We start from the raw sequence: 288,358 nt of genomic DNA on the forward strand, positions 1-288,358 counted from the left end.
CCAGATCGTGGAGAACTCCCAACCATTCCAGGGACAGAGCAGGAGCACTGGATGGTGCCAAGCCAGCCCACCTTTGGGAAGTGGGCACAATTCCTGCCTTCAAAAATGCCTTCTCAGTATTGTTGGTAAATCTCTTGTGCTGTAATTTAGTAAAATCTTGTTTTGATTACATAATAGGATTTTATGGAATGGTTACTGAATAAATATAGCAGAACCCATATACAAGCTGCCTTGCCAGTAACAAATCCATAATCAATTTGTATGACTCATATCTCTCAGAAAAGTCCAGAGCCAAGCTCAGAGGTATGAATTCTTGTGCTCTCCACTTGGATAAAAGACTGTGGTTCCCCACAAGTCAGTCTCAAGAGAAAACAATTTGGGCCCATGAGAAGAATGAATTCCTTCCATCACAGCTGGGTTCCATGCAAATGGCCTCATAGAGGACAAGCAATCCTACCTAATGCAGGTTTTGTCAGGCTAGAAGGTCCACACTGTGATAACTCAAACACAGAAAATGGCTGGACTCCGTGAATGAAATCTTTTATGACTGCCCATCACAGTGCATAGGAAATGAAAAATCAGATCTCACCATCACCTCAGATACTTTGATGGAAATGTGTCGAGTATCAGGGACGTCTGACTGGCCAGATGCTGAGCTGGATGAAGAGGTCCATTGGCATTGCCTCAAGGGAAAATTCGCTGCAAAAACCCAGGAACAGAAATGCATTTCTGCCCTGCTGAGTTCCACTTCTCCATCCTTACCCAGACAGAAGCTTGTCCTGGAACTCCTTAGTGACTAGGAGACTTCATCACCACCTCCATGAAAGGAAGCAACGGTCTTGACAGGGAAATTGGTGGCAACCCCAGGTCTATGCTCTGCCATCATATCAGTACTAAGGGAGGCTCAGCCCAGCACCAGAACGTCTACAACTATCCAGATGTTTCTTTCTCAGAATCCCTGAAATAAATGTTATTGGCACAAACTGTCAACATCATATTTAGAGGAGGAGAACCACTAGAACAGGTTGCTGGTTGAGAAATTTGTGCCTTAGAAGGACAAATGCTGCATGGTCTCAATGATCCAGTCTAAAGAAGATGAACTCATTCAAATGAAGACTGCAGGTCCTTGCAGCTGTGAGCCTCAGCTGTGACCTAGCTCAGCTTTCACCAGCAGCTCCCCAACAGCAGCGGCCTGGAAGCATAGGCTGAGAGAGGACTCCATCCACTGAGGGTAGGACAAGATAGCACAGGAATTGCCTTGGAATTTAGAGCTGGGATGGTGCAACCTGCAGAAAGTTTAGTATCACATTAAAAAAGCAAAAATTCAGGTTTTTAGGTTCAAGACACCCTTGACAATGCCAAAGGGTGAGAAAGATTATTCAAGGAGATAATGGGGAACTCCCCCAGCAGAAGGAGAGATACAAATACCTAGGTCAAATGTCACCAGGTAGATTTAACTCAACCACGTCTACACCAAGATATATTATAGCCAAGCTCTCAATGGTGAAGGAGATTTTCAAGGCAGCATGAGAAAAGAAGCAAATAACACAGATGGTGCCTCCATTGCCTGGTAGCATACATCATATAGGACAGGAGAGAGAGTGGCATGAGATTTTCACAACGATGAAGCAAAAATGAAGCCAATTATGAATATGGCATCCATCAAACAGCACTTTAGAAGTGAAGAGGGGATAAAACACTCCCAGAAAAAAGCTGAGAGGATATATCTTCAACAGATCTGTTTTCCAAGAAATGCTAGAGTCCTTCAAACTAGAAGAAAAAAGACAGTAATTAATAAGAAGAAAATATCAGAAGGTATAAACCTCACTAACTATACAGAAAAGTTCAGAGTGCTTTAGTATGGTAAAAAGGTGCATAAGCCATTAATATCTTCAGTACGAAGACTGAAAATACAGAAAAAGTAATAACAATAGCTGCATTAGTATGTTAACATGTTGATATTGAAAGATATAAAATTGGACATCAAAAACTTTAAATACAGTGTAGGGGTTGTTGCTCAGGGATAGAGGTTGTTGCCTAGGTTGCATAAGACCCCAGGTCCATTTTCCCACACAACACCAAACCTTTTCTAATGTGGTGGGAAGAGGAATGTAAGTGCAGAGCCTTTTAAAGTATATTGTCTGTGTTTCTTGTTTATTTTCTTATGTTTATGACCATGCTAAGTTGCTACCATTTCAAGGTGGATTGCTATAATGAAAAGATATTCTGTATGTCTCATGGTAACCACAAAACAAAAATATACAACAGACAAACTAAAATTAATGATCAAAGTATCACTTATAGTAAATAATTTAACAACAAAGGAAGACTATAGGAAAGGGAGAGAGAAAGGAAGGAACTGTGTAGGAAGATCTTACCCATCAATCACTCCCTTAAATGTAAACAGACTAAATTCTCCAATTAGACTGCAGGGATAGGAAAAAGATGGAACTATATGCTGCTTACAGGAAACTCACTTCTTCTCTAAGAACACACAGAGACAGAGAGTGAAGAGATGGAAGAAGATACCCCATGCAAATGAAATCCAAAATGAAGCAGAAGTAGTCATACTAATATCAAATGAAATAAGCTTAGATTAAAAGTAGTAAAAAGAGACAAGGACAGTGATTACATAATGATGAAGTGGTTAATGGTCAGAGGAAATAAAACTCTAAAAATATATGCATCCAGTGTCAGACCACTCAAATATATGGAGAAAAGATTATTCGACCTAAAGGAAAAGAGAGATACCGACTCAACAATAGTAGTGGACTTTACCCTCCTCATTCAAAAACGGACAGATCACCCAGGCAGAAAATCAACAAGGAGACAGCAGAGTTAAACTGCACCCTATGCCAAATGGACATTTAGCATAGGCCTCTAGAAACTTTCTATCCACCACCTACACAAGGGACACTCTACAAGACAGGTTATATGAAAGGTCACAAAACAAGTATCAGCAAAGTGAGAGTTGTATCAAGCATCTTTTCTGGCCCCCATGCAATAAAACTAGTAATCAACATGAGGAACTCTTGGGAAACCAGTAGACCCTTGGTATCTACAGGTGGATGGTTCCAAGGAGACACCATTGAGAAAAACCCACAAATGTTCAGGATGCACAGAGACCAACACTGTAAAATTACTCAAATTTACCTGTGCCATATGTACAGTTGCTCTGAATATCCATAACTTGACACAACACAGAGCAGGCTACGTTACTCTCACGGTAATGTGTTGTTGTTGAGTGTTGTACACTTAACACTGCTCACCACAAACTCAATCTTAGTTCATGCTCTTTGTCTCAAACATTGAAGATGCTTGATTTATTTTTCCTTCTCTCTCAACAAATCTCAGATTTTCACTTTATCATTTAAATTACACATGTTTTATACTCCTTTTGCCTTGGGAAGATTATCATAATTGTACCTTGCCTTTTGGGCACCACTTTCTTTTTGGGAAGCAGTCTCACCAAACGAAGGGCAGGGAAAAACTCAGCAGATCACACAGTGATTTAAACACAACTGATGGCCATGAAGGACTGAGAGCTTCTCTGCATCAACCGAGCTGTATAATGTGTGTGTGTGGGGGGGGGGGAATTTAAAACTTTTGTTTCAAAATTTCTTTTGAGTTTTTATTCATATTTTTTCTTTGACCAACAGCTGGGTGCTGGTGGTTCACACCTATAATCCCAGCTACTCAGGAGACAGAGATCTGGAGGATCGTAGTTCAAATCCAGCCTGGGCAAATGGTTTGCGAGACCCTAAAACCCATCACACACACACTCTCACACACACACTCTCACACACACACTCACAAACAGCTGGTGGCATGGCTCAAGGTGTAGGACCTGAGTTTATAACCCAGTACCAGAAAATAAATAAACTAACAAATAAATCTGCAAGTAAGGTGGGTTTACTACACACAAATACATGCAAATTAAATGACTTCTCTTCTGCAGTCCTTTTTGTTTTAGTTTTTTTCCACATAGGAAAAAAACCACATTTTTAACACATTTTTGCCTAGGCCAGCCTCAGACTGCAGTCCTCTTACCTATGCTTCCTGCAGAGTTGGGATTACAGAAGTGAACCATCACATCTGGCTTATTTGTTGAGACTGGGTCTCACTAACTTTTTGCCCAGACTGGTTTCAAACCACAGCCATCCCAATCTCTGCCTCCTGAGCAGCTTAAATTACAGGTGTGAGTCACTATGTCTGGCCCTTAAACACTTTACTCTTGGACAATGAACGGATGAGGAAAGAAATCAAGAAGGAGACTGAAAAATCTTGAAACAAATGTAAATGGAAGCACGACTTCTGAAATCCTGTGCAATGCAACACAAACAATAGGAGAAGCTTACAGCAATCCATGCCTGGATCAAAACAACCAGAAAGGTCTCAAATAAAGAATTATAAAACCAAGAACAAACCAAAGTCAAAGTTAGAAGAAGTAAAGAAATGAAATCAGAGCAGAAATTAATGTAATTAGGGACTAAAAATCAATTCAAAAGATCAATAAAATGAAAACCTGGTTCTTCAGAAATATAAACAAATTTGACAAATCCTTAGCTAGAAAACCTAAGAAAAAGAATAATGGAAAAGAGAGAAGCCAGGTGTCAGTGGCTCACACCTGTAATTCTAACTACTTGGGAGGCTAAGATCAGGAGGATCACAGTTCGAGTCCAGCCTGAGCCAATAGGTCTAGAGACCCCATCTCCAAAATAACCAGAGAAAAATAGGCTGGTGGAGGAGTGGGTCAAGTGGTAGAGAACCTGCTTTGCAAGTGTGAAGTCCTGAGTTCAAACTCCAGTCCCAGGAGAATGAGAGAGAGAGAGAGAGAGAGAGAGAGAGAGAGAAGACTGAAATAGATAAAGTCTGAGATGAAAGGGAAGATATTACACCTGTTTTCAAGTTTCTTCTGAGACTCACTGAAAACATGGGTACTTTTATGGTAAATCCTCTTTCTGTAAGGAAAGACCAGCCTGTTGGTAGAAGACAAGACTTCCTGCATCATGTCACCACTTACATGGTCCATGTTCTTGAAAATTTCCCCTAATGTTCCTGGAATTCCCAAAGGGTACCTTTAAATACCCTGTAGTTGCATTCATGTGTTTCATTCTTCTACCAAGGGTGACTGCCTTGCCACCAGGTTCCTTGGTCTCCTTTTAAACCATAACACTGGGACAGTGGCTCCTCATGCAGCCCAGGCTCTGCGGTGATGTGAGCCCAGCTAGATAGTTGGGCTGTGTTCTTTGTGTTCCTCTCTGGTGGCTGGGCTGCAGGTTTGTGTCTCCCTATCACACACAACCCTTGTGATAAATCTGTTTACTTGTTCCCCTTTCTCTCTTCCTAGGACCCAAAGAATGTCCCAGAATCTAGGCTGTAGTTATTTCTCAACTGTATTGCAAATCCTTTACAGCTGAGTCAAGATGGTTATGTATGGTGTCTTCTTCTGTTAGGAGCGTTTCTTTCCCAGACAGCTCTTAAATCTTTATATGGAATTCCATAGGACTGAGCCTACGTCATCTGGAAATGGCGAAAAGTAGCTAAACCTCAGAGGTGGACAGATGCAAGTTGAGACATGACAAAGTTAAAATCTTAGCTACGATATCAGGATGCATATCTACTTATATTGCTCTTACACACACTAGGACAATATATTGCTCCACATTTCCTGTCATGTTAGAGAACCGTGGTTAGCCGATGTGAATTGGGACTTTTCTGAGTTTATGCTGACTCTTGTAGAAAGAGTACAAGAAAAATACACTCATTTCCATGTTTTCCACTAAATGAATGTGAGTTCTGCCTGGATGTCAGACCCTCCAGATTTGTGTCTCTCTTATAGAAAGGCATCAAAATGTTTACATTTCCAAATTCCTATGTATTCTCCCTTGAAGTCTGCTCTGTAATATAGCTCAGGCTCTACCACTCATCAGAATAGCACAGAAGTCATCTTTAAGGGCAGAGATACGTGTTGTTCAGATCAAAGCAGCTATTCGTTGAATGCTAACATCCTTGTTCTCATTCAGCAGTATCTGAACTGTGTTCAAAAAACAGATGCATTCAAAAATGAGGCAGAGATAATGGGGAAAGGTAGGGGGAGCAGATGATCTAAGCTCTGTATTAGTGAGTGACCTGACTCTCCATCCATCTGAAAACCACTTGCTGACCCCCACATCTGGGAAGGTGTGTGGATCAGAGTTTCTCTGGGTGGCAAGGTGGAAATTGCTATGTCAGAGCTCTTAACCTCATCTCTGAAGATGTGACAAAAGGATGAAAGTGAATTCATGAATGGATCCGATCTCATTAGGTCCAGCTTCCATCTGTGTCTATCATGGGGGTGGGGGTTGATCAGCTCAATGAAAAGTACATCTAAGAATACAGAGCCACAGAACAACATAACATAAGCAGAGATTCTGATGCCAAGAAGTACTTTCGAAGCTTGGTCCCCATCCTGGAGGCTGCTGCCTGGGTTGCCCACGTGTCAGAAACAGAGCTTTCCACTATGAGATCCAAAGACTGTAATAATGGCAATATAGTATATAAAAAGAAGGGCTATGGTTGTATGAGTACTTTGGTCTAAAAAGCAACCTGACAAGTGTCCCTCTTTCCCAGAATTCTCCAGGTCAGCTCTTGTGTTAGACACACTGATGTAGTTATCCACGCTTGCCAATGGTCGTGATAAGGATGACATCACCCATTGCATTTTGTTAACTTTTTGATGGGTGTATCTGTGTGAGAACAATTAAACTTGCACAAAGACCTTTGATTTGTAGATGTATGTGTCTGTAAAAGAGCCGTTTTAATCAATTACTTAACAAACCACTTTATTATTTAAGAAGAACTTGAGTTGTTTGATTCAATTGCCCCAATTTTATTAGTATTGTAACTGGCATAATATTGAATGTATCAATTAACGTGCGGTGAGTTTCCATTCAACATCTCATTTCTGGAAATTGTATGATGTTCCACTTCCACTAACTCCTCCAGATTCATTCTAGAACTGTGACGGCTGATTTTTATGAATACATCTGCAGGCTCCTTCATCCTCTGACTCCCAGTTGGGGGTAGGCAATGAGCAGGTCTGACAAGACTCCAGAAGGTGAGAGAGTAAGGTTTACATCCTGGCCTCCTTGATAACGAGCCTCCCTGTGGACTGTTTCTCTGCGCTCATCCTGTTTTGCAAATTGCTTCTTCTCCATCCAACTTCAGGCCAAGAGCTTCCCACTGTTGCCAGACCATTGGCCTCACTCTCTAACATTTGTGCTTATGTTCCCTACTCTTCCCAAACTTTAATCAGTTCCGCCAATAAAATTTTCTCAGTTACCTCTTAGAATGGACTACTTGTTTCCTCTGGGGACCCTAAGACAGTAGGTCTATGTATTTTCATTCCATTTATGTCCAATAAAATGGAAGTTTGTAAGATTACACTCCATCAATATCATAAGCGTTTTTGTAGGGTTATTCCTAAAAAATCTATGTGCATGTCAGCAATAGAGACTGTTTTTCTCTCTAAGTTCTGGATGGTTATTAGTGTTACAAAAGAAACTCTTAAGACTTGTTTTTATTTCACTTTTTTTCTTTATTCATTTATTCACATGTGCATACATTGTTGGGCCATTTCTCCTCCCTGCCCCCTGCCTCCTCCATCTCCCCCTCCACCCCCTTGCTTCCAGGCAGAACCTGTTCTGCCTTTTCTCCAATTTTATTGAGAAGACGTAAGCAATAATAAGAAAGACAAAGCGTTTTTGCTAGTTGAGATAAAGATAGCTATACAGAGAGATTCCTAGCATTGCTTCCGTGCACAAGTGTATTATAACCTGAATTGATTCATTTCTACCAGACCTCTCCATTACTTCCCACTCACCTTCCCATAGTGGCCTCTGTCACTTGAAGGTTACTGTATTAGCTCCTCTGCAGTGGGGACATCAAACACTTTCAAGTTTTGGGTTTCCTACCTATCCCCATTCCTCCCGTATGTGCTCTCCCCTTAGCATGTGACCCAAGTTCACCAACATTGCTACATTTGTCCTAGATCTAAAGTCCACATATGAGGGAGAACATACGATTTTTAGTCTTCTGAGCCTGGCTGACCTCGCTCCGAATGATGTTCTCCAGTTCCATCCATTTACTTGTGAATGATAGGATTTCATTCGTCTTCATGGCTGAGTAAAATTCCATTGTGTATAAAAATATCACATTTTCTTAATCCATTCGTCAGTAGTGGGGCATCTTGGCTGTTTCCATAACTTGGCTATTGTGAATGGTGCTGCAATAAACATGGGTGTGCAGGTGCCTCTGGAGTAACCTGAGTCACATTCCTTTGGGTATATCCCTAGGAGTGGGATTGCTGGATCATATGGAAGATCTATGTTTAGTTTTTAAAGAAGCCTCCATATTTTTTTCCAGAGTGGTTGCACTAGTTTGCATGCCCACCAGCAGTGTATAAGGGTTCCTTTTTTCCCCACATCCTCGCCAACACTTGTTGGTGGTGTTTTTGATGATGGCTATTCTAACAGGGGTGAGGTTTTGTTTGCTTTCATTTTGTGTGCAGAATTCCTTGCAGAATCTTTTGTAGTGATGGCTTGGTGGTCATATATTGTTTTAGTTTCTGCTTATCATGGAAGACTTTTATTACTCCATCTATTTGGAATGATAGTTTTGCTGGGTAGAGTATCCTAGTGTTGAAGTTATTTTCATTCAGTGCCTGGAAGACCTCACTCCATGCCCTTCTTGCTTTTAAGGTTTCCATTGAGAAATCTGCTGTGATTTTGATGGGTTTACCTTTGTATGTTATTTGGTTTTTCTCTCTTACAGCCTTCAATATTCTTTCACTATTCTCTATGCTTGTTGTTTTAATGATATCTTGTGGGGTCATTCTATTTTGACCAAGTCTGTTTAGTGTCCTGGAGGCTTCCTGTATCTGAATTGGCATCACTTTCTCTAGATTTGGGAAATTTTCTGTTATTTTTTAATTGAAGACATTATGAATTCCTTTTGCTTGCACTTCTTCTCCTTCTTCAATGCCCATGATTCTCAGGTTTGGTATTTTGATGGAGTTGGTGAGTTCTTGCATTTTCTTCTCATAGGTCTTGAGTTGTCTGACTAATAGTTCTTCAGTTTTTCCTTTAATTTCCATTTTATCTTCAAGTTCTGAGATTCCATCTTCCACTTGTTCTAGTCTGTTGGAGTGGCCCTCCATTGTGTTTTGTAATTCTGTTTCATTCTTTTTTCTGAGGTTTTCCATATCATGGGTCACTTCCTCTTTAGTCAACTCCTCCCTCAGTGAGGTGTGGCTTTTCGTCAGGTTCCAGAATCAGCTCTGTAGCCCACCAGCTGTCCTGCTTTGGAGTTGGTTTTTTGCTGTGCTTGAGTACTGGGGGCTTGTTTCTTTGCCTCACCCCCTTTCTCTGGGGCAAGGTCAGTGATCCATCAGCTGGCCCTCTGCTGTCAGCTGTGATGGTTTGCTGTTTGTTTTTCATTTTTGCGGAGCAGTGTTGCTCACTGGCTCAGGAGATGATCTGTGTGGTATGGTACCAGGCAGTGGCTTATCACCTTCCCACTGTTGGCCCTTCTGCCTTTCCAGTCTTTGTTTACTGATAGTTCTCACGGAGATCAGCTTCTTGCTCCTCCCCCCTTCTCTGGTGCACTTTCAGCGTTCCCGCCTCCTCTGCTGTGTGCAAGTTTTCAGTTCCTTGTTTATTTTTCAGGTTTTTTTTTTTTGCTGGGCAGGTGTTCAGTCTGCCCAGGGGGCTATGTTGGTTTATCCCAGGGGTGGCTGGGGGAATACCACATGATGCTTGGTGTTCACCTATTTGGTCTGACGAATGTCTCCCAAGCAGGTTTGCAGCTGGTGTCTGGCAGTGGTGGGAGCCCTCCTGTTTTCTCAGTGTACCGTGGCATGGAGAAGCTTTCTATGGCAGTAGGGGTTCAGGGTGTTGACGTTTTGATTCTCCTTGGTGCTTTATTTCTGACAAGCGTGGCTCCAGCATCTCAGCAAGGTTTTATTCATGGAGCTCACACTGTCTGCTTCTGTAACCTATTCGCCATCTTGGATCCTCCTCACTTTTTTTCTATTGTTGTGCTGAGGGTATACTGTGGCTTTTACAAAGGTTCTTACAATATATCATAGTTGAATTCACCTCCTCCATCATTCTGCTTTATCCCCCTCTCCCCTAGTCTGGAATAATTTCCACAGGTCTCATTTTTCCATTTTCATACATGTGCACACAGTATTTGCACCATATTCCCTCTCCTTCACCATTTCCCCACATCCCCCCTTCCACTTTGCCAACCCCCCCTCCCAGCAGGACCTGTTCCACTCTCCTTTTCTCCGACTTTGTAAAGGAAAAAAAATGAAATTTCTGTTTGTTTAAGATAGCTATGCAGGGAGATTCCTTGTGACATTTTCATGCATGTATGTATTATAACCTATATACATGGTTCATCCTTTCTATTTTTCTCCTTTCTACCTTAGTCCCCTTCTTATGGTGATTTCTCCTGCCCCATGTACTGAAGGATTAAGAAAATGTGCTGTTTATATAAAAATGGAATTTTACTCAGCCACAAAGAAGAATGAAATTTTGTTCTTTATAAGTAAATGGATGGAACTGGAGAACATCATCTTAAGTGAAGTTATCCAGGTTCAGAAAGTCAAAGACTGCATGTTCTCTCCCATATGTGGAATACAGACCTAATACAAATACAGCAATATTATGAAAAACTGGTAAGGGGAGGTCACATACGAGAGAGGGAGGGTAAAAGAAGGAAGTTAAGAAAGTGAATGTGGTTGATGAACTTTCTATACAAGAATGAATATAGACTTTTTACATCTGTTGAAATCACCATAAGAAAGGGACTAAGTAAGGTTTATTTCACTTTTCATCCTGCAAAACAGCTAGTATCCTTATCTTGTTCCTGCCATCAGGAAAAGAGTCTTATGCTTACCACTAGTAATGCTTTTGAATATGAGTTTGAGGTATTAATTATTTTTTCTTGAATCAGATTTACTGTTGGAGCTTTTGATTATATTTGTATATAAATTAGTTCTAACTGTTGAAAAAGAAAAGCTCCTGGAATCTCAGTGGCTTAACAAACAAAGGCTCAGTATGCACTCAGAAGTAGACCAATGTCATCCCTCCACCGTGTTGTGGCTGCCCCACTTGGAGCCCGGTCCTCCGAATCACCAGACAGGGGCAAGAAAGCCAGAGACCGATGTGCATGGGCAATCTTACAGGCTGCCCTGTGAAGAACGTTTATCACTTGTTTTTAATCTCAGTGACCGAGTTAGGCGTGTGGAAAACAGAAAGTGCGAGGAACATGTAGAGTCTGCATTACAGACTGCTGTGGAAAGGCCTTCTCATAGCGATTTCACAAAGCAAAGTGAGAACAGATGCTGCAGTTTTGTTGAGAGCCCTTTAGGAAGTTATCAGATTGATATCAGAATTTTAATTACATTATTGATGCCCATAATGTCTGGTTTCTGCCACTGAACACAGTTATTCAGATTCCTTGTGTCTCCATTTTTTCATTCATTAGAAATAATGAAATCACCATCACTTAAGCCTTTTGAATTTTAAAGTTAATGCAAATGAGGCACTTAGACCAGTGTCCAGCATATATCAGAAAATCTTTTACCATAACAATAATTGACATTTGTTGTGTGTTTATTGTAGAATAACTCTTAGATTTGGGGGAATAGCAAGCAATTATTTTAATATGCCAATTTCAAGAATTTGCATTCATATGATTATTAAATGTTGAAAGTATTTATGCCAAGAGTTATCCACAGAGGAAAGTCAATTTTTCTATAATACACAGAATTAGATACATAGGGTTCATCTTTTTGTCACTTCCTAAATAGTCTTGGGCAACATCACCTACAAGAGTCCTTGCAGTGGCCAGACAAGACTGTGTGTTGGTTTTGGTCACACATATAGTCTGAAAAAACATATTTCAGAGTGATGTATAAATATAATTATTACCATGTGTTTCATAGCAAAAATAACTGGGTTAGTATGCATTATCTCTCACCATTTTCTAGAAATTTCAGTCTTTGGGCACACATTTGCTTGTTTCATGACAGAATTCATATTAATGTTTATAATCTTAACTAAAGTACGTTCTTTCATGCTTAGAAAGATGAAACAGTGGAAGTCCAGAGTACACTGTTCCCACAGCTCTTCCAGGCTCAATTGCTCCACAGTTCCTCTTCCACCTCTTGTTCTTAACCCCCAAACTAGAGTATTTCTGGGAAATGGAGTCCCTCATGGAAACAGAGGTTGGGTGTTGACAGAGTTATGGCCTCACTCATTGTGCATGTGGCCAAAGGTTCATGGTCTGTACATTGTGATGACTTTATACTATGACAAGTATCTGATTCTGGTTACACCGAAATCTCTTATTAGCTTAGCCCTAATTTGCCATAGTGTCTTTTCTAAAAGATTCATCCAAGAAGTAATCACTGCACATTTGTCCTGATTTCTGGTCTTAATTCTAAGCTTTAATGCATTCATCGATATTCTGAGTTTCCATTCCTTGGAAACTTCATAACTTTCTTTATTGTTGCATGAGTATTTTAATGAAAAGGTTGAAAGGGCAGGCATTGGTAGCTCGGTGCTGGCACAATGAGATGTGTGACTTGTGACTCTCAGTTGAAGGGGGAGAAACAATACAAGTCTTCTACAGAATAATTCCAAATAAATTAGCTCATACTCCAGAATGTACGTATGTCAATTTTCTGATACATGCCCTAAACTCTTAATAGTTCTCCAGGGACCCATTTGCTTTGACTCAACAATGAGTTCAGAGAAAGTAATGCTTCAAATTTACCTTTCTCCAAGTTTGTGATTTATAATATATTATGAACAGTTCAGCCCATTGTTGGGATCACTTAGTTCTTAATAGCAACATCACATTCTATCTGGACTTTCTTTATGGGCACAGAATTATTTTTGAATCTGCATCAACATTTTTACCTCTCTGTAACCCATTCTTCTCTTTGCCCATCTAGTAGTCTGAGAATTATGGGAAAGCACTCTCTCAAGGGCTTAGGGAAGTTCATGGGGCAGACACCGGTGCCTTTTTAAAAAATTTATCCCAATGCTTCCTTTCTTAAATACCACTGTGTGTTCCTGTGAGAGTTTCTGGAGGAGGAGCTCAACTATTTTTTAACTGTTATTAGAATATTTTGCAACCTAGCACAGGAAAAAAATCCTTATAGTATCTGGGATTACTAGGGAGGATTTATTTACCCACTACTCCAGTAGAGAGAGTCAAGAGGAAGCTGCCTAGACTACATGTGGGATTGTCAGAACCCAGTGAGATCAGAGGAGAGGATGGCTGATGTTGCTTCATGATGAATGACCAGGCCCTGCTGATTTACTCTTCCTATCTGAGGAAAAGACTCTAGGTGCTGCAGAATTAATTTCATCAATCTACTTGGAAATTCAGTTACTATCTGTGGGAGAGTCTGGTTGGACATGACACAAAGGTTCCATCATTCTGGCTCATCTCATTGTGATGTGGGCTCCCTTTCAGAACTGGCAAATCTGGTTTAGAGAAAGAGGTTACAGAAGCAATTGTAGCTGCAGACATCCCATCCCTCCTGAATGATAAAAACAGCCACTCCCATCACCGCCAACTAGACCCTGGGTAACACAACGGAGAGAATGCAATGTCTTGCTGGGAGAATGGACTGTAAGCCTACATCAGTAGCCTGTAACCCATGCAGTTAACCAATTAGTTCTCAGAAACACAATGTTAAAAAACCTGTTCTCTTACTCTCTTTGATTCACCATCAATTATCTGTTTCTTTTTGTAGGGTATGACACATCACTCATCTATAAGAGCTGGTATTTATCCTCACAATAATGGAAGTCATCTATTTGCTGTTTCTTGTATGAAACCTAAATAGGTTTTGGTTTCAAGTCCAAAGAAGCCCCTAGTTTCACTGAACACATTATTCCACACAGTCATTCTGCCTTTGCCACTCACTCACTATGTGCTCTCAGACAAGTCTCTCTCTTAGAACCTAAGTCTCATAAACTGAAACTCAGGATAACAATAGTCATATTTGCTGTTGTGGGTCTGTGTGAGGGTTAAATGCTTAATGGAGCTAAACTTTAACACATTTCTTGGTACATACAAAGGACTCAAAATGGTAATTTAACTTATTTATCAATGTCCACTTCTGGATCATAATCTTTCCAGAATGAAGAAAATGGAATGACTCAGGGTGATTTTATAAGAAAGTTCCTCTCCTAGTCTCTTGCCCTTCTAAGTTCTGCACACTGGTTTGAGCTTCACCTAATGGGGCAGTATACAGTAGGTGCTGAATAAATGTTGAATAGGTACCAAGGGCCTCACTGGTGATACTAAAGAGGAAGGCTTTTATTCCAGGGAAATCTGGCAGAATTACAATCTTCAGCATACTTGCCTGACTGATAATTCATCAGACAATTAAGTTCAGATAACTCACATAAATTCAGACAATTAAAGTGGTAGTTTCCATTATTCACCACTGTCAGCATGTCAGGCATTTTGCTCTACTTGTAACATTCTCTATTATCCTGATAGAGACTGTCTATTGTTATCATTCCTACTTACCAGAGTACAGAGTAAGGACTGGGCAATCAAATTGAATTCTCTGAGGTCTCAGAGTTGAGAGAGGTAACAAGGGAACCCACATGTGCCTGGACTCCTACCCACTGTTTCAGACAATCTCACCCAAGTATTTAGGGCTCATTTGCAGGTTATTTCTGTCACCCCTATTATGGGTGTAGTCCTTAAAGAGCTGAGTCTAGAACAGGGAAAAAGTATCAATCATCCTAACAGTTTGATGAATTATTGTTTTGACTTTCCAGGTGTGTGGATGGCTCAGAGAGAATGAGGAAGCACCCAGAGTCCCAGGCATGGTCCTTTATTTGGGATGCGTGAGACAGTGGAGTAAGCACTGGCCCAGGAGACCTGAGGGTGGGTGCTCAATCCTCCCAGATAAGCCCTGAGATTTGGGGGAGGGAAGTGACTCTTCTGTGAGCCTTGCATCTCACAGGTGGTAATGGAAGAGAACCTGACCAAACAAAAACGAATTCCATCATTTTGCATTTCTGTGATCATATGAAACTCTAAATTCTGGGTAACACATAATAAGTCTGAAAATTATGTGAGTTTTTTTTTAAGGAGATTTTGAGATCCCAGAGAGAACTAGCTTGATTATTCACATAACATGATCCTGGAGCTTGATGAGGTCCCCGTGGGTCAACAAACCCAGCATTGGCCACCTAACAGAACTTGAATGGACTTGAGGTTCAGTAAAATTCTTCAGGAGAGGCAGAGAATGTTGAAGGAAACCTTCTGCTATTTAGCCAGTGGGAACAAATCCATGGCCTCCACTAGAAGCTCAAAAATGGACATGTTTTGTGAACACAAGAGACATGTTAGCAGAGGAAGAGGTGGTGGTGGAAGCTGAGACTTACACAAGGTCAGTGTGCCTACATTCAGTGGTTTTCCATAAGTTACTACCGTGGCTTTATTTTTGGGGATTCTCTCAAACTAAAAAGAGATTTTCCAATGGTTAAGTCAAAGTACATATATTTCATATGACTCTCATACATGATTGTCTACTCTTTCTTCCAAAAATAACTTTCATGCCCCCTTCTAACTCCTTTCACTGTATGGCCTTCAAAAATTAAAAACTGTGAGTTCAGACCAATGGGGGAGAAGGAGGGCTGGCAGAGTATACCTTGTTAATATTTACCTCCTGGCTTCTGCCAAATGTCCCATTCTTTCAAACTGCTCTCTTCTGGACCAGCAAAACATAACAGTGGGCCATTTTATTGTTGTTGGAAAGACTTAAAGCTTTCTAAGACAGGTTCAATATTTTCTCTTTGAGTTCCTGGATATTAGCTGTAGTCTACACTGGGCACTAAAATCCTGTGGCATATATGATGTTTTTCTTTTCTGTCCATAGTTCTTTCTGTGAAGATGTAAATGCATGACAAACGTGTTCCATTATCAGAGCTGCAATTGAGAAGCCATCCAGTGGGAGTAATAACTACAGCCATCTTCAGGAGGTGATGCTTAATTAAACAATCTGGGGCATGTCCAAGGTGCTTAACTCCTTGGCAAATCTATCATGCTCCATTATGGGGCAGGGCAACACGGTTTGAGCACTGACCTTGCTTTCATAGTTGGTAGACACAGCTTATAATTACATTCATAAAGTAAGACATGTTTTTAAATATTATTTAGAACTTAACTCCATTCACATAAAAGTAGGGCTCCAAACATAAATCTTGTCAAATTAAGAGGCTAAAAAAAGGAGCTTCCTATGTTTAATAATTTTTAGAGCTAGTTATAAATATAAGTATAAAAGGGATAAACATTTGAGCTTGTCTTCAAATTTCAAACCTAACTCCTCCTGTCTCAGCTTCTGCCAGACAGGTACATCAGAGAAAACAAGTGGGCATATACAACTGGATCACTAATAAACAAAACGTCTTCATTTTAAGTACTCCTGTCGGGGAAAAAGAGTGATTTTCCAATTTCAATGTAGACCCCACCATCAAGCCTACACTCACAGACCTTGGCTCCAGGTTGGTGCCTGTGGCCGTTGGCTCCAAGCTTACCCCCATAGACCCGTGCTCCAGACAGACCCAGTGTCTGCGTCTCACGGTCTGACAACATGATTTCCAAGTCGAGGTCCAACCTCATGAATCTTGACTGCAGGCTCACCTCCATAGACCATGGCACCAGGCCCACATGCCTGCAGACTGTGTCAGATGGTCCTGTCCAAAATCTCTGACTACTGTTGAAGGGTTTTTCCTGCCAAAATCAGTCCAAAAGACTTGAAGAAATGACTCACTCTTCAAATGCTCAAACATCAACACAAGGTGACAAGCATTATGAAGAATCAGAGAAATGTGACTCCACCAAATATGCAAAACAAAGGCCTATGAACTATCTGACAAAGAGCTAGAATCATTGTCTCAAAGAGGCTCAGGGGGTCACAAGAAGACACAGAGAGAAAGCAAAGCAAATATCAATAGTAACAGCAACAATAACAGTGATGATACAAGAAAATAATTCCTGAACAAAATCCGTGCAATAAACAGAAACAACCAAAGTAAAAAAATAACCAGACAAAAATTCTGAAACTGAAGAACACATGGCTGAACTGAAAAATTCAGTAGAGTTATACTGCACAGTCAATAAAGCTCAAAAAAGAATGAGGGTACACAAAACAGTTACTTAAAGTTATTCAATAAAATAACTAAAAAAAATGAATAAAAAGTGAAAATAGCCCATAAAACTTGTGGAACATCAGTTACGGAACAAAATTTATGCAGCTACTAAATGCATTATGGAAGTTCTAGAACTGTAAGAGAAAGAAAGAAACCAGAAGCTCATTTAAAGCATCAACAGCTGAAATATTTCCAAATTGAGGGAAGGAAGTAGACATCTAAATTTATGAACCCCTAAAGACCAACAGAAAGAAGAGTCTAAAAAGGTCTACATTGACATATGTCATAATCAAGCTATCAAAAGTGTAACCTTGCAGTCCAGGAAAGAGTGAGATAATCCATTCAAAGTACTAAATGACAACAAAAACTGCCAACCAAGGAAATATGGCTGCCACAACTGTCCTCCAAAAGGGAAGGTGAAGAAAAGCCTGCATTCACAAGTGGAGGGAGTTACTGTCAGCAGGCGCTGTGAGAAGAGCTGGAGTGATTTGTTTCTTCCTTGACATGAAAGGGCAGTAAATGGCTGTAGGGTAGTGTATGAAAGCCTAAGCCACAACAGTAAAGGTAAAACTTAGACAAACACGGAATGATGCAATGCTGTGAAGATGGTGCATAAGTCACTTTCACCATCAGAACAAAAGTTAAAAGACAATGGTAAGGAGTAATACAAGGGTGAATTTGATCAACATACATTAACATGCATGTGTGGAAATTCTGCAATGAAACCCTTTTGTACAATTAATATAAGCCAACAAAAGACAATATTATTAATAATTATAATTACTTGTTGTCAGTGCAAAATAGACTGCCAAAACAAGAAGAAAGTTTAAGCAAGTTTCATAATAACTGGGTTTACACTGTCAGATATAAAAAATGAGCTGGGTGCCGTGGCTCTCGCCTATAATCCCAGCTACTCAGGAGGCAGAGATCAGGAGGACTTTGGTTCAAAGCCAGGCAGGGCAAATAGTTCATGAGACCCTATCTCAAAAAAAAAAAAACCCATCACAAAAATAGGGCTGGTGGAGTGCCTCAAGATGAGTTTAAACCCCCAATACCATTTAAAAAAGATATAAAAATAAACAAATCCAAGTATAGAAAAAAATTATCAAATCACAAAGGAGAATATAAAAAGATGAAGAAAATGACAAAAGACAAAACACACACAGAATAAATAACAAAACAGCAAAAACGAGCCTTTACCCACTGATAACCACCACACTTATAAATTGATTTTACTCAGAAATCTAAGGATACAGAGTTACATTAAAATAAAATATTCAGTCCAAAAGAGATACACTCTGGATTTGAGAATGTATACAGTAAAACTGCCTTACTTGAGAATTTATTACATGTGGTTTTGACCACGACTGGTCAAGAATATTTAAAAAATCAAAATTTGTGCACACACATTACACAGCTCAATGGATGAAGAGAGAAAATCTTTATCGTCTTTATTTGATGTTATTGTTGGTTGAGTTCAAATCTTTATGTGATCATTCTGAGTGCTTCCCAACCCTTAATTTTGTGAAATTATTCCTCCTGGCAAGCACATGGTGCTCAGAAAGCAAAGCAAAAGTGAAGGTGCTTAATTGAAGTGATAAAGATTTTAGATTTGCTAAAAGGGGGACTGTCCTCAGCAGAAAGCGGGAAAATGAACTAACCATCTGAAGTACAGCCCTGCACTCTGTATCCTGAGCACACATGGTTCTCCTCAATGATGGTCTCCTTGGAATCACAGACCAGTGGACACCTAAGGGATAATGTATAGACTAAAAGTGTTGGATGGTCAAAGATACTCAAACAAAATGGTAACCAAAAGTAGCCATACATTTTGCTGTGCTGGGTATTGAGTCCAATGCTTCAAACATGTCAGGCAAGTGCTCCACCACTGAGCTACACAGGCAAGAGTTGATAGATTTATATCAGACAAAATAGACTTTAAGTAAAAAATTATCACAAGAGACAAAAGTTATTAAATGGTCAATTTAACAGGAAAATATAATAATTATAAGTATATATACACCCCCCAAATCAGAGCACCAAATTATATAAAACAAACAGTAGCAGATCTGAAAGGGAAAATAAAGAGCAAAGTTCCAACCACAACTTATGAAGCTAGTACCATCCTGATATCAGAGCCAAAGACCACAAAAAATAAAACTGCAGATCAATATAACTAATGAGCACTGATGCCAACACTCCTAACTAAATGCTATCAGAACAATTTCAGCAGTACATTAAAAGAATCCTATACCATGATCAAGTGGGATTCATCCCCAGAATGCAAGAATGGTTTAACATATACTAATCAATCATTATACACCAATCAACAGAATGATGAACTAAAATCCTGTGATAATATCAGGAAATCCAGAGAAGCCATTTGACAGTGTTCAATATTTCTTAATGAACAATTCTTATATAAACTAGGTATACACAGAGTTCTCCTCAACAAAATTAAGGCTGCATATGAAAAGCTTACAGCTATCGTACTCAATGCTGAAAAATGGATACTTTTTCCCTTCAGAACTAAAACTCTCACTACTTCTACTCAACATAATTTTGAAGACTTAGACATAGCAATCAGGCAAGAAAAATAAAAAGAGCAAATCAATATAGAAGTAAAATTATCTATGTGCAAATGAATTTTCTTACATGTAACAAACACTAAAGACTCTACAAAAGACCTTAAATTCAGTAAACTGACAGGACAAATCAATGAATAAAAATCAGTGCATTTGTATATATTTAACCAATCAATTCAACAAGGAAATTATGAACACAAACTTACTTATAAAAGCATCAAAAGGCTTATATACTTCGAAATAAAACAAGTGAAAAACCTGTGCATTGAAAACTACAAAACACAAAGGCACAAACAAGTAGAATGACTCCTGTGATCATGATTTGGAAGAAAAAACATGAGGGAAGTGTCCATACAACCTGAAGAGGTCTATAGATTTATTGTATCTTTACCAAAATCCCAGTGGAATGTACTTTCTAAAAACAGAAAAAATAGTAGAATTCACATGGAATCACAAGCCCTCAATAGCCTCAGCAGCCTTGAACAAGAAGACTGGAGGCACCACATGTCCTGAATTCAAGTTACATTTCAAAGCTTTGGTAATCAAACCAGTATGATATGGGCATCCAAATGCACACACAGACCAAGGAACTAGAATAGAGCCCGTGAATGTGTAGTCAACTTGTCCTTGACAAGGATTCCACAAATACATACTGGGAAAATCACACATCCACACACAAAGTTTTGGGACTGGATCTTTATCTCATACCATACACAAAACTCATTAAAACTGCATTAAATACTTAGATGTAAGATATGAAACCATAAAACTTCTAAAAGAAACAAAAGGGTAAATCTCATTGACACTAGCTTCTGGTAAGGATTTCTTGGATACAACACCAAAGACACAGGCAATGAAAGAAAAAAATAATAAGGATGGATTCAAATGTTAAAAACCATTTAAATATCAAAGGGAACAATCTACATAATGGAAAGGCAAGCTACAGAGTGGGAGAAAATATTAATAAACTGTGTCAGAAAAAGGGCTCATCTACAAATATATAAGGAAATTCTACAATTCATTAAGAAAAAATAACTTGACTAATAGATGGGCAAACCAATTCTGCTTCTGGAATAAGCCCAAAGAAATTAAAATCAGGATTTCAAACAGGTGTCTCCACACCCATGTTTACTTTAGTAAGATTCTGAATAGTTAAGATGTGGAAACACCCAATGTCCATCAGCAAATGAGTGGAAAAAGAAAATGAGATATTTACATGCAATGGAATATTACTAAATCTTCAAAAGGAATAAAGTATTGCCCTGTGTGAAAAATATGCATGAATGTGAAAGACTATAATGAGAATAACTGCAAAGCCATTGCTTATAGAATGATCAGAAAATACTCAAAGGAAATTAAGAAATATGCACATTTGTGTATCATTAAAAAGAATAAAATGTTTGGAAATACACTTAACAAAGGAGGTGAAAGGTTTGTACACTGAAATTAAAATACTGAAGACATAAATAAATGCAAGAATTAATATTGTTAAAATATCCCTACTCAAAATACCACTACTCAAAGTGATATATAATATGTGTGCACTATATTTTTAAAAATGTATACTTATGCATATATCTATACATAAATACATATACATATATACATTCAATGAAGTCACTATTGAAATTTCAGTGGCATTTTCATAGAAACATTAAGAATCAATATTTTAAAAAACATTTTTATTAGTATATTACAGTTATACAGGGGATTTCATTATGACATTTCCATAAATATACATATTATACCGAGTTAATTCATCCTCCATTATTTCCCTCCTAGCCCACTCCTGATCTTAAAATGACTTCAACAGGTTTCAGTGTTCCATTTTCACACAGGTACTAGAAAGTGCATGGGCCCTCTTCATCTACCCTTCCACTCGTGCCCTCACCTTAACATGACCTGTCCGTCACGGTTTTAGTGACGGTTCATTGTTCGGTGGGGTTTTTCTTTGCTATTTTACCTATAAATATGCTGTATTTTAGTCAGGCAGACCCCTTCTATTACTCTTCCTTATCCTCTTCTGCCTACTCTGTATTGTTCAACACTTTTCAGTGTGTTTCACTGTCTTCTTCCTACATAGATATGATGTATCTCAACATTGCTCACTCCCTATCATTCTGTTCTTCTTCCTTGGTCTCCTCTAACAGTCCTGTTGTATAACAATACAAGCATTATACATATATATGTAAAACATTTATGTATATATATATATAATAACACTTGCATTATATATATCTTCCACAGATGACAGAAAACATGACCCATGACTTTCTGAACTTAACTCCACTTAAGATGATGGTGTCCATCCATTTACCTGCAAATGATAAAATTTCATTCTTGTTTATGGCTGGATAAAATTTCATTGTATATAAATACCACATTTTCTTAATTCACTCATCAATTGTAGAGCACCTGGGCTGTTTCCATAGCTTGGTTATTGTGAACAGTCCTGCAATAAACATGGGTGTGCAGGTGTCTTTATTGTAACCTGACTTACACTCCTTTGGGTATATCCCTAGGAGTGATATTGCTGGATCATAGGGCAATTCTATTTTTAGTTTTATGAGGAGCCTCCACACTGCTTTCCTTAGTGGTTACACTAGCTTACATGCCCACCAACAGTGTAGAAGGGTTCCTTTTCCCCACATCCTCGCCAACATTTGTTGTGTTCTTGATGATAGCCATTTTAACAAGAGTGAGGTAGAATCTTAATGTAATTTGATTTGCATTTCTTTTATAGTCAGGGATGGTGAGTATTTCTTCATGTGATTTTTGGCCATTTGGACTTCTTCCTTTGTAAAGGCTCTGTTCACTTCTTTTGCCCATTTCTTCATTAGACCGTTAATCCCTTGGGAGTTTAGTTTTTGAGCTCCCTGCATATTCTGACTATCAGTCCCTTGTCTGATGTATAGCTAGCAAAGATTTTCTCCCTGTGAACTGCCTCTTCATTCTGGTGACTGTTTCCTTTACTGTGCAGAAGCTTCTTAGTTTCACATAGTCCCATTTGTCCATCCTTTCTCTTAGCTGCTGAGTCATTGGGATTCTATTTAGGAAGTCACTGCCTATGCCTATGTGTTCCAGAGGATTCCTGACTCTTTCCTACATGAGTTTCAAAGTTTCAGGCCTTACATTTAGGTTGCTTACATAGAAAAGCTGCTGATTTTGGATCCTGATACTCTGCTAAAGTTGTTTACGATGTCTAGGAGGTTCTGGGGTCTTTTAGGTATAAGATCCATCCTATTATCTGCAAATAAGAATAAATTGACTACTTCCTTTCCTATTTGAATTCCTTTAATTTTTTTTTCCTGTCTTCATGCTCTGGCTAGGAATTCCAAAACTATGTTGAGTAAGAGTGGAGAGAGGGGACACCCTTGTGTCATTCCTGACTTTAGAGGAAATGGTTTCTCCATTTACTATGATGTTGGCTTTAGTCTTGTCATATATAGCCTTTATTATGTTAAGGTACATTCCTTCTATTCCTAGTTTCATCTGAGCTTTTATCATGAAAGGATGTTGAATTTAGTCAAAAGCTTTTTCTGTACCTATTGTGATGATCATGTGTTTTTTGTCTTTGCTTCTGTTCATAGGCTATATTTCATTTATTCATTTGCATGTTTGAACCATCTTTGCATCCCTGGAGTGAAACCAACTTGATTTTAGCATATGATCTTTTTGCTATGTTGTGGAATTTGGTTAGCTAGTACTTTCTTGGGAATTTTTTCTATGTTCATTAAAGAGATTGGCCTATATAATTTTCTTTATTGTTGTGTCCTTGTCTGGTTTTGGGATGAGTGTAATGCTGGCTTCATAGAATGAGTGTGGTAGTGCTCCTTCCCTTTCTGTTTCATGGAAAAATTTGGGGAGTGTTAGTAATTAGAGTCTGGTAGAATTTAGCAGTGAATATGTCAGGTCCTGGGCTTTCCTTTTTTTTGGGCGACTCTTTATTGCTGCTTTCATTTCATTACTTGTTAAAGATCCATTTAGCTGATTTATATCCTCTGGTTCAAAAAATCAATTCTTAAATCAATATGGAGCCATAAAAATGCCAAACAATATCCTAAATTATCTTGAAAAAGAAGAACAAAACTGGACGCCTCTCACTTCATGATTTCAAATTACATCGCAAAGCTATAGCAAGCAAAATAGGTTAGGACTGACATAGAAATAGTCATAGAAACCAATGGAACAGCATAGAAAGTCCAGAAATAAGTCCCTGAGTCTTCAACCAAGACACAAAAAAGATGTAATGGAAAAATGATGGCTCTTTGATAAATGGAATTACGAAACATTGACACTCATATGCAGAAGAATGAAATTGGAATACTATCCTGCACCATGCCCAAAACTCAAAACCAGCTAAAGGCCTGACTCCAAACTGCAAAGCTCCTAGAAGAAAACACAGATGCAAACTCATTAGCATTAACCTTAGCAATGACTCACTTTAGATATGATGCTGAGAGCTCAGCAAACAAAAGCAAAAATGGAAAAGTACACAACAAAAAAATGAAAAGATAGTTTATAGATTGATAAACACAAGGCTAATATCCAAAATATATTAGGAACTCATACAACTCAGTAGCAAAAATAAAAATAAACAGCCCAAATAAAAATGGGCAAAGGATATAAACATACTTTTTTACCAAAGAAGGAAAAAATGGTAACACATATATGCAAAGGTGCTCAACCTCAGTAATCTTCCAGGAAAATTCAAACCAAACCCACAAACTATCATCTTACCTACTAGAATGATTATTATATTAAAAAAAAAGAGATAACAAGTATCAGTGAGAGTGCAGAGGAAATGAAACCCTGTACACTATGGCTGGGGTGTAATGGGTGTAAATTATACACCCATTACAGAAAATAACATGACAGTTTATCAAAAATTTAAAAAATTGACTCACAAAACTTCATCCTGGTGTAAACTGAAAAGAAATAAGCAAATCATCCTCAAATCAACGTATTTACTCTCACTGCCGCATTCTACACAACAGCCATAGCACAGGAGCAGCCTGCATATTCACTGGTAGGTGAACCGAAAAATCTTAAAATGTACATACTGTATATACACACACAAAGGCATAAACACAAAGAAATACTGTTTATCCTTAAAAAAGAGGGTCAACCTGCTACTTGTGATAACATGAAAGAACCTGGAGAGCATTATCATAAGTGAATTAAGACAGGTACAGAAAGGAAAATACCACATGACCTCACTTGTATGTGAAATCTCAAAAAGTCAAACACATAGAGGCAGAAGTGAGAAGGGCGACTCCCAGATTTCAGAAGTTGGAGAAAATTTAGAAATGTCATTTATAACAGAGTTCTAGAGACTCAGTAAGTACATTATGGTGTCTATAGATATTAATGATGTATTTTGCAATTTTCTAAGAGAGCAGCTCCCTAGTATACTCACCATAAAAATAACTTTGTGAAGTGATGAATATGTCAATAAACACAATTTTGGTAATAGTTCATAATATATATCAGCACATCACATATTCCTTGAATATATACAATTTTTTTTGTTTTTCAATTACATATCTAGGATGCTGAAACACAGCCAAAATTACAGAAACAGACATGGTGTGATCTAGGGATGGATGGGAAGGAGAAATGAGGAGCACTGATTGGGAGGTGCAAAGTTTCAATCATCCAAGATGAATAAATCCTAGCGATCTACCTTGCAGCGCAGTTCCCATAGTTAACAGTGCATTATATAGTTAAGAACTTGCTACCAGGGCTGGTTTTATGTCAGTGCTATTATCAAATGCACAAACATTATCACAATGAATAAGACCGCAGGGGAAAATGTTTGGTGGTGATGGACAGAGTTGGGTATAGATTGTAATGATGGCTTAACAAGTATATTCTTATTTCCAAGCTCATTGAGTTGTAGAAGTTAATTATATAGCAGCCTTTTATATCAATAAAGCAAGCAGAAAAGGCATGTTACTAATGCAGACATGAAAGAGAGGACATCACTCGCATACATCAAAGGCGTTTAAAAGTTAATAAAGAGATATTGTGAACAGTCCTATGTGATAACCTAGATAAAAAGGACCAAGTCTTCAAAAGATTCGAGTTCCAGTTTGAATCTAAAATGTCTCCTGAAGGCTCATGTATTTAAGCTTGGTTGCCAGTGGATGGACTTTAGGGAAGTGATTAGATCAAGATGGCCCTGACTTTGTCAATGGATTAATCTATCGATGGACTTATCATTTCAGGGCAGCACTGGGAGGTGATAGAAACTAGGTGGTGGAACCTAGTTGGAGGAATTAGGTCACTGGGGGGAGCACCCAGGAAGGCTATATCTTGATTCTGTCCTCTTCCCCTTTCTGTTTCCTGACTCTCATGAGGTGAGTGGATGTCAACTTCCACACCGTCTACCATGAAGGCTTCAGCCTCGTCTGAGGCTGACCATGGACTGAAGCCTCTGCCACTGTGAGCCAAAATAAACCTTTCCTTCTTTGAATTCTTTTTCTTAAGTATTTTGTCACAACTGACTAACACAGACAAATTCCTCCAAAATTCACACATGAAGAAACAGACAATCCCAATAATCCAAAGTTAATAACCTGCCAAACAAATTACCAAGCACAAATAGGATCACTGGTGAACTCTAGCAAGTATCTAAGGAAGGAATCACACCAGTTCACCACAATAGTTTGCTGAAGATGGAAGGAGAGGAAATACTTTCTAACTTGTACTGTGAAGCTATCACTGTTCTGATACCAAAATCAAGACACAACTCTTATAAGAAAATTGTAGATCAATAACTCTTACAGACATACTAGCAATATCTTCAACAAAATATTAGCAAATTAAATCCAACGATGATAAAGTTAAGAATTATAAATCATGACCAGATGAGATTTATCTCAGGTATATAAGTCTGGTTAAACATGCAAAACTGAATCATGAAATCCACAATATCATCAAGATAAAGATTGAAAAATCCTATCAACAGATACACAAAAAGCTTTTGTAAAAACCTCAAATTAATTCATGACCAGGGTGGTAGTCAACTTTCTATTACTGTAAAAAAATACATTAAGTAAATAAATTTGATAAAAGAAGATGCTTATTTGGGTTCACAGTTTGGGAATGTCATATCCACTTTAGGGTAGACCCATTGCTTTTAGGTTCTGGAGTACCTGTGTATGTGGGGGAGGGCAGCACACCATGCTAGGTTGCACATGTTGGAGTAAAGCCATTCTTCTCATGGCCGACCAGAATGTTAAAGAGAGAAAGACAAAGAGGAAGGGGGTGAGAATCCACTATCCCCTTCAAGGGCATGTCACCAGTGATAAGAAGACCTCTTACTAGGCCTCACCTCTTAGGGTTTCCAACACTTCCCAACAGCACCAAACTGGGGACCAAACCTTTAACACATGGGCCTTTGTTGGGGCGATCAGTTCAGATTCAAACTATAGAATTCTGCCCCTGGCCCTCAAAGGCCCAAGTCATCTTATAGTGCACAATTCATTCAGTCATTCTCTAAGAGTCCCCAAGATTTTAACTATTCCAACATTGCTCAAATTCCTAAGCTTAACGTCTATCTGAGACTGCAGACAAACTCACCTGTGAGCTACTATAAATCTCACAAAGGAATTTTCATACTTTCAACATACAATGGTGGGAGAGGACCAGGGTAAAGACTCCGATTACAAAAGGGAGGAATCGAGAGGAAGGATTAGATCAAAGCAAGACCAAAACTCAGCAGGTGAAACAGTAAATCCTACAGCGTCACAGCCAGCATCTGGGTCACGTGAGAAACAAGGTGAGGTCCATAAGACTTAGGTCCCCATCCTAATGGCCTTGCTGGGTACAGCACACATGCAGCTTTCTTGGGACAGCTCTGCTCACTGTCTGCACTCCCCTGGGCGAGGATTCAACACTACTACTAGCAATGTCCTGGTGTCTGCATGACAGCTTGGGTTTCTCTTTCGCAGCTTCCTGTGTTGCCCTGTCAGAGGTTGTTTGCAGGGCCTCCCAGACTTTCCTTTGACATCATGGTGGAAGCCTCTATGACCCCGTAACACTTTTTCATGCCTCAAAAGCAGAATCCCAGGGGTGATGACCAGGTCTGGGCCATGTGAGCTATACCCCAGGCTTACAGGAACATCACCTGAGGCAGCCTTTGACTGCCTTGCTGGCTTAGATGGTCCTGGGCAAGCATGGACCAAGCATGGACCAGAGCCTCGGGGCTCTGCTCTCAATAGACTCTGCCCCACAAAGTCTTTAAACAAGCTTGCATTTCTACACCTTTGAGACTGTGAGTAGTAAGGTCTTACTAATTCCTGAGACTCACTCAAAACGTATTTTCTGCTGTCCTCCTGCAAAGAGTTTGGCTTCTTTTTAAAAGTGTTAAATCTGTGTAGCAACTACATTTTCTTCAGCTGCACCTTTAAATGTGTTACATTTCTGGGCAAATTGCAACTTTTCCAAATCTATCTGCTCTGATCCTTTTTGCTCCTGATTCATGCGGTTAATCTGTCTAAAAGCATCCATTAATACCCATGCCACTGCCTGGAGTTGTAACCTTGAAATTTCCTTTCCAGATAAAGTAATCTACCACCGTTAAACTCAGCTTCCCCCAAATTTTAGGGCGTGGCAAAGATCATCCACATTCTTTGCAATAAAACATGAATGATCCCTAGTCCAAATTCCAATAGGGCCTCATTTCCATCTGCACCCTCTTCTGCACAGCCTTTAATGTCTGTGTGTCTATCAGCACTCTGCTCTTCTGAGGCTATACTACCATCTCCCACTGAGCTCTGCGTACAGCATTCTATACTTCCTCTAGCTTGCTTCTTCAAACTTTTCCAAACTACTCCTGCAAAATAGTTCCAAACATTTCTCTACATCATCAGCTGTAGCATCAGCCACCAACTTTCTGTGATAGTGAGCTTTCTGCTACTGTGACTAATACTGAGATAAACCATCCTAGTAAGAGAAAAGATTTATTTGGGTTCATAGTTCTGGAGGATGCATTGCTCCCAGGCATCTGGTGGGGACTGTGGGTGGAGCAAGACCAATTTGTCTTATGAACAGGATGCAAAGAGCAGAAAGATAAGGAGGAGGGGTTCCACTATCTCCTTCAAGCCTATGACCCAGTAACCTTCTTATAGGTCTTACCTCTTAAAATTTCCAACACCAGCTGATAGTGCCACACTAGGGACTAACTGCCACACTAGGGACTAAACCTTTGACATATATGATATTTGGGGACATTTTAGATGAAAAGTATAACAATCAAGAAGCTAAAATACAGGGCCAACTTTCCTTTCCCAACTTGATAAAGAATATATTTAAAAACCACCAGTTTTACATGTACTAAAATATCACACTGCACTGTATAAGTATGTAAAACTACTATTTTTCAGTTTAAATTAAATGAATATTAAAAGATCAAGGTATAAAAAAAACTGCAACTGACACATTCAAGGATGAAAAACGCCATGATTTTCCACTAAAAACAGAAATTGGAAAGAATACCCTTCCAATGACTGTTTTCCAACATTATACTAGAATTCATAGATAATATAACAAGAAGAAAAAAGAAAAGAGGGGTTATGCAGATTAGGAAAGAATAAATAAAACTGTATTGCTCACAGATGGCATGATTTTCCATAGAGAAAGTCGGAAAGAACTGACAAAAAAAAAAAAGTGTACACATATATGTATGTGTATACATACACATACATATGCCTACTCCACACGAGTACAAATAAATACATATATGCTTACATATAATACATACATTTTATATGTATATATTTTTAAAATTTTATCATCCCCCATATATTTTTTGTGGGAAGTTTGTTTTTAAATTTATTATTTGTTTATCTTCTATTTTTGTCTTTTAGCCACCTGAAGGCCCAGTTTTAAATTTCTATTTTTGTCTGGTAACCATACTAGGTAACTCGTAGGTAGTTACAGGAAATGTAAGTGGAGGGCTTATTACTTTGCTAAAGTTATCACAATGAAATATCATATACAGGGCAGCTTATCACAAAGATTTATATCTTACTTTTCTGGAGGTTGTAAGTCCAGTGTTAAGGTGCTACAGGATTAGTTTCCCCTAAGACCTCTCTCCTTAGTGTCCAGTTGACCATGACTTTGTGTATCCTCACATGTTCTGTCCTCTGTCCTTGCACATCTCTGTATATCTCCCTCTTATGACGACACCAGTCATGGATAAGGGCCTGCCTTTATGATCTCATTTGACCTCAAAACCCTATCTCTAGATATCTTCATATTGCGGGTTGTGGTTTCAAGATGAATTTTAAGAGACACAATTTAGTCTGCTAAAGGGGAAAGAGACCAGGTAGTCTGCTTCATGACCATTCATCTATGAGGGTTAGAGTTCCTCACAACCTTAGTGTTGATACTGTATTTGTGTAATATGTGCAAGGACATGCATGTGCACACAAGCAAACACCTGGAAATGTATGCAAAAACTAGAATGGGAATGTTTGAGACTATGAGGGTAAAATTAGAAAAACTACATAAACTTACTAAATTAGGAAATATTAAAAATTATGAGAAGAAAGAATGATTTATAAATTAAAAATTGCACTGTGAGACAAAATACACAGTTATATAAGATTTTGCATGATCTATGGTAGATGTATAGATCTATATGTAGATCTATACTATAGATCTATGATAGATCTATGCACCAGATGGTAGATTTCCTCAAAGATAAATACTGAAAGTCATAGCAATATAGACAAATCAACATGAGTTTTATTTATGTTTTGCTAACAATCTTGAAAACTTTAAATTCTTATGCAATATACTATGCATAGAAGAAAACATTGCCAGAAAACATAGATGTACTACCATTGTACCAGCAATTATATTTAATACCTCTTTTATTTTCACAACATTACCTAATAATTTAACTTCATAGAGAATCACGGTGGTTTTTGTCAGCCACTTATCAGCCTTTTGTAATATCCAACAGTTCTTCTGATTTCTTGGCAGGTTCATTTTTCAGCACTTGCACTAATTTTACCATTTTGTGAATATGTGGATGACTACTGTGGGATTTAAAATAAAATTTTAATCATAACATTATAATCTTAGAAATGCCTGTGATACACATAAACAATGGCGTGACTCATTCAAATGATACTGACCAGTAATTACTGGCTGGTCATTTGCATGGTACTGACCAGTTTCATTACTGGCAATTACTACTTGGCAATTACAAACATAATTTAAAAGGCAGAGCATGAAAACATTTAAATTCTATAATTCCTAGAGATTTCTGGTGTGACACTCTGGAATAGCTTCATTACTTGCATTCTAGTAAAATTGGTGACAATTATTTTGAAATGAATCAAAATGGGAGCAACCATTTAAAGGCTCTGGAGATTCTGCAGTTACAGCTCAGTGGTAGAGAGATCCTGGGTTTAATCCCCAGCACTACAAGATAATAAATAAGTAAAAATAAGCATAGTCTCTTGAAATGGACCTAAGGACATACAGTAAATGAATATTCATTCAAGAAAATCTACTAGGACTGCAGGTGCAGCTTAAGTGGTAGAGTGCCTGCTTTGCAAGTATGAAACCCTGAGTTAAAGCCTCAGTTCCACCATAAATAGAAGAAGAAGAAAAAAGAAACACAGGGAAAGGGGGAAGGGGGATTGAATATGGAACAATACAATATGTACACATGTAAGTAAAAGCAAAAGTGAGACCTCTTAAAACTATTCCAGGAATCAGGGGACGGAGCTATGAAGGAGAGTGGTGGAGAGGGTGAAATCAAGCATGGTATATTTGATACATTGTAAGAACCTGTGTAAATGCTGCCATGTACCCCCACCCAGCACAGCAATAAAGGAAAAAAGGAGAAAATCTACTAATATTCAGTAAGAACTTTTAGGTTCAGTGGTATTTAAATCCAGACCTACTTGCACCCTTTCTTTACTCAAGGACACTCTACACTGGTGCTACAAAGTACATTGGGTTCCACCTTCTGCCAAGTGTCTGTTGGTGTGCTAATTTCCCTGGTGCAACAAGACTTCATCATTTCTTCTCCTGCCCCTAGGTAGCTGTCTGGAGCTCTGTCCTCTGTGAATGCATAGGAGTGGTGATCCCAGGCCACTCTCACACATCAGGCATTATGCAGCTGAGGATTCTTTGACACTGTCATCCAGCTCATCTATGATGTCACAAAAGGAAAATATAAAGAAATCGGGAGTAGTTGTTTAGGGTTAGGGTGGTTAAGAGAAGACAGCTAAAGAGCACTGGGCTTCTTTGTAAAGTCATAAAATTGTTCTTAAGTTGACTGTGTCGATACTGCACATATCTGTGAATATACTAACATCACTGTACATCTTTACTGGATGAATTGAAGGGCAGTGACTTATATCTCAATTAAAATGTTTAATAAGGCTAGGAGTACTGAAAATTAATGAGATATTTACTGAATTATTTTAAAGTCTGTATGCAGTATTTTACAAAGTATTACAGGTTCAAATAGACATAAAATGTTATCCTCCTCATGTATGATACATTCTATGTTTATATATAAATGTGGATATAAATGCAGTGAATATGTCTGTAGCACATAAACTAAACGAATGACGATGGCTACAACAGGTGGATCCTAAGAGTAGTGTGGAGAAAGGCAACATTTGTCTTATCATATGTCTTTTGTAAAAGACTATATTAATGAATTGGATTAACACAACACAAAACAGATATCTTAGGTACCTGACTACATATTTTCACTAAGAGAAGACTAACCTTGAGTATTATTACCCTTTTCTATATTTTTGCCACAGGATCTAGATTAGTCATTCTTCCATGGTCAGTAAAAATAAAACATTGGGACTCCTGCCACTGAATGGTTGCTTGAAACCATGGTCACCAGCCATTGCACAGTAAGTATAAGACCTAGAGAGAGGAAGTGAGTCATTTAAAATGACCCAGTAATGTTGAGGCCACCTTGGCTATTTTCCTGGGATTCACTGTGTCTGGTATTCACCTTGGTTTCCCAACTCTGAGTCTTCAAGCAGCTTTCTGCTAGCTATGAAAAGTTACAAGCTCCAGCTAGCTCTGCAATACTTTCTGTAACTGTGACCACATTCTGCAGGTGGGGTGGGGGACAAACTCTGTAAGTATTTAACCCAGCTCCTGATGCAGATCAGGGCTCAGGGTTTTGGGAAATTATCTCCCTTGAGTCTGCTAGCACAATAAACTCCATTTCCTGTAAAAATGGTCTCAGTGACTTTGTTTCCTACAACATTTCTGATGCATTTGCCAGGAATGGGAGAGACCAAAGTTGGCATCTTTGCCTCCCTAGCTGTCAGGCTGTGCCCCAACTCCTGGGGATGCAACCCAGCTGAGGCACCACTGGACATTTAGTCAAGATAGTTAGGGAAGCCTCTCACAGAGTCTGAGGCCTTAGGTCCATACACACCAATGGAACCTGGGTAGAGACCTTGGGAACCAGGAAAATTTGGAGAGGTCTGAAATAGGTAGGACCAAGGTCCATCAGAATAGGCCTGTTCATGAAAGGACAGAAGAGGGGCCTGATCAACACCTAGGTACCCACCAGTACCCCTGAATCTGGTTTTTTGTTTTTTGTGATTATTCAGGGGGAAGTTGGGATACCTTCCTGACTAGGTTTGTTGGGTTAGATGAATGTGTGATGTGCAACTGAGAGCATGAAAGGAGTGTGACTTTGGTCACCATGTGGTGTTTGGAGTTCGTTTCCAGAAGCCAGGGACATTCTCGTGTGGTCTAGGGTGACCTCCCCCACCCCTGGGGCACCATTCCGGGGTTTATATGGACTCGCTATGGCTCTTAGACATCTGAAATATCTCTGTGAGAAGAACGGCTAGGGATGGATGAAGCAAAAGTTGTCTGTCTTCCCTTTGTGTCAAAAACTGAGGACCCTGTACCTCATTTCCAAACTCCTTGATCTTCTTGTACCTTGTCTCAATATGGGTGGGAACCAAAGTAAAAAGACTCCTTTACAACGTATGCTTGACAAATTCAAGAGAGGATAAACAGGTGATTACAGTATGGAGCTCACACCCCAAAAATTTTGAAAATTCTGTCAAATATATTGGGTGTCCTTTAAGTTTGGATGGCCTTCTGAGGGATCGCTAGATTGAGAAACAACTTGTAGGGTCTATCAGATAGTGACAGGGATGCGAGGTCATCTGGACAAGTTCCCCTACATAGACATATGGCAGACATTGGCAACTCATCCTCCTCCTTGGCTTAGGAAAGGCTTTGAAGACAATTGTAAGATTATGATGACAAGGGCAACAAATACTGAGACTCTTAAAGCAAAAGAAATGAAAGGCTCCTCCTCCAGTGCTTCAGATGCTCCTCAGCATGGAGGAATGGAGCCCTCCATTTGCTTGAGGCTCACGCCTCCCAATGGGACAAATGATGTGCGAGCCTATTTCCAGACAGCTTTTCCAAAAGTTGAACCTGCATGGGACCCAAATGAAGCAGAAGGCTGAGACAATTTACATAAATATAGAGAGGCTCTGATGGCAGGTCTAAGAGAAGGGGAAAGAAAGACCATACACATAAACAGAGTCTCAGAGAGCTTACAGAAGTCTGATGAGAGCCCAATACAGTTCTATGAGAGACTATTGAAACATGCCGTCTATATTCTCCCTTCAATCCTAAGGCCCCTAAAAATCAGCAAACGATCAATGTCACCTTTGTGGGGGAAGCCTAGAGGGACATTAGAAAAAAGTTACAAAAATTACAAGGATTTGTAAGCATGAATGCATCCCAGCTCCTGAAAGTGACAACTAAGGTGTTTGTCAACCGAGAACAGAAGGCCCAAAAAGAGGTGGAACAAAAAATAAAGAAAAAGGTAGCTCTCCTGGCAGCAGCATTGAACAGAAGGGGAAGGCACAGTTCCAGTTGGGATAGAGGCTGAGGAAGAGGCAAAGGAAGGCCCCCAGGAAACTCCCCACAAGCACGGCCCCAGGGATCAGAGCCCCTAAAAGAAGAACCAATGTGCCTTCTGTTGCCAAGACAACGCAAATGCCCACAGCTTCAGCCCAGGTGCAGAGAGACAAAAGAGAAAGAAGACTTTGTGGGGCTCACAGGCATTGAGTGGGCCAATGATTAGGGCCAACCAGGCTTTTTCCTCCTCAGCCCCCAAGAGCCCATGGTCTGTATGTCAGTAGGGGGCCAACCTGTAGATTTCATGGTGAACACTGGCGCTGAGCACTTGGTGGTGACCCAGGGGGTGGGTCAATTTCAAAAAGGCACCAGACAATTGTGGGGGCTGTGAGAACCCAGATCCACTGCCCATTTCTCCAGCCCCAAAAATGTACTCTGGGAGGGCATCTCGTGACTCATGAGTTTCTCTATATACCAGAATGTCCAGTGGCACTGATGGACCAAGACCTGCTAGTTAAGCTGCAGGCCCAGATCAGTTTTTAGGAAGAGGGAGAAGCAGCTTTAAGCTTTAGCTCAGGGACCCCTAGGGTCTTAGCCCTCATCACTCCCCAGGATCAAGAGTGGAGATTACATTCAGAAGAGACTGCCTTAAAGGGTCCAGAGATGCCATTTAAGGTCCCGGGAGTAAAGGCAGAAGACAATCCTCCCGGGCTAGCCATCAACATTCCTCCAGTGGTAATAGAGAAAGCCAGGAGTCAACTCAGTAAGAGTGAGACAATACCCAACCCTGATGGGGGCACGAAAAGGGATATCTCATCACCTCCAGAGACTCTTAAACTATGAAATCCTGAGACCTGTCAATATGCCTGGAACAATCCTTTGCTGCCAGTTCAAAGCCAGGCACCAATAATTACTGCCCAGTGCAAGATCTCCGGGCAGTTAATCAAGCAGCAGTGACTCTGCACCCGGTGGGTCCAAACCCGTACACTTTGCTGGCTCTGATACCAGCAGAAGCAACCTGCTTCTCGTTTGGACTTAAAAGATGCATTCTTCTGCATCCACTTGGCACCTGTGAGCCAACCCATCTTTGCTTTCCAATGGGAGGACCCCAGTTAGGGGGACAACAACAATTAACCTGGACCTGTCTCCCACAGGGCTTCAAAAACTCCCCAACCATCTTTGGAACTGCCCTGGCATCAGATTTGCACACATAGCCAGCAGAGGAAGCTGGCTGCACTCTCTTACAATATGTGGATGATCTCCTCCTTGCAGCAGCTAACTACCAGGACTGTCTTAAGAGCTCTCAGAGCTCTTACTCTATCTCTTATGGAAAGCTGGATACAAAGTATCCCAAAAGAAGGGTCAGATCTGCCACGACCAAGTCAAATATTTGGGGTTCCACATCTCACAAGGCCAGCAGAACCTCGATGCAGAAAGGAAAGAAGCTATCTGCTCAATCCCAACTCCAGCTACAAGAAGACAGATCTGTGAGTTCTTAGGAGTGGCTGGGTTCTGCTGGATTTAGATACCTAATTTCTCATTGTTAGCAAAGCCTTTATGTGATGCCACAAAGCAGGGCAAAAGGAAGTCTCTAATCTGGGAGTTTGAACAACAACAAGCTTTTCATGTCATCAAGAAGGCATTAGTCAGTGCCCCTGCTCTGGGACTCCCAGATGAGAGAAAGCCTTTCTTCCTCTATGTGCATGAGAGAAGTGGCATGGCAACTGGAGTCCTGACCCAATTCCTGGGCTCATGGCATGGGCCCATGGATTATCTCTCCAAGCAACTGGATTCACTGGCAAAGGGATGGCCTCCCTGCCTGCGAGCTCACAGCCACAGCCTTGCTGGTATCAAGACAGAAAAGCTAACACTGGGAGGAGAGATAACTGTCAGGGTCCCACTGACACTGGCTCCAGGCACATTACACAAAAGACAGAGCTCACTGCACTGATGGGAGCCCTCCAACTGGCAGATGGGAAGACTGTTAACATATACACAGACTCTAAATACACTTTTACCCCCTTCGTGTACATGGGGCTACATTTATATAAAAAAGAAATTAAAAATAACCTAAAACCTTCACACAGCACAGTGGCCTCAGAGTTCAGACAGGTTGAGAGGACGAATCGAACACTAAAAACTCAGATGAGTAAACTCTGTCAGGAGACTCACCTAACTTGGAAACAGATCTTGCCATTAGCTTTACTTAAGATCTGGTGCAGCCCCACCAAACAAACTGGGTTCTCACCCTATGAGATTCTCTCTAGAAGTCCACCTCCACTAGTAAAAGGCATTAAGAGAGATTTTAAAAAAAAAATTAAAAATCTAACCTTGCTCCTAGAGATGTGCAGTTTGGGAGAAGTGTTCAATGTTCTACACTGCCATGTTCGAGAAAAACTCCCTGTCAGCTTAACCACTAATGTTCATTCCTTTAAGCCAGGTGACCAGGTTTGGATAAAGGAGTAAAATCTCCAGCCTCTCCAGCTTCAATGGAGGGGACCTTACTAGGTGATCCTGACTACCCCCACAGCAATCAAGATGGTAAAAATCACCTGGGGGAATAACAGTAACTGCCCCAGCTGAATAAAGCCAGATCAAAGGGTCTTCTCTGGCACTTTTCTTTTTTTTTCTCCTGCTACCAGGATGTGGCATTGTTTTCAGTTGCTTCTATTCGGGTTCCTTTTGTAAAACTGAACCCTTCAGTCTATGAGTTGTGCTTACTTACTACTCGAACTAAAAATGTCATTATGTAGGAAAGCTAATTAAAAAAATCACAGGTAAAATGAAAAAGATTACTCATGTTCCAGTTCAGACTTAGAAAAGGGTAAAATCCTGATAATTTGTTTAGAGGATGGCTCTCTACAATAGGAGGATTTAAAACAATGTTTGGGGCTGTATTAATTATGGTGTTGGGCTGTCTTATACTGTCTTATACTCCCATGCTTGCTGCCATTTATCATATGGTCCATATCGACCCTGATAAAATCCAACAAAAACCAAAAAACGGCCACACAATTATATCTATTACAAGGTTACCAATGAGTAAATCCCATCCCTAAAAAGAAAGAGATGATTCATTTTGACAAATACAGTGTCAAAGCATCAAAGTGGGGAATATCGGGGCCAACTTGGCTAGTTTCCTGGGATTTACTGTGTCTGGTATTCACCTTGGTTTCCCCACTCTGAGTCTACAAGCAGCTTTCTGCTAGCTCCGCAAAGTTGCAAGCCTCCAGCTAGCTCTGCAATACTTCCTGTGACCACATTCTGTAGGTGGGGTGGGGGGACAAACTCTGTAAGTATTTAACCCAGCTCCTTATGCAGATTTGGGCTCAGAGCTTTGAGAATTATCTTCCCTGAGTCTGCTAGCGTAATAAACTCCCTGTTTTCTGTAAAAATGGTCTCAGTGACTTTGTTTCCCTCACTGTTTCCTGCAACAGTAATACCAAGTATTATCCCTGTTGCCTTTTCTCAGGCATGTCCTCATCATGGAATGGAAATTTCCAATCCCAGAATGAACACTTTCTGCTGCTAGAGGTACTTTGATCCCAGTGATCATCAGTACAGGAACAATAAATCCTGGAACATGACATGAGGACTTAGGAATATGACCTGAGTCTTATGTATTTAGCACACAATTGTTTCCATGTCCTGAGTTGGAGGTACTTAGGGAAGCTCAAAGCTGAGATACCTTGATTTTTTGAATAATGTTACTGGGGGACAACCCTCAGTGAGGAATCAGAGAAGACACAGGAAGTTGAATAGGGAAGACCATACCTCAGGCAGAGAGAAAACCAGGAATTGACCAAGGGTCATTAGCCAATACCCAGTCCCACTCCCACTCAAGCCCAGACAACCACGATCATAAGTCATGTCTCCTGGCATTTGGAGATTAGCAGAGGTAGGAGATTAGCAGAGGTAGAAGCAGGAGCCAGTAAATTCCTTGTGTTGAAAACTTCATGTTCTGTCTGAGGGAAGTATGACATTCAGGTACAATTCTCACAAAAATAAATAAAATTTTCTTAAATGGATGGATGAATAGAGGGACTGATGGGAAGATGAATTATGGTCAAATGGATTTGTGGAGTTTCTAGATAAGAAATTAACAGACACTGGGACTTTTCAATTTCCACAATCATTTTGACCATCCCCTCCCCATGGCATATCTATTTTATTCCAATGTATACACTCAAACTGTTTTTCTGATTACAGACTATAACCCATATTACTCAGATTGCTTTTATGAATATAACCTTTTTATCAGTCATTATTTTTATGGATGAGATAAGCCTCTTTTTTAAAGGGTCAGAAGTGCGTTGCTACATTCGTCCCTTTTTAAAGTATATTAATGTAAAATAGGGTTATTATAAATGTGCCCCATGTTTTAGTAAGCATCACTAATAACTAGACGAGGGTTTTTAAACCATATTATAATGACCGTCACTAACAAAGTAAATCTTATAATTATTGCCAAATGCTCTAATCACATTGATCTATCTCCATCCACTCACATGTTTCTTCATTTTCTAAATCAGAAACTGAAAAAGAAGCCTAATTCCACGTGGTTGTCAGGAGGGTAGAGACCAGTTGTGACCTATGGCCCACTTGTCTCCAGACAGCTCCCTGCGACGCTAAAGCTCTTCGCACAGACTTGTGGGAAATGTAGTTTAGCCGTCTGTGACGTCACACGCACAAGACAACGGAAACGACTCTTCCGGGGTTCTGCGCATGCGCAGCCCCGCCCACTCGCCATCGTCTCTAGGAATTTCGGGCAGGTGGCCGGCTGTGTGGAAGCTGTTCTGGAGGCTCTAGGCTGAATTCTCTGTCCATTGAAGGTTGGTGCCCGGGTGAAAGAGGAGCCCTCAGACGTGGGGGGACTCTGGAGAGCGGCACGGTGTCCCAAGACTTGGCTGGATAGGACCTAGGGGAAACCTGAGGACTGGGATGGGGATGGACGCCTGGGCGTCGCGATGCACAGCTCTGGGGCAGGAAGGGGAACTTGGGGGTGTGCGGTCAGCGACCGCCTCGTCGGAATGGGACTTGCTGCCAGAAGGCCGGGGGGAGTCCAAGTTGGCCAGGGGAGCAAGGGAGGACTTGGTGTGAGTGGAGTCACGATCCAGCGCTGCCACCGAGGATCTGCTGCCAGCCCTGGGTGACATTCAGTTTCCCTGTCTTGTCACAATCCTGACCGAGTCTCACATGGCTGTCGTACTTGTGGGATTTCTTGGTGTCTCTTAGGCCAGTGGAGTTTCTGGTCCGCCCCTGTACTTTACAGCCTTGCCAAGTTCACAGAAGTTTATAAAAGATCCAGTTTTATAAAAGGACAGTGAGGTCTGTGCAGAAAACTGCTGTAGGAGATGACAATCCCATTTTCTTTGGGTTAAGTGTTACAGAGTTTGGAGGGGGCTCCCTAGGAGTAGGAATTCGCACCTGAACATTCTTCTGGGAGTTAGGGGACAAAGTAGCAGTAGGAAAACATGCCAGAAAATATAACTTTGAATAAAATGCTAACACAGCCTGCACATACCAGGACTGAGAGAAATGTGTGGTGATTATTTAAGGACCTGTGGTGACATTCCAGGTTTTATCCAGGAATTAAGTACGGCTGCACAGAACCTCTGTGGAAGCACTCAATTTTAACAATTCCAGGGGAAAAGAAATTTTTTGTGTGAGTTGTGTTTTAGCAATGGGTAACACTAAAAACACCAGAAAATAGGTTTAAGGGTTCCAGGTTGTGATGGGAACTTTGACCACATCACATGCCTGATGATGAATATGGTGAACACTTGCCTCTGGACAGCAGTGGTAAGGCTGCAGTGCTTCCCAGTTGGTCTCCAAAGTTGGTTACCCATTGGGCATCTGCTCTAGTTCTTTGTGTGAGGCCAAATTATCATCTCTGGTAAGCATGTTTTCTGTCTTCTCACACTGCCTTTTGTACTCTCACCAGTCTCTGAGTCGACCTTCTTCTTTCTTAAGAATTTACTGAGTTTGCATGCAACAACTTTCTCCACTTCTTGTTGTGAGTTGGGGGTCCATTGACCTCCTTTTCATTGTCTTGAAGCTGGCCTTTTGAAAGAAGAAGTTGTTCAATGTAACTATTTCATTTAAAAATATGTTTCCTCTGTACCAAAATCCACGTGACCACAGCTGGCTTTCCTTTCCTCACACACGCTCTAGGACCAGCCCTTTATTCTCTGGCCTTCTCTTCTCTCTAGGGCTATAGGAAAAAGTTGCTTACAAGGCACTGTTTATGTATTCATGGATGAGGTTTTGTTTGTTTGTTTGGGGTTTTTTTTGTGTGTGGGTTGGGGGCACTTCCAACACATTCAATGTATCATCACCTGGCTTTTCTGATTTCAAAGTTTCAGCTGATATCTACTGATAATTTTATAGAAGCTCCTTAAATGATTTCTCTTTCTGATTCTCTAACTTTTGACATTTTGACTAACCTTACATAGATTTCTTTGGGTTTATCTCAGCTGGAGTTTGTTGAACCTCTTAATTTATTTCCATTGCAAAAAAGACATTATTTTGTAAGGTATTACTTCTGCTCTTTTCTTTTATTCTACTTGATGGTGTCCCACACATCCTTTACCCTGTCTTCAATATTTCTTATTTTGTAATGTACACCACTAAGAGTGTAAATAAAATGATGGCCTGCATGTTTGTTGGGTCTCCTTCTGCCTGATCAAGCCTGGCGTTGAGCTCCTGTCATGTCTTTTTTTCAGTGTGCGTATGGTGTTTCTGAGCTCGGAATTTGTATTTTGTATGCTTTCTCTTTCATCGTTGATATGGATACCCTCACTCTTCAGGCAGTCATTTTAATTTTTTGGTGTGTCTGTGTTAACTTGAGATCCTTGAGCATTAAGATAGGTTTTGTTTGTTTAGGGACATTTTCTAGAGATGTAGTTCCTTTTCTCATCAAATTTCCCGTTTGATGTGTGCCTTATAATTCTTATTGGTATTTGGATTTTTGGAACAACAGCACCTTCCGGGCTAGAATTTGTGGGACCATTCTAGCTTTTTCTAGGGATGGGTTAAATGCACATTAGCCCTCACCTCTGTTTTCAGTGGCCCTGAACCTGGCATTTAGATCGTAGTGCTCTTCCTGTTGGCAGTCCCATGCAGATAAGACAGAATCTAGTCCCTTGATCAGCACCCAGAGAGGAAAGAAATTGGATGCCTGTTCTCCTTTCTTTCCATACTGAGGGAGGAGCCAGAAGCTTGGAAGATATCCTCCAAGTCGTGCCTCATTACTTCACATGTGAAGAGGGAATGGGCAAGCAGAATACCATGACTTCTACCCATTTTACTGCAGTTTTTCTTGGTTAGTCATTTTCTTGGGTGCTACAATTTCTTAACAGTTTGTGGATTTCTTACAAAGGTGTATTATGGTACATGGATTGCTGTTAACCTCATGCATACTTAATTTATCACATGTACTTAGAGCTGCTATTGTGCTATTTCACAGAAAATTGGGGAAATTTTCAATACAATGCTGAAAAATTAAGACTGCTATATTTACATATTCAGTCTACATGTTATAAACTCCACATACAATGCTATAATATTTCCTTTAAACAAACGTGTATTTTCAAGAAATTAGGGGATATGTCCGAAAGAGGGAGGTAACAGAAAGAGGGATTCTTTTTTATTTACTTAAACACTTACCTCTTCTATGGTCTCTGATTCTTTTACATAGATCCAAGTTTTTTTCTCTTGTCATTTTCTTTCAGTTGAGAGAAATTCTCTCAGTATTTTTATACTGCAGATTCACTGACCATCAGTTTTCTCATTTACTATTCATGAAAAAAATGTCTTATTTACCTTTACAAGGATGGTTTTACTGGATATGGGGTCAGTACCTATTCTTCTCAGGACACATGTGTAGCCTCTTAGGGTTGCCAGCAATGGTCTGAATTCCTAGCTTCATTTAGGACCTTCCCCTCTGGAATCTCCCATGTAGCCATCTGCAGTGTCATGTCTTCTCATGACACACAGAACATCTCTTACTGGTATTTCCAGTCTCAAGTGGTGCAAGGGGACTTTGTCTACATCCGTTCCATCTCTGCATTCCTGCAGTACCTCCAGTTCCTTTTTTTTCACATATCCAGGTGAACCCCTTATGTGGATCTGAGGACACCTGATTGTTGATTCCAGTCACCCCCTGAACCTTGGAATGGGTTCTGGTGGCCATTGACATGCAGTACTCTAATGCATCTCTGAACTTCCCTCAGTAATTTCCATGGGGCTACACCCCACATGGCATCTCTTTGAAAGGCCAGGTTCTATTGCTTGACCATAGGATTGGGCCAGGAGGTGTTGTCCTCATTTGGTGGAATTGAAACATCACAGCAAGCAGCATGTAGCTCAGTGCACCCAGCTGATTAGGTTTCCTGTGTTCAGTCAGATTGTTGGCATTCTAAAATAGAATCTTGTCCAGTCATCTTGGAACTGCCCTGCATAAACCAAGCAGCTCTTTGTTGATCAGTTGAGAGCTGCTTTTAGAGCACTGAGTCATTAATAATAGCATCTGGCAGCTCCTCATGCATCCCCAGACTCACTCTAGGGTAAAGAGGTTTACTCCTTGTATCTCCTTGCATTCACCAGTTAGCACAACTGATCCTTTATAAACTGCTTCCCTGCTGTGGAACTCTTCTGAACACCGCCACCCTCATTAAAATGCCCTCTGATACATCCTGGTGCATTCTGAACATTTGTAGTTTCAAGTGTGTGTTGCTTGTTCATAGCAGTTCCAATTTCCATCCAGTAGAAAGCCGGTAAATGCCACGAGTGGAAATTCTCTAGTCCAGAATCCCGGACATCATCAGTGGGAGGTGCTCCCAGTCTTCTGTGGTAAATTCCAGTCCGTGCTGCACAGAGTTAGGCACAGAACAAGACCTGCCAGCATTCCAGCTTTGAGTCTCCATTATGTAGTCCTGGGAAGTCTTAGGCGTCCCACTTTCATGTCCAGTTACACTGCATGATGGACACACTGACATGATTTCTGTCTTCCGGTGCTGGGTGGGAGAAAAGTTCCTGAAACGTACTGTCCAGCCCCATAATGCAGTTAGGTACAAGAGATGCAAAACAAGTCTGTAAAGACCCCAGTTTTCCCGTGCGTGTTTACTTAACTGCACCAACCCTTACATCCCTACCTGTTGACTGTATCTTTGAGGGTTTATTTCTGGACTGTCTTTTATTTCATGGGTCAATTTATCTCTACTTTCACCACACCTCTTTTGTAAGGGCATTAATTTAAAGAGAAGGCCCCTCGTGGCCTAATCACCTCTTTAAGATGCCACCTCTTAATATCACATGGGAGCACCTGAATTTTGGAGAGGACACACTGCAAGCATTGCACATTATCTTGAGTCCTGTAGCTTTATAACAAGCCATCAAGTCCAGGAATATCAGCCCTCCAAATGTGTTCATCTCTTTGGTCTTTTGCCATGTCACATAAACTTTACCATCCAATTAATTTAGTTTGTCGATGGCATGATAACTTGCTGAGATTTTGATTTCTGTTGCATTGATTCTGTAGCTCATTGAATATATTGAGTCCTATTCATCCACATGTTATAGTTCTCCATCTGTTAGTTCTTTGAACGTGTTCACGAAAGTTTTGTACTTTTCCTTTTGTGCATATTTTCTTAGATTTATAGGTGAGGCTTTCATTTAAGGGGCTACTAACATAAATAATATTGTGGATTTTTGTTTCATATTCCATTTCTCCATTACTGATATAGGAAAGTGATTGGCTTTTGTAGGCTACCTTGTATCCTGCAGTCTTGCTACAATCACTTAAGAGGTCCAGGAATTTTCTTGTCAGCCCAGATTTTTTGCATAGATGGCCCTTATCTGTTAACAAAGACAATTAACATTTCTTACTCCTGGTCTATACACCTTTCATTTGATTTTTTTTATTATTGTATTAACTAGTACTTTCAGTGCAGTGTGGAAAAGTGGGGTATCATTGCCTTGTTCAAAACTTTAGTGGGAGAACTTTGGGTTTCTTACCTTAACTATGCTGGTAGCTGTTGTTTTCTGTAGATAACCTTTATCAAGTTGAGGAAGAGTCCCCGTTATTCTTAATTTGCCGACACCATTTTGAGAATGGGTGCTGGATTTTGTCAAGTACTTTTTTCTGTATCTTTTCATATGATCATGTGAGTTTTTTTCTGTTGATGTGATGGATTGTGTTAATGGATTTGCAAATGTTGACTCACCCTTAAACCACTGGAGTGAATTCCACTTAGACATGGTGCAGAATTCTTTTTATACATTGCAGATTCACTTTGCTAATTTTCTGGAGGATTTTACCATCTCTTTGAATTTTTAAAGACCCAGCTCTTTTTGTTTGTTTGTTTTAAAAGACCCAGCTCTTTATTGTTGATTCTTTTTCTGGAATTTCTCTTTGCAATTTCATTGCTTTTTTGTCTTCTCGTTTGTGGTATTTAATTTTCTTTCCTTTCTCCAGTTTTCTAAAGTTCAAATTTAGATTACAGATTTTAGATCTTTATTATTTTCTAATACAGACATTCCAGGCTACCACTTTCCCTCAAAGTGCTGCTTTTATTGCATGTTCTAGGCAAGTGCTGTGCACTGGGCTATGTTCCAGCCCAGGAACATGGGCTTGCACGGGGTCTTGCTATGTAGCCCAGGCTGGAGTAGAACTCCTACTCTCCTGCCTCAGCCTCCTGAGGGCTGGGATTACAGACATGCACCACCACACCCAGCTTTATTACGGTACTTTTGTGTGTCAATTTCATAGAGTTGGTTGATCTGTCACTGAGTTAAACTGTGTCAACACTTACTGGATCTGTGCATTTATGGTGGGGTGTTGAAGGCTCCCATTGTGGATCCATCTTTTTCTCCTTGTAGTTCTGTTGGTTTGAAAACCTATTTTTAGATGTTTCCATGTTAAGGATTGTTATGTCTTGAATAATTGACCATTTTGTTTTTATGTAATGCTCTTTAAAAAAAAATCCTTCATCACTTTACTTTGACATCTGCTCTCGCTGTGAAATTACACAGCTGCCTCTGCTTCCCCATGATTAGTGTTAGCATGGTGTATTTGTATGGTGTAATCCACATGTATCTTTGTATTTAAAGTGGATTTCATGAGGGCATTCTCTCTTGGCTCTTGTTTTGCCTATCTGATCTTTAGCTCCCAGACCCCTTAGCATATCAGCCTGATTTTAAATCCCCATGATAATCTCACCATCTCTGCCATTTCTGGTTGAGGTGATTGCTTTATACTTCAGATTGTGGGTTTGCCTTTTAGTTTGCTTTATAATGTTTTCTTCCTAGCCCCACAGGATGTAACAGGAACAGTTTTGTATGCTTTCGGTAATGTGGTAAGGTGTGAGTGGAGGGCCAACTGCTTTAGTCCATTTGAGGTACATGAAGTACTGGGCACTCAAGAGTTTATACACGATGGGAATTTATTGTTCAGTGTTCTGGATCTTGTGATTTTTGTGTCTGGAGAGGTCTGTTTTATAGATGTTCCCTGTAAATGTGTTCTCACATGGTGGATGGATTCCTTTCTGAAGGTACTAATCCCATTCACTAGGCTGCCTCTGATGACGAATCACCTCCCATAGGCACCCCCCCCCTTTAATACTGATGTACTGTGTTGATAAGGTGATAGCAGAATGTGAAGGGCCTGGGAGAAGAGCAACGCCCAGTGCTAGCCCAGTCCTGCTGTCCTGTTTCTCCTAAGAAGAGAGGAAATCCTGAAAAACATTTGTCAAGTTCACATTATCCAGCTCAGGCCTATGCCGTTATCACACCAACTCAGTCAGACCTTGTTTAGAACAACAGTTTGCTGGCATGTCTCAAATTGTTTGCCTTTTCCCCTCTGTGAACCTGGGGGGAGCTTTCTCCAGTACTCACCGAGGATCCTGGTTGGGTTCCTGAAGGTAAACATTAACAGTGCTGTGGGCCCCCGTGGTTTGAACTCAGGGTCAGGCACAATGAGCCGCATGCTGTTTGGCAGGCTTTCCTACTCTGGCTTTGGTTCCCTAGCAACTCTGCTTCTGTAAGGCGTGACTTCCTGTGCCCTCCCCAGTCATCAGGACAGCTGTGTGCCCTCAGTTCCACATCTAAGAGGAGTTCTTGATTTTTCCGTCTATTTGGATTGCTATTTTTTATAGGGATTGAGTGGTGACTTGCAACAGGAAACCGAGATGAATTTTAAAACTCTGACTGCAATGAGTATCAAAGAGTTTTTTTCTCCATGGCATTATGAATATGGTAAGTTATAGTACTAGACTTCCTATGTTGAGCTTTTCTTTATTCCTGGCTTAAACTCAGAAAATTCTTTCTTGGTCTTTGCAGTCTGTTTCTCTTCCTCTGTCAGTAAACATTGATTCTTCTGTACGCCTTCATTTTCTTCTTCACTTCCTTTGGTTCCCTTCAGACCAGTCCACTCACTCTGATGACTGCAGGTACCACTGAACTGCATTACTTTCCATATCTTTCATCCTTAGCTTAGATCTGTTCTGTACTCTAGAATTATAAATCCAGTGACTCGTTGGACACCCTACATATTGGCCCTCAGTTCAGATTTGATGTGTTCAAGTCTGTTAGTCCTGCCCATCCCATTGCATCCCCATTTTCCTGTACCAGTATCTAACTAGTTGTTACTACCATGTGGTTGCCTGAAAAGAAAGCTTCCGTTTTTACTCTCTGCTCAGTAAATGAGTTCCAGTTTCTGTTCCTGCTTTTTCTGTTCTCTTCTCTCCCTCCTTCCCTCCCTTCCTATCTTTGTCTTTAGGTTACTTCCCTAGTCTGTATTCTCACTGCTTTGTACTGTGATCAGGATGGCCATGTGTCACTGTGCTCTCTTCCCCATGACTCTGTCTTAAAACCTTCATCACTCTCTTGGGAGATGTTAAGATTAAAATCTCGTCATGTAACTTACCTGTTCTCACACCTGTTTATACCCAGAGCAGTGCCAGAAGTGGCAGGATAAAACTGAGGTCAGATAAAAACAATAGTTTGATGTGTATGAGGTTTATTTGGGGATGTCTTTGTACATGCATTTAATCTATAAATAATTAAAGTTTTTGGTTGTTATTAGGTTAGATATTTCAATGCAGAGTCACTCCATAATGAGTTCCTTCAGTATTGCATTGAAGTCTCATCACACCTCAGGGTCATGGCTTACATCTGACACTATGTTGTAGCTTCCCTTATTTGGTTTTCTTTGTGCTCTTGACTTGCCTCCAAACACGAGAACATATGGTTTACATGGAAGAGCTAAGTATCTTCCGTTTCCTGTGAAACACAGCCTCATAGTACAAAATAGAACTGTATTTTCTCCTTTTTTCTTATCAAGGGTACAATGAAGTTATGTGTAAATTCATTTATCTATCACATGATTTCTGATATTTGTTTATATTTATGTCTTCATACCAGGTCGTATTACCCTTTTAGGAGAATTTTATTCATACTGTTTTTTCTGTCAACATGTGTGCTTCTAAATTGGTGAGATAAACTTTATAATACTGATTTTATTTATTAGTAGGGTATTATAGTAGCAGTTTATTTCTGCGATTCTTTTTATTCCCATCATATTACACTACAGTGAGGATACATCTTTTGGCAGTACTGGGATTTGGGCTCAGGGCCTAACATTTGCTAGACGAATGTTCTGTTGCTTGATGGACTCTCCCATCCTGAGAGTACCTCCTTTGTTCCTGCATCCAAAGATGAGTGAACACGTACATTTCTTTTCTGGTGACCCAGGTTGATGTCCTGAAGAAATGTGCTGTCATTTAAAGGATTGTATCTGTGGGCTTCACATGGGAAGAGTGTCAGGACTTGAAGGCCAGAGGACCCTGTACAGGGATATGATACCAAAGACCTATAGCAGCATAGTGTCATGAGGGAGCCAAACTTTCAAGTAATTCCCTAAGGCAGTACTTCCTTTTCATTGTCAAATATACTAACCCTTAGTGTAATGCTGCTTAGGCATAAGATTTCTGTTCATGAAGGTGTAATTAAAGGTTCAGATCAACTTGTTTCTTGCATGGCTCCTGAATCTGAGCTGCTATCATTCTTCCAAGGACCTGATTTTGCACTTTGGTAAAAGATCTATATAATTTTCCCACTCATGGGGCACTGCATTACCAAACCTGAGGTGGACTTCACACAGGAGCAAGGGGCAGAGCTGTGGACAGAGGGGGAACCTTCCCATCATTGCTTCTCTTTGCATTCAGTGTGTACCTGGCAGGGAGGCAGTGAGAGCAGGGCCCAGCAGAGATTGACCATGTTGGGCTGTTTTTTCCAACTCTGACCTGAGGTTCATCCACTTCATGCATTCTGTAGTCTCCAGGAAGTCTCACATGTCATGTTCCATGTTTTCTGCTGAATATTTCCTTGTATTTACCCTAAATCTAATTCCTACAAGCCATCTTCTAAGAAATTGTTCTGTGTTACTCATTTCTGTAGTATTCTCACTTACTTTTCTCATGGACTACTGTTTCAGACATCCCTTCACATATGTATTTGTATTTTCGTTACACCTTAAACAGTTTTTCTGTATTGGTAATTGAATAGCTTTTACCTGTAAGTGCAATGATCAAAGTAATATCCTCTGTTCATTTTAATGAGAGAAATGAAATGTTTGTGTTAAGCAGTTGGATAAGAACCATCAGAATATTTAATGAGAGAGAGAAATGTGGGATATGATTATTTAGCCAGATGGTCAGAGAAGGCAATTCTGGAGACACTAATTAAGTTTTAACTTTGGCATAATTTTTCCTACTCTCCGAAGATTTGAAATACCATATACACAACAGGTATATGATACACTGTATCAATAAGTAGGTGACAAGGATGTGTCCTTGGCTGTATATATTATGCTGGCACCTTTGTGTGTTCCCTCTTACCTGTGTCCTAACCACCATGATGGGAGCTGCCCCATTCGACTGCTCCCTCCTGCCATGATAGACCGACACTTTTGAACCATGAGCCAACGTTAATCTTTCATCATTTCAGTTCTTTCTGTCAGGTGTTTGGGTTACATGATACAAAAGTAATTAATGGTGTAAATTGGAACCAGGCATGAAGCTATTACTGTGACTAAACCTAACCATGTGGTTCTTAAGCCTTTAGACCTGGTTTGCGGAAGGCTTTGGGAGAGTTTGGAGAAGCCAGATACAGAAGTCCTTGAATGCTGTAAGCAGAGCTTAATAACTAGTTCTGGTGGGAGCTCAGATCGGAATGTCAATAGAAATGCATACAGGGAGGGTCAGACTCCTGAAGTTTCAGGTAGGAAACTGGACTGGAGGCCATGAGTGTTACATTGTGCTTGAGGTTTTCACTACGTTTTTGTCTGTGTCCTAGGCTTCATGGGATTCTAAGTTTAAAAGTGATGTCCTAATTAATTTGAGGAAATTTTAAGACAGCACAGCATTCAGACTGTAGCATGGTTATTGTTGGCTGCTTTTAGCCAGGTTTGGAGTAAGAATTAGAAGCTAAAAGCAGAGCAGAAATATTTGAGAAATATGCAGTTAGCCAACAAAGAGCCAGTGGAAATTGTGGCCAAGGTAGTTAAAGAAATTAGTGCATAAAAAGGAAACCTAGCATTTTGCACTGGTCAATGGGAAAGATACCTTGAGGGCATATCAGAAATTGACTGGACCCACCCATTGCAGACTTGCAGACCCTAGCCTATAAAATTACAGATTCATTTGAAAGACTTTCCCTTGAGAGAAGAGAGCCACTGGGACATATTGTATACACAGAGCCACTGCAGGAAGTGTTTTGCCAGGTTCAGTTGCCCAGGCACTCAGAGGCCACTGCTGGCCAAGGGATCCCAGCTACTGCTAAAGCAGGTGTCAGTCTTCGGTGTCATCCATATGACATTGGTTTTGCAGATATACAGAATGTAAGCTTTACCTGATCATGGAGGCTTCCACTGAGATTTCAAAGGAAGACCTGGGAGGCCGGGCAATATGACAGGGACAGTATCTCAGTAGGCAGCCCCTGAGAGGGTTGTGAGTATGAAGCCTCAGCTACACCATGCTGTCAGAGATGCCAGAAATATAGAATGTCTGCAAAGGAAAGCCGTAGGCAATGAATGGAGCCAGCTCAAGAGGCAGGTCATGTGAGCTACAAGGTAATAGGTATGAGGCTGCCCAGCCCATTTTAGGTTCATGCTGACCTCCTAGGTTTCTGTCTCTGATCTGATCCCTTAACTTTCTCCTGTTCCTTCCTTTAGAGTGGGAATGGTTATTCTGTGGCATGTGTCTGGGAAGTATGTAACTTTCTTTTTCATTTTATAGGGGCTCACAGCTAAGAATTTTCCTTGAGTCTCAGAAGAAATTTCAGTTTGGACTTTAAACAGTGTTGGAACTGATTAGGCTGAGTGCTTTTTTCATTATGAAATGGCCATGAGCCTTTGGGTGTCATGGCCAGGATGTTATGGTCTGAATGTAAAATGTCTCCCACAGGCTTAAGTAGTAAAGCCTAGGTTTACAGCAGGCGCTGCTGTTTTGGGAGGCTCAGGGAACTTTAGCAGGTGGAGCCTGGCTGGGGGAAGTAGGTAACTGGTAATGGCCTCTTAGGGGTATCTTGTCCCTGGCCCCTTCCTGTCTCCTCTCTGCTTCCTGGCTGCCATGAGTTGAATGGATCTTGTCTACAAGCTGCTACCACCATGATGTTCTGCTTCACCATGGGCCCAGAAGGAATTATTCTGTTACAATGAGTTTGGACAATCTATTGATGTAACTTATTAAAAATGCATATTCCTCTAAAATCATTACCAAGTGTTCATTTTTATGAAATCCTATTTCACTTTGATCAAAAGAAACTTCTTTACATGTACATTATTTCCTAGTAAATGCTTATGTATCGTTCATACATGTGTTTATTCTCATCTCAAAGACAGTTTCTCATCTCCAGACAGTTGGTGACCTGATTGAGGGCAGCCAAAATATCACAATAGACATTTGTTAGCATCAGCAACAGCAACCCATCAACAGAGGAGAATTGAATTAGGAAAAGCATGTGATTTGGACTCAGATGGCACCTGTGCACCAGTGCATCCTGAGGAGTTCAGCACATATCATTAGGAGCCTGCCCTTGCAGTGCCCACTGATGATGACCCTGACCTGACATGCCAGGGAGTCCTTTCATCATGTGCACCTTAGCATCAGAAGATACACATGATGCAGCAGCCTTCTGAATATACTGGACAAGGGCCAGCTTTCAACAAGGAGGCAAAATTATTGACGTAGGACGTTCAGGTCAAAGACACGTGTAAATGCAATGAATTTGAAAAAGCCTGTGGTCCAGAGAAGAAACTGTGTAAAAAGTCTAACCCCACTGAACAGTAGCACATACATAGCAAAGAAATCCTATGAATATATTGAATGAGAAAAAACCTTCATTAGGAAACCAGAAGTCACATTGTGTCAGAGGAGACATGGGAAAAATACTATGAATGCAAGCTATGCAAGAAGTCCTTCAGCTGCATATCAGGCTTAACTGTCCATCATACAATTCACACAGAGAAAAGTCCCATGGAAATAATGAATATGGGGAAATGTTCTGCCAGGAATCACACTGTGCTATGTGTCAGAGATTTCACAGGGAAACCCTGTGAATGTAATGAATGTGGGAAAACCTGTCACAAGACTGTACTCCCTGTACGTAATTCACACGGGAGAGAAACCCTACACACGTAATGAATGTGAGTAAATACGCCAAATGTCACTTATTCATCCCAGCATTCATACTGGAAAGAAGTAGTGTGAATATAATAAATTTGGGAAGACTCTACTCCTTCTCTACCAGAGGAGTCACACAAGATAAAGTACGTGTACTGAATGTGAGTAAACCTTCTGAAGGTCATCACTTACCCATCACAGAATTCACACTGGAGAGAAGCTCTGAATGTGAGTGTGGGAAAACCTGACATAAGGGTGCCCTCACTGGAAATTACAGAAGTCAAACAGGTGAGAAACCCTGCAAATTAAATGAACGTGGGAAGACCTTTCCCCAGAAATATAACCTCAGGATGTATCAAGCATACGTTCACAGAGAGGAAGAGCCCTATTGATGTAATGAGTGTGGGAAATTCTTCTGTTAGAAGGCTGCTGTCACTGTACTTCACAGAATTCTCATGGGAAAAACCCCATTAATGTAATAAAAATGGGAAAGACTATGTAAAGGCCTCCTTAGTATGCATTACAGAACTCACAGATGCAAGAACAGCCATAGAATATAATGAATGAATGTTCAAAAGCCTTTCACCATGAATCAAATCTCAGCACGCATCAAAATTCACAGGAGAAAAACCCATGATTGTAGTGAATCTGGAAATGTGTGTGGTATGAGTACTTGTACAGCACCCCAGAAAACATCAGATTACTCCTCTGGGAAAAAGACCTCTATGTTAAAGCCTGTGTATGTTCCAAACTCCAGTCTCTCCCCACTGAAGCACAAACTGCGTTTTTCAGCCTTCTTTCATCGTGAGTGGAGCCACGTCACTGAAGTCTGCTGGGGAAAATACAGACAAAAGTGATGAACATTGTTTGTAGGCCCAGCCACACAAAAACCTCTATGCAGTCCTTAACTTCTCATGTTCTCTGGAACTAAAATTCAGATGACCCCTATGGCAGCCGTGGGATCTATAGGTAGGGCAGGGTCATGTTTTAAGACAGAAGGAATTAATTGGATAGAACAGATTTTTCCCACCACTGTCCCCACATCCTCCCTTTTCACTCCGTGAGTCAGAAGCAAATACTCCAGTTAACTGTTATGTGTATGATCTGTTTGTATTTAAACATAGCTATCTCACCCTAGTTACTACAATTTATAAACCCTCTAGAGCAGTTTCCAGTCCTAATGAATTGAGAATGCCTATGAATAGGGACATTTCATTGAACAGACCGAAGTACGTCTATAAACACCACTAACGTGTGAAAGCTGTCAACAAACTTCCATCATTTCTACATCCAGAATCTGAAATGAAGGCAACACTCAGCATATAATGCCTCTACAGGTTTTAAAGGAGAAATATTAAATATAGTATCAAAGTATTAAATGTTTGACTTATATTAGTATCCAAGTATGAGTGGTGATATTTCCTGACAGGTGTGTTTGACTACATGCAGACATTTACAGTTGTTGTAATGAGTTTGAGAGATGCTACTGGTGTCTAGTGGGAAGAAGCCAGGTGTGCTGCTAACCTGATTCCAGTGCACAGAACAGAAGCCCTGAAGTATGTAGGGTCTACACCTGAGTATTCTATGTAACAAAAACTTTCCTTAATGGAACCAGTGTTACTCTGGATAGTGAACATGTATATATAGCATAAAACGTGATTTATTAGGCTAGCCACACTAACTGCTTCTGTGTCATCTTCCTTATATCTTGTTAAATATATTAAGTCTATAGTTTACCCCACACTCTTTTCCTGTTCTCATAGTGTATGCAAACTAGTAAAAGAGCCTTTGTGTTAGCTTTGTTTGACTTTAACAACATGCCTGTCACGGACATACGAAATTAAAAGAGGGTTAAGGTTTGTGGTTCTGCAAGTTCAATTCCAAGATCAGGTGGCCCCTTTGGTTTGGGCCTCCGTCATGTAGCACGCCATGACGGAAACACATGTTGGGAGTGCTCGCTTTGGGCCAGAACAGAAAGGGAAATCATGGAGGAGCCTGAAGAGAGACAGTTTCTTTCATAGTGATGCCCTCACATGCCCAAGGACCTTCCACCTGGCTTCATCTCTTACAGATCCCTCTACCCCACCATGGGTACTAAGCTTTTACATATGGAATGTCAGGTGACCCTCATTCAAACAGCCAGCACTACTGAACTCTTAAGTAAGAGAGAGAACTATTTTCTCATGTTGATGCTCACACAACCAACTAGTGCATGCAGTAGGAAGATTATTTATAGATAAATGTGTAATTCAAACATGTCATTGTTAGCAACTTAAGTCTTAATCAGTTGAAACATCTGAACAGTAATATTCATTGTACTTTAACTCAATGAAATGTAGTATAAGGAAAATTTCCCATTTGTGTTCATCACAAATCACATGTGTGTGTGTGCATGTGTGTGACACATATGTACCCAGGGCTGTGTAACTTAGCTATCTGTTCATTTGTGTTTTCCTAGTGCGGTGCTGTGTGTACCTAGCACTAACAGGGCCATCACAGTAATCCTGGCTCCGTTTCTGTAGGCCCTACTCTTTCTGGCTTTCTGCTTCTTATTAGGAAGGTTTGAATCATAGAACCTGCCTCCAAGGGTCATTGCACAGAGGAAATTGGTTATTAAAGTGTTTTAACCTGGCAGGCTTTATAATATGTAGCCATCATGGTGGTAGTGATTATCATAATTTATAAATTTCTCTGTAATAAGGTGATAAGGCCTTTATTGGTCACATAAGAACCATCTCTCCCTTCTTGGCAATGTCTTTCTTTGGTTCTGATACCCATTTCTACACAAGTCTAATTCTGAACTTTATCTGATTAGAGATTTTATAGTTAGCTGAGACCAGTGTTTCCTTTAAAAATACTTTTTGGCTGCTCATGTGACCCAATCTGTCCAATGACATAGGAGGAGGTTTCTGAGACATGACTGGAAATAGAAAAGAGACATGGAGCCGATGGTTCTTCTGCATCAGGACACTGATCTTGGTGAGCATGTTCCTTGGTTTCATATTGCAGCCCTCAGTCAGCATGAGGTGCTAAGAATGTAGGATGGACTGCTCTAAGTCCAGAGTGATTGATGGGAAGGGTCGCTGTGGTAGGAAACCCAGAAGCTGCTCTGTTTGGGATATTTATGTAGAGAATCAGGGTTTCATTGTGTGGGAAATGGCTACCAACTTGCGAGTTCATACAACACACGTTTATAGTCTCAGTTTCTGCTCCAGGCACAGCTCAGCTGGGTTCTAGGCTCCTCTGCAGGCTATAGTGACAGTCTCCTGGGCGGCACTTTCATCTGGTAGCTGGGGGGACACTCAGATTCTGAGTTCATTCAGGTTTGGGCAAAATTTGCTTCTTTGAGGATGGAAGGTAGAGTATGTTTTCTTTCTCTCTATTGGAGTTTTCCTTGACCCTAGTACTCTCCACAGACAGGGTCCATAGGCTGTTTGGTTTTTCAAGGCCAGCAAAGAAGAGTTTAATCCAGCTTGCATACAGTCTTAAATAATATAATCAGGAGAATGACATCCTGTGCTTGTGCCATGTTCTCTTGGTGAGAAGTGAAGTCGCAGGTCCCCTCCACACTCCAGGGCACAGGATTGAAGGACTGATTTATGAGAAGTCACCATATGGCATGACTGCCACATGCACATTGTAAATTCTTTCTGAAGGCAGTGAAGCTGATAGTTTCTGCTTAAAACAGAAGGCACCAACTCTCAGGGGTTTCTTTTAGTATTTTTAAAGTCTCTAGCCCAGTCCTGCCTCAAACTCCTGCTCTTCCTGCTTCAGCCCCCAGTGTGCTAGGATTGTAGATATGTGCCACCATGCCCTACTGTTTTTTATTAATTTGTATTAACTGTACATATTAATGGGGTTCAGTGTGATATTTACAGTATTTCCACACATACATATAGCATGCACCGGTCAAATTCATCTACAGTTTTTCCACCCACACTTCTTTCCCAGTTTCCAGTAATCACTATTTTACTGTTAGGTCAACCTTTCAATTTACCGTATAGTAGAGATCACATGTGGTATCTGTTCTTCTGGGTCTGTTGTTCCTACTTAATGTCCTTCAGGTCCAGCTACTTTGCTGCAAATGACAGGATTTCATTCTTCTATATGGCTGAGTAATAATTACTATGTACGTACACCACATTTTCTCTATCCATCTGTTAATGGAAAGCTCAGTTGATTCCTCATCTTAACTATTGTGAAGGGTGCCATAGTAAGAAATTGCTACAAGAATTGTTATCACACTCTTGATTACTCCAAGTACTAGGAATAATGATTTACTATGAAATCATTTCAAACAAATGTGCTTGTGTACTGTAAGTTTTTGTATCAATGGAACATTCTTGCATCACAGCACATTGTCAGGTCTGTCTATCATAAATTGTTCAAAGTAAATTGGATTGTGTGTTGGTAGTTTTCCTTCACTGGATTTGGTGCGAGTTGGGTATCTAACTGTACTTTATTCAAATGTCTCATCCTTCTATTATGACTGAGGGCAATTTTAGTCCATTCTGTTAGTCTTTTCAGGCTGTGATAACAAAATACCAGTCTGAATGTTTCCTTGGAAAAAGTAACTATAAAAAGCCAAAATAAATACATATTATTCCAGACATAGTTGACCTTAGGCATTTTTTTAGTGATAGAACAAAAATCTGTAATGATAAAAGATTCAGTTTTTAAGTACTTAAAAATGCCTGTGCATCTTCCAATGCAGCTCAGCTTATAAAAAGTGAAAATTTGTCAACGTAAAGTAGTAGACAAATCCAAGATTGGAGTGACAACTGGAATCACTTTTCTCCCTTGGGCTCAGAAAATGAGTAAAGTATAGAAAATAGAGACTTTACACACATTGGGAGCAGACAAAGTAACAAATGTAATTGGAAACCCTGGATTATCAGGTTAGGAACATGAAAGCAGCACTCCCCAAGTGTGTACTTTCCTTGATGTGTTCAACAAGGCAGGAAAATATTCCCAGCATGGCATTCATCTCAGAGCCAGAGAAGCTACAGAGTGAGCAGAGCAGAGGAGGAGAAGGGGTGCGGAGAGTGTGCAGGGTCGGACACATGACTGGAAGGAGTGTGACTGACCTCTGCTCAGTTTCCAGGGGAGAGCTGCAGGGACTCCACTCTGCAGACCCAGCGCTGGCTCTGATGCAGAGATCCATTTCCCTGCAGGGCCTGCTGCGGTCAGCTGTTAACCCCTCCCAGCACTTTGAGCCCCTGCAGAAGGGAAGAGACCCAGACTTCATTTCACATCAAGACACTGTACATGCTTGCCAGATGTTCAGATTGCAAGCCTGCTCTGTGCCCTTGTGTGGCACAGTTGTTTTACCTGTTCACTTGCCAGTACAGCAGGCAGAGGGCACACCTGGGACAGATGGGTGGTTCACTGGTTTGCTGACTTCCCCCATGCCTGGTGCTTATTATGCTGGGACTGGGTCCTGGGTTCTGTGACCACCCCTTTTTCTACCACACATGTAGATTACATCTGGATGCTTCAAGTTGCCCTCAGGTCTCCAGACAAAAACCTGAGGCTAATTCACCAGGAAGTCTTGTGTTGGGCATTGATTGGGCCTCTGTCCTGGGGTCTTGAATCCCATGAGAACCCATGACATCCACATGGAATCATTGTCTGCAACTGCAATTTCTACACTGGAACTTGCAGTCATTTCCTGACTCATAGTCCCAACAGTCTGGTGGGACACAACTGGATGAAGGCTAGCATGCTGGCCCCACAGGCACAAGAGTCTGAAGGAAAAGGCAAGAGTAAGAAGGAAGGGTGGATGTGGGTTGAGAGGACTTGGCAGGCAGGGAGGTCTTCCCCATTGGTCACGCTCCTGCCCAGGGTCTCTGATAGTCACAGTCAGGTAGTGCCAAAAGCATTAGTCCACTCTTCTCCCTTTTAAACTCTTATTACTTCCTGCTGTCTATTTTTGGTATTAGTTTTCCCTTCATTTTTTTAGTTTGTTAAGGTAGAAGATTAACTTACTGGTTTCACACCTTTATTCTTTCCAAACTATGGACAATTATAGCTATGAATTGCCTTTTAAGCCCTTTTAAAACTGCATCCTGTTAGTCTTGGTGTGTTTTGTTTTCAGGTATCTTAAAATTATATTTTTAATTGTTGCTGCTAGATCCAGAGAAAACTAGAGCCAGAAAATTGTGACCTTGTTTAATTTCCACTTCTTAGCTATCTTTTCAAGTATCTTTCTGTTGATGACTTTTCAATTTAAATCCATAAACTTTAAGTTTATTTATTGAGACTTCTTCATGACCTACCGAATCTTTTCTCTGGAATGTTCCATTTGCACTTGAGCATGGTATGCTCAGTGGAGCTTGGAATTCCTAAGCAAGGCCTGTCCTTCCTAAGAGAAGCTGAGCCACTGCTGAGGGGAGCAGCTTTTCTGTAGGGAGTGCTTCAATCCAGTGGGAGAGCCTATAGATCAGGACTGAGAAGTATTCTTAGTCCTAGATCAAGCCACTTTGTCAAACCTCCAGTGGCTCTTTCGGTAGGTGAATGTCACCAGGGTTTGTGCACATGGGTTTCCAGATTTGAATTTAGGTCAGGTGGGTAATCCTGACAGCAGTTGGAGCAGCTCCATTCATACTTCCCCTCTAATATTTTTCTTTCTTTCCTTTTGATGTAGTTCATTGGGTTGGCTTGTCACCTACAGCCTAGCTAGGGACAGAGTCAGCCTTCACAGTTGTTGAGGGACAGAGCCAGCCTTCACAGTTGTTGAGCCCCAGCAAGGCCTGTGGAATTCGGCAGTCTGAAACACCACCCTCCTTGGCGTTGAAGAAGGTCTCTTCCAGCTTAATGTCTCCACCTTGGCCTCAGACATTTCAGCACACTTCTGCTCTCAGCTTTTCCTCTAGAGGAATGATCTTTTCATGTTTATCCTCCTTGTTGGTGTCTTCCTCCTTTCAGTCTATTGGATCTTGAGAGTCTGAGGTTCTTCTTCCAGCTCCCTGTCCCAGTTGGTGACCACCTCAGTTCTCTCTGCTAAGCAATCCAGACTTCCTTTCAAAGATCACCAGCTTCCTGGCCTCCTTGTATTTTTTGGTGTGAATCCTCAGTGATGGGCTCGGCCTCCTTCAGCTACATCTCCTGCAGCTCCGTCTTTTCCCCATTCCTCCTGGCACAGTTTTCAGCGATCTCCATTCCTCCCCCACTCTCACTAGCTGCCTCTCAGCCTCCTCCAACTTGTGCAGGATGTAACCTGGGGCTCCTGTGCCACATCCACTCCTCTCTACCAGCTGAACATGGCAGTTCACGGGCCACATCTGCTTCAGCATTGTGACCACCTTGGCCTGTTCCAGTTTCTCCTTGGTGTCTGTCACTGACTCAGAAGACTTCCTCCTTTGTCTGTTCAGCTTTTGGGGGGCCTGCTGCAACTGATGCAGCTGCCTGCCGTGGTCCACAGCTTGGTTTTTATTGACTTTGGCCTGCTCAGTGAATTCAACACTTTTTATTTAACTGAATGTCTTCATATTTTATAGGTCTATTTTGTATCTACTTCTTTAGTGTGTTTGGAATATTTTCATTTTCATATGAATTTGTTTCTAACTTGAAGGATTCCATGTTTTGCCATTTTCATGGAAATTGATATGTAAAAATAATAAGAAAAAATGGTGCTTTCAGGCAGCCCATAAATATCCTGTGCCTCACAATCCTCTGATATATGAAGGGAAAATGACGGTAACTTCTGTACCTGCCACTCAGACTTACTGTATGAGACAAGTGAAGTGTTTTCCCTTAAGTAAATTAGGAAGCTGTATGTATTGACTTTGGGTTTTATCAAAGTAGCAGACTAACTTTCTTATTGGTATAGCACTGAGCTCATGAGTGAGTGGAAGAGTCCCCTCTTCAGTGTTTGGTAATAGTTTGAGAAGACATGATATCAGATTTTAAACAGCTGGTAGATTTCATCAGTGAAGCTATTGCATACTTGGATTTTCTTTGATGGAAGACTTTTTGTTACTAATGCAGGCTTTTTCATTGTTATTGTTGTTGTGTGTTGAGATTACCTGATTCTTCATGTTCAGTCTTTGTAAGTTACATGCATCAGGAAATCCCCCATTTCTTCCAGGTTGTTCAATTGATTGTGTAATTGTTTATAATCCTTTCGTGATCTTTTGTATTTATGTGGTATCAGTTGTAATGCATCTTTGCACTTCTGATTTTGAGTCTTCTTTCTGTTTTCTTAGTCTAACTGAAGTTTTTTTATTTTGTTTATTTTTGAAAATAATTTTGTTGATTTTTTTTGTATTGTTTTTACATCTCATTTCATTTATTTCTGCTCTGACATCTAGTACTTCCTTTATCGTGGCCCCTGATGAGCATAGATTCAAAAATCTTTCCAAAGAGCCAGCAGGGGACTGGGATGTGGTGGGGAAGCCAGGGAGCCAAGTTGAATTGAGCACAGTGAAAAATTCACTTGCCATAATCAGGTAGGATTCATCCCACAGACACAAGAATGGTTCAACACAGATGAATGAATAAGCAAGTTACATGGTATATGAAGACTAGCAACATAGTAAAGGCCTTGTATGACAAACCCAGAGTTGTCACCATGCTGATTGTGGAAAAAATGGAGAGATTCCCTCTACGATCTGGAGTAAGACAAGGACGCCCATCTCACCACTTCTATCCACACAATACCAAAAGTCCTAGCCAGAGGAGTTAGGCAGAGAAAGAAACAACAGGCAGCTGAATTGGAAGTAAAATGAAATTGTTCTAGTTTGCAGGTGATGTGATCTTATGTACAGAAAACCCTGAAGAGCCACAGAAAAGATGTTGCAGCTAATGAACAAATTCAGTGAAGGTGTGGTTACAAAAATCAACATATAAAAAAATTGGAAGCATTTCTACAGAATGTAGAGGAAAAAGAACATGCAAGTAAAAGGGGGACTGTTAGAGATCTGGATGGGGCTCAGACAGAGGATGGGAGGATTAGAAAGTAATGATGGAGTGAACATGACCAAAGTGTCTGATATTCTCGTCTGAAATGTCATAAGGAAGCCCATTGCTTTGTAAAATTAATGTATGCTATTAAAAGATTATTTTATGATAACTTGAACAAAGAAAGAACATTTATATGTGTTTGTAGTTATTGTGGTATTGTCTTTCTTATTCCTTTTCTGTTTCTTTTCATCTGTTTTGTGGATTGATGTTACTCAAATATCTCCTTGGGCCAGTCTGACTTCGCTCCTGTCTACCTCCTCTGTGCTGTTATTGGCAAAAACATTAAATTTCTATGTTAAGAGCCCTGAGGATAAAGTTACAAACATTTTTATCCAGTTGCTTTTAAAAATCATTTAGGATAAAATGGAAATATTCATCTCTACTGTCATAACATTATATCATTGCCTTTACTAGTCTTCTTTGTCTTTCTGTGTGCACTGAAATTAGTATCTTGACCATTTGTTTTCAGCCTGAAGAATGTCTCTTAATATTGTTTGTAAGGTTTGTTTGCTGGTAGCATTTTTTTCCAGTTAGTATCTGTCTGAGATGTCTTTATTTTACTAGATATTATTTCTGGGTATAGGATTCTGGGTGAGTTTGTTTTGTTGGAGCATTGGACAAACATTTTTACAATAGAATTTGGAAGTCAGGACCAAAGGTCCCTGACTGGATTGAGCAAAAAGGACATAGTGATGGTGGCTGACGTGATGGAATGTGTTAGGAATGATAGGGAAAGTTATAATTGCAGACTGAAGTCTGTGGCACAGTTGGTTCATTAGAGGTATAGCAGACTGAACTGAAGTATGCTTGGATTTGGTGCTTTGGGGGGTGACACATAGGTTAAGTGAGAGATTTTCTCACCTTACTTTCACACTAAGTGGAATTTGATTAACAAAGAGTACTACAGTTAGCTGTTCAGAAGTGACATGAAAAGAATACACCAAACGAGCCCAAACAAGCTGTGAACTGGAGTCTGTGGTAACGTTCATAAGAGTAAAAGGACAAATCATACCCGTTTAAAACAAATTGGTGTTCTATTAATAAGGCGGGCCACAAATTTGACAGAAATAAGGTGAAGGTTAGGGTTAGTTATAAAAAACGTGGTTGACCTCTTACACTGTTGGTGGGGATGTAGACTAGTACAACCACTCTGGAAAAAAATTTGGAGGCTACTTAAAAAGCTAGACATCGATCTACCATTTGATCCAGCAATACCACTCTTGGGGATATACTCAAAAGACTGACACAGGTTACTCCAGAGGCACCTGCACACCCATGTTTATTGCGTCACTATTCACAATAGCCAAGTTATGGAAACAGCCAAGATGCCCCACCACTGACGAATGGATTAAGAAAATGTGGTATCTATACACAATGGAATTCTATGTAGCCATGAAGAAGAACGAAATGTTATCATTCGCTGGTAAATGGATGGAATTGGAGAACATCATTCTGAGTGAGGTTGGCCTGGCCCAAAAGACCAAAAATTGTATGTTCTCCCTCATATGTGGACATTAGATCAAGGGCAAACACAACAATGGGATTAGACTATGAGCACATGATAAAAGCGAGAGCACACAAGGGAGGGGTGAGGATAGGTAAGACACCTAAAAAATTAGCTAGCATTTGTTGCCCTGAACGCAGAGAAACTAAAGCAGATACCTTAAATGCAACTGAGGCCAATAGGAAAAGGGGACCAGGAACTAGAGAAAAGGTGAGATCAAAAAGAATTAACCTAGAAGGTAACACCCACGCACAGGAAATCAATGTGAGTCAATGCCCTGTATAGCTATCCTTATCTTAACCAGCAAAAACCCTTGTCCCTTCCTATTATGGCTTATACTCTCTCTACAACAAAATTAGAAATAAGGGCAAAATAGTTTCTGCTGGGTATTGAGGGGGTGAGGGGGAGCGGGAGGGGGTGGAGTGGGTGGTAAGGGAGGGGGTGGGGGCAGGGGGGAGAAATGAACCAAGCCTTGTATGCACATATGAATAATAAAAGAAAAAAAACGTGGTTGATGGATGCCATCCAAGCAAATAAAATTCAGCAGTTGCCACTGTGTGTTTCTACAAAATGATCTTTTATTTCATAACTCTACATCTGTGTTCCCTTTGATAGGAACAATGGAGAAATTTGAGGGGCTAGGTGGCAGGACATGCCATGAAAGCTGGATTTATATTGTAAAATAAGATGTCTTAGAAAGGACAGTACATATGGAGCCTCTGTGCTGCTGCTAGAATAAAGGTTTCATTTCTGTCCTCAAAATGCACTTTCCCAAGTGGTTGGACATCAGGGATAAAAAGATATCTCATGACTCAAGGCTTTGTCCTCTGGAAGAAAGACCTCTCTACCTATGAAGGGTTGTTGGAGGGACATTTTCTTCATTCCCAAGGTAATATATGTACTACCTTAAATCCAGGGACCACTGGGGAACATATGCGAAGACCAGAAGGGGTACCTTGAGTTAGCAAGAATACATTGTGCAATCTGACATGAAGACAATTTGCAATTAGAGATATTGTTTAACTTCTGTGTGCTGACAAGGACTGAGAACAGACCAAGACAGACTAAGAACTTTGTGTAATCCACCTGCACAAAGTTACTCAAGAAAACCCCTGAGCTTATGTTCAGAACCCAGATCTTCCTATTCTGCTCTGTTATCCCTCTGGTGGATCTGTTAATAATATCCAAGTCTCAGACTTTGCAGATCCTACAACAGAACACTAAAACCATGGGCTTGGAGGACAGTGATTGATGGCATTCCATCCTTACAATCATGTCTTGGGGTCCACAGTTTATTACAAGACTCTGGAAAGACCCAGCTCTCATCTCCATTAATAGCAAGTGCTTGGGATCAAGAAGAGGCAGGATTGTCTTGGTGATGGAGGGAACACTCTCATAATTTTGTCTTATGTCTCATTGAATTATAGCTAAATGGTAAGTGTTTCCAGATAAAATAGAAATTTCATTAATAAGATGAGCAGATAAATTCATAGATTTGTGGACATTTGTAATTTTGTGATGTTATATTTGGATTGGGATTTTATTAAGGCATTTCTCATTTAATTAGTATAACAAATTATTTTATACATTTATGAAATTTTTTACCTTTTAAGGCACAATAAATCTGAACTAATTATTCAAACATACTGCTCTGGTTATTTCAAGCTTGGATATGCTTCAGTATCCTTTTTAGCATAAGTTAATTCTACAAAGTAATGGGTTTCCATATGATACTTCCATACATTTATATAATATTCTTTGATCATATTCACCCACTCTATTACCCTCTCATTCCTCTTTCACCCTCCTCCTTCTCTCTTTCAACGTTCCTAACAGCCCCTTTTTACTTTCATGTCCTCCCTCCAATTACACATAGAAGAGAAAATGTGATATTTGTGTTTCTGGGTCTGATTTATTTTGCTTAACATAATGATCACTAGTTCCATCCATTTTCCTTGAAATGACATGGTTTATTTCTTCTTTATGGAAGAATAATATGGTATTGTTTAATATACACATTTTCTTTATCCATTCTTCCAATGCTAGGCATTTACGCTGATTTCCATAACATGACTATTGTGAACAGTGCTGCAATTTTGGATTTGGCTTGTTCTTATTTTTCTAAGAACTTGAGGTCATCATTTTAGAACTTTTTTTTAATGTAGGCATTTGTAGGTATAAACTTCCCTGTTAAAATTGCCTTCCCTAGGAGGGAAAGGAAAAGAGAAAGATAGAGCTTCAACAATATTGTATAACATAACATCTGTGAAGGTAGGGAATATAATGATATGTATTAAAAGATATTGAAAAAGGGGAGTGGGAGGGAAGGGGTAAGAGAGAGTAATGGAAAGGGTAGAATGGACCAGAGTAAAGTATAATCATAGTGGGGATACATAGAGACATTAATAATGAAAGAGAGGACTGTAAAATTGGTACAGTGTATGAGTGGGGGGGTAATTGTGGGGAGGGGAGTGTGAACAAAGAAGATGAAGGTGAAGGAATACAGTTGATGGACTTCATATACCTATACGAAATGGAACAATGAAACCTCTTGCAATGGCTTTAAGTAGGTTGGGGAGGAGGTCTGAGGGGGAGAGATGGTGGGAATGATATAACCAATGTACAATATAAGCCTACTTGGAACTGTCACAATGAATCCCCCTGTACAAAGAATATATCCTAATTTAAGAAGAAAAACTGCCTTCCCTCTATCCAATAGGTTCTGCTAAGTTCAGTTTTCATGTTCATTTGGTTCTAAGAATTGTTAAAAGTTCTCCCTCATTTTTTCGATGACCCACTGATCATTTGAAAGTGTATTGGTGAGTCTCTTTGTGTTTGTAAATTTTCTGTAGTTTCTCTTCCTCTGGATTTATTAAGAATTGCTTTATGTCCTAAAATATGATCTGTTTTGGAAAATATTCTACTGGCTACTGAGAAGGATGTGTGTTCCACAGCTTTTGGGTGGAATGTTCTGGACATGTTTATTAGGTCCATTTCATCTGTGGTACAGTTTAACTCTGAAGTTTCTTTGTTGAAAATTAGAAATAAAGGCAAAATAGTTTCTGCTGGGTATGGAGGGGGTGGGGGGGAGAGGGAGGGGGCGGAGTGGGAGGTAAGGGAGGGGGTGGGGGCAGGGGGGAGAAATGACCCAAGCCTTGTACGCACATAAGAATAATAAAATTTAAAAAAAAGTTTCTTTGTTGATTCTTGGGACTCTGGATATCTATCTATTGTTGAGAGTGGGTATTAAAGTTACCCATTATTACTATATCTGGATCTATCTGTCCATTTATGTCCAGTAGTGTTTAGTTTATGAAATTGGATGTACCAACATTCAGTGAATATATATTTACAATGGTTTTGCCTTCTTTCTGGCTACTTTCCTTTTTTTATATGCTGTGACCTTTTTCGTTCTTTTCTGACAAATTTTGGCTTGAAGTCTACTTTGTGATATATAGGTATAATTGTCTCTGATTCTTTTTGGCTCACTTGCTTTTTATATCACTTTCCATTCTTTCACTTTTCAGCTTGTGTGTGTCTTTCTCAGTGAGGTGTGAGTCTTGCAGACAGCAAAGAGTTGAATATTATTTATTAATCCAGTCAACCAGAGTTCACATTTACATTCGGCGTTATTACTGAGAGATAGGTGCTGATGTCTGTAATTTGGTTGTGTATTTGTCCTGGTTGATTTGAATATTCTTTCTTCTTTACTTTCTCCTTCATTCATCACAAGAGTTTTCTGGTTTGCTGAGTTAAACACATTCTTTCTAGTTCTCATTTTTTCATCTGTTCTGCTCATAAAATATACTGTTTCTGAGCTGTCATGTTTATGCTTGCTTTTTCCTCATCTCTGTGTAGGATTCCTCTAAATATCTCTGCAGTGTTGGCTTTCCAGTCATAAATTCCTTTACTTTTGACTTCTCTTGCAAAGTCTTTATTTCTCCATCTTTTTTTAAAAGTTTTTTGTTGTTGTTTAGTTGGTTTGGGGTTTTGTTAAATTTTTTTCTTACTATTATTGTTGTACTGGGGGTGCATTGTGACATTTACAAAAGTTCTTACAGTATATCATACTTGAATTCACACCCTCCATCACTCTCCTCTATCCCCCTCCCCCATTCCTGGAAGAGTTCAGTAGGCCTCATTTTTCCATTTTCATACATGAGTACATAATATTCCACCATATTCACCCTCCTACACCCTTTCTTTATATTTAAAGGATTATTTTTCTGGAATAGTAACACTGTCAAATGTGAGATATATCATTCCATGCTTTTCTGGCTTTTATGTTTTGCTGAGAGGTCTGATATAATTCCAGTGATTTTTCCTCTCTAATTAGTTGGTATTTTTCTCCTGAAGCTGCTAATATTCTCTTTTTGTTTTCTAGTCTTGGCACTTGGACTACAATGTGATATGGAGAAGTTCTTTTCTAGTCATGTCTGTTTGGGGTTCTAGATGCCTCCTGTATTTAAAGGTGCATCTCTTTCCTCATATTTGGGGACTTTTCTGCTTTAATTTCATTGACTATGTCACCTATACCTTTAGTTTATACCACAGATTCTTAGGTTTGGTCTCTGGATCATGTCTCAGGGTTCCAATCATGGTGGCACACACCTGGAATCCCAGGTACTTAGGAGGGTTATGACTCAGGCCCAGCCTTGTATAGTGTGCATGTGGGGGAGTATTTGTGTCAGGGGGAAGGTGGATGGATGAGCTGAAGGTGAGGGAATATGGTTGATGGGCTTTGTATACATATATGAAATAGAATGATGAGACCTTGTAATTGCTTTAACTGGGGAGGGAGAGGGTTGAGGGGGTAGATGGTGGGGGCAGTTTAACCAATGTACAATGTAAGGCTGTATGGAATTGTCACAATGAATTCCCCCTGTGCAATGAATATATGCTAATAAAAGTGAAAAAAACTTAGCAAAACCCCCATCTCAACAAACAAGCTGAGCATGGTGACTCATGCCTGTTGTCCCACCTATGTGGGAGGCATAGATAAAGGATCACTGTCTGAGTCTAGACCCAAACAAAAATGTAAAACCCTATCTGAAGGAAAAAAAAAAAACTAAGGCAAAATAAAAAGAGGTGGGTTGAAAGTGTGGCTCAAGTGGTAAAGTACTTACCTAGCAAGAGCAAGGCCCTCCTGAGTTTAAACCTCAGTACTGCAACAAAACAAAACAAATATAAAATGATTATTCACCATGGCCAAGTGGGATTAATTTGATTGATGCAAGGACACGTAAATATGGGAAAATCTATAAATGTGATCCATGATACCAAAAGAATGAAGGACAGAAACCATATGAACATCTCAATTGATGCCAAAAAGGCAATCGATAAGATTCAACATCCCTTTATGATAAAATGCTATATACCAGGAGTTCAAGAAATACATCTTAGTGTTAAAGGCTATTCATAAACTATAAAATGGGACAAAGCTGAAGGCTTTCTCTCAATATCTAGAACAAGAAAGGATGCCCCACTTTCACCACTTATATTCAAAAAGCACCAGAATTCCTAGCCAGAGCAATTAGGCAAGAGAAAGAAGTAAAAAACACCCAAAATGGAAAAAAAAAAAAAAGGCAAGTTGGCACTGCTTGCAGATGACTTGATCTTATATATAGAAAACCCAAAAAATTCTAACCAAAAAAAAAATTAGAACTAATAAGCGAATTCAGTAAGTTTGCAGGTTACAAAATCAGCATACAAAAGTCAGTAGTATAGCTATATGCCAATAGCAAATAATCTGAAATAGAAATCAAGAAGGCAATCCCATTTATGATAGCTATAAAAACTAAAATACCTTTGAATGAATTTAAATAAAGAGGTGAAGGGGACCCTACAAGTTAAGATAAAGAACATTGTTGGAATGAATAAAATAGTGAAAATACATCCTGTTAATTCACTGAAGAACCAAATTTATTAAAAAATCTCCATACTCCCCAAAGCGATTTATAGATTCAAGGTGATACTTAAAAAAAATATCAATGGCATTCTTCACAGAACTAGAAGAGACAATTCCAGAATTTATATAGAACCTCCAAATCCCCAAATAGACAGCCTTCTTCGGCCAAAAGAGCTCAGCAGAGGCATCATGTTATCTGACACATACTGCAAAGCTAAAATGATAATCAAAACAAAACGATGGAGGTATAAGACAGACACATGGACCAATGGAATAGGATGGAAATCCTAGAAGTAAACTTACTTCATATCTACAGGCAGCAGAACTGCAAGAACACATTGAAGAAGGGGCAGTCATTTCAATGAGTGCTGCTGCACAAATTGGATATACAAATGCCGAAAAACAAAGCCCTTCTCTCTCACCAACTAAAAATGCCTAAACATGGATTAAATTCTTAAGGGCTGATACTGTGAAAGAAAGCATGAGAGAAATTATTTTTTTATTTTGCTGGGTGAGGTTATATTGTGTCATTTACAAAAATTCTTAATTTTGTAATATATCAAATATGTACTTGAATTTACCCCTCCATCATTCTTCTTTATTTCCCCTCCTCTCATTCCTGGAATAGTTTCAACAGGTCTCATTTTTCCATTTACCTATACGTGTACACAGTATTTGCAACATACTCACCCTCCTATACCCTTTCCACACTTCCTCCCCCTCCCACTAGGGCCAGCCTCTCAGGCAAGACCTGTTTTACCCTCTTTTTCTCTGATTTTGTAAAAGAAAAAAATGACATTTTTGTTTGTTTAAGATAACTACACAGGGAGTTTGCTTGTAGCTTTTCCATATATATATGTATTTTAACCAGAATTCTTCAGGATATTTCAATGAGCAAGAGGATTTTTAAAGAAAAGACTCCAAAAGTACATAGACAAATGGGATTACACTAAGTAAAATTTTCTGCATAATGAGGCAACATTCAACAGAATATAGAGAAAACCTGCAGAATGGGAAAAAAACATTTGTAATGTTTTTATCTGACAAGGGTTAATGCAAGAACATATTAAGAACTTCAAAAATTTAATAGCAGGAACAAAATAATCCAATGTTAGAATGGGCAATCAATCTAAATACACATTTTTCCAAAGAAGACACACAAATGACCAACAGATACATAAAAATGGTTCCCACAACTGATCACCATAGAGATACAAATCAAAATCTCATTGAGGCATCATACCCCTGAGAGAGAAGGGCTGATGTCAAACCTAGAGATAGAGCTAGAGATATGGTTCACATGGTAGAGTACCTGCCTAGCAAGTGTGAAGCTCTGAGTTCAAACCTCAGTCTGAAAAATGAAAAAAAAAAAAGATTATTTCTGTATTTCTTGCTATATTTTTGTGACTTTTTTTTGCTTATAGAATGGGGTTGTTACTGCAGTTAAATTTCTTCTCTTCAAGTGGTGCTGGAGATTTGGCTCAGTACATTCAGCATATTGGGTGGATGCTTTGGTGCTGAGCTACACACCCAGGCCAGTTGTAAGACACTCCTTCCAAACTTGCCACAACCTAATGTTATTTGACACCTAACCAATAGTTCAACTGAAAGAATATGGAGATTAAAATTGCCCAGTGGTGACTTAGCCCCAGAGTCACAAATCCCACTGTTGCAATACAAGAGATAAGAAAAACAAGGCCACATGACTTCTCCAGTCTAGGAATGGAAAGGTTATCCCTCAGAATCATGAAGGATGCGCACTGAAACTGACAGCTAATATTGTACTGCATGTGGAAAGGTGATAGCCATTCCTCCAAGGTCAGAAGCAAGACCTCACCATCACTACTCTCATTCAACATAGGGATTGACATCATAGCCAGGGAGCAAATCAGGAAAGAAAGAATACTCTCAGTTCCAGTAAACACTTTGCAGCAAAGTAGTAGGATGTAAAAGTTAATAGTTTTTCCATATACCAACAAAAATATTGATGAGAAAGTCCCTTTCACAATGCCTCAAAAAAAAAAAAAAGAACCTAGGAATAAACCTAACCAAGGATGTGAAAGATCTCTATTATAAAAACACTAAAGAAAGAAATTGAAGCAGACATTAGAAGATGAAAAACCATCCTATGTTCATGCATTGGCAGAATTAATATTTTGAAATTGACCATATTACTGGAAACCATCTACAGATTCAGTGTAGTCCCCATCAAAATTCAATGACATTCTTCACAGTAATAGAAAAAAAAAATCCTCAATCTCAAATGGAAGCACCGAAGATCCCCAAATCACCAAAGCCATCTTGAGTAAGAAATAGCAGTGCCTGTAGGTGTGACAATACCGACTTTAAGTTACACTATGAGCCATGATAACAAAAACACCATGGTGCCTAGCACATAAACAGGCATATAGACCAACAGAATCAATCAGAGGGCCCAGAAATAAACCCACAAAGCTATAGCCATCTATTCTCAGCAAAGGTGCCAAACACAAGTGTTGAAGAAAAGACAGACTCCTTAACAAGTGATTTAGAGTTATCAATGAAAACTAGATCTTCAAAAGTAGAAGAATGATATTTGATGCCTGCTGCTCACCCCGTACATAAGATAACTTAAAATGCATCAAAGACCTGAATGTAAGACCTGAAACTTTGAAACCACTGGAGGAGTACCTAGGGAAATCAATTCTAGAAGTAGGCATAGGCAATGACTTCTTAAGTAGGACTCAAATAGCTCAGGAAATAATAGCAGGAATTGATGAATTGGATTACATCCAACTAAGAACTTCTGCCTAGCAAAGGAAACAATTAGCAGAGAGAAGGGGCAGCCTACAGAATGGGAGAAAAAAAACTGCCTGCCATTCATTGGACAGGAGATTAACATCCATAATATATAAAGAAGTCAAAAAGTTAATCCACAAATAATCCAATTGATAAATAGGAAAATGTAGTAAATAGACACTTTTCAAATGAAATGGACAAGCGAGTTCAACATCTTTAGTCATCAGGGAAATGCAAATCAAAACTACATTGAGAATCCATCTCATCCCAGACAGAATGGCTTCTATCAAGTAAATAAAAATTAATGTATGTTGGCGAGTATGGAAGGAAAAAGGAATACCTACACACTCTTGGTGTAAATTATTCCACCTACTATTAAAATATGTATGGAAGTTCCTGTGAGCACTAAAGACAACTACCATATGACTCACCCATACCACTCCTGGATAGATACATGAAGAGATCAAAGGCAGCATACAGTGGAGACACCTGCACACCCATGTCAGCTCTGGCACTACTCACAATAGTCAAGTCGTGGAATCAGCCTAGGTGCCCATCAACAGATGAATGGACAAAGAAATTATGGCATATATACAAAATGGAGTTTTATTCAGCTGTAAAGAAAAGGTTCTGTGTTCAGGAAAATGGACAGAACTGGAGATCATCATGTTAAGCAAAATAAGCCAGACTTAGAGTGATGAGTATAACATGTTTTCTCTCATACGTGTAATATTTAAAAACAAAGATAAAACATGAAAGTAGAAGGAGTACTATTAGGGAATAGGAAGGGGAGTGGTGGGAGGGGCAGGTAGATACGTGTAGCTAATAGGTGTGATATATATATATATATATATATAGTCAAATTTCCATATACATGCTTGAAAATGTCATAATTAGGGGTGGTGTGTGTCTCAAGTGGTAAAGAACATGCTTATGCTCTGAGTTCAAGCCCCAGCACTGCCTACCCCCCAAAATAAGAAAATGTTATAACTAAACCCCATACTTTTCACATTTAATATAGAATAAAATTTAATTTTGTCATTTTCTACAACATAGATGGAACTGGAGGTCATTATGCTAAGTAGAAGGTGTCAGGCACAGAAAGACAAGGATGGCATAGTGTCCCTCATGTGGGATCTAGAAAAGTTGATGCGTTAGAAGATGAGAGTGGAGTGGAAGTTACAGGAGGCCAAGATCAGTGGCAGGGGTGGGGGAGGTTATGCAGTGGGGACAAAGATAAAAAGCAGGAAGTCTGAGGAACTGTCACACAGTAAGGTGAGTATAGATAATAAAATATTTCAGTAGGCTATAAGAAAGATTTTTGTAAGTTTTTGCCACAAAGAAATGATAAATATTTGAGGAAATAAATATGTTTCACCTGATTCAAATATTATTTTCTATGTATTCGTATGTTGAATTACATACAGTTTTGTGATTTTTTTATTCACCAGTTGAAATTTTTTAAATATTAAAAAAATTATCTCCAAATTTTGTAATTTTTTTTTTTTTTTTACAAAATGAGACATTTAAAACACCAGGCTCTAAAATTATGTGAGTCAGTTCCTATGATTTTATAGATAGATGGATGGATAGATAGATAGATAGACAGACAGAGAGATAGATAAAGTACGTAGATAGATGGATGGATGGGTGGGTAGGTTGGGAGGGCAGGTGGATGGATAGATGGATGAATGGATAGACAGATGATAGATGGAGAGGTAAATGGACAGATAAATAGATGGATGGATGGATGGGTGGGTAGGTGGATGGATGAATGGATAGATGATAAATACATGGAGAGATGGATGATAGATGATAGATGAATGGATAGGTAGATGGACTGATAGATAGATAGATAGATAAAGAAATATGATTTACTGTAGGCACAAATAGAAAGATAAAGCTGTTAGATAGATATCTCTAGAGAATCCTGACTAGTACATTATTTTACTTAAAATAGTGTTGGATTTCCCCGGCAGCTATAGAGGGCTCCTGTACTGGACTGTAAACCTCCTTCATTCTGCCATGCATCTGAGACACATATTCACTGATGTCCACCACTTGTCTTGGATATTCAGTTTTCTGTCTACTAAAAAGACAGAACTTTTTGTCTTCAATAGTCAGGTGTTGGAAATTATCCTCTTCCTCTTGCTAACTTACCTAAAATGTCTCCATTTCTCTCATTTACCTCCATCCCTTCTGTTTAAAAGTCTCGTTGCACATGTTTATCAGCACTTGGATGTTCTAATGCTAAGCAACTAGATGTGTAGTTGCCAGGCTACGTGGCACAGAATACTGTGTTTGCAGCCTATGAATATGAAATGATACTCAAAGTTGGTATGAACTGTCACGGTGGCAGCTGATCATAAAAACAACGCACATGACCTTATCCCAAAACCAAGTCCAAAGATTAGAAGCAAATTATGAAAGGGTATTTCAAGAACACTTGAAATAGGTCACAGCAGTAGAAAGCAAAATGACATCCAGCTTAAATTTATAATGTTAACAGCTCTGCCAGTAGTCCTAATTTTGCTCTTCTTATTTCTTTAAGGGCTTTACACTAACTTTGTAATACTCATTCTCACCTATATATGAGAATGTATGGAAATGTCTTCTTACAAAAAACTTACAGTACATGAAGGAAAATAGGATGTCAGATCTGAACTTATAATCAGATAATCAGTGGTTATACATCTGTGAATTTAATAAAATATTTAATAATTGAAAGCTTTCTCTGTTGTGTTGGCCATAAAAATTGTTGGTTCTTTAGTGACTGTAATATAACTATGGGCAAAATGGGAGAATGTTACTTGTAGAAAAATAAGTTGATATGAACTACAGCTGTGTTATTTTATTTAAAAATAAACTATGAAAAGTTAGGTCAAACTGTGCAAGGGATGTGTTCAAATTAACTTAGGAAAGTATTTTTTCCCATTTTAACAGGAAACCCCAAGGGCAGGTTCTAAGGAAGATGGACTATGACTACCATATACTTATTTATGATATTTATTCATCAGCCAGTAATCTTTTGCTTTTCAGTAACCTACTTCATTGCCATATGTGGGTGTGGCTTATCACAAATCTAAGGTAACACAGAGCATGAAAGGTGTGTTTTCAAAACCAAGAAGAGATTTTTAAGACTAGTGGTGACCAGACTTTTGGCAGGACTAGATTTGACCTTAATCTTTAATTGGAAATCACCAAATGCAGTGCTTTCCCAAACATATGGCTTCTTAATTTTTTTAAACTGCAGTGGAACTCTGAGTAGTAGCCATTTATGGGGAGGAATATGAAACTACATAAAGTGAAACGTGGGTGGAATATAACCTGAAGCTGTGAGGCTCATCCAAGGTCACTAACTTTGTGTAAAACCCAGCAGGTACCCTGCAAGGCCATTCCTCGTTACCTGCCCCTGACTCCCTCTCTGTCTCTGACCTCCACAACCACAGTGGCACTGTAAATATCTTCCCCTGACAGTGCCGTGTGAAGTAACTTTGCATCTATGGACTTGCACCTAAGTAGCATGGAAATTGTGCAATGTCAGGTTGCCTTCAGTCAGTACTTAAAATGAAGGAAGTGGAAGTGGAAGTACAAGGAGTCCGACTCTTGCATGGCTAGACAGCAGTTCATCAGCCTGGGATGAGAAACCCTTTATGCTGCTAACAACTTTTTCTTCAAGCATGTTTGCATGTCTTGCAGAACCGTCTTGATGGAATGCTGGACTTCTGTGCACAGGGAATGGAGAATTTGGTGAACTACTTCCACTGAATATAAAGGATTTCTAAAGACATCTTGTCTTCTAATAAGGCAGATTTTATTTAAGAGGGCCCTGGAGATAGCTGTGGGGACCCGAGGAATCGGGTCTTATTGTGGGGGAGAAGGGTTGGATTCAACTCCAACTCTGTCAAGCACAAGTGGGGCAAGGTGGGGTAGGATCATTGAATGGAAAATTACTAAGAGGAAACATCAGGGGATTCTGGCTTAGCAACTGGATAGCATTACTTCTGAAAACAGTCCACACTGGTGGGATATTAAGGATGTGAGGGAATTTTGCTAACCCGACTTAGGTTAGCAAACTGTATTCTACAAGGACAGTGATGTAAGACCTAATCAGGCAGAGGACTAAGAGGAGTTTGGGTCAAAGGACAGGGTCTTCGTCACTCTTGTTATCTTTACCTCACTGAGACAAAATACCCAAGAAAACCTTATGAGGAGGAGAGATTTATGAGGCTCACAGATTCAGAGGTTTCAGCCCATGCTCACTTGGCCTCATTGCTGTTGTGCCTGTGAGGAGGCTGAGCATCATGGCAGATGCTCATGGCACTGGAGGCTGTTCACTTCATGGCAACAGGGAAGCAAGGAGAGAGGGGAAGGGGCCAGGGTCCCCATGTCCCCTTCAAGGACATGGTGTCAGTGACCTAACTTCCTTCTATGAGATCCAAATTTTCATCACCTGGGATTAAGCCTTTAACCCCTTGGCCTTTGTGGCTGTTTCTGATCCAACACAGAACATTCTGTCGCTGGTGTTCAGGGCTGCCTCAACCTCTGAATGACTGGATACCTGAACACAGAGAAATGAATATCCAGGAAACAATTGCCTAGGCAGCTCTGTGTGAACAGGATACGCCATGATGATCTTCCACAAAGATCCTTTGAGCTTGGAATGGGTGGGGTCTTTCTGCTTCCTTCCACAAGGGATCTTTCCTGTTGCCTCAGTGTAAAGTATTTGACTTCTTTTTGATGTCCCAATCTCTTTAACCACTGTACCCTCCTAGGCTTCAGCTTTTAATGTGCTCCTTTTCTGGCCATGGCCTGAATTCTTTGCTGCCTAGAACTTTCCTCTACAACATGCATTAGTCCCTCACCTTTAATCTCAGCCTCACACAGTCTCTTTGCTATAGTGTAGATTAGTGCCCTCCAGTCCACTTCTCAATGGAGTCATCATTCCCACTTGGAACCTCATGAGCACAAGCATGTCCACACCCCCATCAGAATTCTGTCCTTGGAGCCTGACTATAATGTCCCAACAATCTCCTCTTGCAGCATTAGTTTTTCTTCTAGGCTCCTGCTCCAAATTTCTCCAAAGCCTCCCACACACTAATTCTAGCGCTTCTGATCTATGTTTTCAGGTACAGTCACAGCAGTGTCCTCATTCTTGGTACTAATTTTATATCTTAGTTAGCTTTTTATTGCTCTGACAAAATAACTGGGAAATCAACACAGAAGGAGGAAAGATTGGTTTGGGCTCCTGGTTTCAGAGAATTCAGTTTGTAGCCACTTAATCCCATTGTTTTTGGGTCTGTTGTATTGTAAAATATGATGGGAGCTGGGAGCAAGGAGAGAGAAGGGGCTGGGACCCCAGTATTCTCTTCAAGGCCACACCTCCAATGACCTAGTTTCTTTCCAGTAGGTCCCACATCCTAAAGTTTCTACCACCTTTCAACAGCCCAATTATCTGGGGACTAAGTCTTAAACACATGAGAATTTAAGGCACATTTAACATCTAAACCATAACAACACTTCAGGCTATATACTGTTCAAGTCCTGTGCTTTGAAAATTATATTTAGTGACATTTCAGCAATCTGCCCAATAAGCTTTTTAGGTAGTTATTCTTTGCCCATGACACAAGAGAAAAACTCAGAGGTTAAATAATTTGCCAAAAGTCGCATGCTGGAAAATGAGAAATCGGAGTGTTGAAACAATACCTGACACAGGATGAGAACTTATTTAGAATGTGTTGTTGGAGGTATTTTTGATCTCTAACATATTAGGGTTAGGTTTACATTAGCTTGTGTTTGTGCTCCTTGAACACAGACTTCTTACTGTAAGAAATCACATTTGATTGGAAAATCATTACGAATTGCAAAGTATAACCTTTGACCCATTAGTTTTAACTTAAGGCGTATATTTCAAGGGAGTAAGTAAAATGGAAAAGTGTTTTAAAACAAATTGATTGCAGCATTATTCACAACAGTGAGAAACTGGAGATGACCCATTTGTCCTTGACTTTGGTAAATTATTTTAAAAAATGCTAGACAATGTGATTATAATATATATTAAAGATTGTAACTTTGCAAAATATTTAAGTAATATAAATACAAATATATGTAAAACAACTCAAAAGAGCATTATATACTCATGTAATAAGAAAATACATATTTGGCACTCATTGTGTGATACTGTCAATATCTCATTTTTAAATTTTTTCTTTTTTTTTTTTTTTTTTATTATTAGCAGGACTGGGATTTGGACGCAGGGCCTCATGCTTGCTACTCAGGCACTCTATCACTTGAACCATTCTGCCAGCCCCAAACTATGCGTTTTAAAAAATAATAATAAATAAACTGCTTATGACATTTAAGACAGGTGGAAATGTGAATCCTGACAGGATATTCGATATTAAGGATTTTTTAAATTATGATTTTGAAATTCCTAATCTTTTTGAGACACCGAAACATTTCCAAATGAAATGATATGACTTCTGAGATTTGCTTCAGAATGAACAGGATAGATGGGGAGGCAGACAGAGTAAAATTGACCAAGGTTGCTGGGCACCATAGCTCATGCCTATAATCCTAGCTACTCAGGAGGCTGAGATCTGGAGGATCCTGGCTTGAGGCCAGCCTGGGAAAATAGTTTTTGAGACCAAATCTTAAAAAAAATAACCAGAGCAAAATGAACTGGAGGTGTGGCACAAGCAGTAGAACCCCTGCTTTCCAAGCACAAAGCCCTGAGTTCAAACCCCAGTCCCACAAAAAAAAAAAAAGCAAATAATTGACCCAAGGCCGTCATTGGAACTGAATGATTCCCTATGTGATTCTAATTCCATGTACAAAATTCTCCACAATAAAGTGTTTTTTAAAAGTGAAAAAAGAAGAGCTGGGAGTATGGCCCAAGTGGTAAAGTGCCTGCCTAGCTAGCACAAGGCCCTGAGTTCAAGCTTCAATACCATAAAAAAGATAAATAAAAGTGGAAAAAGAATTCCAGTTTTAGTGAACAGAGGCTGTCACTGGAATAAACACCATCATTTTACTCTCTGCCCTGTAATTTCTTTTTTTTTCTTTTATTATTCATATGTGCATACAAGGCTTGGGTCATTTCTCCCCCTGCCCCCACCCCCTCCCTTACCACCCACTCCACCCCCTCCCTCTCCCCCCCACCCCCTCAATACCCAGCAGAAACTATTTTGCCCTTATCTCTAATTTTGTTGTAGAGAGAGTATAAGCAATAATAGGAAGGAAAAAGGGTTTTTGCTGGTTGAGATAAGGATAGCTATACAATACATATTTGGCACTCATTGTGTGATACTGTCAATATCTCATTTTTAAATTTTTTTCATTAGTTGTACCAACGTGGTTATTTTCTCAGAAATTTGGCTTTGCCCAGACTCCTGTGGTTCTTATCTGAAAATTCTGAAGTGCCACCATCATTGCCCTGCCTCTTGCATTTAGGATTCTTGATCTCAACAGTAGTCACACCAGTAGTGGTTGATCTGTTGTACTAAGGACTCCTCCTACAGCACCCACATAAGGTAGACATCCTTGCCTCCCCCAGGTGTGGACACAGGAGCTCAGAACAATTACACATGTCTCAGTCTTGACAGTGTGTCATATATAAAGGCATTGGGACTCAAGCCAGTTCTAACTACAAAAAAAATTGCCAAATATGTTATACTATGATGTAATAAAGGGCACTGCCATATGTGACATTGGACTCAACTTCTTCCACTTACCCTCTTGGTCATGTGTACATGAGTTCCTGATTCTGACTGCACCATGTACTGTTAAGTCACTTTTCCTCACTGTGAGAAAAGACCTACGGAAAACCAACATAAAGAAGGAAAGACTTACTTTGGCTCACATTTTCATTGGTTTTAGTCCGTGGTCAGCTGGCTCCATAACTTTCGTTCTGAAATGAGGCAGAGTAACATGGCAGCAAACGTTTGTGGATCAGAGCTGCACACACACCTTATGGAGCTGAGAAGCAGAGACAGAGACAGGATGGGACCAGGAACAAAATACAGCCTCCAAAGGCACACCCTTCAGTGACCTACCTCCATCTTCTAGTTTCAACCACCTTCTTAATAATCCCTTCAAATCACAAATCCATCATTGGATTAATGCTTTGATAATTTAGTCCCTCATGATCCAGTCATTTCCCAGATCACTACCAGTGAATATTACCTTGAGAACCAAGCCTTCAACATGGAAGCCTTTGAGGTACATTTCTATCCAAACTACAAAATTCCTCTGTTGGTTCCCAAAGTCTCGTGTCATCTTACATGGCAAAATGCATTCAGCTCATCTCCAAGAGTCAAGTTCAAAGTCTATTCTGAAACTTAATGCAATTGTGAGCACACATGTCTCAAATCAAAAAAGAAAATTGCATACTTCCAACATATCATAGTGAGAAGGGTACATATTCCTATTCCAAATGAGAGAAATAACAATGTAGAAAAGAGGGAGGGGACCAATGCAAAACCAAAATGAAGCAGGGCACAATTAAATCCTTGGCTTTCTATCCACTCTGTGGGGACACAGCTCCAAAGGACTTGGGCAGCAGCACCACTATAGCCAGCCCAGATAGCCTCTTTCTTGGGCTGACTCCACTTATTAATGCAGTTTTCTCAACAGATGCTTCATGTCCCTGACATCTCTGATTTCCTGGGATCCCCACAGCACCTTGACTTCACTCTCACAGCATCACAAATTGTCATTTCAGGGGCTGCCATGGGCACTCTGACCCTGATACACATTGCCTGGACTCCCAAGACTTCCTTTAAAATCTGATGGAAGATTCCTTGACCCACATTTCTTGTATTTTCCTTCCCTGCAGAGCCAGCATCACATCAATGCCACTGACCAAAGCAGTAGCTGTACCTGTCTGAACCATGGTGCAATATCCTTTGAGTGCTTGCTGGCTAGCTATACCGAAGAAGTAAATGATTTTCTTGATGTCCCTATGTGAACAGGAGGCTCAGGGGCTCTAGTCTCAAAGCACAGTCTTTCAGAGGAATTAAAACTTTTGCATCCTTGAGCCTATGATGGGAGAGGTTTGCTGACTCCTGAGATGCCCATAAGACATCTTCCCTTTTGGGTGGTGTAGAGTATCAGGCTTCTTTTAGTAGCACTAGTTTCTTCAGGAGTCTCACCTTCCTTGGCTCTGCCTGTTCACTTGCTTCTTTTCTGGCTAGCTTGTGAGTTTTTAAAATCTTTCCACTCTGTTCCTGATTGTCACTGTAAATGTAGCTAACAGCAGTAGCAATATTTGTGTCACAGCCTGAATGCTGTGCTACCTTGAAATTCCTTCTGCCAGATTTATCAGTCTGCCACTTTTAAACTCAGGCCCTCACAAGGTCTTAGGGTATGGAAAAAATGTAGAAAATTCCTTGTCAGAATGCAACACACTGGCCTGTAGTCCAAATCCTTGTGTCTTCATTTCCATCTGAAAGCCCCTGAGTACAGCCTTACGTGTTCACATTCCTATCTAAGATAACACCTCAGTCACGCATGAAGTTCTGCTTACAGTGTTCTAAGCCTTAATCAGTTTCTTTAAACTTTTCCAAATTCCTCCTGAAAACCAGTTCCAAAGGCTTCTGAGTCACATAGTCAGGTCGAGTCATAGCAAGGGCCTTGCTTCTCCTGTACCAATTTTGTCACTGTGAGAAAATACTTAAAGATCAACTTTAAAGGAGGAAAGATTTATTTTGGTTCACAGTTTCCATGGTTTCAGCATTGGCCAGCTGACTCTATGTCTTTGGACCTGAAATGAGGCCAAGCATCATGGCAGAGAAGGCATGATGGAACAGAATTTTTTTTTCCTCATGGCAGCTGGGAAGCAGAGAGAGGGTCCAGGGACAAAATATAACCTCCAAAGTGATCTGCTTCCTCCAACCAGGCTCCCTTGCTATTTTCAACCATCTCCCAATATTGCCATCAAATTATGAATCCATTATTGGATTATCCATTGACAAGTATAGATCACTTATGATCCAGTCACTTACAGAAGTGTACCTATGATCATTGCATTGAGGACCAAGCCTGCAGCACATGAGCCTTTGGGGAACATTGCGTACCCTGACCCCAACATGTGCTATAGTTACCACTGAAACTGTTGTTTTCAAGTCAACTTTTAATCTGTCAAGTGTAGATATCCTGTCATATTTCTCTCTGTGCGTGGATGGCCAATAGTTGCTGGCCGACTAGCTTGATAAACAGCTGTGTGGTGGTCAGATGTGTGAATTATGTGACATGAAAGAATGAATTGATGTCAGAATGGATAAGTGGTGAAGAATGGTATCAGCCATGTGTTATAGAATGAAAACTCTGGGAGATAGCCTTAGAAGCTTTCTTTCCTTCAATTTTAGATATTGTGCTTTTTCCCACCCAAATAAGTCTTGAATTAGAAGCAATTTGTGGTTTAAATTGAGCATGTGAGAACTTTTTCCTATTAACTAAAAGTTTATTGTAAATGATCTGAGTCATATAGAAAAGTAAAAGAAAATGTAGTAAAAAGGAAACTGATTAAAGTGGAGAGAGTATTATAATATTTCAATTTGATTTTTTTACACTTTTGGTGTGGCAACTTAACAAAGTTAAATTTTTCCTTAGTTTTATGTGTGTGTATATATGTCTATACATATATACATGTATACACACACATGTACGCATATGCATGCATATGCATGTGTGTACACATACATGTATACAAATGTGTATGTATGTTTACATATGCACATGTGTATTTGTATACGTGTATATGCATATTTAAGGTATTTGCATCTAGAATAGATAAGAACTTTTACAACTCATTAACAAAAAGATAAATATCCCAATAGAAATAGACAAAGGATCTAAGTAGACATTTCTCAAACAAGCCCATGGAGACAAACAAGCCCATGGAGAGACAATGACATCATTGGGGAAATAAAAACCTAGAAATGAGACCCTATTTTGTACCCACTAGGGTAGATAAAAATCGAGAAGCCATATATCAAGTGCTGAGAAGGATGTAGACAGACTATAGACTACAGGTAGGGATGTACAACAGAGGAGTCACTTTAGAAAACAGCTTGGCAGCTCCTCAATAATTATGACCCAGAAATCTCATTCCAAGGTGTAAGTCCTTGGAAAATGAAAGTGTGTACATACAGAAGACCAAACTACATTTACTGCAGCATTGCTCATACTAAAAGGTGGAAACTACTCAGGTAAGGAAACAAAATATTATATTTATGTGATTGAATGTTATCCAGCCATAAAAAAGAAGAGTATGCTACAACATAGATAAACCCTGAAAATACTACGGTGATGAAAGAACCCCATTACAGAAGACTGCATACAGTATGAGCCCCTCCATGTGAAGCTCACGATAGGGAGACAGCGATGGACAGTAGATAGTGGTTGCCCAGAGAGGAGGGGAATATGGAATACGCAAGAAGTAATGTCTAAAAGATATGGACTTCTTTTTCAGGTGTTGAAATGTTCTAAAATTGTCTCTGGTGATGATTGCTTACGTGTGAATACACTAAAAACCATTGAGGTGTATATTTTAAATATGTAAGTTGTGTGTTGTGTGAGCTGCATCTCAATAAAGTTGTTATTTAAACCTTTAAAAATGTCAAAACATATAAGCTAAAATATATGTTATGATGTCTGCTCTAATAAAAGTCAATGTATTTTATTATTTCTACTCAGCAAAATTAAATATAGGCAGAAAACTACTATGGGTTAGAAGGGTGAAGCAATCATGAATCTCAAAAGGGACTCATGTATTTAAGCTTTTTACCACATAGTCCGGTTGTAATACATGTGGTGGCTGATTAGCTTTGACAAAGCCTCTTTTGTGCATGTGTTTGGTAGTGGGGATTAAACCCAGGGCCTCATGCTTGCTAGGCATGCACTCTACAACTTGAGCAATACCCCCATCCCTAAACTCTTTTCTTGGCAGTACTGGGTTTTGTACTCAGGACCTTACCACTTGAACCACATTCCCAGCCAAGACCCTATTCTTGACCAAGCTTTAAAAAGATTCCTCTACGCCCACTTTTCAACTAAACCACAGACTTCTCATAAAAATTGTAGATTCTCAGAATGAATGATTTCATCCACCTCTCAGTCCCACCCTCATTCCAGAAGACTTGAAGAACAAGTACTAGCATAGTTTCTAACAACTCTAGGGCATGTCTTTAAGATGACACTAACTCCCTTTAAAATACCTGCTAGAGGAGGGTCAGGCTCCTCACTGTTTGTTCCAAGCAAACATGTTAGCAGACAGAAGGCTGTCTTGGAGCAGTTACTTCATTCAGTGGACAGTTGTCTTTTCTCTCCCTGTCTTCCCAGGGCCTGATAGTTATCTCTTTGCAATGGAAATACTCGGGTAAATAACCCAGGCCCAGACCTGTGAGTGCCTCGCTCTAACTTCCATTATGGCCTCCTGCCATAAAGGTGCAAGAAGTTTACTTCCCTGGCAGGTGCACCAGTTAACCAACCCAAGCCCTGTCTCCACCCGTACCCTTCTTGCCCTACCCCATTCTCCATCTAAAATACCAAGTCACCTCTACAGGAAAGGAAATTCAGTTCAGTTCATGCCGGACCCTTTTCCAGTTGTAATGGGTGTTTCGAATTAAAGTCTATCATTACCACTTTATCTATTGTCAGGTTTTAGCTTTAACAGATAAAATTTGGCTTTTAAAAAGACTTCAAAATACATCAAATATATGTAATTTTACATATATGTGTATATAGTATGTAAAATCACAGAAATGAATGTGTGTAAATACATCTTCCTTTATACAAATAGTGTATCTAGAAAGATGAAATTTTCTCTCTGGCAGATCAACTGGAATCCATAATTCAAACACAAATGTAAAGGATCACCAAACAATAATTATGCATGATTCTGAGTATTCTAACTGGCAGAACTTCTGCTAAATTTTCCTTGTTGAGGAACCGGGTAAAAGAATATTAGATTTTCAGCTTCATAAATATGAGCATTAACTTAAAATTTCATCTGGAATATCACCCTTGCACACAAAATCCAGGAGCATTTGCCCTGTAGTGAGGGACCACTGGCTGCTGTCTTAAAATCACAGAGCTCTCTCTATAAACACACACGTGCACATGCCAGAGGAGAACTGGGTATTAGAGTTGTTCTATATGTAGATGGTAGATGGTGTAGTGAGATGGCACAGAAATAACCACTGGTAACAGTTCCTGTTGGTGCCTTGTCTTTGTCTCCTGGGAACTCACCCTTCCAGTCCTCAGTCTGCTTTCTCCTGTATTCCCAGCACGTCTTCGCCTGAGGGTGTTATGTGGCCAGAAGGTTGGCCTCTACATAGAGCAGGTCAAAAAGCCCTCAGCTCCTTATGCACAGATTGGGTGAGTAAATACCCCAGCTTCCTCCCTCCCTCAGGTGGACCAAACAGTGAGGCAGGTGACACAAAACCTCCCAGAGGTCCCACCTGGGATAGAACCTCAGCTGGCCACAGAAGAGCCTGAGCACTAACACACTCTATGACAGCTTCCTTCCTTTCCTTATCTCTTCCCATATGTTGGTCATTACTCCCTGGAATAGTTTTTAAAAAATAAAAAACTACTTGCATGTGAATCTTTGTCTCAGAGACCCCACCATGAGAAAGATAAAACTGATAGAATGTAAGCTCAGTATGGTTAATGCACCTTGACAGATTAGAGACTTAGGAAGAGTTATAGAAAATAAAGAAAATGATATTTTAAGTTGAGACATACAAAATAAGGGTTTCAAAAGACAAAGTCTAAAGCATCTTGGAAAATGAAAACCAGCAAAGCACACTGAACACAGAGCAATAAAACTGAGGAAACGAACAGTTGAATAAATTCTCTTCAGTTGGGACACCAAGAGGCTGAAGGGATATAGAAGGGACCAAGGTCACAGGCTGAATGAGTATAGAGAGCCTTGAATATCATTCTAAATAATTTTGCCTTTATCAGTGAAGCCCAAGGAAGCCCCGATGATGTTGAGAGGACGTGTAATACAGTTAGTATAAAAATACTTCTAACTGCTAAGTGTCTACTGTGGACTACGTCATCCAGTTGAATGAAGATTATTATTACTCCCATTTTTCAGGGGAAGAACTAGAAAGTCAGGGAAATTGGCCCAAATCACAGCCACTGAGTGGTTGAGCTGGATTTGCACCCTGGCTGCTGGACACCACAGCCTGTTTATCTCCATGCAGTATGGGCTTCCTGAGAATCACAGGCTGTGAACAAGCATTTGTCAGAAGAATGCTGACATCTGGCTATATGACATTCCCACTTGGAAATTTAATACTCCACTTGAAAACAATTTCTAAGTATCTAATACCTCTTATTTCACAGTGGGAAAACTGAGTTTATGTTTTTAGCTCTTCCACTCTGGCCTCCCCAGTGGAACCTTCAACAAAGCAAATATTTTGTTTAGACAAACATATGTTTAAAGATGTTTTCAAAATATAATTTTACTTCTCAGTAGAAACATGCTAACGTTGGTAGTCTAAGACCTAGTTAAGTCCTTAATAAGACAGGATAAAAATGATAATTGCAGATTAGATTTACATATATTTTACATTTCCAAAAGAAAGGCTTTACCAAAGTTTTCTTTGTTGACCACAAATACTTCAACTTCTAAAAACAGATAAGTTGGGCTCCTTAGGAAGAAGAGCAATGGAGCTGAAATTTTGTCCTTCCTTTAAGTCTAAACACAGCCATGTGAGTCACAGAAAAGAAAAGGATTGGTTCTAAGCAGTGGTGGCCAAAGTAGCAATTACGGTCTTGGCCTGGTGTCTAAAAGATAATTTGTGAATTGACACATTGCTTCTCCTCCTGTAGAAACCAGTCAGGATTAGTGAAAAATCTCCCAATTGGGGTTTTGATAAAAGTACATTTAGAGAAACACATTGTAAGGTGATCATATCTTGGAATACAATTAGAAGATGCACACACAATCCCCACCTGACCACATAACGGTCAGCGATCACTGTTCTATGTAGGTCAGTCAGTGTCTCTCTGTAACTCTGTCCAGTGACTTTGGTTGTATGTTACTCCCAGGACAAGTTTGACCAACTGGGTCAGGGAGGGAGAAATGCTAAGTGCTATCAAAGTACACCTCAGGAAATCTAAGAGCACATTAGCAAGCCAGGCGTGAGAGTCAATGACTATACAGTCAGACACTAGGATTCACAGAAACAAGCTGTCCAGAAAAGTGGACTCAGATGGTCCCCACTGTAATGGGCACACTCCTTCCTTTCTCCCTTAGGTTAATGTCAAGTGCGAGGGGTTCTGCTTGTTTGTGAGCCTAATGCAGGTACTGGGACCAGTGCCATAGAGGCTTTTATTTCTGAAATAGATGAGAAATGAATTAGCAAATCTTGAGCACCACTGAATGCCTTGGCAGATTAATTATCACAAACAAAGCCTTAGCTGGCACTGTTTTGTTCTCAATCACTCCAAAATCTGCCACAGCCTTTTCTCAAAAGTTTTAATTGGCCTGCTGATTTGGTAGGGTAGCAAAGACATAAAAAACAAATCCAGTAGAAGAAAAGCGAGTGGAGATTATAAATGAGAAAAGTTGTGGAAATTGTGTCTAGTCACCAGAAAGTAAAAGCACTGTAGACATGGAATTAGAGCCTCCCATTGGGGAATAGTCCAACTTCACAATGACTCCTCATGCTCACAGGATTTTAGAGACGTGATCCGTGTAATAACAGGACCAGTCGTCCTTATTTTACCAGGGAGAAAAGAAGACTTTTCTTTTGATTTACCCAGCATGTAGGGATTAAGTAAATGTAAAACACCATACAGCAATTCCCTGACTTTTTAAATCGGTCCAATAAAGGAATGTTTGTATGCAACTCACAATTCATTATGGCAGTTTCCCAAAAAAGTCATGCTATGTAGAGTTATTATTTGTATTATTAAGATTGCAGACTATTGGATTTCTTAGTTTAGTAGACTTAAAACCACAAAGAAATAATTTAATGTTTCAAAGTATGAGTGTTTTTGTTGTAAATCAAAACTAAGGTATCCACTAAAGAGAGTGTTTAAATTTATTGAACACTTACTATGAGCTGGGCACTGTGGTAACCAGGAGAGTCCACAGGACTGTTACAGTCCCTTCCTTAATGTGAACCTGAGATTGCGGTAGGATTTTATGTTATGTATCACCTGGGAGAAACATAATTCCTTTGGGCCTTGGTTTCCTAATTCATCAATGGGGAGGGATCTTACCAACCCAGGGGTCTCCACTGATGGGAGAGGTGAGAACTCCTCCCAGCCTACTCCTCCTTAGAGAGCTCAGGAATTTTTCTTGCAGCTATGGATCTCATCCCAGCCTTTGCTATGGAGGGATAGAATAAATCAAATGATATCGTGATTATAAAAGGCCTTTGTAAACTGCCAAGAACTAGACAAATGTGAAGCTCTCTGTGAGAGAGTGAATAAAAACACACTCGTGGGCAAGCGCCATGCATTGGTAGGATTTTCCCTTGGCCACTAGGAAGGGCTCAGCTGCACATGGGATGAAGTCTACTGGCAAGTGATAAACTTCATTCTCACTTCTGTGTCAGGTCCATGTTAGAATCTAGAACAGTGACCAGTACAGTATATATTTCTAGATGGATGCATGCATGGATAAGAACAATCAGAAAAATAAGTCAACAGCTTCTGGCTGTCCCAGTCCTATCTTTCACAACCATCTTCTTCCAAGGTTTATAGAGATTTAAAAGAAAGTGCTTACATTTTCAGAACTAACAAGCCAGGAATCAAACCAATCTAACTCCAGCTATGGTTCTAGAGTTAGCTTCTTTAGAAACTTGGAGGCCTCTGTCACAAAGGTATGCCCTACACAGAGGCCACTTTGAAGACTTAAATCAAAGTGAGAAGAATACGATACACGCACAGTGTAATATAAATAGTGGCAGAATATTACTAAGTTCCAACAAGAAAAGGAAGATGTTACAGCTCCAGACCCTGAATGAAATAATGTCAATCAAAGCAGTTCCCAGTGCTAAGGTGGCTATGCGTCAGGCCCTTGGTAAGTATGTATGAGTGTATGTTCAGGCCCTTGGTAAGTATGAATGAGTGTATGATCTCATTCATGGTGATTCTGCCAATTCCATCATGGGACCAATATCATCCCTTTCTCCCAATGTCAGTTCATATGAGACAGAAGAGGAATGTAAACGCAGCTCTCTGAAAAGACTAAGACCTGTTCTTCAACGTCATGTCAGTGTGATTGTCACTGAGTGTACATACTATGGGGAAATCTGACCAAGGGAGGCACAGAAGAACAGGCCTAAGAAGTCCAGCCTAAGAACCAGGAGCCAATGCTTCACAACCCTAAGTAACCAGGAAGTGAATGATTGTGCCATAAAGGGAAGAGAGCTAGAGGAAGAGGACTCCATTGGAGACAGCAGAAGCTGTGACAGGTAGAACATATGTGAAGACTATGAACCAAGGCTGAGGATAAGCAGGAAGAAAATGTGAGAAAAGACAGTCAAGACAGGTCAAGATAAGACTGGGGGTGCTGATGGAAGAAAATGTGCAGCACTTATAAGTTTGAAGGGAACAAGATTTGTTAACCCACGACACAACCCCACCCCACCCCTCTAAGGTCTGCTCTGTCTCCCCCAGCCTCGCTCAACCCATTGCCACCCTCACTGGAATTAGCGAGTGCAGGTTCTTCTTGTTGCTCTTCCTTGCCCCTCTCCGCATGCAGCTGGATCAGCCTTGTGTGCATTTCTGCTCCTTTTCTACCTCTGCACTCCATGACCACTGCAGGTTGAACCCATGCCATAGACAGTACCTGCTCACACCTGCTTCCTCACACTCTTCTGAAACTGGAGTTGACACTGTTACCCCATTTCTGACAAAAAGGGGAAATGCACTGATGTATTTCCTGAGTGAAATGTGATGATCATGAAGGCTTTTGCTCTAGTGCTCAAAATCAATTCATACATAAGGATGAGTCTCTTTATATAAACAAAATGTTAATAGGACCTAAATTTAGGGCATCTGGACAGAGAACTTGGATAATTAATCGTTTAATAATTTTGGCACAAATCCTGCATTTTAAGCTCACATGTATCCATTATCATTCATGATGTTGACTCTAATTACCAGTTATGTCCCTAATATGACCAGGAAAATGAGGAGCAGCTTATTTTCAATCCCTGGGATGCATGGTCCTGCCACACTTGATTTTGCAGGCCTGTGGCCTTTTATGATGCAGCAGTTGTAATGCCAGTGACAGCCCTGGTCCTTGCCCTCCTTCCTTCCCCTTACCCCACTGTTGTTCTATTCAGCACATGAGGTGACATGACATAGATCCCTTTTATGTCATATATCTGTCATCAATGAAGAAAATATTTAAAGTGGGTGAAAGAGAGGCTTAAGGTGCCTCAGTGCCCTTAACTGTAAGCCAGGATGGCTAGGATTTTAAGGTGGGGAACTTCCCTTTACTGGCTAAGTATCAAAGAGCTCCTGGTTGTTGTAAATGACAAGGTATCCACTGCTCAAGGTGAAACCCTGAATATGTCCAAAGGAAATGTGTATCATTCTTCTCCTGCTGAAATCACACCCTTCAAATCCCTTCTGTCAGTCACCCAATGGAGTCACCACCCTCCCCATCACCTATTTTTTCCTTTCCTCCCACACTGACCCGGTCAGGCTTCCCTATTCATTCTCACCTCACAAGCTATCACCCGTGGTCTCTTTTCATCCTTATTACCTCCAATGGGGTCAGACTGAGTATTATCTCACACCTGGATACTACTGTACTTCCCTCATTTTCAGTCCATCCTGGCATTTCTTCTAAAATAGTATCCATAAAACACCACTGAGATACCTCATACTGACCGCAGAGGGTAAGCAGTTTGTCCAGGTGCTTTAACACACCTGAACTAAGATGCAGGAGACATCTTCAGCCAAATCATCCTAGTTAAAGACCCCTCTACTCCCACCTCCTGTGTGTTTTCTACTCAATGTTTCCTTAGTTGTTAAGTTCTGACTTGCATTGATGAATGAATACATAAAATGTGGTATACAGATACACAATGGAATAGTATTCAACTGTTAGAGTGAAATTTAGTCATTTGTGGCAACATGCATAATCTACAGGATGTTAAGTGAAGTAAGGTCAGCATAGACTTATTCTCACTCATATATGGAAACCAAAAGTTGATCTCATAGAGTACTGATTACAATAGTGATTGCCAAACTCTGGCAGTATGGGAGGAGAGAAGATGGATGGGTACAGAGGTGCTGCTGGACAGGAGGAATACCTTCTAAAGTTCTATAGCATAGTAGGGTAATTGCAGTTAGCAAGAATTATATACTTTAAAATAGCTACTACAGATGACCTTGAATGCTCCCAACACAAAGAAATGATCAGTGTTTGAGGTGATGGAGGAACTCTTTGTCCTGATTTCATTATTACAAATTGTCTATATGTACTGAAATGTCACACTGCATCCCATGTATATGTGTAATTACTGTGAACCAATTAAATTATTTAAATAGAGGGTGGGACAAAATGGTGGTTGAGTAAGATCCACCAATGATCACCCACCCAAAGATACACAAAGTTAAACTTCAATATATACACTACACCACCTTCACAGATGCTAAGGAAATGAAATGAGAGGTACTAGTACCTTTTAGCACAGTAAAAAGAAAATAAGCACTGAGGAGGCAGAAAGAAAGGAGTTGTTGTGCACATCATACCCCTACCCCAGTCTGCAAGCAGCTCAGCATGGAAAGACATGTGTCCTGCTTAGGGGAGGAAGGGATGCCTAAATTCAGACCTTGGCCTTGAAACCCAGGCAGGTCTGCTATAGTGAAACTTACTGCCAGGCAGTCCCATGACCCCTACTACCAAGTCATACAAATGGACTGAACCACTTAGATCAGTTGGCCAGACAGCAAAGAGACTGCTTCATCACACTAGCCTTGGGAGGCAGAGCAGGGGGCAAGAATCCACTCAATGGGGAGCAGAAAACAAAAGCTAGCACAGAACTTTATCTTAGATTCCAGTGCCAGGCTCACCAAGGCAAGATGCAGCACTGGGAGGACTGGGAGGAAACCAAAGTCCCCATGTGCAGGTTACAACTCCAAGATGGAACCTCTAGACTTATCCTGCCATCAGTCAGAGACCTGTGTACCAGTGAAATAGCCTTCAGCATTGACTTACACTGCTTCCAGTCTTGGAGTGGGTCTAGGGTTTCACACACACACACACACACACACACACACACACACACACACACACACACTGCAGGGTCCTGGGTCTGGAAAACTCAGGGGTGACATAGCTTAGCATCAGCCTTGTGGCCAACTGACAGTCTGCACTGCCCATCCCTCAACTCAGACAGCACAACTATCACCAGGCCAGTGGTCACACAGAGATCTGGAACGCTGCACCAGGAAAAGACTTGTGTTCCAGTGGGATGGGCTCATGCTTTGGCTTGCATTATCACCAGCTGTCATTTGGGACACTGTGCCCTTGACACTCCAGATTCTGTGGATGAGGTACAGGTGCAATCCAGCTCAGTGGACTGGATTGCATGTGTAGAAGACCAAAGACTGCCTTCATAGACACTGCCTCACCTTCTGGCAGTAGTGTGGAGGAAGACTCCATCACTGGGAGTAGGGCAAAGGAAGGTCAGTGTCTGGAACTTGGAGCCAGGTGGGTGAAATCTAACACTGGAAGAGTCCCCAGTCCTATGCCTACATGTGATGGAACTCTGAAACAGCCCTAGTGCCAGAGGAAGACACACAGTGCCAGTCTTTTAGTTTTCTGTTTCATCCAGCATCACCTCTGACTGGCTGCAGCACACTTGGCCCATAAGTCCACCTCAGAAATAGGGAGCCCAGCCCACGGGCAGAATAGGTCTTGGTTCTTCCCCAGTACTGCGCTGGTCTTGGCAAGCTGTGACCTCAGGGTGTGACAAATTGTGACAGTGTTGGTGGGCCCAGGTGTGACATAAGAGCCTGGGGCTGGCCCATTCACAGTGATACTGCCCAGAATGGGACAGCATCCTGCAATGCCTGATCTGCATGCCTGTTACTGAATGAGGCATCTGGGGGGTACCCCAGCCCCAAGGAGAGGCTTTTGTGGGGGAGACCTCTAGGTACTCCCATCATTCATTCTGAATACACCAACTGCAGATTTTGTACAGTCACGGGCTTGGGTTTCACTCTAGGGCTGAAATAGTGAAAACATACCTCAGTTGACTCACAGCAATTTTACAATGTAGTGCTACATTGTAAAAATTACTATAGGCTCAGGAAAAAAACAAACAGCCAGCTAAGAATTTCTGGAAAGACAGGCACAAGCAAAGCCTGATTAGGAAGACCAGAACAAATACTTAATCCTTCAATGTCCAGATGACATCACATGATAGCAAGCATCAAGAGATTTAGGGAAATCATGACGTCCCTGAACAGTCAAAGATAAGAAGTAAGAAACTGACCAGATAGTGACCATTATGGTAGAATTCACACATAGAAAATGTAAAACTGCTGATTTAAGGAAACTCGATGGGATTGATGAAAACAGAGAAATTATTCAGTATTTCAACAGAAAAAATAGATGGAAACAAATTTCTAAAACTTTAAACACAAATGTGTCAGCTGCAAAATGCACACAGCAAAATTAACAACCTGATAGAAGGCATTGGCAGCAGGATAGATCAGATGGAAGAATGAGCTGAAAGGCTAAGAAGAGAAAAAGAAGAAAGGAATGAAAATGAAGAGTGCTTACAGGAATTTTAAGGCTCTATTAAAAGGTCAAATATTCTGGTTATTAAAGATCAAGAGGGACTTGGGAATGCCAAAGGGATAGAAATACTATTCAAATAAAATTCTAGAAAACTTCCCAACCTCAAGAAGGATACAGATATCCAGGTACAGAAAGGACAAAGGTCAACAGCCAGGTTTACTCATGTCTACCCCAAGCTCTCGAAGGCAAAAGGTAAAGAGATCTCATAGCTGCGGGAAGAAAGAAACATTTGTGAGTGTCCCAGTTTTCCTGACAACACACTTCTCAGGAGAAAACTCACAGGCCAGGAGAGGATGACATGAGATTTTCACAGTACCAAAGAAAAAATAGTCACCAATAAAGCCACCCTTTGGAAATGAAGAAAAGGTAAGGATGTTCCCAGACAGAATAGCTGAGAGAGTGCATCTCCACCAGACCATTCTACAGCAAATGCTGAAGGAAGCTCCCAAATTGAAAGAAAGAGACATTAAAGAAAGGGTAGGAAGACGACACCAGAAGTAGAAAGAGCAACTAGACAAACAGAATGGATTAGTATGGGAAACCTAGTCTTTAAAATGAAGACTAAAAGCCAAGATAACTGATAATAATGACAGCTTAATAAAACTGACAACAGATAGGCCACATAGGAAGGTATAAAGTGGCAAATGTAGGTGTTGAGCTTAGTCAGATCCTCTGAAACGTGTACGACGGACCATTTAGTGTTCTCCATGCTGGGGGTGAGGCTCTATCACACGGACATGTCATAATTCAAACAATGCCCCACTGTTGAGTGTTTTCTTGTCTTCTCGCTTTTCTATCATACACGATCCTGCAATTAGCATCCATGTAGAAAATGCTTGCCATGAATATCTTTTGAAAGGCAATATCTCCTTTGACTATTTTCTTTTTTATTAGCACATATTAATTGTTCAAAATAAGGGGTTTTATTATGACATTTTCAGACATTCCCATAATGTATTTTGACCATGTCCTCCCCCATTGTCCCCAACTGTCCCCTCTGCCACTTCTCCTGGTCCTCTTCCTCTTCCTTAATAACACCCCTTCTACTTTCATGAGTTTATATTTTAGATTCCACATATAGGAGGAAACATGTCTTACTTCTCTGTCTGAGTCCAGCTTATTTTGCTTAACATGAGGTCCAGTTGTACCCATTTTTCTGCACGACATGATTTCATTCTTCTTCATGTCTGAGTAATTGACCACTATGTATAAATTAAATTATTGGGTCAAAAATGTTATATATCTTGGTGTGGTGTGGTGGCCCCTGCCTGTAATCCCAGCACTCAGGAGGTGGAAGCAGAAGGATTTCAAGTTCAAGGCAAACCTGTGCCACATAGCAAGTTTAAGGCCAGCCTGGACTATCTTAATAATAAGACCTGTCTCAAACAAAACCAGTAAAAACAACTTTCATACATGTAAATTTCCTGGGAATATAGAAAGCTTTGTTCCATGCAGGTTTCCTGTTTGTACACCTTAAACAATGCATCAGTAAGTCTAGAAACTTACTTTCCAACCTTATAAATTTTACAGACAAAAATTTTTCCTTAATACATTTCCTTCCTGTTGTTACAGAATTTTGCATCATATTTGATGGGTCTTCAGTTTTTGGCTTGGGATTTTGATTTCTGGGAATTTAAAATTTTTAAATCAGACTTTATACCATATGATCCTTTATCTCTTCAGCTGTCTCCAGTAAGTAACATCATTTGTCAATGACATCATCACCACCATTGTAACCTTGACACACAATAGCACCTCAGATGTCAGAGGTGCACATTTCCCCTAGTTGTACTTTTTTTTTTTTTTTTGGCCAATTTTCTTATTTCCCAATTAAGTTTCCCCTCAAGTTTCATTCTTTGGATTTTCATAACTTTGCTGGTGTAATTAATCTAGAAGAATCCCCCTGCCTCTTAGGGTGTGAGTTTGGATGACAATTGACTTTTTCTAACTCTAGAACAATTATCTAGAATATATACCACAACCTGTATTAAATTTAATTTGAACATTTTTTAAAGCTACATAGATTGTGTATGAAACTCTTTTCTCTAGTACTTCTACGCTGGCAAATCAAGCAGTCTGTGAACCAGAATGCACCAGCTTCCTTTTTGGATCTTTTGCTACCGTTTTGTTTGATCAAACGTCATATGAACACTCATCGTGTTTCCTTCTAGCTGATTTCTACACATTGTTTGTTCATTTTTGCCAATAACTCACACATGTAGAAAGGGCTGGGGGTCAGACAGACATTTCCCTTACTGGCTAGTCAACTTTGTCTTGCCAGTTATACTGAATTGTTCACATTTTATCATGTAGTAAATTATTAAAAACAGAAGGATCTATTTCTAGGCTTACTATTTTTCTTCCTTTGATTAGACTTGTCTCTTCCTAGTCATGTGCCTTAGAGTTTTTTGATATTTTATTTTAGCTCATCCTGGTGGGCAGTTTCTCATCTACAATATTTTCACTCTTTTAATTTTTCCAAAGGTTTTAGTAATTATCACCATAATTCCATCGACCTGTTCATTAGCTTGGTAATAAGTGTCATCTCTGCCATTTTTGTTCGCAATGTGTTGTGATGATTATAATCTCCCATATGACCTTGAATAAAACTGTATATTTTTCTACACTGAGATAATGCACATTTCATTTTAATTTTATTTCTAGGTAGCTCATTTTGTTATCCTATTTTCTAAGTGGCAGAATCTGTTCTAACGAAAGGCATGAATTTGGTTTACTTTATACTTAGCTACCTTTCTAAACACTCAGTGTCAATATGATTTTCTTAGAGATCAGTAATCACACTATTGGAAATCAGGGTAGTTTTGTCTCCTTTCCAATCCCTGATTCCATATCATAAGACATGCTAACACAGAAGGCACATTCCCCCATAAATAATGGGGTGTAGGATTAAATGAATAGAAGAGAAAGAAAGACTTAAAGTTCTTAAGGATCATTTGTCTCTTTAAAAGAGAGTATTAACAAGGTTTGGTTTATAATATGACAGCCAGCGGCCAATTGTCATCTAACTGGTATTGTAGCTTTATCTACTTGACATGCATGATACCTACATCTATTAGCTGTTGCCATGAATGGTCTATACAACAAGCCACCCTTAGCTCAGTGACTTACAATAACACTCATTTACTCTATGGGTGTAGGTTTGGCTGGGTTCCTCTGGGTTGGCTCTAGTCCTTCTCCTGGAACCGGCAGATGGTCAAGCTGTCCTCTTTTTATGCAATGGCCAAGGTACAAGAAACAGCCGTTTCTATAAGCACTATTCACACTGCCATTGGGACCTGACCTACTAAGTCCCACTGTCATAGTTAAACAGAGCCAAAGGGTAGAAGAGAAAGTCTCACCTCACAGAGAGACCCTGCAAAGTTACAGGACAAAGGGCATAGGTGTATAGTTTCACTAACAGGGAGCAGTGATGAATCAAATCCATAACCCATCTACCACAGTATCAAAATAATTCACTACAGTAAGACTTCTCTTTTGTTATCCTTTGTTACAAAGACAGGTTACTGCGTTTAAGTCTTTTTCCCTTCAAAACCATGTGCTTATTTGTGGTTTTTAATGTCATTTACAATGTCAGCCATAAGAGCAGATACTTGTTGAATGCTGTGCTGAGACCTCTGGAGCCAGCAGTGGAAATGAAGTGCTCCTCATTCTCCCTGCCCCCACAGCATGCAGCTTCTGAAGTGGTGAGGCCCACCATTCACAGGCCACATGTGTCCATTCTGCCAAAACATACCCAGACCTGTTCCATTTCTCCTTTCCTACTGGAAAGTCCAACCACACTCTGTACATGTTCCTTTGGAGTATCCATCTTTTTGTACTATCTTGATTAGCATCTCAGTGCGGAATTGAAAAAAAAAAGTATATTAAAGAAACCTCATTTAAATTGGTTTCTCAATGAGAAAGGATGTGGCCAAAAGGATTCATTGTGGGTGACAAAATAGACAGCCCAGAGGTTTGTGAGAGTCTAGAAATGGTGAGCCCAGGAGGCCAACTTACTAAAAGTAGCTGCAAGCCTAGGTAGACAGAGGAAGCCAGACAGGAGCACCATGCAGGGCTGTTGGGAGGAAGTGGGCAGTCGTGGGAGAGACAACTCAGCCTCTTCCTTCTGCAGCCACCATGGTGCCTCTCATGGTAACCCACTGGTAGTGTCTCATGGCCAACTTGGGAGAGGATGGTAAACAGCTGGTTCAGTCATCAGATTTGCAGTACTGCTCAGTTTTGGCTTTCTGTTTCACTGGGTTTAATAACTGTATCCAAATTCCTCCAAATTCTAAGAGGGCTAGGACTCCTCTTCCCATCATTAGTGCCACCTCCCCACTCCTGTACTTATAAGAGATTCCTAGTGACTTCTTGACTCTTTTTAGCATTTTGAATCCTTCTTTTCCTTCATTACTCTATATCTCTGTGAGAAATCCTATTACTTTTTTTAGTAACAGCTAAGAGAATATCATAATTCATTCATCATATTGTCCTCATTCATAAGAAAACCTCATTTTAGCTGGGCGTCAGTGGCTCATGCCTGTAATCCTAGCTACTCAGGAGGCAGAGATCAGAAGGATTGTGGTTCAAAGCCAGCCCTGGCAAACAGTTCACGAGGCCCTATCTCGAAAAAACCCATCACAAAAACAAAAGGGCTGATGGAGTGGCTCAAAGTGTAGGTCCTGAGTTCAAGACCCAATATAGCAAAAAAAAAAACAACAGAAAATTTCATTTTTCCAACTCTCTCTGGTTCCCTAGCTTTGTTAGACTGGGAGCCAACTCAAACTCAAACACACAGAATACTCAGAAAGACCTGTAACCTGAGCCCCATCTTTGTCACAACATCCTACAGCAACATCAAAGGCAATGTGCCCATTTGGATATCAGCAAGCAACCTGAAACTGGAGGTAGGAGAAGGGGAGAACTCACTTCCATAGGTTTTACAATCATTAGTTGATGTTAGACAGATGGATAGATAGATAGATGTATGCATATGCATATACACATGTGTATAAGTACACATACATACACAGTATATAGAGAACTCAGGTGAATATATTATATGCATATACATAACAGTGAACACACACACCAGCACAACACAGCACGGGGCCAGAGTGTGGCTATTTCTTTACCGAACAGAAGCTCTCATCACCTGAATCAACTTAAGTAATTTTCCTCGATGGGACCATCCCTTACTCGTGGACAGTTATGTTTATTACTTTTCATTAATTCTAAACTGCCACTCACCATCTTCCTGCATGTCCTCCAACTGTGTGTTTATTTAATGAATCTGTAGCATTCCTTGAGGCTGGGCATAAACTTTTAATGCCCCCTCTCCTCACATAAAGAAAAGGAGAGTATTTAAACAATGTGCTTTTGAAATCTGCTCTATAAAAACAAATGACCCAAGTTTTCTGTATTTTAATTACAGTGCCTGATAAGCTAAGTAATAATTCAACTCTGGTGAAATATCAGTGCTTCCAGGCTGTCCTTAGATTTTTCTTCCTCAATTCACAGCTAACAGTCTACTTGGGCCATTAGCAGGAGAAAAGTTATCTAAAGACTTTCTGCAAATAGCTTTGCATGTTAAAGACCTGATTTTTTTTTTTCTCCTGGCAGCATTTGGGTATGAACTCAGAGCATTGTACTTGCCAGGCATGCGCTCCACCATTTGAGCCGCACCCATAGTCCTTTTTGCTTTCGGTTATGTTTCATGTAGGATCCAATATTTTTTGCCTGGGCCCGCATAGACCACAATCCTTCTACTAAAGCGTCCTATGTAGCTGGGATGACAGGCTTGTGCCATCATACCCAGCCTTTCTTGTTGTCATGGAGTCTCACTAACTTTTTCCCGGGCTGGCCTCAAACCACAATCTTCCCAATCTCTGCCTCCTGAATAGCTAGGATTACAAGTGAGCCACCAAATCCAACGCAAGACCTGCTTTCTACTGGGCAAATTTTCATTATCAAAGGTCTGGCTCCCATGCCAGTATCAGGTGACCACCAACAAACACCTCCCAAATCCCCCTCCACAAAAAAATAATAAGAAAATCTTTTTCCCCACCATTTCCTTGGATGCAGGTGCCCAAAGGATATGGAGAAGTCTGCAGCTTAAGCATAGCTTTTGCTGAAGTCCAGAGATGATGGCCCAGGGTCTCAGTCCTGGTTAAGAGGTAGGTGATTAGTAACGATCCACTGCAGCTGTCATGAGAACTCAGTAAGATGTATTATTTAAAACACTCAGCACACAGAGCCTGGCACAGAGTAAGCACTCAAAAATGTCTGTTGTCACCAGTACTAATTATCATTATTGTTATTTGTCTTTGGAAAGCAAACCAAGGTCATTTCCACTGTCTCCTTCCTGCTGCCTTCCCTCTACTCTGTAATTAAATGACTCATTTCGCACCAACCTGAAGATGTCATGAAACCTAATCCTTCAGCGTATACCCACTATCTTATAACCCTGAGATAAGCATTTACCCAGGAGCAAATGTTGATAGCCCTCTGCAGAATTACCCTTAGTGCTGTACAGATGCTGCACCAGAGAGCAGCGTGGCTGTTTAAGGCAGTCAGCACTCTCCTTGAGGTTGGTGAGTAGACTGAACAATCTCAATCCCATTTCTGAGTAGCTTTGAAGCCCCATGATTACTTTCACCTGAGGACAGGCGTCTTGGCATTTCAGAAATGCACAGCCCTTCAAAAATAATGGGACAGGGTTGGGGAGAGGTGGGAGTTGTCTAGCTACATCTTCCTCCTTGCCTCACACTCTCCTACAGAACCTTTTCCACTACCCCAGGTCATGACCAAAAAAAAAAAGTTTTTTTTTTAATTTATTTAAGACAATTTAGCCACAGTGCTGACATTTCAATATATCCTAAGAGAAAAAAATGTATGCCTGATAATCTCATGATACTTCATGAGTTTAGAGTTCACAGCATTTTTAGATAGCACATAAATTAACATTTAAATAAGACATTGTAGAAAGTTTATATTATAAAGGACAAAATGTTCACTGTAATTCTTTTTAAAAGTCTAGTCCATTTTAAAACATCAATGATAAAGTTTTAGAAATCAAAAGAAAAGGAAAATAAGTCTGTCTGTATCCATTCCCCCCTAAATCTGTAATAATCCCTTGTTGGCATTTGTATTTTCTATGCCTGGAATAAAACTGACCAAATTTCCAGTAAAATGAATCAAATTTCCAAAGGCAATAACAGCTTGTACATTTGATTTAGCACCAACAAGGAGTATATTATCCCATGGACGATATAATTGTGTTTTCCTCTACCCCTCATTTTGCCCCACTTCTGCCAGGCCACAATACATAAGCATGTAACTCTCTTGCCCCAGGAAGGAATCTACAATGATTTAGGTTTATAAAATGCCCAAACCAGGCATGGTGGTGCACACTTTAATCCCAGCCCTCAGGAGGCTGAGACAGGAAGATCTAGAGTTCAAGGCTAGCCTGAGATATCTGTCAAAATCCTGTCTTAAAAACCAAGGCCTGAGGATACAGTGTGGTGGTACTTGCCTAGCATGTGGCACTTGCTTTCAAAAGCCCCCACCTGAGTATGTCTTACAGAGAAGAGACAAGTAACCTGGAGAAGTCCTTGTGACAGTCTCACCCGTTATGCTGTAAAAAGACTCTAAGGATTGTGACAGATTCATGCAAATAAATAAGTGTTGGCTATTGGGGTCTTTTTCCTTTTTTCATGATGCAAAATGAAAAATAGAAGGGAAAGATAAAGCCCACCCATTATTTTCAGCCTGGTGTTCTGAAGGATTGGGTCTCAAGACCTGGTTCTGTTTCATACTGGCTCAATAACTGTGGCTACTTGTCCTGTATGGGTGCTGCTTTCTTTATTTGTAATTGGAGGCATTGCAAGTCCCATTTGTGAATTATGAGAATTATGGAGATGGAATGAGAAACTTCATTTGCAGTCACAGTACTTGGGGAATGTGGATCTTCAATACAAGTGAGCTCATGAGTTTCACACAGCCCCAAATGGGGCAGGTAGAACTAACCAAATGGTGCTCCCAAGAAGCTTTGCAGAGCTCCTTAGGCTGTGTGCCTTGGAGGCAGGAAGGGGCTATCCATCACACACTCCTCCCAAGTTTTCTCTGAGGAATGATAAGATTGACTTCCCACTATTTATAAGGTCTACTATAAGATTCAACTGACAAACCTACCTAGAGTAGTTTCTGTTTTCTGGACACACTTGTGGCTCTTAGAAGGCAAAATTTTACATATTATATCTGCTCTCAACAAGTGTGGACATGCTCACTGTGATACGTATTTTTCTTTCTTTTGGCTGGGCCATTTGTGGGAAACCACCCTGTCTGTTGAGCACATGGCTTGACCCCAGATAATGTCATTAGAGAGACAGACCTTCTGATTTGGCCTTTCTTTCCCTAAATTCATTGCTCCTGTGACTACTGAATTACCCTCACAATGCAGACTAAAACACCCTAATGAGCTGTGTCTGCTGACATAGCAGCGCCATTACTGTAAGGGTTTCTCAAACTTTGACTTTAAAAACTCAGGTCATGACTATTTTAGTCCTAACAGAAACATCCCAGTTATGGCGAATTATGTACACAAACGACATCCAACCCAGATGTCAATATGTAAGGCAGGTGGTACAGAGGTGAGAGAGAGATCCCCAGACCATAGGCCAGTACCACCTTAGTGTGCACAGTAGAAGTGATGATAAATCTAAAATGTCTTTCCACTGGTGTCTTAGTACCTTCATCCTTGGACTGGTCTTGGGAGACATACCCAGATGGTCGTTGCATTCTGAATATCATCTCTGAATCATTATAATATTTAATATCTATGCTTCCATAGCTGGTATTAGCAGAAGCGCTCATCCTCAGCTGAGCAGCGACATAGATCATGGTTGAATGGAGTTGTTACTCATGGGGAAACATACAGAAAACACCTGCTGAATAGGACAGATATGGTCTGACCATCCCAGTATTTATCGGCCACCAATGAGAAGCAAATGTTTACTGTCTCATGGCTCAGCTGTGACATGCAAAGCTGCAGCTTCACATACCTGGAGTGTCTGGAGAGTTTGTGTGAGACCACCTGGCCCAGGTAGGAGGAATGAGGTAAGCCCCAGAAGTCACATCTACTCTGGGACATGGGTGCTTGGTAGGAATTGGGCTGGCAGTGGGGGATGGGATGAAGGATGAGTTTGAAGGAGGGGAACATATTCCTGTTAAAGGCACAGCACATAAAAAGCCAGATGAGAGGAGAAAACCCATAGTTGGTCAATAATTCATAGAATGATGTGGTATCTAAATATGGGAAGAGATTGTATCATGATCATTTAGCCTCTGCTCATCTGGGTCTGAAAAAAAAAAGAATTTGCAAACACTACTGAGAAGTGTTTAGGAGCATAGACCCTAGGGTAAGAGCCACCCGGACTCAAACCCCTGCTTCGTTGCTTTCTTGGAGCATGACATTGGGCTTGTGTTTCCATTTATCTGTTTAGTGTCTGTCTTTGTAAAATAATAATACAAATTCCATCTTCTGGTTGGTCATGAGGACTAAACACCATAGTCCATGTAAAAATGACCACCATTGCTATAGGTTTGGCCACTGGTAAATTTGAGGTCATCGTTTATGTTATTATGAACTCAGAAGGTTTGCAGTATACCTCCTCAGTCTCCTCAGTAAGAACTCCAAAAGCATCCATGCTACATGGTATAATTTGCACACAGCAAATTATACCCATCCCCAAAAGGTCCATGTGCTAGATGTTTGGTTCCAACGGGCAAGGTACAGGAAAGTGTTGGAAACTTTTAAGAGGAATGTCTTTGGGGCAGTAGGGGTGTAACTCAGAAGAGATTTGGTCATCACTTAACCATTTGGTCATTCTCATGAAATGATTGTTATAATAGCCTGAGCCTGTCCCCACTCAGTTCTCTGCTCTCCGATCTGTGATCTGATTGCTTGCTCCCTTCCTTGCTATCTGCCATGAAGTGACACAGCTCAGGGGCAATACTCACCAAAACCACATTGGGCTATTTAGACTGAGAGTGAATAAACCTCTTTTCTCTATAAAGTGAGCGTGTGTCAGCCATTTTATTACAGTGATGAGAAACTGATTGATACACAAAAGTTTATGTGATTAATGACAGCTCCAACTGTTGTTTCTTCAGAGGTTTTAAATGTGATCAAAGTCTTAATTTAAAGGGTGGAGTTTCTTTGGTAGAATTTAAGATAGACTATAGGAGATATTTTAGAGGACTAGATAACCCAGCAATTAATTCTTCCAGGGTGGCAGCTTGATTACACAGTGAAGGCTCATGGCATTTTGAGTTAAGTTCACTAAAAGTATTTCACCTGGAAGTCCTGGGGAACTCCTTGGTCTTTATGGTAACTTGGCTGATCACTTAAACCTCCCACGTTTCTGAAAAGTGAGAAATGGCATTATTGGGCCACAGCCATTGCTTCAGTAGCTGGCCAGCTCTTAAAAAAAAAGATCAAGTGGGAATGTAAGCTAGTAAAACCACTATGAAAAACAGTATGGAGGCTCCTCAAAAAACTAGAAATAGAACTGCCATATGATCTAGTGATACCACTCCTAGGGATATACCTGAAGGAAGGTAAGTCAGGCTCCGATAAAGGCACCTGCACACCCATGTTTATTGCGGTGCTGTTCACAATAGCCAAGCTATGGAAACTGACAAGATGCCCCACTACTGACAAATGGATTAAGAAAATGTGGTATTTGTTCACAATGGAATTCTACTAAGCCACAAGAAGAATGAAATTGTGTCATTTGCAGGGAAATGGATGGAACTGGAGATCATCATCTTTAGTGAAGTTAGCCAGGTTCAGAAAGCCAAAAGCCTCATGCTTTCTCTCATATGTGAAATATATTATGAAAAACAGGTCACACTAAGGGGAGGTCACATGAAACAGAGGGAGGGTAAATGAAGGAAGTTAAGAAGGTGAATATCCTTGATGTACTTCCTGTGTTGAAATCACCATAAGAAGGGAACAAAGGCAGAAAGAAGAAAAATAGAGGGGATGAACCAATTTGGGTTACAGTACATATATACATGGAAATGTCACAAGGAAACTCCCTGTGTAACTATCTTAAACAAACAAAAATGACATTTTTTTCTTTTACAACATCGGAAAACAGGAGTATGAAACAGGTCCTCCGAAGGTGGGGGTGGGAGTCAGTACCAATGACAGGGGGAGGATATAAGGAAAGAGTGTAGGAGGGTGAATGTGGTGGAATATTATGCACTCACGTATGAAAATGGAAAAATGAGACCTGTTGAAAGTATTCTAGGAATGGGAGGAGGGAGGGATAAAGGAGAATGATGGAGGGGGGAATTCAACTATGATATATGTAAGAACTTTTGTAAATACCACAATGTATGATACCCAGCACAACAATAAAATAAAAAGATCTGGATAGAACTTTCAGGTGTCATCAGCTCTGGTTCTACTGTGGATTTCTTTGACAACCAGAACTCCATTTCTCAATATAAGTAAATAAATAAAAGAGACACGCAAATAGAAATTACCCCCACCATGCCTCTATGAAAATAATGGCCTCTTTAAATGAGGGCTTTCAAAGCTCAAGAAGGAGTGTTTGGGGAGAATCCTTGGTAAGGCTCTGAACTTACCATATATTAGATGTCCTCTAGTGTTTTCTGACAGCTTCCTGCTCTGGAAGGTAAGAGCTGAGATCACCATGGAAACCACCTCATTTCCCAGGTTGCCCAGCAGAGAACACCTGGGAACCCCCTGACATAAGGATCTTAGACTGGTCCCAGTGAGGGGTCGGCATTGACTTAATACAGCCATAACTAGCCCTGGATCTGGGAATACTAGGATGAAAGGCACAGTATTCCCTTGAGAGGTTCCCAGCTCATAGGGAAATGACCCCATGTAATAATCTCTTATTTTAACATGAGACCTAATAGTTTCTTAAATCCTGTCTTGTTTCTTGTCTGCACGAGCTCTCCCATGATCCCTGTGAAACCAACATGACAGAGAATGTCATCCAGTTTTACAAGTATGTAAAAAATTCAGGTGACTTATCCATGGAGGTGAACAGAGAGAAACATGTGCTGAGTGTGATAGACAAGAGTCTGGGTTTGTTATAAGATCTTAGTTTAAACTCTTATCCTCACTGCTACCTCACAATCAACCTTAAGCAAAGCATCTGTCATACCCCAGCCTCCATTTCTTCCTTTATAAAAATAGTACGAGAGGATAATTTGTAAGGCCACATCTCACTCTGAAATTTCTAGCCTTGTCCAACTGTTAAAGTCCCAAACCAATCACATCTCAGAAGTCTCATATTGAAAAGCAGAATATACAGCAACTGCTTCATTTTTGTGTGTGTGTGTGTGGTACTGGTTTTGAACTCGGGGCCTCACTCTTGCTAGGCAGGTGCTTTACCACTTGAGCCACTCCACCAGCCCTTTTTTTGTGTTGTGTATTTTTGAAATAGGGTCTCGTGAGCTATTTGCCTGGGCTGGCTTTGAACCATGATCCTCCTGATCTCTGCCTCCTAAGTAGCTAGGGTTACAGGTGTGAGCTACTGGTGCTTATTTTGATCCAACAGAGAAGAAGGCTTTGGGATTCAATTTCAGAACAAGACTTTGCCAGAGTGCCAAGACTAAGCTACTTAGTCTTTTTGTAGACATAGTTTAAAGGTTTTTTGACATTGTTTGCGTTCACCCATCTTACCTCATGAGTGATATCATGATGTCCCCCATAGAAAACAAACACATAAAATTGTGTTCAGTGTGACTGTGGAGGTGTGTGGGATTTCACGGTCAGGACAGTTGGCGCCTTCATCTAAGCATTTCTTTTGTTTGGGTTTTTAACAGGAGATGGTTCTTTTTGTGTGGGGTGTTGTGGAATCAATGGACCACTCACAGGAAGAAGGCATGGTCTATTCTGAGTCCGTTCTTATTTTCTCCTTTTATAAGCCTATTACTCAATCCCCAGTGAATTGGTATATTCATTTTATACTGATAATATCATTAGGGGCTGATAAGTTTATAGATTATATTTATGAGCTGCTACAATCCATTTTTGAATGATATTCTGGACTGCTTTTTGAATAACAAATTGGTTTTAAATACTAAAACTGCTCCAGCTGGGAAATTTGAAAACAGAAGCTCTGTAAGGGATATGCAAGTGATTCTTTTTTATCTAACTGAAAGAGCTTAGTGTTCTCTGGTTTGGCAATGAATTAAGATAACAGAAGAGTGTAATAAGATGCTGTAAATCCAAGTGCGACGGGAGCACACCAGCATTTGCAGCCTCTTCCTGCTTCCATGGCTGGTCCTCGGTTTTGAGACTCATGTTAGAAATTCTACCAACCAAAGACTTGGTGATTTTCCATGCCACCACCAGTTATATGACTGGAATTTCACACTCTCTTTTCTTTGCTATCCTAAAGTCATCCCTACCATGGAATTTCAGCAAGGCAGCTCTCTATAGCCACTCACAGTTTCTGAAGAACCAAGGACTGAAATCTGTAAGCCCTCCCAGCAGAAGAGGGAGAAGTCCTTCAGGGCTGACAGGGAACACGAACAGCACACCACATTGTCTACCCCATGTACCAGGCTCAGCTATACATGGAGACCAGGCAGAACAAGTAAATGAGCAAACCCTCTTTGAGATCAAGCTTGGAAAGTCAGAGCAATGCATTTCCCTGACCATAGTTCAGCAATAGAATATAACCTGGCCAGATCCAATAGGGTTCGACGAGAGTATTCCCAAGACCTGCAAATGCCAGGTGTGCATCCTCAAACACTAGTCTGAATCTAGACAGTGACCATGAACATCTATGAGGAAGAGGTCCTGGCTTTCCCTCAAAAGTGACAGCTCCTTCCAAAATGGCACAGAAATGTTCTCTTTAGACACAGCTGGGAGCCATGCAAGGATAGGAGCAGAAAGTTCAAAATTCTTTCCACACCTTGGTTCTTCAGAATATGGGTAAAGGAAGAGTATGGTTTGCTTCCTCTCCTTCATTCCTTTCCACCTGACTTTTCTTGCATACACACCATACACAGAGAAGCTAGAACTGAAGGGAAAGGCAAGGAAGCAGGTACCAGCAGGTGCTGGGAGCTCCCAGCCCAGACTCCTCCCTTGCTTGGAGCGCTTTGCTGTGAACATGCACCAAGGCAGATGTTTGTGTATCCTGGATATGCTAAGGGGGGCGTCCCATGTAGACATGGTCCCATGTACAGGACCAACTCTGGAAGCCCCCAGAGGCCTTTCCTCTGAATGCATTCTGTCAAGATGCCTCCAGAATGACAGATATGAGGCTAGGAAGACACAGAGAATCCTACTTCTTTCTTCCAAAACAAGAAAAGGTGAGCTACTCCCCAGCAACCCCGCCCCCTGCCAGGCACCCTCCTCTTCCAGCTCACTCCCTGCAAGGGGTGAAGGCAGACACTCCAGCTATGTTGATACAGTGCGTGATGAATAATAGAAAGGCCAGACCATTGCAAACCAGATTTAGAGATGTGTTTGCTTAAGGAAAAGGTGATTTATTATGTCCCCTTCATTTTCTGCTGTGTTTGCATTTTGGGTAAATATCTGTACATTCATCAAAGTCTCATGCATTAATTTAGCCTGCCACCTAGAAAGGAGATATAATGCGTCAAACGGAGAGCACAAGATTATTTGCTTTCTTTATATTGATGGTGAGCTTCCCACATAGGAGGGTACACAAAACTTTCTGGTCACCCGGAATTCACCCTGTCTACATCAATGAGCCAAACAATTAATAGTAATTTACCCATTTTTGGTTTTTGTTTTGTTTTGTTTTTTTGGCCTCTGCTGCCTTCCCCCCCACCCCTTGCTCTCAGAGATAACAGTTGCCAAACAGGACTAAATACAGAAAGCAAACTGATGGCTCCTGGGTCAAGTTTGGCACAAGGACATGGTGTGCTTTTCTATAGAGTGTGCGTGTGTGTGTGTGTGTGTGTGTGCGCGCGCACATGTGTGCCTGTGTACGCATGTGTGCATGTGCACGTGCGTGTGTGTGCACATGAGTGTTTTAATTAGTTGGCAACATTTAGAAGACTCGATGTAAAAGTGTCATGGAGAAAATTAAAAATGTGACGATTCCAGACCCACTTTTATCCCCAGCCTTATCCACCACTCTCGGTAAAGTTTCTCCTTCCCCATGAGCTCCACCTCCGTATTGTTCTGCTCCTGCTGTGCTGCTGACCAGACACCTGCACAGGTTTCACTTTGAAACACGTGCACCAGAGAGAAGAATGTTCTATGATGCTCGGGGAGCTACAAGTGTTAGCTCCTGAGTCCTGTGGAATCCTTATATCCAGAGCATGTTGGTATTTCTTTTTTCAGGTGTCCCACTGAGAAGTTGCCAAAGCCAATGTGGCTCAGGAGGCAAATGCTGAAGCTAAGTGTGAGGAAAGAAAAAATAGACAAGAAGCAGGAGATGTGTGTCTCAGTTCTTGTTCCTCTCTGACTCACCCAGGTGACCCTGGGTGTTTCTTATTATCACCAGCTCCTCCCAGCTTCTATATAATGTGGACAATGGTAAGTTAGACAAGAAAACATCAAGCTTCCATTGGTTACACTGTATGGCCTCTTCCCGTTCCCCATCCGGTGCAGACCCCATGCCCTCTGACCTTCAAGGTGGGCTCAGCAGGGCCCTGTGCCTCAGGACTGCTCCCTGGTGAGCAGCTGGTGAGGTCTCTCGGTGGCTTGCTTCCATGCTTTGCCTTTCAGAGGGCCTCCCCAAGTCCTTCTTGCACACAGTGGCCCTTAGAGGACGAGTACACAGCTCTCAGGCCTCCTTTCTATGCCCCTTTTCCAAGGTAAATGAAACATCCAAGCATGAAATGATGCAAGCACAATCCTATTGTGTTCACAAGTGGGCATGATGGAGAACTGTTCACAATAGATACACCACTGCAAATAACAGCAGGAGAGCAACACTCATCCTAGTGTTTCCTGGAAAAAGCAATGACATCTGATGTGTATGTTACTGTGGTTTGAACTCAGGGACTCACACTTGCTAGGCAGGCCCTCTACTGCCTGAGCCAGCCCTCCAGTCCTATTTCTATAGTTTCTTTGGAGATGGGGGTCTCAATTTTTGCCCAGGCCTGCGTGGATCACAATCCTATTTTACACTTCTCGTTCCTGGGATGACAAGCACGCACCACCATGCTTGGTTTTTTTCCCATTGATACAAGGTCTCCCAAACTTTTTGGCCTGGGCTGTCTTGGAACTGCCATCCTCTTGATCTCAGCCTCCCACATAGCTAGAGATGACCGACACATACCCTGTGCCCAGCTGTTGGTTGAAGTAGAGTCCTTTTGATTTCAAACTCCCAAGGAGCTAGGATTACAAGCATAGCCACCAGTGCTTGGTTCACAGCTGCTCCTTTTGAGCCCTCTGCTCTTGTTCAGAGTCCAGAAAGGTACTTTGGAGACTTCTCGGGAACTTGACCTTCCTACCCTCTCCTGAGTCACTTACAGATGTACAACCAAGCCCTGCCCATAGGGTTTACAATTTTCTTATTTTGTTGGAGATGGATGACTCTTAGGTGCTAGATAAATGAGGACATCTCTCTTACTCAAATCTAATCCAAAGGGTGGTAGACCATGACCTTTTGTTTAGTGGGCATCTATATCCATTTATTCTAAATGGGGAAACCAATAATGCAACGCTTAGTCCAGTCCCTAACGATGAAGGCAAATATGCCCTCTAAAAACCTTCTTAAATGCCTACTACAAAACATTTAAACCTGATTATTTAATTATTTGAGATTTAATGAAACAATTACATGTGTGCGCAGAATGGAATGATTCCGCAAGGTATCAGATGTGAGTTAATTTTCTCCTACATGACCATTATGGCTGTGGCGTAAATAAACAGTGAACTAATACAATAAAGCTTCTGAAGGTCCTCTGAAAATTGCACAGCCGTTGGGAGGATTCCCAGAGCCTAGCAGAGGCAAACACTGGGGGGCCGTAAAAGCAAAGCCTTTGGGAAAACCTCAGGATCCGTAACACAGCACATTCAAGCAGCATGAGCTCAGCGTGCCATGATATAACAACAGATGCAACTGCAGGGGGCTATGTCCTCTTTGCCCAGGCTCAAGTGCAACTTCAACACTTTTGTCTAATTTGCTGAGGTGGCTTTTCAATTCAGAGAGTGAATTTGGGGTCAAAAAAATTTTCAAATCACTCTAGTGAATACTCAGACATTAAAGAACACCTGCACAGCTCGTGATAAAAAATGCAGGTGTTGGGGGCTGCTGAGGACTGAGTTCAGCTTTGCTTTTTACTGATCTGGTAGCTTTGGATAGGTTGCTAAGCTTCTCTCTGCCTGGGTTCCCTCGTTAGCAAAATGGTGACTGGTAATCATGCTCATCACACAATGTCATGAAGGTCATAATGAGGTCGTGGGGGTTTTATGGTCATTGTCATCATACCATTGTCACATCAGCTTTCTTGCCAGCCATTGTGCAACATTTATCCTTTGGAAATGAGCGTCAATGCATTTGGCTGGGGATGTATGTAGAAGAGTCCAAGATGAGGGAGGTAAACGGCCCTGTCTGGACAAGTCAAAAGCACTCAGGCATGGACTCCAGACCATGCATCACTAGATATTTCTTTACCCTCCATTCTGGGACAAAGCAACCATGCCCTTCATAAGAGAGGACCAGAGAAGGGAACAGGGAGGCTAGTGTGGGGTGTCCAGTCTGTGTCTGTGATGTCAAGGTCCAGTGCCAAGCATCACCCACCAGGAAAAATTTCAATACCCCAGATCTGAAGATGCCTCTATTCTCTCCTTCCTGAGTGCCAAGACTCCTCTGCCTGGGATTGTGACACACTCACAACTCTTGTTCCACATACCATGCCTGGCACTCACTCTGTGAAAGAGGAACAGTGATGGGCAAGTGAACACAGAGCTGTTCCTGTGCAGATAAAACTTTGGTGGGAAAACAAGGCTTGAGCACCTCCACTTGGGTGTCTGCCTTGGTTATTCAGAAGTGTATTCCCAGGTCCTTTGCTGTCATTTGGATTCCATTGCTGGGTTCTTGAGGAAGGCAAGAGTGAGCCAAGAGGCAAGAAATCCCTGGAGAGCCACATCACTGCTTGCCTCTAGTCCCTCTTGGAAAAGGAGCCTCTTATTGGTGACAGTCTTGGGTAGAGAGGATGCACGAGCGCTGGGCATGGTGTGCAGAACAAAAGTTGTGAGCAAAAAAGTTGAATAGTGGAAATTGGAAACAAAATTGTTCAAAGAGGCAGAAAAGGTCTACTCTGCCAGTTTCTCCAAATGTTAACCTCCACCAAGCCTCTGACATGGCAATTCTATTCATTCTGGAAAATGAGAATTGAAACTCTAGTTAAACAGTTGATGAGAGAGTGGGTGCAAAATAATGGAACAGAAGTACTCTGCACCACTCTGTATGTATACATACATACTCTGTATGTATATAGTGGAGATCCCTGTGGGCTGTCCACTATATTCACTGGGTGTGGAGTTGACCATGCAGGACAGTCGTGGTTGGGGTGAGTGATTGACACAGACCTGCAGGCAATGACAAGGGGTGGGTGGAGGGCACAGTGGTCAGTGGTCCTAGCCTCTGTAACAAGGAGTGAGCCCAACAGTGTGTGGCATCATAAGGAATTTGGTCTGAGAGTACTGAGATTGAGAGTGGAAAGTTGTTCCACACACACACACCCTGCCCCATACAGACTCAGTATTAGATTCACACACACACACACACACACACACACAGAGAGAGAGAGAGAGACTAAGGGGGAAGAGGCAATGTGGCTTAGACATTTGTGACACCCTCAGTGAGGTGATAAAGTGGACAGACAACAGATAGACAGAGGCATCTGGGGTGAGTATGTGCCTGCCAGGAAATAAGAGTCTCCAAAGCAAGCACTCAGCTAGGAGGAATTTTTGACTCTTTAGTTTATCTTTTCCTATATCTATTTTCTACTTTTCATTACTTTCTTATTACTTTTGTGCTATTTTTTTATTGTTCTTTCATAGGATTTTTCTCCTTTTCCTCTCCTCTACTATCTCATTTCCCCCTTTAAAAATTACTGTTACTTTTATTAATTTTTAACTTTTTAGTTTATTCTATAATCCTTCAGCTCCTTTCTTTCCTTTTGTTCTAGGTGACGTACTTGTTTTTAATTGATATTGTATTTATGTAACTCGTTTATTTGTGTGTTGTGGTTATTACTAATGTCTGCTTTCTTCCTTCTGAGTGAAGTTGGGGTCAAGCCCAGCATCTCAAACACGTTGGATTGGTGCTTTGTTGCTGAATGATCCCCAAATCCCAGTTAAGAGAAATTGCATCTTACTCCAACAACAACCAGTCATGCTGGAACCTTGGCGGAGGGACACTTTACCTTAAAGAACAGGGGAGATAAAAGTCTCCAGATGACAACCTGGCCACAAGCATGCACTTCTGAGGGGGCAATGAAGTCCTGTTCCTGGACATTCACTCCCACAGCAACCTCAGAGAGAAATAACAGAACTCTGTGGGTTTGGCACCTACAAGGGACCGCAGCACAGGTTGCCCCCACACCCTGACAGCAGCACAGTGCAGACAAGACCAGATGGTGTGTCCCCCATTCGTAAGGTCTACAATACACCCTACTAAACTACCTTTGGGTACCACTCTTGAGATCTCTAGGGAAACTGGGTCACTAATGCTCTGCCACAATCTACCATTTACAGCCAGAGACACCACTGGAAAACTACACTATGATGTCTAGTTGGAATTAATTACAGCAGTATATGACAAACTGATAGCTAAGAACTATTTACTAAGAAGGCCTTCACATAAAAATGGAAGAGACATCACCTTATCCAATGTGCTAATCTCAATGCAGAAACACAAAGGATGTTCATAACTAAGGTGATGGGACTCCTGCAAACATCACCTAGTTCTCTAGTCATTGATCCCAAAGAAAATGAAGCGGATGAAAAGCTGGACAAAAAATTCAAAAGAATGATGTCAAAAATTATCCATGATACTAACTGCTCTGTGAACTATGGAAGCTAATGGAGAACATGAAAGAGCAATTCAACCAGGAGAGAAATTCTGAAAAATAACCAATTTGGTCTCACCCCCAAGGATGCAAGGACAAGTCTGTATATGTAAATCAATGAATGCAATTTAGCACATAAATAGAATCAAGGGAATTATTATATGATGATCCCATAGATGGAGAAGTCTTTGATAAAATTAAACATCCCTTCCTTATACAAGTCCTAATGGAACTATGCATAGTAGGATCATACCTTAACATAATAAAGGCTGAATATGACAAACTCATAGGCAACATCACACTGAAAGTGGGAAAGCTGAAAGCATTTACTCTAAAATCAGAAGCAATAAAAGTGTCCTCTGTCATCACCCTTATTCAATACGGTATTTGAAAATTTGGACACAGCAATCAGGCAAAGAGAAAGACATAAAAGGGATGCAAATAGAAAAGGGAGAAGTCAAATTATCCCTGTTTGCATAGTCAAAAATTCCATACAAGTCCTAATGGAACTATGCATAGTAGGATCATACCTTAACATAATAAAGGCTGAATATGACAAACTCATAGGCAACATCACACTGAAAGTGGGAAAGCTGAAAGCATTTACTCTAAAATCAGAAGCAATAAAAGTGTCCTCTGTCATCACCCTTATTCAATACGGTATTTGAAAATTTGGACACAGCAATCAGGCAAAGAGAAAGACATAAAAGGGATGCAAATAGAAAAGGGAGAAGTCAAATTATCCCTGTTTGCATAGTCAAAAATTCCATACTTAGAAGACCCTAAAGACTCCACAAAAATATTTTAGTACTGACAAATCCAGTAAAGTATCAGGATACAAAATCAACATACAAAAATCATTAGCTTTTATATATGCCAAAAACCAACTCACTGAGAAGGAAATTAGGAAAACAATCTCATTTACCATCGCTTCAAAAATAATACCTAGGAAGAAATCTATCCAAGAAAGTGAAATACCGCTACAATGAAAATTATAAAACACTGAAGAAAAAACTGAAGAGGATACAGTAGACAAAAAGACATCCCATGTTCATGAATTGACAGAAGTGATATTCTTAAAATAACCGTATCACCAGAAACAATCTACAAATTCAATGTAAACACCATCAAAACATCTGTGATATTCTTTACAGAACTAGAAAAAATAATCCTAAATTTCACATGGAAACACAAAAGACTGAATAGCCAAAGCAATCCTGAGTAAAAAGAGCAATGTCAAAGGCATCACAATACCTGCTTTCAAAATATCCTACAGAGCAATAGTAACAAAAACAACGTGGGGACTGGAGGTGTGGCTCAAGTGGTAAAGCACCTGCTTTGCAAGTGTGAAGCTCTGAGTTCAAACCCCAGTCCTACAAAAAAATTGGAAAACAAAAACATGGTATTGACATGAAAACACACATATAGACTAATAGAATAGATAAAGGACAAGAAATAATCATATGAAGCTCCCACCATCTGATTATTGACAAAGGTGCCAAAAACATACATTTGAGAAAAGACAGCCTCTTCAAAAAAAAAAAAAAATCACAGTGGTAAAACTGGATACTTGCAGTGTTCCCAGAAAAAAGGCATGTGTAAAGTTGAGACTGTGGAAACTCTTGCTGCTGAAGGCATTAGACCCACTTAAAAAAAAAAGCCATGTTTTTTGCACCTGGACAATAGGAAAGATGTCTTGAGGGAATCTCAGGAATTGTGCTGGACCCCACACATTGCAGGCTCAAGAGTGTAAAAGTTTAACTCAGTTGCAGATTTTACTTTGGTGAGAAGGCTCCAAAGAATTCCTACATGCATAGGGCTGCCTAAGAAAGTGTTGCCCTTGTGTTCAGCCATCTAGGGACTAGGAGACCACTGTAGCTATTGTCCAAGAGAGCACAGCTACTTCTTGAGCTGGCAGAAGACCTGGTTTTGCAAAAATGCAGAATAGGAGAGTCATGGAGTCATGGAGGCTTCCACCCAGATTTCAAAGGAAAGCCTAGAAGGTCAGGCAATGTGTACAGGATCACAAGGAATCCCTATGGGCAACTCCTGGGGGAAGGATGCATGAAGCTGTGAGAGTGAAGCCAAAGATGTTATGGAGACATAAGGAAAGTACAGCTGCCAGAAATATGGAATGTCTGCCAAGGAAAGTTGCAGTCAACTTGGACCCAGACCAAGAGAGAGGTCACATTGGTGACAATCAGCAAGGCTGTAGGGACAGGGTTCCCAAGTTCAGTGGAGCCCACACCACACCACCACATGTGCTGGATGCCAAACATGGATGCACAGGACTCATTGTTTTTCCCTCCTGGGTATTGCTTTTGTCTCCTCCCTCTCACAGCCAGCATGAGCAGGTCCCTTGACCTGAGTGGGAGTGACCGGGGATTAATAAAAAAGCACAAAGACAGACAGAGAAAAACTGGGGTCAGGTGGGTCCAACACTCCTGATGAGAGATGCTGGTGAAAACATGTATGGGAAAGTGGGGTGAAGTGCAGGTCGAGTTCTCATGGGTCCAGTTGCGGCAGGATCAGAGCAGCTGTGGTATGTTATTTAGTGCAGACTATCCTGCCTAGGTCAGCGTGTCTTGTTTTTTTTGCAAGGCAGCCTTGCCTCCCCTTGCCTTCCCTTGGCTGGGCCCGTGGCCTATCAGCCAAGAGGCCCTTGACATAGCCCTGCTCATGTCAGGGCTACTTCTACTGCCTCAGTCTCCCCTCTTGCAAGGCAGCCTTGCTGAACTTTGCTCACCTCCTTCGGCTTGGGGCTTTCCTTCTCGGCACAAATGACCTTGACAAGGCCATGCTCATGTCAAGATTTCTTCTCAGTCTATTTAGTTACTGGTCTCCCACACTCCCTCCTTTCATTCCCCATTCCTTCCTTTTGGAATGGGAATGTTCACTCCATGCCATTGCATTTTTGAAATATACAGTTTTCTTTTGGATTTCACAGGGGCTCACAGCTCAGAATTTGCCTTGAATCTCAGAGGAGATATCACACTAGAACTTTTGAACAGTTTTGGAACTGTGAACACTGAAGATACTGGAGATTGAATGAATGCATTGTGCATTATGAGGTAGACATGAGTCTTTAGTGGGCAGTGGTAGAATGTTATGGTTTGATGAGACACGTTTGGGTGTCAGGTTGACAAGAGGTAGACTTGTGATAGTTATCTTGTCAACTTCTTTGAATTGAGAAGCACCTGGGAGATCACTAAGGCACCCTTCAGGGTGTGTTTGTGAGGATTTCCAGAAAGGATTAACCAAGGGAGAAGACCAGCCCAGAATGTGGGCTGCATCATCCCATAGGCTGGAAACCCAGACAGAATTAAAGGGGGGTAGCCTGTTGTGGCAGACATTCTCTCTCTGCTTCCTGACTCCTCTCTTCCAACTTTGTGTCCCCAGGAGGCAAAGTCCAGTCTGTGTCATGGAGGGGCTGCCCCAAAACCGTTTTTCATAGATTGAGGAAACATTTCAGTCATTCCTGAGGTAGCACGGATGTAGGAGAGGAAGTGTCTAAGAAGGCTAATTGGGATGAACTGAGGGGAAAGTTACTTTGAACTTGATAAAGAGTCCAAATGGGAACCATTTTAAAGGACATGAATTCAGGTTTATGACTTGCAAGGGTAAGAGGTTTGTAATAACTTGCAATAAATTTGTGAAATGTGTGCATTAGAGAACATTTGCAATCTCTCAAGTCCATCCATGGACAGAGATTAGACTCCTACTCAGTGTTCTGGACTGTTCTCATGTTTCTACTCTTTTTTTCCCCTTTTTTATTAGCATACATTAATGACAAAAGAGGGCTTCATTGTGATGATTCCATAGATGGGTATAACAAACTTTGAACAAGTTCACCTCCTCTATTTTATAGTCACTTGAATAATACGTCAAAGTCTCAAGGAGCTTGGTAACCTGTTTGGGGATAAAGGCGTGAAAACTACACGCAACAGCACACTAGTAATATTAGAGCATATTTTCTTAAAATGTACTGCAAATATTCCCACCATGGACCAATATCAAGCCACCAGTATGATGTCGGTCAGTGGAGAGTTGCAACAGACTAAATTATACATTAGCAATTAACCTCAAGAGTAAGGAAGTGGCAAAGTAAGTGGCAAGTGTTGAGTATTTACTGCCTTTGTTTTTAACATCATTTATGTAGTTCTAAGTTTATGTAACTTAACTTTTAAATAATGGCTGTGTGTTTAACAAGTGCCTTATAAAATTCCTGAAATTTTAACAATGGGCTTTAATGAGCGGGTACCAGCCAGCTATGGGCCATAAATTATTTCTTGGTAGAACATAGCTACAAAATTCTAGAAGAGACTGAGGGTCTGAGACACTTCCTACAAATGGACTAGAAGCAAGTGTTAACCAATACACAAGTCCCTTGGGAATCCTCTTTATGCCTTTATTTCACTGGCCCAGAGATTTTCCCCAGTGTGGTTCTCCAGTGAGCAGCATCTGTCATACCTGGGAATGAGCAGAGCAAATCCTCCAGTCCCACCTGGACCTAATGAATCATAACAGCTTGAGGTGGGATCCAGAAAGCTGTGTTTTAACAAGTCCTCCGATGACTGTGACTTTCTAAGGTTATGAGAAGTCTTGACTAAAATGAAAAGACATTCTGCTCTGATCTTTCTTCCACTTATTACTGCTTGTTATCTCTATGCCTGTCCTGATGATTGTAGGGGTGTTATCTAATTCTACTAAGTATTCCTAATATAGCAAACACTTTTTTTTCCCTGTACAGCTCTGTCTAGCTACTAGCTACCCTGAAACCTTCTCCAGAAGTATCAAAGCTCAGAGATGTTTGAGAAGGACACCACCCCTTTCCTTCCCACATTCTGCAACTCGTGACTTACTGTAGCAGGGTGCAACAGCTCCACTCCATTCTGACTACAGATCCTGCAGTTTGTGTGCCCTGGTGGATCTTGGATCGGTTCTGAGCTACACTTCACTTCAGACCACAGTCCTGCATGCCCTTCTCGAGGGCTACTCTTCCTCTACCATCAGCTTCTCCTAAAAGTACAAATTCCCCTCTCAGGAACCTGACATGAGATGTTTATTTAAAATCAGAGTTGCTACACCACCTGCCATGGTCACACAGCTAATAATGTGACCAGCACAGAGATCTTAGCCTCCTACCACCGAGATCTCACTGCAGCCTCATTTCAGCCCCCAGAAGCCAAATGGTGCAGCTCAGAAGCCAGTGGAGGTGGCTGGGTTTGAGGATTGTGAACACCAGTGAAAATCTACTGTGTCAGGCTGGTCAGTGCCTCTGGGGGCCAGCCCTGAGACACCTTGCTAGACTCAAGCACTGGTATCTTTTGTATCCCAAGGTTGACCAGTTATCAGAAGAAAGAAAAGTCTTCAGGGCTTGGAGTTCTGCAGGGGGTGGCTTACAGCAGATGACCTTATTGCAACAGAAAATATAAGCTTAGATACAGAACAAACAATAAAACGGTGCTGTGTTGCAATTTTAATATAGATTGTATCCTTTTCCAAGTGGATCACGCATAACAGATTCAGAGAGAAATTAAGAAATATCAGCAAGGGAGGAAATGCCCATTGTCAAGAAATGGAGATTTGAGATAATTGTGAAGAGCTAATTTCCATCCTGAACCTTACCTTTAGCAGGGAAACTCCAACAGCGCCATCTGGTGGACTGTGCCTCAGAGTGAAGTCTTGAAATGTCCCCTAGCCAGCAAGAGTCCATCAAAGGACTACTGAATTGGAAGTCAGAAATAGGAATTTTTTAGATTTAGAGGAATTTCTACAACATTCACATTTGAAGGTTGCTTACTAATAAATGTATCTTACCTAAATCTAACCAAAAACTGCAACATTATTCTTTGTACATTTTCAGTATGTAGTGCTAATAAGTTCAATGATATATATTATATATATCATTATATATATATATATAATATATATATTATATATTATATTATGTAATATTATATAATATTATATATTATAGTATATATTTTATATATATAATATTATATATTATATATTATATTATATATTATATATATAATACTAAAGCCAAAAACGGAAAGTAAACATGCCTTTTTGGATGTGAATCCCAGTAACATAACTTAATCCAATGCACAGGTTGACTGGCAAGCAGTTTCTGATTTGAGGGCATCCACTGTTGGACCACACAGGATTTCCAGTATCAAGCAGTGCTCTAAAAATCAGTCTTTGCTGCAGGGTGGCTGTGGTTCACACCTATAATCCTAGCTACTCAGGAGACAGAGATCAGAAGGATCGTGGTTTAAGACAGCCTGGGCAAATAGTTCTCAAGAACCTATCTGGAAAAAACACCATCATCAAAAAAAAAAAAAAAGAAAAAAAAAGAGTGGCTCAAGTTGTAGGTCCTGATTTCAAACCCCAGAACTAAAACAAACAAACAAACAAAAACACTGAGCTTTGGAATAAAACTATTTCCCTTCCAAATCCCAAACTTACCATTTCAGCTTGATTAATTTTCAGTATGTCCTTATATAATTTATTTTAACTCTCAAACCTGAGTTTTCCTGTTTAAAATAGAGGAGAAACCATCATCTCTTACACATTCTTCACCAGGATCCAATGAAAGGCCCCTATGGAGCCGTCACTGGGGGCTTAGCCTATACCACCTTCTCCTGGCTGTCACCCTAATCAGGCCATTCCTTGTTTCTCTTTCCAGCCTGTAGCCACACCTGGCTCTGATCCCCGTCTGGCTTGATCTATGCCAACTCCCTCCCCTGTCCTCATGAATTTAAATATTTCCACTGACCACTGACCGTCTCCGGCCTGGAACTCCCCCCGGAGGTCCTGACTGGCAAGGCTGCCTATCTGCTCAGTATCACCACTTGAGGGGTTCCTTGAGCCATTTTCTCATCAATCAGATCTGCTGATTTCCCAACTCAAAGTCAAAACTCCAGACATCATCCTGGATCCTTTCTTTTCCAACCCCCACACTGAAAGCATCAGCAGTTTGTTTTACTGTACCTCCTGAACATCTTGTGTCTTTCATCTATCCTTATTGTGTTCCTGAACCAAACACTCTAGCTTCCCACTTAAATGAACTACAGTGGTCTCCCTGATGACTTCTGCTCATCCACTCATCCAACCTATTCTCTATCAGTGGAGAGAAAACACTTTCACAAAACAAAACACATCTTATCATTCTCCTTCCTGCTCAGAATTTTCAATGATTTCCTATTATGCTCAGGGCAAAGGGCAAAACTCCTTACGAGGGCTCAGTGAGAAGTACTGGGTGCTTCAGTATCTACCTCTCTACTCTCGCTATGCACCACCATTTGGAAGCGTCTCATCTCTTTTCTTTAGCCTGTTTCTTCAAAAAAAAACCAAAGCTTCATAAGATCTACTGTCCCCTCAGCAACCTCATCTTGTTCAACACTGAGTCCCCAGTTCTTGACACAATCTGGCACATAGCAGGTGGTCAGAGCTACCTGTTGAATGACAGTGAATGACTGGCTGAGTGACCATATCCCACGCATATTCTGTTAGGTTCCTCTGAGATGACCTGGTCCTGTGCTCCATGCTCTCTGGGAATTGCATCTCAACTGTCTACAAAGTCCCTTAGGATCATGGATCCTGCAGTGCCCCTAATGATGCTTTTCTAAAAGTGAAGTGTCTCACAATTCCTGGGTGAGTAGTGTGTCATGCAGTGCTGTTGTTTGGATATGAACATCCATAAACGCCATGTGTTGAAGGCTTGGTCCCAGTCAGTGGTGCTGTTGGGGGTGGTGGAGCCTTTAGAGGTGGGGCTTGGTGGGAGGATGTGAGATCCTGTGGGCATGGCCTCAAAGAGGCTATTGGGACCACTTCCCTGCCCCTCTTTCTTTCTCTCCCAGGTGCCACAAGGTGAGCAGCTCCCCACACACACCATGGATCCCCCATGATGCTGTGCCTCAGTACAGGCCCAAAGGGAATGGAGTGAACCAGCCATGGACTGGAACAGCTGACACTGTGAGAAAAGTAAACCTTTCCTCCGTAGGAGTGTTCATCTCAAGTTTTAGCTACAGTGACAGACAGCTAGCAAACACATGGGTAGAATGGATGACTCTGTGGTCCCTGAAGCATAGAGTGAGCCAGTCAGAGCTTGTTTTTCCTCTATGAGAGTGGAAGCGTTTCAGACCAGAGAATATACAATTGACACAGAAAATAATCCTTGGAGGAGGGCGGAGTGTGGAACAGGGAAAGAAAGGCCAGAGTAAGAGACCAGCCAGGAAATTTTGGTACAGGGTCAGAGGAGAATGTCATGAGGAATCCCTCAATGGGTTGCACAGTTCCAGCATTGCTCCCTGACCTGTTGGTGTGGAGCAAAGCAGACATCCTTCCAGGCTCAAACAGTCACTAATAAATACAAGAACCACAAAGATGGGAACAACTTATTTAATAATATGGGGTCTTGTTTAGGGTTTTGTTTGTTTACTTGTTTGTTTTTGCAGTAGTGGGATTGAACTCAGGGTTTCAGCTTTGGTACGTAAACACTCTACCATGTGAGTCATGATCCTAGCTTTTTTTGCTTTAGTTCTTTTTCAGATTGGGTCTCACATTTTTGCCTGTGTCAGTCTCAGACAACAATCCTCCTACCTCTGTCTCCCAAGTAACTGGGACTACAGGCATACATCACCTTTGAGACAAGGTTTCACTAGCTTTTAGGGTGGGCTGGTTTTGAACCACAATCTTCTTTCCTCCTTTTGCCACATAGAGGGCGTCACAGGCAGGTGTCACCACACATGGCTTAGTAATGTAGCTTTGAAGGATTTAGATATCTGTATCTAGTTGCATATTGAATCATTGATTATAGCAACACTTCTTGCCTGAAGGATCTCTCTCAGCCTTAAGAAAGAAAGAGAGAGAGAGAGCAAGAATAAACGAATGTGGTTAAGAACTCACAGTTCAACTGGAGGTGTAGTACAGGACAAATCAATAAATCATAGAGACTGGGCTTGGAGGATGCACAGGTGTTATTGTGGAACCGTGATGGAGGAAGAGGACACACGATGTCCACAGTGGTGGAACACTTGGGGAGTGAAGGTGAATTTTGTGTGACTAAGCAGGGTGCACTCAACAGACAACCATACTAACAATGAGAGATGATGTTCATGTTTTCAAGGTTAACAACAACTCCTTATTATTATTGTTGTTGCTGTTATTGTCATTATTGTACTAGGGGTACATTGTGACATTTACAAAAGTTCTTACAATATATCACAATTGAATTCACTCCTCCATTTTTCTTCTTCATTCCCCTCCCCCAATTCCTGGAATAGTTTCAACAGGTCTCATTTTTCCATTTTCTTTCATGAGTGCATAATATTCCACCATATTCACCCTCCTACACCCTTTCTTTATATCCTGCCCCCCTCCCACTGGTGCCAACTCCCAGACAGAACCTGTTTTACCTTCCTCTTCTCCATTTTTGAAAAGAGACATGTTTGTTTAAGATAGCTACACAGGGAATTTCCTTGTGGCGTTTTCATGTGAACCTGAATTGGTTCATCCCCTCTATTTTTCTCCTTTCCACCTTAGTCCCCTTCTTAAGGTGATTTCAACAGGTTTTAAAATTCTATATTCATTCTTGTATAGAAAGTCCATCAACCATATTCATCTTCTTAACTTCCTTCTATTACTCTCCCTCTCCCGTTTGTGACCTCCCTTTAGCATGACCCATTTTTCATAATGCTACTTTATGACAACCCCTTAAGGTAGATTTTGGGTGGTAATTTGATCTGTTCAATGGATATAAAGGAGAGGTGAAGTGAGTTGCAAATGCAAAGAAGCAGAATTGAACTTCTGTCATCAAATACATGACTCCAGATCTCAGGTTCCCCGTTGTGACACTCTACAAAGCTACAGCATGCCCTGTTGACCAGAAAATTACTCTTTCTGAGTTACTGCCAGCCCACAACACCTTGTGATTACTGAAGTTCTGTAACCCTCTGTCCAGAGCTGGGTTTGAATGTGCTGAGGGTGGCTGTCTATGATTGAGAACATACCTGATGCAAAATCTACTTCTTGACATTGAGTGGTCTTTAGTCACCACAGTGGTGCTCCAAGAATCCTCCCTTTGGTTGATTGCCTGGAAGCAAGGTCCCCTATCCATACCCAGGCCTGACCGCTCCCTGAACTTAGCCTTACAGGAGGCGGAGCCGAGCCAAGCAATGGGCTTCCAACAGGAGAGTTATCCTCAGAAATAAGGCCATCTCCAGGAGCCAGGGGGAGCCGGGAGTGTCTTCTAACATGGAACTCGCCCTATAATCTCTTCTTTTCCTCCCTCCCTCCCTCAGGCAGATTCCCAGCACTTCTCAATGCTTGAGTTATTGCTCTGTTGTTTAGACCCTCAATATCCCAACCCAGTTTGCCACAGGGGAAAGGTGTAGTAACAATGCTGCCAATAACAGAGGTTCTCCAAACTCCAGCTACCACCTGTGATGTGGTCCAAATTCCCAGCCAGCCATGGGCAAACCCAGATCCTATAGCCCATATGAGAATCCATTTACATGACCAGTCTAGGTACTAAAATTTACAGATTGGGATCTCTGGGACACAGACTGTAAAACTGATGTTCGCTTGCAGGTGGATTGTACAAAGTGTTCTCAGGAATATATTTGAGAGAAAGGAGGAGATTTTTAATCAAGGGAGAAGTCAAAATATGAATCTGTCATAGGAAGGACTTTGTTGATCCCTGAGGATGACCTTCAGAGATGGGATAATAAATTGAGACAATACCCAAGCACCAACCAGTTATTGGATACCTGCCCCATGATAGATGTGAATTTGGCCAAGGGATTCCTGAAAAAAGGGCTTTGTGGTTACCTGTCAGCAGCCATTGCTCCCAGCTGTTGGGAAAATGAGGCAGGAGACTTGGTGGACATGGGTGACAATGTCATAGTGTCTATGATACCACCTTAGGCTTCAGGGCATTTGTAATCAGAATAATAGTGTATTACTAATGAATGCTGTACATATCTTCAAAGAAAACCCTGTTGCTACAGTGATTTAAAACTCCACCCACACAAAGAAGTAAATACATTTATGGTAAGTTTTTTTTTTTTTTTTTTTTTTTGGTGAAAGTAAGCTATTGGAAATTACCCATATGTCTATTAATAGGAATATACACAGGATATATTATAAAATCTTATGTAGCATTTAGAAATGGTCATTCTGAATTTTAAAACATCATTAGATAATGTTACCTGTAATGTGAAACCATTTATGGATACCTTTAAAAGCATTTAAATACTACCATATATTGTTTAAGAACACACAAAAATGTAATAACATTGTAAAAGCACTATTAAAGATGTGAAATCCTGATAGAGAAGAATGAAGATGGTTTGCTTAGGTAAGTAGATAGTCAAAGAGGCTGAAAATGCTAACAATTTTTAATTAATTTTAGCAGTATAGTCTACTCATTAAAATTATTTAAAAAATATGGCAACTGATAAGTATCTTTGCAATTCAAGGATCTGGTTATATCAGAATCTGTTCTTGTCTCTACATTTTTTAGTTTCACTATTAAAAATAATAGAAAATGAGTAGATAACTGTATTGGTCCATGTTTTTGGTACTGTGACAAAATACTTAAGGCAGACTATAAAGGAAAAAAGGTTAGTTTGGGGCTCATGGTTCTGGAGATGCAAGAACAAGTGGCCACATCTGGTCCTGATCGTACTTGTCAGAGTCCCAAGATGGCACATGGCACCACATGCTAAGAAGCATTGAGTGTGTGTGTGTGTGTGTGTGTGTGTGTGTGTGGACTAAATCCCTCTTCTTATAAAGGATTCACTCATGGCAGTTCTACCCTACTGACAGAACCTAATACTAGTCATTTCCCATAGGCCCCACCTCAAAACATCATAGCCATGTTAAGTTTCCACCCTCCCAATGCCTCACAGTGGAGATTAAAACGTTTGTAGACACAATCCCAAACTCAGAAACAACTCGTCTAACTCATGCACTCCTAAGTTCTATAGTTAGTACTTCATTAAACATCACCTTCCCATATGTCCTTGTTATTTTGTTCTCGTTTTTGTGGTGGGGGGGATCTAACCAGGAGCCTTGTGCATGCAAGGCACTCTACCACTGGACTAGATCCCCAACCTTACAACTAGGTTTTGAAAAATCAAAATCCTCCAGCTGGCAGAATGGCTCAAGTGGTAGAGTGTCTACCTAGCAAGCACAAGGCCCTGAGTTCAAACCCTATAACCACCCCCCCCCAAAAAAAGAAAAGAAAATCGAAATCCTGTGAATTGTTATAAACCTGCCACAGTTCCTAGCATGGTGCTCAGTAAGTACCAATCATTTTAGCTGCTGTGTGCTGTGTACTGAGTACCTGTCTATGCTTGGCCCCTGTGGTCATTTGCCCATTCATAGCTACTCCTGAAAAGCGCTGGAAACCATGGGACACTCCCCCTTCCCATTCCAGTCATAGTTTACTTGCCTGGGGCAGGAACCTAACCCTGGGACACCCTTTTCAGGCCAGTCACCTACTGTGTGGACGTCTTCACTCAAAACAGATGCGTTAAGCCAGTAAGGTTTCTCTCCCAGGAGTGAATGTCAGTTATGGGTGTCACTGGCCTGTGACAGTCTATAGATCTGGTGGCTAAAGGAAGTTTATGCCCAACACACCCGGAATCAGAAGAGACAAATGAGTAAAGAAGAGGCTGGAGAGCACAGGGTCTCCTTGGTCCAGATATTGTCTTATCTTGTGATTCTGTAACGTCCTTCTATCATTCATATCATATATCATATCATACCAGGTATCATATCTAGTATCATTTGTTCCATCTCACTCTCTTTATTAGGACTGCATTTTGTGGATCTAGTTTTCCTTAGAAAAGTCTTTTTCCTGTATTGTCTGTAGTACTTCAGGTAGGAAAGTCTATCCCCTTACACGAGTGGAAAAGCTATGTTTGTGGCTAATGAGAACCCAAGTCATTCACTCTAGGTTGCCTGGCTTCAGAGTGGTGCAGTGGGTCAGGCACTGGTTCTCCACGTGCAGCATAAGGACGGATAGGCATTCATCATACCCACAACCATCTGAATAGGTGGATGGGCACAGAGGGAAGAACAAAGAATATACAGTAACAACACAAAATACTGCCTGAATGGAGAAAATGACAAGAAATGAGTTTTTAAAACATTTTTACAAGCATTTATTAGTTGTACAGGGGGGTTTCTTTGCCATATTTCCATATGTGTGTACAATGTACCTTGGTTAGATTCATTCCATCATTCTCCCTCACCCTACCCCTACTTAAAATAATTTCAACACATTTCATTGTTCTATTTTTATACAAGTATATAAAGTACATTGACCATGTCCATCTTCTTCATCCTCTCCATTCACCCTCCCACTAGTACTCACATCCCAACGGGACCTGTTTCACATTCATGTCTTTCATTTTTCAAGTGTATATTCCTTGTTAAAAAGGGTTTCACTGTGGTGTTTAACTCAGAAGTATATTGTATTTTAATCAGATTAACCCCCTCAATTTCATTTACGTAGGACGATAGAGTAGCGAATCACTGAAAGCTGCTGAAGAAATCACTGAGAGCTGCAAAGCCATGTGCCATAGCCTGGGTTGGGACAAGGGCAGCACCCTCTGGACAGATCTCCGTGGGAAAAGAGAAACACAGCCAGGGGGAATGGTTGTGGACCTTCAGGGAGACTGAGTCACACACCCAGCAGGGCAGTGCTGGCCTCACCCTCACCTACCAGGTCTCCACTCCTCAGCTTCTCACGACCCTCTCTGGAAACCCAAGATGAAAACATAGATGAAACGGCGCTGACTTCATTTTTGTGTCAGGAAGAGCATTATTCTTCTCTCTCCATTCTTCTTCTTTTTTAAAATGTTTTATTTTTGATTGATGTGATGTATGTGTTACTTTGATTCATGTTTACATTGGGTAGTGATCAATTCAGGATATTTAAGCTATCTATGGCTTTCATGGTGAGCAGATTCAAATTTCTAGCTCCTAATTATTTTGAGGTTAGAGAATGCATCATTGTTAATTATATTTATCCTGCAGTGGAGTAGAACACCAGAATTAGATGAAAGGATCTTGAAGCTTATGTGGAACTAAAAAAAAAGACCTCAAACATCCAAAGCAGTATTATGTAATTTTTTTTTTGTTTTGGTGGTGGTACTGGGGTTTGAACTCAGGACCTCACACTTGCTAGGCAGGTGATCTACCACTTGAGCCACTCTGCCAACAAAGCAGTAGGTAAAGCAAACAAAGCTGGAAGCCTCACGTGGCCACACCTCAAACTACACTACAATATACAGTAATCAAATATATATTATAGTATATATGTGTAGATAGTAACCAAAATAGCATGGTTTTGGCAAAAAGACAGACACACAGACCAATGGAACAGAACAGAGAGCCCAGAGATGAAATCACACATCTATAGATAAATGATTCTTGGCAAAGGAGTCAAAAAGACACAATGAGGAAAGGATAGTTTTTTTTTTTTTTTTAATAAGTGGGATTGGGGAAATTAACTCTCCACATGCAGAAGAATGAAGCGAGAGCCCTATCTCTCACCTTCTGCAGAAATCAATGAAAAGTGTATTAAAGACTTGCAGCTCAGACCTGAAACTGTGAAGGAAACACGTAAAATGCTCCCAAGTTTGGCCTGGAATATGACCCCAGACAGCAAACCAAAAACTGCTAGGTGGGATTACATCAAACTAAAAGCTTCTGTACAACAATCATCAGAATGAAGAAGCATCTGTGGGGTGCAAATAATTTTCAAATTATGAATCTGACAAGAGGAGAATAACCAGGATAGTTAAGGAACTCAGTTCCATTGCAAAATTAAAAATAAAAATAGTTGTCAGGGTGAACAGTAAAGACAGCCATGTTAGGATCAGTCCCCCTCCCCCTCTCAGGTGGCTTGCTGGAAACTCACCACCTGGCCCCAAAGACTGACAAAGGGACAGGTGGTAACCTTTGTCTCCAGGTGGGCACCAAGAACCAATGAGCAGATGAGTGACCTAAGCACAGCTTATCTTCCTTGGTTGCCCAGCAACAGCATCCTTTAGTGACCACAGCAACATTTTCCCACCCAGTGACCCTCCTGCTACTTTTCCACCAGCTCCCCCTGTATCCACCCCAAGTCTGCGCTCAGCAGTGGACTCTGGCTGTCTTGCTGGAGACCCCCCACAGGTTCTCTTTCCTGAATAAAGCCTGTGCTGATGGAGAGCTGTCTCCCTCTGTCCTTCTGTGCCTCTCTTCAGTCTTAACACACAACCTGGTTATAAAATGGGCTAAAAGTCTGAATAGACATTTCTCAAAAAAAAAAAAAGATGTACAAATGGCCAACCAATCTATAAAAAGACATTCATTACCATTAATCATTAGGAAATGCCAAAATCACAATGAGATGCCACCTCACTCCTGTGAGAATGGCTGTGATCAAAAAGACAAAAAGCAAATGCTGGTGATGACATAGGGAAAGAGGAACACTGCTATAAATGAGAATGTAAAGCAGTATAGCCATTATGGAAGATGTTATAGGGGTTCCTCGAAAATAAAAACAGAACTACCATCCAAGCTGGCAACTACTGGGTGCAGACACACAAAGTGACATCAGTGTTTTGATCAAACACTCATATGACTGTGCTAATTATAGCACTATTTACAACAGCCAGGACATAGAATCAGCCTAAAGGCCCATCAGCGGAAGGACAGATAAAGACAGAATGGAGGATACACACATTGGAGTACTACCCAGCCAGCCATGAAGTTCTGACATTGGTGACAACAAGGATGAATCGAGTCATTAAGAAGTGAATTAAGCCAGGCATGGAAAGTCAAACACCACCCAATCTCAGTCCTAAGTGGAATCTCATCGAAGTTGAAAGTAAAATCCTTATTTCCAGAGTCCAGGGAGAAGAGGGAGAGGGGTGTGGGAGGCACACAGTGGGCACAGCGTTATTGCTTGATGAGAGGAACGTGTACTGGGGCATATCACTGAAACAAATGGGTATCAATTTTCAGAGCAAAGCGGCTTTCTGATTGATCGTCAGACTTCTCCCCGTATCAGTACAGCATAGTTCATGAACTTGGGGTCTCACGCTTGCTAGGCAGGTGCTCTTTCACTTGAGCCACTCCACCAGCCCTCAATACAGCACAGTGAATGGGAAGGTTGCACGTTGCTGTTTTTCAGTTCTTTGTACAGATAAATGCTAGTGCAGAGGGGAACAAAGCCTGGCTTTCTGCACATAGGCACCTGTGTGGCAGTTTTCTTCCCTCTACCTCTCCACTTCCTCACATGCCTTTCCATTTCTCCACTCAGACAGGCGAGTCATCAGCAGGTCTCTGAAGCAGAGAAGTGGTTTTGTTTTTGTTTTTGTTTTCTTTCTTCCATGATTACAAACAGACAGTGATGATTTGCTCCCAGGCATTGGAAAGACTCAGAGAACAGAGGGACCAGTGAGCCAGGTTGGAACAGCTCACCTGCCTTAGAGCCTCACCCTCTGCAATTTGCTGGAATTGGGGAACCTCCAGTTTTCTTAACAACTAGACTTACATTCCGTCCACTGATTTGTGCTATTCATATGAATTGTTTGTTCTACTCTGCCAGAAAAGTTTTTCCTTCCAAACTAGAACTTAACAAGGGGAAATTAAATGAACTTAAGCCTCCAAAAATACTTGATTCTTCAAGGGTCACTTTTTTGTTCCAACTTTCATATTCATTGGAGGATAAAAGGCAACAGAACCTCAGTGCACAGCAGGGTTGACCTGGTCCTCTGAGACTGTTCTCCTGTGTAAGTTGAGTAAGAACGTGAGTGCTTCATCTTTTTTTTTTTTGCAGTCCTGGGCCTTCACCTTGAGCCACTCCACCAATTCTAGTTTTGTAAAGGATTTTTGAAATAGGGTCTCTTGAACAATTTGCCCAGGCTGGCTTTGAACCTCCATCCTCCTGATCTCTGCCTCCTGAGTAGCTAGAATTACAGGTGTGAGCCACCAGCTCTGTTTTCCTTTGAGATTTGGACTGTTACTATCTGGCAAATTCCCAAGATAATAAGAATAGCTATTTATTTTCACCTTGTGTTGGGAAAATGAGCACATCTCTTAGAAATCAGTATTGTCTGGGAATAGAAGGGCAAGAACCAACTGAGACCAAGGAGGAGTGGCTTCTACAACTGACATTGCGCTCACCAGCCATCTGGGAGCTCTGGGCTGGGCTTGACATTTGGGCTGTCATTGACCAGGCCCCACATTCCTCTGGCCCACCCCACAAGGGCAGTGGGCAGACATGAATAGACAGAGCAACGAGCTCAAAACTAACGCATCTTATTCTGGAATTGTTCCAACTTGTTTTCCATACATTGCACCAATTAGTCTATTTTTGCAGTAGGAAAGACTCAGGGTCATTTTAGGGTCCCCAGGGGACCTAGAGCATGAAGCCAGTTTTCGCTGGTATCCAGTTGGATTTTCTTTACATTTACCATCCAAACCAGTGCAGGTGGGCGGAGAATCTGGTTGAGTGACAAGAAAGGGGACATCCTCAGATGTGAGGGATTGACAAACTTAGTGTCTTGCTTACTTTGAAAAAAACAAATGAGCCTTTTCTCCCAATGCAGGGATGCTTTATTTTTATAATTTATTCATCAACAAATATGTATTAAACACACGTTATTCAGTAGTCACAAAACTAGGCTCTGGGAATGAACACACATATTCTATGATTTCATGGAGTCTGCAGGGCTCCAAGTAAAGGAAATTCACCTTTCTAGCACCCCGACTTCCCTTCTGTAGAACGACTTTCTGAATTTAGGAACATTTCACCAGGGATGAAAGAAGGACTCTGAAATCACTCCTCCACCAGTCGGATTTGACACCAGTATTCTCGTCTTCCTCCACATTATCAGGAATTCTATTTACCTGGTGAAGAAGAAGTATTTGTGGGCTTGTTTTCTAAATCATCACTATCAAAAGCAAAATCAGGACTGAAAGGTCCAGGGAAGAGGGCGGCTGGGCTGTCCGTATATCTAAGGAGGCTGGCATGTAGTAGAGTCATGGGGGTCACCATGGGAGTGGATTTTATCAAGGCAAGGCTTGGTAAAATAAGGACCCTATAACTGGGGTCATTTCTAGCTAAAGACAAGGACAGAACTCCAAAGTAGGAAGAACTAAAGTATAAGGCAAGAATGGGTACAGGGCCTGAGATAGTCATTTCTATGGCATAAAATAGTGTCTTAATCCCAAGGTAGAGTTCAACATTCAAAACCCAGGGAACCATAGATACACAACAGGACCAAAAGATGCTACCTGTCTGGAATTCCCTAACTTACACAGTGCTGTCTTTGGACAGGTGGGGTCTTGACATCAAGAAAGGGTTGAACAGGGCCTGAGGCTCTCCAGGCATGAGGATTGAACATGGATGAGGCTAGTTGCCATGTATCTATTCACCAGTGTGCAGTGAACACCTGCTACATGCATGGCCCTTTCCTGACACAGGCCATACAGCAGTGAACTAGATAGGCCAGGGTCCCTGGAGGCTGGGTGGGAAAAGGAGGGGACTCACCTTAATAAAAATGGTCAGGAAAGACTGCTCTGAGGGCTCTTTGTAAAGTTCTGGGGTAGAAAGTCTTAGCAAGGGAACAGAAAAAGAAAATTTCTGCCCAGGAAGCCACCCTGATGTGTCTAGGAAATAACAAGAATGTTTGTCTGATCTCATTTAAATGTAGAATATTAAGAAAAAAATCTCATAGAAACACGTAATAGAAAGGTGGTTGTCAGAGGCTTGGGGGAAGGATGGGAACAGGGAAGGTGTTAGTCAAAGGATACAAAGCTTCAGTGATATGAGAGGCACCTATCTTAGTGATTTATTGTAGAGCACAGAAATCACAATCATGATGTATATAGTTCAACACTGCAAAAGAAGAGGTTTTTTTTTTTTTTTAGTGTTCTCCCACAAAAAATTGTAAGTTGGGGAGATGACGGATTTGTTAATTAGCTTGATTGAATGTTTCTTCAGTGTATTCATAGATCAAAGCCTCACACTGGAGCCCATAAATGCAAAGAATTATTTGTCAGTTGAACATAAATTTAAAATTTTAAATAAACAAAAGTATAAAAACAACATGATATGGGTCACTCAGTCAATCTACATACATTATTTGGGGTAGGAATTTTCCAGGTACCCAGAGTCAGGCTAAGTGAAGAAGATAAAGTTCCAGCCTGCCATGGACTTACGGTATGGAGCAGAGTGGGCAAGGCAGGAGGACAGAGACCAGTGTATGCTTTCCATTTGCCATTTATTATGTCTGTAAATGTGGTAGTAATGCACGTATGGGAGAATATACAGTATGGTGATGTCATATTGAGAAAGGAATTGTGATGGTGCCAGTGTAGAACAATGTTCTGGTTTGACCTCCCTGAGGACATGGATGAGGTTCTGGATTTGAATGACAAGAAGAAGCAGTGTGCTATAAAGAAAAAGAAAAAGGGAAGATGGAAAGCCTGTTCTGACTGGAGCAGGCTCCTGAGAAATCCCTGCATTCCCCCAACAAAGCCTCTTTTGTTTAGGCTGTTGGGATTAAGTTTTGTTCACTGTGGCCAAAGAAGTGAGTTCTTGCCATAACACCAGGCAGAACCAAACAACCTCTAGGACAGAGGTATTATAGATGTGCTCTACAAGTACATGAAAAAGCAAATAATTCTGACTTAGCAGCTGAGCTGAGACATGAGGAGAAGGTCTGTCCTGGTGCACAAAGCCACCCCAGGCTGAGATCTGTGTGGAGCAAGGAAGGCACATCACCCTCGCCAGCATCAGGCTACAACCAGACCATCATTCTCCTGCTTAATTCCTGCTGTGGCCCCTGTGATAACTGTCAAGGAGCTATAATTATCACTGTTTTCTTTCTTCTCTTTCTTTCTTTCTTTCTCTTTCTTTTGCAGTACTGGGGTTTGAACTCAGGGTCTACACCTTGAGCCAATCCACCAGTCCCTTTTTGTGATAGGTATTTTTGAGGTAGGGTCTTGTGAACTATTTGCCCAGGCTGGCTTTGAACCACAGTCCTCCTGATCTCTGCCTCCTGAGTAGCTGGGATTACAGGCATAAGCCACTGGTGCCCAGCAATTATCACCATTTTCCAAAGACACTGGTGCCCTGACAATGTAAGTATTTATAGAGTTTTTAGGTGTCAGAGCCGGGATTTGTATCAAAGTTTGTTTTAACAACAACAAAAAAAAGAACCCCGGTCTCCTAAATTCTATATGATGAAGCATTTTATAGACACAAACATTCCTTATAGGAAAAATCAAGTATAGAAAGGCTGACTCTTTCTCAGAGAGACAAAGGAGTCGACACAGAAGAGCAGGGGGGCAAAATCAGCATGGAAGGAGAGTTTTGGCCAGTGCTCTCAGTGAGGTTAGCTGTGCCTGGCACACGTGGGGCTTTAGCCTCTGTGCCTAGGGCTGCAGCCAGGAGTGAACACATGTCTACTTTCCAGGGTCAAGATTTGGGTATGATTCTTCATCCATCACATCAAAATGACATTGACCCGAGCAGAGTACAGGGCCAGACCCACACACAGCTCCAGAACCAGGATTCACGGCTGAGTCTGTTCCATCCTGGGAAGTCTACATGGCTTGTATAAGCATCCCGTCCTTCCATTCTGGTTATTGGACAAAAGGACATTCCCACTGATGGGTATAACCATATCAAAACATTTCACTTAGAAACAGCATTCACTCTTCTCTCTGTTGATTAGGGATCACTAATCAAGCAAGTGTTCTGCTGCCTTCCCCTAGACCATAATCTCTTATGGGAAGGACTGTGGCTGGTTGGTCATCTAGGCTCTCAACCTAGAGGTCCAAGCTAGATGAGTGGCAGGTCCTCCATACTGACCAAATGAATAGATGAATGGACAAATGACTTTCCATGGTTTGGACCTTTAATTTGGTGTTTGTTGTAGAAACGTGATCTCAAACTCATTCTGACATGTGGTGCAACCTAACCTTGTACAGCTTTGATAATATTTCTAAGTAAATATTTTTAATTTTAATATGTCCACAGTGCTCATTTGAAATCTCTCGTTCCCCACACTAAATAAGTTGATAGCTTTTGGGAACACCACATACAGTAATAATGAATAATTAGAGCACTTCTTTCATTTAGTGCTTCAATTAAAAAGTTAATTATATTTCACTTTTCTCCCCTCAGAGCAACTGTGGCAAGGAAAGGAGATTTGCAATTGAAGATAAGATCCTTGAGATAAACTCCAAACTCAAGAAAAAAAAAAGATCATTTCTTCTTGCATTGGGTAGCAGATAGAAGAACCTGGATAGCTACTGTTTGATGGAATTCAAGTCCTGCCTTTGAAGGAAGGAAGAGACAATGTCTGAACCATTATTAACAGCAATAATGAACTCAAGAGCTTGTATGCTAAGGCTAGACTAAGCATGGCATCCCCCAACATTCACCTCCCAAGTCCCTGTTCTCTGCACATCTCTCACAATGCAAAAATGGTGTCAGGTCGCACTCACAGCAATCCTACAAGGTCACCAGTCCAGTCTTATCATCTCATTTTCCAAATGGACAAACCAAGATCCAACACAAGCTAGAGACCTGGCCCCAGTTACACCATAAGTTATTGAACAATTCAGATCAGGCCCTGGCTCAGTATAACCCACTTGACTTTCCACCCAGGTCCCTCCTTTTCAAACTTTACCTACACAGGACCAGGGTGTAGAGCCAGAAGGAATAATCTCATTGTGTTGTCATTGTTCTGGGGTTCACTCTCCAACCCCCACCATAGGACCCTCTCTCTGCTCATTTAAATGACCTGTTTGTTTTTAAACTCCAGTGATGGAATTGCAAATCCCCAAATTCATTATGAGCTAGAACCTGTGAGTAATGTCACTAACTCTTTCCAGACCAGAACCCACCACCCTCTTTCTTCATATACTCTGCTGTACACTAAAGCTTTCTCTAAAAACAATCAGTTTATCTCCTGTCCCCAAACTACAGATCAGCAGCAAGGATCTAGTCCAGAAGTCATGATGAGGCTACAGTGGATCAAACCAAATGGACTTGGGGGTCTTTGTGAGTCCTGTGAGGGCTTTACAGAGAAGTGCAAATCAAACTACACTGAGTTTCCATCTCACCACAGTCACAATGCAATCATGAAGAAAACAGGCAACAACAAATGCTGGTGAAGACGCAGAGTGGAGGGCGGGATCTTTCTACACTGTTTCTAGGAATATAAATTAGTCCAGCCACTATGGAAATTAGTATAGAGGTTCCTCAAAAAAAAGAACTTCTGTATGATCCTGTGATACCAGAAGGAATTTAAGTCTGCACACAATAAAGACATCTATACAGCCATGTTTATTGCAGTGCTGTTCACATTAGCCAAGTATGGAATCAGCCTAGGTGTCCATCAATGGATGAATAGGTAATGAAAATGTGGTTTGTATACATAATAAAGTATTATTCAGCCATAAAAAAGAACAAAATCATTTCATCTGGAGATGATCATGGTTGGTGAAAAAATCCAGACTCAGAAAGCCAAAGAGGGTGTGTTTTCTCTTATATGTGGAATCCAGACGTTTATAAAACATGTGAAAGTAGAAGGCAGAATATGTGGGAAGAGAAAAGGAACCAGTGAGAGGGGAAGGTAGGGAAAAGTGGGCAATGGGTGGGGGGACTAGATCAAAGCATGTTATACACATGTCTGAAAGTGTCATAATGAAATCCAGCAGTTTGAGTAATTGATATGTGCTAATAAAAGTCCAGATACACAGCTGGATTTAATCAATCAGCCTGGCCATGTGAACGTGGTCTTTCTGTATCCAGCAGCCTCAGGTGGCAGTTGGAACACAACTCCGTAGGTAGTCACAGGTTCCCAGCCCCTCCGGGTCCCAAGGCCCTGTTGTCTCTGAGCCCCAAGGCTTAGGGGTCAGCTCTACCTGTCATCTTGTGAAACCATGGTTATTATCACACAAAAGGGACAAACACCTGTGTCTACATTGTCACCAGGTACAGAAACAAAGGACTGAGAGAAGAGAGAGGGAGAGAGTGATGGTGTTACTTTGGGAAGAGAAGTCCTCAGGTTTGTCATGTAAATACTTTGATGAGTAGGTGTTGGCGAACGGTCTTCCTGTGACCCGGCCTTTGCTCATATCTGCTGCCTTTCTATTCAGTTTGTGAAATATGATTCCATCCAATCCCTCATTTTTCAGAGAAGAAGCTGAGGCCCTGAAGGAGGAAGCCATACCCCCAATGTCACACGGGTCGCAGACGTGGTGTGGAGAGGGAAAGCCAGGTCTCCAGTGTGCTGACTGAAGCCCACCACGTGCGACGAGGTAGTGCAATTCATAGCACATTGGTCATGGCGGTAGTGATACAAGAGTGAATGCCACACGCACAAACGTACAGACATGCACACATCCACACACGCACACATACACATGCCACACACACATTCATATACACACATGTACACATCCACACACATTCTCACACACACACACACTCAAACATACAGGCATGCACACATCCACACACACACACATGCACATGCCACACACATCCACACACATTCTCACACACACACACACTCAAACATACAGGCATGCACACATCCACACACGCACATATACACATGCCACACACACATTCATATACACACATGTACACATCCACACACATTCTCACACACACACACACACTCAAACATACAGGCATGCACACATCCACACACACACACATGCACATGCCACACACACATTCATATATACCTACATGCATATATACATGCATGAATCCACACACGTGCACACACATATGTGCATTGCACACACACAGCATGCATCTAGAAGTACTAATTGGGTAGAGACTGCGATACTACAATAGCACTAGAGACACCTGTTTTGAGACCATCCATATTGGAACAATTTCTCCTAGAACAACCAGTGATTGAAAATCAAGCTCCCACAATTAGCAATTAGGCTGAACAGTGCATAATATGATCGATTGGCTGATGGGTAATTGCAGGGCTAGAAAGGAGAATTTAATCAGAAAGTTTGAAATAGTTAGTTCAAGAGCTCATCCAGAGGGAGAATTCAGAATGTTCCGAGAGTCCATGAATGACCCCCATGATTCTGGGCTGCCATTGGGAGGTGGAGTGGAGAAGTACGGTTGGCCACCAAGCTTGCAGAGGCTTGGACATGCCCTAGGGTACCACCTTCCCTTTCAAACAGTAGGAGACTATGTGACGTGGCATATCATATGAGTTCAGAGTTGTTCGTTGATCTTGTTTCTTGACCCATCTCTGCTGTCCCCACCTGGACATCAGCTGGTTTCCTGGTGGTCCTGATCCCCTAAGAAGTATCTCAGCAGAGACAGTCCCCCCCAGCTACTTCAGCCTCTCTCTTAACAGACACTTAGCAGTCACCCTCCCTAGGACCTGCTGGTCGGTACACAGCATAGTTATGGGAGGGAGTGGTAAATAAGACAGGCATAGCCTCCACCCTCATGGAGCCTAGAAGGTAGTTGAGAAGTTGGCCACTGAATAAATATTAGTTCTACTTTTAACCCCTTGTAGGCAAGCCTAGTAAAAGGAATGAAAATGGAATTTTGTTTCTGAAAGGACTTTCTCAGGTGAAACTCACTACGTTTGCATTGGCATTTTAAAAGAGGGTTTATGAAAGAAATAAGAGCAAGTTATTAAGTGAAGGAAGTCATTCTGAATAAGCCATATGCTATAGAATTCCAAACAAATGGCATTTGGAAAAGTCTAATCTATGGAGACAGAGTAAAAATATCAGTTGGTACCAGGGCTTGGGGGTTGGAATGGATGGTTGGTGGAGCACAGATATTTTTAGGACAGTGAAAGTGGTCTGAATGATGCTCTAGTAGAGGTCTTATGTCACCATTCATTTGTCAAAACCCTAAAATGTACAATACCACAAGTGATTCCTAATGTGCACTATCGACCTTGGGGATAATGACATGTGTGTGTAAGTCCATCAGTTGTGACTAATGCACCACTGTGGTGTGGGAGTGGATAGTGGGGTGGGTTGTATGTGTATGGGGCAGGGTTAGGATATGGAAGCTGTGTACTTTCTCCTCAATTTGCTATGAACCTTAAGCTGCTCTTAAATTTTATTAAGTTATAAAGTGGGGGCCACATTTCTTTAACCCAAATGCAGTGATGAAATTTGGGGCACACTAGAGTGTGTGATGTCTCTGTGGACTTCATCTTTCTCCACCTCTGCTCCTGGTAAAGTAAGGTCTATGTCAAAACCAGAGCCTGTGGACATAAGTGACAGAGCAAAAGAACATCTTGGCTTTCCCTTTAATTTGATTTTTGGATTTGACTGAAAGCAGAGTTTCCACCATCTTATGTCCTAGATCAACAGTCTGGAGTTAAGATTGTCCAGTGGACCCAATTACTTTTTTTTTCAAGCTACCCCACTCATCCTGTACCTTTCTGGGCAACAGCTAAAAGGGAGCAACCTCTCAGGTACAAAGACTGGCAGTCTGTGTTAATGTAATCCTGTCCTGTCTTTCTCATGCTGCACTTCCCTTCTTCTCTTGGGATGGTCTACTATTCCATTTATGTCCTCACAGACTCTTGCCTCAGTTTCCCCGTGTTTTGGATATGAAGTATTCCTTCAAAAGGCTCCTGTGTGGAAGGTCAGATCCAATCACTAAGAGGCGATTGGATCATGGCAGCACTAACTTCATCAATGGATTAATCCATTGGCGAGTCCACAGCCAAATGGACTATGCGGAGGTGGGGCTTGGTGGGAGGAAGTGGATCACAGGAGGCGTGACTGCTTCTCTTGTCCTTGGTCCCTTCTTGTGTCATCTTTCTCTCTGCTTCTTGTCTACAGTGAGGTGACATGCTTGCTCCCCACCTTGATACTCTGCCTCACCGCAGACCCAAAGCAACAGAAGTAGCTGACCATGGACTGAAACCTCTGAAAACCATGAGCCAAAATAAAGCCTTCTTCCAGTAAGTTATTTTCTCAGCTATTTTGTTGTCTTAATGAAAATGTAGCTAAAAAGAAAGCAAACCATATTGGAATCTAGGGAAGATTTTTGAATCTCAAGCATTACCTTGAGCCCAGGAATTCATGTTTGACCACACAGCAGTCTATAGCACAGAGTTGTCAGGGGCTGGATTGAATGTAGAGCATGCACCATTCAGAGCCCATGGTAAGGCCATAACACCAGCCTCGATTTAACAAATGCTTACTTCCTGGTGTTCCAAGACCTGAAAACACAGCGTATTTCCTGAGTGAAACCTTTCAAGGCAAGCTCCATCTTTCCTCTGATTACCTTTTATGTAGGTTGATGTTTAAGCTTCTTTACTTTACACTTTTTTTTCAGTCTGGACCCCAACTTATCTTTAGGATATGGAGTTTGAAGCTTTTAAATCAAACAGATGTTTTCCTTACAGTGGAGAAAATGTAGCTATTTTTTATACTAAAGATAAACTTTTACAGCTTTAATTGCCTTGAGAGGAAATGGAGGGTGAGTTTTATACGTGTCAAAGTGGATGGAAAAATCTGAAAAGCAGTGAGCACCTGAGTGTTCGCACTTGGGGGGTTGGTGAGCAGAGCCCCTTTTCTCTCTGATGACCACTTCAGGACACAATAGGGACCCCTCTTCTTTCCCCTGGCCACTTGGCAGTCTTGGCTACTTGCCCATGATTTCCTGGTGATTATCATTTTCTTTCTGTTTTTAATTGTTTCCAGAACTTGCATAGTAAAAATAATTTAACCAACATCTGGGAACAACATAGGGTATTTATCTTGTTGACAGAGCATAGTCATTTCTCATTTTAGACAGATATTTAAACTCTAAAAGTGCTCAAATGAGAGAGTGTGATTACCCTCTCAGCTGTGGGCCAACTGGGCCAGCCCCATTCCTCCACAAATGGGTCAAGGGTTGTCTAGAGGAGGCACTGTAAGGGAAACTGGGTAGAGTCAGGGGGCTCTGGCCTCTTTGAGGGGGGGCAGAAGGCAGGTCACAATGGGAGCGGCTTCTTGCATGTCAAAAATTTCATCTCCTGTTGACTGTCCTGACTGAAAGCAAAGTTTCCACCATCTTGCTTTCTAGACCAACAATCTAGAGTTGAGATTGTCCAGTGGACACAATTACTTCTTTCTAAGCTACCCTGCTTGCCCTGCCTTTCTGTGCAAAAGCTAATAAGGGGAGCAACCTCTCAGGTACAAAGACTGCAATCTGTGTTAACGTGATCATATCCTGTTGTTCTCACGCTGTTTGTGGTCTTTGGACTGAGCCCTGGCTGGCTCTGAGCCCTTCTGTCTTGTGCATCAGTCCCATCTCAGCTGACCATAAGGAGACTTATAGGAGTTGGATTCTTGTTCCTGCACAGAGCTCTGGGTTTTCAAAATGAACTCCCATACATTGCTATAGGGATGCAGCTGCTGTAGAAAACAGCTTAGCAATTTTTTCATAAAGTGAAATGTGCACTTACCTTACTAAGTAGCAATCTCACTCTTAGGCATTTACCTAAGAGAAATGAAAACTTAGGTTCAGACAAAAACCTACGTGTGAATGTTCATAGCAGCTCAACTCATAATCAGCAGAAGCAGGAAACAATTCAAATATCCTTTTACTGGTAAGTGGATGGACACACGGTGAGGTATACACAAGATAGAGCATGACATGAGGTATGAAATGGGTGAATTACTGACATGTAACAACAGAGTGAATCGCAAATGGATTTCACTTGGTGAAAGAAACCAGTCCCAAAGGGTTATACACTGTAAAATTCCATTCTCATAATGATCAAAAAGAAAAGAAAGGCTATAAGCAGAATGCAGTAAGTTATACTATCATGGGGATGACATCTCAAATCAGTAGAGGAAAGATGGCAGCTCTGCTTTGGTTTGAGTGAGTCCCTCAAGGGTTTGTGTGCTAGAAGCATGGTCTCCAGAGTGGTGATGTTGAGAGGAGGTGAAACCTTTAAGACAGGGGGCCTGTGCAAGCTGATTAGGTCCCGAAGGCATCACGCTCAGGAGAGAATATCGTTTTCATGGGGAAGTCTGTTAATTCCCATGAGAGTAGGTTGTTAGAACAAGAGCCAGCCTCAAGGATATGGAGGAAAAAGAAAGTTTATATACTATGGTAGAAGGTAACTTAGTTCCGAAATGGATCTTCCATATGATCCAGCTATTCCACTGCTGGGCAGGTACCCAAAGGAAATGAAGTCAGCATACAATAGAGACACCTGCGCACCCATATTTAATGTGGCACCATCTACAAAAGTCAAGGTATGGAATCGGCTTAGGTGCCCAATAACAGGTGAATGGACAAAAATATGGTACGTGTACACAATGAGATTTTAATCTGCTGTAAAGAAAAATGAAATCATGTCACTTTCAAGAAAATGGATGGAATTATGAAACTGGAGTTTTGGACCCCAGGCCCAAACTTCTGAGATTCCTAATGTCGAGTCCAGTCACCCGCCAATAAACACCAAACAAAGAGACATGGTGAAGGCAGAGAAAAGAGGTTTATTACACGGCTCGGGACATGCCGTGGGAAGAGGCAGAATGAGCACTGAGCTCATCTTCAGCCATCTTCAGGGTACAGACATGAGCTGTAGGTTTAAGTAGACAAAGAACTGGGAACAAAAGTATGCATAGTTAAACAGTCCCAGTCACAGGTGTGTTCTGGGTGACCATATCTCAGTTCAAGGGTCCCAGAGGGGTTCTCATCACTTTAAGGGAGCAATCTTGTTCCCATGAGACAATTGCTCCTGTTCCAAGGTGCAGCCTTATCATTACAAGTAATTGTCCTCATCTGGAGGGGTGGTCTGTCCACCAAGTCTCCACTGTTCCTTATGGGAAGTTTCAGTCCCTTGTCCTAAAGATGTTATCAGTTCTGTCCTTTCTGGAATCCAAGGTGATTGCAAAGTGACTGCAAAGAGAACGGCTTAGAGCAAAGACAGATTCAAAATGGAGGCAGGGATGCCAAGCATCTCCTGTTTTTAGTTAATTCAGGGGCCCAAGGAGTCAGTGCTTTTTAGCAAAAGCAATTTGAGCATCTTGCAAAACCACCTACAATCAAAGTGTGGTATGAATGTGTAATGGAGCTACCACAGTGACACAAGGAAACCCATTAGATTTTCATAATTCATGTGGTTGAGCCGACCTGAGCCCTGGAGCCTTCTTGCTTTGTGTCTGACTATGTGATCCCTCCTGTACTCACTGACCCCACTGAGACACCATCATCACAAGGCCCTCACTAGAGGACCTGGACAAGGCCACACACTTGAACCCCCAGCACTGTGAGTTGAGTAAACCTCCTTTCTTTATAAACCACCCAATACGGTGAACTACTGAATAAATGGTATTAGTGTGAGGGGAGCAGGCAGTGAAGGGGAATAAACAGCAGAAATGTCTCCAGGAATGTAAAGGAAACAAACTGCAGAAGTAACTTTGTCTTGGAAAAAGGAGATGGGAAGGCATCCTTAAAATACAAACATCTAAAGAGATAAAGTATAAACCCTTTATGGAAGATGGCAGTCGTCATCCTTCCTAGAATACCCAGTCTGATAAGGATGAGGTCAATAGAAAGGTTAATGAGACAACCAATTATAGAACCAGCTTCAAAGTAAAGTAGGGGGTGCCAAAGTCAGGCCCTATATCACCTCCTAGACTTCAGCCTTTCTTTGTTAGCTCTTTCACCAAGTCCCACCCATCAGGGAGCTTTGCTGTCCTTTCAATAAACTTTGTGCTTGCTTTACTCTTAACTGTTGGGCCAGCGTCTTCAATCAGCAACCATGCCAGGATATGAACCTGGGGAGCAACAATCCAGGATCGTTAGGATAATTAAGCAATTCTCTGAAAAAAAAGTAAATGAAAGAAGTAAAGTTTGATCTACATATTTTTGATCTGCTTGAAATTTTTCCTGGAATAAGTTGTATGCTTCCAAGTGTGAATGTGCAGCAAGTAGCAGAATAAAATGTGATGGGAGATAAAATATAAGCACATTGTAACCATGATTAATGTAGAAGCACCAAACATAGAGACAAATTCATTTATGTAAAAATATTTTTTAGAACATTTGTACACAACAACGAAAGGAACAATGCACAGTAAGCAAAGTAAAAGAAATTCAAAACTGGGAAAAATATTAGCAACTCTTATCATGGCCACAGAGTAATATTCCTAACACAGAGTCCCTGATAAATTCATTGGAAAAAAAAATGACTCCACAATAGAAAGAAAAAACAAAACAAAATGGTCAAAGGATATGAAAGCCAGTCCTAGAGAGAAGAAATACAAATGGTTCTTAAACACAGCTAACTATGTGAATGGAAAAAAAGTAACAGCACAGGCAATCAGCCTGCAGATGACAAATGCACTAAGAATCCAAGTGCAAACCCAGAATTAGCCCTAGCAGGAGGTGTCTGCCACCCACAGAGCTACCACTGAAGTCAAGGTCACTGAGAAGGGCCTAGAACCATGGTGTGCCTGGCAGATGGGAGCTGTTGAAGGAGAGAGAGAGAGAGAGAGTGAGAAAGAGAAGGAGAGTGAGGGAGAGAAGGATGTAGGGAGGGATAGAGAGAGACTCCTTTCTCCATTCCCTTCTCACTGGCCCAACTTAGAAGCCTTGACAACCATCAAGACAGCCTTGGAAACATGGGTTGTTCCCTGTAATTCGGGGATTAGGGAAAGAAGCTGAAAGCAAACAGGCAAAGGATTGACCAATAGGAGCTGTGAAGGCTGTCCCTGGAGGAGTCCATGGGTTTGTGCCCCTGATGCTGGGGCTCCCTGTTTCTGAACAACACAGAATCCACACAAAAGGAAGCTGTGGATTTGGTCATGTGAAATGTTTTTGGGTGGTGGCAGGGGGGTTTCTGCTGCGGGCACTGAACTTCAGCTATCCTGGAGTCTCCTAACAAAGCCAGAGATGGGAGTAAGCCTTGTCCATGGCCTCTTTACCACCACCTTCAGAACCCATGCTGAGCCAGGATACTGGGGGCCTGCTACACTCAGGTACAGGCCCCACCCCTACCTAAACTGAAGAGAACAGAGGAAGGACAGCGAGGCAGGAGAGCGAGGGGAGGAGAGGGGTAAGAGCAGATCTGATTTCTCAGCAAACCTAGCTGTAACTCTGTTCCCTCTACCCAATATCCAATTTTTTTTCCCACTCCTTCTACTCCATAAAGTTTTAGTTTGCAAAGTTCAAATATCCAGGTCTCAGGAAAAGTGTCTCTGAAAGATAAATGCAAAAACAGAATGGAATCCAGGACTTGTTACCCAGTTAACACAGAGGCCAATCCCAAGCTATATTTTCAGGTGAATCGAAAATGCTGAGGCCCTGGGGAAATTGCCCTGGGCTGCTGGCTGCCGTCCACAGAGAATGGAGACTGGGGAACATTTCCCGTTGCAAATCCAGAGGACAGTGCTGCCTCCTACATGTGCACCAGCTGCTAACACTGGTCTTTCATCCCTCCTCCAGTCCCTTAGCCCTTCAGTGGCATTTTCTTCTGGCATTGGAGATTTGCTCCATTTAATTCAGTGCATTTAATATTTCATGGGATCTGCTCTCTATCTCTGGCAATGTCAGGCTCTGCAGCTGCAAGCGGCCCTCGGGCTGCCCATGGGAGTATCTCCCTGGCTAATAGACTGAAGTCATGCCTGGCAGGAAGACGGCAGAGGCTGGGGGTGGTCACAGGGCTGCCATGGGCTCCCTTGAGGTATATGGCAGGCGTACTCTCTGTGGCTTCGGGAGGAAGCAGTTGAGTTGATGACAACCTCAGCTGAGCAGTGTCCCCATCAGGGCACCTCAGTCCTCCTGCTGACAGTCACCCTGTTCAGTGCTGCATTAGCTCAGTCTTCAGAAGCAGGAGTCAGACGCCCTTCCCAAGGTTCGTAGTGGTGATTGAAATGTGCCTTTCCCCAGCACCATCCTTCTACAATTCTCAGACAAGTTCCCAAGTTCATGAGAAATGAAAGATTCTGCAAGAGGGAGGGGACATGGCTCAAGTGGTAGAGCACTTCCCTAGCAAGCACGAGGCCCTGAATTCAACTCCAGTACCACCAAAATACTTATGCAAGGTTCCCACATTGCATCTGTTGACATAAATTAATGACTCTGCTTTAAAGGAAATAAGAAAATAGCTCATTCTGAGTCAATGTGAGTGGCTGTGGTCCAGGAACACAGACTGAAGTCATCCTGAATGACATGCTCCACCCTGGGAGAGGTGATATGAACTTTTATAGGCACGGAACAAAAAAAGACATGATTGATACTTTCCTTTTTATTTTTGTTATTCTTTATGTAAACTTTTAATTGACACAAAAATTATTCAAATTTTTGAGATATGTGATGTTTTGATACATATATACATTGGATAATATTCAAATCAAGGTAAGCATATCTAGTTCTTCAAACATTTACCATTTCTTTGTAGTAAAAACATTCAAAATCTCTTTTAGCTTTCTTTTTTATTTGAAAAAGTCCATTATTTTTCTGGGGAGTCAATCTACTGTACAGTGGAACGCCAGAACCTATCTCTTCTATCTAACTTCAACTTAGTACCTGTTTACCAACCTTTCCCCATCCCCCCTCCACAGTACTCCCCGCCCCAGCCTCTGGTAAACACTACCTTACTTTTAACTTGTATGAGACCAGCATTTGTAGATTCCACGGTGTGAGTGGGGGCTTGACATATAAACACATTTTCTTTATTCATTCATCAATTGATGAACCCTTAGGCTGACTCAATTTCTTGGTTACTGTGAGCAGTAAAGAACATGGGGGTACAGATGGCTCTTCAACATACTGATTTCATTTCCTTTGGATATATAACTGGTACAATCAATGCTTTCAATGAATCCATCCATGGCGGCATCAGATAGGCAGGCTACAGCGAGGTGGGGAAGCCTCTTCTCTAGTTTGAGATGCTTTCCAACAGCACTCTTAGCTTTAGGGTTGGTGGAGGCGGGAGGTCTGCTAAGCTTGGCGATGCACCCAGAGTTTACCTAATAGTCAGGAGAGCTCAGATCAGATACAAAAGTGAAACAAATGGGGTTTCACTTTCCCTCTCATTATGCTTTCCTTCCCTTCCAGTCCCGGGGTGGGTGGTGGCAAGGCTTACCCTGGCTTACCCCTGGGGCTATTGAAATGAATTGAAACTCCACTGTGTTCTTTGCAAGCTCTGCTGTTCTCTTCCTCTTTCTCTCCCTCTCAGCTCCTTCCCCAATCTCTTAGGGCTCCTCATGCCCAGAAACTAATTTTCCTCCCAGATGTGGCTCTATGCATCTTCCAAGCGGATCTCCATCCTTTTCAACACCTGCATTTTTGTTCTGGTGAAAAAAATCCTAGTGAGAGCCTTAGTGGGGAAAAGATGTCAGGGCTGATAGCATATGCTACTCCAGGCTGCACTGGGAGAAGGTATGTTAATTGTTCTTCAATGCCCCATACATAAAGGATATGGACACACTTGGTCTCACACATCCTTTGCAGGGGCCTTACAAAGCAGGTGTCCCCACCATCTTTGCACCAGAAGGAAATGAAGCCAGAGATGCTTACATATTGATCCCACGCAACCAAGGAAATGGTGAAGTCAAGACTGGGTCCTTCTATGATAATGCCAGGTTTCCAATCTAGCCAAATAAAGAAAGTGTAGAGGACATGGGACAAGTTCTGTGGCAGCAGTATTTGGAGGAGAGAGAGAGAGAACACATACAGAGAGACTAGAAGGGGCATGAGACCCGTTTGGGCCTTGGAGGCTGTATGAGATTTTCTCTGGGAGGAGACGGAGTGGGGACTGCAGGCAGCAGTCCATTTATTTACTAGAAGTTGTACGTGTTGGGTACAATCTAACCTGGCCCAGAGATAAGCAAAAGTCCAGAGGAAAAAAAATCCCTCTTCTTAAGACTCAGAGTCCATTGAAAGAATGCAGGATGACACTTATCTCACAATTTCATGAACAGCACAGTTGACAAGAGGTTTTCACATAAAAGATCTCATTTGCTTCCCACATCAGCTCTGTAAAGCAGACAGGAGAGAATGGTCTTTACCAAGGCCTCACAATTTACTACTAATGGAAAAATTACAGGGTTTTTTTACTTTCCACTTTTCCCTTCTTATGGAACACCTCAACTGGAAAGCTGGTCATCTTTTTGTGGCTGTGGGAATACCCTCAGCTGGCCAAAAGAACAAAGTGGAAGTTGCTCCCATCAGGCTGGCCAGGGCAGGAGTTCATGCACAGATGGGATCCCCAGAAAGTAGTGGCACCTGCAGACCAGCAGAGGCAGTACAGATGGCAGGGCTCCATTCCAGAGCCTTTCCCTGTGACCCTGGCATTGAAAGGGAAGAAAAGCAAGCATAATCAAGAATGTTTTCACAGATATCATTTGGATGCTGGCTATGAGCCATAAAAGTCAACTCGTTTTCTCTGGAGAGAGCATGGCTATCATCTGAAAAAAGATCAAGGCCAAGATCAAAACCAAGTGAAAATGTAATGAGCTTCACCTGAGATCAATACAGACTCTCTTAGGCAATGGGTAGCAGCAGAGAGTTCTTCAGAGAGAGAGAAGGTAGTGGCTCTGAGACATGTCACCCTCTCCTGCATCACCAGAAGATGAAGCAACCTAGCAGGTGTGGGGCTACAGAGAGAGATGGGGGTCATGAAAAGTTATTGGGTTGCAAAAATAGATAGTCAGGCAACCTGGTGAAACCTAGGAAGATTGAACTCTGAAATTGTAAAATTGTAAGAGAAACAGAGTCCTAACAGTGAGCATCAGGCAGTGCACAGGAGAAGGGAAAAGGGGAGATAAAAGACAGACCTCAGTGGGGCTGTAGACACAAGAAAGCAGGAAAGTCTTGGTGAGCTGCACAATCATAGAATCTGGCACTTTGCAAAAAATACAATCTAAGACAGTAGCTTTGTGCAACAAGTAGACACTAGAGAGGGAACCCTGCATTTCCCAGCTTAGTCAGAGACACCTCAGGGAGCCACCCTCAGAGAGGTCCTATCCTGTGATCTTGTGCCAAGGGGATGGGAGCCTCGCGTTTTGTATCTCTAAGTTCTGACAGCCTTTCCTCCTCACCAGCTCAGCAGACAACCACCCTGAGAGCCACTATGGGTGCAGGAATACCAATGGTGACTTGAAACAACCCATGGACACAAACTCACATGGCAGAAAGTTCAAGCTGTGTTACAGAGAAGTGGAGGGCACATCCATTTAAAAGCAGCTGTCAGACTCCAAGATGGGGAGGAAGACCACCAGTTGTGAGGATTTATGTGAGGGCTGGAATGGAGACCAGAGTGACAGGAACTAGGGGACCACCCATTGCCAGGGTTCAACCAGCACACATTGCTTTTGGTTTGTCACTTTCTTCACTCTCAGAGGCTCAGAGACATTTAGGGGAGACCCCGCTACTGCCTGGGCTTTCCCACGCTCATAGGTTCATGGATAGAACTCTTCAGGGGCAGGGGAACACCTGCCAAGCAGAACAGGTCAGCTTGGTCAGCAAGCAGCTCACACACAGCTTGCTCTGTCCCATGTCCTGGGCCTGCACACAGAACTCACTGGGTAAACATGGCAGTGGACATAGACTTGACTCAACTGGTACACAAGACAGAGCAGGCCCAGCCTCCACACTAACAGGTCTGGACTGGCCTGTTTACACCTGGGAAGGAGCAAGTCCCTCCCCTCGCTAATACCTGGTAAAGTCAAGAATGAAAGCCTGGGAAAGAAGGGCCTTGTCTTCGGCAGGAGGAATTTCTTTTCTTTTCTTGGAATTTTGCTTTGGATTTGTGTTATTGTATTACTGTGCTTTCCCTCACTAGTTTTTTTCTGTACTTGGGTTTGAACTCAGGGCTTCATGCTTGCTACACAGATGCTCTATCACTTAAGCCACAGCTCCCACCCTTTTTGCTCTGATTATCTTGGAGATAGGGTCTCACTTTTACCCAGGCTGGCCCTGATCCTTCTATTTATATTTCCCACTATAGCTGTGATGACAGGTATATACCAACACACCCAGCTTTTTCTGTTGAGATGGGGTCTCAGGAAATTGTTTTTTCCAACCAGAGCTGTTCTGGAACTGTGATCCTCCCATCTCAGCATAACTGGGATTACAGTAGTGAGGCACCACACCTGGCACTTCCCTCACTTTTTTTTCTTACACCTTACAGTCTTTTTCCTTTTTTCTTTTCTTAGCTTTCTATTTTACTTTTTCTCTTTTCCCACCCCTCCTTTATATTACCTTATTAATAATGATTTTACAATTGGTAATTTCAATTTCTTAGTTTGGATCTATGTTACATTTGTGCCTTTCTTTTCTAATGTGACTAGGGCTGTTTTGTTCTTTATATGACTGATTTATTGATGCCACTATGATTTGTTTTCTCCCCCGTCATCATGGAGACAACACCTAGGAGCAGGCTGCTCACTGCAAAAACTCATCTGCAGTGGGCAAGAGATCTATGAGACAGACCTTCAAATCACAACACAGAGACACAAGATATCATAAAAAGTCAGGCAGTGTAAGTCCCCCTGAACTCAAATAGATCAAGGGAGATAAAACATCAAAGATTTCAAAAGATTGATTTTAAAAATGGTCAATGACTTCAAAGAGGACAGAAATCACTAGCTAAATGAAATAAGGAAGGACAAGAATACAAAGTCCAGATGAAAAATTCAGCAGATGAATAGTCTAAAAATGGAAATACTGAAAGTGAAAAGCTCAGTAGGTCATTTAAAAACTCAGTGAAAAGCACAACCAAGAGACTAGAGCACATGGGAGGAAGGAACTGAAGGCAAACTTGAGAAAATATTACATTCAGATAGCAATAAAGAAGAAATAAACCATCATGACCACAACTTTCAAGACCTATGGGTTGTGATTAAGAGAACAAACATGAATTTTGGTATCAAACAGGCTGCAACAATACAGATGAAAGGCACAGAAAACCTATCCAGTGAGACAATGGCAGAAAATTTCTCAAATCTACATCCAAGAACTAGAGACATTTAGAACCCTAAGTAGACATGACCAAGGGGCCAGGCATGGTGGCTCATGACTGTAGTCCCAGCTACTGAAGAGGCTAAGATCAAGAAGATCACAATTCAGGCAGAAAGTTAGTGAGACCCCATCTCACAACTGATGAATGGATCAAGAAAATGTGGCATAAACACAATGGAGTTTAATTCAGCAGTAAGGAAGAATGACATGGGGTTTGAAGGTCAATGGATGCAATTGGAGGACATCATGTTAAGTGAAGTAAGCCAGGCTCAGAAAGACAAAGGCCGCCATGTTTTCTCTCATACATGGAAGATGGATCCAAAAGATAAACATATACACAAAAACAAACATGATCACACACAAACTCAGACATGTTTGTAACAGTGAAACTACTTTGTGGAACCCGGGGGAGGAGGGAAAGGAAGAGAGAATGACAGAGCATCAGTGATATCATAAAACATCACATCTGTGCAGATGGAGGATATGAGGATGTGTACTGAAGGCTGTTGAAAATGGGGGTGGGAGGGAAGGGGTAAGGGAGAGCAGTGGAAGGGGTTGTAATGGACCAAAGAAATCCCCCACTCAGAGTGAGGATACATTGAGAAACTCCTTTGAACATCAACTGAAATATGGATAACGAAGGATAGGACAGTAAAATGGGTACACTGTGAGGGGCACTTGTGGGAAACAGGAGTTGAATGAAGGAGATGGAGGTGAGGGAATATGGTGGACAGACTTCATATACAAAATAGAACAAGGAAACCTCTTACAATTGCTTTAAGTGGGGTGGGAAGGGGATTGAGGAGGAGAGACAATGGGGTCAGTGTAACTAATGTACAATATAAGCTTAATCAGAATTGTCACTATGAATCTTCCTCCTGTACAACAAATATATCCTAAAAAAAAATATTTTAAAAAATGAGACCCTATCTGAAAAATAGCCTAACGTAAAAAGAGCCAAGGGCCTGGCTCCAGTGGTAGAGGACTTGCCTGTCATGAGGCCTTGAGTCAACGCCTAGTACAGCTCAAAAACCAGACATGACTGAAAAGAACCTATCCGCATCCTAGTGAAAACGCCAAGAGTACAGAGCAAAGAGAGAATACTGAATGGTGCAGAAAGTAAGTGCCAGTTCTCTTTCTAAGACAAACCCACCAGAGAAACAGCAGACTTCTCAGCAGAAGTCCTTGAGCCCAGGAGATCATGAAATGATATATTTCAAGCACTGAAAGAAAACAACTGCCAGCCTAAATTACTATAATCCAGCAAAGTTACCCTTTAAGTCAAAGGACAATCAAAGACCTCCCCAAATAAGCACAAACTAAAGCAACGTGTGACCACTAACCCAGCACTGCTGAAAATACTTAAAGGGAAAAGAAGAAAGAAATGCAATAAAAAGAAGACATGAAAGAATAAGCCAGGCTCAAAGAACAGGAAAAAATGAGAATCAGAAAAAATCCAACATTATTAACCAATAAAGCAGCAAATCTCTAAAGTGAATACGGGAGAAAGAAAATAACACATAGTATCCCAAACAGAGAAACAAAGAGTAATTGGTGGGTATCTTTTAATTATAATCCTAAATATAAGTGATCTTACATTTAAAAAATGCAAATATGTAAATCAGTACAACCACTGTGCAAAACAGTACAGAGACTCTACAAAAAAACTAAAAATAGAACTGCCATATGATCCAGAAATTCTACTCCTAGGGATATATCGTTCACAGCTATGGAAATAGCCAAGATTCCCCACTAACAATGAATGGATTAAGAAAATATATGATATATAAATACAAAAGGATCTTACTCAGCCACAAAGAAGAATAAAATTCTGCTGTTCACAGGTAAATGGATGGAACTGGAGAACATCTTAAGTGAAGTTAGCCAGGCTCAGAAAGTCAAAGACCAGCATTATCACATACATATAAATAAATACAGAACATGTTTCCAAAAGTGGGACTGTTGGAGGAGACTAAGGGAGGAGGAAAAGAAGGACAGAATGACAGAGCATGAATGATAAGGAAATACATCACATCCCTGTAGAAACAAGGTACATTGAAAAACACTAAAAACTGTTGAACAATACAGGATGGAAGGGAAGGGTGAGCAAGAGTCATGGCACGGGGTTAGACTGCTTTAAGCACAATGAATCTTAACTGTTCTCTAAAGCATTCCATCAGCACAAACAAGTCTACCCTCAGAGACTCTAAGTCCTACAATACTGTGGATGCCTATCTGTCCTGCTTGCATGGTACCCCCCAATTCCATGCCACCCTGGAAGCCCAGGGTGTAGGGGTGCCATAACCCTGAGCCTAGCAAGAGGCTGGGACTCACCAGATATGGGGTTCCGATAAGGGTAGGGATGGTGCTTGATTGGTTTTCACATTTTGCATTCAAGCGCGTACACTTTGCATAGAACATAAGATCCCAGGCACAGATGCTGCACAATTTCCTTCCCCTGTCATGATCCACCAAACCCACATCTATTTCTCCTGCAAACTAGTGAAGGGTAGATGGCAGTGAACCCGTAATAGGTAATTCTCGAGTGACATTTATTGTGACTGTGGAGGCAGGCGAGATGGCTCATTGAGAGCATCATCCACCTTGTAATTCTTCTCATACGCCACAAGCCAAGCTCCTTTTCTAGAGCATTTTGAAATAGCGGCTCTTTTACTTTCTAAGTTCCAGCCTTCCATCTTGATGCATTGCTACAGAGTCCTCCCAACCACTGTGGGGTTGTCTTTTCGATCATAAATTTTATGGAATGTCTTAGAGTTGATCAGGTTGCAGTTTGTACGTTTGGAAAAGGCGAGGTGCTCTTGCCCCTTTCTCGAAGGCAATTACCCTCTGCGCATAGATCCTTTTTCATTTTCCATCAGTCTGTCATAAATCTCTGCATTTGTATTATTCTACTAACAATCTACAGACAGCTGTACTTTATTTATAAATAGCTGAGATTTTACTTTGAGCCTATATCATGTGCTAGTTATGATAATGCTGAAAGCAAAAATGCCAGAATAACAGATGTCAGGGTGACCATTTTTTCGCCTTCTGCCATTGCCCCTTAATTTCTAAGGCGGATAAGTGTTCTCTCTCTTTCCCTCTGGCTCTGTTTCTCATTCTCTTTCTTTCTCTCTTGCAATTTAAAACTCCTTCATTAGTTTCCTTGAAGATGTAGTCAGGCTTAAATTCTGTGCTCAGTATAAATTGCCACCTATTTCCCTACCTAAGAATAACTTTTGATTGTGTATCTTTTAAATGTAGTAACAGCCAGCTGGGTATGGTTGCCCACACCTGTAATCTCATCCCTCAAGAGGCCATGAGGTAGAAGGATTGAGAATTCCAGGCCAGCCTTAGCTACATAGCAAGTTTGAAACCAGCCCAGGCAACATATCAAGATTGTCTCTATCGGGAGTAGTGTAGAGGTCAGGTAGAGATGAATCAATTCGGGTTGTAATACACATATGCATGGAAGCAATGCTAGGAATTGCTCTGTATAGCTATCCTTATCTCAACTAGCAAAAACACTGTGTCTTTCTTATTATTGCTTATGTCTTCTCTTTAGCAAAATTGGAGAAGAGCAGAACAGTTTCTGCCTGGAAGCGAGGGAGGTGGGGGAGAGAGGGAGGGGGTAGGAGGTGGGAGGAGAAAAGACCCAAACAATGTATGCATATATGAATAAATGAATTAAAAAAACACTGAAAAAATGCAAAAAAAAAAAAAAAGCACACAGAAAATTTGCTGTAGTATTTGCAGTACACTTTCATGTCAGACCTGCATGGTAAAGGAAAGGAGGAATCCATGATTCTTGCCAAACACCCAAAGTATCACTCCCAGAGGGTAAAGATGTACTAAAGGTAACTTTGTCCAGACTTTGTTCTATGGGTCAGAAACAGCTTAAAATTAATCAGTATTTAAAGGAGAGAGATACAGCAAACCTGCTAAAATGTTCAGTCTACCTTCCAGGGAAACATCTCTAATTAATTCACTGAAATGGCTTTACAAAACACTTCAGAAAGAGGATAAAGTATTTTGGATTTGGTTTATTAAACTAAAAAACAATATGAAAATTTTTTCAAATTGCAATTGATGCATTCAAACAGCATCAATTCCAGTTAATCTGAAAAAATCCCAAGAAAGAGATGAAGAAGTCCTCATAGCTACGACCACTTGGCCGGCTTCTCACAGGTGTGGCCCAGGTGTCTGAAACAAGCTGCTTTTACCACCATCCACCTGCGGGCCTATCCACCTGTCCATCTGCAGCCAGGCTCCAGCTCATATCATCTACAAAGGGTTTTACTCTTGGTTATGCTGACAATTACAACAGGCCTGGCCAACCAGCAGCTATGCCCCTCTGGCTCCCCCAAAACTCCTTCCTCTCCTACCCCGGGCTCTCCAACTCTCCAGAAGGGACAATGCAATGTAAATAAATGATACAAAGAAAAGAAAGACCGACCTGGGCTCAAATCCTAGCTGTGTGGCCTTTTTAAAGTGACTAATTGATCCCAACTTCAGTTATTGAAGGACCTGGACTTGTTGTGGATTCCAAGAGTGAATGCATGGAATCCTCCTGCCAAGACGATACCTGGCATGTCACACCTGTTCAATAAACAAAGCACAGTCAATGCAGAGGGAATTGCTGCTCCCCACATCTGGAAAAGGAAACCCAGCAAGCATATGCCCCAACAGGAACTTTGTGTTGTTCTATTTTTCTTTTGCTTACCTGAAGGTAAGAGCTTGGGATATAACAGATGGAAGTGTGAGTGAGTGAGAGCATGTGTATACACCGTATGTATGTGTGTGCATACTTACATATTTTTCCATTTTGCTGGTGTGTACACCCCTAACTCCTGACCTGAGCATAGACATGCTTGTATGTAGAAATACACCACACACAACTTCTCCAAGTTGAAGTGTCTTCGATAAATTGAAACAGGAAAGAAGTTTTGTTGTGGGATTTTGTTTTTTTTGTAGCTGTATCAAAGTGACGTGCAGTATGGTATTAAAATGTTACGTTGTGCTCAGGGATAAGGATAACATCTACCCTTCTCTTCCCCCTCAATCTCTTACTCTAGGAGGCCCCCTTCTCATCTGAACCCAAACTCCTTAGATTAAATAATGTGTTTCTATTTCAGCATCGTCCTCGGACATCCTACTCAGGGTCCACTCTCCTTCACTTGTACTTATGAACGTCCCTGTTCCTAAATGCACACCTACAGTTCTGGTTGGCAAATCTTGAGTGATTCCCCAAATGGGCCATTTTGTGACAAGTGTGTCTCTCATGCAGACTTCCCCACACTTCCCTAGTTGACATTGGTTCTTCTTTCTTAGGTTTCTATGTCATTACCACAAATGCACATCCCCAAGCTCCCTAAGTACAGTTATATACAGTGGTCTCATTGACTTCATTAATTTAATTTTACAATGTACTTATGGATACTTGACAGGATATAGGATTCTAAGTTTGATAATTTCCATTCTGGCTGTAAAAGCACTTTTTCATTGTCGCAGGTTCCAGTGCTGCATTTTCAGAAGTCTGAAGGCACTGTAGGCAATGACCTTTTTTAAAAATACAATCAGTTTTATCCTCTTTAGAACCTTTCAGAATCTTCTCTTTGTCCCCAGTGCTCCAAAAACTCTACATCTTTTACATTGGCCTATTAATCACTGTTGGTGAATCTTTCTGTACTAGGTTGTGCAGTATTTTCATCTTTGCAAACTGTAGGGTGTCATGCAGGTATTTATCAGGATATATATACAAAGACTTTACTATCCTGAGTTGTTGGACCTGGGATGAGTCATTAGGAAAAAGAGGCAAGGGTGTGATCCGACATTTTTAACCATGTAAAACGTAAATGTTGTTCTCAGCTCATAGCTGTACACAAACAGGTGGGGGCTGGATTTGGAAGTTGTGTGCTGGCTACTCTACCACTTCATGTGTTTTGTGCACACTTTGGTGGACCTTACAAACTGGCAAACCACACTCTTTCCATCTTTCTCTAGTGGTTGCCTCTCTTCCAGCAAACTGTTCTCTCTGTCACTCTTATTATTTGGATATTGAACTTCTGCAACCATTCTTATTTTCCCTCCTATTCTTTCTCTCTCTCTCTCTCTTTCATTTCACTTTTGGTTGAATAGTTTGATAACTGTGTTAATGGCTACACATGTGCATGAAGTGACATCTGTCCTAATGCTATTTTCATTCTGAGTGCCTGCTTCACTTTCATGCTCTTCGCCTCTCTCCTACTGTCTTCACTGTTGAGCACTGTTGTCTTTAAAAATTAGACCTTTTAATATCGTGAAACTACATTGTACAAAAAATGAGGAAAAAAAGGCAATGGTTTGATTCCCTCATCTTTTTTTTTTTAATGCAATTCTCTACATTGCCTAGCCTGGTTATCTTTAATCACAAATCCACAAATTATAAATTATTAAAAATAAATAAATTCTAGCTTTAACTAATTTATTTAAATTAGGGTCCTCTAATCATTGGAATAAAATGGCAAGTAGTGTTGGTTCCATTCTTAGTCTATGCCAGATACTATGTTCAGTGCTTTTGTATCTACCATCACTGAGATAGGCATTATTATTATTATTATTACTACTTAATCTAACAAATAAGAAAACAAGTCATAAGGAATACATAATTTGCCCAAAGTCACATAACTAAGAAGAGACAGAGTGAGAGTCAAGCTCAGATAATCTGATTGGAAAGTTAAAAGTAATTATCTTACTGCACTGTTTATATCATAAAGAAATGAACAGAAACTTCTCTTGGTCATTGTCCCTCCCTAGGGCTCTGAAAGCTACAGGTGCTATCACTGAAAAGGAATGAAGTCTGATTTCTGAAAATAAAAGAAGTATAGATCAAAGAAAATTCTATTGAAATCTAAAACCTGTAGACAGGAGGGAAGAGAAAACAAACTTACATCAATTTCTTGTAAACTTACTCATTACTAATTTTCACAATGCCAAAACTGATCCTATTTGAGTACAAAAACATTAACCAGCATGCTGTTTTCTCAACCTATTTATCTGTTCAGTGAACGGTTAATGTTTGCACTCATTTACTCATTCTTGCAACAAGTATTTATCTTAAGTGTCATGGCTACATTGTGCTAAGCACTGTTTAATTGCTTTTTATCATGTTACTAAACCTAAGCCCAATATACCAAAACAAAGACCTGACACCTTCCTGGCTCAGGGACACAGTTCTTTTTCAGATTATATTTTCCTTCTGCTAATTCTAAAGACAATATTAAAAACTGAGACATGTCCTGACCCAATTTCACACAACTCTGTGGATATCGAATCACTTTTCCCTGAGCCTCAGCAAGAGTTTTCTTCCCAGAAGTCTAACACTTCTTCTCCTGCTAGAAACAAGAATCCAAGAAATCACTCCAGTCAAGAATTTAACAGGAATAAAAACAAAGTTGAGTTGGAAAGGATGAGGGTCAGTCAGTGTAGAAAAGTGAGGCAGGCTAGAATTAGGGAAAGTTTTCAACTCTCAGAACATTCATGACTTGATATTGTATTTCCAGTTGAACATTCCTCTCTTTCTCTGAGCCTTCTTTTCAATTGCAAATGTGTGCAGGTTATTCACCCCCTAGCTCAGGGACAACTCCAACCACCCTCACCTGGCCCAGAGACCACCCTTGCCCCTCCCCACTCATCCATTATTGGTTGGGAATCACCAGGCTCTTCCCTTCCCATAGGTTAGCTTAACTTTTAAAAGAACCTAGAAAAGAGAAAGATGCTCTCTCTTCTTCCAACTTTCACCTGGTCCCACCATTCCCCCTTTTGTAATTCCCTTCCCTGACTTTTAATAAACTCCATTTACACCTATGTGTCCTGCCATGGATTCGTCCACGTGGAACACAAAGAATTTGGAAATCTTCTGACCAGAGACTACACTATTGCCATTAACAAAAGGACTGAGCCGGAGACATAGCTATACTGGACCATGGTGGTCTAAACCTGAAGCCCTTCACTCAAGGTCAACCCATAGACTCAAGTTATTGAACGATGACCCTCAACAAAGAGAAAAGAAGCTTCTCTCAAAACACTGCCTGAATTTTTCTCAGGCCTCTCAGAGCCTGTCCATGTAGCTAGAATAAATGTGGATGTAAATGTAGCTACAAACACTGACTGGCTGTGGGGTGATCTCTGAGTCTCAGGTTACCCATCTCTGATGTGGGGGGTAAAGCATCTCTGAAAATCACTCTAGTTCTTATTCTCAGAGGTGACTGACACAGAAGGAGAGAGCACTCTGGAGAGTGAGGAGAAAGAACAAATAGGTCATGTAAGAAGGAAGCACTCAAAGGTTCCCAGTGCCCAGTGCAGGAGTTGGACCAGGGATGGAAGCAGGTGCTTTTGAGCAGTAGGCAAGGGATATCACAAGGGGAGGGGCAGCATTGTGCATCTGTGTGGCTACAAGGCAGAGGAGCTGGCAGTCTGCTCATAGGTAGGGGTGTCCAGACCCTGGACCAACTGAGAAAAGATCTGCAGAACCACGTAATGCATCAGAAAAGAGAGAAACAGTAGTTTGAAAAATGGCTTTGACATGAGAGAGAAGGGATGGTCCAGGGGCTAGGGAGGGGGAAATAGCAAGGAAGGGTTCCACCAGACACAAAGCAATATTGATGAGAAACCATGGCAGACCTATGCTGTGTCCCCTTGATGATCTGGAAAGGACACTGAGAAATGCTTTCCCAGTGACAACAAAAATGTAACTTAGAGATTTCAACAGATTGGATGGTGGTGAAAGGAAACAGTATGGGGCCCCTCCTCTGCAAAATAGGCTTCTCTGTTCAATTTTCATCAAACCTTTGAGGGACCTAAAGGCACTGTGATTTGTCCTATAATACTTATAATGCAAGTGGAAAATATTTCTCTCCCTCTCTCTCCCCCCCCCCCTTTATCTTGCATAGGAATCAAACTCAGGACCTTTCATACACTAGGCAGTTGCTCTAACACAGGACCTCACCTAGCTCCTTGGCTCTGCAAGTCACTTTTAGTCAGGGTCATCTTTTTGTTTTTTTCATCTCTACTATGTTAATATTTCTCTCAGTTTGTGAATAGGGGAACTAATACTCAGAGCAGAGTTGAAAGTTGTCTTCTGTCACATAGCCAGCAGGGGGGCAGAGCTGAGTAGAGCAGGATTCTCCCTGACTCCAGCATCTTGTCACTTGTGAGAACAGAACAGGGACTTGGTGTTGCATATTGGGTGAGGGAACAGAAGGATTGAATATTTAAGTCATGAGAAGAAGACCATTTTGGTGAGGGTGCAGAAGAGCAGCCAAAGCCAGGTAGGATCTTGGGAGGATAAAAGGACTGGGTGCTGATGTGAGGCCATGTGGCAGCTGGCTACCTAGTGATAGGTAGCAGTTAGACATGAGCAGTGACCACAGGAGGAAGAAAGAAATCATTGTAATTCAACTTCCCAACTCAACTAATCTCTACTTAAGATCAGGTGGCCAGAGCCCAGGGGCTATCACGGGATGCTTTGAGGTTAGCCACTACCCAAAAGCTTAATCCACTCTTTACCCAAGAGTAATCCATATCCTACATATCAACTAGGTCTCATGCAGGGAGGTTTTCACAAGTAAATTTAACAAAACAAAAACCCAAGCCAAAGAGCTAGATAGAGCAAAGGTTAGGAATTTCAAACAGAAATTCTCCATCAATTAGAGCAGGATCTAGTAGATGACTCAATGACAATGACCCAAACCCAGGAAATCACCCCAGGGGCCAAAATGACCCAAAGCTAAGAGTTTCTCAATTAATACTCCAACCTTAAAACCTGGCCTGTTGTTCTCATTCTAGAGACAACCCACTTCCATTCCTAATAAACTTTACTATTACTTCTACTAAATTTTTGTGTCTTGCTTGAATTCTTCTCCTGCCAGATGCAGGAGAGGAAATAAGAGATGGAGCTGTGGGTGTCCTTCACCCAGTCAGGAGTCTAAAATTAATGCCAGCATGGAGCAGGACTAGACCCAGGAAGAGAAGTAGGGGGTCCTGGGTTCGCCTGGAAGTCAGGAACAGATCCCTGGAGAAACTGCTAGAGAGAGACAAACCTCACAGAGTAGTAGGTCACAGCTCTTGCCTATAAACATGTTATTTGTGGAAGCAGCATATTCTTCTTGTCAGTGCAGCTGGGCGTCAGCCCTGCCTGGTTGGAAGGCACAAGCTGAACCAAGACAGAATCTCCAATAGCTATGAGTGCATGGGGAATGGAGGTGCTGTGTTACCGTGAATCTGAGAGAGACAGGCCCCAAGGATTTGGGCTAGGGCTTTATGATGGGAGCAGACCTCTCCATCTTCAGAATGAGTTAGGAGACTCCAGAGCTCACATGGCAGCAGAAGCAATTTGGCTTCTACCTGCACCATGGTGACCTGTCATTTGAACAGATGCTGAACCACCTGAGGAAGATAGGGTTAAAGGGCAAAGCTGAAGAATGACAGTTATTCTGAGTATAAGGAAATATAGGCCCCAAAATGACCACGTGGAGAGGAGTGATCTGGCCAAGACATTCTTTATTGCTGGGTGGGAGAGGGAGAGAGCAGAGAGCGCCAAGAGAGCCAAGAGAGGGAGAGAGAGAGGTGGGCAGGGGCTTAAATATCCCTCAGTGAGACTCAGCATGATCTGATTGGTTAGGATCTTGTGGTTCATGCTGATTGGAGGTTGGGGCAGAAGGAGGATTCAGGCTAGACTTGAGGCAGGACCGTGACCCCCAGAAATGGAAGCTTAAGGGTGCAATAAGAACCAAAACCTATCGGCGCCATTACTGCCAACACTGAGGGAGCTGAAAAATGTGTCCCTTGCTTTTGACAAGCTCCCCTGTACTCTTAATGCAGGAAGACCCAGGTATCATGGCAGACCCAGAGTCCACTGTCCAAGTGGAGTTGAATGGGGAAGGGAGGACGTGCTTTGTGAGCTCAGGTTGAGGATTATTAAGGAGAGTGATTCAGAGATCCCATCTGTGCATGAACCTAAGGCCATGCATCCAGCAGTCACATAGAGCACTGGGCAGGACTGGTAGCCACTGACAGGCAAGTGGCAAATGACCTTGCAAATCAGAAGAAGCTATGTGAGAGCTTCATGATTACGAGGTGGATACAGGTGCAGCCTGTTTGCATTGGAGAGCTGTCTCCTCCTTGAGCCAGCTGTGCCACCTGAAGAGTTGTGGGGCTCTGTGCTTCCTTTGTCATCCTTTATTCAACAGGGACAACAATGCTTCTGCCTTCAAGGTTGTGGGAAGAATTCGATAAGACAATGTGCGTGATGCTTCTGGCGCAAGATAACTGCTCAGTAAAAACTGCCTTTTGTTATACCTCACTCTACATACAGCTGTCTAGGAGGGAAAGCCACCATTTGGTTTGTTTGAACAAGTTGGTATGTAGACCCCTCACATGTCCATCAGACATCTGCCTGCCCTTCTGCCTCTCTGTGCCTGAGGACCTTCCCTGGGACCCTGGGCACAAGCAGCCTGGAAGCTGGGAATTGCCAGTCCCTAAAATAACCCTCAAAGAAGATTCTTTACATGGCATCATTCTGAATCAAGCGCTTTTCACCTAAAACTCACCTATGGGTTTAAGTTCTAATGTCTCACTGTTCTCTACTCTCTACTGGAGTTCTCCAACTCTACCCACTCTGGTTTCTTTAGGGTGCATCCTAAGTAAGACAGTCAGCAAGTCACCAAAAATGGGGAAAAGAAAGTTGTCTTTCCAAAACCCTTCCTTTCCTGATGCCCTCACTCTGAATCAGCAGTCATGAACTTGTGGACCAATCACACAAGGGACTTGGATTCAACCCTGAGGCTCAGCGACTCTTCAGAGTGACCTTGTCTCTGATGTGGGCAGCTCTGCTCCTCTTCTCAGAGTAAGACTGCTTTGTTTGCCTCCCCTCTTGGCCACCATTGGGCTGAGGTAAGGGAGAGGGTGTGTCATGTAATCTATAATGAGGACCTGTCCTTGAGAGACCAAGGTACACTGAGGTGACTCAAGGTGAAGGCAGGACTTCTCACTGACAAGGCCACTGCCAAAACAAAACCTCATCTGAAGGCCTGGGAGTGATTCCTGGCTTCAGTATTATGAAGGTTCATGTTGACTGTCAACTTGGCTGCATTGAGAGACACCCAGGAGATTTGTACAGCACACCTGTGGGTGTGTCTGTGAGGGTGTTTCCAGAGAGGACTAACTAAGGCGGAAGACTTCACCTAAATATGGGCAACACCATCCCATAGACTGGGGGCCCAGATGGGTGAAAGAGGAAAAAGGAGAAAGCCCAGTAGAGCACAGAGATTCTCTTTCTCTGCTTTCTGGCCTCCATGATGTGAGCTTCTCTGCTCTGTCAACCCCCACCATGATGGACTGAAGCCTCTGAAACCATGCACTAAGTAAATCTTTCCTCTCTCAGATTGTTTTTCTCAGATGTTTTGTTACAACACTGAAAAACTGACCAATACAAATGCTCAAATTGACTGCTCCCTGAATTGGTTGGCCAATATAAGAAGAAACATGAGGCCAGATGTTTCTCACATAATCAGCTTTGCCAGATGGGTTTTTTATGCTTTGGTTCTTTTGAGTACCTCACAGTCAAATTCACTCTTTTTATCACGTAAACATCACTTTTCATTTTGGTATCTTCCCACTTCTCTTTTCATTTTGGATTTTTTTTTTTTTTTGGCAGCATGGGGTTAGAACTCAGGACCTCACACTTGCTGCTCACTCACTAGGCAGGTACTCTTACAGCTTGAGCCACTCCACCAGCCCTTTCCTGTGATGTGTATTTTTGAGATAGGATCTCCCAAACTATTTGCCCAGGGGCTGGCTTCAAACCAGGATCCTCCTGATCTCTGCCTCCTGAGGAGCTAGGATTACAGGTGTGAGTTACCAGCGCCCAGCCTTGGCAAGTTTCTTCTCAGCCATTTAGCTTTACATACAGAAACTTCTCTGCTGTATCCAGACCTGTTAGATTTCTGCCCAAGATCCTGCAGATCATGTGGACCTCCCTGGCTTATAGGCACAATTTAGATCCTCTAGCATCATTTTGGCAAAGTGTTATCACTGTCTGGCTGAGATCGAGATCCAGCCAACACCAGCTTCTTCCTTTGGCTTGTAGCCCTTGCCCAGGAGGAACCTCTTTTGGAGTGGTGACCACCTCAGCCACCCCGACCCCGATGTTTTACTTCAGGCATCACTAGGAACTTTCCCCATTCTGTGCCCTCTCTGGAAGAAGGTCCCCATTCATTTCTCAGTTTACTACTCAAGTATCCCTATCTGAGAAGTGCTGCAGTCCAGGGCTGATGCTGGAGGTTTGGGTTTAAACCCAACCTCATGCTCACTCTGGGCAGCACAGACCCATCCAATGCATTGGCCAGTAAAGAAAAAAGGATGAAAATATTTAAATTGTGGTTCTTTGAGTTTCTATGTCTTGTTCAGTCTTTACTGTTGCTGCTGGGGTGCGTGTGTAAGTTTAGTGCATGTGACGTATGACATGTAGTCAATGTCTCTGATGAACATGTCGAGGTGTTTTAGGTTCACAGAAGCAAGCCAGGCTCTCCATGCTGGTGTCTTCTCCTGCCAGTCCTACCACAGAGGACAGGGACAGCCTCCCCACACTGTGTCAACACACATATGGGCCAGTCACTCGGTAAATGTTAGCTCAGCATAATGGTGTTTGCAGCCAGCCTGGATCTCAGCTGTTAATGTCTCCCCACTCTGTTAGCATTAATTATGATGACACAATTACTAGCAGTGATGAAGGTGTGGTTGGTATTGTAAGAGGTGCTCAGACTGCTTTTGCTGAAAAGCACTGACTCCTTCTGGGGCCCATGAATTAACTGAAAACAGGAGAAGCTTGGCATCTCTGCCTCCATTTTGTATCTACCTTTGCTCTAAGCCTTTCTCTTTACAGTTGATACCATTCAAAGGCTCTGAAGGAGGTCCTTTTGCCTCTGGCCAGTAAAGGGGGGTGGGGGAATAAAGCAAAGTAGGGTTTGTTGACTCCAAAAGTATTGAAACAAAGTCAGTCACCACAACTGTGAAGGGGCTGTTGGGAATATGGAGGCCTCCAGAGCGCATATAGATAGCAAAGTAGATAGACAGCAAAATCGGAGAACGAAAACAAGAGGGCTTCTCAGGTGACAGCAAAGTCAGAGAACAAAAAGACTTCTCAAATGAGAAGGGGGACCCGGAAACTGGTAGTCCCCCAAGGCCCAGGGACTTTCTTTTTATCTCCCTCCAGTCCCTTCCCTTCTGTTTCCAGGCAATGAGGGGGTCTCCTGTTGCTTGATTGCACGTGTGACCACGAGCATGGAAAAGATGGAAGAGGTCCGGGAGGAGTTACACCTGTGTCCTGCTCCAGGCCACACAGAGGTCTGTGGCCATGGCCTGCCTAGAAAATTCTCAGCCTGGTTCCATCCCCAGAGCCAGAGTGGTTCCACCCTTGGGGCACAGCTCAGGGCTCTATCGCGGCCGCACCTCTGTCTTCCCTCAATCCAGCTGCTGCTGTGAGCGCTGTCCTTCACAGTCATTTTGCAATCACCTCGGAGTCCAGGAAAGACAGATAACGCCTTCGTGGAAAAAGACAGAAAACACACCAATCGGAAGGAGTCCAGGAAAGACAGATAACGCCTTCGTGGAAAAAGACAGAAAACACACCAATCATCGTAAACCTTCCTCAGCATGGACCACCTGCCTGGCTCCAGGTAACAGCTCTGAAACCTCTCCCAGGACAAAGATTGAGGAAATGACCACACAGACCACACCTGTGCCTGAACCGTTCAGCTGTGCATGTACCTTTTGTCCTCTGACCCCAGCTCTTTTGTCCACTTAAACCTACAGCTCATGTCTATACCCCAAAGATGGCTGAAGATGGCTGAGTGCTCATTCTGCCTCTTCCCATGGCATGTCCTGAGCTGTGAAATAAACCCTCTTTCTCTGCCTTTACCGGCATCTTGATTTGGCATTTGGGGGCAGGCAGCCAGATATGGCATGTGGAATCCTAGAAGTTTGGGCCTTGGGTCCAAAACTCCGGTTTCATTCAAGTTTATTGCATTTATTAGTGATGACACAATTCCTAGCAGTGCTGAGCACATGGTGGGTGTCAGAGGCTGCTTTGGATCACAATTGATCTATCTACAAACACTGCAATGTGGATTCAGCAGCTTCTGTCTGAGAGGAAATGTTTAGTGGTCTGGAAAAAGGCAAACCAGAGGTAAATGTTTTATTAGCTGTGTGACATTGCTCGTGATATCTCTGAGCCTCAGTTTCCCTAACTTTCTAATCACATAGCTTATTACAAACCAAACTAGAAATCTTATTTATAAACTGTAGGGCAATATTACTTAAGCAGATGTTTTACTAGTAATATTGCTGTGAAAGTTTCCGGTGTATTATTTCTGAGGATGTAAAATAAAATTCTTAGAGAGGATAGGCATGTAATGGAAATGAGTGAAATTAAATTAACTAGATTTAAGAAAACAAAATCGGTGGGGATCTTGAAAACTGAAGTATGCTTTCCTTGCCTAAAAGAATTCAAATTCAAAAGGTTAATAATACAGCACTATTCAAACAATATTTTAAGACAGAAGGAAGGACCCCTGGAAACTTCCATTATGACCTCCTTGTGACCTTAAAGGGTGGAAAGAAGGAAAGGCAGCACAAAGAGTGTGAGGATCAAGACCAACCAATCAGAACATTGCAGGAACAGCCAACCAGAATGCTTTCTGCACACCTAATTAACATAGAGATTGAGCTATGCCCTGGAGAGCATGGGTAAAACCTCAGATCACATTAATTTCAGAGGCACCCTCCCTGGGAACCCCCTTCCCCAACTCTGGGGACTCAATTCTCCTACTTTACACTTTTCTATCTCAATAAACTCTCCTGCTTTATACTTTTCTCATGCATGAAGTTCGTTCTTGGCCTTCTTGGGACAAGAACCATTTAATACAACTTCACATTAAATTATGCCAGTGTATGACTCTTTTGAGTTTCCCCAACAAGCATATAACAGTACCAAGATGTAAAACCCTATCTGCCACAGAAGAAGAAAGAATTTTGGATAGATGGATGAATGAAAGTGTCAACCAGAGGATGGATGAACAGGTCCCACAGCTTCCCAGTTTGCACAGAAAATCACAGGTCCTTGAGATCCACAGATGTGAAAACAAGGATTCTCACAAGGTGGAAGGTTTAGCAAAGATAACTAAAGTATCACAGGTTAAAGTAGGGAGAAAATAAAGAGAAGGAGAAAAGACACCTCCCGCTAAAAGTGCAGGGGTGGGAGAAAAGTTCAAAAATTTTGGTCCTTTCCTGGGGTTTGAGTTGGGGAAATACACATCACCAGGTGACGTAAGCAGCCCTAATCACTAGATAATGGTTCTGAGCGCCCAAGATGGGTGCTGTTTATTAATGAGAGTACGGAGAGGTGACCCAGACTCACCCAGAACATGGAAGCAATAGGTGGTTTTAGTACTTCCCTTTGCCAGATGAACCTTTCCCTCCACCCTTTCAAGGATCCTTGCAGCTTGTTGACATCTCAAAGACGAAGGCAAGTGCAGGCTGCCCCATTAGGTGTCCCTGTTCTTATAACTTGGCATCCAAAAGGAGATGGGAGGGGCCTAGCTGCTCTGGAAATGGCAGAGTTAATTGGGAAAGAAATTCACTTTCAGCAGGTTGGGGGCAGATCACTTCCAGGGAGAGAAGACAGGGTTGGGCTGTAAAGTTGGAATGTTTGTTAAATATTTGGGTTTGTTTGGCCCCTGGGATGATCTCCTGGGTTTGGGGTCAGTGTCTTATTATAAGAGAGAGAGGGCGGGGAATGAGAGAGAGAGAGAGAGAGAGAGAGAGAGAGATTACTTATGAGACAGAGATTATCTTTGTAAACTATTTATTATTACCTATGCAAACTATTTGCTATTAAAGCAAGAGATTTATGTAGGACCGAGGTGGGTTCTTGTCCCATGAAGCTGAAGAGTGAACTTCACAGATAATGAGAAAAGTGTAATCATGAGAGTTTGTTGAGATAGAAATGTGTAAAGTGGGAGAGTGGGGGAGGGGGGTCCTAAGAGAGGATGCCCAAGAAATGACTTGATTTGAGGTTTTTATCCATTGTCTTCAGGCTGTTGATCAATCTCTGTGCTAATTAGGTGTGCAGAAAGCAGCATTCTGGTTGGCTGTTCCTTCAATGTTCTGATTGGTCAGAACCAATCCTGTCTTTCCTTCTTTCCATCCTTTAAGGTCACAGGGAGGTCATAATGGAGGTTTGCAGGAGGCCCTTCCTCTGTCTCGCTATTACCTGTGTAAATTATGTCCAGCTCTAATTGACAGTTTCTTTTTAAAATTCCTAACATCTGCTCTATCTAGCTCCATTGTCTTGCAAAGTGCATTCTCAGGTACAGATTGCTCTTAAGTAATGGGTGTATTAAACTTTAAGTAGCTAACCTCAAGGCCCAGGACAGGGAGGAAAGAAAGACCATGCATCAAGACCCTATAAGAAAAAAAACAGGTACCCATCTATTAGAAAACTGTATCCAGGGACTTGCAGGTTCTGCCCCAAAAGTCTGCAAAAAAAACCCAAAAACCTAGATAAAAGCCTATATGAACACAGCTGCCACTGATTAGCTCATTTCACTGAGTCCCACCCGTCAGGGAGCTTTGCTGTCCTTTCAATAAACTTTGTGCTTGCTTTACTCTTAACTCCTGGTCCAGCATTTTCAATCACCTACTTTGACAAGATATGAACTCAGGATCAACACCTCCAGTTTTAATAGCTGTTTAGCTATTCTACAATGCAGGAGGGCTGCACTGCTCCCTGATAACAAAATTTCTCCCCAAAGCAAGGACCTCCCATACCTTTCAGAGTTCTGTCGCAGTCTCCATTCTACCTGTCAGTTTTTGGATCCCCCAAGAGCAGCTCCTGGAAATGTTGACAGCACCACTTTCAACTGCATCCCTTTGGGGAATCTCCTGTTTCCTAGATCTAACTGACACGTGCCTGGTGGTGAATTTCTTTTCAAAGTGCTGATTCACTGAGCTAAAAAAGGAGCACATCACCTTCCTCTCCTAGAAATCAAGTGGGAGCTCCTCACTGGCAGCCTCCTCCAGAGGGCACTAATTGAATTATCATTCCTGTGGTCTCCTTGCTTCATGCTAACTGCCTTCTTCTTCCAGGCTTCCACGCCTGGATTCTCTGAGCCTCTCTTGTCTTTCTCACCGTATTTGTGAAACCGGAGTTTTGGACCCAAGGCTCAAACTCCTGAGATTCCATATGCCAGGTCTGACCACTTGCCCTTAAATGCCAAATCAAGAAGCATGGTGAAGGCAGAGAAAGGAGGTTTATTACACAGCTCTGGACATGCCGTGGGAAGAGGCAGAATGAGCACTCAGCCATCTTCAGCCATCTTTGGGGTACAGACATGAGCTACAGGTTTAAGTAGACAAAGAACTGGGTGCAGGAGACAAAGGTAGGCATAGTTAAATAGTCCCAGTCACAGATGTCCTGGTTGACCATTATCTCAGTTCAAGGGTTCCCAGAAGGGTACCAGAGAAGATGTCATCACTGTTATCACTTGAAGGGAACAATCTGGTTCCCATGAGATTATTGCTTCTGTTCCAGGGTGCAGCCTCATCATTATAGGTAGTTGTCCCAATGTAGAGGGGTGGTCTGTCCTGCAAGTCTCCACTGTTCCTTACGGGAAGTTTCAGTCCCTTGTTATAAAGATGTTATCAGTTCTGTCCTTTCTGAAATTCAAGGTGATTATAAAGTGACTGCAAAGAGAATGACTTAGAGCAAAGCCAGATATAAAGTGTAGGCAGGGGTGCCAAGCATCTCCTGTTTTTAGTTAATTTGTGGGCCCAAGTAAGGAGTCAGTGCTTTTCAGCAAAAACAGTTTATGTACCTCATACATTTGCAGTTATTTCAAGTGAAGCAAAGCATCCCTCCTACCTTTCTTCTCAAGTCAGTTCTCACACCCTCATATCATAGACCGAAATCTTTGGGAACATGAATATGTATATATAGAAGGGCTTTGCGCCTAAGAATGTGCAGGATGGTCCAGATGAAGATGATGAAGTCCAGGATGGCTTCTAACCCTTGAGGCATAGATGAAATATAGACTGTTATTCCCTATCTTATCATTGATGAAGAAAACAGGAAGTGCAAAATGTTTCCTGTGGGGAACAAAAATATGCAACCAAAGATACCACATCAGAATATTTTTAAATCTTGCTGATAAAGGAAAACAAAGATTTTATGGAAATATATACAATGAATTAAGTGGTAAGGAATCCCCATGAACCCCAAAACTTAGATGGAACAGACTATTGACAAGCCCTCCAAATCAACTTCTGCCTGAAGGAAAGTGGAGGAAAGTGCAATAACGTCCAAAGAGCAGGGGATGAAGACTATTGGACGCTCACGGGAGGTGTCTGACCAGCCTAATGTAGTTCTAAAAATAAGAGTGTAAGAGGTGCTCACACCGCTTTTGCTGAAAAATACTGACTCCTTCTTGGGCCCACAAATTAACTAAGAGCAGGAGAAAAACATGGCATCTGTCCTTCATTTTGAATCTGTCTTTGCTCTAAGCCGTTCTCTGTGTAGTCAGGATGCAATCACCTTAGATTCCAGGAAGGATAGGAATGACCAGTAATGTCTTTATGACATGGAACCAAAACTGTTCCCAACAGTAGATTCTTCTTTGGATGGATCACCTGCCTGGTTCCAGGTAAAAACTTCAGAACCTCTCCCAAAATAAGGACTGAGATAATGACCAACTAGAATACACCTGTGACTGGGACTGTTTATGCACACTTTTGTCCCCTACCCCCAGTTCTTTTGTCTACTTAAACCTATGGCTCATGTTTGTACCCCAAAAATGGCTGCAGATGGGCTGAGTGCTCACTCTGCCTCTTCCCATGGCATGTCCCATACTGTGTAATAAACCTCCTTTCTTCGCCTTCTTCATGCCTCTTTATTTGGCATTTAAGGGCAGGGACCTGGCATATAGAATCTCAAGAGTTTGAGTCTTTGGTCTTTAACTCCAGTTTCATGAAGAGTTCCAGATTCCAACTTATATGGAAGGCCCAATGCCAAGGAGAAACTTTTGGAAGTAGAAACCAATCTGAACATGCAGAAAGAATAAATTCTAGACTGAAGTGAAATAGAGGGCTTAGCAAAGAATGGAAAAGAGACCAGAAGCAAACCATCTTTCCTGAACTTACCATCTTCCCCTAAATCAAGGCAAAGCTTTTTTTTTCCAGTTACAAATGAGCAGCAGATAATAATGGTAGATAAGTTGCCTATGAAGTTATTACCAAAAAAGAGAGAATGTGAAGTAGAATAAATGTCCCCAGAAACAACAAAAGCATGTAGAGAATATAGACTCACAAAATATGAAAACCATAACCTAATATTTCAAAATAGTTAAGTACACAGAGAAAATACTAGATAGGGTAAAAGAAAAGCATAAATCATATTTAGGAAAAAAAACAACAGAAAGCGCAAATAAGCAGATGTGGCCTTAAAAATAATTAAAGATGGAAAATATATTATTAATTAAACAAATGAAAAATCAAAAAGGATTTGAGAAAAAAATGTTTGATCCAGGGGAGAGGCAAAAAAAAAAAAAATTCAACATATATGCAATAGGGATTTTTGAAGAAGAGAAAAATGATGGAATATAATGAGCAAAAAGAAATATCAAATTTTTTCAGAAGTGACACTTATATCTTCATAGGGGAGACACCACTTAGAACACTGTCAACTCAAATGCATTTCTAGTAAAGCAATTTAAGAATAATTTAAGAATAAGATATCCAATGTATTATTGTTACCGAATGTTGGAAGTAAAGTCTATGGTGGTCTATTTTCAAGACAAGGCATTTAACCGTGGCCACCTGCTGGTGGACCAGCTTGAGGATGTTGGGGGAGGGGCAATTGATAAGGGAACTTAAACTGGGAGGGCTAAATCATGATGGAATGAGAAAATGGGTAAAACCTGTGTATGTGCCAGAAAGCACATGTCACAGGGAGACCTTTCTACCTCAAAGGGAGGTGGATTCCACTTAAAGCCCACTTCTAGAATTTGACCAATCACAAGAGAGGCCTAGTTTAAAATAACCCAATAAGAAATCTAGGCAATGTAAGGGAAGAATGTATGCTCCATAGGTCTCAGTCAATGAGGAACTGAGGGAGGGATTTGCACACTAGACAAAATGATGCTTGTTGTAACCACTTTGGATGTGTCTGCTTCCCAAGCCCCTGATCTTGCAGGTTCACCATTAAAGTCTCACTTTCACTGTACTTCATGTGTCTCTGAATCCATTCTTTGAGTTTGGACAGGTAAGTGTATTTCTTATACCTCATAAATGTGTACAGATATTATGTGAATCAAAAATGAAAATGTTCATTTTAATTTTAAATAAAAGAGAAAGAAAAATTCCCAAAGTCTCTAAGCTCTAGGAAAATCGATCATATCACAAATGAAAGGAAGGAACTCATTTAGTGAAAAAAAAATATGGTTCCACGGAGAACATCATCTAAAGTGAAGTTAGCCATGTTCAGAAGGCCAAAAGCCACATGTTCTCTTTCATATGTGGAATATAGACCTTATTATAAATACAGAAATATTATGAAAAAACAATTGTGCTAAGGGGAGTTCATATACAAGAGGGGGAGGGTAAGAAAGTAGTTAAGAAGGTGAATATGGTTGATGTAATTTTGTATAAGAATGAATATAGATTTTTTTAAACCTCTTGAAACCACCGTAAAAAGGGGACTAAGGTAGAAAGAAGAAAAATAGAGGGGATGAACCAATTCAGGTTATAATACATATATGCATGGAAATGTCACAAGGAAACTCCCTGTGTAGCTAAAATGTTATTATTTTTTCTTTTACAAAATCAGAGAACGGGAAGGAAGAACAAGTCCAGTTTGGGGAAGTGGGGGAGGTTAGTTAGTACCAGTGGTAGGGGAAGGAGGTGGAGAAAGGGCTTGGGATGATGAATAGAGAGCAAATACTGTGTACACATGTTTGTAAATGGAAAAATGAGATCTGTTGAAACTATTCCTGGAATGGGGGGAGCGGGGAAGAAGAATGGTGGAGGGGGTGCATTTAACTATGATGAATTTGATTTATTCTAATAACTTTTATAAATGCCACAATGTATTCCCACCCAGCACAACAATTTTAAAAAATATGGTTACGAGTCAGCACACATCTGTAAAATGTCCCAGGAAGAGGATCTTCAGGAAGTGACAGTCAGGTTTGGCAGCCCCGCGTGAAGGAAGGTAACTGAAGGAAGATGGAGCTGTCCTGTTAGGAGGCGCTGGGTGCTCTCCGCTCGCCTTCCTGGTCCTGACTGCCTTGTGTCAGTCAGCCTTCTGTTGCTGTGACAAATACCTTTCAAAGCAACTGAAAAGGAGGAAAGAGCCACTGTGGCTCATAGTTTCAGAGGTTTTGGTGCATGGTCGGTTGACTCTGAGGTAAGGTGGCGTGGTTGGCCACAGGAGTGTAGGGCAGAGGTGGCTCACCGCTCTCTTTGAGAGTTCACTTCAACCTAACAAAGCTGTACACAACAGACCTATAGTCAGCATCTCCTGAAAGGGGAAAAACAGAACAATTCCTCTAAAATCAGGAACCAGACACTCACCGTTCTTATTCAATGTAGTACTTAAAGTTTTAGCCTGAGCGATCAGGCAGTAGAAAGAAAAAAAGGGACACAAATAAGAAAAGAGTAAGTCAAATTTTCCCTGTTTTCAGATGATATGGTCGTACACCTAGACACTCTCTAAAAACTCTTAGAAATGACAAGTTTTGCAAAGTAGGAGGATAAAAAAATCAGCATACAAAAGTCAGTAACTTTTCTATACACTAATAATGCAGTCATTGAGAAAGAAATCAGGAGACAATTCCTATTCACAATAGCCTCCAAAGAGATAAAATATTTAGGACAAGCCTCATAACCAAGAGGTGAAAGACCTTTACAATAAAAATTCTAAAACACTAGAGAAAGAAATTGAGGATGACCACTGCAGGTCAAAAGACCCTTGTGCTCATGAGTTGGTTGAATTGATAATGGAAAAAATGGCCATATTACCAAGACATCATACAGATCCAATGCAATCCCCATCCAAACATCAATGCTATTCTTCACAAACAGAAAACAATGCAAAATTCATATGGAAGCACAAGAGACTCAGAATAGCCAAAGCAATTCTGAAGAGCAATGCTGAAGGTATCACAACACCTGACTTCAAATTATATTACAGAGTCACGGTAACATAAACAGCATGGTACTGGCACAAAACCAGACAACACAGACTAATGGGACAGAACAGAGGTCCGGAAATAAATGCATCCATCTACAGCCACCTGATTCGAGACTAAGGTGCCAAAAATAGACACTGGAGAAATGACAGTGTCATCAACAAGTAGTGCAGGGAAAACTGGACATCCACTTGTGGAATACTGAAACTAGATCCTTATTTCTCACACTGCACAAGAATAAACTCACGGTGGATCAAAGACGTTGATGTAAGACCTGAAACTTTGAAACTTCTAGAGGTTTCCTTTAGTGTGGGAAACTCTTCAAGATGTGGGCATAGGTGACGACTTTCTGTCTAGAATTCCAACAGCTCAGGAAATAAAACAAAGAATTGACAAATGAGATCACAGCAAATTAAAATACCTCTACAAAAAAAAGGAAACAATTGTTTGGGAAAAAAAAATCTCTGCCAATTATTCATTGGACAGAGGATTCACTTCCAAACTATCACTCAAAGAAGTAACATCAAAAGACGGTCCCGTCACCAAATGAACATACTAACTGAACACTTTTCAGAAGCCAAAAAGAAGTACAAATAGCCAATAAGTATATGAAAAAAAAGTTTATTATCATTAGTCATGAGGGAAATGCAACCCACGTTATACTGAAATTCTATCTCACCCCAGCCAAGCAAACAAAACACAACAAATCTTGGTGCAGATACAGGGAGAAGGGAATGCTGACACACTGGTGCAGGGATATAAACCCATGCAACCACTATGGAAATGAGGATGGAGGTTGCTCAAAAAAGTAAAACTAGACCTACCTTTTGATCCTTCTCTACCACTCCTGGGCGTATACCTGACAGATTCGGTTAGCTTATAACAGAGACACCTGCACACCCGTGTTTATCACTGCCCTGTTCACAATAACCAAGTCATCAACCAACCTAGGCTCTCATCAATGAAGGAATGGACAAAGAAAATGTGGTGTATACACAGGATGGAAAATGATTCAGCCATAGAGGAAGGAACCACATCATTTGCAGGAAAATAGATACAAGTGGAGAGCCTTACGCTAAGCAAGACACACCGACTCAGGAAGACAGACACCACACTGTTCTCTCAAATGTGGAATTTGGAAGGAAGGGACAGGAAAGTAAAAGGAGGATATGGGGAGAAGGGGAGGGGTTGGAGAAGGGTGATGAAGAGTGGACATGAGCAAGGTGCATTACACGCCCATGTGTGGGAACGTCACAATGAAGCCCTTTTCGTGAATAAAAAGAAGAAACAATGCACTGTTGAAATCCGTGCATATTTTTACAATGTTTGTAATTTTACTTTATGATAAGCAAGTCTATGTGAGACAGAAAGCCAAAGGAGGATGCCTTTAGAGGTTAATCTGAGCCGAGTAAAATATAAAAACAATGTAACAAGTTGGATAATGCTTTATTAACTTATCCAACCGATTGCATGTGAGTGCTGGTAGGTGATGTGATGTGTTTTCTCAGATATAATAGCACTCTCCGACATGATACTTGTCAATGTTACATGGTGTTCAAAGTTATTATGAAGCTAAATTAAGGATTAAAAATTTTAAAATACCTGATCTTTATATTTGTTTAAAATAGATATATATATATAGTTGTTTAAAACAGATGCATGTTTTTTCACCATTTTCAGTACTATTTTAAATTAAAACATGATTAAAATACTTGTTTTATATTATGTTGACAAGGAGAATGAAATAAAATCTCATTTTTAAAGCAGTAATGTATAATTCACTTATCAAGTGACTTTGAGGGACATTTTGAGAATAAAGAATGCATATTGGTCTCCAAGTTGTAAATGCTGGTGAAGATGTGGGTTAAATGAGTTCTTATACACTGGTGTAAATTAATCCAGCTATTATGGAAATCAGTCTGGAGGTTCCTTGAAAACTACCATATGACCTGCTCAAACCACTCTTGAGTATACACCTGAAGGAATCAGAGGCATCTTACCACGGTGACACCTGCACACCGGTGCTCATATGCCTCTACTCACAATATCCAAGCGGTGTGATCAGCCTAGGTGCCTAGCAATGGATAGACAGATAAAGAAAACATGATATATACACATATGGAGTATTATTCAGCCATGAAGAAGAATGAGATCATGTCATTTGCAGAGAAATGGATAGAGATGGAGGTCATGAAGTTAAGCAAAACAAGCCAGACTCAGAAAGGCAAATATCACCTGTGTTCTCTCATATGTTGACCCTAGAGGACAACAAGTAGATAAATAAGACATAAAAGTAAAAGGGGACAGTTAGGTGAGGGGAACAGGGGTAGGGAAGTGTGAGTTTAGTAGTAGGCAGGTGAGTGTGATTTAAGCATATTATGTACATGTATGAAATCACTACAATTAATGCATAAAAGCCATTGGAACAAAGACCTTGTAAAAACCTTCAAGAACACAGTCCTAGTGATAGGAAGAATCCATTTACTGCAAAGGCTTCTGGGAAGACATCTACCCTTTCAACACCATTCCCTTCCAACACTGTCTTCTGTGTCCAGTGGCCAAATCCCCACCCTCACAACACAGTGAAGAGTGGTTCGTTTTCAACTCCCTCCTAACTTTCCCTGTGCTGACACCTGTGCTGTTAAATCCCGGAATACTGTGGGTTTTTTCCTTTTGCTTTTTTCTCTCTTCTTTTTTAATTGTGCTGGATGGGGGTACATTGTGGCATTTACAAAGGTTCTTACAATATATCAAATATATCATGGTTGAATTCACCCCTCCATCATTTTGCATTATCCCCCTCCCTCATTCCTGGAATAGTTTCAACAGGTCTCATATTTCCATTTTCATACATGAGTGCATAATATTCTACCATATTCATCCTCCTACACCTTTTCCCTATATTCTTTCCCCTCCCACTGGTACCAACCCCCAGACAGGACCTGTTCTGTCCTCCTGTCATTCAATTTTGTAAAAGAAAAAAAAAGACATTTTTGTTTGTTTAAGATAGCTATACAGGGAGTTTCCTTTTGGCATTTCCATGTATATATGTATTATAACCGGAATTGGTTCATCCCCTCTATTTTTCTCCTTTCTACCTTCATTCCCTTCTTATGGTGATTTCAACATAGGAAGTACATCAACCATATTCACCTTCTTAACTTCCTTCGTTTACCCTCCCTCTCTCATATGTGACCTCCCCTTAGCATGACCTGTTTTTCATAATATTTCTATATTTGTATTAGGTCTGTATTCCACATATGAGAGAAAACATGTGGCCTTTGGCCTTCTGAACTTGGCTAACTTCTCTTAAGATGATGTTTTTCCATTCCATCCATTTACCTGCAAATGACATAATTTTATTCTTCTTTATGGCTGAATAATATTCCATTGCTAGTACACTGTGGTTTTTATCACTTGTTTCCTTATCTGTTGTTTGTGCATTATGGTACCTGTGATAGTACCGAGCAAATATTGCTTAGTTAATGTGCTAAGTAGCTTGATAATTAAGGGATTTACTTGGAAGTAAAAGTGTTTTCCCATGTCTTTTGATTGCCAACCTTTAAATGGATGAGGATTTTGTGGAACAGAATAGAAAAAGAAATATTTTGAGGTGGCTGGAAATAAACTTTTAGAGCTGGTATAAAATTCTCTCATTTTAAATGAAAAGTCATTCTTCTGAAGAATGATTGGGTGGCTGTGTCATGATTGCTACATTATTTTTATGATCATCTGAAGTCCAATATGGATCATCCACTGGCGGCTGTGACAGGAAAGAGACAGATGGAGCAGACCTTCACTGCCTCTAATCTCAGCTCACAAATAAGACATCGCAGCTTTCCTTGTATTCCAACTGCTGCATCAAGCTCTGTGGCTCCAGTCTAACAGCAAAGGAAGTGGGGACATCCAGGAAGATGTGGGATATAAATATCACCCCACAGGGGTTATCTGGAAGTAAAGTTTATTTTCTTGAATTTCATTTATTGCAAACTGTATGGAGCTGGGATGTAGTTCAGTGGGAGAGGAGGTGCTTAGCATGCATGAGGTCCTGCATTTGATTCAATCTCTTGCATCAAAAAAAGAACAATTTAATAGTGCGTCTAAATGGATGCTGGTGGCTCATGCCTGTAATCCCAGCTACTCAGGAAGCAGAGATCAGGAGGATCATGGTTCACAGCCAGCCTGGGGAAATAGTTCATGAGACCCTAGCTCTAAAAAAATCCATCACAAAAAAGGGATGGTGGAGTGGCTCAAGGTGTAGACCCTGAGTTCAAAGCCCAGTACCACCAAAACAAAAAACAAACAAACAAAAAAACATAACACATCTAGGATGATTTGGAACGATGCTATTATCTCAGAGACAGAGAACTAACTCGATGCTTCTGAGCACATAATGTAGTGGGTGGTGGCCAAAACAAAGCATAATGGCACAATGAGGGAAACGATTCCTGACCTTTGATCAAAGAGCTAGAAGATTTCAAAGCATGTGATGCCTTCTGCAGGAGACAATGAGCAGTGAGAAGTGGTCTGTGAAGGAACTGGCCTGTCTTCAAGGATGAAAACTATAAGGATCAGAAGGCAAGGCAATCAAGAGTGGTCCAGACCAAGGGAACAACACTAAGAAAATGACAGAGGCACAAGGAAAGGCAGGAACTTGCTGAATACCAAGTTGTATAGACCACAGAAGGGAAGCAGAAGATGGGGCTGGAATCCAGAGAGCTTTTTTTTTTTGTCAAGTCACCTGGTCCTCACATAACTCACACAATCTTTGCACTATCACAAATAGTCGTGAAAGTCCTAATACCAAAACGTGGTGACATTACTGTCAAACAATAAAGTGAGAATTAGAGGTCACCTAAGGCAGGAATTATATCACCAGCCAACCCATCTATTTCTGTCTCATTAGTGTATTTTCCCCTGAACTGTCTGTTCTGACAACAGTTTTTCCAAATGTCCTAAATAAAGGGAAGGCACTAGTGCCTGGTGCTCTCTGTAGTTTTGGTAGGCAGGTGCTGCTCTACCACTGAGCCACGTACACCCCAGCTCCTCTCTGTGTGTTTTGGTTAAGTGGCAATGCTATACAGAAGATGGGCCAAGCGACAAACGATGAACACATTATGTAAAAAAGGCTGCAGTTTGTGGAGATTATGCCTTCACAATGCCGCCACCCCGTAAGTCCAAAACACTCACTAGCTTGGTTCTGAGGAAGCATGGTCTATAAGGAGCAGGCAGGCTTTGGAGCCGAGCCATCCCTTTTTGGTGTGAGATGCTGGTTGCTCCCTGAAGCCTCCTGAACCTGCATTCCTTCATGGAGATTTGGGGCCCATGGCACCACAGTTAGCACAAAACCTACATATATCCTCTTGTTACTGGGTGGGTGGTGTAAGGAGTCCCTGGTCAGAAGATTTCTGGTACTTGTGTCCCATGACAGAAGAATTCAGGCAGGATGCAAAACTGCAGTGAAAATGATATTAAAGTTTATTGAGGGTGAGGGGAAGGCATTGCAAGAGAAAGCCCTGGGGGGAGAGAGGGTGTTCCAGACAGGTGGGATAGAAGTGATAGTCTTTGTTTCAAAACCCTTTATAAATTGACAGGACAAAGGGCAGGAAAAACTTGGGAGGTCCTTGCAGGATGGGTTAGAGTGATTGACAGGTTTGATTGACAAGGCCTTGTCACACAAAAAGGGGCACACCGCACATGCACTTGTGCCAACTCTCAGGTATTTTAATTACATGTATGAGGTGTGATCAGTATTCATGTTTTAAGCAGAGGGCTTTTACTGGAGATGTAATTGAAGCTTCCTGCATTACAACTTACAGTTGCAAAGGATTTACAATTGAGAAGAAATTTACAAATGCAAAGGATGGCACAGAGCTAAGAGGGGGAGCGGTTTAACATGAAATGCACTTGGACAAGTCTCATGGGTGCCAAAGTCCCAGGGCTTCTCCCCTGTTTACTAGCTTGCCTCAATCTCACTGAAAGGGTACACAGGACAGCCCTGCATGATGTCATTTAAAGCTATGCCTCCCTCTCCACCCTCTCCACACATTGGCCACCCTTTCATAAGTGAACCTGACAAAACAGAGAGAGGGAGAGAGAGAGAAAGAAAGAGAGAGAGAGAGAGAGAAAGAGAGAGAGAGAGAGAGAGAGAGATGGAGGAGGAGAGGAGAGGAGGGGAGAAGAGAGGAGAGAAGAGAAGAAAAAGAGATTCTTCCTTTCTAAAAATTTTAGCAGCTGAGAATGTGCTGTTACATAGAAAAAGTAAAGCTGTTGGGGTGAACAAAAAGGAAGCCATGTAAGGATCAGACTCCCGCCCTTGCAGGCAGCTTGCTGGAAATACCCCACCACTTATAGAACGGCCCACACCTAATCTCGTAGGAATAGACAGTCTCACCTTGCCCAGGGTCACAGCTGGCTAAGAATTGCAGCTTCCCCTAGCAATTGTGGATCCTGAAAAAAAAAATCTCCCTGCCCAGCTGAACTACCGCTCCAGACCCTTCCCCTATATCTACTCCAAGTCTGGAAGTGGTGTTGGGTCTGGGGACCTAAGGCAGATGAGTGAATCCCATCCCCCCGGATAGCACTGTGATTCCTGCATCCTCAGAAGGAGCTGTAAATCTGCACTCCTGCACCGTGAAGGGGAGATACAGGGTCTCATAGATCTGCACAGGGCTGATGAGCAAATTGCTCTCGAGATTATTCCCCACCCCCCAGTAAGGGGCAAACAGACCGGTTCATCTAAAGCCTGTGAATCCACAATGAAAAGAGCCCACCTAATCCTTACCCAAACTCAGAATTAAAACGTCCATAAAAGCCCCAGCCTTCACTGAGCAGCGAGCCACCGGTTTCCAGGATCCACTGCACTGCTCTCACTGTAGCCTTTCCTTTCTCTCTAATAAATCTACTTCCTATGGTGGCTTTGGCTCACAAGTCAATCAGCCAGTTCCCTGGCCTGTGAAGGCAAGGACCCTTGACACCAGCCCACAACACTTCACACTGGCATGGAACAGTGGCAGTGAGATTCTGGCTTTGGCTGGACACTCCCCTTTGCAGGATTTCTTCCCAAATAAACCCTGTGCTGGTGTTTGAGTTGTCCCTAACCATTCTGTGCCTCTTTCAATATAACAAACACTTTGTATGGGTTCACCAGAGCAGTATTGCCAGAACAAAGCAAAAGATGTGCAACCCTAGGCTTCTGCCCAGAGAACAGTGCCTCTAAAACAAATGTACAACAGAGACCTATTCTGAACCAAGCCTTATTGTGTAATTCCTTTGCTATAAGGTAAGTTCAGATACAAAATACTAAAATTCTCATATAGGAAAATCACACTTTGAGTATTATTAGACATTTAAGAGGAACAAAATTCAATGAAATCAGGCTGTACTTATTAATAAAGAAATGAATAATTAATACACAGGCTGCAATCACGTAATAGGAATTAGGACAAAAGCCAAGTTCTTTCAGAAGTTCCATTTATGCAACTTTACAGTAATTTGCTAGTATCAACTGTTAGAAATAGTCAGTGGTGGTCCATCTTCAAGGCATTTAACCCTGGCCACTTGCTTGCATATCAGCTTGAAGAGGTTGGGGGAGGAGCAACTGATAAGGGAACTTAAACTGGGAGGGATAAATCATGATAGAATGAGGAAATGGGTAAAAACTGTGTATGTGCCAGAAGGCACATGTTACAGGGAGACCTTCCCATGACAAAGGAGGCAGATACCACTTACAGCTCGCTTCTAGAATTTGACCAATCCCAAGAGAAGCACATTTTAAAATAACTCAATAGGAAATCTAAGCGAAGTCTGGGGAAAGGATGTACACCCCACAGTGCTCAGCCAATGAGGAACTGGGGGAGGGATTTGTGCACTAGACAATATGGTGCTTGTTGTTAACCTCTTTGGGTGTGTCTGCTGTCTAGACAACTGATCTTGCAGAACCACCATTAATGTTTCTGAGTCCATTCTTTGAGTTTGGACTGCTGAGCATATTTCTCACACTAACCAAATTTAGAAGCTCCTAGCCACATTGGAAGCAGGCTTGGTGCATGTGCCTGAAAGCAGGTTAAATTGGGGGAGGAGGTAGAGGAGAGCAGCAAAGAGTCATCAACTCTTCTCCAAAAGAACCCAGAATGGGGTTCCACTCATGTCACTCTCTAGTAACTCTAGTGGACTGGTGATAGGTGGCAGCTAGACATAACCAGGGGAAGATAAGAAAAAAATCATTGTAATTCAACTTCCCAACTCCACTAGTCTCTATTAAGATCAAGTAGCCAGAGCCCAGGGTTTTTCACAGAATGTTTTGCAGTTAACCACTCACCTAAAGCTTAATCTTTTCTTTACTCAAGATTAAGCCATACACAAGACCTTAGCCAGGCCTGGCACCCGGAGTTTACACTGGTAATTCCTTTAATTTAACAAGACAAAGACCCAGACCAAACAGCTGCATCCTGGACATCTGATAGAGCAAAGGCGAGGAATTTCATACAGGAATTTGCTATCAGTTAGAAAAGGAACTGATAATTCACACGGGTAATCTCTCATTTAACAAGACAAAGACCCAATCCCAGGAATTCATCCCAGAGGCCAAAGGAACCCAAAGCTAAGAGTTTCTCAATAAATATTACAACTTTAAAACCTGACCCATCCTGCTCTCTCTTTTAAGGACCCATTTTCAGTCTGCTGAAAGCATATTCCTTGTCTAACAAACTTTCTATTACTTTTACTATAATGTTTGCATCTTGCTTGATTCTTCTCCTGCCAAATGCAAGAATCAGATATTTATCAGGGTTATTGGGTCCCAGGCACATGTTGCTCTTGGGGGACCCACTGTGAGCCCTGGATGCACTGAGGGAGGGAGAAATAAAGAATGTCACCCTCAAACTTTCAAATGCGTCTTATTGTGAAGAATCTTCTAGAAGGACACTGCCCTACAAAACTGAAAGCACCTAGAACTCAGGAACCAAATCTTTTCAGGACACTAGTATACTGTCCCTACAAGTGACAATAGTTATGGCTGGGTCCAAGGCCAGAAGACGACAGGGACGAGGGTGAAAGACACTGTTTTTCCCTGTGTCAGCTCCACCTCTCCCATCCCTTCATTCAGTTCCTAGGTGTGGTGACTGAGTCTCAGAAACCATTCTCAGGTCCCCTATTCTCTGGCCTGGTGACATCCTCCTACTCTGACTTTTGTGACTTTGATCCATGAAAATTTAGGTCAATTTATCTATGGTTTTGAACCTAACTGGGCAAAACTTGACAGCTTGACAAAATGCCTGGCCCCTGCCTGAGTGTGCAATCCCTGTGCCTCAATGTCCAGGGAATTTCAGGATTGGGAATTTATTGTGGTCAGGTGCCTATCCTAGTTACTTGGGAGGCTGAGATTGGGAGGATCACAGTTCAAGACCAACCTAGGAAGGGAATTCTTGAGACCCCATCTCATCCAATAGCTGGGGCTCTTGTCATCCCAGCGAACAGGGAAGCCTAAAGAGGAGGATCATGGTCTATGACAGACCAAGCAATAATAATAATATTAATAATAAAATAATAATGAAAAAAAGGAAGAATTCATTGTTGACCCAAGTGTCCATAGCAAGTTTTGCTAAGAGATAAAAAGGAGTCTAAACTCATGTGCCAAACATGTGTGCAACAGTGGAACTTCTCTGTGGAACTCAGGGAAGGAGGGAAAGGAAAAGAGAATGACAGAGCATCAGTGACATCGTAAAGCATCACATCTGTGCAGGTGGAGGACATAAGGATGTGTACTGAAAGCTGCTGAAAATGGGGGTGGGAGGGAAGGGGGAAGGGAGAACAATGGAAGGGGTTGAATGGACCAAAGTAAAGTATTCCCACAGTGGGGATGCATCGAGAAAACCCTTTGAACATTGATTTAGGAATTAATAATGAAAGACAGGACTGTGAAATAGGAACAGTGTGTGTGTGTGGGGAGGATTCTTGTGGAAATGGGGAGGATGAATGGAGGAGATGGAGGTGAGGGAATATGGTGAATGGACTTCATATACTTATATGAAATAGAACAAAGAAACCTCATGCAATTTCTTTAAGTGAGGTGGTAGGGGGTCAAGAGGAGAAAGATGGTGGGAGTGATTTAACCAATGTACAATACAAACCTATTTGGAATTGTCACAATAAATCCCCCTGTACAATGAATATATCCTAATTAAAATTAAAAAAAAAAAAACCCACAGTGTCATCACAGAGTGTCGGAGACAAGGCTCCCTTTGTGAGCCATTCTGTCTTGACCTTGCCCTGGAACATTTTGCGGTTGTTTGTCCCAACTTCTCCATCTCCAGCACAAGATGGCGCCGTCCCCGCTTCTCTTCCGGGAGTTTACCTTGCTGCCGGCGCGAACGGGCACCCTATCAGAAGTCCTATAGCAGAACCAGCCAACCAGCCTGCACCTCGTCATACCCCTCACTCCCTCAGCACATAAATACCCCTGTGTGAACAATAAAATTTTGCAGCTTGATCAGATTTCCTGTCTTGCTGTCTCCTTCGTGTCTCTTGTCCCTTCATTCTTCCCCTTCTAGGTTCGCTACCCACGCTGATGTGTCCTGCAGGACGGGACAAAAGAGCAAGTGGTATTACAGAAACAGGAAGGAGTGGAGAGTGTCTAAAGGTTATTCTGAGTGTAGTATATTATTTAATGGTGGTCTTATTGTTGGGTCTGGAGACCTAAAAGGCAGATGAGTGAGTATCCCATCCCTCCATGGAGAGCACTGTGATTCCTGCATCCTGAGAAGGAGCTGTAAATCTGCATTCCTGCATCCCGAAGAGGAGATGCGGGGTCTCATAGATCTGACACAGGGCTGATGAGCAAAATGCTCTCAAGGTTGTTTTCCTTCCCCCAATAAGGGGCAGACAAACCAGTTCATCTAAGAAAGTCTGCGAATCCATGGCCAATGAAATGAGCCCACCCAATCCAGAGTTAAAATGTCCATAAAAGTCCAGTCTCACCTAAGCAGCGAGGTACAAGTTTCCAGGCTCCACTTCACTGCTCTAGCTGTAGCCTTTCCTTTCTCTCTAATTAATCTTACTTCATTTACCAGCTCTGGCTAATAAGTCACTCACTTGCCTCACGAGCCAGTTCTCTGGCCTGTGAAGGCAAGGATCCTCAACACTGGCCCATAACACTACAAACAGCAATTTAACATTTTTGGCAATGCACGAAGGGACTTTTCTTCTGGACCAAGGTCGGTATGACTTGAGCACCAGACCAACAGGGCATGACTAAGGTGTGACTGTGAGTGTCTGGTGCCCTGCTGGATGCTCCTGCTAGGGGGAACCCTCTGCTGAGGACTAGCCAAAAACAGACTTCCTTGTGCTGCTTGCCCTGTCTCTCTCTCTCTCTGTTCCTATCTTCCCGAGGGACTTTCCCATCATGGTATCAAACCAACAGTTCCTAGCCAAGTAAGGCCTTATGGTGATTCTGGCTCTGGGGGTGCTTTTGCTCCCTCCCTGCGGGCTGAGTTTGAGCCCAAGGTTTATTTGGGCATGCCTTAGGTTAAGTTGGAGGAGACCTGATTGGTTGTGGCACCTGATGACCCTTTGTCTTTTTCCACCAGCGTCCATCATCTTTGTCTGCCTTCCCCTACCTGGGCTTACTGGGACCCTGGCCTCTCATGGAAAACTCATGCCATGGTACATTATAACTTTCTTAAGTTACTCCCACACCTTCAGCCCAAAGCAGCTTTAAATCAGCTGCTAGGTGCCAGTGGAGGCAAAGGCACTTTCAAAAAACTGATGCCGTACCACACACTCATGCCCTCACCCTATGCCTACAAGGGGAGGAGGGAAAACAAACAGATATGCTTGTGGACAGGCATGCCAGCCTCTGGGCATAGTGGTAACACCTGCCATAGCTAAGACAATCCATAGAGAAGGCCTGGCACACAACCAAAGCTGACAGCCATACATAGCAGCAACTGCAACCCACTGCCACTCTCTCTAAAACGATGAGAGAAAAAAATAAATGCGTGCAGGCACATGTATATGGGGGGTGGGAGGTGACAGGCTGCAGGATCAGGCCTGGGCAGACAGGGTCGCTCATTCCAGGCATGGGAGGGGCGGAGTTCCCAGCCCCACCTCATGCCTTGGGCCTGACCAACCCAGTCCATGGAAGCCAATTGTTATCTCAAGGTTATGGTCCCCAAAAGCACTAATGTAACCTCCTGGGAACATGCAAAACAGGCATTACTGTGGTCTCCAAACTTCTCATTTAAAATTTCCTATACTTTTGGCCTCAGCATAAAAATTTTTTCCTTCCAAATATTAGCACTAGTCGTGTGATACTGTGATTGCCCCGGGACCCCATTTAAATGCACTTTTCTAACCTTACAGGCAATGCATCCCTTTGTTAAAGAGGCTGCCTGCTGTTAGCTAAAAGGCAGGATCCTAGAGTTCTTTTTTTTCCTCTCTCTCACTGTTTCGGTTAGGTGGCCTAATCTGACACAGTCACTTTTGCTGGTCCTGGTCACAGATGGTGAAGAAAGTCATGAAACAAGGAGCCTGCTCTCATTAGGCCAATTCCCAGTCAGGATGCTGACAAAAGGGGATCTGACAAGTTCACGTAGATGGGACATACCCCTTCCAGTCTTCTGCCCTCAGTACCCAAGCGGTCTCCGCTCGCTTGTCTACTGAAACTTTGGAAGGCCCTTGACCCTAATCTCAAGAAAAACACCCTCATCTTTCTTGGAGGGTTGGCCTCAGTACCCCTTAGGTGACCAAGAGAAGTGGCCATCACAGGGTTCCTTAAATTATAATACCATACTCCAATTAGTCCTTTTCTGTAAAAGGGAAGAAAAAAGTGGGCTGAGGTCTGCTATATACAGCTTTTCTTTTATCTTTGAGACCACCCAGAAAGGCTCCATAATTGCTATCTAGATACTCTAACCCTGGTCATTCTTTGTAAGTCACAGGATAAACATGGGAAAGGAGGACCAGAAAAGCCCCTTAACAATGACAAGGCCCCTGCCTCTACTGCTCCATCCTCTGACCTACCTTCTAAGCCACCCCAGTATTCAGAACCTCCTAATGGATGCTTTCTCCTTCAACAGGCTATGACAGGAAGAGGGTGACTCTAAGTCTCCTTCCAGTTATCAGATCTAAGGGAGATTAAGAAAGATCTGGGCAGCTATACTGATGCCCCAAACCAATACATCCAAGCCTTTATCTCTGTGATCCAAACCTTTGAATTGGCATGAAAGGATATTATGCTTCTTCTAGACCGACTCTTTCCTCATTAGAAAAGCAACGGGTCCTGGCCAAGGACACTCAGGTTGGAAACAATTACCATCTACAATGAGCCCTAATACCCAATACCAATGGCACCTGAAAATGAGGGAATAAATGTACCTATACCCACAGGGGCACAGGCAGTCCCCTTGCCAGATCCACACTGCAATCAAAATGGTGAGGAAGATGAATGGAATCAACACCACTTCATCCATCTTATGATAGAAGGGCTAAAAAAGGCCAAAGTCAAACCTCTAAACTATTCCCAGGTGACTGTGGTACAACAAGGACCTGAAGAAAACCCCCTTACCTTTCTACAACATCTGAAGGATGCTATCAGAAAGCATACCACAGTAGACCCAGAGTCACACGTGGGAGAGGTTCTCCTCAAAGATAAATTTCTAACTCAATCAACCCCAGATATCCATAAAAAACTCCAAAAGTCTATGGCTGAAGAGGAAAAATCATTGAACCAATTAATGCAGCTAGCCATGTCTATATACTATAACCAGGATGTTACTAAAAAGAAAAAAAAAGATAAAGAGACACCATGACCTCATTGCAGCTCTCAGGGAGGGCCCCACCTGACTGGGGCCTACACCCTGAGCCTGCTACCATTGTGGACAGGAGGGGCACTTCTGCAGAGACTGCCCAAAAGAGGGACAGCCTGGGAGACAGCCCCACCCCCAACCAGGACCCTGCCTCTCTGCAAAGGTAACCACTGGAGGACTAAGTGCCCCCATTTCCAGATGGAAGGTGGGGTGCCACCTCTTATGGATTGATGGGTCCCGGAGCCTCCCATCCAAGCTCCACTTCTTAGCATCAATGTTGAGGAGCTTTAGGTAACCATAATGGTAGAGAAGTGAAAGGTCATTTTCCTTCTAGATAGTGGAGCCTCTTTCTCTGTCTTACCATTCTCTCTCAGTCCCCATCCAATGACAAGGTTACCATTCTGGACATATCTGGCGAGTACCTAGAGCACCATTTTACCCAACCTCTGGCCTGCTCTTGTGGAGACTGCCACTTCTGTCACTCTTTTCTCATAGTCCCTGAAACTCCAGTGGCCCTGTTGGGACGGGATTTACTATCTTAAATAAAGGCTCAAATTCTACTCCCCCCAGTCAACTAATGATAGGGCAGAGGTTAACAAGGACTTTGAGTAAGCCCAGCAAAGATAGGTTCTAGGGGAAAAACAAAATAGCTACCACAAAACATTAGATTCTATGAGCCAATACTCTATTCTTGCAATGTTACAGCATGGGAAAATACTTAACAAGGCTAATTCTGTAAGTCACATTGGAGATGGAGAATTAAAACCCTATCAGATTTGGAAACTAACTCATTCAATTTATACTTTCAATTTTTATTGCTTTTAATCCTTCTTTTTTGGCCATATTTACCATTTTAAGAAAGCAGCTTTCTTCACAGGAGCCATAAACTGGAGACAACAAATTTTCCATCATTCGGAAAATGGGTAGAAAATTGTACCATTTTCATAGAATGACAAACTCTAAGCAACAGAAAGAACAAAAATACATATGAGCGTCAATATGTATGCATATGTGTATATAGTACATAGGTGTACACTATTGTGTGAAAGAAACCAAAGACCAAAAGTCTGATGAGTATACTATACATCCTTTGATATAAAATTAAGGAACAGATGTGATGCTTTGAATATGTATTGGGGCCTGGGTTGCCAGCTGCTGGGAGTTAGAGAAGTGATGGTATCCTGGGTGCTCTGATTTAACCTATGGGCTAATCCCTTAGTGGGGGTCATAAGGTTGAGGCAGGCTAGGGAAGTATAGGTTGGCCAAGAATGGTCCAATGGGTCCTCCTCCAAGTTCTGCCTCAGGGCACACACCAGGTCCCACTGGGACATGCTCCCTTCAGCAAGCACCTGGTGGGGAATGTCTTTGGAACTCCCTTTTTGTGACCAGCTCGGTAGCCACTGCATCATGATAAGGGAGGATGTTTGCACAGAAGGGAAAGTCTCTGAGCTAGCACATTTGCTGAGGGCTGGGGAGCCTGTCCTCAGGTGACCTTTTGGGACAGACATCCCCTAATTTAATGCTTCATACATATGGGCTGCCTCTCATACATGTAATTACAACAGGAGGCATTATGGGTAGGAACCTGCACAGTCAAAACTAAGTTAGGTTAACACCCCCTTGTCAATCAAAGCTGTCAATCATAACAGGGACAGCCCTCTCAGTCCCTTTTTAGATCCCCTTAGCCCCAGCTTCTGCCTTAAATCACAACACAAATGGGAGAATCAAGGCCTTGTGTTTTTCTGCTCAAGCCTGCTCCCATCTTCTATGGGAGTGTATTTCTGCTTGCAATGAATATTTGCTTTCATTGCTACTTCTGTGTGTTTTATCCAAATCTTTGTTCAATATACCAAGAATCTGGACCAATCAGAGACCTCACTTGCCCACCCCAAACAGTAACAATACCGTGGCATGATTGGGAGTTGTTGAAAAGGAAGAGGGGGGCCAAGTGGGAGGAAGTAGGACACTGGAAATAGGATCTTGGAAAGATGTGTCCTGTCCCCTGCCCAGTCCTCTTTCTTCTCTACTTCCTGGAGCCATGGCATGTCTGAGCACATTCCTCTGCCACACCCTCCCCATCATGATGCTCTGCCTCACCTCAGGCCTACAGCAACGGAGTTATCTAACTATGGACCGAAACCTTTCAAACTGTGAGTCAAAATAAAACTTTCCTCCATTAAGTTGTTCTTCGGGTGTTTGTCAAAGCGATGAGAAAATCTGCCACCTCTTGGTGGTGACAGAATAGTGATGCATCTGTGGGATTATTAACTGAGAAGAAGGTGCAGGAAGAGTCATATTTCCTGATGGTTGTTGACTACAGAGATGGATACTTTTATAAAATGTAGTGTGACTTCTTTCCATATCCTCTCAGAAGTATGGAGAGATGTTGAGGACCACTCCATCTCCCTGGAATCCAGGACGGAATGAGACCCAAGGAACAAGAGAGACCTGAGCACATGTGTGTTGGGAAAATGTCGCCAGCGGCCATGGGTAAAACTCCAACCAAAATGGTGGAGTTGAAGAACCCAGGTAGATGTGGTTCAAGAGGAGCTTCTGGGAATCCCAGGAAGGGGAGGAGGAGAATTGGCCTTGTTGGGTTTTGGGCTTTATCCCCACAAATAACACTAGGAAGCATAAGGGAAGATGGTAGGAGGCAGGAAAGTTCCCAGGGGTGAAGGATTTCCCAGTAGCAGCCAGTGCAAGAGGGTTGCCTAAGTCTGTCTAGACCCACTCCTCTCTTCTTAACACCTATGACACAAAGCATTTATCCACAGAGACAAGAGCAATGGAAACTGAGCTCCTTGGGACATTGGTGACCAGCCACTGAAGTTAGGGACCCAACAGAAAAACCCTTTCACCTTGGGAGAAGGACAGGAATCTATACCTGGAAATAATGACGAGTGAGGGGCAGAGACCAAGACTGATGTTTAAGGGGACTGTCAGGAAAAGTCACCACTCCTTTTGCCCCACAACCACCAAGCAGACATTCACAGTGGGAACTTTAAGGTTCCAGTCCACGTGCACAGGGTGTGAAAGATTTCATGGAAAAGCAAGAATTGGGGCAGAAGCAAAGTTTTATTCACTTTCCAAGGGAGGAAAGTGGCTGATAGCAAGAGAAGTATTGGTTCAGAGGGAGGTTACGATGGGGGTTTATAAGCATTTAAGATGTTAAGATGCAGAAAAATAGAGGGGATGTACCAGTTTGGGTTATAATACATATATATATGGAAATGTCATAATGAAACTCCCTGTGTAGCTATCTTAAACAAACTAAAACATCATTTTGTCTTTTATAAAAACAGGGAACAGGAGGGCAGAACAAGTCCTGTCTGGGGTTGGCACCAGTGGGAGGGGGAGGATATAAGGAAAGGGTGAGGAGGTGAATATGGTGGAATATTATGCACTCATGTATGAAAATGGAAAAATGAGACCTGTTGAAACTATTCCAGGAATGGGGAGGAGGATAAATGAGAATGACAGAGGGGGCGAATTCAACTATGATATATTATAATCACTCTGGTAACTGTCACCCCAGACCCCCAGTACAATAATATGATAATAATTTTTTAACTGTATCCTCTGTCTCTGCATGTGTGCATTTCAGATTGCTTGTGTGCTGAGGCACCTTGGCTTTCTGACGGGAGTCTGAGGTCAGTCAGCTGCAGGAGATGCAAGGCTGTCAGACAAAGTAGACTTCAGAAAGAAAATCCTGTTCTGCTAAGGGAGGTGGCTGTCCAAGAAAACTCAGCAGTCCTAAACACACATGTGTTGAGAAACAGAGTTTCAGGATATCTAAGAAAAGTGGAAAGAATTTACAGGAGTTGCAGACACTTCCATACTGAGAGCTGTAGACTCACACAGCCTGCTCTGCTTGGTGATTCCTAGGAGGCAGTGTGTGAGATGCACCTGTAAGAGACCATATTCTGAACCATGAAAGCTTAACAAGTATAAAATGGTAGAAATTTATTTTATTCTTGGATCACTATGGATTTAAACTGGAAACCAATACACACATCTTTAAAAACCCACAAGTATTTAGAAACTAAACCTATGTTTCTATACTTCGGAATACTATTCAGCCCTCAAAAGGCATGAAGGTTCAATATGGATGAGTCTTCACACCTTTACACTGTGTTGAAAAAGAAAAAGCTGGACACAAAAGGCTGTATTTTGTAGGCTTCTATTTTTCTGAAATGTCCAGAATAGGCAAATCTATCAAAACAAAAAACACATCAGCAGTTGACACAGTCTTAGAGGGAGGAATTGATTGCCAATGAATACATATTTGTGGTATTGGGGTTTGAACTCAGGGCCTTCACCTTGAGTCACTCCACCAGCCCACTTTTTTTATGATAGAGTTTTTCCAAGATAGGGTTTCAAGAATGATTTCCCCAGGCTGGCTTTGAACTGTGATCCTCCTGATCTCTATCTCCTGAAGCTAGGATTACAGGCATGAGCCACAGGTTAAAATAAAGTTTTATTGGAACACAGCCATGTTCATTCATTTACCATCTTCTGTGGCTACTCTTTTTCTACAAGTAATGATGGACACCATATGGCCCCAAAGCCTAAAATAGTCAGCATTTGGTACTTTTCTTTTTCACTCTTTCTCCCTCTTCTTCCCTTTCTCCCTCCCTCCCACCTTCCTTCCTTTGAAACAAGACTTTGCTATGTGGCCCAGGCTGGCCTTGAACTCATGATCCTCCTACCTCAGCCTCCCAAGTTCTGGGATTACAGACGTGCCCTCCCATGTTTTCTTTCTGCACTGATGAGGAGGTTGTGTGGTTAGACAATGGCGTTGACTACACAACTGGGAATACATTGACAGTCATTGAATTGCACACACAAAACATTTAAAGCAAACTAAATATGATATAATTTGTATCAGTTGCATTCCTGCATTTGTGGTCTTTCTAACTAGGCCATAAAATCCTCAAAGGAGTATTTGCCCTTGCACTCTGATCCTAGAGCCTTTCCCTAGATACTCAGGTCAATAAACACGTCCACAGGGCCTGATGACGGGAAGTTCTCCACACTGACAGGGACCCGGTTCTGATTGTCCAAATCTCTGTGGAATCCCAATCAACCCCTCTCCTCCCTGCCAACTTCTGAACAAGCTGAGAACGAAGGAAAGGTGTGGTCCTCAGTGCCACTCTGGTGACTTAAATCCTAGATTGGAGAAGGTGGCCAAGCGCTGGGGCAGTGTCACAAAGGACAGAACCACCAAGAGCCTCACCTGTCTTCCTTTGACAACCGAACAATGGGTGTCTTGTCTTGTGGGAGAGGAAGGGGATGGGCAGGAAGCTGCAGGCTATACTGGAGCGTGTGCCCACTGGGAATTTCATGAAAGTCCTGCTCGTTTCTCGTCACAGCCTTCTTCCCATGCACGGTGCAGGACACACCAGGAATCAGTAGGATAAGCTTAAAACCCTGTGAGTGAAGCAGTCTGTGCTCTACAGTGGGCACTGTGTTAGGTCTGAACTTGACATCACGTAGGTCATCTTAAACTCTGCTTGACCCTGGAGTTGTCTGGTTCTAGTAGAGATGGACTCCCAAGGGAGCCCAGCACCTATGCTAGGACACAAGATCCAGTTCCTTGACTACCCCTAGCAATGGACAATGGACAAGTCACAATGGAAAAACTCCTCCAACCCTTTACCAGGTCCTTCCTCTCTTACAAAACCCCTAGTCTGTGAGCAGCAGTGGGCTCCAGCTCTCTTGCTGGAGACCCCTCCTCAGGTTTCTTCTCCTGAATAAACCCATGCTTATGGTGTGGGATCCCTTTGTCTATCTCTCTGTGATTTTCAATCTAACACCCTGCATGGCCAAAGCCAGTGGAGTTCAGATACGGAGTTGGAAATGCTCAAAACGCCAAAAATCCTGTTGATCTGAGAGGGACATGATGAGAGTCCTGCCAAGGGAAGCACCTAAGACACAGACAAGGAAAAATGGCCTCTACCAGCAGGACCCCACTGTTCATCTAAAGAAAACAATATTATCTCAAGTCAGTGGGAGGGGTACAGAGGTTATAATAAGGGGTAAATGAGTGAGAATTTAATTCAACTTTGATTAAAACAAACAGCCTAGCTACTCGGGAGCCATAAATTGGAAGGATTGCAGTTTGAGGCCAGCTTGAACAAAAAGTGAGACCCCATCTCAACCAAGAGCTAGGTGTGGTTATACACCTGTCATCCCAGCTACACAGGAGGTATAAGTAGGATGATCATAGTCCAGGCCAGCCCTGGGAAGAACACCAGATTCTAATAAACACTAGATCTCTAAAAAGGATGAGAGGAGTGGTCAAGTGGTAGAACACCTGCCTAACAAGCACAAGGCCCTGAGTTCAGACCCCAGTACTGACAAAAACTAAAAATTATAGAGATTTGTTTAATTAAATTCTCTTTTATATATATAAATTTTTATTAGGATATAGTCATTATACAGGGGGGATTCATAGTGACAATTCTGATTAGAGTTATATTGTACATTATTTACACTGCCCCCATCAGTCTCCCCCTCAACCTCCTCCCTGCCCCACATAAAGCAATTGCTAGAGGTTTGTTTGTTCTATTTCATACAAGTACAAGAAGTCCATCCACCATATTCCCTCACCTCCATCTCCTTCATTCCCCTCGCCTTCACAAGTACCCCACACTGTACCTATTTCACAGTCCTATCTTTCGTTATTAATATCTAAGTCAGTGTTCAAAGAGTTTTCTCGATGCATCCCCACTGTGGGTGTACTTTACCTTGGTCCATTCAACCCCTTCCATTGCTCTCCCTTACCCCTTCCCTCCCACCCCCATTTTCAACAGCTTTCAGTACACATCCTTATGTCCTCCACCTGCACAGATGTGATGCTTTACGATATCACTGATGCTCTGTCATTCTCTCTTCCTTTCCTTCCTTCCCCGAGTTCCATAGAGGAGTTCCACTGTTACACACATGTTCCACATCTGAGTTTGTGTGTGATCATGCCTGTCTTTGTGTATACGTTTATCTTTTGGACCTATCTTCCATGTATGAGAGAAAACATGGCGGTCTTTGTCCTTCTGAACCTGGATCACTTCACATAGCACAATGTCCTCCAAGTGTCCATTTACCTGCAAACCACTTGTCTTGTCTCTGTTGCTCTGTTGAGAGTTTCGTTCAGTCATTTACTTAAGAACTCTTTATGGAGACTCTCCTGAGTGTCAGATGCTAAGTTTTTTCCAGACACAGAACTGGGATCAAAACGACCCCTTCTTCTAGAGGAACTGGTTGCTAAGTATTGACTTTAATAAATATATAAATAACATGGAAGTGTTGTAGGTGCCAGGAAGGAAAATTACAAGAAGCCGCTGGAGGAATAGTTTAGATTTGAGTTCAGAGAAGGCCTCTTTGAAGATGTGATGGTTGAATATTGGTGAGTAGGATGACTGGCATGGTGACAATAAGTGACTGTCCTTGCAGCTGTTCTGGTAGACATATGGGTTTTCACGGTGGCTTTAAAGTGCATTTCTTTGATGAGCACTGACCGTGAATGTTTTTTGTGTGTTCCTTGGACGTTAATTAAAAGAAGATAATTCTTTTACAAAATACTCCTTCCTTTCCTTTGCCCGTTTTTATTGAGATTTTTATCTTCTCATTAAGAGTTCTTAAAATATTCTGCAGACAGGTGTTTTCTCTTTCAGATATCTATTTTGCAAAAAAGAAAAAAAAATCTGTCTGCAGCTTTCACTTTCATTTCCTAAGTAGCCACTTAGGAAGAACGTAAGTTTTAATTTTAAAAGAGTCAAATTTAGAAGGCAGCAAGGATAAAGGAGAATGATGGAGGGACTGAATTCAATTTGTTATATTGTAAGAACTTGTGTAAATGCCACAATGTACCCCACTCAGCACAATAATGACAATAATAATAATAATAATAATAATAAAAAACCCCTCAAATTTATTATTCTTTTTCCTTTTATGACCAGTGCACCTCAGTGTTCTCACAAATCTTTGCCTACTTCAAAGTGGGAAAGATTTTTTTTTCTGTGCTATCATCCAGAATTTCACAGAAATTTATTTTTAAAAAACTATTACCTTCTGAAAGAGTTACACCAAGGTCTAAGATTCACTGTAAGATTTTTTTTCTGTAAGGTGTGAAGGACGAGTTGAGGTCACATTTTAATTTTTTTATTCGGTGTACTGGCACCATTCCTTACAAAGACAATGCTTTTCCTCTAAGGCACCTCAACGACTTTACTGGAGATCAGTTTGCAATATTTGCCCATTTCTTCCTGGGCCATTTATTCTGTTCCATGGATCCGTCCGTCTGTCCTCACACCAACACCTTGTTCTTTTGACAACTCAAGCTTTAGAGTAAGTGTTAAAATCAGGTCCCAGAAGCCCCACTTTCATTACAATTTCAGAATCTGCTGGTCAATAGCGACACTTTCTTGCAGGTGTTTTGAGTGGAATTTCATGGAAATAAAACTGTAAATAAGGGGACTTTGAAATATCGTGTCTTCAGGGCAAACCTTCAATTCTTTAAATTGTCTTCAATTTCCATCAGCGATACTAGTGTAATAGTTTTGCGAAGAATTTAAAGAACGCTTCTCTAAACATTTCTTATCATTTGATGGTTTTACAAAGGTGACTTCAATATCACTTTTGAATATTTTTAAATTTTATTTTTATTGCATATGCATTTCATCGCTAGTGCAGAGAAATGCAGCTAACGTTTGTAACTTTGTAGCCTGTGACATTGCTAAATTTACTTTTTATTTTTGTCGATAATGTAATTCCACTTATTCCATACCTAACTGTATGCTTTTTCTTCTTCTTCTTCTTCTTTTCTTGTCTCCTGGTCCTGGCTACAACCTCAGAAACTCAGAACAATGTCCCTGCTTTGGGAACAATTTCCTTGCTTTTGGAACAATGTCCCTGCTTTGGGAACAATGTCCCTGCTTTTGGAACAATGTCCCTGCTTTCAGAACAATGACCCTGCTTTCGGATCTCAGCAACAGCACTGGGTTTTCACTGTGAAGCGTGCGGACGTTCTGCTACTTCTGTGAAATTCTATTTCTGGGAAGACCAGGAGGTGACAGATTTTATTCAACCATTTTTGTGCATCTGCCCAGAAACTCACATCTGTTTTTTTTGTTTGTCCTGTTAATAGAACGAGCTATGGTTGCTGATTTGCAAATGCCACACCCCCTGCCCCCTGTGGTAACCCTTCACTGGGACAGATGACATGCCACTGGACTTCATCACAACGTCATTCAGGGTCTTTGTTTGTTTCTACTTTCTTTTCTGATTCTTGTAACAGGACGGTTCTGGACTTTTAAATATATTTTCAGAAAGAATTGGTGTAAGGTTGGTCATATTTATTCTTCAAATTCTCAGAATTCATTAAGAAAGATAGTCATGGAGGAGAGTGGACAGTCACAGGGGAGAGTGGACAGTCATGGGGGAGAGTGGACAGTCATGGAGGGGAGTGGACAGTCACAGAAGGGAATGGGCAGTCGTGAAGGGGAGTGGGCACTCATGGTGGGGAGTGGACAGTCATGGGGGAGAGTGGGCAGTTACAGAGGGAAGTGGGCAGTCGTGGAGGGGAGTGGAGGCAGGAGCAGGGATGAGGAAGCCTCAGACAGCTGTCCACTGCTGACAAAGTTTCCACCAGGCTGATGGGCCTTCTGAAGTCACCCACTGGGGATCCCATACTTCGTGGGCATTTGGCTTCTGTGATGAAAGCATGCCACATGTACACATGAGACTTTCTTGATGAAACCCATCGTTTTGTAGCATTAACATAGAGTGGTTTACAAGAGGCCTCCCATGCACTCTGTTCATTGGGAGGACTCAGTGCCAGCCTGGAGGTCCAGGGGCACAGGGGGCTGTGGTTGGTTGTCCCGTCTGGAGCACATGGCCCCTAATGTGTGTGTGACTGCGTGTGCGTGAGTGTGTGTATATGGAGGTGTATTACATTTTCTGATCTTTCACTTTCTAGGGAATGTCCTCCCCCGGTCACTGGTGTGACTGTGTGTGACGATGCATGTGTGTTGGCTGACTGTGTGTGACTGTGTGTGACTGTGTGTGTGTGTACAGGAGGTCATATCACATTTTCTGGTCTACCATTTACCCCGGAACGTCCCTCCTGGTCACGGGTGACACTCCCCACCCTAAAGCCTCTTTTTCTGATACTAAGGCAACCACCCTGACTGTGCCTTTAGTTCTTGTTTGGGAGATACTTTTCCAAATTTACTTTTAACCAGTATTTTTTTTTTTAATGTAGCACCATTAAGCAGCATATTTCCATCTTTATTCTCCATACATCATTCTCATCCTATCGCTGTCATAGATTTTGCTTACAAATAGATTATAAACTTTACAGCACATCCTTATTACTGGTGAGTTAAAAGGTCATTATCTTCCAGGTGTAGTGGCACACACCTGTAATCCCAGTAAGATGACCAAAGCATTGTATATTTACTGATAGATTTAAACCATATCCACAAACCTTTAGTCCTTCGTGTAATTCGCGTTTCCAACTACCTTCTACCTCCAGCAATGAAAGCTTTTGTTTTACATTTTTACAGTGCAGTGTGGCCTCTACTGCTGCTAATCTGGAAAGTCATTCTGTCTTCATTTCTGAAGTATGCAGTTGTTCTGCGTGGACACCACACATCTCAGTTGACGGCTTTTTTTTCCCTCTCAGCTTGTTGAAGCTGCCATCCAGTTTCCACTGGATTGTTTTGTTTCAGAAGTCATTGACTTCTTGTTCCTCTGCGTGTAATATGCCACTTGTATCCTGTGTCAAACCTTGTCTGCAACCCCAGCCAGCCTCCCTATCTCTTTTTATTGCTTTGTTCTTCTCATGTCGATAGGTTCTACTTTCATAGTGTTTTACATTTCTACTCATTTCTGATTGGGTACTAAATATTATCAATACAGCATTGTTGAATTCCTACATTTTGTTATTCCTCCTTTAAAGAGTGCTATCTATTTTAGCATCTCTTCCAGATCTGTGTGATTTCTTCATGTTGGGAAATTGACAATGACCTTTTCTGGGGACTGGTTTTGCCCTACCGCAAAGGCATGGGCCTTCTGGAAGTCTTTCTTCACAATCTTTGGGGTTTTTGTTAGGATTTGTCATCTATTTCATGAGAATCAAGCTTCTCCCCACCCCATGTGGCCTCTGGGGAGTATTTAGTGTCACTTTCTTCATCGCTGTTCTTTGCCCAGTCTGATGACACGTATGGCTCACTACTCAACAAAGACTCCACAGTTTTTGTTTTCGTTGTTTTAACATACTACCTCCTGTGTCCCAAAATTTCTAGTTGCCGCAACCTCTCTGAAATTTAGTCCTTTATCTCATCCATGTAGTGTGGCTCCCTGGATCTACTGGGGTTTCTCCGCTCTGCCCCACAGGTGGGAAATTCCCACAGACACAAAGCTGAGGCAATGGACTCTCCTCCTTCTCCTAGCCCTTATATCTGGAATCAACTCTTACCTGGCGTGTTTTCCAGGCATGAAAACAGTGCTTTCATTCATTTGCTCTATGACATCGTTTATCATGGATGGTGAGGTGGGCTCCCCAATCTGTTTATGACCCGAAGAAGGAACCCACCAAATGATTTCTGTCAAAAGAGTGACATGTTGCCATAAATAAGGTATCACTCTTTCCCAGCAAGAATTTACTCATTGCTGGCGAGGCAGATATTGGCACAGTTTAAACAAAAAAGATTAGCTTAAATGCAAAACTGTGCACAGACAATACATTTTGGAAGTTGTTAAACCAACCATGGGCTGCTAGCTTGCTCCTTAATTGCCTACAGGTGACAGATTAATCAATCCTGCTATGTAGGCTTTTCAGTCCTTCTCCCCCTCAGTCTTTGAATCAGTGCCACGGTGATCCCAAGAATTCCTCGGAGACACGTGGATGGACTGAGCCCAGCTCACTGGGCCAGCTGTGCAACTCATGTACAGAACTGATCCCAGGAATTCAGCAGAGATAATGGGTGGGTGGACCGTGCTCAGCGTTGTCCTTCTGACAATGCCACACAGAAGGACATGGTTTGTCCTTGACACTTCAAGGACTCATTGGATTTCCTGGAACAAGATGGTGGAGGCAACTACCCAGGAGCCCCCCAAGGTCCTGGTGGGGAAGCTCCCATCAAAGCACCATCTATTAGCTATCCCAGAGCAAGCAGCTGTGCTCCCGTGCACCATATTCCAAACTAGAATGGAACCTGCCTTTCAGTCATGGACCACCCACAAATGTCCCACTATGCTATCCCACACTAGGACGTGCTGACCAAATGACATTGCCTCGAACATACGTCTCTACACACACTTGAATTTACATCCCAGAACAAAACAGTCTTCTTTTAGTCTCAGTCACCCATAGTGTCTTGCTATGCAAGCACTCCACCGCTTGAGCCACTCCACCAGCCCTTTCTCTTACAAGCTTTGCGGGTTAGCTGGGCCAGAACTGGGTACTTTTGTCTGTTCCCTGTTGATGAACTCAGTGTTCAGCAAACCTATAGGGTAAAGATAAACAGGATAAAAGTTCAAAGGCAGTGGGAGCCCTGTGTCCTTTCTTTATACTGGACATGACTATAAGAGGTGGCAGATAATGACCAGCTGACTGGCTACATGCCGTATGGAAAACTGTCTATAGATGTAAAGCCAAACTCTTTTCTCTCATTTTTAATTTCACAAATCTAATTTTAAAAACTATGTAACTTTCTCCCACCACAGGAATATTTGCGCCAAGGCTAGGCTGTAAAGTGTGCAATGAGAAGCAAAGGTGAGAGTGTCTTCTGTTCACGGGAACAACGTCTTTCCCTGTGCCTCTTCCATTTAAAGAGAGATGAAAATGAAGATAGTATTGAGGGGATAGAGGTTAAGAAAGGAGAGAGAGGAGAGAGAGAGAAAGAAAGAGAGAGAGAAAAGAAAGTGAGGAAAGGGAGATTGAGAGAGGAGAGAGAGAGACTGAGAGAGAGAGAGAGAGAGAGAGAGAGAGAGAGAGAGAGGAGAGAAATAGAGAGGCACTAGGAGATGAACAGTAGCCGTTCTTAGACAAGCAGCCCTCAGAACTGTCGGACCCCCTAGGCAGCAGCAGGGCTCATGTACTCCACTGGTCCTAGAACAGAGGTACCATACTTACCATCTGTTCAGGGGGCTCCCACCAATTCCTCTGTACCCTAAATCATCAGCTCTGACGAGATTATTTGGTTATCATTTTAATCCTAGCTTACGCTTAGCTATTCTGAGTAGCACCCTTCCTTGCTTGTGGTAGGTTTATTGAAGGAATTACTCACTCCTTCCAAGACAGACAGAACTGATTCTCCATCCCTTGGATCTGAAATGACCTTGTAACTTGCTTTAGCCACTGGTCAGGAGAAATGACGCTGTGCCATCTCCAAGCCTGTTGCTCAAAAGGTCTCATACTTCCTCATGCTAGAAGGACACAGGCTTGAGCTGCCCTGCTGTGGGACAGGAGAAATGTCACATCGAGGAGTGCTGAGACACACAGGGCCACCCAGGAGCAGCCACCTGGACAATGCCATGAACACCATGGACTCAGGAGCAAGCTTGGTCAAGATCAGCAGAACTGTTCGTGAGACCCACAGACTTGCACAGTAAGTGGTTCTTATTTTCAGCCATTGGGCTTCAGAATTGCTTGTGTCCTGGCCTTAATTACATATGTGGAATTTAGGGGGAAAAAGACATGAAAGTAAAAGGGGGGTTATTAGGGAAGTGAAGGGGGAGGAGATGGAAGGTGAAGAAGACAAGAAAGGGTGAGCATGGTCAAAGCAGTGACAGGAATGCATGAAATGTCATAATGGAAACCATCACTTTGAATTGATATGTTGTTACGTTTTTTAAAAGGAAAGAAAAAAAGAAAGACATTCTCTCAAAATGAAAAGAATCAAACTTCATGAAAAGGTCTAATTAATGAAAGACAGTTAAACAGATAAAGAGAAAATAATGTCCCCAGGGACCAAAAATATTATAGGAACCAAAGAATTTTGGAGATTTTGCATAGATTTGCTTTATATTTCTAAAATAGCATCCTAGGTTTTATTCTGGGTGCAGTTATTTACTTAATGTTGTTTTGAATCAAATTAAGAATAGAATTACAGGAAAAAAGGAACAGGTAAGTGATGTTAGGTGTTGGGTTCATCTGTGATGATGAGCACATATTTCACATATCCAGTATAAGTAGCTCCCTACATTGTCACATGCACGACCAAATCTTATGTACATCTGCAACAGTTTCACAATTGTTTTTAATTAAAGGTGGAACCTCCACAAACACACAGTTGTGCTAAAACCTCTGGGGCCACCAGTGAAAGGACATGCCACAGACCCCTGTCCATCCATTTTCCTGAGTACATCAGGTAGATGTTCACTAATTCACTGATGGCCAGCTGCTGAGGTGACCCCTGCTGCACACGAACCCTGAGAGAGGCACCTCACTATCAGCCAGAAAGAGGATGAGCGGGATTCAAAGCCAGAGGCTGTGGATGTGCCAGGCAAACACTGGAGTTCAAAATGGCAGGCACCCAGCTTCTTGAACACACTTGATTAGACTCCACAGACACAAGGACCTCCTGAGCACATGAGGGACTGGAATCCAGGGACACAGGGCCTGTCCTGAGTATATGTGGGACTGGAGTCCATGGACAAAGGGACCTCCTGAGCACACGAGGGACTCCCAAGGCAGAAGACAGCAGGAAGCCCATGTCGTGTCACATGGCTAGCCAGTTACAGACATGTCTCTTCAGACCTTGAAGTTATTAAAGTAAATATAAACTATTAAAAGCCAGAAGCTTCAAGAATTAAGTGGCAAGGAGCGGGGAGCCAAGGTGCTTCATCCGGAGCGACTGACTTATCTCCTCATGTCACAAAGCGCTCAGTGCACTGTTCTGAAAACGTCGTCTTCCTGCTCTGCCAAGTGGCCGAGACGCAGCACTGGCTTGTGCTCCAGAGTGGACAGAGGCTGCTGGTGACATTTAGGGCACTCCATCAGTACCACCGACCACCTTGATCCTTGCCAAATGTGGGGGACAATTCACCCTCCAGTCCAGGGTCAGGTGAATGTCAGTTTTGAGCAAAGGGAAAATAAATACTGAATCTGTTTTCTAGCTAAACATGAGAAATGCTTTTGTAATCACTGGAATCTTATCTACCTGCAGAAAAGAAGCTGTTTCTGGCGGGAAGACCACTAGTGAAAGAGTTAGTTCCAAAGAACTTGAGTTTATCCAGTTCTTTTCTGTAAGGTGCCACAGCTGCCCCGCCATCCACAGCCATTCAGAAAACATGAGTGATACATCTGCATCGTTAAAATCAAGAACACAGCACTGGCATATGTGCAAAGGCGTGTAAATCAATATATGCAGGAAGTAGAAGCCTGTACATCCGTGTTTCGTGCAGATCTGCTCACAATGGCTAAACCACTGAATCAGCTGAGGTACCCAACAACCAATGAAAGCATAAAGAAAAATATATGTCATGCATATCTCACGTATATAGTGTTATCTTTATCCATTCACTCATCGGTATATGTATTACATATGTACACACACATGTATACATTACATATACATACAAATATATATGTATATGTATGCAATGGAATATTACTCAGCCAAAAAGAAGAATGAAATCATGTCATTTGTAGGACAATGGATGGAACTGGAGATCACCATGTTGAGTGAGATAAGCCAAGCTCAAAAGCCAGATATTGCATGTTCTTGCTCCTTTGTGGAACCTAGACCTAAAATGATGATGGTGAGGACTGTATCAGGACATGAATGCATTTGGGGGTTCTCTGGGGGGAGGAACAGTGGGAGAGGAAGGGGTAAAGGAAGGGATGCTGAGGGGTGAAGAGGGTGGAAGTACACTGCCTATATACGTATGAACACAGCAAAACAAAACCCACCAAACACGATTTGAAAAGAGGGGATGGGGTGAACCTGTTCAAATTCACTGCATATATGTGTGAAATTACCTTAATGAAACCTGCTCATGTCATTGATGCATACTAATTCAAATTTATAATCAAACTATTAAGAAGACCCCAAAATTAAAAACCCCAGGAACATACCAATCATAGCTTTTAATCAGTCTCAGCTAGAAAGGTAGGAATCCATGAGTCACCTGACTAGTCACAGCCCACCCTGCCACACAACAAGGAAGTGTATTTGTGACACGCTGAATACACAGTTGGAGCCTGGGAGGTTCCTTTGCAGGATCCTGGATGTGGTATGGCTCAAGTTCAGGTTGGTAAATGTGCACAACCATCCTCACAAGTGAACCACTTCAGCTTTGTATGTAAAGATTCAGGCACGGCACAAGGTCAGATTGTTGTCTGACTGACACAGGCTTTGGAAATCCCACAACCCGGGTCTGAAATCATCCTTATTGTAAAACATAAGGAAACGCAAACTCAGAGATGGTAAGTGGTCTGTTCAAGGTCACACAGTTAAAAAATATCCGAACTAGAATTCACATCTTGCCCTGCGCCGCAGCCCGGCCAGTCCTGACCGGTCTGCTGACCTGCTTCTCCATGTCACCTGGGTCCAGGTGTCCAATCCCAAACCCACACACCTGCCTTCAAGTTCCCATTCCCTTTCTTCCTTCACTGCAGGGCTTGGCTCGCAGGGGTCAACCCCACCCCTGCCTGTTCCCTGTCCTTGTCCCTTTGGTGCCATGGGGACCCACTGCCTCCCTGCTGTTGGTTCCTACAGTAATTGGGAGTTTGGATGAGCATGGTGTGGTTCTAGAATGCACCGAGCATTGATGACTTTTTCCTTAACGGATCAGTGATTCTTTCACATTTTTATTGAACTTCTGAATTCCTGTGTCAACGAGTAAATGAATGAATCAGATTCAAGCCACAGTCTTAAATATCAACTTGAAACCATGTTTAAATACTGGGGAAAGTTGGTTCTGATGAGCAAAATAAGGTCTGTGTCTTCTCACTCACCATAAGAGGTTCAACCCACCATGTCCCTCCATCTGTCTGGCCATATTCCAAAGTATTGTCCGTCACCGTCACTGGATTTTAGTAGACAAGGAATCCCATTCCAGTGCCACACTGCTATAGTGGGTAAAAAAGGACTGTGAAATATGAAATTTTTTTTACCCCAAAACACAAAACTGGGCTGAGGGCTCAGTCATTGTGGCGATGTCTGATGCTGGCTCTGTGATCCCGGGTGGCCTTTCCTAATGTCTGCTACCAAACACACCTTCAGCATGGAGGTGACCAGTTAAGCTGCGTGTGCCAGACTGAGAAAGTTTATTCCACGAAGACAGGAAAATGAGCAGCAGTGACATTTATTAAACGTCACACCTCTCTTGACGCTTTCAGTGAGCTAGCCAATGCTGACACGGTGCCCTAAACCTTTCTTTTTGTAATTACCCCATGGCACCTACTTTATTTTCTTATTTTTCTTCCAGGTATAAGTCGAGGGCCTTTGTTGAAAAAAACCAACTACCTGAAGATTTCATTTTTCATAAATGTATAACTTAAAAATATATTCTTTAAAATGAGAGTCTGAATTGTCTCCCCGGAAAATGCAGGACTAAGTCAGTATTAGCTCTTAGTACGGAGGTTCACCAAGCTTCAACCAAACTCAGTGCTAAGCAGTACAAGGTCTTAGAAACTGAGTTCTCCAAGCCTTTGACAAACTCAGCACTCATCAGTACTAGGTCTTAGTATTGAGCATCCCCAAGCCCTTGGGAATTCACACATTCAAAAGAAATATAGCAAGTCACAAGAGAAAGGGAGTTAGTTTAAGGAATAATCGATTTTGATATTAACAATTCTTAAATCTCCAACTTCAGTTATTTTCTTTGAAAATGTGAATAAGTGACTTTAATATTCTCATGAAATTAAGGTTTAAATTAACCTGATTCTCCTCCAAATTATTTTATTCTTATTTATAAGGATCATCTTCACTTTAGATTAAATTTAAAGTTTTCTGTAATGAGAATAATTTGTTACTAACATACAATACATGCATTTCTCTACTCCAAATGAAGATAGAGTCACTTCTTACAAAATAAATATGAATTTAACAGAATTAAGCCTCCTCTGGGCCTGGTGCAGTGTCCCAAACCTGTAGTCCTTGCCTCTCAGGAGGCAGAAATGGGGAGGATTGCAGTTCAAGGCTGGCCAGGGTGAAAAGTTATTGTGATTCCATCTCAACAACAGCCAAGTGTGATGGCACATGCCTGCCATCCCAGCAATGCTGGAGGCATCTGTAAGAGTATCTCTGTCTAGGCCAGCCTGGGCAAAAACACAAGAGCCTATCCCAAAATAAAACAAAAAGGGCTGGTGGAGTGGCTCAGGTGTTAGAGCGCCTGCTTAGCAAACATGAGGCTAAGAATTTAATCCCAGTGCCACGAAAAATAGAGAATTTGTTCAACATTGGTGTGAATTACAAGGACTTGAGCAATCTACCTTCTGTGAAGATCTCCAACCAGGCAGAAGTCATTTTCTGTCTTTGTTTCTTTATTTATTTTGCGGTACTGGGGCTTGAACTCAAGGCCTACACCTTGAGTCACTCCACAAGCCCTTTTTTTGTGATGGGTTTTTATGAGATGGGATCTCACAAACTATTTGCCCAGGCTGGTTTTGAACTGTGATCCTCCTGATCTCTGCCTCTGGAGTAGCTAGGATGAAAGGAGTGAGACACTGCACTTGGCACAGAAGTTATTTTCCTTTCTTTTTTCTTATTTTAGGTTTTTGAGGCAGGGTCTCACTAGGTAGCCCCAGTTGGCCTCGAACCTGCTAACATCCTGTGTTTTCTGCGATTGTGGGCACCGCCCCCCACCCAGCTTCAGGCAGACTTTTCCTGGAGCTCACGTGACCTGACTCTGCAGCCCTCTGCAGCATGCTTCAACCGACACCAGATGGCTTTATTGGATTGAATCAAAGTTGAACAAACAGCCTTGGCACCTCCTCCGCATCTGCAGCTAGCAGTGTCTATGGTGTTCATTCCCATGGAAAACACCCCGCAGTTTCCCAAGCTGCAGCCAAGACTCCTGGCCTCCCGCTGCAGGGCACGGGCACCCTGGCTGTGATCACTGGGGCAGCAGCGAGACAAGTTTTTGGAGCTAACAAAAAGGGAAAGACTGTTGGATGGAGCAAGATGTGAGGTGAGGAGGTAGAGACAAAAGGACTTTTGTGTATGTGAGTCAGTACTTTGTTTAAAAAGAAAATTCACTGGCTGAGTGTGTGGGGTGTACATTCTGACCAAATGTCACCTAGATTTCCTATTGGGTTATTTTAAACTAGGCCTCTCTTGGGATTGGTCGAATTCTAGAAGCGGGCTTCAAGTGGTCTCCACCTCCCTTTGTGGTGGGAAGGTCTCCCTGTGACATGTGCCTTCTGGCACATACACAGGTTTTACCCATTTTCTCATTCCATCATGATTTAGCCCTCCCAGTTTAAGTTCCCTTATGAGGTGCCCCTCCCCACAACATCCACAGCTGATCCCCAAGCGAGTGGCCAGGGTTAAATGCCTTGCCTTGAAAAGGGACCACCACTGACTTTACTTCTAACATACTTGAACCCTGTGATTGAAATGCAGAGTCACCAGAATGTGGGGCCACCCAGACTCTCCCTCTTATTGCTAGGGGACTAAGCTTTCAGAGTCTCCCGTCCTTTTCCTGTAAAATGGAGATGACTGGGATAGCTACTCAGCACAGACAGTGCTGGGTGCTCAGTAGCTCCCGTGTGCCCCTCTAGTTCAACCTCCTGCTTTGCATGTCCACCTGGGCCATCTCATTGTACCCAGCCACAGCTTATGAGGGAATTGCAGGATGGCAATTGTGGTGTCGAGCAGTTAAAAGGACATGGGGCTCTTCACGCTGTGCCTCCAACTACACAGTCAAAAAAATCCAAGAATGCAGAGATGGAGAATGGCAAATGGAAACAGCCTGCATCAAGAAGTCACTGTGGGGATGGAGTGACGGTGATGGGCGTGAGGGATGAATTTTATCTTCGTCAGGCTGCTGGGATTTCAGGGTTTTGTGTGGTGTGTGTGTGTGTGTGTGTGTGCAGCTATGGGGTTCGAACTCAGGGCCTTCACCTTGAGCCACCCCACCAGCCCTTTTTTGTGAAGGGTATTTTTGAGATGAGGTCTCATGAACCAGGAGGATCCTGGTTCTGAGTAGCTAGGATTACAGGTGTGAGCCACAGGCACCTGGGTTCAGGGTGTTTTTATTACTGCAACATAACCTGTCCTATTCGGACTCATTGCTCTCTGCTGGAGTTTTGACAATTAAAGTAAATAAAAAATATGACTTATCTGTTCAATGTCTGTCAAGTAGCAGTACTCAATGAACTACAGTCATTATTAGTTGCAAAGATTTGACCCGTGTCTGCCCCGTGGGGCTGCCTTCCTCAGCAAGGGAAACTCAGAAGTCAGTAGTTGGTTGGGTTTATGGGTGGGACCTCAAAAGCACAGGAATTATGCAAAATTCCATAAATGGGACTGCATGAAAGTAAAACACTTGTGCACAGCAAACAGTCCTCAGAGTGAAGAGAGCACTGACAGTGTCAGAAAACATTTGAAGACATTTCACCTGGCAAAGTTAACACTCAGAATGTGAAAGAAACTCAAAGCACTTAACAACAACAATAAAAATAACTATAAGAAATCCAATTTATAGATGGGCAAATAAACTGAGAGACAGTTCTCAAAAGAAGAACTACAAATGGCCAGCTAATACCTGCAAACAATGCATGTGTCTTCAGGGGAAACACAAATCGAAACCATACTGACAATGGCTATTGTCAAAAAAAAAAAAAAAAGCAGATGCTGACGAGGATGTGGAGAAAGGTAACTCTTCCACTCTGCATGGGGATATGAATTAGTACAGCTATTATCAAGAACAGAGTGGAGGTCCTGCAAAAAAATTAAGTAGGTCTGTCATAGTTTTATGTGCCAGTGTGAAGTGTTGTGGGCTGGTGTCAAGGGTCCTTGCCTTCACAGGCCAGGGAACTGGCTGATTGACTTGTGAGCCAAAGCCACCATAGGAAGTACATTTATTAGAGAGAAAGGAAAGGCTACAGCAAGAGCAGTGCAGTGGAGCCCAGAAACCGGTGGCTCGCTGCTCAGGTGAGGCTGGGGCTTTCATGGACATTTCAACTCTGGGTTTGGGTAAGGGTTAGGTGGGCTCTTTTCACTGGCTGTAGATTCACAGGCTTTCTTAGATGAACTGGTTATTTGCCCCTTATTGGGGGGGAGCAATCTTGAGAGCATTTTGCTCATCAGCCCTGTGCAGATCTATGAGACCCTGTATCTCCTCTTCAGGATGCAGGAATGCAGATTTCAGCTCCTTCTTGGGATGCAGGAATCACAGCGCTCTCCGTGGGGAATGGGCTACTCACTCACCTGCCTCAGGTTTCCAGATCCAACAATAGGGTGAGCTCCCCCACTTCTGAGGGTATAATGAGTCAACATGCATGGTCTGAGGGGTGTGGGAGCAACCTGTGCTGCAGGCCCTCACAGGGAGGCATCCAGCCTGTTCCTGGCTCCTCTCTGCAGGGCTGTAGGCGTGGATGACCAGAAGTGGGTCTTCAGCCCCCACCTGTAGCCATGCCTCCTTGCATCCTGGTCATTGGTGGGGGATTTCATCTCCCCTACTCTTTGATCTACAGTATTCAGGGAAGTTTGAGTGGGGTGGGTTGTGTGTAAAGCAAGTTATACTGATTCTCAGCTGGACGGGGTATTACTGAGTGGTAGACCAAGCAGCACAATGCACTCAAAATGGTATGTTCAATTCCCAGCATCCCCACAGAAAGGGAAACAACAGTAACAGCAAAGAACCAGTTAGGTACAAAAATAAGGTGACATCCAAGTACCATTCACACAATCCACAACTCTAATAGCCACAACAAGAAGAAGGGTGGAAACAGAGATAATATAAACCACAGCATCTTAGAAGATGATAAAGAAAAAAGAAGAAAATTAGTTAAGAGGGAAAAATAGAAAGGAAAACACAAGTTAAAATATTCAAAAAATAAAAATGGAGCAGAAGAAAGGTTGATCGTGGAGCCTGTTATTTTTTTAAAGAAAGAGAGACTAAAAGAACATTCAGAAAACACCAAAAAAGTCTTAATTTAAAAAAATTACAAAGTAATATAGCCTCCACCACAGTGGGGTCACGGGGCACAGTGGGTGTTCACCACCTCTGTCCCTCTTTGCTTTTTTGTTTTCTCTCAGGCTGTGTCCCCTGAGCAAAGACAGCAAAGACCTGGAGATATCCCACCTTCCTTTTTATGTCGCTCTACCAGTCAATCAATGGTCAATGAGTGTGGCTTGACACACAGCTGGCAGGAATGGCTTTCCCTCTCCCTGCTCCCCAGGTCCACTGTCACAGGGAACAAGGTGAACAAGGTCCCTGGCTGGAGTTTACTCTGGACAGATCAGCTCAGTGCACTCTCAGGGCCAGGTGACTCTGAGCTCTGCTGAGTGTCTGGGTCCTAGGCCCCCTGGGAACCCTACATGGAGGGCAGGGCAACTAACTTACAGGGTATAGGGACACGTAAGGTCCCACACTTTCTACTACCCACAACTGCTCAGTGTCCCCATCCTCCTTAGCTGCTGACCCCTCCTCCAGTCACCAGTCCTCGGGGAAAGCCACCTCGTTCTCTTCCTTGTCTCTGTCTTGAATCCTGCTGCACATATTGGGGGTACTTTGTAACATTGACAAAAGTGCTTACTATATATTTTAGTTAGATTCACCCTCCCTCTTTCTCCTTTTTCCCCCCTTCTTAGAACAGTTTCAACAGGTCTCATTGTTCCATTTGCACACATGAATGCATATTTGCTGCTTATTATTTTTTAATAAGCTTGCTTCAGTGACATTCTGCCAGGGTGTCCACACTGGGCTACAAGGTATATTCTAGCTGGAATGGTGTGACAATGCTTGCTGTGAGTTCTAGGGAACAGGGTAACATAGGGAAGTTTTCCAAGGCAGCAAGCGTGAGCCGACCTTGTCAAGATGGCTCCCACTGCACACCAGATCTTGAGCTGACCTTCTCAAGATGGCTCCCATTATACAGCTACTCAGAAGGCTTCTAGGCTTCTCCAGGCCAGCCTGCTGTGCAGAGCCCAGGTCAGCCACCCTGGGCCAACTTTCTGTTCTGCATGTTTCTGTGCCATTTTCCCAGCTACATCTCTCTCTTTCTTTTCCTCTGTTTCTCCCCTCAACCATGGTGTTAACTTCACTGGTGCAGTCTGTGATCAGAAGACTTTCAAATTCTTTGTGTCCTGCTGGGAAGAATCCATGGCAGGACACATGGGTGTAAATGGAGTTTATTAAAAGTTAGGGAGGGAAATACAAAAGGGAGCATGGTGCGGCCCAGGTGTAATCTGGAGGCTGAGAGAGAAAGGGCTTCTGCAATAACCTATGGGAAGGAAGGAAACAGGTGATTCCCATCAATAATCAATGAACAAGGAGAGGCATAGGTGGTCCCTGAGCCAGCTGAGGGCTTGTCATTACCTGGCTCCAATGACCTTAGAGCCAGGGGGATGAGCTGGTGGACTCCCATATACACCGATGTTAATTCTCAGGTGCCCCACCCATGAGGGAGGAAGTTCCCATTCTTTCTAACTAATTGTAGTTACAATGGAGCTCTTAAAACAAGTCAGGGAGGGGTATCAGTCCCAAACTTTCCCTAATCCTACCCTGCCTCAGTGGCAGGTGGGCTCAATGCTGATGTCCACTTTCTAATAACCAGAGCCTCTGGGTCCTTCCAAGTCTCTGTCCACTTCGGCGTGTCCTCTCAGCCACTGTCTCACTGAGCCTCTGACCGCTGGCTGTCCAGACTCTGAGCCACCAAGAAGATGGAAAGGGCTCCCATCTTGGCTCTCCAACTGTGTTTTTATTTTCAAGAAATCAATTGAGCTTCTGTTCCTTCACAAATGCAATGAGCTGGCTTCTTGGTAGAGTTTTGTGCTCTGTGTCCTCGGATGCCTCTGAAAAATAAATACATTTAAAAAAAAATGAACAAAAGGAAATAGATCAGTGAGAAGAAAAAATAAAAACATAAGCTCTTGCTTCATTACAGAACCACGTGCAGGCCCCTAAAGGTGGCAGTGTTTACAAATGGATTCTTGGAAGAGCTGTTTTGCCTTTGAAGTGTGTCTTCTAAAGAAGCTAAGTATTTATTTTGGTATCTCAGGAGAAGGTGTAGAAAAAAGGCCATGTCAGTAATGGGAGATATTCTGAGCTTGCACTTTTCCATGGTTAGGCCAGAGAAGCCAGCTTTGGAAAGGAGCTCAGAGATAAATCATACACAAATGCTCCCATACCCAAACACTGCATTTTTCATTACAGCAGGGAGCTAATAAATTTCATCTTTTATTAATGAAGGGTAGGGCCTTTGATCGGGAAATTTTATTTAAAAAAAGCACAGTTTAAAAACAAAAAGACTTCACTTTGGAGTATTTCTCAGATACTGGGTCATTTGTGGAAAATAAGTAAAAAAGCCAAAATAAAACAGCAGAGTCTAGAATATTAGTCAGCAATCCTTGAACAAATTCATTTCCTTTTCTTTTTCTTTTTGGCCTGTTGGATCCAGAAATGCAATGGGTTGGATCCCTGGAAAATTGTGACAATGGGTATTGTCTTGATATAATAAAAGGACCACTGAGTGAGAGAGGTGGTATAAGAAAATATGAGGGCAAAATGACGGAGACAATATTGCTGGGATGAGGTTGAGGTTAGCGTTTTTCCTACTGGATGGTAAGCCTGACCCTCTTGGGCCCCCTGTATTTTTTTTTTTTGGTGTTAGTGGGGTTTGAACCCAGGGCCTCATGCTTGCTGGACAGGTGCTCTCACTTGAGCCACTCCACCAACCCTGTGCCCCCTGTGTCTAGCATGCAGTACTTGGTGCTCAGTCATTACTTGGTGGGTGAAGGAATGAATCAATGGGGACTTCATCCACACCTCACACTGCCTTGAAGCCATCACTTCCTCACAGGGGCAATGCCTTTATGAAAGATCCACTTTAGACCAAGGGTTAAACATCTAGCATATCAGAGCCATGAGCAAACTATCCTACATACAAATATGTCAGTTACGCAAAGCAATGCACAGAGCCCAAGTTACTAACACACTAGCCAGAACTGCATATCTTGAGTGTGCAAAGGGACCTGTATGTGAAGTGGTACACCTGCAGCCATTGTGTACTATGAGTGTAATTGATGTGCAAGCCCTAATATCGAATTAACAAACACAGAATGATGATACTGTTGCCCTTTGAGAGGGCATGAAGGCTTGAGGGACGGATTTGGATGACTAAAATATCTTAGAGGTGCTTCCCAAGGAGAAGTAGTTAAATTTTACATCTGTGCCACACACCTAACTCCAATCAACATCACTTCTTGATGAATAATTGCACTAAATGTCATCTTGGATTAAACAGTGTGTTTTACACTTATTTGTTAAGTTCTGCATTTTCTGTAAGTCTCACTATCTCCCTGGCACTTCACATCTGATCTCCTCTAACATGTCCACCTGGCATTTGCAGTGCTAACCTAATCTCAACCCCAGCTAAAATGCCGCCCACTTCTGCAGCAGACTCTACCCAGTCCTATGTAATGTGATCCCCGAAGGCTCCATCCTCCTCTGCAACACTATTGCTCACCCTCCCATGTGAAGTCCATGTGTCTTTCCTCACGCTTGTCTCTCCTTCCTCCCTTGTTCCTGTCAATTCCTTAACCTTCTCAGACCCCATTCAAATGGGAAGGTCTTTCTTGGTTCTTAGGACAAGGCAGGTTGCCCCATTACCCACACATCTAGCACTTGACCTTCATAGCAAATGGGATCTCTGGGATTGAAGACTCCATGTTACACCTATTTCTTTAACTTTATATTTCCAGTCAGTCTTGTGATTGTGTCTTTCTGGCTTACCACCATATGCTCAGCAGCCAGAGCAGTGCTTATTCCAAAATATGGGCAATAAACTTGTGTGAGACAGGTTCACTGAGATGTCACAGGCAGGAAAGAATAAAGAAGAGGGAAAGGGAGGGAGGAAACAAGAAGGAAGGAAGGAAGGAAGGAAGGGAGGGAGGGAGGGAGGGAGATGTAGGAAAGGATGGGGGTAGGGGAAGAAAGAAGAGGGCAGGGAGAAAGGGAGGGAGGGAGGAAGGAAGACCTGGTCCAATGCAACCTGCATCCACATTGGGACACCTTGCCACCTGGAATCCTTAAGTAGTAGATGATGGTGTCAACCCATCAGGCATGAGACAGAAGGACTTCCAAGGTAAATGTAGTAGTTCATAGAAGTCATATTCCAAGAATACCAAGCCCATCATCAAATTAAGCCTTCTTTCTTCATAGCCATTGGGTGTATGTTGGGCACACGACTTGAGTGCAGACAAAGGATGTGCTACCACCAGCACACTGCTCCCAGGATTGAAGATGTTGAAGTGGGGCTTTCATTGCTTTGACTCTCAGTAGATGAAGTGGAAACAACTCTTTCTGTACCATGGCTTAGATGCTCAGAACCCATATTGGCCTCCCCTGTAGATCCAACAGGGAAAGCTTGAGTTCATCTTGGGATTGCTTTCCAAGTGGGAGGGAATTTAAGCTCCACACATAAGAGATTATTATCTTGAATCATCCATGTCCTCCAGCCATTAGCACAGGAATTTTAATGTGGTGTAGATGGAAAAACAGTACAGAAGAAGTAAAAGAAAATGACACTAACTTTGGCAGCTCACCTGGGTCCAGCGGCTCCTGTCCGTACACATGGGTTCCTGTCCATGGGTGCAGAGCCAACTTCTCTCATCCCCAAAGCCAAGGTCATAAAGGTTATCTTTACGGCTGTCTCTTAATGTCCATGTCTCATTCTTTGGAAGGAAGATAAGATTTAAGAAACATTCCTTTGTATTGAACTGAGCCTAGTTTTCTAATTCTCAGTGCACTTTGAATGAAAACTCCTTACTAACTGAACGAGGACTGTCTTTATTTCTGAAGGGAGGAAAAAATTTCTGCAAAGGACAATCTTCACCCCAAAAGTGATACCTGCTTTATCTCCTTCATTTCAATCCCAGAGTTTAAATCATGACTTTTAAGACATGTCACTTACAGAAATAAATACCTTACAGTGAGGATAAGAGCTTACAGCGCTCTGATTCTTAAAAATTACTGGATCTTTTTCTTTGCAATTAAAGAGGAATTCAGAAAGCTGTCCGTGGAGGGAAAGCAGCTAAAACTGTTGACTTGCATTTTGTTTCCTGCACGCCAAACCAGAAAGTCTAAATTCAACATAGCAAGTCACTCATTTGTTCTCAGGTCCTAACCTACGGTGAAAACCTTCAAATTGCCAGCAAAGGCTGCGGCTGTCACTCTGCTTTTGGTCACCCCGGGAGGGGTCACACAGGATCCTTTGAGAATAAGGGAAGAGGGGTCGTTTACTCTGTAGACTTCAGAATCCTTTAAACTCAGACATAATGAGATCCTTGCAAGCCTGGTAGGTGAATTCTCAGCCTGGCTTCAGGAAAGAGTGTGTTGTCAAAAGATCCACATGTGCAGAAGACAGACAGCACAGAGGGTTCGGGTGGAGGAACAGAGCGAGGCTCTTTATCAACATGTTTGTGGGTATCCCTCAGAACTCATCAGCCTGTCCTGCACTTGCTCTGGTTGCAAATTTTATTTACTTTTATTTATTTTTTTCATTATTTGAGGAATCATTACAAGTACAAGGGAATTTCATTGTGAAAATTTCAGAGATGCATGCTGTGAACTTTGACCAAATTCACCCTCTCCTTTATTTCCCTTAACCCTTCTCTCTCTCCTCCTTCCTTTTTCAAAGAGTATTTGGAAGGAATCATTATGCTACCTTTAGATAGATAAATAGATAGATGATGGATGGATGGATGGTTGATAGACAGATAGATAGGTACATAGATATGTAGAAGGATAGGTGGATGGATGGATGTATATAGATAAAGATACAGATATAGCTATAGATGCAGATGCAGATATATAGATTCAGATACAGATTTATAATAATTCATACCTCTTCACCCTCTGGTATCCTTTCTTTTCTCCCTCTTGCTGGTTCCTCCCACCCCCAGAGTCCCCTGTTACACTCGTGTCCCATTGCTATTATCATTATTTTACATCTAGATTCTCCATACGAGAGAAAACATGATATTTTGCTTTCTGGGCTTGCCTTATTTCACTCAATGTAATGGTCTCCAGTTACATCCATTTTTCTGCAAATGACATAACAATGACATTTGTTTATGGCTGAATAATACTCCATTGTGTAGATAGACCATATTTTCCTTATCCATTCATTGGTTATTGGACAACAAATCCATCCCTTAGCTATTGTGAGTAGTGCTACGATGAACATGGGTAAAAAGAATGGACTCCCTTGCCACCTAGATGGAAAATTTAGAGGACCAGTGACATCATGAATGGTGACCTAAGACTCTGAGTCTTGTTCATCAACCAGTCAGCCCCACTTGGACAGACTGGACGTTGGTGGTTTGGCAGCCAACTGTCACCAGGAAGAGGCCACATCCATCATTTAACCAGCCATTCCCTGCATGACAGCAAATACACATTTCAGGTGAAACCCTCCTTCTCACAGTGTTGGTAGATAGACTTTGGCTACAGGTAATGGCAATCCAACCTGGTGGCACACACCTGACCCTTGACATTTATTTGGTAATATCAGGGCATCACGATAGGAACAGCAGAGTTCTATAATGGGAAAACACGTGGCACAGCAAACTGTGAGCTCATGACAGGGGCTGGGCCAAGGTGCTTAGTGCACGTTTAATCATACAAAATGTAGGGTTCCATTGTGACATTGTCCATGCATATCCTGTACTTTGCTCTTACTCGCCCCTACTTCCTCTCATCCCCTTCCCCCATTCTCTTCACTGTCTCCTACTTTTGTTTTATTTCTGTTTATTTATTACTTTGGTGGTACTGGTGTTTAAACTCAAGGCCTTGTGCTTGCTAGGTATGTGCTCTACCACTTGAATCACACCCCAGTATTTTTCACTTTGGTTATTTTGGGGATAGGATCTCACATTTATGCCTAGTCAACCTGGACCACCATCTTCCTGTTTACACTTCCCATGTAACTGAGAAGACAACGGGGCATCAACAAACCCAGCTTTTTCTTTCTTTCTTATTTTTTTAATTGGTTGAGATGGGGTCTTACTGTTTGTCCAGGCTGACCTTGAACTGAGATCCTCCAGATCTCTGCCTCCTGGGATTATAGACATGAGCCACTTCACTCAGCTCATGTCTTTTTTTAAGATCCTACATATGACAGAGAACATGTGGTCATCTTTTTGAGTCTGGCTTGCTTTGCTTGACATGATGATCTCCAGGTTCATCCATTGCCCTGCAAATGACATGATTTTGTTCTTCCTTATGACTGAATAATACTTCATTTATCCTTTGATCAGTTTTTAGAGACAAAAATGAGGAAGATTACATCAGAGATTTTGAAACGATAGTCCTTGACCACAATGACAATAAAAAGAGTGGTGTCAGTGGGAGGTTGAACAGCTGCTGGTCAGGCGCCCTGTGGACATAAATTCTGTGTAGGGCCATGGGGGGACTGAGCAATCCCATGGCTCTGGCAGAGTCTTTCTTGATAGTTATTTTGTTCATGGTAGAAAGTGTCTCTCGGAAGACCTCAGTTCTTGTGCTCCAGTGTGGAAGAATCCAAGCAAGACATACGGGCATTGTGAGAAAGAAGAGTTTTGTTGTAGGAAAGGGGAGAGGGATTACCTGCTCTACTGGGAGAGACTGGCTCTGTGCCAGCGGGAAGAGGAAATTTTTTAAAAAGCAGTGGTTTATTTTAGGTCACTTTTATACCAGGGGGAGGAGCTGGGATGGCTCCCATATACACCTATGTTAATGCTGAGGTGCCCTACCCATGAGGGAGGAAGTTCCCATTCTTTCTAACTTATTGTCATTACAATGGGGCCCTTAAGGTGAATTAGGGAGGTGTCTCAGTCCCAAACTTTCCCTTATCCTATCCCGCCTCAGGCAGGCAACCATGCACAAAAACCTTTCCTTCATAACCTCCCAGCTTGATTTGCTTTGGGGGGGGGGGGTTGGCAGTTGACACAGTGACTCCATTTTGATTCTGACAACTTCTACCTTTCTCTTACAAACTTAGAGCAGCTTGTACAAGGTGATGCACCTCCTCACCCAGCAGGAAGCCCAGAGGTCATTGGTCCCAGGCTGGCTCAGCCGTGATCTGTTAGTCGTTCAACCACGTCATTCAATCACACCCAAAGCACATCAAGACCCAGCCCTGCCATTTAACCTCTTAGTGTTTCAGTTTCCCCTCTTGCAAAACAGGTTCACAATGTACTTTGGACCTAGCTTGTGGGTTAAGTGAGGCATTTGTTTAAATCATTCAGAAAAGGATTGTGTGTGTGATGATCGCTCAACAAATGGTACCTATTACTGCGACATGTGTGTTGTCGTCTGTCCTCCTGCTCTGAGAACATTCCTCCAATGTCTTCCTATTCTGATATCCTTCCAGGTGCAATCCCGTGTTACCAGGAAAATGGCCTTAAAAATTACCTTAGTTCTTGGTTCTTGCCAAGGAGAAGAATTCAAGCAAGATGTGAAAATTCAGTAAGAGTAATAGGAAAGTTTTTTGGGTCTGAGGACCTAAAAGACAGATGAGTGAGTCAGTATCCCATCCTCCATGGAGAGCACTATGAGCCTTGCACCCTGAGGAGGAGATACATGGTCTCATAAATCAGAAATGGGGCTGATAGACAGGATGCTCTCAAGGTTCTTTTCCCTGTAAGGGGCAAACAGACCAGCTCATCAGAGAGAGTCCATGCGCAAATCCATGACCAATGGAAAGAACCCACCTAACTCTTACCCTAACCCAGAGTTAAAGTGTCCACAAAAAGCCCCAGTCTTCACCTCAGCAGGGAGCCACCAGTTTCTGGACTCCACTGCACTGCTCCAGCTGCAGCTTTTTCTTTTTCTAATAAATCTACCTGTGTGTGCACTATCTGTGTCTCCTGAGCTTATTCCTAAACCCAGGAAAGACAAGAACCCCTGTACCCTACAGCATTTGTGGTGACCCACAAAGGGGCACCCCAAAAACAAAGGTCAGTACTAAAAGCACCTAACTGGCAGGAGTTTACCTGGGGAGCCACCTGTGAGCATCTGGTGCCCCTATAGACTCTCTTGTTGGGGGAGATGCTCTGCCGTGAACTACTCAAAGGCAGAACTCCCTGTGTGCTTTCCCTTCAGTTTCACCTCCTCTTTTCACAGTCACTGCAGGGCCAGCAGTTGTTTTCTCTTGGGCTGAACTCACTAAAATTCATCGGCAAACTCTGACGCATCCCTCTTTGGAGTGCAACGTGTCAAGCCTGCTCAGGGATTACACAAGACTGCCTGATGCTACGTGAGCAGCTGAGAGAGATAATTAAAAGTCAGATCTTTTCCTCTATGACAGGCTGGCCTTTCTGTCCCCAGCAGAAATGACGGACATACTTTTACTCAAAGGCATCCCCCCTGGTCCCACCGGCTTGTTCTTTGTCTCTATCTGCCTTCTCCTCCCTGTGTTTACTGTGACCCTGGCTTCCCATGGGGAACTCATACCATAGTTCCGTATGACTTTCTTGAGTTACTCCCACACCTAGTTTGCCATGCCCCTTGGTCCACACCAATTCTAAGTCAACTGCTAGGAAAAGACACCACACAGAACTGCAGCCCAGGGGAGGATGGTGGAGGGGGTGAGGACTGACATGGTCCTCACGTGCCACACACGCTTGAACCCCACCCCCACCATGAGGGGAGGAGGGGAAAATGCACGTTCACGGGGATGCCAGCCCAGGCAGGCTCCCTGAGAGCAGACACAATCCCTGCTGTTGGGAAGGGCCAGGCTCACGTCCAGAGTCACCACTGCCACCTGTCGCACATGGCGATGACTGCGACCTGCTGCCACGCCCCCAAAATGAGGGAGGAACAAGTCTCCATGTGTGTGCCCAGGAGAGGGAGTGGCAGGCCATAGGGGCAGGCCTGGGCAGAGGGGGTCACTCACCCTGGGTGTGGGGGAGGGCAGCAGAGCCTCATCCAGCTCTGCTTCACCCCCCAACCCAACCAACCCAGCCCTTTGAGCCAATTCTTATCCCAAAGTTATGGTCCCCAAAAAAGTGCTAATGTAATCTTTCGGGAGCAGCCAAAAGAAATGGATGTTTCCATGGTCTCTGGACCATTCATTTAAAACCTCTCACACTCTCGGCCTCAGCATACAAAAAGTTTCCTCCAAATATTGACACTAGGCGTCCCTTTGTGGCACTATGACTGCCCTGGAACTCCCTCTGAGTGCCCTTCTCTAACTTTACAGGCACTTCTCCAGATGATGCATCCCTTTTTAAAGAGGCTGCCTGCTTTTGGTAAAAACACCTTAAATACCTGGATATAAGGCTAACAGGCAGGATTCTAGAGGTTTTCACTGCATCAGTAAGGTGGCCGAAATCTGACCAGTTAATCCATCTCCTTTGGTCGTGGCCACAGATGGCAGAAGGAAATCATGAGACAGGGATGCCTGATTTTGTCAGGTCAATCCCCAGCCAGGACACTGACAAGAGGGAACTGGTGCAGTCTTTTCTGTTGCTCTTCTAGATGGGACCTGCCCCCTCCAGTCTTCCAACCTCAGTCTCCACTAGCCTGTCTACTGAAATGTTAGAAGGACCTTGACCCTATTAATCTCAAAAAAAACCTTCATCTTTCTTTGTACTGAGGCCTGGCCCCAATATCCCTTGGGTGACCAAGAAAAGTGGCCTTCAGAGGGCTCCTTAAATTATAATACCATACTGCAATTAGAACTTTTTTGTAAAAGAGAGGAAAAGTGGACTGAGGTCCCTTATGTACACATTTTCTTTTATCTCTGAGATCACCCTGAAGGGCTCCATAATTGCTATCTAGATATTCTGGCCCTGGCTGTTCTTTGTAAGCCACAGGATAAATGTGGGGAAGGAGTACCAGAAAAGCCCCTTACCAGTGACAAGGCTCCCACCCCTACTGCTTCCTCTACTGCTCTACCCTCTCGGCCACCCCAATATTCGGGACCTCCTAATGAATGTTTCTCCTTTTAACAGGCAGTGGTAGGAAGAGGACGAGTCTGTGTCCCTTTCCAGTTATCATATCTAAGAGAGATTAAAAAGGATCTGGGTAGTTATACTGATGCCCCAGACCAGTATATCTAGGCCTTTATTTCTGTGATCCAAGCCTTTGAATTGGCATAAAAGGATATTAGGCTTCTAGACCAGACTCTTTCTTCATTAGAAAAGCAATGGGTCCTGGCCAAGGCCACTGAGGTTGGAGATAATTTCCATCTACAATGAGCCCCAATACACATAGTACCTGGAAATAAGGGAATAAATATGCTTATATCCACAGGGGCACAAGCAGTCCCCTTGGCAGATCCACATTGGAATCAAAATGGTGAGGAGGATGAATGACATTGACATCACTTCATCCATCTTATGATAGAAGGGCTAAAAAGGGCCAAAGTCAAACCTCTAAACTGTTCCCAGGTGATTGTAGTACAACAAGGACCTGAAGAAAACCCCCTTACCTTTCTACAGCATCTTAAGGATGTTATACAAAAGCATACCAAGTAGATCCAGAGTCACACGTGGGAGAGGTTCTCCTCAAAGATAAATTTCTAACTCAGTCAGCCCCAGATATCCACGAAAAACTCCAAAAGTCTGTGGCTGAAGGAAAAACGTCATCAGACCAAGTAATGTGACTAGCCATGTCTGTATACTATAACTGGGACCTCACTAAAAAGAAAGAAAAGGATAAGAAACATCATGACCTAATCGCAGCTATCAGGGAGTATCCCACCTGATGGGGGCCTACATCCCAAGCTTGCTACCATTGTGGACAGGAGGGGGACTTCCACAGTGAATGCCCAAAAGGCGGGCAGCCCAGGAGACAGCCCTGGCCCCCACTGTGACCTTTGCCCCTCTGCAAAGTTAACCACTGGAGGTCTAAGTGCCCCCATCTCCAGGCAGAAGGTGGGGTGCTACCTTCTTTGGATTGATGGGTCTTGGGGCCTCTTGTCCAGGCTCCATTTCTTGACATCAATGTTGAGGAGCCTCAGGTAACCATAATAGTAGAGATGTGAAAGGTCATCTTCCTCCTAGACAGTGGAGCCCATTTCTCCATCTTACCATTCTCTTCCAGTCCCTGGTCCAACAACAAGGTTATCGTTCAGGGAATATCTGGCCAGCCCCTAGAGTGTTACTGTACTTGGCCTCTGGCCTGCTCTTGGGGAGGCCTCCACTTGTCACTCTTTTCTCATAGTCCCTGAGACTCCAGTGCCCCTGCTGGAATTGGATTTATTATCTCAACTAAAGGCTCAAATTCTACTCTCCCTGGGGACTATCTCTGTTGCCCCCTTCTTCAGGAACAAGTAGATCCCATGGTGTGGACTGATGGAATGACTGTAGGGTGAATAAAAATGGACCTCCTTATTCACATAAGACTTAAAGATTCCTCAGTTTCCACATCAAAAACAGTATCCTCTAAAGCCTAAGGGATGACTAAGCCTCTTATCTAATCCTTTGCTCCAGCCCCTACAATTCTCCTATGCTTGCTGTCTGAAAAGGACCAGATAAATAGAGACTTGTTCAAGACCTCCGGCTCATTAATGAAGCAGTCATTCCCCTCCACCTAATTGTTCCCAATCCCTATGCTGTATTGGCGCAAATACCCTCCAAAGCCCAATATTACTCTGTACTAGATTTAAAGGACACTTTCTTTTACATTCCTCTACATCCTGATGGCCAGCCTCTGTTTGCTCATTTTCTCCTGGAACTTATTTTGTTTGTGGAACTGCCACCTACACTTACCTACCCCTGGCTGGAAGGGAATCTGTACTAAGGCTCTCCTAACCCCACAAATTGATGTTGTCCCTGGTAACCAGTCTCTTCTTATTCCTCTAAGTGGCCTACACTTGATCAAAGAGAGTCATCCAAATCATTCCCCTACTGATAGCCATGGGGATGACTGCTGGGATAGGTACTGGCATTGGGGAAAGCTCCTCATCAGTCTGTATCTATCAAAAGCTGGCAAGAAAATTTTCTAATGACAAAGAATGGGTCACACAGTCCTTAGAGGCTTTACAAGACCAGGTAGATTCACTCGTGTCAGTAGAGCTTCAAAATCGACATGCACTTGACCTACTAACTACTGAAAGGGTGAAATGTGCCCTTTCCTAAACGAGGAATGTAGCTTTGATACTACCAAATCTGGGGTAGTCAGAGACATGGCCTGACAGTTGAGAGAATGCATTACAAAAAGGAGACAAAAGCTAGCCAATTCGTGGTTCTTTTGGAACAACGTATGGAGCGGGACTCCTTGGGCACTACCTCTGTCTGGCCTCCTTTTTGTGCTCCCTCTAATATTCCTATTTGGGCCTTGTACAATAAATTCTTTCTCCAGGTTCATATCTCAACAGGTCCAATGGATCAAATTCCAGCTGTTAGTCAAGGAATACTCCCCTCTGCCTACACGTGAGCCCTCTGTCCAGTTCTATCTCTTGAGGCTACATGGGTCAACCCCTGAGACAAATGCCACAACCTCTACCCCATCACCCCATTGCCAGCACAAAGCAGCTAGACAAGTCATCACCCCTCTCCCCAACAACAGCTGGGTACTTGTCTCAGAGGGTGGGCTTGTTGGGTCTGGGGACCTAAAGGACAGATGAGTGAGTCAGTATCCCATCCCCCACGGAGAGCACGATGAACACTACATGGTCTCATAAGCAGCCCCGGGGCTGATAGACAGGATGCTCGCAAGGTTGTGTCCCCCATAAGGGGCAAACAGACCAGCTCATCAAAGAGGGTCCACACACATGATTCCATGGCCAATGGAAAGAACCTAACCCTTACCCTAACCCAGAGTTAAAGCGTCCATAAAAAGCCCCAGCCTTCACCTCAGCAGGGAGCCACCAGTTTCCAGGCTCTGCTGTGTTGCTCCACCTGGAGACTTTCCTTTCTCTAATAAATCTACCTGTGTGTGCACTATCCATGTCTCATGAGCTTATTCCTAAATCCAGCAAAGACAAGAACCTCTGTACCCCACAACAGTTTATTTTTTTTCTTTTATTATTCATATGTGCATACAAGGCTTGGTTCATTTCTCCCCCCTGCCCCCACCCCCTCCCTTACCACCCACTCCACCCCCTCCCTCTCCCCCCCCACCCCCTCAATACCCAGCAGAAACTATTTTGCCCTTATTTCTAATTTTGTTGTAGAGAGAGTATAAGCAATAACAGGAAGGGACAAGGGTTTTTGCTGGTTGAGATAAGGATAGCTATACAGGGAGTTGACTCACATTGATTTCCTGTGCGTGGGTGTTACCTTCTAGGTTAATTCTTTTTGATCTAACCTTTTCTCTAGTACCTGTGCCCCTTTTCCTATTGGCCTCAGTTGCATTTAAGGTATCTGCTTTAGTTTCTCTGCGTTAAGGGCAACAAATGCTAGCTAATTTTTTAGGTGTCTTACCTATCCTCACCCCTCCCTTGTGTGCTCTCGCTTTTATCATGTGCTCATAGTCTAATCCCATTGTTGTATTTGCCCTTGATCTAATGTCCACATATGAGGGAGAACATACAATTTTTGGTCTTTTGGGCCAGACTAACCTCACTCAGAATGATGTTCTCCAATTCCATCCATTTACCAGCGAATGATAACATTTCGTTCTTCTTCATGGCTGCATAAAATTCCATTGTGTATAGATACCACATTTTCTTAATCCATTCATCAGTAGTGGGGCATCTTGGCTGTTTCCATAACTTGGCTATTGTGAATAGTGCCGCAATAAACATGGGTGTGCAGGTGCCTCTGGAGTAACCTGTGTCACAGTCTTTGGGTATATCCCCAAGAGTGGTGTTGCTGGATCAAATGGTAGATCAATGTTTAGCTTTTTAAGTAGCCTCCAAATTTTTTTCCAGAGTGGTTGTACTAGTCTACATTCCCACCACCAGTGTATAGGGTTGCTTTTTCCCTGCATCCTCGCCGACACCTGTTGTTGGTGGTGTTGCTGATGATGGCTATTCTAACAGGGGTGAGGTGGAATCTTAGTGTGGTTTTAATTTGCATTTCCTTTATTGCTAGAGATGGTGAGCATTTTTTCATGTGTTTTTTGGCCATTTGAATTTCTTCTTTTGAGAAAGTTCTGTTTAGTTCACGTGCCCATTTCTTTATTGGTTCATTAGTTTTGGGAGAGTTTAGTTTTTTGCGTTCCCTATATATTCTGGTTATCAGTCCTTTGTCTGATGTGTAGCTGGCAAATATTTTCTCCCACTCTGTGGGTGTTCTCTTCAGTTTAGAGACCATTTCTTTTGATGAACAGAAGCTTTTTAGCTTTATGAGATCCCATTTATCTATGCTATCTCTTAGTTGCTGTACTGCTGGGGTTTCATTGAGAAAGTTCTTACCTATACCTACTAACTCCAGAGTATTTCCTACTCTTTCCTGTATCAACTTGAGAGTTTGTGGTCTGATATTAAGATCCTTGATCCATTTTGAGTTAATATTGTATAGGGTGATATACATGGATCTAGTTTCAGTTTTTTGCAGACTGCTAACCAGTTTTCCCAGCAGTTTTTGTTGAAGAGGCTGCTATTTCTCCATCATATATTTTTAGCTCCTTTGTCAAAGACATGTTGGTTATAGTTGTGTGGCTTCATATCTGGGTCCTCTATTCTGTTCCACTGGTCTTCATGTCTGTTTTTGTGCCAGTACCATGCTGTTTTTATTGTTATTGCTTTGTAATATAGTTTGAAGTCAGGTATTGTGATACTTCCTGCATTGTTCTTTAGACTGAGTATTGCCTTGGCTATTCGTGGCCTCTTGTGTTTCCACATAAATTTAATGGTAGATTTTTCAATCTCTTTAATGAATGTCATTGGAATTTTGATGGGAATTGCATTAAACACGTAGATTACTTTTGGAAGTATAGACATTTTTACTATGTTGATTCTACCAATCCATGAGCATGGGAGATCTCTCCACTTTCTATAGTCTTCCTCAATCTCTTTCTTCAGAAGTTTATAGTTTTCCTTGTAGAGGTCTTTCACATCTTTTGTTAGGTTTACACCTAGGTATTTGATTTTGTTTGAGGCTATTGTAAATGGAATTGTTTTCATACATTCTTTTTCAGTTTGCTCATTGTTAGTGTATAGAAATGCTAATGATTTTTCTATGTTGATTTTATATCCTGCTACCTTGCTATAGCTATTGATGATGTCTAGAAGCTTCTGAGTAGAGTTTTTTGGGTCTTTAAGGTATAGGATCATGTCGTCTGCAAATAGGGATATTTTGACAGTTTCTTTACCTATTTGTATTCCTTTTATTCCTTCTTCTTGCCTAATTGCTCTGGCTAGGAATTCCAGTACTATGTTGAATAGGAGTGGAGATAGTGGTCATCCTTGTCTGGTTCCTGATTTTAGAGGGAATGGTTTCAGTTTTTCTCCATTAAGTATAATGCTGGCTGTAGGTTTGTCATATATAGCTTTCATAATGTTGAACCACCCCTGCATCCCTGGGATGAAGCCTACTTGGTGGTGGTGAATAATCTTTTTGATGTGTTGTTGAATTCAGTTTGCCATTATTTTGTTGAGGATTTTTACATCAATGTTCATTAAGGAGATTGGCCTATAGTTCTCCTTTTTGGAGGTGTCTTTGCCTGGTTTTGGGATAAGTGTAATACTGGCTTCATAAAATGTGTTTGGCAGTTTTCCTTCCCTTTCTATTTCATGGAACAGTTTAAGGAGGGTTGGTATCAGTTCTTCTTTAAAGGTCTGATAGAATTCAGCAGAGAATCCATCAGGTCCTGGACTTTTCTTTTTGGGGAGACTCTTGATTGCTGCTTCAGTTTCATTTTGTGTTATAGGTCTATTCAGGTGATTAATTTCCTCTTGGTTCAGTTTTGGATGATCATATGTATCTAGAAATCTGTCCATTTCTTTTAGATTTTCAAATTTATTTGAATATAGGTTCTCAAAGTAGTCTCTGATGATTTCCTGGACTTCCATGGTGTATGTTGTTATCTCCCCTTTTGCATTCCTAATTCTACTAATTTGGGTTTTTTCTCTCCTCATCTTAGTCAGGTTTGCCAGGGGTCTATCGATCTTGTTTATTTTTTCAAAGAACCAACTTTTTGTTTCATTAATTCTTTGTATGGTTTTTTTGGTTTCTATTTCATTGATTTCAGCTCTTATTTTTATTATTTCTCTCCTTCTATTTGTTTTGGGATTTGCTTGTTCTTGTTTTTCTAGAAGTTTGAGATGTATCATTAGGTCATTGATTTGGGATCTTTCAATCTTTTTAATATATGCACTCATGGCTATAAACTTTCCTCTCAGGACTGCCTTAGCTGTGTCCCATAGGTTCTGGTAGGTTGTGTTTTCATTTTCATTGACTTCTAGGAACTTTTTAATTTCCTCTTTTATTGAATCGATGATCCATTCTTCATTAAGTAATGAGTTATTTATTTTCCAGCTGTTTGCATGTTTTTTGTCTTTACTTTTGTTGTTGAGTTCTACTTTTACTGCATTGTGATCAGATAGTATGCATGGTATTATTTCTATTTTCTTATATTTGCTGAGGCTTGCTTTGTGCCCTAGGATATGATCTATTTTGGAGAAGGTTCCATGGGCTGCTGAGAAGAATGTATATTGTGTAGAAGTTGGATGAAATGTTCTGTAGACATCTACTAGGTCCACTTGATCTATTGCATATTTTAGATCTTGGATTTCTTTATTGATTTTTTGTTTGGATGACCTATCTATTGATGATAATGGGGTGTTAAAGTCTCCCACAACCACTGTGTTGGCATTTATATATGCTTTTAGGTCTTTCAGGGTATGTTTGATGAAATTGGGTGTGTTGACATTGGGTGCGTACAGATTGATGATTATTATTTCCTTTTGGTCTATTTCCCCTTTTATTAGTATGGAATGTCCTTCTTTATCTCATTTGATCAATATAGGTTTGAAGTCTACTTTGTCAGAGATAAGTATTGCTACTCCTGCCTGTTTTCGGGGGCCATTGGCTTGGTAAACCTTCTTCCAGCCTTTCATCCTAAGCATATGCTTATTTCTGTCAGTGAGATGAGTCTCCTGTAAGCAACAAATTGTTGGATCTTCTTTTTTAATCCATTTTGTCAAACGGTGTCTTTTGATGGGTGAATTAAGTCCGTTAACATTAAGTGTTAGTACTGATAGGTATGTGGTGATTCCTGTCATTTTGTTGTCTTAGTTGTTTGAAGGTTTGATTGTGTGTACCTAACTTGATGTTACTCTCTACTGTCTTGCTTTTTCTTTTCCTGTGGTTTGGTGCTGCCTGTCTTTTCATGGTTAAGTTGGGTTTCACTTTTTGTGTGCAGAATCCTTTGCAGAATCTTTTGTAATGGTGGCTTTGTGGTCACATATTGTTTTAGTTTCTGCTTATCATGGAAGACTTTTATTGCTCCATCTATTTTGAATGATAGCTTTGCTGGGTAGAGTATCCTGGGGTTGAAGTTATTTTCATTCAATGCCCGGAAGATCTCACCCCACGCTCTTCTTGCTTTTAATGTTTCTGTTGAGAAGTCTGCTGTGATTTTGATGGGTTTACCTGTGTATTTTATTTGTTTTTTCTCTCTTACAGCCTTCAATATTCTTTCCTTAGTTTCTGAACTTGTTGTTTTAATGATGATATGTCGTGGAGTAGTTCTATTTTGATCTGGTCTGTTTGGTGTCCTGGAGACCTCTTGCATCTGTATGGGAATATCTTTCTCTAGATTTGGGAAATTTTATGTTATTATTTTGTTGAATATATTACGCATTCCCTTCGCTTGCACCTCTTCTCCTTCTTTGATGCCCATGATTCTCAAGTTTGGTCTTTTGATGGAGTCAGTGAGTTCTTGCATTTTCTTTTCACAGGTCTTGAGTTGTTTAATTAATAGTTCTTCTGTTTTTCCTTTAATTACCATTTCATCTTCAAGTTCTGAGATTCTGTCTTCTGTTTGTTCTATTCTGCTGGATTGGCCTTCTGTTTTGTTTTGCAGTTCTGTTTTGTTCTTTTTTCTGAGGTTTTCCATATCCTGGGTGGTTTCCTGTTTAATGTTGTCTATTTTTGTCCTGAGTTCATTTATCCATTTATTCATCATGTTCTCTCTTTCACTTTGGTGTTTATACAGTGCTTCTATGGTTTCCTTTATTTCTTCTTTTGTTTTTTCAAATTCTCTATTTTTGTTGTCTTGGAATTTCTTGAGTGTCTCCTGTACATTTTGGTTGACCCTATCCAGTATCATCTCTATAAAATTCTCACTGATTACTTGTAGTATGTCTTCTTTTAAATTATTCTTGTGGGCTTCATTGGGTCCTTTGGCATAATTTATCTTCATTTTGTTGGAGACTGGATCTGAGTTTCTGTTCTCTTCATTCCCCTCTGGTTCCTCCCACAACAGTTTATTAGGAGAGGATACACTTTCAACAGACTGAAAGCAGGTTGTCTCGGAGTGAGAACAATGAGGTCAGGTTTTAAGCTTGGAATATTTATTGAGAAACTCTTAGCTTTAAGTCATTTTGGCCCCTGGGGTGATTTCCTGGGTTTGGGTCATTGTCATTGAGTAATCTACTAGTTCCTGCTCTAACTGATGGAGAATTGTTTGAAATTCCTAATCTTTGCTCTATCTAGTGCTTTGGCTTATTTTGTGTTGTTAAATTTACTTATAAAAACCTCCCAGCACCAGACCTAGCTGAAGTTGAGGATGTGAATTACACTTGGGTAAGGAGTAGATTAAACTTTAGGATAGTGACTAACTTCAAAGCATCCTGTGATAGCCCCTGGGCTCTAACTACCTGATCCTAAATAGAGGTTAGTGGAGCTGGGAAGTTGAATTAAAATGATCTCTTCCTGTCTTCCTCTTATGGCCACCACTCAAGTCTAACTGCTACCAATCACTTGTAGGAATTTTTGGCTGTAGAGTCCCCAGCATCCTGTGTAGACGTGACATCCTTCCCCTCAGAGACAGAATCACCTGGTGTTCGGGAGACGGTTACAAGCATAGTGTATCTTATAGAAGTTCTGTGTTCATACAGTCTCCTTGCTCACTGAGGAATCACATGTTCATGTGTGTGCCACTAAAAACACAGCACTTGGACAGTTTTTAAACCTTATAAAGTGTGTGAGCATCTTCCTATTCTGTGGCTTGGTGAGCAGTGTTTCATACTAAGCAGTTGGTACTTCTCTCTACTTGGAGACTTATTTTTTGTTTGTTTTCTTGTGTTTTGGGGGCCTCGGGACCCTGCATTAACTTTGCTGTAGTCCTAAACCTATTTTTAAATAAATCTTTCTAAACTTGCCTAGAAGAAATAAGTGCTATGTTTGGTTGCAGAAGGAGAATGACAGCGTCCTGTCCATCATTCATGTGGTTTCTTTCTTCTTAAAGCAGGAGAATAAGAGTCAAAGCCTCAGAGCATCCTCAAATGACATCCTCTACCGTGAAATAAACATCATACAATCAATATGGAGTCCATCCCTTAGGACTTGTGGTGCACAACCTTGCTGTTCTTACACAGTACACCCAGATTCTTCATTGTTAGGAATAGTTGCTCTGTCTGCTGGCCCACTGTGGAAGACAAAGGACAAAATACTTTGTGGATTTTTCTGAATCCGTGGTCTGAGCAGGAGCCCTTCAGACAGAATTCTTGTTGATAAATGATGGAAAAGGAAAATAAAAACAGGAAAAGCCTTACACATGAACACTGTAAAGCCAGCCTGGCTGTGGTAGGATCATTTTCTGTAGAGAGAAGTGGCCGGGTCAGCCGTGAGCTTGGCTTGCAACAGGGGCTAAAACTGCTTCTGCTGAGGAAGACTGACTGTCATGTCTAGGGGGACAGGTTCTTTTTCTCTGCTGAATAAACAAGAAAGAGCCAGGAAAAGTGAGAGAGTTTAGCAAAGTTTTTTGGAGAACAGAAAATGAAAGGATTTTTATTGGGGAAACAAAAGAGAAAGCAAAAGTGGGGAACTCCTTCAAAGAGGAGGGGACCCAGAAATCAGTAGCTGCTGACATCCTCGGGATTTCCCCTTTTAAGATCCTCTCTCTCCTCTCCCACCTGTTATGGGATATTCCCTCCATTTAAATTTGTCACACTCTGTCCACATGGTCTTTCCCTGTCCCTGATTGGGTCCCCTTCCTGTGATTGCTGCACAGAAGTGCATGGGTCCTCCCAGCCCCAAAGCATGCTGGGAAGAAGGAGCCCTTGCCTCACTGGCTCCATGTTGGTCACATGGAGTCTGCCATCTTTCCCTATCTGCATGTAGTCCACTATTTGTCCTCATGACTCCTTCCTTGGGCCCAGGAATTAACTTTTCCATAGAGACAGAAGGAATAAATTGACAGTGGGGAAAATGTAACTGGGACCACAAAAGGGAAAAACATTTTGTATAGCCAGATTGTGCGCTGGCCAGTTTAATCTGCTTGTTGATTAAACTAACATTCTTTCCCTCTTTGTCTAAATGCTAAAGAATCCAGTAACAAAGATTATTTTCCTTTGCTTTCCAATTAGACCAGGCAGGTCACTAGTCCTTATCTCTCTCTGACCACCAGAGCAGCAAACCTGCCAGCTAAGACACAAAGCTTCAGAGAAGTGGCACCGGACAAGTGGAGAACCAAGGCCAGCAACCATGATGGACCTGCATCTGGTCACATAGTCAAGTTGAGCCCTGAACTCCCCTTTAAAAGGTGGACATTTTCTTTCCAAAGTGGATGACAGAGCTTTGAGAGGTCGACTTTCCATGTCTTCCTCTTTGATTAATAATAAACCTTATTTCCCTTTCTTCAAAATTCTGCTCTCCTTATTTATAAATTGTGAGTTGGCATCAAGACCAGGGACTGATTTTCTGGTAACAGGCTCTGTGGATCCTAGTGGTGATGGTTATAAGGTGAAGAATCCACACCTGCCCAGTTGTGACAGGGAAACCCCAAAGTTAAGCCCAAAAATTGTAAGTCAACAAACAACTCACTGTGTGTCGGAGCTCTTGTCATTTCCAATGGAGAAATACATTGGGACAAAGACATTCAAAGCACATATAGCAGCTGCTCTGCAAATGTCCTTGTTCTTGGTGACAGCAATGACTAAATGCAGAGCAGGTGTCTCAACAGCACTCTGTAAGAGCCAGGTTACTTGCTTATGGAGGCTGTGTGCAGCAAGGAGGAGTGGAAGTGGCTCTCTCATCTGGCTTTGGGCCCACCGAAGTGTTACGCCCAAACAAACAAATCCCTAATTCTCTAAGAAGAAAAAATATCATCTTGATCCCGAGCAGTCCGAAGATGAGGCTCTGGAGGGCAAAGAGGATGGCTGTGTAGACAGGCAGCTCTAACACCAGACAAAGCATGATGAGCTCTACAATGAGGGCGATTCCCTTTCTCTGATGGAGGGGGAACAACTGAGTCAAGGCCTTGAAAGATAAGTAGGATTTCAATAGACACAGAGGAGATGAAAGATGTCCCAAGTTGAAGGAAAAGCATGGGAAAACACCCAGAAACGGTTGCATATGGTAGAGGGAAGTAGAGCTACCCTATAAATCATGAGGAGTTAATTCTAGAAAAGTACTTGGAGTCCAGATTTCAAAGGACTCTGGTAATAGGATATAAGGCTCTGGTATCCTTACCGAGACATTTGCACCTGCTGCTCACTCATCTTCTAGGTGTCCACGCTCTGTAACCTGTCTTGAGAGTTTGTAGGGAGTGGCTCAGGAAGGGACTACCTCTGGCTCTTCTGCATCTGGACATAGGACAGACACTTATAGAGGCTGCCAGTCCTGGGAAAGCCATTGTCCACCCCAGAGAAATGAAGGCAGCCTCCTCTTCCCACCTCCATAATTGTTCACAGTGGACATCATTGACTACTGTGTTGACTCCATCACCTTCCTCTCTAAGCAGATTAAGTCTCATTACTCTTGTCTGGACTATCACAATCACCTCACACGAACCCAAAGCCCCCAGACCCTACCATCCTCACCCTGCCAGAAAACACCCCAAGAAAGCACAGCATGAGGCAGTCACTTCCACGCAGAAATACATAATGGAAAATGATTCTTGGGCACAAGAATGTGGCGCCAGGAAGAGCTGAACAGGAAATGAGGGTTTGCCAACGTGGATTACTAAGGTGGACCATTGATGCTCAGCTCTGCTAAGATCCCCTGAGAATGATTTAGAAGATACCTCAAGTTGGTCCAGACAAAGGACAGGACCATCTCCAGTCTCCCATTAGTCAGAGGTCCAATGCACCCTGGGGGTGCTCATTCCTTCACACTTTCAGGCCACATACGTAAGCATTCAAGGTGGTTCTTATGGATACGCTGTAGTATCAGAGAGGTGTTGGAAGAAAGAGAAAAAGTTGCATGCAAAGCAAAGTGCTGACTGTTTACAGCTGCAAGGGGCTAGTTGCTATAGCAACAGATGGAGGACAAGAGGTGGAAAGAATGTGAGGCAGACAGACACACCTGAAAGATCTGCTGAATACTCTCTTCACTTCAGAACAACCTCCAAACTGACCAACCTGGCATGCAGGAACTTCCTCATAAGGCTGCTTTTAGCCCACTGGCTTCTTACACCTGTCACACATCCAGTCACAGCTAAGGTGCCCAACCATCTCCCTTATGCTTTGGTACAAACTCTTCTTGATGCTCTTCACTTTCTAACTGGGAAGCTCCAACTGGATTTGATTTATTCAAACAGTACCTCCACTTGGAAGCCCCCTGAGTCTGCTTGGCCATGACTTCTGCACCTGCCAACACCTTGGATGTTGCTAACTATCAAAAGCAGTTGAGAGTGGTGTCACTCACATTGTCACCCTTAATTCTCATAGCATGAAAGGAACATTGCATGTCCAGGAAATAGCCACCAACAATTCCACCCCATTCTTACTTCATCTACTTGTTCTTAGCATCACATCTGACAGGCTAAAGGACTGTCACACTTCCTTCCTTCCTCTGTCACCAGGCCCCAGTCCTTGGAAACTAGTACTGTTGACTGAGCAGCTGTAAACCGGGGTTTCCACAGCCCCATTCTCTATGGAGTAGTTTCCTAGGATGGTTCACAGAACCTGGAGAAACACTTTGCATATGGTTACCAATTTATTTAAAAGGACAAAACTCAGAAACAGCCTAAAGAAAGACCGTGTAGGGTGGCAGGGCGTGGGGGTTTCCCATACTTTTCCTAGGCATGCCTTGCCTCCACTTAACAACCCATTTTCAAGCTCCCCAGACCCTGTCCTTTGGGGGTGGGGGGGGGTTGGCAAGGTTTCATTACACTTGTTCGTCTTTTGTGTTTCACTTCAGTTACAGACTCTCTCCCCTCCCAACAGGCCAAGGGGTAAGGACTGAAATTTCCTGGCCTCTAACCAAGACTCCATCTTTGTGGAAACCAGCTCTGTCCTATTCAGCAGCATCCAGAGACTGGCCAAGAGCCACAGGTGAGCACAGGTTCCATGTGCTGAAAAAGGCTCCTTCTGTGCAAGAAACAACATTTGTGACACTTGGGAAGTTCCAAGGATTTTAGATGAGTTCTGTGCCAGGAACCAGATCTGGGACAAAGACCAAAACAAATGTGTCCTGCCATACTACAAAAGCTATTGAGGAAATGAACAGAAAAGAGGGTAACTGGGGAAAGAAGAAAGGGAGGGAGGGAGGGATGGGAGGAAGAAAGGAGGGAGTGAGGAGGAAGAGAGGGAGGAAGGAGGGAGAATAAAAGGATGAAAAGGAGAGGAGGAAGGAGGGTGAAAGAGAGAGGAAAAAGGGTGGGAGGAAGGGAGAGGAGAAATGAGGGAGAGAGGAAGGAGGGAGGGAGGGAGAGATGGGAGGGAGGGAAATAGGGAAGGAAGAAAAGAGGGAGGGAAGAAGGGAAAAGGAAAGAATGAAAAGGAGGGAAGGAGAGGAGAAGGGAGGGAGAAAGAAGGAAGAAGGAGGGGGCAAGGAGGGAGGGAAAGATGAAAAGAAGGGCAGGAAGAAAGGAGGGAGGGGAAAAGGAGAAAGAAAGGATGAAAGAGAGGAAAGAAGAAAGAAAGGGAGAAAGGATGAAAAGGAAGGAAGGGGGGAGGGATTCCTTCTGTCACTAATGCTGTCTCTGCTGGCTGGGTGCCAGTGGCTCATGCCTGGGATCCTAGCTACTCAGGAGACAGAGATCAGGAGGATCACTGTTCAAAGTAAGCCCTGGGCAAATAGTTCATATGGGAACCCTATATGGGAAAAAAACCATCACAAAACAGGACTGGTAGAGTGGCTCAAGCAGTAAGAGTGCCTACCTAGCGTCAAACCCCAGTGCTGGTCAAGCTACTTTAGGTCTCCTAGACTAAAAATGTTTAACCAACACTGGCTTAGTAGTTATCCCCCCACAATCCCTCCCCAAGCCACCAAGATATTTTTTTACCATCTGAGTGAGTAAGATGACCTGTAAATAAACCCATGCAAAAACAGACCCAACAAACTGTTCTAGCCACAGACCCACCATGCCCTACCTGCCTCTGGCTCAGAGCTGGCAGGGCAGGAAAGAGTCTGGGCTGCCCCAGAAGTAGCTGGCCAGTTGGAGAGCTGAGGAATGTATAGGCAGGGGTGGCCCCAGTCTCTCTTGCCTCGGATATACCACTGAGGCCCTGGTGGGCTGTGAGGGCAAAGCTGGGTGCATTCCAGCTCAGCTTATTACAGGGTAGCACTGGTGGGCCTCCTCCAGTCACCTGTCCTAGTCAAGGTAAGGTAGCTCAGAGGGACAGACTGCCTCCCCTCAGGAGGACTGGTTCCTAAACAGCTGCAAAAAAGTTAGGAGAATCAACAAAATTCTGTGTGTCTGGGTGGTACGTGAGCCAAGTTCCAACTTCCTAACAAATTAGGGTCAGAATCACCTTTTCTCAGCCACCATTCATCTTTCCAGAGCTGGGGCAATTGCACCATGAGCAGTTCTAATCATGGCAGTCTTTAAGCATCACCTGGGAGCAAAAGTGAATACCACTGCCAATTCCTGATGTGGATGAACCTGGGGAAGATTTGCTAATGTCACCACTTCCCCTGGGGCCAGAGACATTGCAACCAGCCAGGAGGGGGAAGGAGATCTTCCAGTCACACAGCATCTGTCCAGTCAAGTTATTTCCAAACTTCTTCTGTGCCAAGACACCTCTGACAGCAAATGTCTGCCTATTCAAGCCAGGCCAGAGGCAGCCACACAGGTGGAGTGGGAGTTACAGGCTGTTCAGATCACACATTTTGAAAATAGTGTTACTGTAAGGAGCAGCTCAGATCTGCTTTCATTTCACAAGAACTGAACCACTCCTAATTATGGGCACTGTGTTATTAACAAATTTCTTACAGCAACCCTTCCCATGTTTCTGCATTTCAGAGCCCAGTGTGGTAGGTGTTTCTCAATAGACTCCATTTGGGAAGTCAACTCCCTTCACTCCATCTCCACCTGCCGACATAAGTTTGGTGGGAGCTAGCTTGTTGTTATCCATGCCATCCCCTCCACCACAGTTGCCTGTGGTTCCAAATCAGGCCTGAGATATTTTGCAAGAGGACTTAGTGAGAGATTCATTTCCTCTCCTGACAGAAACTGAGGTGTGCCCACCGTAGCTATCTGCAGGTCTATGTGATGCTGTGTGAAGGCAAGGGATGCACAGTGAGACAGAATGATGCCTGCACACAGAGAGGAGAAGAAGAAAAAGAGGGAGACATCCTGGTAGCATCCATGTCTTTGGGGAACCAGGGACCATGACCCAGCCATCCCGTTGTATCCGTGGTTTGGATGTTCGACCCCTCTGCAACCACATGAGACATCCCAGTATCCTTCAATAATTTCCCTTTTTTATCTATGCAAGTTCAAGTTCACGGTTTCTTCTTTCATTTCATTCAGTCATTCAACAAATACTTACTGGGTATCAAACATTGTTCTGGGCCTTGGACTGTGATGAGATGCGAATCAGACAACATAGGGTTCAGTTTTAATAGGGGGATGGATGAGGAACAGCTAACCCACAAGAAAATATCTCACCACCGTGCTAAGCACTGGGGAGAAAAATCAGATGAAGAGTAATAGCCAAGTTATGGAAACAGCCAAGATGCCCCACCACTGATGAACGGATTAAGAAAATGTGGTATTTATGCACAATGGAATTTTATGCAGCCATGAAGAAGAACGAAATGTTATCATTCGCTGGTAAATGGATGGAATTGGAGAACATCATTCTGAGTGAGGTTAGCCTGGCCCAAAAGACCAAAAATCGTATGTTCTCCCTCATATGTGGACATTAGATCAAGGGCAAACACAACAAGGGGATTGGACTTTGAGCACATGATAAAAGCCAGAGCACACAAGGGAGGGTGAGGATAGGTAAGACACCTAAAAAACTAGATAGCATTTGATGTCCTCAATACAAAGGAACTAAGGCCGAAACTTTAAAGCGACAGAGGCCAATGAGAGAAAGGGGATCAGGAACTAGAGAAAAGGTTAGTTCAAGAAGAATCAACTTGGAATGTAGCACATTTGTGCATGGAAGCAAGGCTAGGACTCTCCCTGTATAGCTATCCTTATCTCAACTAGCAAAAACCCTTGTTCCTTCCTATTACTGCTTATACTCTCCCTTCAACAAAATTAGAGATAAGGGCAAAATAGTTTCTGTCTGGAAACAAGGGAGTGGGAGAGTGAGGGAGGGAGTTGGGGAAGGGGGGAGAAATGACACAAACATTGTATGCACATATGAATAAAAGATATATATTTTTTTCAATTAAAAAAAAATAAAATAAAAAAGTGAAGGAGAGAAGGGCTGCCTTACTTAAGAGAGTCAAGGATGAATCACAGATGATAGGAAGAAACCAGCTGTTCGAAGGCAAAGCCAACGCACAGCTGTAAGAAGAAGCAGATTTTTTTTTTTGTCATACTGGGGCTTGAACTCAGGGCCTTCACCCTGAGCCACTCCAGCAGTCCTGTTTTTGTGGTGGGTTTTTTCAAGATAAGGTCTCGCAAACTATTTGCCTGGATTGGTTTTGAACCACGATCCTCCTGATCTCTGCCTCCTCAGTAGCTAGGATTACAGGCATGAGTCACGGGCACCAAGCAAGAAGCAGGCTTGAGTTCAGGAACAACATGGGAGCCAGTGCTGGCTGGGCAGAGCAGGAATGTGCAACACCTGAGAAGAGACAGTGGGGGACCCGGTGACCCTCCAACAGCAACCAAACCCAGCACAGCTCTGGAGTCTTCTGGACATCCCCTCCTCCGGGAGCTCATGGACCACCCAGAGTTAAGTGGCACGCTCACCATGAGCAGGGTCATGGTGGTAGGGTCTTTCCCTAATGACACATTTTGAACCCAGATGGGTACTGAGCCACTTCAGGCCCTGGCGTTTTCCTCCCTGCCTGCCCACGCCAAGACAGGAAGGCTCCCGAAATTTTATGATCTTCGTTTTCACCATCGCAGCAGATTTTTACATTAAAAGTCCCTGCAGCCACATAAAGGACCCCAAATTGATTGTAAGAAGCAGAAAGCTTCATGCCCAGTGGTGCTTACCGATTTCCCCATTTGTATCCATTTAAAACTGAATGAAGTCCCCGTGCAGGTGGCTCCCACCTGTCATCCTAGCTACTTGCGAGGCTCAGATGGGGAGGCTTGAAATGGGAAGGGTAATGATTTGAGGCTAGCCAGAGGGGGATAGTGGAGGGAGTTTAAAATACCCCATCTCAATAGAAAAGAGGCATGTACCACCTCTCCTGTCTATGACGTGAAGCCTACACTCCTATTCTAGGTGGTGATCCAGGCTGGCCACGTGCAAAACTCAAGACCGTGACTCCAAAATAACCAGAGCAAAAAGGGCTGGAGATGGGGCTCAAGTGGTAGTGAGTGTGAAGCCCCGAGTTCAAATCCCAGTACTAGCAATCAATCAACCAATATGAAAACTTTATGGAATTGTGCAGGCAGATGGGCAGAGGGGAGTGGAGAACACTGGTAGACCAGGGCTCCTCACACTTCCAGGATCGTCTCCCCACACTTTCAAGCTCGTCGCCCCCACTTCCATGCTGTTCCTTTCAACAGCAAAGAGGCCCCGGCCTAGACAGTACAGTTATCACCATTTTGGCAAAGCATCCATGCAGAATAATAATCTCAGGTTCCACTTCCTCGCCATCAGCCTGTGCCGTGTATACAGCTGGAATCACATTTTTTTCATGTTTTCTTTAAAAATGTTTTAAGGTTTTCTTCTTTTTTATTTTACTTTATTGTACATTGTAGCATTTACAAAAGTTCTTACAATGTATCAAATATCTCATACTTGAATTTACCCCCTCCATGGTTCTCCTTTATCCACTCCTCCCGCCATTTGAGAAAAATGGGTATTTTTTTTTCTTTTACATTCAGGCGTGCACAGTATTTGCACCATATTCACCCTCCTGCACCCTTTCCCCACCTCCTCCCAGCTGGAATCATTTTACTCAGCCCCTAGAACAACACCATGAAACAGGCACCTATCTCATACTTATCAGATAAGGAGCTTCTTACCAGATAAACTCTGATGGCTGCCTCCTGGATGAAGGCCTTCCCGCCTGCTGGCCTCCCTTGCTCTTCAAACAATGAACGCCTCCTCCTGCCTCAGGGCCTTTGCACTTGTGTTTCCCTCCACCTGAGTTTCTTGCTGAGATCAGCATCTTCTGCTCATTCTGGTTTTGTCCATGTGCTCCTGCTCATAAAGACTTTCCCAGGCACCCTGGGTAAAGCGTTTGTCCCCACTCCTTCCTAGTTACCCTCTGTCCCCATGCCTCCTTCCCTCTTGCAGACAGCCAGCATCATCACTACCTGGAATTTCTCATGAAGTCATTTGTTTACCTTTTCTTTTTAGGCAGTAGTGCGGAGAATCTAACACAGAGTTTTGCTCATGCTAGGCACATTCCCAGCCTTTATTTATGTTCTAAGTTGATTACCTGTGCTGCTAATAAGTCCAAATTCCACAAGCGTTCATAGCAGGTTTGTCTGCCACCCTCCCCCGCCCCCTGTGCACCCCAGCTTCTCACATGGTCCTGGACTCTCAGTGCTGCACAGACCATGTTTGTTGAAGGAAGAGCAAATGAGTGGATGAGCTAAGGAGGCAGGGAGTGAGTGGGGCCCAGGGTCACACAGTGGCCAGTGCAGTGATCCCTATGGCTATATGAAACAAGGGATGTGACAAAAGATGGCACTAACTTCTCCAAGTCCTGCTGCTGCATCTCATACCCTAACCACTCCTCTGTTTAATCAGTATTTTTTAAAATTATTAATGTTGTACTTGGGGTACATGGTGAGATTTGTACAAATGCTTACAATATATCATAGTTGAATTCACCCCTCCATCATTTTCCTTTATCCCCTCCCCCATTCCCAGAATAGTTTCAACAGGTCTCATTTTTCCATTTTCATACATGAGTGCTTAATATTCCACCATATTCACCTTCCTACACTCTTTCCTTATATTCTTCCCCTCCCATTGGTGCCAACCCCCAGACAGGACCTGCTCTACCTTCCTGTTCTCCATTTTTTAAAAAAGACAGTGTAGGTGGGACTGAGGAAGGAAAGGAGGGGCCGATGTCCTAGAAGCAAGCAGGAGGCTGACGTGGAGGCACAGGTCTTCTGGGGGACATGGCATTTTGCTGTGGGTGTGATGACAGGCCTAGGGAGGAGCCCAGCTCTGGACAGACATGATTTGACTTACGTTTTAGAAAGACTACTCTGGCTTCTATATGGAGCCCATTATCAGAAAGAGCAGAACAGAAGATGGGAGTCCCACTGTCCTGTCAGGTTGGGTCTGGGGCTTGCACACAAGGAAGTCCCAGAACCTACACCACAGGGAGTCCTGGGTGGACTACAGCGACCTGATGGATGTGGATCCATGGCTTTCTCTGACAGACATTGCAGAGGAGTTTGTGCTACAGTAAACACACATCGTGGTGTGTTTGTCGTGTATATGAATTTCTCAGGCTTTTGATGGCGTTATTTATGAGCTGGAGGTCCACCCACATCAGAATCCAGAAAGATGCGTCCACCTTGACTGTTTGGACAGATTGAAGAGGAACTTTATCCAGTGCACTTCAAGTTTGCAGCTTTTGTGAGCACTCTTCACCAATTCTCCTTCCCAGAGACATGTCAGGTGCCCGCCACCACCTCCAGCACAGTTCATTCCTTCCTGCCCTCCTACAACACTGAAACTCCACCCCACAGTTCAGAAATTTTGACTTATCTTTCAATTATTGATTTATTTTCTCTTCCTACATCTATTTCTTCCACAGTTCCTGTGGATTTGGAGAATGTCAAGTGTCTGAGTCCTGGGGACATGTGCATGGTCTGATTTCAGTGGGGTCCCAGCACTGCTAAACAGGCATGGGTAAGTGGGAAAGTGGAACCCCCCTATCCTGTCATCTATGGGGGAAACACTGTGGCTGAGGGAATCCCATCTACCTGCCTCTTCCTTTGTCCTCCAGCAAAGGTCCACAGTCACCCTGACCAGGACTGTGACTGTCACCTAAGATGGCTGTGTGTGCAAGGCTCACAGAAACTCCCATCCAGGGGTAGTCAGCCCCCACTGGGGGACTTACCACTCTGAATGGCTGCTCAGTGTAGCCAATTGTCAGTTCAAATAACTGAGCTGAGATTGACTTTTTTGTAGCTAGTTGTATGCTCTTCTCTCTACACCACTCTGCTAGGCGGTGAAGACCTGACCTTTCACAAGGCTGGGAACAAGCAATCCTCCCCGTCTTCTCCTTTGGTCAGAGGACACCTCACTGGCCTCATACTACTTAGACAGCACTACCACCTGTGAGGTCTTTTTTTCTCATTTTTTTCTTTTTAGACAGCACTGGGGTTTGAACTCAGAGCCTTGCACTCACTAAGCAGGTGCTCTACCACTTGAGCCATGCCCCAGCCCTTTTGGCTTTAGTTATTTTTCAGATAGGGTCTGCAATTTTTTGCCCAGGGCTGGACCACAATCCTCCTATCTATGCCTCCTGCATAGCTAGGATTATAGGCATGAGCCATGGTGCCTGGCACTTCTGGTCCCATTTTCAAGATAGAGATCAATGAGGCTCAGCCAGGACAGATGGACTGTTCAACAACTCAGTTGGTCAGTGTTGTGATCAGTCTTACCTTCCTAGGGCTCTTGTAATAAAATACTGCTAACTGGATGGCTTAACGCAAGAGAAGTCACATTTCTGGAGGTGAGAAATCCAAATTCGATGGGTCAGTAGGATTGTCCCCGCTCTTAATGCCTTAGGAGAGGACCCTCCCTGGCCTCTTCCAGATCCCTTGGACTGTGAGAGCCTTGCTCTGATCTCTGCTCCCTTCACATGGCCACCTCCCCTCAGTGTCTTTGTTCAATTTCTCCTTTTCTTGTACACACCCCACTTGTATCGGATTAAGACTCCACTGAATTCCAGTTTGACCTCACCTTAACTAAGCCCAGGGAGAATAGCACCAGTCCTGTTAAGTTCATGTTCTGAAGTACTGGCTGATGAGACCCCAATGTGTATTCTGGGGGTTACAATTCAGTCCATAACAGGTCCAAGCCACAATCCCTGGTGTCTTTGCTACGATTCAAGGCAAATCCACTAGTCACTTTGTGGAAATCCTCCATTACCCCAGAGCTGTTAAGAAATGGGAATATTCACCTTTAGCATAAGGAGGAAGGTAACAGCTGACATGCCTCGGAAAGTCTTGGGTTGTACCTGTGGCCCTGTGTAAATGCAAACACTGTCCCCTTTCCATTTTGAACCTGGGGGTTTGGGACAACTGATTGCATGACGCGTTACTTAGAGCAGACGGGTTTTTTTTTTAAAGTGCTGGGGTTTGAGCTCAGGACCCACACCTCCTTACAAAGCCCTTTTGCTTTGTAAGTTTGGTTTTCAGATAGGGTCTTGAGTTTTTGCCCGAGCCAGCCCTCAGCCATGATCCTCCTACCTCTGACACCCAAGTAGTTGAGATTACAGGTATGCTCGACCACAACTGGCCACAGAGCAAACTTTTTTGTTTTGTTTTATAGATGTTTTTATTAGTATATATTAGCTGTACAAGGGGTCTCATTGTGACATTTCCATGTATGTATACAGTGTACCTCAGTTTGGTTCATCCCCCCCCCCGTTATTCTCCCTCCCCCCCTTTCTTAAAATGGCTTCAGCAGGTTTCAAAGTCCCATATTTATACACGTATTGAAAACGCATCAACCATATTCACCCTCCTTTTCCCTGTTCATTCACCCTCCCCCACCACTCATGCCCTCCCCTTATCATGACCTGGTCTACACTCTTGTTCTTCGTTGTTTAAGCGTCTGTTCGTTGTTCAGTGGGATTTGCCTTGGTATTTTACTTGTAAATACACTGTATTTTAATCAGTCTAACCTCCTCTGTTACTCTTCCTTATCCCTTTCCCCCCATCCCAGATTGTTCAACAGTTTTCAGTGTGTTTCACTGTGCCCTGTTCCTACACAGAAGAGCAGACATTTTGCACAGCATTTCCTAAATACCCAACACTGTTAGACAATTGTATGCATGGTCCTACATAACAGTCTGATGAGGGTGACGCAGGTACTCTCACTGCCCCTATCTCACAGGGGAAGAAGCTCAGGTGCTGAGAGCCCCAAGGTCTGCCCCTGGCAGGAGGCAGAGCCAGGATTTCAGCTCAAGAGGGCCTGGTTCCAACCTGGTGAACTTGATCCCGACACTCTACTGCCTCCCGTAGGCAGGATCCCTTTTTATTACCCACAGAGTTTAAGGAACACCTCTTTCCATAAGTTCATATTTTGCAACCACGCTCAAACAATTGTTCTCTTGAACAAGTTGTGCTGACTGACGGATAGGAAAGCCCTGGCCTGGCCTGTTGGTGGATGAAACAGAGCCCCTCCATCATTTTCCTTCCAGTAACAGGCAGTGAGAACACAGTGGACCACGGGTTCATGCAGGATCCACCCTCACTCCGCTCCCACAGATGACCACCCCCATCCCACTCCTGGATAGCCAATGTCCTCAGTGACTCACAGGGGAAAGCAGTTCTGTTTCACCCAGGCACCCCATTTGCTTAGAGCAACAACTTAGCCGCTGCTGAACTGTAGCAAATTTGAGGGTGCTCAGCACCTGTGTGGTATTTTGTGACTGTCTGGAATTACAAATATTCTCCTCCCAGTAAAAGTTGAGGAAGGAAATAAATACCTTTCCTGCCTCTGGGAGCCGTCTCAAATACTAACAGGTATATTATGCTCAAGAATTGAATTGAGGGCTGGTGGAGTGGCTCAAATGGCAGAGTGCCTGCTTCGTAAGCATAAGACCCTGAGTTCAAACCCCAGTCCTCCTTCCCCACAAAGAGAATTAGGTTGAAAACATGAAATGGGAACTCTAACATAGAAACATAACACAGTAAGACCGATTTACCTCGCTTTATAAATTCTGCACCATCCCTTCATGAAGATGATTCTTGTGAACTTGGGATGGGAGAGAGGGCTGTGTCTTATCCTTTCCTGACTAAGCACAGGCTGCAGCTTGAACCTCTGCTGCCACCTGGTTTTCAGCCTCCTCCTTTGTTACAGACCAAATTGCCTCTCCCCCAGATTTGTGTGTGAAGCCCTAGCCCCCAATGAGACTGTGTTTGGAGATGGAGCCATTGTGGAGGTAATTAAGGTCGCGTGAGGTTGTAGGGAGGAGCCCTAATTAGATACAACTTCAAGATGACATCCTTGTAAGTGACTTGGAGAGAAAAAAAGAGAGAGAAGAGAAAAAAAGAGAGAGAAAGACTTGGAATCCTTCTCTTTCTCCTTCTTTCTGTCTCCTTCCCCATCCCCTCCCCCTCTTCTCCCTTTTCATGTCCTCCCCCTCTCCCTCCCTCTTTCCCTTTCTTCTCCCTCCCCTTCCCTGTCCTCCCTCCATCTCCAAGTTCTCCTGCTTCTCCCCTCCTCCCACTCTTACTCCTTCCCACTCCATCTCCTCCTCCTCCATTCCCCCTCTTCCTATCCCCTTCTCTACTCCCTCCCCTTCCCTCTCCTTCTCCCTCCCCACCAGACAAATGCAATGTAAATAAAGGCCATGTGAGGACCCAGTGAGCAGGTGGCTGCCTGTAAGCCAAGGACAGAGACCTCACCAGATCCCAACCCTGCTGGCACCTGATCTGGGACCCCCAATCTCCAGAGCTAAGAGAACACAGAGGTCTGTGCTTAAGTCTCCTGCCTTACCCTGTGGTGCTCTGTAACTATAGACCCTGGGTTCCCCCAGTCACGCCCCTGCTGTTGGCCCACCTCTTTCATCCTGAAGTGCACCCCTCCATCAGCCATCCCCCTGGGGGTGCCAGTGGGGAACTGCAGAGTGCTAGGTACCTTGTTGGGGACTGGGAGCCAGCTGCATAACCACAAAGCCATGAACTTGACTATCCAAGTGACTTTCCCTGGACATGAAACTGCCAGCTCCCCTGGAATTCCTACTGCCCACACAATAGGTTTCTTATTTACACCTTTCACCTGCCATTTCCTTCCCCTCCTTTCCAGGCTGCCCTTGGAACTCACAGGACTGGGCAGAAAAACTGCCCTCTCTCTTTCTGCATTTGCTCTCCAGGCCTGCAGGACAAGGGTGGGGTGAGGTGACATTCCTATGACAGCAGCAAAGCCCCAAGTTGTGTACCCTGTCACCTGAAATGGACAATGCCAAGAAGAAATGGACCATGAGGAAGAATAAAGTTATGTCATTTGCAGGAAAATGTCATTACAGGAAAAACTGGAGATCACTGTGGTGAGACAAGCCTGGCTCAGAAAGACAGATATTGCCTGGTTTTGCTCATGTATGTAATCTAGTTCTAAAACAAAAATGGGAATATTGACACTGGATGGCTGATCCTGAGTTCACTTCCTGGCACAGTCATCGATTGAAGACGCTGGCCCAGGAGTTAAGACTAAAGCAAGCACAAAGTTTACTGAAAAGACAGCAAAGCTCCCTGATGGGTGGGACTTAGTGGAAGAGCTAAGCCAAAGGATGGCTGAAGTCTAGGAGGTGACATAGGGCACTAAATGGCTTAGGTCTAACTGTTCCACCTTGAACTACATTTGTGATTGGTTGGTGCCTAGTCAACTTCTCATTAAATCCAACCACCTGTCCACTTCTCCTTATGGAACTGGACATTCCAGGAGGGTCTGGTCAGCTCGTCCTGGCCTTGGATGTTTGCCCAACTCATCCTGGCCTTGGGGCCCCCTACCCACTTATGTAGCTGCATCTTGTTATTTTGGTAAGAGGTTTGTTATTTCTCTAAGAAGCCCATTGTTTCCCATGCCCCTTTAGATGTCTGCTTTTAAAGTGCCTCTCTCACCCAAAATGGAGTCACCTCTGTCGTTGCTCCCCTTACAATATGACAGTATTGTGAAAGGAGGGAGCAGGGTGGGGGGAAGGAAGCAGCAGATGGAGGAGGGGAAAGGAGAGGGTGATGGGGTGAGTATTATAGAAGTACATTTTATATGTGTTTGAAAGGAACACAATGAAACCCACCAAAAACTGTTAAACAGGAACAGGGAGCAGGAAAAGAGGCTAAGAAAGACTAATCTAGAAGGAGTGAGTTTGATCAAAGCACATAATATGCATGTTTTAAATATCACAGTAAAAACCCTTTGCACAATTAATTTATGCTAATAAAAATTATAAAACTTAACAGTACATGGTGTTATAGTGTATTCACAGATAGATGAATTGTTTCAATTTATTTCACTCTCTACCATTTTCTTTGCCTCTTCTGTCTCCTATAACCCCTTCAGACAGACTTACTAGTACAGTTTTGTTCTCTCTCACTATATATATGTATGTGTATAATATACACACATATATGACCATATATGTATCTACATACACATTTAAATTTTAGGTCTAGCTCCCACATATGAGAAAAAACATGGGGTGGGGCTTGGTTTGATTAAAGCATGATATACACAGACCTGAAGTACCAAGGTGAAACCCCTTTGGACTATCAATATACACTTTTAAAAAAATGAAGGGCAGGAGGGAAAAATAGGTCTTTTCCAGAAGTGGGTACCAGTAGTAGGTAGGTGCGCACAAGGAAAGGAATGAGGGTGAATATGGTGGATGTGTTTTGAATCCATATATGAAAAGAAAAAATGAAACCTGTTGAAATTGTTCTAAGAAAAGGGGGAGGGAGGAGGAGGAGGAAGAGGGAGGGGGTGAATCTAATGTACATTGAAAGCACATTTGTAAATATCACAATGTATGTCCCTATACAACTATTATATACTAATAAAATAAAAAATCATTTTAAAAAAAGGAGAAGTAGTGAAAGTAACTACAAGGGCTTGGGTTTTAAACAGGTAGACTTTCCCCTTCAGGCTACATAAGATTAGGGTTTCCTGAACTGAAGCAGACTCTTCAGTGATCAGAATTCCACTTCGTTCTGCCTTTCTTACTTATTTCTTCTGAGCTCTGGTGACTTTGAGCCATTCTCACTTCTCAGTAAATGTGCCCACAAAATTCACTTTCAGCTGAAGATGTATCTGTGAGAGGTTATGTTGGTGTTACTTTTGCATAAATCCAGCTTTATTTAAATATACTTCAGGAAATAGCTGTCGGAAAGACACCTTGAAGAATGGAGACATACAGAATGTAACATGACCATTGGGTCGTGTTCCCAATCCTCAGGTTTACAAGTTCGTATTTTAGGAACCAAGATATCTTGGGGGGCTTCTAATTCAGTGCACCAAGTCCAGGCAGGCCAGAGGCCAGAGAGGCCCAGCCACTCTGGAGAGCAGGACAGGAGCCTTGTCTTACACAACCCAGTCTGTCACTCTCAGCTCATTCTGGGGCAAATAAGATCCAGGACTCCCTATGCCTGGGAAGAAGGCAGCAGAAGAAAATAACCCAGGGCACTGGAGACAGGCAGACTTGAGTATTTTTGTTTTGTTTTTGTTGGTTAGTGCTGGGGATAAACCCAGGACCTGTGCTGGAAATGGCTCTTCTACTCAGCTATATCCCCTGCCTGCTGGGACTTGAGTTTTATTTTTCTTTTCTTTGTTTGGTGACACTGGAGCTTGAATTTAGGACTTCATGCTTGCTGGGCAGAAGCTCTACCACTTGAGCTACACTGCCAGTCCAAAGAGACTTGAGTTTTAACCCTGTGGTTGCTGCAGATATGTGATACTGAGTCAAGAACTTCCTCAACCTCTTGACCTTTCAAATCTTCTTCTATAAAATGGGAAGACAATGACACTCACCTCAAAGGGTTACAGGGGAGTTTGAAGATAAACAATGCCCAACACAACACCAAGACATGGCAGCAATGTTTCTATCCCTAAGATTAAATCCTTTCATTCTATTGTGAACAAGGAGGACTCCTTATGTCTCACTCATAATCACACCAATGTCACAGAACTTCATAGAGATGGCTGAGAGAGCAGAACACACTTGGGTAAAGCCACTCATGGAATTAGTTTAGGAAAAGTTTTTTTTTTTTTTGGTTACATTTTTTGAGAAAGTGCCTTACTATGGAAACCAGACTGCCTTCAATCTAGAGATCTTCCTGCCTTTCCCTTTCTAGTGCCGTGATTACGGATTGTGCCACCATGCCAGCTGGGGAAGGCTTCATAATGTTGAGTCCCTGCATCCAGTCCAACAGCACAACAGGAAGCTTCCAGGACACAGAGCAGGTGGCTGGGAAAAGTCCACACACAAGAAATCAAATATTCTCCCACCCAAACCAAGAGGTCTGACCCCCTTCACTACTGCCTTAAAGTCCTACAGAAAACTGGCTAACAATCCCACTGGAATCACCTTTCCATGGTACTTTTATTTATTTATTTATTTTGGTGGTACTGGGGTTTGAACCCAGGGACACATGCTTGCTAGGTGATGCTCTACAACTTGAACCATCCACCAGTCCTTTTTTTGTCTTGGGTATTTTAGAGACAGGGTCTCACTTTCATTTTGCCTTAGTTGGCCTCAGAACCATGATCCTCCTGACCTCAGCTTCTTGAATAGCTAGGATTACAGGCATGAACCACCAGCACCAAGCTGGTATATTTTTATTTCGGACATGGCCTCCTCCCTAGTAATTGGCTGAGTGACAGAGTTTTGACCCTGTGTCACAAAGAAGTAAAAGTTGTGAAGGCTTAGCAAGGATGAGAGGAGTCTAGCCCTTGTCTCCAGTATACAGCTCATGTATGGGTGGAGATCAGAGTCACATGCCAAAGACCAGTCACAACAGCCAAGCCAGGTGACCAGAGGAGTCTCTCAGCAGTGAGACAGAAGACGTGGCGTGGCATCCCAGGATAGGATGACTATCCTGAAGCCATCCTTGAAGACTGACTTCCACACACACAGCCCTCGCACCTGTCTTGTGAAGTAAGTGATATTGCATCTGCTTATAGGCATAAAGTGGCATGATTGCCACAGACGGACGTTTTTCCTAGAGGAGAAATCGACTAGATTCAAAGCCAGGTCCGTGTGAGTCTGAAGGCCTCACTTTTGTATGGGAGCCCCCACCTCAGTACCAACAGATTGGGGGAGGCATCTTTGGTTAATTGAACCATGAGTATTTGAGCTAAATATGGCCATGGATTAGGATCTTCATCTGATTTCACACTGCGAACACTAGACATCTAGAACAGCAAGAACCAGTAGAATGTTCTCCAGTGTTTGACATGACACTGGCTCAGACCCAAGCTGGTCACATCCCAGTTCTGGAACCTGGGCAACTTTCCTTATTTTCTTGGCCCCTTTATCCCAATGAGAGACTAGAGAGAGATCCTCACCGTGGCCTCTGAAGAGCCTGGACATGCCCTGGGTCTGTTCTCTAGAGAATGGAGGAGGGTAAAGCTGTCACTTTGATAAACGACAGCAGAACAAAGGCCTGGACTTGTTCCAGGAAAATGCTAGCCCTTGAGTTTCCCATCCTTGGAAAGTGCTACTCCCCAACCGAGCCAAGGTTGGGGCACCCACTGTCCGTTCCACTGTTCCATTTTTCTAAAATAAATACAATGTGTACCACATAATGACCCTCTAGTCAATGACAGGCCACGTGTACACTGGTGGTCCCAGAAGATTATGTCACATAGCCAGATACCAGTGGCTTATGATCAGGAGGGTCACGGTTCAACCCAACACACCAAAAAAGGGGGCTGATGGAGTGGCGCAAGGTATAGGCCCTGAGTTCAAACCTCAGTACTGCAAAAAAAAAAAAAAAAAAAAAAAGGAATGTCACCTAGTGATGCTACAGTCCTCTTATTTTCTGAGTAGGCTCTCCATGAGCTGTGACAAACTCAGCTCATGGCACACTTCTCAGAACATCTCCCAGTGCTAAGTGACACATGACTGTGATGGTAAAGGGAACACTAGGTGGAGATTGAAAACTCATTGGCCCTATGACCCCATCCAGGTAGGAAAATGCTGAGGTAATACAAGGGTTCCTATATCATTTAATCTACATTAAACAAACAAACAAACAAAACAGGGCCTAAGCTGTATCCACAATTTGTCAAGGAGTTCACAATTGCTGCTCAATTCAGTGAGGCCAAGATGAAGACATAACTAGGAGAGGGAAACTCAAGAACCCATGAGTTCTGGACTTTGCAAGCCTAGACTTGTTTCATGACGACGGAGCCCACAAAGGGACATGAGCCAGTGTCTCTTAGGAGAAACACTGAGTTAACCACATTGCGTTATGTATTGTATTTCAATTTACTGTCTCCAGTCCCATACCACTGATTGCATGCTCAGCTGTTTCCCTATTGGACTGTCTTAGCCTTAGTGTCCTTGGAAACAGGCTTGGAAGAAAAGGCTGGCTTGTGGCTCCTTGGTACATGATTGAAAGGAATAAGGGTGAGGGACAGGAATACTGAAACAGAGAGGAAGGAAGAGTAATACAGGAATGTACCATTGAGTGCCAGGCACAGTAGTGCATGTCTATAATACCAGCTACACGGGAGGCAGAGATGAGAGGCCCGTGGTCCATGGCTGGCCAGAGAATAAAGCAAGACCCTATCTGAAAATTACACTAAGCAAAAAGTATCTGGGGATGTGGTTCAAGTGGTAGAGCTCCTGCCTAGCAAGAGCAAGACCTTGAGATCAATCCCTGGTACTGCAAAAAAAAAAAAAACAGTGTTATTAAGAAAGGCCACAACACTGGGAAGCTGGTGCTTGATTTGTGAGATGGGTGAACCAACCATGGAGACTTGTTAAGTGTACTCGAAACAGTCCACCCAGGGGAAGAAATGGGAAGCATTTATCTACTGATTCTTATCTCCCATTGGCTAGAGGTGGCCACACGACATGAAGTCCCCACATTTGTGGGTTGCACACATGAGAGAGCATGACAGAATTATAGTGAGCGATGTCACAGAAACTCCAGGGAAGGAACCTAGACGTGAAAACCGAGTTTGAGGGCAAAAAGCCCTCAGCTCTGGGAAGACCCAAGTTGTCTACATTCAGCCACCTGTCCCAACTAAAGAGACCAGCAATGACGAACTGAACAGCAGAGGAAGGAGATCTATGTGGCCCTGTTGGGAAGACAGATAAAGGAATTCAGTGACCCCAAGATCATCTTCGGGATACTGACGTAAACATCAGCTTTAAGTAGAACAGGAGCTGGGGACAGGGACGAGAGGTATGTGTAATTATGTGGTCTCTGTCAAAGATGTGATCAGGTTGATTGTTACCTCATGATGGTTGGATGGCCTCTGGTGTCATAAGAAAAGGCATTGTTGTTTGGGGATAATTTCTGCTTTCTTTTTTTTTTTTTTTTTTGCAGTGCTGGGGTTTGAACTCAGGGCTTACACCTCAAGCCACTCTACCAGCCCTTTTTTTCTGATGGGGTTTTTTGAGATAGGGTCTTTCAAACTATTTGCCTGCGCTGGCTTTGAACCTTGATCCTTCTGATGGCTGCCTCCTGAGTAGCTAGGATTACAGGCGTGAGCCATTGGCACCTGGCAGTTTGGGCTTTTGGGTCAAGATGTTTATCCATGAATCCTGTTGTTCCTGGAGTCACAAGATGACTGAGGAGTAAAGGGGGGACACAAAAGGAAGAAGAAAATGTTAAAGCGTCAGAGAGGGACAAAAGGACTTAGTTAGGTCAGTGCCCAGCACCTTACCTCAGAAGCAAGTGTACACAGGCCAAAGAGAAGCAGCTGTGAATCACAGCAGTTCGAGGCCTATGCAGAAGCAGTCACCATGGTAGCAGCAGGTAGAATGGAGTAAGAAGATAGGAACTGGCTATATGGTAGGTGTATATATATATATATGGGGGAGGTTTCAGAGCAGACTCTGAGACAGCACCCCTCCCAAGTGTGTCACCAAGATGTGGGCCCAGGTGTGAAAGGGGGATATGACCAGTTTGACAAACTTTTTATGTGTGTGTGTGTGTGTGTGTGTCCACTAACCACATGGTACAAAGTCTTCATACAAGACAGCTAGTTTCAGCAGTTCCGAATGGTACATCCTGTCACAGGCCAGAAAAGAACCCATCACTTCTCCTCCTTGTGCCCCATAGGTAATTCCCTTGATTTAACCAGCAATAGAGCCCATAGTTTCTCTTCCCCAGCTGCAGGTCTGTCGAAGATGGGTAGTTAGTCTTTCTTTTTTTGGTCATTTTGTCACCATTACAATTAGAACCTGTGCCTGAATTTCAGCATGGTTTACCCCAGCAGGTCATGAGTGGTCATGGGAGAGGTTTTCACAGCAGATGCTGAAATGGAGTTTGAGGTGATAAGGAAAGACATGAGTCCTAATATAGCAAAGAAATTATAAACAAGAAATGAGTAACAGTGGTTATAATCAGGGAGGCAAAATTAGAGATTAGGAAGATAGAAATGAGATAGAGGCTTTATTTTTCACTCTAGATTCTTAATTTTTGCTAAGTTTTTCATGATTTTTTTCTTTTTGAATCACAGACTAACAAAATTTAATTTTGCGATTAAGTTATTAAAAATACCAAATTATGAAGGACAAAAACACAGTGCTGTGGAAAGAAATACCAATAACCAATGAACATATAGAACAGTTGTAATGTTAGGAGCTAGCTTGACCTTAGGCAGTCAGGGCTGGAAACTAGAAAAAAGAAGTTGGCTGGAGTCACCAGAAAATAGAAGTGTGCAAGACAGCAGGATATGGGCCCAGACAGCCCTCCCCCTAAATGTGTCCCCAGGTTGTGGGTCCAGGTGTGAAAGGGGGATATGACCAGTTAAAGTTTGACAAACAACCTCAGGGAGGGTGGCTGAGGGAGGAAAAAAGTTAAGACCTTGTAGCAAAACTAGGACCAGCCTATCAGAAAACTGCTTCTGGGGGCTTGCAAGCCCCACCCTAAGAGCCAGATAAAAACCTGTAGCTGTCACCATTGCTGTGGCCCAGTCTTTCTGAGTCCCACCCGGGAGCTCTGTCTTCCTCTACTTCAGTGAACTTTCTTTTGCTTGCTACTCACCTGTTCTCCGGGCTGGTCGTTCTTCAACTGACTCTGGACAAAAAACTGACAAACTTAACCTCTCCTCTGCTATCATATCAGCATGACTCAGTACTAAATAAATGTGAGTAAAAGGTAACAACACCGATATCAGTTGGAGTGGGCTTCTCAGTGATGTCCAAACTGCTTCTTGCTGGTTTCACCTGCTGAGATTGACCTGGAACCTCCAGGACCCTGCCATTGGAGTGAGCCAAATTGGCTCCCCTTTCATTTGACAAAAAGACTATTTAAGAGCTTCTTTAAAACTTCTTCCTGGAGCCAGCCACCAGTGCCTGTAATCCTAGCTATTCAGGAGGCAGAGATCGGGAGGATTGAGGTTCAAAGCCAGTCACTGGCCAATTAGTTCTGTGAGACCTTATCTCAAAAAAAAAAAAAAAAAAAACCTTCACAAAAATAGGGCTGGTGGAGTGCCTCAACGTGAAAGCCCTAAGTTCAAGCCCCAATACTGAAAAAAAAAAAAAAAAAACTCCCTGGAGTCTACCTGTTATTCTGAAATTGGTCTTTCACACATAACTAAGGGGTGTGGGAAGGAGAAAATAGGGGTTCCATCTCTTTAAAGCAAGTCAGGGGTTACTGAATTTCAGAGTTTACTATGTGAATTCAAAGACTTTGGGTCTGGCTGTATCTCTGCAGAAAGCAGGAGTTGTTATTTTTTTGTCTTTTGGGTCTTTTTCCTCCCAGTCTCTCTCCACTATAAAATACAACCTAGAAAAGTAATTTATGTCCCACTGAAAATTCCACTCGTGTTGATGCTATGCAGGGCTGTGAGCAGCAGAGGCCTCCAGACACCTCACACACCAAAAGCAGAGCCAAATTACATTCATGGCAGTTCCCATACGTGGACTATTGCTTGGAGGGAAGGGGGGTTGAAAAGGCTCCGAAGACTTCATGTGAAATGTATGCATCTGTCCATCAATGTGCACAGCAAAGGGGAGTAGACAAGAGAAACCGCTCAGTTAATAAGACCAAAACGTCAAGAGTAGACAGGCTGGCAGACTTGGTAGTTGCTGAAGAGTCAGTGGCAATACAATCACTCAGGTGACAAGAAGCAGCTCTGTTTCTGCAGATAAGACTCACTTCACATTGACTTCCTTCGTCTGCTTCCTTAAGGTATGTGAAATGTCAAACAGAATACTAGAGATAAAAAAAAAAATGACCTGCAAACACAAGTCAGAGATCTAATTGCATGAGCTGGGAGCCTTGGCTTCTGCCTTTCCCACCCCTTGGAGGTGGGTGCTGGGGAGAGTTCACGAGTCAGCATTGTTCTGGGCCTGGGGAGAGGGTGTCTGTCAGAAGCAAACTGGCGTTTCTACACTGGTCTTACTGTTTTAAGCCCTTCAATACCTGTGTGATTTTTCTTCATGATGTCCTGGATCTGGTGGTCAGAGAGTCAGATTTCTCTCATGGATGTTGGCCAGCAAACTCCCTGGCCTGTCAATGCCATGGGGAAGACCCTGACCTTGAGGATAAAAGAAAGAAGTTAAGAAGGTGAATGTGGTTGATGAACTTTCTATACAAGAATGAATATAGAATTTTTAAACCTGTTAAAATCACTTTATAGTGAAGGGGACTAAAGTAGAAAGAAGAAATATAGAGGAGATAAACCATTTCAGGTTATAATACATAAATACATGGAAATGCCTCAAGGAAACTCCCTGTGTAACTATCTTAAATAAGCAACATTTTTTTTTTTCTTTTACAAAATCAGAGAACATGAGGGTGGAACAGGTCCTGGCTTGGGGGGTTGGTACCAGTGGGAGGAGAGAGGAGGTAGGGAAAGGGTGCAGGAGGGTGAATATGGTACAAATACTGTGTACACATGTATGTAAATGGAAAAGTGAGACCTGTTGAAATTATTCCAGGAATGTGGGTAGGGGGAATAAAGGAGAATGATGGAGGGGATGAATTCATGTGTTACAAATTTGATATATTGTAAGAACTTTTGTAAATGCCACAATGTACCCTACCTAGCACAACAATAATAATAATTAAAAAAAAAGACCCTGACCTCACCTCTTTTCCAATCAGAGAGGTTGGCCAAGGGGATGAAATCACAAAAATCCCAAATTAATTTTTTAATTGAAACCAGATTGATTTCCCTACCCCAAATCCTTCCTTCAGCCACCCCTCGAGCTAAGCTTGTGAGAGCAAACAGTCTGTAACATTTTAAATTACAGCCACCCGGTCCTCAGGAAGCATGCTTACTAAGGCAAGTAATGACACAGAAAATACTCATCAACAGTATTTATTGGAAAAAGAATATGAAATATGGCCTGAGATGTTATCTCAACTTTCAAAAACAAACTTTACTGGAGATTAAGAACTGTCAGATATTTTTCTGTTCTCTGTACCATTTTATAGGATTTCCATATTCTTCCCAAGAGATCACAGACTCTCTCATTAAAATGAAATTCTTTTTAATCTGCTGGAGTTTTTGGCATAAAAGTAAAGAAATGTGTCTTAGAGTTGAATTTAACCTTGCTGGGAAACAAGTTTCTAATTACAGTAAACAACCACTGAACTAAAAACAAATTCTTCAACAGAGTTTTCTTCTCTGCCTAGAATTTGACCCAATAACGAGAACCATGGACTCAGAATCACTCACAGTGATCACTCACTAACTCATTCCATGGTCTTGGGCAAAATAACTTATTAAATAACATTGCTGGTAAGAATTGACCAATTATGCTATCCCAGCTACTTAGGAGGCAGAGATCAGGCGGACTGTGGTCTGAGGAAAGCCTAGGCAAAAAGTTAGTGAGACCCCATCTGAATGAATAAAGTTGAGTATGGTGGCACATGCCTGGCCTGTCATTCCAGCTATCTGGGAAGTATAAACAGGAGAATTGAGATCCAGGTTGGCCCAGGCAAAAATGTGAGACCCAATTTGGGGGTGTGACTCAAGTGATAAGAGTGCTTCCCTAAGGACAAACTTCAGTACCATCAAAGTAGAAAGAAATAAAGAAAGAAAAGAATTTGCCAAGTGTTCTACCCAATCAACTCTTAGTGAAGCATGTGTGTGGGTGGCTTTAATCTGATTTCTGACTCTGATCGTGCAGGCCTAAATGTGTGTCTTTATTCACCTGGACAGCTGAAGGAAAAAGTAGAACCAAAGTCAATCCAAATGGAACGCCCCCAAGACACCTCTCACCAGCCCCCCTGGATAGTATCATCAAGGCTTCTGTCTCAGAGTTTATCCTTGTCCTCATGTAAACGCATATGCATAAAGATGTGACAGATCTGCAGTTTTCTTGGATATGCACCCTGGTGTGGTCTGGTGGGGCAAGGAGAGGAGTAAACTCAAAGTAAAAAAGAAAGGATTAAGAGACATGCCTTAAAACGTTGGAGCTCCTTGGTGAAGATGGCAGAGATAGAGGGCACTGGAGCAAAGTACAGGGAGATTGGGGATTTAAAGCCCTTAATTATAGGGAATAATTAACATATTTTGAACAAACAGCAGACTTACTTTCAGAGTTTCCAGGGGCCAGCCAGATTTGGTCACCTTGTCTGTATCAATCAAGTCGCTGAAAGAAATACAGGGAACAGTCAGTTAAAACTGAAGATAGTTTAATGAAAAAAGCCACTTACAGAGACAGAGTTGACAGGCAAGGTCCAATCGGAGAAATAAATTCTGTCAGTAACTTAAACAAGGAGTGTTGATAGAATTGTTAGCTGGTAAATAAAAGCGATTGCCTACTTAAAGGTACAGCCTAGTGGCCTGGTGGTAGAAAATGCAGCTGCTAGTTTTTGAGCTGAGGCAAAGCAAGCAAAGCAGCAATTTAAAGAGAATCCCCAAATTGTGTGCACCCCTCCACTCATATGTTGAAGATTTAACCCCCAATCTGTATTTGGAGATGGGGCTGTTACGAGGGTAATTAAGATTAAATGATACCATTAGGGTAGTGACGGATTCAGTGTCTTTATAAGAGATGTCAGAGTTCACTTGCACATTTTCCACCTGTGCACTGTGCACAGGCAAAAAGAAAAGGCCATGCAAAAACACAGAAAGAAGGCAGCCATCTGTAACCCGAGGAGAGAACCGTCAATAGATACCAGCCCTGTGGACCTCTTGATCTTGGACTTTTAAGTCTCTAGAAGGCTGATAAAATGACTTTCTGTTGTTTAAACCACACAGCCTGTATTATTTTGTGATGGAAGTCCAAAAAAGACTAAGGTAGCCCTTCAAAGCTGAGATTTATATACCTTTGGAACAATCATGGCTGTCACCACATACAGCCTGCACCAGAGGGAGTAAAATGTGCCTGGCCCACAAAAACAGCCCTCTAGGCAGAACCAGTGTACTGGCCCATAGTTAGAGCCCAGTGGATGGTGGGAAAATGTGTAAGACCCCTCTTACACATTTTCAAATGCCAAAGCTGGTCCCTAGAGGACTAGTGAGCAGAATGTCACCCTGCCAAAAGCATGCATAAGGGAAACAAAGAAGAGAAGTCCTTTCTTTTTGTCATGGTTCTTCTGGTGCCCTTCATCAACAAAAACTTCATACTGAACCAGATGATACCTCTTTGCAAATTTCACATCCAGTATTACCAAGTAGGGATTCTGTACTGTGGAGAAATAACAGGTAACTGGTAGAGGAGGAAATGAGGCATATTAAGGTACAGAGAAAAGAGCAGTAGCAGTAAGACCACAACTCACAGGCCTGCAGGGGAGGGAGGAGAAACAATGTTTGCAAGTCCAGTCATTAATGGAGCCATGGTCAGAAAGAAAGGAAGTCCTGAAAAAAATCACAAGGTCTAAGTAGGAAACACATAAGTACTTCTCTCCCACCCTACAGCTCTCCAATCTTCTGCCAGTGACTTACATTACCTGAAGTTACCTGGAAGTGAGAAAGAATGAAACCTAGTGGATGCAACCTGTATGCATTTTTTAGCTCAGCACCTGGGGACCTGGGCACCAATCCTTTTGAGACAAAGATATGAGTACAAATAGTTCATTTGGGAGAAGATCCCAGAAAGAGAGCAGTAAGGTGAGATATGGAAGGAAAGGAAGACAACAGAGGGTATGTTATTAATGTAGATTAAACTGGGCAAGTAGGATTTCCAAGGCAGTCTGGATGACAGCGGTCACTACTGTCCTGAGAAAGAAGAAGGTTGACTTATTTCTCTATCAAATTTTGTCACTAGTTGAAATTTGCCCTCTGAAAAGAGGATTGTCAATGATATTTCATAAGAGTAAAACTCAAGACATAGTGATTTGATATCTTCAAATTGTGGAGGTGAAGTCATTGCAAGCCTGGAATTTTATGTCCAGCTAAAGTGTCATCCGTGTGAAAAGACAGAATACAGACTTTTCAGATAAGAAAAAAAAACAGGGTTTTTTACTCATGCACAGACTTTCAGTGAATGGACTACTAAAAGATGCCTTAAAAAACAGGAAATGAAACCTAAAAGAAAAGAATATAATGCAAGCAGCAAATGTACACAAAACATGTGAAGTATATGGACAACTCTAAATGTGTGCATGTGTGTGTGCACATGTGCGTGTGTGCATGTGTGTGAGTGCATTTGTGTGCGTTCATGTGCATGCATGTGAGTGTGTGCATGCGTGTGTGTGCATGCATGTGAGTGTGTGTACTTGTGTGCGTGTGTGTGGATGTGAGTGTGTGCATGCATGTGAGTGTGTGCATGCGTGAGTGTGTGTACTTGTGTGCATGTGTGTGGATGTGTATTGTGTGCATGTGCATGCATGTGTGTGCAGCTAGATACATTAGAGTAAACTTTCAAACACTAGAAGGGAAAGATCAATCTGGGAGCAATAAAAGGCACATCATTGTATGTAACAGACTGATACAATATTGTGCACACATACCATGTGTTTTGTGCATATCTACATGTTATTGTAGATTCATGCAAATGTATATTAGGTAATAATAACTATTATTGGAGGGCAGCTAAAAAGCCAGGTAGAAGGAAACACTGGAAGGCAGCAACATGAAAATTCGATGAGGATAAGTGAGAGAAAAATTTTTCTAAAGTTCTTAAACCATTTAAGATAAAGTTAAAAGCCTTCATCAGCTTAAGAGTCTACCATAAGTTATGCATGATAAAATACCTTTTAAAAAAAAATAACCAAATCAAAGTTTATTCTTTTATATGAAACAGGACTTATTTTCAATTTCCAATCTCTCTCTCTCTCTTTCTCTCTCTCTCTCTTTCCTTTTGAGAAATATAACCATTGTGGAATGATTTACTTGAGATAATTAACATATTCATTACCTCACATACTTACTTTTTGGGGGATGAGAACATTGAAAGTCTATCCTCTGTAATTTTTGACAATACAAAGTGCTGTTATTAATGCAGTCACTAAGTCATACATAGATCTTGTGAACTTATTGCTCCCTCTGAACAAACTTTATATCACTTGACCAGCCTCTCCCAACACCCCTTCTCCAGCCTATAAATCACCATTCCTTGCTCTGCTCCTATGACTTCCACCTTTTTGGATTCCGCATGTAAGGGAAATCCTGTGGTATTTCTTTTTCTGTGCCTAGCTTATTTCACACTCAGCATTCTCCAGGATTCCTATGATCACAAATGAACATAAGGAGGCTTCCTTCAGCAAGGCACAGAAGGTGACATGCCAGGGAAGATGAAAACCACCTGAGTTTCTTATTTTATCTATTTTCTGAGAACTAGCTACAAATCACCATTTGCTACTGGCTTTGGAGAAGCCAAAGTTCTAGTGGAAATGGGAGCCCAGGAGATGGCTGCCTTTATAAACCAAATCTGCAGGAAACAAAGCAGAAAAGACCTAGTGAGGGAGTGAGAGGCACTGACAAAATGATCCCTGGGGGAATGTTAACTGAAAATTTATCACCCAACTACACAGGGATACTGTTTGAACATTGACAACTAAAAGATCATATTGTTAGAAAATAAGAGGCATGGACAAGGCAGAGAGACAGCTCAAACACCAGCACAGAGTGTACTGTTCAGGCAGGAGCCCTGTGGGGGGTACCCCAGCAAGAGAGCTAGAGCCCACTGCCACACACAGGCTTGGGCTAGATATAGGGGGCTAGTGGAAAATGACCAGGAAGGTCACCTAGGGATACTGTTGCTGGGCAACCAAGAAAGATAAGTTTTAGTTAGGTTACTGTCTGCCCAACTGTCCTTGGCACCCATCCAAGAGATAAAAGTTGACAACTGTCCCTTTGTCAGTCTTTGGGGGGTTGAGTGGGGAGTTTCTAGGAAGCCATCTGCAAGAGTAGGGGTCTGGTCCTAACATGGCTGTCCTCATTGTTAAACTCAACATTCCTGCCTTTTGATAGATAGATAGACAGATGATAGATAGATAGATAGATAGATAGACAGATACACAGGAAAAATGACAATGAAATTTCATTTAGCTACTTTTTGCTGAGGTGGATGTTGAGGTCTCTTAAAGAGAGGGGTTATCAACAGGGTCTTCTTGCTATAGCAGGCCTGTTGGAGGAACAAGATTGAGTTGATCTGGGTAGTGTCCTGGATGAAAGCCTGGAGTCTTTAGCCCAGAAAGACCACTGTCCCCAGCTGTTCATTGTTTGTTGTCCAGGTTGGCAGCATAGTTTGAGGTCTCTTAGGTATCATGAACAATCCTGGACTAGTTGACATAAAAGCAGCATCTCTCATGTAGAAGCAGCATGGTTTTGAACCTGTATAAAGGAATGCAGGCTTTGGGAGATAAGGTGAGACAAGAAATTAGACACATATGGCCAATGGTTATCAGCATGAGAAAGAAAACCAAGGGATCTTGGGGTACAGACATCATCTACAGGCCTAGGTAGACAAAAGAACTGGGGACAGGGGACAAAGTCATGCCAACCACAGGTGAGAATGAGTTGGCCACCATCTCAGTTCTGGTCTTGGGAGAGGGTCCAGAGTTGTTATCTGGAAGGTGCTCCATTTTGAATAGAGTCTGTTGTTGGGGGTAGTTTCAGTCCCTTGTCACAAAGATGTCATTGATCATTTCTGTCTTTTCTTGACTTCAAGTTGGCTGCAGGAGAGAATGGCTCAGAGCAAAGGACAATAAACAAAATAGAGAGGTGTATATATATTTTTTTGGTTTTAGTTAATCTGTGGACCCAAATAGGGAGTCAGTGCCTTTTAATAAAAGCAGTCCAAGTACCTGGGAAACCAGGGAACTAGGGTCTTTGGCTAGTGACAAAAACAGGAGAAGGGGACAGACAGATAACTGACAGATAAATCAAAAGTACTTGTTATTTAGGTCTAAAACTGGAAACATTTTTATAAAGTAGAATACAGAGTAAGTAAAAGTTAGAAAACTCCTGGTTAAATAGATTGCCCAGAGGAAAGTAACTCCATGAACATGGACTACTAAAAAGATAAGTTTGGAGCCAGCAAAAATAATTTGTCTTTATTAAATAGAATGCCTTGGCCTAAAATATGCAGAAAAAACATTCTGTCAGAGATGCCTACAAGGGCTTGGATATTCACTAGCCCTGTGTAAGATCACTTCTTTAAAACATTTTGGCCTTAGTAACTTTTGTGAGGTCTAGCACAGGTGATTCCTGCTGGATTGTGAACGTTTTTCCCCTCTTGTCTCCAAACTGTCTCTGAAGAGTCTCCTCTGAAGATTATGTCAGTCAACCTTTCTGGTTAATGAGAGTCCTTGGTTTCCCAGATGTTTTTGATGTTGGCGGGGTAGGACCAAGGCAGGTCAGGTGAGAATCAGTGCCAATTAAAACCCATTTGGCCAAATAATAAGCAACAAAAGAGGTTTAGAAGAAGTGGATTTTCCTGGCATCCATTTTTAGTTTTGCCTGGACTATAGATGATATCCTGGCAACTTAAAAGTGCTGCAGAATGTCAACAGACAACAGTTAAAAGTTTTCCAAAAAGCCAACAAAAGCTAATATTTAGAAGGCTGACTCAATTGAAAAATAGGTACTTGTTAGAATCATTTTGAGGTGCTTGATTATAAATGCTCCAGAGAAGAACTCAGACTGCTAATGACAAGACTTAGAGTAGCCAGGGTTAAAATACTGAAAAGTAGTTTAGGAATTGTCAGAACATCTATTATTTTTATCATAGACAACATTTTGACTGACAACATTAAAGAGGCAATACTAAGTGCTCCGTGTTACAATTAGGAGCACATGGACACAATATGCCTGCTTGGTGAAGTTCTTTTGTTTTTTTGGTTTTTTTTTTTTTTGGAGTAAAATTTAGAATTTTGTGTATTTGGCACTGGCAAAAGTCAAAACTTAGATCTCTTACAAGTTAGCAGAACAATGCCTGTGATCCCAAATAGCCTTATTTTGTAATGTACAAGTACATTTTATATATACATAGCAATGCTTATTTGACCCAAATGGCAAGGTTTTTCTGAATGTTACTGATTACAAACAGCAGAACTGCCAAAAGTTTCATCATCCATTTTATATGCCAAAGTTTTAGATAGAATATTTTGGATAAAAGAGAGCTTTAGCTGGTCATTTTACATAAACTGACACTTTTAACTTTGCAAATGTGTGTACAATATTTAGATAAAGTCTAGACACAGAACACAGTTATAAGGTGGTCATTTAAGAGAACTTTGCATGAGCAAATACATAAATGAACACTGATTTAGTATTATTTAAATCTTGTCAATATTAGCAACAAATACATGAATTACTTTGATAAAATCTTTCCCTATGACATTTTACAGATGTTTCTCAGAGCAGACCAGTGTTAAGATAGTCATGTTATTTTATGGACACAGAGAATCAGGTTCTAGTTTAACATGACTCTACAAAATCTTTTTGGTAACTCTTAGATTATAGACAACTTAATCACATATTTGAGTTTTTATAAGTTTTATCTATTATATACTTTTAAAACCTACTTAGGACCTTTGTGTGACGTTTTGAACATTTTGATGATTTGTCCTTATTCCTCTTCCAATAGGACAAATCTTTTTATAAAACCCTTTTTTATTTAATAGTACTTTTTTATTTCCTTTAACTTTTTCCCCAAAATATTTTAATACCTTTTTATATCCTCTACAGACTCATGAAGAAAGGCAATCTTAAACTGTTTTTATACAATAAGTAAAGACACCATTTGTTAATAGATCTAATTATAAAAGAATTGAATGTAATTGACATTTACATGGGATGAAGCAGATTAAGGTTACTGTCCATAAAATAATGTCTGTATTTTAGTTAGAACTGATTGGCATAAAACATTAAAAAGCTGGGTTGTCTTAAAAGTAGCAGCAGAAGAGGTGGGGAGAGAAAAGAACAGAAGTCTTTTATTTTCTTACATTAACTCTATAAAAATCATCCTAAAGATGTTTAAATACATGCATATTTAAATGTTTTAAAGTATGCTTGCCATAAATGTCAGTTTAAGCATGCATAGATTCAAGAGCTCAAGAACATGTGAAAATTAACTGAGTGGCCATAGATATATTGATCAGTTATTTTTAAAATTTTTAGGAGATTGAGGTGTGTTCCATTCTGTTCTTTTAGGACTCATTTTGGGGGGCTTGATCACTGAAGTAAGAGTCAATTTTAGGAAAGTGTTTTAATGGGTCTCAGTTTTTAATAAGACTGTTGTCATAGCATTCGATTTTTTCTCTAAAAAGTTAATCATACTGTCGGAGCCAGCAGTGGGACCTTGCCTGTGTGAGTTGGTATCTGGGCTTGTGAGAAAGCCAGACATCCAGAAAAACAGTATTCAAGGTTCCCAGATGGCTTCATGTCCTTCTGATGTAAATAAGAAAGTTATGCTGATCGTGTGCTTCTCCTGCTTCTCTGTTCCTGTTTTAAAGGAGACATAACAAAGAGTTATTTTAACTGTGCTTCCCTGTGCTAATGTAACCTTGACATGTAATACTTGGCATGCTTTTTCTGACCAAAGGCTCTCTGTGTAAAAGTAGTTTATAAAAGCAGTAGTACGCTTCATTAAAGTGGCTATTGAGCAAGACTTAGTAGTCCCCTCATCTTTTATGGCTCCAGTTACCCAGGTCCTGCTGATAAATGGCAACAGTTGGCACCTGAAACGGGACCTGGAGGATAATTTTGAAAGTGATGCAAAGACCCTCACAGAAGGAGGGAAGTGAGACAAGATGGGGCAAAATCAGTGCAGAGTCCAGCCTTTTCTTTCACTCGTGCATCATTTTCATTATGAGAAGGAGTTCAAGTTTCCAAACAGCAGTTAAAGGACTGCTTAGAAGTAATTTGTGAGTGTAGTCCTTGATTTCCTGAGGAAGGTACTTTAGATGAAGAAGTTTGGGAGCGAGCACATAAAAATGTTGAAAAGGCATACAGACAGAGAGAAAAGATACCTGTTCATTTTTGGATAAGATGGGCTCTGGTTAAATCTGTAATTGTTATACTTGGGGGAGAGAGAAGGAAAGAAAATTTAGAAAAAGATACTGTAGCCTCCCTTCATGAGTATGAATTAGATGCAGGAGATATGGAAAAAATCACTGAGGAAAGTAAAAGGTGATTTAGTCATGGCTTTACTGTGCTGGAGGAAACTGAAAGTAAACCGCCACTGCTTGCAGCACCGGCAATTGCAACAGCTCCTCCAAGAGAGACTGCTGGCTCTGACATCACACAATAGACATACACAAGTTTACACAATGACACACAAAACAACTGCATTAATTTTAAGTGTACTCTTAGATATTGAAGGCTTTAGACTTATCACTAGAGGGTTTTTTTTTTTTAATAATCTCTAATAATAGTTTACCTTGGGCTACAGCAGCTTTAAATCTTTAAAGTAAATTGAGGGAGCCTAGTTTTGGGATGGTGTTGGCATCCCCTATCCTCATCTGGACAAAGGATATGGGATGCACAAGGGAATGTACAAAAGTTGTACAATTTTATCCTCTTATTTTATATTAAAAGTTTGTTTTTAAATTAGAATTTCTATGACAGGCTGGGAAAAAGGCAGACTGTTGTGGTAAAAAGGATTATATCTCAGTTGAAACTGGTTATAGTAAGCATGAAAAAAGGTAGAATGAATTAGCCCCTCAAGACTTAATTTTAGGTAAGGGGCCTAATTTAATGGAAATGAAAAAATGAAAAAAAATGGAAATGAAAAATGAAAAAAAAATCTAAATGCCATATTGAATCCATAGAAAAACTCAGGAAGGCTGTCATTTTGCCTTTTAGCTAATGTCATTGTGGGGAGTGGATTATGAGAAGCCTATGAGAACTTGACATAAGCACAGTGATGCCCAATAATTGGCAGGCTGAGTTTGGCACAGCCCCAGCCACAGAAGGGGGCAAGGGCAAAATGCAGCACAGCTGCGTTTCCTAAGATGTTTATGTCTAGAGAGTAGCGATTGCAGGTTCCTTCTGTTCCTGATAACTACAATGTCATGCCACCCCAAGAACTGTTGCCCCACCTCCTTGTTTGCCACTATATTTAAAGATGCACTGAAGGAGGAGGAGGTGGTTGTTACTGATACTGCTGGCAGCAGTTGTGTGTCTCCATTCCAGCTTTCTGCACTGAGAGCTCTATACTTAGGCTTTAAAAAGCTATGCTAGAGGAAACATGGGACAGTGCAAATCAAAAGGTATGTAGGCTTTAAAAAGGCTATGCTGGAGAAAACATGGGACAGTGTGAGTCTAAGGACTGAGAGTTTAAGAGTTTCACTAATGCAGTTTTTAGATTTTGTACAGGAACTTGAAAAGAAGTAAAGGAATAGGAAAGAATGGAAAAGAAGTAAATGCTGCTGTTGTGCGTCTCCATCCGAGCACCCAGCCCACCTGACCCCAGCTTTCTGCATGTTTGTCTTCTATGTTTTGTCCTTTCTGCATCTCCAGTCACTCCCATTTAGGTTCGTAGGACAAGCTCATGCAGGTCATGACAACCATAACCTGGAAAACTGAAATTTTAATTCTGAATGGGCCAGCCCAGCGTCATGACCTGCAGTGACCTGGACATGACCTGATCCCACTCCTGGCCTTGATATGTCTGCTATGGGAAAACCACCCATCTCAATAGCAAGACTTAAAGGAGAAAACTGTTAGTAGAGTGTTTAGGCAGACTTAGAGGCTTAGCATTAGGTAGAAAAAAATCCAGGAGGTTGAGACAGAAAAGTATCTCAAATCCTCAGCCATATGTCATTTAGATTTTTAATTGATTTTATGTTTGTAGTCCTGGGATTATGTGAGTCATTCAGGAGGCTAAGAAAATTGACAATGTAATTTGAGTAGTACTTTTTTCCCTTTTTCTTTTTTCCTTGTCTATCTCTGTCTCTGTTGTCCTCACTCGGATGGCCAGTCTAGGAGAGGAGACAGGAGCAGGCTATGCAGTAGGAGGGGTGAATGAAACCTCCATGATGACTGAGAGAGACATATTCAGGGAGAAGAGTTTTAAAGTTAAAGCTTTTTTATATATTGTGAGATGAGGGAAGAGGAAAGGATGATATAGAGTGGGGTACAGTCAGAGGAAGAGGGTTTTTTTAATGGAAGACAGAGGATCCCCAGAGGGATTTTTGTTTAAGAGGAGAACATGATGAGGTGAACAAGATTGAGAGAGTGGGAATCTAGAGGGGAGATAGACAAAGACCTAGATATAGGGGTACCTCAGACCATGTCCCCTATCACTGGAGGAAGTTTTTGAGGTCATGCTGAATTGAAAGTGTCCTGTTTTTGTCAATAGTTATTATTGTCTAATTTATATTGGTATCAGACTGTGTTACAGTAGAAAATCAGTGTAGGCTTAAGATTTCTGTGAGACCCAGGGTCTGGCGGTTTGTGGGGAGACATCCCAGTGGACTGTCCCTCAGGGGTTTCTGGATCATTTTTGTGAAAAAAGGAGGTAAGTAATCCCCACAGTCATCCTACCTGGCAGGACAGACATATCAGAGGGCAGGAATGATTTTACTACCTACTGATAGTCCATGATATACCTCTGAGGCAGTGTATCTGCATATTTTCTAGGCATCCCCAGAAAGTAATAGGTGAGTCCACCCAGTTGGTGGATGAAGGGAGTCTCTTGCCTGGCTGGTGCTTCCATGGTTCACAGGAGGACATATGCAGTAGGACTAGAGAAAAACCCAGATGAAGGGGAAAACTCACCAAAATTGAAGACCAGTGTTGGATGGAGGGTTCAGCAATGGGGAGTGGTCCCTGATGGAGCCATCAAAGAAAGAAAAGGAAGGAAAGGGTGGGAGAGACAGAGCAGTGAAAAGGGAGGGAAAGGCAGCAGGGAATGGGGAAGGAAGACTCCAGCCTCTGTTTAGGGCCCGAGAGTGAACCTAGGAAGAGCTGTGTCTCCACTGCTTTTTAGGCTGTGACAGCGGAGAGCTGGAGTTAAATGTCTGCCCCAGCAGTTTGAACAAAGGGAGGGTCGGGATCTGAGGTAGAATAAAGCCTGGAGATAGGGAGCCTCTTGCCCTTTGCTGTTTCTCACAATGAAGTTGTCAAGGTCTTGGAGGACATTGGGGTCAAAAGTTCCAAATTTGGGCCATTTAGAGGAATTAGCTAATTTGTATTGAGGTCAAATTTTTGCAGAAAATCTGATAAGATTTTTGGTTTTAGATCACCCTTTAGGCCCAGTTTAGTAAGGTCGTGTAAAAGGCACCCCAGGGGTGAGGCAGAGGGAACCTTTGAGTGGGTATTGCCCCTGGCAGGTGTCCCCTGCAGGAAACTTGCAAAGCCAGAAAAATGAACCTGGGGCAGTAGGTAGACGTCTCTACCTATGTAGTAGCCAGGGACCAGACTCACTGGGGGCCAAACGGGCTGCAGAGTGAGAGGGAGGGGGAGAGATAGGAACGCTGAAGGCGAGAATGCCTGAAGACAGACACACCGAGGCACCACGGAGCGCTGAACAGAAAGGCCAGGTCTTATCCATCCCTGTAGAAATCAGAGCCAGTGTTGATGTGCAGAGTGGAATCGGCAAAGGGCCCTGCAGGAGGTCCCAGAGGAGTGGGAACTATAGCAGTGTTAGAGTCATATAGAGGATAGTGAGGAGGGAAAGAAGGGAGAGAGAGAGAGAGATTCAGAGAGAGGTCTGGCAGTTTGGGGATGAAAGGTGTTCCTTCCTGCTCAAAACTCTCCTGGGTTTCAGCACCAAATTTTAGAAAATTAGAGGCATGGAAGAGGCACAGAGACAGCTCAAACAATAGCACAGGGTTTATTATTCAGTCAGGAGCCCTGTGGGGGGGGACCCCAGCAAGAGAGCTAGAGCCCATTGCCATACACAGGCTTGGGCTACATATAGGGGGCTAGTGGAAGAGTACCAGGAAGGTCACTAAGGGATACCGTTGCTGGGCAACCAAGAAAGATAAGTTGAAGTTAGGTTACTGTCTGCTCAACTGTCCTTGGCACCCATCCAAGAAGATCAAGGTTAACAACTGTCCCTTTGTCAGTCTTTGGGGTTGGATGGGGAGTTTCTAGGAAGCCATCTGCAAGGAGGGAGGCCTGTTCCTAAGATGGCTGTCCTCACTGTTAACCCCAACACATATCCTAACCAGAAATCATACATATTAACAAAGACTAATTTAGAACTGACTTGAATTTTTTGACTTTTAAGAAGCTTTTGAACAGTAGGCTTATATCAGAATGAAAGACAAGGAAGAGAACGCTGGGTTTTTGTCAAGGAATTTCATTCAGTGGGTATTTTCTCCGGTCTCACTGCAGCAGGCTCTAGGGTCTTTGAAGGATGAGATGTGAAACCATTTTGTCGTACAGTGAGATGAATTACTTGGATTTCTACATGTTTATTTGCATAAATTGTTACAGACTCAGTTCTTTCACCCTGCTCAGAGCAAGCTGAAACAGTTTTCCTGACTCTAGGGAATGCAGTGAGAGGTTCACCTTTGGGATCCCAGAGATAGAAATGACCATCACCAGCAGGTCCATCCCTGGGCCTTCTGCCCCTTCATGGATCCACCTATGTGTGGGGTGCCCAAGTGTAGCAGGCCCTGCCCTGGGTCTTCCCCACTTCACAGGACACTGTAACCGTAGCCTGTGCTGTCCAATGTCAAGATGAATTTAAGTCAGAGAGCTGGGTTATTGCACCTGCCATGGCAGGCCCAACCACATCTCAGCACCAGGACTCTCAAAACTGTGGTGGGTTGTTGTACCTCCCCATGACAGGAATGCAGCCAAGAATGCTCTCAGATAGACAAACCACTCTCTGCACATTGTGTTGTCTTCATTCCACTCCTAATTCAAAGAAAATCAAAAGCCACAGAGAAGTGGAATCCCTAGTAGCCAGTGGTCTGAGAAAAACTGGTGGAGCTTTTGAGGCAATGATGAATTGAGTTCCTATTCTAATATTCCAAGGGCCAGAGCAAAGGTGAGTGGTGTCACCTGGGTATAGGTAACAGCTCCAGTGACCTGAGAAAAATAACAGCTCTGACGAACTCAGGTACCTGTTATTAAGCTAAGACTCTTAACTAAATGCAGCAATCTCTGGGGACATTTTTTAAAGGATTAAGGCAAAGCCCTTATTGATATAATTTCTTGCAGCATGTGTTTTATACAGAATATTTGCAAATCCCGAAGAGTATGTAATTAAGCACAAATAAATGTGATACAGGAAAACAATATCAATAGTATCAATATTAGACAGTGAACCACTGAGAAGAGGAAATGCCTGTACGGGCAGGAGTCTCCCCTTGACCTAGAAAGGGAACCAGTGCATTCTTGTTGAATAAAAGTACTAAATGTAATAGAGTTTGGGCTGAGCCTTGGAGACTAATTTTATCCAGGAGGTAATAGCATTGTCATTGGGGGTCCAGTACCAACAAAACAGAGTGTTTTTAATTCACAAAATGTCAGCGCTCAAAGAGATCACAAGTAAAAATAAGCAAAACATGATCAAGGAGATGATTTTATCTAATGTAGTTGCTAAACAGACTTAAGGCTAACAAGGAAAGGAGGTTGCTGGTGTGACCCTGCCACCAACGGACAGCACTGGATCCCAGCTCAGTGTCACCGCTGTTTCCACAACTGAAGCAAACTGTCATTTGCACAGAGAGACCTTTGTGACGCATAGGCAATGGACCTCGGAAGGCCACTGTGGCCATCCTGGGGGCAGTCACATCCAACAGGAGGCTGGGGAAAGGGGAAGCAGTCTTGCTGGCACTCACAGGCTGTGCTATGAACTTTGCATGTGTCCTGAGAGGCACAGGAAACCACTGAAGAGGCTCAAGAGTAGAGAAGATGTGGTGATGAGCTGAGGAAAGTGAGTCTTGCTGTGCTCCAGAGGAATGTGTGGAAGGAACGCAACAAAGTTCTTACCTGCTCTGCACAGGTAAGATCCATGAGAGAGGGAAGGGTGGCTTGGAATATGGCAGTGGAAGAGACTCAGCCAGGTAGTGAAATGAGCTCAACAGGAGTTGTTTCTCAAGCACGTAAAACCTTTTCATTTCTTAAAATCAGCCAGGGTAAGAGCTATACTAGCACAACATAAAAGGCTCTCAGGAATCATCTCCAGGCGGGGTCCCCATCAGGCTACACCCTCTCAGGCTATGTTAAACTTGCTTCTCCTACTTATGACTTTTCCTGAATCTGGGCAAGTTTGGTTTAATCTTTCAAGTCTCAGGACAAATGCTGCCTCCCCTGGGAAGTCTTCCTGGGTTTCCCTACCCACCCCCGTTGCACAGCTCATGTGTCTGACTCCCGTCTTCCCATTCTTCTTCCATCACACAGAGCTAGAGTTGCCTGATCACCCAGCTGACCTCTCAGTCTGTAAACTTTTTACCCTACTCAGCACTCAATAAGCATTTGGTGCATTTACACCGCCTTCTTCCACATCAGTAAGCGAGTAAATGTGCAACCAATCCACTCTGGATAGGAGCCTTTATCAGATTGATTATACATTTTCTCCTCACACAGAATGAAGCCAAGCATAGTTTAACCTTGAACACAAGGTCATCATTATAAATGCAGTCAGAATTAAAGACTCAGAACTCCTTAGACAATTCATCTGCTAACACACTCATTTTCTGGATGGGCAAACTAAGGTCCAGAGAGGTGGAAGGACCAAGGGTTGTGCTGTTAAATCTATGATTAAAATTGCAGTGTCCTGACTTTTTCTTAATATTTGAAATGCTTTTTGAAGCAAGGCATGCATGCAGGAGCACAAACACAAGGCAGTCACGTAAAGCCCTATGAGTACTTAACTGAAAATAGAACCTGCCTTGCTTGTGTCCTGGCAATCTTTTTTTCCCTTCTTCCTCCCCCAAAAGAAACCCAGATCCAAAGAGCAAACATTACACATCAGTTTTTTATACAATTGTTTTATTACAGAAAAATCTAAATCTATGTAAAATAAACTGAATAATATATATGATATGCAGTACATAGGGTATATGTAATATAATTAGATATGATATGAGCTAGGATATGACATAATGAGATGATACAGGATTGCTGATCCCAACTTTGTGTCCTGGCAAAGTCCATGATTGAAGACACTGGACCAGGAGTCAAGAGTAAAGCAAGAACAAGGTTTATTGAAAAGACGGCATGAGCTCCCTCATGAGAGGGGCTTAGGGAAGCTAAGGCATAGTATAGCTGACGTCTAGGAGTGATATAGGGCTCTGCCTGACTTAGGTTCAACTATTCTACCTTGAAATGACATTTGTGATTGATTGGCACCAAGTCAACTTCCAGCTGAACCTGGCCACCTGCTGGTCCCCATCCTTATTGAACAGAGCATTCTGGGAAGGTCAGGTCAGCTTATCCTGGCCTTGGGGCCCACCACCCACCTCTTGCAGCTGCCATCTGTTATCTTGGTGAGAGGTCTGTTAGTTCTCTAAGTCTTCTGACCCTTCAGTTGTCTGCTTCCAAAATGTCTCCCTCATCCAAAGTGGAGTCATTCGTTCTCCTGATAATATTGTTCTGTACTATACTATATCCTGTACTGTACTGTGCAATGGACCTGTCACCCAGCTTCAACAACTAAAGCAATACCGTTTCTGTTTCCTTTATGCTTCATGTCTGACCTCACAACAGATAAAAACAATTTAAGAATACCAACATAGAGAAAGGGGGTTGGAAAAGGGAATGAAGCAGTCTTGACACTCAACCCAGCCCTGGAGAAAGAAAGCTAAATCCAGAGCCATAGCCCCTGGATTATTTTAGTTCCCTTGATCTCTTTGCTCCAGCACCACGTGGCTCCAACTGTTGCATTTTATTTTAGTTCTTGTTTGGACTTCCAGAACCTTTCTGCCTCCTCCGCTGTTATCAATTCTCACTCCTTTCTCTCTCAATATCCTCGCATAACAAACCCTATCTTTTTTTGCATATTCGTGGGAACCAGGGGAGACCTCAGTTCCCCAAAGCATTGAAGTGCTTATAATTCTCCATTATTTGTGTTTTGCAACCTTGTGTCCTCCCCTAAACTGAAGTATGAGCCCTCCTTCATTATCATTCTGTACGTGGTGCCTACCCCAGACCTGGTCTGTTCACATGGACTAAAGAATTGTCGAGCTTCTTACATACCATAAAAAAAGCATCCCTGGGTTTGAGGAAAAAATATAAACTCTAGCTTCTAAACTTTATGATGTCTGTTTTTCTGATTCTTGGCTGTGATTTACTGAGCTTAGTCCAAATACCCAAGTTATTTTGGACTTTGTCAGTATTTGAGGAGGGGTCTGTAACCCTTCTTGCAGTACTTAGAAATTGTTAAGAGTACCCATGGACTGAGACATCCTCTTTTGTAGGTAGTTGGGCACAGGAAGCTGAAGGAAGCAGGTTTTAAGTTTAAGAAGGAGATACTGAAGTGTAAGTGGCCCCGTGATTACACATGAGGGGTTTGCAGACATTAGGGATTGGTCTGCCCAAGGAGAATCCCCCCATATTTCTGCAGACTCACTCTTTTCTGACTGCAACCACAAGGCTCTAGGTAAAGACAGGAAATCACCATTCATGGCTGTAGACAACTGGTTTGGGTGTGAACACCTAACTGTAGCTATACCAATCAAGATCTTTCTCTAGGACTTTCAGAAATGGAGCCATGTAAGGAGACTCAGCCTCTCTCCCCACAAAGCCTTGGAATGTAAGGTCAGCATCCATGAGAGTAAAAATGGTGGCCACTTTAAGAAAACAAAGTCAAGTGGTACAGAGAGAAGAGACAAGAGACCCTGAGGAGCAGCTCCACTCTGCCCTTCTGTGGAATTTGATTGTGGCTTCTCTGTCATTCCAGTGCAGCTCTCCTGACTTCAGAATCTGCAACCGGAGGGCTGCTGAGAAGACAATCGAGCATAGACCCCTGATGAGTGACTACAGGAAAGCCCAATGTCTGGAGCCCATCCCTCCTCTGGGAAATGGGTGGCTACTGAACCAGAACCTGGGCAATCTCTGCGGTGAGTCTGAGGTGTACATCAGGGGTGGGAAAGAAACACAGGAGAGGGCAACTGTCTTCCCGCCTGGCCCGTGCAGAGCCTTGATGTCACATCTCTGGGCTAACCTGTGTACTGACAGAGCCACCATGCTGTCCCAGAGAGCCAGCCCCAGAGGAGCACCACAGAATGTAGGAAGATCTTCCCCTAACAAGGCCTCCAGTGGGGCCACCTCACCTCACAAGAGGGGAGCCTCCTGCCCTGTGGAACGTGGAAATCCTTGTCAGGATGGTGAGCCATAGAGGAAATATCAGACCAGGGGCTTGAACAGGGCTTTGCCAACTCTGTCTTTCTTGCCAAATTTTTCTTAACAGTTTCATTATGCCATTTCCACGTGTGCATATACTGTACTTTGATCAAATTCAACCCGTTACTCTCTTGTGTCCCCACAGGTGTCCCCCTTTTCAACTTCTTTAAAAATTGTTATATTGTTTCATTGTGACCTTTTCATAGGGACATAGGCAGACTCTGAGAGTCTGATTTTTTTTCTTTTTGAAATTAGCATATAATAGTTGTACAGGGGATACGCTGTGATATTAAATATGTGCTTACAATGTATCCTAGTTAGACTCATTCCCTCCACGGTTCTCCCTCTTCCCTCTTCCCTCTTCTTAGAAACAATTTCAACCTTCTCTTTTCATACAAGGATGCAAAAAACATCCACCATATTCACCCCATTCCCCCTTTCCTTGTGCCCACCTACCTACCCCTGGTACCCACCCCTGGAAAAGACCTATTTTTCCCTCCTGTCCTTCATTTTTTTTTAAGTGTATTGATAACCCAAGGGGGTTTTGACTTGGCATTTCAGAAATGTAAATATCATACTTTAAGCAAATTAACCCCTCCATTACTTACTCTGTCTCTGTCACCATGTTCCCCTAATATTCAACAGCTCACAGTACATTAGGTTATATTTTATTCATGTCTAGATGGAATGTTTCAATATTTGTCATTCTCCAACATTTTCTTTCCCTTTCCTACCTCCCACAGTCCCATCAGACACACTCGCTAATGCAATCATGCTCTCTCTCTCTCTCTCTCTTGCTCTCTCTCTCTTTATATATATATATATATATATATATATATAACACACACATTATGTGTACATATAAATGATTATATGTACATTTATCTTACAGGTCTAGCTTCTGCATATGAGGGAAAATGTGACCTTGGACCTTTTGAGCCTGCCTTACTTCACTTAACATGGTGTTCTCCAGTCTTGCCTTTAGTTCAAGGTCCCACAAGTTAGCGGCGCAAATTCAAAACAAGTGTCAGAAAATCCCTTTCTGATAGATTGGAGATTTCTTTTCTGCTCTCAGTCTGACCTCCATCCCTACCTTCTTTCTCTGATGATAGAGTTGACAGTGTCCCCTAATCCCTCCCTGGCTATGGGAAAGGCAGTCTCCTCCCTCTCAGTGCCCCATCATCTCTGTGCTAATCCTCTATACCCAGGGCCACCAGAGTGCAGTCTCCAGGTCTTTAGCTGGGCACCTGCCTTAAGCCTTGACCTGAAACCTGACCCTGCTCTATAGCCAGAGAACCTAGCTTCTGCAGAGGTGGGGTATCCATGTGCAGAACCTTGAGCATCCTAGAGGCTCCATTCCAGTCACTGGGATTTGAGTGCCAGAGTTTCTGTATCGCCATGGTCCAGACCTCGGAGGGACCCACTGGACAGGCCAGGCGGTACCTCAGCTTCTCCCATCTTCAGCTATTAAACTGCAAAGAGCAACAGTAAGTAGAAGGGATCTGCCAGGCAAGGGGAGATCACACCGTGGGTTCCTGATGCCCTAGTAAGAGAGATCTTTTAGGTTTTCTGAAGTCATGGAAATCTGTTGCACTAGGGATGCTGGCAATTCAGGCTACCATGCATTTCAACCCATATTTCCTTCTTGGTATCCAGGGTTATACTTGAGCCCAGCTGAGTCTCTGATATGTTGGTCTGTCTCCAGTCACTACCCCTGTTGTCCAGGAGCCGGGTGACAGCCATGCTTTGCTGGGGCAGCTCACACATCTGAGACCTTACTATTACTCAGAGTCTTGGTGTTTCACTGTATTTGCTTAGGTTGCTTTTAGGTGGTGGAAGAAGAGCCCAGACATCCTTCACATGTGAGTTCAGAACTGTCCATACCTCAGCATCCAGACCCAACTGTTCCAGCTTCTCTGGGATAAAGGACTTTCCCACTCAAGCCATCCTCTCAAGATGAGTAGCATCAGAACACTTAACTTTCCTCAGGGGACACTCTCACCACTCCCATGAGAATGAATTGCACCTCATGACCCAGTGATCCAAAGTGTCTCCATATGTCTCTGGCTGCCACCCTTATCTCAACCCTCCCTTCCCAATCCTACTAGATACTTTTACCTCTACCATCAAACTATAGCTGGAGTACCAGGGTACACAAACTGGAGATCATATTGCTACTGCTAATAATAACACAACAATAATCACAGTTATCCATTCACTTTCTACAGCAAAGACACTACCCCATGTCCTGCCCTACGGTATGAGAAGTGGTATAACAAAGACTTGAGTGGGAGGTTGGGGAACAGCTCGTGCAAGATGTCAGTGAAACAAGAGAGGCTGAGGAAGAAGCCCTGGTCTCTTGAGTGCTAAGAGTTGAATAAGTGATTCTACAGTGGGTACTTGAAAGAATGTTCAGGAAGTGAGAGTGGTTCTTTGAGATATGTCGAGCTTCTCCTCACTGGAATTCCATGTCCTGAGTGACCTGGGTTTTATAACAGGTGTAGCAGACAGTGTGGCTGCCCCATCCACATCAGTTCACCACCCACATGCTAATGGCACCCGCTGCAAGTACATGAGTCTCCAACATGGGGCCCCAACACAGCAACTCCAACACAGCAACTCAAGGGTCCACATGGTTAGTGCTCCAAGAGTACCTTCTCTTCCTGAGGACGAGTGACAGCTGGGGGGTAGCTATTCCAGTCTCCTTGCCCCTCAGTGAGATTGAGGCAAGTTCTACAATGGTACCCGGAGGTCCTCAGCAGGAACAAACCTCACCCTGCAGCAAGAAACTGCTCACCAGTGCGACCAATGTTGGTTCCTGTCCCTTCCCTGTCTCTACTCTTTTACCAGTGATTTCTGAGTTGTCTCCTAAATAAACTATCTGTGTTCAGTTCTCATGGGGAAATCCCTGCTTGTATGGGAAATCTTGTTTATACAAAAAGGTTCAAGTACGAAACAGAGTCTTATTTGGACCACTGTGACATTTACAAAAGTGCTTATGCTATATCTTAGTTTAATTCACCCCCTCCATTATTCTCCTTTATCCCTCCTCCACCCATTTCTGGAATAATTTCAACAGGTCTCATTTTTCCATTTTCATACATGAGTACATAATATTCCACCATATTCACCCTCCTACATCTTTTTCTTATATTCTCCCCTCTCCCCCTGGTGCCAACCCCCAGACAAGACCTGTTTTACCTTCCTGTTCCCCAGTTTTGTTATCTCTTCCACTCTGGGTATTACAATTCCATTTCATTGTTACACTCAACCTCAGATAAAAGTATAACCATTCAATCCAATAATCAATAGATTCTAAACTCTGTGGAAAGAGAGAAATGTGCTAGAACTGACCCTGGCAGAGATGGAGCACAGGGCAGGAGTCTTTGAGAGGAAGTTAGGCAGAGCACTGCAGGACACTCACAGACAGAGGTGGAGCTACTGGGCAAGGAGAGAGGTGTTTTTTGGTTTTTTTTTTTTTTCTGTACAGCTTATAAATTAGATTTTTTTTCCCACCAGTGGTACTGGGGTTTTTTTTTCTTATTCATATGTGCATACAATACTTGGGTCATTTCTTCTCCCCTCCCCCCACCCCCTCCCTTAGCCCCCCACCACCCCCTCCCTCTCTCTCCCACCCCCTCAGTACCCGGCAGAAACTATTTTGCCCATATCTCTAATGTTTTTTTCTTTTATTATTCATATGTGCATACAAAGCTTGGGTCATTTAACCCCCCTGCCCCCACCTCCTCCCTTACCACCCACTCCGCCCCCTCCCTCTACCCCCTACCCCCTCAATACCCAGCAGAAACTATTTTGCCCTTATCTCTAATTTTGTTGTAGAGAGAGTATAAGCAATAATAGGAAGGAACAAGGGTTTTTGCTGGTTGAGATAAGGATAGCTATACAGGGCATTGACTCACATTGATTTCCTGTGCGTGGGTGTTACCTTCTAGGTTAATTCTTTTTGATCTAACCTTTTCTCTAGTTCCTGGTTCCCTTCTCCTATTGGCCTCAGTTGCTTTAAAGTATCTGCTTTAGTTTCTCTGCATTGAGGGCGACAAATGCTATCTAGTTTTTTAGGTGTCTTACCTATCCCCATACCTCCCTTGTGTGCTCTCGCTTTATCATGTGATCAGAGTCCAATCCCCTTGTTGTGTTTGCCCTTGATCTAATGTCTGCATATGAGGGAGAACATACGAATTTTGGTCTTTTGGGCCAGGCTAACCTCACTCAAAATGATGTTCTCCAATTCCATCCATTTACCAGCAAATGATAACATTTCGTTCTTCTTCATGGCTGCATAAAATTCCATTGTGTATAAATACCACATTTTCTTAATCCATTCATCAGTAGTGGGGCAATCTTGGTTGTTTCCGTAACTTGGCTATTGTGAATAGTGCCGCAATAAACATGGATGAGCAGGTACCTCTGAAGTAACCTGTGTCACAGTCTTTTGGGTATATTCCCAAGAGTGGTATTGCTGGATCAAATGGTAGATCGATGTCCAGCTTTTTAAGTAGCCTCCAAATTTTTTTCCAGAGTGGTTGTACTAGTCTACATCCCCACCAACAGTGTAAGAGGGTTCCTTTTTCCCCGCATCCTCGCCAACACCTGTTGTTTGTGGTGTTGCTGATCATGGCTATTCTAACAGGGGTGAAGTGGAATCTTAGCGTGGTTTTAATTTGCATTTCCTTTATTGCTAGAGATGGTGAGCATTTTTTCATGTGCTTTTTGGCCATTTGAATTTCTTCTTTTGAGAAAGTTCTGTTTAGTTCACGTGCCCATTTCTTTATTGGTTCATTAATTTTGGGAGAATTTAGTTTTTTAAGTTCCCTATATATTCTGGTTATCAGTCCTTTGTCTGATGTGTAGCTGGCAAATATTTTCTCCCACTCTGTGGGTGTTCTCTTCAGTTTAGAGACCATTTCTTTTATTGAGCAGAAGCTTTTTAGTTTTATGAAGTCCCATTTATCTATGCTATCTCTTAGTTGCTGTGCTGCTGGGGTTTCATTGAGAAAGTTCTTACCTACACCTACTAACTCCAGAGTATTTCCTACTCTTTCTTGTATCAACTTTAGAGTTTGTGGTCTGATATTAAGATCCTTGATCCATTTTGAGTTAATATTGGTATAGGGTGATATACGTGGATCTAGTTTCAGTTTTTTGCAGACTGCTAACCAGTTTTCCCAGCAGTTTTTGTTGAAGAGGCTGCTATTTCTCCATTGTATATTTTGAGCTCCTTTGTCAAAGACAAGTTGGTTATAGTTGTGTGGCTTCATATCTGGGTCCTCTATTCTGTTCCACTGGTCTTCATGTCTGTTTTTGTGCCAGCACCATGCTGTTTTTATTGTTATTGCTTTGTAATATAGTTTGAAGTTGGGTATCGTGATACCTCCAGCATTGTTGTTTTGACTGAGTATTGCCTTGGCTGTTTGTGGCCTCTTGTGTTTCAGGTGTTGTTTATAATAACTGAATTTTGCTTCTCTCCCCCTTTGGCAAGGGCCATCTGTGAATTTTGCTCCATTTGTTTGGGTTTATGAAATTGAGAATAAGCCTGCTTTGATTTCTTCCAATGGCCCTCATGAAAAGCTTTCTCGAGTCCTAGCTATATGTCCTTTTTCAATTGCATTTTCACAAATGTTCCTGAAGGTCAGGATGAGCAAATGGTCAATTAGCCAGAAGCACGCACATCTTTTCAGCAATATAGAGACAATGCCCTATGCCAGCCATCGGCAAAGCCTACGTTTAACTTCTTGAATATTAAAACTATTACTGCTAAGCTGCACAGAAATTTCTTTCTCTGACTGTCTTCTCCAAAATTTTCCCCTGAACCATATTATTTCAGTTCAGTCTCAATTACACCATTAAAGTTTCACCATTCCAAAACGTATTACCATTCTGAAAATGTGCTCAATGGTGTTTTTATACTGTGCTATGGAGAAATGGATAGTGATTAAAGAAGGAGGAGAATGAATCACAAAATCTTTTGTAGTCAATCAGCCAGACAAAACTTAAACATAAATCAAGCCTGGTGCAAACTGCAGGTCACACTCATTTATGAATACATTTCAAAACTTGAATGCAGCTTTGCCTAGCTTTCATTTTTACCACTGCATCAGGAGGGGAGTAATAAGCCCAGCAAGTTTGCTGATGGGGCCAGCACAGGCCTGCAGACTGCAGTGAGAACCAAGAAAGAGAAAAAACATGGGGGAAAGGCAGTGTAAAACTGGGTGTGTGCTTGGAGACTGTGCAGTCTCCCAGGAGCTAAAATGTAAAATCTTTATCTATAAAATCAGAGTAACTGAAACTCCTGCCTCACCTGCTGTGTTTACTCGGATTAAATAAAGCAATGCCCTCTGAGTGGTCACACATGCTACAAATGGTTCTTTACTGGAGTGGAGCCTTTATATGTGTTCAGAATTAGGCCAAGCGTGGACACTCACCGAGGCCTTGTGGGAAATGGAAGCACAAAGACAACAGCCCATGGAGAATAAGCATCTATTTAAGAAGGCTTCTTAAGATGCCACCATCACTTTTCATCTGTGGGGAATTAAGAGAGGTAAAAGGACTGATCTGGGAGACAAAGGTTTGCCCTCTATTGAAAGGGTTGTTTTCTACTGGGGCCAAAACTTGTCCAGCTCTGAATTTTCTATTCTGTAAAATGTTTATGAAAATAGGTTTCTCACCCCAAGGTGTTGAGTTTTCGTGTGAGCATGTATGTGTGTGTGAGAGTGAGAGAGAGGAGAGGGAGAGAGAGAAACTGAGATAATGGGAGAGAGAGAGGGATGGGAAATGTCGAAATTATGTGCACATAAATGTCCTTGGAAAGCAAGGGAAATAGGGAAGATGGGGACGGACATCTTTCAGGCTGGCTGGCATCCAGAAAGGCTCCATGGCCAGATGATTGCATATCTTCTCACCGAAGGACACAAAATGGACCAGAGAACAGCCACTGGGGGAGGCAGCAAGGAGGAAAGTATCTCTGCTTTCCCCAAATTTCTTTTGAAAATCATTTCTGAGACAGGGCTGAAGTTGGAGGCTGGGTCTGGAGCGCCCACACTTCCCAGTGCACACTTCTGTGAGGAAGCAGGGTTTTAGGGATAGCCATCCCCACTGCACAAACAAGGAAGCCCTTGGGGGAGGAGGAAGGGGACATTCCCAAGGGCACTACTTGTGAACGCTGAGGTCCTCCAGAGACCAAGCACCTCTAACAGCCACAAGGTGCTGTGTGGCTTGTCCCCATGCCACCTTCTGACACTGTGCCCTGCAGCCAACTCAGGGAATGAGTAGCCCCAGGGGGATGGGGATGGGAGGAAAGGGAGATAGTGGCGAAGAGGGAGGAGGGACCAGCACTGCATGCCTGTGTGGTCTCTCCTGACACTGTGGGGACACTGGTTCTGGAACTACAAAAAAAAAAAGCTAAGAATTGCTCAGTGGTTAGAATACTTGCCTGGCAGGTATGAAACTCTGCTTCAATCCCCAGCAACCCTCCTCCCCTTAAAAAAGGAAAAGCTGAGAACTGGGACAAGCAACCTACCTCTGTCACTGTGGAGAAGAAACACTAGTGGGTAATATGAGCATTGACAGGGAGAAAACAAAAGAGTGAAGTCCCCTGTCCGTCCCCAGCTGTCCAGTCCCTACCCAGCTTTCTCTACAGCAGAGCTAGTGGGAGGTAATGGGGAGGAGTGTTGTCTGCAGCAACATTTGTAGCAACACCAAGCAGAGTGCACAGGGTTCGCAGTAGAGTAACAATAGCTCAATCACCAGCACAGCATCCCAGGGAGGCCAAATTAATGTGGCAGGTCTGTAGACAGAGGTGTTTTGTTTCCTTCTTCTGCCCACGCTCCTACTCAGGCCATGAAATAGGAACTTTCAACCTCTTGGTTGGATGTTTTCAAAGGAAATCTCTGGATTTCTCTCTACCCTTCCATTCATTCCCCGCCCCCAGCCCCATCACACCTCAGTCTGGCCTGAGGCCACCTGTGTCAATTTTTCCTCTGTTCCTTGGAAGTGAAGTCCTCCATTGTCACCATTCAGCCTGTATCTGGTTGGTAAATACTCAAGAAAGGTCCAAGTGTGTTCTTCAATCCAATACCACTGGTGCTGGTGGCTCACACCTGTAATCCTAGCTACTTGGGAAAGCAGAAATCAGAAGGATCACAGTTCGAAGCCAACCAGGACAAATAGTTCCTGAACTCCTATCTCAAAAATACCTACAAAAGGGAGGAGGTGGTCTCCTGGCTCAATGCCACCTCTTAGGACCACCTGAGGTGTTCATCTCAGCCTTGGTGAGAACCTGCTTCCCTGTGTGTCAGAAAAGTCCTAGACTCCTCTTAGTTCTCCTGTACCAAAGCCAGGCTATGTCCCCAGCCCAGGAAACATGGTAATGGCCACCTTTCTATCTGTGTGTACCTTACCATTAGAATTAAAGTCATGCAACCTGTGGCCCAAGTCTCACAAGACTCCAGCTGGGTCCTTGTCCCAGCACTAGAGAAAGAGCAGGTGTCAAATTGCTCTCACCATCGATGGACACAGAGTAGCTCCTGTCTGTTTCCTGAGGCTGGACCAGAGCATCTTCTTTGTGGGTCCCTCCCTACCCATCAACACTGCTGCCTGGGCCAGGCATGGGATCACCAACCCGTCAAGTTCAAAGATGAAACTCTGAATCCAAGTGTAGGCTCCACAGTGATGTCTACTGCCCAGTATTGAAATAATTTTTTTAGTGCGTATCATTTCAGTTACCCCAGCTGTGGTAGGAGATTGATCCTGTTCAGAAGGGTGAAGATGGCTGGAATCAAGCTTCCATTTTTAGTGAAATCCCCAAATTTCTGGCCTTGCCAATACCATCTCTATCCTCCTCACAACAAACACATGATTTGAGAATAAGGGAAGAGCAGTTTGGTCAAGATAGTGTGGAGACTGACAGATAGAATGTCATAAAATTCCTGCCTAGGACATACCCCAAGTCCTGTCTAGGATGTGCCTCCTTCAGAAGATACCTGGTTAGTAATGCCCCCTTTCTGTGTTACCTCAAAAGCCACTACATCATGTTAAATAAAGCTATCTGTGGAGAAGGGAAAGTCCCAGAGCTAGCACAGGTGCTGAGGGCTGGGGACCCTGTCCTCAGATGACCTTCTGAGACACCTCCCTACTTAAAGGTTCAAACATGTGGATTGCATCTCATGTGTGTAAGTGTAACAGAGTGCGTTATGGGTGAGGACATGCATAGTCAAAAGTAAGTTATGTAGCATCCTCCTGTCAATCAAAGTTGTCAATCATAAAAGGGACGCCCCTTTCAGCCCCCCTCTCCCACATCAGCTTCAGCTTCCTTCTTAAATTATAATCTGGACTTTGAGGATTTTTGCTCAGGTCCACTCTGTCTGTGGGAGTGCATTCCACTTCCAGTAAATGAACACTGCCTTCTACTTCTGGGTGTCTTGTTCAAATCTTTGTTCAATTCCCCAAGAACCTGGAATACTCACAACTGAAAGGTGCTCAGCCTCCTCTCCAACCCCTGAGGCAGGTTAGCAGGCAGGGAAAATAACTTCCCAGGGGCACTCTTCTCTCAAGCAAATGAACCTAACAGGCACCCAGCACAGCCCTGGACCATTCTAAAGCAATAATTCCCCTCTAAGTGGTCGTAAATGTCATTACAAGATAGCGTCCAGAACAGGTGCCTTTGGGTCTGCCTTACTTGTAAAAAAACACCTGCCCAATTTGACCTCCAGGCCAAGTCCTCTTACTTAGGACCTCATGAATATTGGTCACATCTCATACATACAATTAAAAACCTGAAAATTGGCATAATATAACAGGATTCCCCTTGTTATGTAATAAGTAAACCTGCCAGTCATCCCAGCCCCGCCCTAAGGACTGCCCAGATTTTTCCTGCTTTACAGCTTATAAATTGGGCTTAAATAAAGAAATCAATCCTTCTTTATTTTGCAGTACTGGGGTTTGAACTCTGGGTTTACCCTTGAGCCACTCCACCAGCCATTTTTTTGGATGAGTATTTTCAAAATAGGGCCTCATGAACCATTTGCCCAGGATGGCTTCAAACATCAATCCTCCTGATCTCTGCCTAAGTAGCTAGGATTACAGGTGTTAGCCACCAACACCCCGCAGAAACCAAGGCTTCTGTACCACCTGACAAGGCCCACCACTTCTCTTGTGGCGCTTCCTTCTTTTCTTTCACTAAAGTTTTGCTAGTCAATGCCTCCTTGCCATTGGGCAGGGGACCACTGCTTTGCTGGCAGTGCTTTCCTTTGCTTTTGGTTTACTCTTTCTTTCTTTTCCTTTCAATAAAGTTTTGCTATTATTTTGCAATCTGTGTCTCTGTTTAGTTCTCTGTTCAGGTGACACAAGGACTCGGAGTCTTCTGACTAGTGTCTTCTTAGACTTCTCAGCCCAGTAATACCCCCATGGTGTCAAACACATTGAGTAAGAGCAACCTTGAGCTCTGTGCCCTCCAGGCCACCAGATGTGCTTTGAGAATGGAGTAGGCCAGGGCCAGGCATGGTAAAGACTCAGTCATGACAGTATCATTTCCCCAGTGATGGTGGCATCACTGCTTTCTAGTGAAGCTGTGTGACCAGTAAAAAATAAAAATGGTCTTCTGAGGGGCTTTTCCACTTGTCTCCGGGTGTGAGGTAAAAACATACCAGATTGAAAGTGAGCTGGTGGTTACAACACTTGAAAATTGAGCTCAGTCAAACTAGAAAACATATTTTCTCCAACCAAAGCTTAAGGTTCCCTTCTCAGATGACAAGAGCTGTGACAAATCTGTATTTCAGTTGTTTTCAATCAGTGTCAGATCCCTCACAAGAGTTTCCAGGGAACGGGCAGCTGTATTTAATAAGAAAGATGACTTGAACCAAATGGGGCTGCCCTCTCCAGACCTACAAAACCAGGGGACTGCCAGTGGGAACAGAGTCCCCCACAGCTGACTCTGTCCTCTGAGCTCCTGACCAGTTAGTCTGTGGGGTTCTTGATTGTGTTTGTAGAGTGACTACAAATATAGACATTTCTGGTCTTTATCATGGCCCACACCTGCATCTGTCCCCAGTCCTAGCTGGTAATCCTCATTGCTAAATTAATGAGTGAGGCGAGCCTCACTTCTTCATTCTAAGATTGCATAATGCTGTTTCAGGAAAAGTTTAGGGTTGCTGAGGCTAGATCCTCAGGGTTGAGTTTTCTTCCTAACCTTGGTACATGATCAACACCAGACCTACCTGGCTGTTTTTCTAATGAGATCACCCCATAAAATCCAGTTCCTTCCATGGTTCCTTGTCACTGAGCCCCTGCCTCACTGGCTCGTTGAGAGGATTAAGTAACTGATGGCAAAGTTTGAGAGGGGACCTGAAATTTGGTAAGTGCATCCAGCCCCCAGGCCTGACCCTTCTGCAGCCACACCTGACCTTTAAAAATCTCAGTGAAAGCACTGATCTGAGTGATTCCCAAAGCCCAAATCCCTCATCCCTCCAGCAAGGAATCCCACTGTTCTCCTGGGACTCATCAACTCTCCAATGTCTCTGATGACCCCAGCTGGCCTCCTCAAAGGATGTGTGAAAGCAAAAACAGAACGGGACAGGCCTTGCCAAATGTGCTGACTCCACCCGCCATTCTTCTCCAGGACAAGAAAGAACTTGTGTGCGCTTGAGTGGCTGGGAAGGTGGCAAATGGGAGAGAGAGAGGAGGCAGAAAGAAAAGCTTATGTGAATACATCTTTTTATTATTTATTTATTGCAATACTTGGGTTTGAACTCAGGACCTCATGCTTGCTAAGCTGGCACTCTGCCACTTGAGACACTCTGTCAGCCCTTTTTGGGACGTGTTTTTTTGGGATAGGGTCTCGAGAACTATTTGCCAGGGCTGGCTTTAAACCTCGAAACTCCTGATCTCTTCCTCATGAGTAGCTGGGATTACAGGTGTGAGCCACTGAGGCCCCAGAAAACACTCGTGTTCTATTAAAACATGGACCTAAATTCTCCTCTGGCTTCTCTTCAGCTTCCTGATGGGCCACAGCTCTCTGTCGCAAGCTTTCCCACGAACTCTTGTTCCTCCTGACCTAACTGGAGACTCCTGGTGACTGGAGATGCAGAAAGGACAAAGGATAGAAGATAGACATGCAGAAAGTTAGGGCCAGGTGTGCTGGGCACTCAAATGGAGACGCACAATAGCCTTGTGGCTTCTTTTCTCTATTATGCTCTTCTTTTACTTCACTTCTTTTCTCTTATTCTTTAAAACCTTACTTCTAAAGTCTTTCTTCTTTTCTGTTCTTTAAAGTCTCTTTCCTTAGACTCGCTGTGTCCTGTGCTTTCTTTAATCTCTCTTAAAGTCTTGGCCCTCAGACTTGCTGATACACAAACAAACAGCCAGCAGCTTCAGCAGCAGTGTCATTGTTGTAAGCCTCCCACCAGTTCAAAACCATCAATCCTTCGGTCCGCCTTCAGTGAGTCTTTTATATACAGTGGTAAACGAGGAGGTGGAGCATCAGTTCTTGGGAGAGGGGCATGACATGTAACAAGAGAAACCTGCTCTCTCTCTCTGAGTGTAAACAACTTAGGAAAAGCAGCCGTGCTGCAATTTGCCTTTGCCCCCTTCTGTAGCTGAGGCTGTGCGAAACTTGGCCTGTAGATCAGTGAGCACAACTGTGCTTATGACAGGTTCTTATAGGCTTCTCATAATCCATTCCCCATAGCTCTCCTAGCCATTGGCCTATGTGGGACCCCTCCTTACCTCCTGGAGAAAGGACCCTGGAGCTTTGCAGTAGAATCTACAGAACCCCAGGTAAGTCCTGAGCACCATTCTCAGCCTCCAGCCTGTCATTAGAAAAAAAATGAAAAAATTAAGGAAAAATGAATTGTCTAAAAAAGCATGTGTACATCTTCCTTTTCTGTAATGTCCAGCTAAAGGTGATTTTAAGAAAGAAAAAAGAGCTGGGAGCAGTGGCTCATACTGTAATCCTACTAGAGAGGCTGAGATCAGGAGGATCATGGTTTGAAGCCAGCCTGGGCAAAAAGTTCGTGAGACCCCCACCCCCATCTCAATTAATAGCTGAGAATGGTAGTGTGCACCTGTGAGCCCAGCTAAGGTGGCAAGTGTAAAATATAAGGACCATGGTCCAGGCAGGCTTTGGCAAAAAGTGAGACCCCCATCTCCAAAACTAACCAGAGCAAAAAGGGCTGGAGGTAGGGTTCAAGCAGTAGAGTTCCTGCCTTGCAAACACAATGCCTTGAGTTCAAACCTCAGTGGGCTCAAAAAAAGTTTTTTAGAAAGGAGAAAGGGAGAGAAATAAAGGAGTAAAAGAGATGAAGAGAAAAGGGAGATGGAGGGAGGCAGGAAGGATTCATCGGGAGACCAGTGAGCACATGAAGAGTGCTCAACTTGTTCTCAGCCTGGGATCTGACCTCCCCAAAGTTCTAGGATCTTGTGTGGGAAATCAGGAGCTTTTGTTTCCCTCAACAAAATACAGTGCTGGCCTGGGAGGGAAGAAAGAGAGTAAATGTGGGCTGTCCCTTCTTGAAGAGGGCCAGACAGAGAGAATCCACCCCTCCTGGGAAGCCCCCTGAGGCGCAGATAATAATCCCATCTCCCACAGACATCCAGGGACATTAGCAACCCCTGCAGCAGGCAGCTAAGCCTTGCCCTGTATGAGGTTTGGGTTTGCTGCACGTTCTCATTGATTTCACAAGACAAACAAGCCCTTCTCATGACAAATAAGGTGCCCTGCCTCCATCCTCCTGCTGAGTATCAAAGTATGCCTTTACCTGGGCTCCATCAGAGTGAGGAAAAGCCCAAGTTCAAAACCAAGAGCAGGGGAATCAAAGGGGACCACGAAAACATTCCCTCCTCTCCAAGGAAGTGCAGGCCACGCTGAAGAAAGATGTTTTCTGTTTTAAGAAGTCTGGTCCTAACTTCGTTAGCATCTGCACTAGGATGAGACTCCTGGGAGAACAGATGGGAGATCATGTATTCATGGTTACAGATACTATTCATGGCACCCAGGAAGGAAGGCTTCATGCCTGACCGGTTGGGATTCACCAGACAGCAAGTTAGTTCCAATACACTTCTGTTCATCTTTCCATTAAACTGTCACTCTTGGAAAATCCCACACCCCCAAATCATATCAACACCTACCTCCTCCCCCCAAAAATAACCCACCTCTTCCCTCCATCTCTCACGTGCTTGTAACTCTTGCCTGGTTCTCCAATACTGAAGACCGGTCTTCCAGGCCCCCATTTGGGACTAGCTGTGCCACCTTCTGGGCTGGCAGGGCCATAGATCCTCCAGATACCCAAATACCAACATCCATCTCTGCCTCCAAACTTGGGCTTGACTTGCCCTTTCAACTTGCTCTTCCTGTGCCCACCCAAATACCCAACCCCTCACCCCCATCCACTCAGGAAGTCTTCACCCATCCACCACTGAACCGTGGCTCTGTGCCAGGTGCTGGTCTTGGCCCCAGAGGTTGATGGTGCCTCCTTTCCCCACATTCTCAAATCCCCTACTTGTGTGACCTTCTCAGTCACCTGTCTGACATTTCCCCAGGGTTTGAAACCAGAGTTTTGGACCCAAGGCGAAACTCCTGAGATTCCATAACCCAGGTCTGGCCACCTATCCCTAAATGTCAAATAAAGAGGCCAAGGAAAGGAGGTTTATTACATGATTTGGGGCATGCCATGGGAAGAGGCAGAGTAAGCACTCAGCTCATCTTCAGCCATCTTCAGGGGACAGACATGAGCTATAGGTTTAAGTAGACAAAAGAACTGGG

At 42.4% G+C, this 288,358-nt stretch overlaps 1 long non-coding RNA gene across 3 annotated transcripts; it reads left to right on the top strand.

The window, feature by feature from the left end:
• Window positions 1-39,461: 39,461 nt before the first annotated feature.
• Window positions 39,462-165,381, top strand: LOC141418234 (uncharacterized). Of its 3 annotated transcripts, none has more exons than XR_012442922.1 (7): window positions 39,462-39,558; window positions 99,442-99,533; window positions 102,209-102,474; window positions 134,627-135,860; window positions 136,648-136,770; window positions 139,306-139,427; window positions 164,709-165,381. It is a non-coding gene; the product is annotated as an uncharacterized lncRNA (long non-coding RNA). The 3 variants fall into 3 exon arrangements; XR_012442923.1 differs by having other exon boundaries at window positions 102,209-102,460; XR_012442924.1 differs by lacking the exons at window positions 134,627-135,860; window positions 136,648-136,770; window positions 139,306-139,427; window positions 164,709-165,381 and adding an exon at window positions 118,166-119,285.
• The last annotated feature ends 122,977 nt before the right edge of the window (window positions 165,382-288,358 follow it).

This window comes from Castor canadensis, chromosome 16 (genome assembly GCF_047511655.1).
Source record: "Castor canadensis chromosome 16, mCasCan1.hap1v2, whole genome shotgun sequence".
Classification (NCBI taxonomy): Eukaryota; Metazoa; Chordata; class Mammalia; order Rodentia; family Castoridae; genus Castor; species Castor canadensis.